At 49.5% G+C, this 288,358-nt stretch overlaps 4 protein-coding genes across 8 annotated transcripts in view; 1 reads left to right on the top strand and 3 right to left on the bottom strand.

Moving 5' to 3' along the window:
* Positions 1-26,772: 26,772 nt before the first annotated feature.
* On the bottom strand, positions 26,773-35,499 carry TUSC2 (tumor suppressor 2, mitochondrial calcium regulator). Its single transcript, XM_063941397.1, has 3 exons — positions 35,216-35,499; positions 32,761-32,881; positions 26,773-27,808 (listed from the first exon to the last, which is right to left on the bottom strand). Exons 1-3 carry the CDS (start codon positions 35,344-35,346, stop codon positions 27,743-27,745), a joined length of 318 nt encoding a protein of 105 aa, XP_063797467.1. The 5' UTR covers positions 35,347-35,499; the 3' UTR covers positions 26,773-27,742.
* A 51,937-nt stretch (positions 35,500-87,436) lies between these two features.
* Positions 87,437-219,485, bottom strand: RASSF1 (Ras association domain family member 1). Of its 2 annotated transcripts, XM_063941395.1 has the most exons (6): positions 218,997-219,485; positions 167,050-167,174; positions 104,950-105,054; positions 88,931-89,219; positions 88,214-88,329; positions 87,437-88,097 (listed from the first exon to the last, which is right to left on the bottom strand). In XM_063941395.1, the coding sequence occupies exons 1-6, from the start codon at positions 219,316-219,318 to the stop codon at positions 87,951-87,953; spliced, it is 1,104 nt and encodes a 367-aa protein (XP_063797465.1). In that variant the 5' UTR covers positions 219,319-219,485; the 3' UTR covers positions 87,437-87,950. The 2 variants fall into 2 exon arrangements, with proteins under 2 accessions (XP_063797465.1, XP_063797466.1); XM_063941396.1 differs by lacking the exons at positions 167,050-167,174; positions 218,997-219,485 and adding an exon at positions 127,449-127,791.
* On the top strand, positions 167,201-191,437 carry LOC134957227 (basic proline-rich protein-like; the record flags this gene model as incomplete). Its single annotated transcript, XM_063938930.1, has 3 exons — positions 167,201-167,284; positions 184,262-185,812; positions 191,387-191,437. Coding segments are annotated over exons 1-3 (1,686 nt in total), but the record flags the coding sequence as incomplete, so codon positions are not given.
* A 25,974-nt stretch (positions 219,486-245,459) lies between the features above and the next one.
* The window catches only part of ZMYND10 (zinc finger MYND-type containing 10), a 133,388-nt gene continuing 90,489 nt past the window's right edge, over positions 245,460-288,358 (bottom strand). For 2 of the 4 annotated variants that reach the window (XM_063941394.1, XM_063941391.1), the window contains 8 exons: positions 280,978-281,127; positions 279,540-279,628; positions 278,116-278,216; positions 277,426-277,598; positions 277,178-277,303; positions 276,119-276,240; positions 275,911-276,036; positions 245,460-245,700 (listed from right to left, as the gene is read on the bottom strand). In XM_063941394.1, coding sequence (XP_063797464.1) covers positions 245,553-245,700; positions 275,911-276,036; positions 276,119-276,240; positions 277,178-277,303; positions 277,426-277,598; positions 278,116-278,216; positions 279,540-279,628; positions 280,978-281,127 — 1,035 coding nt within the window. In that variant the 3' untranslated portion in view covers positions 245,460-245,552. The remainder of the gene's footprint in view (positions 245,701-275,910; positions 276,037-276,118; positions 276,241-277,177; positions 277,304-277,425; positions 277,599-278,115; positions 278,217-279,539; positions 279,629-280,977; positions 281,128-288,358) is intronic. The other 2 variants (XM_063941392.1, XM_063941393.1) reach the window with 2 other exon arrangements.

The raw sequence follows: 288,358 nt of genomic DNA, 5'->3' as shown, positions 1-288,358 counted from the left end.
GAGAGCCATCGAACTTGCTAGGTGGTGGTTGCTGCAATCGAGATGTTGAGACTGTCGCCGGAGAAACCACTGCAGAGGAAGAGGCTACCGGAGCCGGGGACTGTGGGGCCCTAATGGCTGCGTGAAGAGCCAATAACCGATCTGGCATAGTTTGCATGAATTGCACAATTTGCGACTGAGTGGACTCCTGAATCTCCAAGCGTGAGAGAATGTGGGCCGTGGCATCGCCCCCGGAGGCATGATCGCCTGTCGGATCCATGGGGCCAGTGCTTACTGTCAGGGCAGGTGGTGTTTGTGGATCCTTTGGACTCAGTTCAACCGAAGAAGCAGATGCCCCTGAGTGCTGGAAACAAGGAGGACGAAGGTAATTCCTTTTCATATCTTTATTGAGGACAACAGATATGAATGAGACTGCAGGGCGCTGGGGCTTATTAGTTCGGGTTCAGGACTGAGGAACAGCTGGGAAGCGAGTCACTGAGTGATAGGAAGCCGAGGTTGTATAACTGTGAAGGATGTTCGTAGGTTGATATAAGGACGAGACTGAAGAATTGTGAAGACAAGTTAGTAGAATGAAGCGATGGCAAGGTTGAAGAGCTGTGAAGGCTGGTTGCTGGAGGCTATGAAGGCGAGGATGAAGAACTGAGAAAACTGGATGCTGGATGATTTAAAGACGTGGATGAAGAACTGAGAAAACTGGATGCTGGATGATTTGAAGACGTGGATGAAGAACTGTGAAAACTGGATGCTGGATGATTTGAAGACGTGGATGAAGAACTGAGAACACTGGATGCTGGATGATTTGAAGACGTGGATGACGAACTGTGAAAACTGGATGCTGATGATTTGAAGACGTGGATGAAGAACTGTGAAAACTGGATGCTGGATGATTTGAAGACGTGGATGACAAACTGAGAACACTGGATGCTGGGTGATTTGATGCTGGATGATTTGAAGACGTGGATGACGAACTGTGAAAACTGGATGCTGATGATTTGAAGACGTGGATGAAGAACTGTGAAAACTGGATGCTGGATGATTTGAAGACGTGGATGACAAACTGAGAACACTGGATGCTGGGTGATTTGAAGACGTGGAGGAAGAGCTGTGAAAACTGGACACTGGCGAACCACCACGGGAATCCTGCGGAATCCGAAGGTACTGGTGGGAGAGCGGGCGACCGCGACCACGTGCGGAAGTGCTGGTGGGCATTGTACGGCGAGAGTCGGCAGAGGACTCGGAGAGCCAGATGGGACAAATTAACCGGCAATACACAGAACAAGCTGCGGGAGCTGAGGCACAGAGTAACTACAACAAAGCACTGGCACAGAATGCAAAAATACCAGCCTACTTATAGGCAGCAGGGGATCAGGATTGGCTGTCACTCACCCATTACGCTCATTGGTGCTGCACTTTGATCTCCAACATGGCCGCCGCCATACTGCAGACACACTGGGAAGCTTGGCCACTATGTCCTCCCACCTGCCTCCCGGAAGCAGTCACTCACGCCGCCGACCGCAGTGGTAAGTGCCGTGGCTTGACAGGGAGGAGCTAGTAACATTGCTAAAATTTAAAGTGCCAGCTCCCGGTTGCTACCTACTATATCCCACTGTAACTGCTCTCCAGTTTCCCCTGTGGAATCGGAGAAAGGGATTTTATCGGTAAGTACCAAAATCCTGATATTACATATGTTCTTAGGGCAGCACAGATGGTGTAATGGTTAGCATTACTGCCTCACAGTGCTAAAGTCATAGGTTCGATACCCACCATGGCCCTGTGTGGAGTTTGTATATTCTCCCCGTGCTTGTGTGGGTTTCCTCCAGGGTGCTCTGGTTTCCTCCCACACCCTTCTGATGAAGGACATAATAGTCTGAAACGCGTTAAGCGTTCTGCTCTCCCTATCTACATTCAACCCGTTGGAAGGCTACTGTTTTGGTAATCCTGCACTGCTATCTTGTTCCGGAGCTTGGTACAGTTGACCCAGATCCACCAGGGGACTCTCAGGATTTCTCCAAACCATTGCTGCTATTGCCTTAAGGGATTTTTGAACATGCGATTTTATCTTCTGTGTTTGTAAGTGTAACCTGTTATTAAATCCAATATGTTTTTAATGATAAATTGCACTATGATATTCTTTATTGTGTTCCCCCTATGAATTAGAGGGGCTCTCTTATGAAGGGGACACAAGTCTGTTACAGATTACCTGCAAAGAAATAAATTGGAACACTACCAGATAATTGTGGATTTAATATATCTTTCAAAGACGGTATTGTTCCTTTTCTATTATTGTGCTGAGGTAATTGGAGAACTGGTTTATCTGTGGAGCGCTTGTAAGCTATCTTTCAAACTTTTCTGACCTTGTAATCACTTATAGTGCAGTGGGGAAAGCACTATTGGATTTGGATTGTAGCTGCACCACAGATTAGATTGCGCAGATTGTCTCTGGATATTCTTTTTATTTGTTCCTCCCACACCCCAAAAATATACCGGTAGGTTAATTGGCTCCCAACAAGAATAACCCTAGCGTCAATGTGTGTACATGTGGATGGGAATATAGATTGTAAGGTCCACTGGGGCAGAGACTGATGTGAATGGACAAATATTCTCTGTAAAGCGCTGTGGAATACGTGTGCGCTATATAAATAACTGGTAATAAATAAATGTGTTTTTTATATGACGCAGTCCGCAGATAGCGAGAACTGACGAACTAGCCTGAGAATCAGGCGGTGCTTATTTTTATAAAATATATTGGAAATGTTGAGGTAACGAGGGAATTGATAAGGATTACTGTATAATACATGTAGAAGTAAGGCAGCCAAGGATGTAGGACTCCTTCTTTTTTTTGTTCAATGATTTGTAATGTTGTTTTTTTCTGGGATGCCGCTGTCTGGATTTTGACACCCGGCATATCATATGTATCCCTCTGTATATAACACAGAGTATATAACACAGAGAATATTCTAGTAACCACTATACAATACAGAGAGCATCGCAATAACCACTATACAATACAGAGAGCATCGCAGTAACCACTATACAATACAGAGAGCATCACAGTAACCACTATACAATACAGAGAGCATCACAGTAACCACTATACAATACAGAGAGCATCACAGAAACCACTATACAATACACAGAGAGCATCAGAGAAACCACTATACAATACACAGAGAGCATCGCAGTAACCACTATACAATATATCGAGCATTCTAGTGGCCACAGTACAATGTTGAGAACATTCTAGAGACCATTATATATATAAAAGAACATTCTAGTGACTATTATACAGTACAGAGATCATTACAGTGACATCTATATACAGAAAACATTCTAGTGACCAATGCTTAATGCAGAGAACATTCTAATAATCACTGTACAATATCTAGAACATTCTAGTAACCACTGTACAATGCAGAGAACAATGTGTTCCACGCGTGTCACTGCCAGGCTGCATAGCTGGTAACGAGAGAACCACCAGTTGTGATAATTATCCAGCATTGGAGGTAATTCCAAGTTGATCGCAGCAGGATATTTTTTAGCAGTTGGGCAAAACCATGTGCACTGCAGGGGAGGCAGATATAACATTTGCAGAGAGAGTTAGATTTGGGTGGGTTATTTTATTTCTGTGCAGGGTAAATACTGGCTGCTTTATTTTTACACTGCAATTTAGATTGCAGATTGAACACATCCCACCCAAATCTAACTCTCTCTGCACATGTTATATCTGCCTCCCCTGCAGTGCACATGGTTTTGCCCAATTGCTAACAAAAAATCCTGCTGCGATCAACTTGGAATTACCCCCATTATGTGATATATGGGCACCCACATAGTAGATCAATAGTTCTTAAAATAAAGAAGAAGAATGTTAAACTAATCCTCATAAGACACTGAATATCAAATAACCTTTTTTTTATTTTATTCTGGTGGGCGCTGTAAGGGTTAAAATGTAAAAAGTTGCATTTCGTAAAACAGAAATACTGACTCGTACAGCCCTTCAGGATATCCTCCGGGATCAACTTATATAATCGATGCTGGCCCAGGACACATTGTCACTCCTGTGACACAGCATAGAGGAAAGACATGAACCTGAGATAACCCTATGTGTACAGGATAGGATACCCCAGTGCCCCCAGAACAGCCTGGAATCTCCGTGACATGAAAACAAGGCGCTGGAGACATCGCTACAGTCCTTGGTGACAGTATGGCGGCGCAAACGTTGCTGCACAGCTCCCGTTCCACCACATCCCAGCGGTGCTGCTCTGTACTGAGACCTGGTGACTGTAGCAGCGTGAGATGACGTGCGCCGTGTGACGTGGCGGGTTATCCTGCCGGAAGTAGCAATACTCAGGGAAGCTGTGGCATTTATAGGAAGCTCAATTTGTATCAAGGGCCTAATGTGTGCCAAGAAGACATTCACCCCTTAAATACACCACCGCCGGCATACACCATTTTTATATATGGGGGTAGTCAGAGGAGCAGTATATCAAAATACAGTCCCAGCATCCTGCGGTACAAGGCAAGTATAGGGAAACTGTACCAGATATGAGCTAGGATACCCCAGTGCTCACCGTTTCTCCAACAGATGGGTGAGGTAGAGGGGAACATCGCTGGTGTATATTACTAGTGATAGTATTAGTATAAGATGTTAGACGTGTGGAGATGGAGCATTTGGCTATGGCTAATCTCATGTCTTCCCAAGCTTCCTTGTTAGGTGGGCGACCAAGGTTGGTTTTCCAGCAGGGCCGTCTTTTCGTATGGGCTCAATGGGCACTTGCCCAAGGGCCCCAGGAATATAAGGGCCATAGAATGATAGCTGAGGCCCCCCTCTTTCCAGGAGTACCAGATCTTTGAAAATCGACCCTTGGGAACTGGAGATATTCAACGTCAAAGAAGTGGTCCCCATCCAATCCTGTTAATTGCTCTTTCCAGCCAGATATCTCAGGTTCTGTCTGACTTAGATTTTACTGAGGGTATACTCCAAAATCTGGAACTCTCCCCTTTCAGTGGACACTGGCATCTTGTCTCTACTATGCTCAGAACCAGAGATATCAGCCTTCCAGCAGCTAGTCCCTTCTCCAGCTCCACACGCCTGGTATGCAGTTTTATATTTTCGTCTGTGGATTGCTCTGGCTCCTGAACTTTGATCCCCAAGTACCCAGTACTTTCTGGAAGGTGGGACTCTCTAGTTTTTTTTATTCCATTCAAAGCTAAGAAATCTATTTCCAGAAACTTGAGATATCTGCAGTCAAACAAGCTGCCCTCCAGCAGAAAATGATGAAAATTAAGCCCACTCCACTATCCACCCCTCCCAACATATGAAACACCCCCTACCACCCTGCAAGTCATGTACCAGGGCCCCTTCATTCAGCACAATGCCCCCTTCTATAGTTTAGTGTTCTCCCTCTTGCCCCATCTGTGCAGTAAAGGAGTTGTTTGCAAAAATTACTGCTCCAGGTCCTACATGCTGAGCAGAATATAGAACAAAACCTACCACCAGCGGGACATCAAAGCTGCCACTGATAGCACCCCCCAACCCCTGCCACTGGAGGATGGGTAGGGACCCTAGTGCATTGCTGTGCCCAGGGGCCTACACTGCTGTTAAGACGGTCATCTCTTCCAGGCCACTTCATGAGGCTTTTGCTCTGGGAAACCAGCGTCAAGGAGGATGCCATAGTCTTTAGATATCATGCTTTTGGACATAGGACGATATTTACAAAGGCGTTCAAAAGGAGTGAGATCGTGGAGAAGTGGGATCTGGGGCAGGGGGCTTAAAGAATGTTGTATTTGAAAGTATTCAATGGGGTAGAGGGTATGGGTAGGGAAATTCAGTTGGAAGACTGGGATGGGAAACCAATGACCACATGAGCAGATGTCAGCAGGGAATTTAAGAGAGGTTGTGGTCAAGGACTTCATGCGAGTAGTGTGCAATCCTGGTGGGAAATCAGTTTTATATATAAGTATATGGTCCATACTTTCATAATGAATGTAAGTATCAGGGGTAGACAGGAAGAAGGTTGGTGTGTTTTTTGTAGGCCCAGCAAGGAAAACAGGTCTGGACAACTTAATATCAAGTCCAGAGGATGTCCAAGGAGGGGAATATGAGGAGGCAATCTGGGAAGCATGTGTAGCTAGGTAATATAGCTTGATATCAGGAAGTCCCTTTTGCCCCTAGAAATAGTTTTTTTTAAAGAAAATTAGAGGATTACCAGGGCAGATGATCATTCCAAACAATGCTGGTGAGGACTTGCTGGACTTTATGGAGGAGGGAAAGGGGGACTGCTACCGGGGGAGACTGGAAAAGATAGATCCATTTTGGTATGTTTTCATTTTGACAGCTACGATCTTGCCCAGCCCAGGTCTGCCAGAAGCTTGAAATAACTTGTGGGAAACCTTCCTAGAATAACCGCGATGTCAAGAATATCCCAGGATAGTTACGTTTTTGGAGTTGAAGCTTTAGTTGGATTTATTAGATTCAGCGTCCCGAGGGGAGATGTGGAGAAGCATGGTCTCTGTATACTGATGATACGCTATATTCTGAGATCTGTGGCTGAGTGAGCATTAGCAATATGGGGGTAATTCAGACCTGATCGCTCGCTAGCGGTTTTGCAGGCCTGTGATCAGGACAGAACTGCGCATGCACCACAATGCGCAGGCGCATCGCATGGGTACAAAGCGGATCACCGCTCAGCGATGGGTTTGTGCGAAGAATCCATTCGTATGGCCGTTCCCAAGGAGATTGTCAGGAAGAGGGCGTTTGTGGGCGGCAACTGACCGTTTTCTGAGTGGATGGAAAAACGCAGGCGTGTTCAAGCGTTTGCAGGGCGGGTGTCTGACGTCAATTCCGGCCCCGAACAGGCTGATGTGATCGCAGCGGCTGAGTAAGTCCTGGGCTGTGCAAAGACTGCACAAGATCTTTTCGTACAGCTCTGCTACACATGCGATCGCACACTTGCACAGCTAAAATACACTCCCCTACGGGCGGTGACTATGTGATCGCAACAGTGCAAAATAAAAAACCTAGCGAGCGCTCAGGTCTGAATTAGGCTCTGTGTCATCAATAAAGAGAGCGTTTTTTAGAAGTAGCATCTCTGACCTGCACTCCTTGAATGTTGGGATCCATTCTGACAGGGGAGACAAGAGGTTCTATCACCACAGCAAAGATCACAGGGGACAAGGGACAACCCGATAGATATGATGCCATTTAAAATAAAAAAAAGGATAGGATGGGATTACCATTTATAGAGACCCTACTGGCTGGATTAAAGGGTTATGACACATTCTGAAGGACCATACAGTATGTAGCATAAAGCTCCAGGAGATCCTGTCAAACATCTTCTCATCGTCAAGTGGGAGAACAACAGTCGGAGATCTCATGGAGTTTATGATGGGCATTAAATCTTTGGTCCTGCGAGTGTTGACCTGCACCTAACTTCCCATTATAAAATCTACTTGATCGTAGTGAACCAAGGAGGGATGGACCCGATTAAGCCTATTGGCCACAATTTTAGTGTACATTTTTACATTCAGATTGAGAAGGAGATAGGCCTGTACCTAGCGCAATTGTGCAGGTCCCTACCCTCCTTGGGTATCAACACGTTCCTAGCTTCCAGCATTTAACTGCGGGAGGAGCCACCTTGTAACCTTCCTCTGAACAGAGAATGCAGAACCAGTATGTCCGTATGCCGGACGGCAACCCCAACGCGTTTCACTCGCCACATAGTACCGTGCTTCAGGGATGTTCTGAAGTCTGAGGGGTGGTGTGTTTATGTACATGTTCACTCTGCTTCCCACGGAGTGAAGATAGTGGGTCCCTTATTACATATATGAAATCACTCCCCTTTTCTGAGATGCGATGGTCATTCATTTACGGCTGTCTTTATAAGTTCCTATTCAAATACATTGTAGCATCCAATATTAAAAAATGCCATTATGCGCTTCAGCTCTGGTTCCATTATATTGTAGAACCAAATATTTGAGTAAAGACTGTAATGATGGAAAATTACAGCTTGCAAAACTGTAATATTTAGCTGAAGTGAAATAAACATGCAGTTTAATATAAAATAAAATCAGCCAGGTAAGCAATCTGTGTATTATACAGGTTCTCAACTGCTGATAATGTTACACAATCTAAGCAAGTGTATTTCACTTTGTTGTGTTGTTAAGGTAGACTATAAAACACTGTTAGGTACACGGTCCAGTGGCGTAAGTTCGTCCCAGTTGCCCGGAGGCAAGATAAATGTTGATTCCCCCCTATTTCCTTTATTAAGATAAGTGTGTGTGTGTGTGTGTGTGTGTGTGTGTGTGTGTGTGTGTGTGTGTGTGTGTGGAGTGTTCTGAAAAAAATGTATATACTGTATTTATACATTTAATTGTCTTTTATTTTAAATCACACATTTCTTAGCAGTCATACCCAGGATTAGAACCCGTTACCTGTTACACTGGAAGCAGACACTTTACTGATGGAGCTATTTGCTCCTGTAGAGGAAGCATGAGAATGCTAACTATATGAAGTTACGTGTAATTGTCAGAGAAGTATCTTCATATATTTAAAATTCTCATATTTCCTATACAGGAGCAAACCGCTTCATCAGTAAGGTGTCTGCTTCCAGTGTAATAGGTTGTGGATTCTAATCCTGGCTATGACACTTGTAAAATGTGTATCTACAGTATAATAAAGAAGGTGTGACTTGTAAGGTGCAGGGACCAGTGAGGAAGTCGGCCACTGAAAAGATAGCGACAGCTATCAATTAACTTAATTCAATGAAGTCACAGAATGGGAGGAGAGGTGCCCCCTTCAGAGCAGGAGCCCGGCGGCAGATGACTCCGTTGTCTCCCAGAGTTCTGCCTCTGGGTACACCATGCTGTTATTTATCATGTCCCCGAGGGAGGTCACAGGAGCCGCCCTGAAACACCTGTGCCCCAGTTTTCATTAATGTTCTGTAAGATTTGTGCTTCCGTAAATGTAAAATTATATTGTGATTTATTGCAATCGTGCTCAGTGCCATCTGTTGCATAATCAAAGTAAATTCACAGAACCAGCAAACACTGGGATTGTAAACTCTCATCTTGGAATTGAGGGTAATGACCTACAGATAGCGGCAGGTTTCCCTGTACTTGTATAAGGCTGCCTAGGGTGACATCATCCCCACTGTGGTTTCAGACTACACCAGATAATCAGATTTTGTTTTATAATGGGTTCTGCAGTGGATTAGGACCCCGCAGTTAACCAGCTTTTCCTCAATGCTTCAGGAGAAGTAGGTACTTAGTAAATCTGTCACACAGGTCTCATTTTCCCTTGGAGCTTAATTTTTACCATAATTATATATGTGTAAAAAATGAACTTCTGAGTGTTTGTGAAATAACACTTCAGATACAGAAGACATATGAGCTATAAATATATAAACTGCATCGAAGCACTAGAGTGTTAGCTCTCAGGAGCAGGACCTTGCCTATTTATATTTCATGAACGCACTAGCTTGTACCTTGTGCATCTGTGTTGTACAGTGCCTTGCTAAAGTATTCACCTCCTTGGCTTTTTACCTATTTTGTTTAATTTAAAAAAAAATTAATCTGAATTTTATGTGATGGATATGCACAAAATAGCCTAAGTTGGTGAAGTTAAATAAGAAAAATTTATATAAAAAATAATTTTTATAAATAAAAATTGTAAAATTGGCATGTGCATATGAAGCCCCTCAAAAGTTACCTTCAGAAGTCACATAATTAGTGAAATGAAGTCCATCTGTGTGCAATCTAATGCCGCTTTCAGATCGCAAATGCCGGATCCCACCCGGTAAGATAAACGTGTCCTTACCGGGTGGGATCCGGCATTTGCTCTTCTCTGCTGGCTTTCCGACCCGGCAATATACCGGGTCGGTTGCCATAGCAGCGGGGGGCGCAGCAGCAGCAGGGACGGGGGTGGATGCGGCGCTGGGAGATGAGCTCATCTCCTGCGCCGCCTCTCCCTATGCTGTGAATGGGAGCCGTGTCGCATCGAAACGGCTCCCATTCACACTGCACCTGACCCGGTATTCAACCCGGTAATAACCCTTCTTTTTAACCGGATTGAATTACCGGGTCAGGCGACCCGCTAATTCGGCAAAGGTGCTTTCACATCGCACACTGACCCGTTTCGACACAGCAATATGCCGTGTCGATACCGGGTTATTTGTGCGATGTGAAAGGGGTATAAGTGTCACATGATCTCTCAGTATAAACACACCTTTTCTGAAAGGCCCCAGAGGCTGCAACACCACTAAGCAAGAGGCATCACACCATGAAGACCAAGGAGCTCTCCAAACAAGACAGGGACAAAGTTGTTGAGAAGTGCAAGTCAGGGTTGGGTTATAAAAAAACAACAGGATTTGAATTACCTACCGGTAAAACCTTTTCTCGTAGTCCGTAGAGGATACAGGGGTTCCATTTAGTACCATGAGGTATAGACGGGTCCACTAGAAGCCATGGGCACTTTAAGAATTTGATAGCGTGGGCTGGCTTCTCCCTCCATGCCCCTCCTACCAGACTCAGTCTAGGAAAGTGTGTCCGAGGAGACGGACATACTTTGAGAGAAGGATATAAAAGGATAGTGGTGAGATTCCGAACCAGCACACACAAACAAGAGGAAAGCTACGCTAACCAAACTTGAACAGCTGAACCAACAATACTTAACCAAGTAACAGTGCAGGAAGAATGAAGCACCAGGCGGGCGCCCAGTATCCTCTACAGACTACGAGATAAGGATTTACAGGTAGGTAATTAAAATCCTATTTTCTCTTACGTCCTAGAGGATACCTGGGTTCCATTTAGTACCATGGGGATGTACCAAAGCTCCCAAACCGGGTGGGAGAGTGCTGAGGTTCCTGCAGAACTGATTGACCAAACTGAAGGTCCTCAGAGGCCAAAGTATCAATTTTGTAGAACTTAGCAAACGTGTTAGAACCAGACCAAGTAGCTGCTCGGCAGAGCTGTAAAGCCGAGACACCCCGGGCAGCCGTCCAAGAAGAACCCACCGACCTAGTAGAGTGGGCCTGTACAGATTTTGGAACCGGCAAGCCTGCCGTGGAATAAGCATGCTGGATAGTAAGCCTGATCCAGCGTGCAATTGACTGCTTTGAAGCAGGACACCCAATCTTATTGGGATCATAGAGAACGAACATCGAATCCGATTTCCTGTGACGAGCTGTTCTCTTTACATACACCTTCAAAGCCCTCACAACATCCAAAGACTTTGAAGTAGCAGAGGTGTCCGTAACCAATGGAACCACAATAGGTTGGTTGATGTGAAACGCACATGTGCGCTGGCTCAGGACGCCCATCAAGCGCTTAAACCATGTTGCTGAGCCAACTTGGAGCGCAGCCTGTCAGAATTGCGCTCCAACCCTTGTGCCGCCATTCCCGCCGGCGACCCGCTAACCGGGCCGCCGGCACTGTACTCACCACTCTTCTCTCTTCTGGCTCTGTTAGGGGGTGGCGGCCGTGCTGCAGGAGTGAGTGGTCGCCTCGTGGGCTTGCGATCAGCACCCTCAGGAGCTCAGTGTCCTGTCAGCAGAGATAGAGAACCATTAACTTCAAGAGTTGGTTCCTACTCCCCCCCTAAGTCCCACGAAGCAGGGAGGCTGTTGCCAGCAGCCTGCCTGTAACCTAACAAACGCAGAAAACAATAAAACTAGAAAAACTCCTAAGAGCTCCCCTAGCTGTGACCGGCTCCTCCGGGCACATTTTCTAAACTGAGTCTGGTAGGAGGGGCACAGAGGGAGGAGCCAGCCTACACTATTAAACTCTTAAAAGTGCCAGTGGCTACCAAGAGACCCGTCTATACCCCATGGTACTAAATTGGACCCCAGCATCCTCTAGAACGTAAGAGAAAATAAAACTAAGAAACCTCCTAGGAGCTCCCCTAGCTGTGACCGGCTCCACCGGGCACATTTTCTAAACTGGGTCTGGTAGGAGGGGCATAGAGGGAGGGGCCAGCCCACACTGTTAAAACCTTAAAGTGCCAGTGGCTCCTAGTGGACCCATCTATACCCCATGGTATTAAATTGGATCCAGCATCCTCTAGGACGTAAGAGAAAACCCATACCATATAAACGTTATGTTCTACCATGCCAGGAAAACCTATTCCCCTACAGTACAAGGCCGTGCACACATTGACCAGTGACTCCATTTGCTATGAACTGAACCTGAAATCAGCTGGTTAACGAACAGCAAACGCTAAGTGAGACTGTGCACCACAATGAAGACCAGAGGAAGGCGCTCATAACAAGGGTTACAAATGCATAGAGGAGAGCCAGTCGCTGAGTTTGCTTCTTACTTCTGCCGTCAGCCGGGGATGTGAGCAAGAGACACGGACACCTGAGAATGCTTTGGCCAAGTGTCCTCCCTTTTCCCCGTGTGTACCAGACTGTTCTCACCCAGTCCCAACGTTGGTAATATACACTGCTCAAAAAAATAAAGGGAACACTAAAATAACACATCCTAGATCTGAATGAATGAAATATTCTTATTAAATACTTTGTTCTTTACATAGTTGAATGTGCCGACAACAAAATCACACAAAAATGATCAATGGAAATCAAATGTATTAACCCATGGAGGTCTGGATTTGGAGTCACACTCAAAATTAAAGTGGAATAACACACTACAGGCTGATCCAACTTTGATGTAATGTCCTTAAAACAAGTCAAAATGAGGCTCAGTAGTGTGTGTGGCCTCCATGTGCCTGTATGACCTCCCTACAACGCCTGGGCATGCTCCTGATGAGGTGGCGGATGGTCTCCTGAGGGATATCCTCCCAGACCTGGACTAAAGCATACGGCAACTCCTGGACAGTCTGTGGTGCAACGTGGCATTGGTGGATGGAGCGAGACATGATGTCCCAGATGTGCTCAATTGGATTCAGGTCTGGGGATTGGGCGGGCCAGTCCATAGCATCAATGCCTTCATCTTGCAGGAACTGCTGACACACTCCAGCCACATGAGGTCTAGCATTGTCTTGCATTAGGAGGAACCCAGGGCCACTCACACCAGCATATGGTCTCACAAGGGGTCTTGAGGATCTCATCTCGGTACCTAATGGCAGTCAGGCTACCTCTGGCAAGCACATGGAGGGCTGTGCGGCCCCCCAGAGAAATGCCACCCCACACCATTACTGACCCACTGCCAAACCGGTCACGCTGGAGGATGTTGCAGGCAGCAGAACGTTCTCCTTGGCGTCTCCAGACTCTGTCATGTCTATCACGTGCTCAGTGAGAACCTGCTTTCATCTGTGAAGAGCACAGGGTGCCAGTGGCAAATTTGCCAATCTTGGTGTTCTCTAGCAAATGCCAAACGTCCTGCACGGTGTTGGGCTGTAAGCACAACCCCCACCTGTGGACGTCGGGCCCTCATATCACCCTCATGGAGTCTGTTTCTGATCGTTTGAGTAGGTAGACACATGCACATTTGTGGCTTGCTGGAGGTCATTTTGCAGGGCTCTGGCAGTGCTCCTCCTGTTCCTCCTTGCACAAACGCGGAGGTAGAGGTCCTGCTGCTGGGTTGTTGCCCTCCTACGGCCTCCTCCACGTCTCCTGATATACTGGCCTGTCTCCTGGTAGCGCCTCCATGCTCTGGACACTACGCTGACAGACACAGCAAACCTTCTTGCCACAGCTCGCATTGATGTGCCATCCTGGATGAGCTGCACTACCTGAGCCACTTGTGTGGGTTGTAGGGAGGTCATACAGGCACGTGGAGGCCACACACACTACGGAGCCTCATTTTGACTTGTTTTAAGGACATTACATCAAAGTTGGATCAGCCTGTAGTGTGTTTTTCCACTTTAATTTTGAGTGTCACTCCAAATCCAGACCTCCATGGGTTAATAAATTTGATTTCCATTGATCATTTTTGTGTGATTTTGTTGTCAACACATTCAACTATGTAAAGAACAAAGTATTTAATAAGAATATTTCATTCATTCAGATCTAGGATGTGTTATTTTAGTGAGCAGTGTATATAAAGCACTGTGTGCATTTCCTCTAAGAAACCAAAGGTCCATGTGAGGCTATGAAAGACTTGCAGTGAAGGTCCATGTGAGGCTATGACAGACTTGCAGTGACGGTACATGTGAGGCTATGACAGACTTGCAGTGAAGGTACATGTGAGGCTATGACAGACTTGCAGTGAAGGTCCATGTGAGGCTATGACAGACTTGCAGTGAAGGTCCATGTGAGGCTATGACAGACTTGCAGTGAAGGAACATGTGAGGCTATGACAGACTTGCAGTGAAGGTCCATGTGAGGCTATGACAGACTTGCAGTGAAGGTCCATGTGAGGCTATGACAGACTTGCAGTGAAGGTCCATGTGAGGCTATGACAGACTTGCAGTGAAGGTCCATGTGAGGCTATGACAGACTTGCAGTGAAGGTCCATGTGAGGCTATGACAGACTTGCAGTGAAGGTCCATGTGAGGCTATGACAGACTTGCAGTGAAGGTCCATGTGAGGCTATGACAGACTTGCAGTGAAGGTCCATGTGAGGCTATGACAGACTTGCAGTGAAGGTCCATGTGAGGCTATGACAGACTTGCAGTGAAGGTCCATGTGAGGCTATGACAGACTTGCAGTGAAGGTCCATGTGAGGCTATGACAGACTTGCAGTGAAGGTACATGTGGATCTTTTGTACAGATGTGTGTAATGCAGCACACGTGCAGAATGTCACGTTACATGGCAATTCACTGCAGCGTAAAAAGCTGTTCAACAAAAGGACACTTTGTGCGTGTAGTGGCTTCACGTGTCCTAAAGACAATGCAACGCTAACACGCCACACGCAACTTTCCATCTGAGTGCAAGTGTTTTATACATACTCTAAGTGGCGTTATACAAGGACAGTCGTCGTAGTCTATAATGGTCATATATGGGATTATTTATATTCAATTGCTATAGCTCTATTATGAAGTCATTTTTTAATTATGTGTGAATAAAAGTGAATTGATTGCTTTTATATTGGCTATGATTGATGCTTTTAAATATTAATGCGCCCCCTCTCGTGAGGCTACTAACGTTACATCTTGTCCAGCTCCTGTACAAGTCATAGGCAAAGATTCTTAAGGGGGTTGCGCCCTCATGTGGACAGTTGGGGTAAGACAACATTCATAACTATTGAATGCTTTTTTGTAGCATTTGCTGGGGTGGAAAAAGTGAGTTATTATGAGAGTTGTGAGATTTCCTGAGTCTGTGTACGCAGAAGGGTGCCTTAAGGACATATTTGCAGAGCTTGGCCCACGCGCATTCACTGGTTATATAAAGCCGCTGGCATCGGTCTACTCCAACACACACTTAAATATTAACTATTGCATCTCTCTGCTCAACCCATCTTAACTACAATTACCAGCATAATGTAACACACTCAAAGGAGATTTACTATCAAAGGCTACCATAATAGTTTATCATTTCTTTCCATTTGCGGACACAGTGGTTGAATTGCTACCTCTGCTAAGGCCTGTGGGGTGTTTGTGTGTTCTCCCTGTTTGAGTGGCTTTCCAACTCTTCCAGATTCCTCCCATAGTCCTAGTACATATGGAAATCAGACGTTAGTGTGCATGGCTATTGGGTAGAGAAGACTGCAAGCTCACGGGGTTAGTGACAGATGTGAATGATGAAACCTTCTCTGTAAAACAGCGTAATAGGTAAGCACCATATAAGGTTATTAATAACATTTAATGAAGGTTACTCACAGTGTTGTAAATGTGACATAAGTACGCCACAAATAAGCAAAAACAGGATTTTAATACCTACCAGTAAATCCCTTTCTCATAGTCCATAAGGGATACTGGGGTTCACTTAATACGATGGGGTATAGAGGGGGGGGGGCAACGGAAGCAGTGCACTTTACATTTCTTCACTGGGTGTGCTGGCTCCACCCCTCTTTGCCCCCTCCCACAGGCAGTTATAAGTAAAACAGTGCCCGAAGGAGAAAGGACATACTTGAGAGAAGGAACATAATGAAAACAACCAGCAACGGCTGGAACCAAACAGCAAAGGCTGAACAGGTAACTTTTGGAAAAGAAAAAACCTGCACAGAAGTAAACACACAGAGGCAGGCGCCCAGTATCCCTTATAGACTACGAGAAAGGGATTTACCGGTAGGTATTAAAAACCTGTTTTCTCTGGCATCCATACGAGATACTGGGGTTCACTTAATACGATGAGGACGTCCCAAAGCATCCAGAACGTGCAAAGTTGCTTGCAGTACCGCCTGCCCAAACTGGGTATCCTCTTTGGCCAGGGTATCAAACTTGTAGAACTTCACAAAGTTGTTCTTCCCCGACCAGGTAGCAGCTCGGCATAGTTGCAAGGCCAAGACTCCACGAGCAGCCGCCCAGGAAGACACCACCGATCTTGTAGAGTGGGCCTTCAGACACTGTGGAACGGGTAAGACTACCGACAGATAGGCCTATATTGGATAGTCAGCCTAATCCAACGAGCAATGGACTGCTTAGAAGCAGGACAACCCTTTTTCTGTGCATCATAGAGCACGAACAAGGAATCCATCTTTCTGATCCGAGCCATTTTCTTGACATAGTTCTTCAAGGCTCTCACAGCATCTAACGACTCCAGAGGAGCAGATGTACCAGAACTTGACGGGACTACAATCGGTTGATTCAAGTGGAATGCAGAGACAACCTTCGGCAGGAACTGCTGTCTAGTCCGGAGTTCAGCTCTGTTCTTGTAAAAGAACAAGTTGGGACTTTTACATGATAAGGCCCCCAATTCTGAGACACGCCTAGCAGAAACCAGGGCCAGCAACATCACCGTCTTCCACATGAGATACTTGTCTTCTACCGTCATCAAAGGTTCAAACCAGGAGGACTGTAGAAACTCCAACACCACAGTCAAGTCCCAGGGTGCCGTGGGCGGCACAAAAGAAGGTTGTATGTGGAGAACTCCCTGCAAGAAGGTCTGAACTTCTGGCAACACTGTCAACTTCTTCTGTAAGAAAATTGAGAGAGCTGAAATCTGGACCTTAAGGGAACCCAGACGTAAGCCCTTATCCACACCAGCCTGCAGGCAACGAGAGAGAGAGAGAGAGAGAGAGAGAGAGAGAGAGAGAGAGAGAGAGAGAGAGAGAGAGAGAGAGAGAGAGAGAGAGAGAGAGAGAGAGAGAGAGAGAGAGAGAGAGAGATGTGTGTGTGTGTGTGTGTGTGTGTGTGTGTGTGTGTGTGTGTGTGTGTGTGTGTGTGTGTTTTTTCTTAGCACCAGGAGACATATCTCCTCCAGATATGATGATAGCGTTTTGACGTTACAGGTTTTCTGGCCTGAACCATGGTTGCAATAATCTTCTTGGAAAGGCCTTTGCGAGCTAGGATGTTCCGCTCAACTTACTAGCCGTTAAACGAAGTCCAGGTAGATAAACGGCCCTTGTTGCAGAAGATCTTCTCTGTGGTAGAGGCCAAGGGTCTATCACGGACATGGCCAGAAGATCTACGTGCCACGCCCTCCGAGGCCAATCTGGGGCAATCAGAATTGCCTGGACTCTGATTCCTAATTCGTTTGAGCACCCTCGGGAGTAACGGAATCGGAGGAAACAGGTAGACCAACCGCTAAGGCCAAGAAGACGTCAGCGCGTCTATTGCCCTCGCTTGAGGGTCCCTGGTTCTTGAGCAATACCAGGGAAGCTTCTTGTTGAGTCGTTAAGAAGCCGTCAAGTCTACCTGTGGGCGGCTCCACAAGTCGATGATCTGTTGAAACACCTGGTGGCGGAGACCCCACTCTCCCGGGTGTAGATCGTGCCGACTGAGGAAGTCCGCTTTCCCAGTTGCCCACCCCATGAATAAAGATTGCAGACACTGCTCTTCCGTTTCTCTCTGCCCAGAGGAGTATTTTTGACACCTCTCACATGCAGGCTCTGCTTTTTGTCCCACCATGTCGATTTATGTAAGCCACAGCCGTGGTGTTGTCCGACTGAACTTGGATCGCCCAAAGTTCTAGAATGTTGATTGGAAGAAGGGCTTCGTGGGTTGACCACCTGCCCTGGAACTGAGCCCCTTGAGTGACAGCTCCCCATCCTCTCAGACTCGCATCTGTAGTAGGAGGATCCAATCCTAAATCCCAAAACTGCAACCTTCCAGTAGGTTGGAGGACTGCAACCACCACAGGAGGGAGATCCTGGCCTGAGGTGACAGACGAATTATCCGGTGCATCTGAAGATGTGATCCGGACCACTTGCTCAGGAGATCCAATTGAAAAGTTCTGGCATGGAACCTTCCGTATTGAATGGGTTCGTAAGAGGCTACTATCTTTCCCAACAACTTTATGCAAAGATGAATGGATATCCGAGTAGGCCGTAGGACTAGTCGTACAATCTCCTGAAGTGTTCTTGCTTTGTCCTCTGGGAGGAACACTTTCTGGGCCACAGTATCCAGCCACATTACCAGGAAAAGGAGCCGCTGGGTTGGCTCCAAGTGGGACTTCTGTAAATTGAGGATCCACCCATGGTGTTACAGAAGTTGGAAAGTGCGATCTATATGGAGCAATAAAAGCTCCCTGGATCTTGCCTTTATCAAGAGATCGTCCAGATAAGGGACAATATTGACCCCCTGGACCCGGAGTTGGAACATCATCTCCGCTATCAACTTGGTGAATACCCTCGGGGCTGTGGATAAGCAGGGCAAACCGCAGGTAAACCTGGTGAGGCGGGCAAATTGGGATATGGAGATAAGAGTCTTTAGGATAGCCTGTTGCAGCGTAACCCGTGTATCCTCCAAAGCTGGTAAGCCCGATTTGAAAAATCGTTGGGGAGGAGCACCATTGCACTCAAGCTTGTAGCCCTGGGAAAGGAGGTCCCTTACCCAGGTACGCTGGCAGGATCCGTCCCAGATGCCACTGAAGTGGTGCAGACGAGCTCCCACCTAAAGATCCCCTCGTGGTGGGGAGGTACCGTCATGCTAAGGCTTTTGTGGAAGCTGAACTGGTGCTTGGTTCCTGGGAAACAGCAGCAGCTGGTTTTCTCATCTTACCTCCAGTGCCTCGTGCCTCATTGGAGGCACCTCTGGCTCTTGATCTGAACCTGGTGGTCCAAAAGGACTGGTTGGACAGCCCCGGGTAGGAACGCCTAGCCAGCGGGGCCCCAGAGGGGAGAAACGTGGATTTCCCTGCAGTAACCTTAGAAATCCATGTATCTAACTCCACCCCGAAGAGCCAATCCCCTGAGAAAGGGAGAGACTACACACTGCGCTTGGAATCTGTGTCCGCAATCCACTGACGCAGACACAAAGTTCTGCGCGCCGACACTGCCATGGTAGTAGTCCTAGCATTAATAGTGCCTATCTCCTTGAGAGAGTAACACAGCATGCGTGCAGTGTCTTGAAAGTGTTTAATGAGGGTCACCATAGTGACCAGGGGCATATCCTCCGCAAGGCCCTCTTGAATTTGAGTGGCCCAGGTATGGATGGCATGAGACATCCAGCAACCCGCTATCACAGGTCTTTTTGATACGCTAGCCGCTGTGTAAATAGACTTCAGTGTAGTTTCTATTTTCCTATCCCCAGGGTCCTTGAGCTGAAAGGACCCAGGGACCGGCAATACCACCTTCTTAGAGATGCGGGAGACCGAGACATCTACAGCTGGGGGTTCTTCCCAATGTTTCCTACCTTCCGGTGTAAATGGGAAAGCGCGCAAGACCTTCCTTACAACCTGATTTCTTTTAGCAGGATTTTTCCAGGCTTGTTTAAAATCCTCATCTAGTTCCGGAGAATCAGGGAAGGTGACGCTAAGCTTGTTCTGCGCTAGGAAAAACGACTGCGGTGCAGCAGCATCTGCCAAAGGGATTTTTAATACATCCCTGATAGCAAGAATGAGGGGCTCAATACCCTGTGTAGAAGTGGAATCTTCTATATCAGGTTCCTTGCATAATGTGTGTTTGACCATAATTACAGTAACAACACTCACACACACAGAGCAGTACAATAACAAGCCTGCCCTTACTGCGTGTGAGATGGAGACCTAGAGTGAGAGGAGGACAGCACACCCCAGCCTTGCAGACTCAGGAAATCTGCAGGCTGAATATATTTATATCACAGTAAAAACCGGATTACAAGTCCTATTCAGGACACTAGATTGTGTACAATAGCAGCTCTCCCCGTTATACACTCCTGTACCAGTTTCCTGTGTATCCCGAAATGTCTGGGGGAGCTGTGTGTCCTTGCTGCTGTAGGCAGAGGAAGGCGCCAAAATGCCGCTGGTCCTGGTTTGAGTAAGCTCCACCCCCTGTAATGGCACCGGAGCTACAGGGAATATTTATACTGGCAAAGTCTCCCTATCATGTGCAAACATCACAGAGGCTCTTAGTTTGCACTACCGCTGCCAGTGTACACAGGTGGGCTATAGCGGGTCCCCCCGTGGAGCGTCCTGTATGCCGTCCCAGCGTTTAGCCGCACCAAGAACTGGGCAACCCTCCTAGTGGGGCCCCCGGTTTGTACTCCCCACTGATGTCACCTTCAGGCTATATTAGGGGGGTGCGGCGTGCTGTGATTGCAACCGCCAAGGCGCAGTGCTCCGCGGAACTAACAAGCTCTCAGGACGGTGGTCCTGCAGTGGGGAAGCGGCTCTGACACCTTAGAGGCCGGTAACCGCGCCCCCCCCTAACTCCCACGGTGCAGGTATACTATTGCCCAGACAGTATTCCGAAAATAATAAAATTTAAAAGAAACTGAAGTGCACTGGCTCCGTTGGACCCCTTCTATACCCCACCGTATTAAGTGAACCCCAGTATCCCTTATGGTTGCCAGAGAAATATTCTCGTTCCAGACACTTTTTCTGCACCAGTAATGAGGATTACCCTAGTAGTGAGGACGGGAGGTTTTAAAAAGTTCTCCAACTATACAGAACCAGATCTGGATCAGTGGGTGCAATGTATGGAGAGAGAATACCTTACAGGAAAGTGATAAACAGCGGAAAGGAACATTTCCATGGCGGTTACATGGCCGGCCAGTGCACATGATCAGAAGTAACAGCTGCTCCAATACGATCCCACTGCGCCAATGTCAGCTTTGTACTGCAGGTCTTTGGGGATTAATACACTGTTAAAACGGACATAAGGAAATGTAATTTCTAATGTGAAGAGTCTCTAACATACACACATATTGGATAAAATAAGAATTTACTTACCGATAATTCTATTTCTCGGAGTCCGTAGTGGATGCTGGGGTTCCTGAAAGGACCATGGGGAATAGCGGCTCCGCAGGAGACAGGGCACAAAAGTAAAGCTTTTCCGATCAGGTGGTGTGCACTGGCTCCTCCCCCTATGACCCTCCTCCAGACTCCAGTTAGGTACTGTGCCCGGACGAGCGTACACAATAAGGGAGGAATTTTGAATCCCGGGTAAGACTCATACCAGCCACACCAATCACACCGTACAACTTGTGATCTAAACCCAGTTAACAGTATGATAACAAAAGGAGCCTCTGAAAGACGGCTTCCTACAACAATAACCCGATTTTTGTAACAATAACTATGTACAAGTATTGCAGAATAATCCGCACTTGGGATGGGCGCCCAGCATCCACTACGGACTCCGAGAAATAGAATTATCGGTAAGTAAATTCTTATTTTCTCTATCGTCCTAGTGGATGCTGGGGTTCCTGAAAGGACCATGGGGATTATACCAAAGCTCCCAAACGGGCGGGAGAGTGCGGATGACTCTGCAGCACCGAATGAGAGAACTCCAGGTCCTCTTTTTGCCAGGGTATCAAATTTGTAGAATTTTACAAACGTGTTCTCCCCCGACCACGTAGCTGCTCGGCAGAGTTGTAATGCCGAGACCCCTCGGGCAGCCGCCCAAGATGAGCCCACCTTCCTTGTGGAATGGGCATTTACATATTTTTTGCTGTGGCAAGCCTGCCACAGAATGTGCAAGCTGAATTGTACTACAAATCCAACGAGCAATAGTCTGCTTAGAAGCAGGAGCACCCAGCTTGTTGGGTGCATACAGGATAAACAGCAAGTCAGATTTCCTGACTCCAGCCGACCTGGAAACTATATTTTCAGGGCCCTGACAACATCCAGCAACTTGGAGTCCTCCAAGTCCCTAGTAGCCGCAGGTACCACAATAAGCTGGTTCAGGTGAAACGCTGACACCACCTTAGGGAGAAACTGGGGACGAGTCCACAGCTTTGCTCTGTCCGAATGGACAATCAGATATGGCTTTGTGAGATAAAGCCGCCAATTCTGACACTCGCCTGGCCGAGGCCAGGACCAACAGCATGGTCGCTTTCCATGTGAGATATATCAAATCCACAGATTTGAGTTGTTTAAACCAATGTGATTTTAGGAATCCCAAACTACGTTGAGATCGCCCAGTGCCACTGGAGACATCAAAAGGGGGTTGTATATGCAGTACTCCCTTAACAACTTCTGGACTTCAGGAACTGAAGCCAATTTCTTTCTGGAAGAAAATCGACCGGTCGAAATTTGAACCTTAATGGACCCCAATTTGAGACCCATATACACTCCTGTTTGCAGGAAATGTAGGAATTAACCTAGTTGAAATTCTTCCGTGGAGCCTTCCTGGCCTCACACCATGGAACACATTTTCACCTAAGCAGTGATAATGTTGTGCGGTCACCTCCTTCCTGGCTCTGACCAGGGTAGGGATGACCTCTTCCGGAATGCCTTTTTCCCTTAGGATCCGGCGTTCACCCGTCAACGCGGCTGCGGTAAGTCATGGAACAGACATGATTCTTGCTGAATCAAGATCCTTTCTAGTATCTCTTGAAGTTCCGGGTACCAAGTTCTTCTTGGCCAAACCGGAGCCACGAGTATAGTTCTTACTCCTCTCCTTCCTATCATTCTCCATACACTGGGTATGAAAGGCAGAGGAGGGAACACATACACCGACTGGTACACCCACGGTGTTACCAGAGCGTCCCAGCTATTGCATGAGGGTCTCTAGACCTGGCGCTTCATGTGGGACGCCATCATAACCACCTTTGGTCTTTCCCAACGGTTTACAAACATGTGGAAACTTCCAGATGAAGTTCCCACTTTTCCGGGTGGAATTCATTCATGCTGAGGAAATCTTCCTAGTTGTCCACTCCCGGAATGAACACTGCTGACAGTGTTATCACATGATTTTTCGCCCAGCGAAGAATCCTTGCTGTCATTGCCCTCCTGCTTCTTGTGCCGACCCGTCTGTTTACGTGGGCGACTGCCATGATGATGTCCTACTGGATCAGCACCGGTTGACTTTGAAGCAGAGGTCTTCCTAGGCTCAGAGCATCGTAAATTGCCCTTAGCTCCAGTATATTCATGTGGAGAGAAATCTCCAGACTTGACCACACTTCCTTGGAAATTTCTTCCCTGTGTGACTGTTCCCCAGCCTCTCAGACTGGCATCCGTGGTCACCAGAACACAGTCCTGAATGCTGAATGTGCTGCCCTCTAGAAGATGAGCACTCTGCAGCCCCCACAGAAGAGACACCCTTGTCCTTGGAGACAGGGTTATCCGCTGATGCATCTGAAGATGCGATCCGGACCATTCGTCCCGCAAATCCCCCTGAAAAGTTTTTGCGTGAGATCTGCCGAATGGAATCGCTTCGTAAGAAGCCACCATTTTTCCCAGGACTCCTGTGCATTGATGCACTGATACTTGGCCTGGTTTTAGGAGGTTTCTGACTAGGTCGGATAACTCCCTGGCTTTCCCCTCCAGGAGAAATACCTCTTTCTGGACTATGCCCAGAATCATTCCTAGGAACAGCAGACGTATCATCGGAAAACAGCTGCGATTTTTGGAATATTTAGAATCCACTCGTGCTGTCGTAGAACTACTTTAGATAGTTCTTTTCCGACCTCCAACTGTTCTCTGGAAACTTGCCCCTTTCAGGATATCGTCCAAGTAAGGGATAATTAAGATGCCTTTTTTTCTTTTAAGAATCATCTTTTCGGCCATTACCTTGGTAAAGGCCCGGGGTGCCGTGGATAATTCAACGGCAGCGTCTGAAACTGATATTGACAGTTCTGTATCACGAACCAGAGGTACCCTTGTTGAGAAGGGCAAATTTGGACATGGAGGTAATCCTTGATGTCCAGGGACACCATATAGTCCCCTTTTTTCCGGTTCTCTATCACTGCTCTGAGTGACTCCATCTTGATTTGAACCTTTTTATGTAAGTGTTCAAAGATTTCAGATTTAGACTATGTCTCACCAAGCCGTCTGGCTTCAGTACCACAATATAGTGTGGAAGACTAATACCCTTTTCCTTGTTGTAGGAGGGGTACTTTGATTATCACCTGCTGGAAATACAGCTTGTGAATTTTTTCCCAATACTGCCTCCCTGTCGGAGGGAGCCGTTGGTAAAGCAGGCTTCAGGAACCTGCGAGGAAAAAATGTCTCGACTCTCCAATCTGTACCCCTGGGATAATACTTGTACGATCTAGGGGTCAACTTGCGAGTGATCCCACTGCGCGCTGAGACTCTTGAGACTAACCCCCCACCTCACCTGAGTCCGCTTGCACGGCCCCAGCGTCACGCTGAGGACTTGGCAGACGCGGTGGAGGGCTTCTTTTCCTGGGAAGGGGCTGCCTGCTGCAGTCTACTTCCCTTTCCTCTATGTCTGGGCAGATATGACTGGCCTTTTGCCCGCTTGCCCACATGGGAAACGGAAGGATTGAGGCTGAAAAGACAGTGTCTTTTTCTGCTGAGATGTAACTTGGGGTAAAAAGGTTGGATTTCCCAGCTGTAGCCGTGGCCCCCAGGTCCGATGGACCGACCCCAAATAACTCCTTCCCTTTATACGGCAATACTTCCATGTGCCGTATGGGATCTGTATCACCTGACCACTGTCGTGTCCATGACATCTTCTGGGAGATATGGACAACGCACTTATCTTGATGCCAGAGTGCAAATATCCCTCTGTGCATCTCGCATACATATATATAGAATGCATCCTATTAAATGCTCTATATCAATAAAATATTTTTAGTCAGGGAATTCGACCAAGCCAACCCAGCACTGCATCTCCAGGCTGATGGCGATCGCTGGTCGCAGTATAACCACCGTATGTGTGTATATACTTTTTAGGATATTTTTCCAGCTGCCTATCAGCTGGCTCCTTGAGGGCGGCCGTATCTGGAGACGGTAACGCCACTTGATAAGCGTGTGAGCGCCTTATCCACCCTAAGGGGTGTTTCCCAACGCGCCCTAACTTCTGGCGGGAAAGGGTATAACGCCAATATTTGCTATCGGGGTAAACCCACGCATCATCACACACTTCATTTTATTTTATCTGATTCAGGAAAAACTACAGGTAGTTTTTTCACTCCCACATAATACCCTTTTTTGTGGTACTTGTAGTATCAGAAATATGTAACACCTCCTTCATTGCCCTTAACGTGTGGCCCTAATGAGGAATACGTTTGTTTATTCACCGTCGACACTGGATTCAGTGTCCGTGTCTGTGTCGACCGACTGAGGTAAATGGGCGTTTTTTTTTTAAAAACCCCTGACGGTGTTTCTGAGACGCCTGGACCGGTACTAATTGTTTGTCGGCCGTCTCATGTCGTCAACCGACCTTGCAGCGTGTTGACATTTTCACGTAATTCCCTAAATAAGCCATCCATTCCGGTGTCGACTCCCTAGAGAGTGACATCACCATTACAGGCAATTTCTCCGCCTCCTCCAACATCGTCCTCATACATGTCGACACACACGTACCGACACACAGCACACACACCTGGAATGCTCTGACAGAGGACAGGACCCCACTAGCCCTTTGGAGAGACAGAGGGAGAGTTTGCCAGCACACACCAAAAAACGCTATAATTACATAGGGACAACCTTATATAAGTGTTTCTCCCTAATAGCATCTTTATATATATATTTATATCGCCAATTAGTGCCCCCCTCTCTGTTTAAACCCTGTTTCTGTAGTGCAGTGCAGGGGAGAGCCTGGGAGCCTTCTCTCCAGCCTTTCTGTGAGAGAAAAAATGGCGCTGTGTGCTGAGGAGATAGGCCCCGCCCCTTTTCCGGCGGGCTCGTCTCCCGCTCTTTAGTGAAGTTTGGCAGGGGTTAAATATCTCCATATAGCCTCTGGGGGCTATATGTGAGGTATTTTTAGCCAGTATATAGGTTTACATTTGCCTCCCAGGGCGCCCCCCCCCAGCGCCCTGCACCCTCAGTGACAGCGTGTGAAGTGTGCTGAGAGGAAAATGGCGCACAGCTGCAGTGCTGTGCGCTACCTTTAGAAGACTGTCAGAGTCTTCAGCCGCCGATTCTGGACCTCTTCTAACTTCAGCATCTGCAAGGGGGCCGGCGGCGCGGCTCCGGTGACCATCCAGGCTGTACCTGTGATCGTCCCTCTGGAGCTGATGTCCAGTAGCCAAGAAGCCAATCCATCCTGCACGCAGGTGAGTTCACTTCTTCTCCCCTCAGTCCCTCGTTGCAGTGATCCTGTTGCCAGCAGGACTCACTGTAAAATAAAAAACCTAAGCTAAACTTTCTCTAAGCAGCTCTTTAGGAGAGCCACCTAGAATTGCACCCTTCTCGGCCGGGCACAAAAATCTAACTGGAGTCTGGAGGAGGGTCATAGGGGGAGGAGCCAGTGCACACCACCTGATCGGAAAAGCTTTACTTTTGTGCCCTGTCTCCTGCGGAGCCGCTATTCCCCATGGTCCTTTCAGGAACCCCAGCATCCACTAGGACGATAGAGAAATTATCAGTGTACACTTCTAGTTATCTATAGCGTTAATCTGTGCGGAGGATGAGGACACAAGCAGCGCTGCCGGGAATAACAACGCCAAGTTACAAACATAGGTTTTATTAGGAAGAAACTCTCCATGCCCCTGACGTCTCCCGGTCCTCTAGGAGTCTGGGTACAGCAGTAATCACAGTCTGATAGATTGGGGTACAGGGACAGCTCAGAGTGGAGGATGCTGGGAAAGGGGCGTTTCACAGCTCAGGAATACAGAACACAAAGTAAAACATACATGTAATAAATAAACACACATGGAAGGGCGTTACATACAAGTGTGATTGTACCAGGGAACTTCCACCGGGACTGCGTTGCCCCTTTCCACATAGGATGTGTCGCATATAGACACAAGTCTGTCCCTGCACAGCGCAGAAGAATATTCCACTATCTCCACGGGGCACGCTGTGTTGCGGAGACCGGCTTAGACGAGTATATATGTGCTGGGCTCTTAAGACTTGGACTTTTGGTACTGGGGACCAAAACATTAATATTTCACATACGGAAAACCCATTTACTTTCTATTCTGTGCCAGATTGCACTAACGCTACAAGTCTCTAGCCTGTTGTAGAGAGGGAAGGTTTGGGCAGCTGTGAGCAGACACACGGTCAGTATTGAGGTTGTATCCCCCCCGAAGAGGAAGGCGGGAGGGAGCCGCGCCCCCTGTCTCTCTCTATTCTTCTTCCACAGGAGGGTTGGTGCAGACAACGGATTACTGGCAAATATTAAAGCAATAGGGGATACAACTCTAGCAGCCTATGGTCACCTGACCGACGGTGGCTCCAGGACACGTTACTCTCCAGAAGTGGCCCTGTCCGCCGTGGTAGAGTGTGTGGTCATTTCATCCGTCATACCCCGAGTCATTGTCTTCATAAATACCCCACAAGTGTCTTTATTTGGGGGCTGTCCCTGTATCCCCCCCCCCCCATCGTTCTCCTCTAGCTCCCGTCTCGGGAGCACAGCGTAGGGTGCAGAGTTTGGTAGAGGAGGGCACAGCTCGGCAGGCAAGGGTGGCAGCCAGTGTCAGACCTCACACAGTACGACAGGGAAATCCACGTGGATGCACGGATGGTCTAACCGGATGGTGCCCTGGGGAAGGACGACAAGCGGAGTTACTTGCTAGCAGATGGGAGAGCAAGGCAGTATGGGAATCTTCTACAAGCACATTTATATATAACGGATACACGTGCAATCTCCTATAATTACCACCATTCATTCCTAAACATGACAATCAAACATATCTTGGTATCCACATGCGTAGCCACAAAATCCACTGAAATGGCCCAGACAGAGTGATGGGAACCACTGGGTAATAGATTATTATTAGATTTCATACTGGTTCCGTCACTTAGGAATGAATCTCACCTGTGTCTGCCATACACAATGCCTCATTCTAGAGCTTCTGGTTTACCTCACTGTGAGCCGTAATGCGCACGGAAGAAAGACATCAGGCAGAAGATCGTAGCCAAACGTGGACAATCTCCTGAGACCTTCATATTCCCCCTCAGTGGTGTGATGCTATGAGGCAGCGAAGGCTCATCGCACGGTAGCCGGCCACCACGGACGCGGACCACAGGAGAAAGCGACAATGAAGGTTTCACACGGGGCGGGTAGAGTGATGGCGAAAGCTCCTCTATCATCTGCCAGACAGACTCAAGGTTCCAGCTCACCCCGTCATCACCAGCTCGCTGACCGGGCGCATGTTAGGAAGTCCGGAGGCCTCGCTGACAGGGCGTATGTTAGGAGGTCCGGAGGCCTCGCTGACAGGGCGCATGTTAGGAGGTCCGGAGGCCTCGCTGACAGGGCGCATGTTAGGAGGCCTCGCTGACAGGGCGTATGCTAGGAGGTGGGGAGGCCTCGCTGACAGGGCGTATGTTAGGAGGTCCGGAGGCCTCGCTGACAGGGCGCATGTTAGGAGGCCTCGCTGACAGGGCGTATGCTAGGAGGTGGGGAGGCCTCGCTGACAGGGCGCATGTTAGGAGGTCGGGAGGCCTCGCTGACAGGGCGCATGTTAGGAGGTGGGGAGGCCTCGCTGACAGGGCGCATGTTAGGAGGTGCGGAGGCCTCGCTGACAGGGCGCATGTTAGGAGGTGCGGAGGCCTCGCTGACAGGGCGCATGTTAGGAGGTGCGGAGGCCTCGCTGACAGGGCGCATGTTAGGAGGTGCGGAGGCCTCGCTGACAGGGCGCATGTTAGGAGGTGCGGAGGCCTCGCTGACAGGGCGCATGTTAGGAGGTGCGGAGGCCTCGCTGACAGGGCGCATGTTAGGAGGTGCGGAGGCCTCGCTGACAGGGCGCATGTTAGGAGGTGCGGAGGCCTCGCTGACAGGGCGCATGTTAGGAGGTGCGGAGGCCTCGCTGACAGGGCGCATGTTAGGAGGTGCGGAGGCCTCGCTGACAGGGCGCATGTTAGGAGGTGCGGAGGCCTCGCTGACAGGGCGCATGTTAGGAGGTGCGGAGGCCTCGCTGACAGGGCGCATGTTAGGAGGTGCGGAGGCCTCGCTGACAGGGCGCATGTTAGGAGGTGCGGAGGCCTCGCTGACAGGGCGCATGTTAGGAGGTGCGGAGGCCTCGCTGACAGGGCGCATGTTAGGAGGTGCGGAGGCCTCGCTGACAGGGCGCATGTTAGGAGGTGCGGAGGCCTCGCTGACAGGGCGCATGTTAGGAGGTGCGGAGGCCTCGCTGACAGGGCGCATGTTAGGAGGTGCGGAGGCCTCGCTGACAGGGCGCATGTTAGGAGGTGCGGAGGCCTCGCTGACAGGGCGCATGTTAGGAGGTGCGGAGGCCTCGCTGACAGGGCGCATGTTAGGAGGTGCGGAGGCCTCGCTGACAGGGCGCATGTTAGGAGGTGCGGAGGCCTCGCTGACAGGGCGCATGTTAGGAGGTGCGGAGGCCTCGCTGACAGGGCGCATGTTAGGAGGTGCGGAGGCCTCGCTGACAGGGCGCATGTTAGGAGGTGCGGAGGCCTCGCTGACAGGGCGCATGTTAGGAGGTGCGGAGGCCTCGCTGACAGGGCGCATGTTAGGAGGTGCGGAGGCCTCGCTGACAGGGCGCATGTTAGGAGGTGCGGAGGCCTCGCTGACAGGGCGCATGTTAGGAGGTGCGGAGGCCTCGCTGACAGGGCGCATGTTAGGAGGTGCGGAGGCCTCGCTGACAGGGCGCATGTTAGGAGGTGCGGAGGCCTCGCTGACAGGGCGCATGTTAGGAGGTGCGGAGGCCTCGCTGACAGGGCGCATGTTAGGAGGTGCGGAGGCCTCGCTGACAGGGCCTATGTTAGGAGGTGCGGAGGCCTCGCTGACAGGGCCTATGTTAGGAGGTGCGGAGGCCTCGCTGACAGGGCCTATGTTAGGAGGTGCGGGGGCCTCGCTGACAGGGCCTATGTTAGGAGGTGCGGAGGCCTCGCTGACAGGGCCTATGTTAGGAGGTGCGGAGGCCTCGCTGACAGGGCCTATGTTAGGAGGTGCGGAGGCCTCGCTGACAGGGCCTATGTTAGGAGGTGCGGAGGCCTCGCTGACAGGGCCTATGTTAGGAGGTGCGGAGGCCTCGCTGACAGGGCCTATGTTAGGAGGTGCGGAGGCCTCGCTGACAGGGCCTATGTTAGGAGGTGCGGAGGCCTCGCTGACAGGGCCTATGTTAGGAGGTGCGGAGGCCTCGCTGACAGGGCCTATGTTAGGAGGTGCGGAGGCCTCGCTGACAGGGCCTATGTTAGGAGGTGCGGAGGCCTCGCTGACAGGGCCTATGTTAGGAGGTGCGGAGGCCTCGCTGACAGGGCCTATGTTAGGAGGTGCGGAGGCCTCGCTGACAGGGCCTATGTTAGGAGGTGCGGAGGCCTCGCTGGCAGGGCCTATGTTAGGAGGTGCGGAGGCCTCGCTGGCAGGGCCTATGTTAGGAGGTGCGGAGGCCTCGCTGGCAGGGCCTATGTTAGGAGGTGCGGAGGCCTCGCTGACAGGGCCTATGTTAGGAGGTCCGGAGGCCTCGCTGACAGGGCCTATGTTAGGAGGTCCGGAGGCCTCGCTGACAGGGCCTATGTTAGGAGGTCCGGAGGCCTCGCTGACAGGGCCTATGTTAGGAGGTCCGGAGGCCTCGCTGACAGGGCCTATGTTAGGAGGTCCGGAGGCCTCGCTGACAGGGCGTATGTTAGGAGGTCCGGAGGCCTCGCTGACAGGGCCTATGTTAGGAGGTCCGGAGGCCTCGCTGACAGGGCGTATGTTAGGAGGTCCGGAGGCCTCGCTGACAGGGCGTATGTTAGGAGGTCCGGAGGCCTCGCTGACAGGAGAGATTATCCCAGACGCACCGGAACAAGTTACTGTCTGAGCTCCCTAATAGTAAGTCTAGAACGCAACTGTGTCATTTCTATTAATTGTTCTGATTTATACACAAAGGTTGTGTAATAGTGTAACGGCACCACAACGTTGTACTGGAGACTTGTGTTATCCCGGTCACTATTCCAGCTCTGATTCTATACGCAGGAACTAACACTGCATTCTGTTCTCAGGACACTGATATGTACAGATGCCTCATCCATCCAGCCTCAATACCCCATGCAGTGCGAGGTGCCTCATACATCCAGCCCGAATACCCCATGCAGCGCGAGGTGCCTCATCCATCCAGCCCCAATACACCATGCAGCGCGAGGTGCCTCATCCATCCAGCCCCAATACCCCATGCAGCGTGAGGTGCCTCATCCATCCAGCCCCAATACCCCATGCAGTGCGAGGTGCCTCATCCGTCCAGCCCCAATACCCCATGCATTGCAAGATGCCTCATCCATCCAGCCTCAATACATTATACAGCGTTCGATGCCTCATACATCTAGCCTCAATACACCGTGCAGTGCGAGATGCCTCATCCATCCAGCCTCAATACACCATGGAAAGCGAGATGCCTCATCCATCCAGCCTCAATACACCACGCAGCGTTCAATGCCTCATACATCTAGCCTCAATACACCATGCAGCGTTCAATGCCTCATATATCCAGCCTCAATATACCCTGCAGCGTGAGATGCCTCATACATCCAGCCTCAATACACCATGCAGCATGAGATGCCTCATACATCCAGCCTCAATACACCATGCAGCATGAGATGCCTCATACATCCAGCCTCAATACACCATGCAGCGCGAGATGCCTCATACATCCAGCCTCAATACACTATGCAGCGTGAGATGCCTCATACATCCAGCCTCAATACATTATACAGCGTTCGATGCCTCATCTAGCCTCAATACACCGTGCAGTGCGAGATGCCTCATACATCCAGCCTCAATACACCATGCAGCGTGAGATGCCTCATACATCCAGCCTCAATATATTATACAGCGTTCGATGCCTCATACATCTAGCCTCAGTACACCGTGCAGTGAGATGCCTCATACATCCAGCTTCAATACACCATGCAACATGAGATGCCTCATACATCCAGCCTCAGTACACCATGCAGCTTGAGAGATGCCTCATACATCCAGCCTCAGTACACCATGCAGTGAGAGATGCCTCATACATCCAGCCTCAGTACACCATGCAGTGAGAGATGCCTCATACATCCATGATGTATGAGGACATACCACTATACACATATAGATTATATATCTATCTATCCACACTTCGTGATCTCGGTTTCTACCTACACACATAGGCAGCATGAATGATGTAGTGGTTAGCATTACTGCCTCACAGCACTGAGGTCATGATTCCCACCACAGTGTGAAGTTTATATATTCTCCTCGGGCCTGTGTGGAGTTTATATATTCTCCCCGGGCCTGTGTGGAGTTTATATATTCTCCCCGGGCCTGTGTGGAGTTTATATATTCTCCCCGGGCCTGTGTGGAGTTTATATATTCTCCCCGGGCCTGTGTGGAGTTTATATATTCTCCCCGGGCCTGTGTGCGCTCCAATTTTCTCCCACAGTCCAAAAATATACTGGCAGGCTAATTGGCTCCGTGTGTGTGTGTGTGTGTGTGTGTGTGTGTGTGTGTGTGTGTACACATGTATATGGGCCACGTAGTGCTTATCGGTGTTTCTATATATCTGCTATGGTTACCTGAGGCCGCAGGTTCTTGTGGATGCGTTTCAGTTTTGCGCGTTTCCGACCGTTCTTGGTCACGATCGTTTCCTCGTAGAACTCATGTGCCAGGTCTCCATCTTCATCAAAGTACATGGAGCTATTAGGAAGAGGAGACTATGAAATACACAGGAACACACATGGCTCCACCAACCCCTCACACCCGCTACAGCTGTGATATACTGCAGGGGAGCTGTGCACCCACTAATGTCATTACATTCTCCCACAGGACAAAGGTCACCATTACCCAGGCGCTGTGCCACACTGATCCGGAACTCAGGGTAACTGCATCTACCTGTGTACCTGTTAATGATGAACTAGTAAACTGCTGCCACCAAGGTGACCTGTGAGATATAACCACAGCGGGTCACATTTCCTCATCGCCCTAACACCCTGAGCAGCGAAAAGCAGTACTCAGAGCACTGGATGGGGGGGGAAAGAAGCAAGCAGGCTGGATACATAAATTGTAGAACTATATATCTATGCAACTATAATGTCTCTCATACCGCGCACTAACTCACACACTTACTGTACAGTAAGATTACAATGTATAACCGCTTCACTGGCTAATCATTTATTGCACTTTGTTAACTACCCGCGGGAGAGCGCATCGTTAATGATATAGTGTGTACACACCTGACGATATGAATGATATAACGTCCACCCACCGGATAGGACGATATATATCGGGTGCATATTGTCAAGTGTGTAACCTAAGTTTCAGCTGCTGAAACATTTGTTAAGCTGACGGACTGCACCAAAGTCTTCCCCATCTGGCCTGCTCTACTCTATCGCCTACAACTGTAGCATGGCGACGGCTATCACAGTAACGTTAGATACACAGCATGCTTCCTGGTTTGAGGCTCACCTGCAAACAGACTTCCCACTAACCATAGCATCTCTTGAACTCCTAGAAATGCATCTGACACAATAAGGGGCCTATTTATCAATTATTAGCATAGCCCCCCCCCCACCACTCCCCAGTTACCGACTGCAAAAGCAACCCCGATATGTTACCATGGGGGCTGCTTTACCACTGTATTTACCATGCTGTGGAATGGACCCAGGTAGTGTTAGTCATTGAAGCCTATCGGCTACTTTCTGTGCCATTTACAGGAATTAGCCAATAGCAGACAGCAGATGTGCATTAGCGGCTCCTGAAGTGATAGTATTAGCGAGCACATCACTTCTAAACCATTGCAGGGACCGGCACCTGTCAGAGCCCCTGATGATAGGATACATCTGGGAAATCCATCATTTCTTATTTCTGAAGTACATAATCCAGCAAATGAGCAGCTACTGGGGGCGCACACAGTGATATAACCATGGGAAGGTTACAGCTGGTCTGTAGGTGACCCAGGATCTCTCCTGTGGTGTGATGGAGAGAACTGGTATAAGGCTTCCCCGGAGAGGACAGGGAGAGTGCGGCACCAGGCGATCAGGTGTGATCAGCTCCTGCGTCAGGCTGCGGCGTCTCTGCCTAGCTGGGGAACGGGCAGAAGCCCCTGCAGAGATGGGGACCAGCAGGCACAGCTACACCGGCGGTGTGAGGGGGTGGGTGCTAGGACCCTACAGGCAGAGAAGCAGAACGTGTCTGTAAGAAATGGACAGGACAAGCGACTTATTATTGTATAATACCACTTTCACACCGCAGAAATAACCCCGTATCAACCAGGTATATTGCCGGGTTACGCGGGTCGCTGTGCGCTCTGAAAGGGTCACTCCCGAATTCCCGCTCGCCTGACCTGGTATTTCAACCCTGGAATAAAGAAGGGCTATTCCCGGGTCAGGTGCAGTGTGAACGGGTTGCCGGTCGCTGCTATAGGCAGAGGGGGCGTGGAGATGATCTAATCTCCAAGCTCCGCCCCCGATGCCGCCTCCATCCCAGCATATTGCCAGGTCGGGAAGCCAGTGTGAAAGGGTCCAATACCAGGTCGTACCAGGGAAGGACCCGTTTCCAATTCCTGGGCGTGACCCGGCATTGCGATCTAAGAGCGGCATTATTCTACTTTCTTCTATACGAAGGTTACATACAGGTAGCGGCGCTGCATTATGGGACCGGGGCGTCACTGCCTGCCGCTGTATGTATGTGGTTCTATGGGGGGCGTCCAACTGCGGCCAAAAGTTACCACGGCAACAGCTCGAGCCCTGCATCCGCAACCGGATACCCTCTTATATGTGTAAGGTTGGTGTGTGTGTGTGTGTGTGTGTGTGTGTGTGTGTATGTATGTATATATATATATATATATACATACACACATATTCACCCAGTGTTTAAGTAGACAGAGTATGTATGTATATATATATATATATATATATATATATATATATATATATATATATATCGCGCCTGGATGAGTATGAAGGCAGAGCAGTGTATATATATATATATATATATGTGCACATGACCCGCAGCGGGCCGGAGGACACTCACCCGCGCCGGGTGAAGATGAAGGGGGTGGCCTTGCGGATCCGGGCCACGCTCTGCTCGCTGGTGCCGGGACTGTCCGCTCCCGGGGAGGAGAACGGCCACAGGCCCCGGGCTCGGGATCCGCTGCTGCCCATGCCGGGTGACGCAGGAGCAGCGCGGTGACACCCGGGATGTAGCGGCGCCCCCGGCTCCTGTCAAACACGTTCCGCTATTCTGCTGCGTCACTTCCGCCGCTGGCTGAGGATAGGCGGGGCGGGGCTGGGGTCAGAGCGAGGCATGAGGCGCAGACATGTGACATTGGGGACCCGCCCACCGCCTGTCACGTGACTCATGGCGTCACAACAGCACTGGCAGACTTTGTACTGTAGATGTAACTGGGGGTAATCATATACTTGCCTACCTGCCCCTCTCCATGAGGAGAAAATGCTCTTTCTTATCAATTACCCAGCTCACCACAGGTGATAGCAATCATACATTACCAGGAGAGTGCAGGAACAGAGCATTTTCTCCCTCATGGAGAGGGTCAGGTAGGCAAGTATGAACTGGGGGTAATAATAATATCCCAATCACCACACCCTATACTGGTGATCACCAACACCCTATACTGGTGATCACCAACACCCTATACTGGTGTTCACCAACACCCTATACTGGTAATCACCCCTACCCTATACTGGTGATCACCAACACCCTATACTGGTAATCACCCCAACCCTATACTGGTAATCACCCCAACCCTATACTGGTGATCACCAACACCCTATACTGGTAATCACCCCTACCCTATACTGGTGATCACCAACACCCTATACTGGTAATCACCCCTACCCTATACTGGTGATCACCAACACCCTATACTGGTAATCACCCCAACCCTATACTGGAGATCACCAACACCCTATACTGGTAATCACCCCAACCCTATACTGGTGATCACCAACACCCTATACTGGTAATCACCCCAACCCTATACTGGTGATCACCAACACCCTATACTGGTAATCACCAACACCCTATACTGGTAATCACCCATACCCTATACTGGAGATCACTAACACCCTATACTGGTAATCACCCCAACCCTATACTGGTGATCACCAACACCCTATACTGGTAATCACCAACACCCTATACTGGTAATCACCCCTACCCTATACTGGTGATCACCCCAACCCTATACTGGTAATCACCTATACTGGAGATCACCAACACCCTATACTGGTAATCACCCCAACCCTATACTGGTAATCACCCCTACCCTATACTGGTAATCACCCATACCCTATACTGGTGATCACCAACACCCTATACTGGTAATCACCCCAACCCTATACTGTAATCACCCCTACCCTATACTGGTAATCACCCCTACCCTATACTGGTAATCACCCATACCTACCCTGTACTGGTAATCACCCATACCCTATACTGGTGATCACCCCTGTCCTATACTGGTAATCATCCATACCCTATACTGGTAATCACCTATACCCTATACTGGTGATCACCCCTACCCTATACTGGTAATCACCCACACACTACACTGGTAATCACCCACACCCTACACTGGTAATCACCCATACCCTATACTGGTAATCCTATATTGGTGATCACCAACACCCTATACTGGTGATCACCAACACCCTTTACTGGTGATCACCAACACCCTATACTGGTAATCACCCCAACCCTACACTGGTGATCACCAACACCCTACACTGGTGATCACCAACACCCTATACTGGTAATCACCCCTACCCTATACTGGTGATCACCAACACCCTATACTGGTAATCACCCCTACCCTATACTGGTGATCACCAACACCCTATACTGGTAATCACCCCAACCCTATACTGGAGATCACCAACACCCTATACTGGTAATCACCCCAACCCTATACTGGTGATCACCAACACCCTATACTGGTAATCACCCCAACCCTATACTGGTGATCACCAACACCCTATACTGGTAATCACCAACACCCTATACTGGTAATCACCCATACCCTATACTGGAGATCACTAACACCCTATACTGGTAATCACCCCAACCCTATACTGGTGATCACCAACACCCTATACTGGTAATCACCAACACCCTATACTGGTAATCACCCCTACCCTATACTGGTGATCACCCCAACCCTATACTGGTAATCACCTATACTGGAGATCACCAACACCCTATACTGGTAATCACCCCAACCCTATACTGGTAATCACCCCTACCCTATACTGGTAATCACCCATACCCTATACTGGTGATCACCAACACCCTATACTGGTAATCACCCCAACCCTATACTGTAATCACCCCTACCCTATACTGGTAATCACCCCTACCCTATACTGGTAATCACCCATACCTACCCTGTACTGGTAATCACCCATACCCTATACTGGTGATCACCCCTGTCCTATACTGGTAATCATCCATACCCTATACTGGTAATCACCTATACCCTATACTGGTGATCACCCCTACCCTATACTGGTAATCACCCACACACTACACTGGTAATCACCCACACCCTACACTGGTAATCACCCATACCCTATACTGGTAATCCTATATTGGTGATCACCAACACCCTATACTGGTGATCACCAACACCCTTTACTGGTGATCACCAACACCCTATACTGGTAATCACCCCAACCCTACACTGGTAATCATCCATACCCTATACTGGTAATCACCTATACCCTATACTGGAGATCACCAACACCCTATACTGGTAATCACCCCTACCCTATACTGGTGATCACCAACACCCTATACTGGTAATCACCCCAACCCTATACTGGTGATCACCCCTACCCTATACTGGTGATCACCAACACCCTATACTGGTAATCACCCCAACCCTATACTGTAATCACCCCTACCCTATACTGGTAATCACCCCTATCCTATACTGGTAATCACCCCTACCCTATACTGGTAATCACCCATACCTACCCTGTACTGGTAATCACCCATACCCTATACTGGTAATCACCTATACCCTATACTGGTGATCACCCCTACCCTATACTGGTAATCACCCACACACTACACTGGTAATCACCCACACCCTACACTGGTAATCACCCATACCCTATACTGGTAATCCTATATTGGTGATCACCAACACCCTATACTGGTGATCACCAACACCCTTTACTGGTGATCACCAACACCCTATACTGGTAATCACCCCAACCCTACACTGGTAATCATCCATACCCTATACTGGTAATCACCTATACCCTATACTGGAGATCACCAACACCCTATACTGGTAATCTCCCCTACCCTATACTGGTGATCACCAACACCCTATACTGGTAATCACCCCAACCCTATACTGGTGATCACCAACACCCTATACTGGTAATCACCCCAACCCTATACTGTAATCACCCCTACCCTATACTGGTAATCACCCCTATCCTATACTGGTAATCACCCCTATCCTATACTGGTAATCACCCATACCCTATACTGGTAATCATCCATACACTATACTGGTAATCACCCATACCCTATACTGGTAATCACCCATACCCTATACTGGTGATCACCCCTGTCCTATACTGGTAATCATCCATACCCTATACTGGTAATCACCTATACCCTATACTGGTGATCACCCCTACCCTATACTGGTAATCACCCACACACTACACTGGTAATCACCCACACCCTACACTGGTTATCACCCATACCCTATACTGGTGATCACCCATACCCTATACTGGTAATCATCCATAGTCTATACTGGTAATCACCCACACCCCATACTGGTAATCATCCATACCCTATACTGGTAACCACCCATACCCTATATTGGTGATCACCAACACCCTATACTGGTAATCACCCCTACCCTATACTGGTGATCACCAACACCCTATACTGGTAATCACCCCTACCCTATACTGGTGATCACCAACACCCTATACTGGTTATCACCCCAACCCTATACTGGTGATCACCCACACCCTAAACTGGTAATCACCCCTACCCTATACTGGTAATCACCTATACCCTATACTGGTGATCACCCCAACCCTATACTGGTAATCTACCAAGAACAAATAACCAGAGACCCAAGGCGCAAACACACTTGTGCAGCCGCTTGAGGAAAAAAGGGCCACCTTACCCTTATGACCAATAATACAAAAAACAAATACTCAAAAATAGGCGCTAAGTGTGGTTTCATACAATCAAAAAGGAAATCAATACTTAAAGTCCATAAGTAACGAAAAGTCCAACTTCAATAAGAGCCTCTTGTGGAGATGTAAGCGAATCTTCCAATTCACAGGTACCTCACGGTAATATGCAATGGAAAAACAAATAAAAAATCATAGTGTAGTATGTCCAAAATCACCGCCTATTTGCCTTTACTGGTAATCACCTATACTCTATACTGGAGATCACCAACACCCTATACTGGTAATCACCCCAACCCTATACTGGTGATCACCAACACCCTATACTGGTAATCACCCCAACCCTATACTGGTGATCACCCCAACCCTATACTGGTGATCACCAACACCCTATACTGGTAATCACCCCAACCCTATACTGTAATCACCCCAACCCTATACTGTAATCACCCCTACCCTATACTGGTAATCACCCCTACCCTATACTGGTAATCACCCATACCTTATACTGGTAATCATCCATACACTATACTGGTAACCACCCATACCCTATATTGGTGATCACCAACACCTTATACTGGTGATCACCAACACCCTATACTGGTAATCACCCCAACCCTATACTGGTGATCACCAACACCCTATACTGACTAAACAGGACGTCCAAACGATCAACAAACTAATCAGAACCTTTATATGGAAGGGAGGCCGGGCACGTATTGCTATACGTAAACTTGCCCAACCTAAGTCCAATGGAGGTATCAACTTTCCAGATGTAGTAGTTTATAACCACGCTGCACTTCTGAGACACTTGAGAGATTGGCTACAAAATAGCTCTGTATATACGAACACATCCCTCGAACAGAATTTTTTAGCACATGTGGGTCTGACATGTTTTCTTCACCAACATGATTGGGAGATACCGGATCATATCAGGTCTAACCCACTTCTGTGGTCTACTAGAAAAATGTGGCACATACTGCGCCACAATGCGAAATTGAATCAATACTACCCCCTGCACTTGCCCTTAATTAAAAACTCAGAGTTTTTGGATGGCATGGCTGCCCATCCCTTCACGACATGGAGGGAGGCTGGTATAACATCAATTAGGTCATTAGTATCTGTGGAGGACCACCGTTTGCTTACCCTCTCAGAGGTTTCAACGAGACATGCTGTAGTTGTTTCGTCCCCCCTTCCATTCTTGAAAACGCAATTTTACGTTAGGCATATTCTTACACATTTTGCGGAGGGGGATTGGACTAATCCACTAGATAGCCTCTTACTGCACCCAGTACCGAGACACAAGGCCATATCCATACACTACACTTTCTTGAGGACAATATTAGACCATGCCACTGTGACAGGTGGCATGTCCAAATGGTTGGCTCACTTCCCTGGACTGACCATACCAACAATGGAAAAAGCACTACTATACTCTCGAAAGGTCCTCCCAGCAAGCATGTTCACTGAATTATTTCTTAATGTGTATCATAACTAGTGATGAGCGGGTTCGGATCCTCGGGATCCGAACCCGCCCGAACTTCACCTTTTTTTGCACGGGTCCGAGCAACTCGGATCCTCCCGCCTTTCTCGGTTAACCCGAGTGCGCCCGAACGTCATCATCCCGCGGTCGGATTCTCGCGAGATTCGTATTCTATATAAGGAGCCGCGCGTTGCCGCCATTTTTCACTCGTGCATTGGAGATTATCGTGAGAGGACGTGGCTGGCGTCCTCTCAGTTTCTATGTTCAGTGTGCTGCAAATATCTGTGCTCAGTGTGCTGCAAATATCTGTGCTCAGTGTGCTGCAAATATCTGTGCTCAGTGTGCTGCAAGTGCAAATATCTACGTTCTCTGCCTGAAAAACGCTCCATATCTGTGCTCAGTGTGCTGCAAATATCTGTGCTCAGTGTGCTAATTGCTTTATTGTGGGGACTGGGGACCAGCAGTATTATATAGTAGGAGGACAGTGCAGAGTTTTGCTGACCAGTGACCACCAGTATTATACGTTCTCTGCCTGAAAAACGCTCCATATCTGTGCTGCATTATAGTATATAGTAGGAGGACAGTGCAGAATTTTGCTGACCACCAGTATAACTATATATATAGCAGTACGGTACAGTAGTCCACTGCTCTACCTACCTCTGTGTCGTCAAGTATACTATCCATCCATACCTGTGGTGCATTTCAGTTTTGCACAGTTTGCTGACCACCAGTATATAATATATAGGAGTACGGTACAGTAGGCCACTGCTCTACCTACCTCTGTGTCGTCAAGTATACTATCCATCCATACCTGTGGTGCATTTCAGTTTTGCAGTTTGCTGACCACCAGTATATAATATATAGCAGTACGGTACAGTAGGCCACTGCTCTACCTACCTCTGTGTCGTCAAGTATACTATCCATCCATACCTGTGGTGCATTTCAGTTGTGCGCAGTATATATAGTAGTAGGCCATTGGTATTGATACTGGCATATAATTCCACACATTAAAAAATGGAGAACAAAAATGTGGAGGGTAAATAGGGAAAGATCAAGATCCACTTCCACCTCATGCTGAAGCTGCTGCCACTAGTCATGGCCGAGACGATGAAATGCCATCAACGTCATCTGCCAAGGCCGATGCCCAATGTCATAGTAGAGAGCATGTAAAATCCAAAAAACAAAAGTTCAGTAAAATGACCCAAAAATCAAAATTAAAAGCGTCTGAGGAGAAGCGTAAACTTGCCAATATGCCATTTACGACACGGAGTGGCAAGGAACGGCTGAGGCCCTGGCCTATGTTCATGGCTAGTGGTTCAGCTTCACATAAGGATGGAAGCACTCATCCTCTCGCTAGAAAACTGCAGTGCCACTCCTAGATGGGCCAGGTGTTTGTGTCGGCCACTTGTGTCGCTTAGCTTAGTCACACAGCGACCTTGGTGCGCCTCTTTCTTTCTTTGCTTCATGTGCTGTTTGGGGACTATTTTTTTGAAGTGCCATCCTGTCTGACACTGCAGTGCCACTCCTAGATGGGCCAGGTGTTTGTATCGGCCACTTGGGTCGCTTAGCTTAGTCACACAGCTACCTCATTGCGCCTCTTTTTTTCTTTGCTTCATGTGCTGTTTGGGGACTATTTTTTTGAAGTGCCATCCTGTCTGACACTGCAGTGCCACTCCTAGATGGGCCAGGTGTTTGTGTCGGCCACTTGGATCGCTTAGCTTAGTCACACAGCTACCTCATTGCGCCTCTTTTTTTCTTTGCTTCATGTGCTGTTTGGGGACTGTTTTTTTGAAGTGCCATCCTGTCTGACACTGCAGTGCCACTCCTAGATGGGCCAGGTGTTTGTGTCGGCCACTTGTGTCGCTTAGCTTAGCCATCCAGCGACCTTGGTGCACCTCTTTTTTTCTTTGCATCATGTGCTGTTTGGGGACTAATTTTTTGAAGTGCCATCCTTCCTGACACTGCAGTGCCACTCCTAGATAGGCCAGGTGTTTGTGTCGGCCACTTGGGTCGCTTAGCTTAGTCATCCAGCGACCTCGGTGCAAATTTTAGGACTAAAAATAATATTGTGAGGTGTTCAGAATAGACTGAAAATGAGTGGAAATTATGGTTATTGAGGCTAATAATACTATGGGATCAAAATGACCCCCAAATTCTATGATTTAAGCTGTTTTTGAGGGTTTTTTTGTAAAAAAACACCTGAAACCAAAACACACCCGAATCCGACAAAAAATTTTCAGGGAGGTTTTGCCAAAACGCATCCGAATCCAAAACACGGCCGCGGAACCGAATCCAAAACCAAAACACAAAACCCGAAAAATTTTCCGGTGCACATCACTAGTTCAGACATATAGCGTGGCACCATAACCCCCAAATAGATAATATAAGTGGACACCCAATGAAGGGGAAAGTGTGAGGTCCAGCTCGGACATGTCACATTACCATACAACAGTAGCGCTTTAGATTTATCCATATTGATACTAAGACCTGAAATGCTGCCAAATAATTGGATCTTGTCTAGGTTCAAATTAAGGGTATGCTCAGATATATACAGAAGGATATCGTCAGCGAAAGCGGACAGCTTGATTTCCTGTCCACCCACTTTTATGCCCCGAAAAACCGACCAATCCTGCAGTGTCCTAAGCAACTAGTCGAGGGCCAGGTTAAATAGCAGCGGTGACAGAGGGCATCCCTGACGGGTACCCCTTTCCAAAATGAATCGTTGGCCCCTGATCCCATTTATTAATAAAGAGGCAGATGGATTGTCGTAGATGTATCGGACATAATTAATAAAGCCCGTATCAAAGCCTCTTCTCTCCAACACAGTAAACAGTTGTGGCCACAAGACCATGTCAAAGGCCTTATTAGCATTGAGGCTGAGAAGCATATTCGAATCTATACACGGAGACTGAGATGCCGCTACCGCCGGTAGCGCCATGCGGATTGCTTTAACCGCATGTCGACCAGTTACAAAACCCATTTGTGTTGTAGTAAGTATATCAGGGAGAATAGATTGAAGCCGCATCGACATTATCTTGGCCAATAGTTTGTAGTCAACATTTAGTTGTAACATGCTGTAGTAATCTCCCGACAGGCCATCTGGACCCGGAGACTTGCCATGAGGTAATTTGGAAATAACAGTATTAATTTCCTCCGTCGTTATTTTCCCTACAAGGGCTTCTCTCTGGTCTCGAGTCAGAGCAGGCGGCAATACCTCGTCTGTGAGCAGTTGTGATTGTATGTCAGTATCTATGTGTGCCGAGCTAAACAAGTGATAATGTCGATTATCTTTACAGGAATAAAAGCTATACCTTAAACACACCATCAATACACTTTAAACCTTTAGCCGCTGCGGCCGCTATACTTAGTTCACATTCTACGCATCTTTTACGCTATTTGCGGACAGAGTCCCGTACAGTGTACGGACTTTGCGTACACACGCCGCGCTGACGGTACAAAGTACTCTCAGCGCGTACACACCCAGAGATACACTTAAAACCTTCTACAGCAATGCAATGCAATAATAACAATAATAATACACTTTAAACCTTAGCAGGGCAATGAGCACACAACACCAATTGTGATTAACCGCTGGGTTCCGACACCACAGTGGATTATTTCTGAATGGGGATTTACAATACAAATTATACACTACAATACAGACAATATATATAACAGAATAATGGCTACAGTCAATGTACATACGTGAGAATATTCGCGTGCGCTTCCTATTCCAGTCCTCCGTAATCAAATAGATAACATTGTGAGTCTTGTGTCTGGCCGCTCTGCAGCAGGCTTTATTTATACAAGTCTTCCAAAAGCAATACAATGGATACTGTAATCCCTTTGTCCATTGGACACAGGGATGCACCTTTACAGTACAGGAGAGGTCATAGGTTGATTTGAAAAGGTGGGCGATGTCTTTCTCAACTGCTCTTGTAGGTGGTCTCCTCTGGATTCCCGCCGCATACATAATATACAGTAAATACAGTTTATATCTATATTCTGCTTCTGCACATAACTATCCGCAGGAACATGCGATCTTCCGCAGACCAACACCGGAATGTTTCCCTTAAAATACCCTACAGCTGGATACCAAATACCACCTTATAACCTTAGTCTGTCCCCTCTTATCCTGTAAAGGTGAATCCCTTTGTTCTGCAACCATTTAAACAGCTATAACTTTCTGATGTCGTGCAAGGAGACTATGTGTACATTGTGCACTGTTTGGATTAAATATGTAATGTGTTCTGATGGCCCTCCATGCGTACACAAACTCTGCCGTAAATACCCATACCACGCGCCGATGCGCAGGACCGTGGGAGCGACCATACGCAAAGTGCGTACATGTGCACGCACTGCAGAACAAGTGCACGCGCAGTGGGCATGTGTGTGCAGTTTATACGTGCTGTGTGTTCTTCAATATTTTTCGACTTTGACAGTCCACCCTGTGGCAGTCAACAATAACTGCCACTATCTAATCACTAAACAGAAAAATATCAATACAATATCTACAGATGATTGGATAGTCGGAGGAGAGTTGTAGGTGGGAAATGTATGACCTAGTGGGATAGTAAAAAAGCATGTATGTATGAATCCATGTCTGAGGGGCATGTATCATCGTGCCGTATATGTTTTAGATAAGCTTCGAGGTATTGCGAAGTATACATTATATCCTTCTTATCCCGTATTAAGGGTCTGTAAGTGGGCCGACAAACACTACCGAGCTCTTTTTGGCTTCTTGTTCCAACAAATGGGGTGCACATTTAGTTGATGATACATGGAGGGGGAAAATATGTGAGTGCTAGTATATGTGGATATCACCTGTCGACTATGTGTGTCATTAACTGAAGGTTGTAGAGAGGAAGATAAGACACATATCTAAAATACATTCACATAACATTTACAGAAACATTCTTGGGTAGGGCTGATGTCTTTTCCGGATGGGTGTATCTGGGCAGAGGGGGAGACAAAGGAAAAACGGGTGAAAGAAACAGGCCATGGAATTCATTTGCAATCCTCATCATAACACTGTCTCTATGGATGGGTCGTAAATTAAATCTGCTGCTATAACAATGCCCTCGCTCCTTAAACTCATCAAATTTGTGCCGTGCTTGCGCCGCGTCAGAATTCGAACACACCTAAATATCAAACCAATAATTATGACGACTCCCAGGATACAAAGGAGAAACTTTCCTACACTCATAATAACATTTTGAGCCCACTCTCCTAATCCTGAGAACCAATTTCGTGGGTTCAACCATGAGACCCAGCCGGTCAGTTCATTACTCACAGCAGTCAGGGTAAGGTTGTGTCTCCTCCGGAACTCCCACTTCAACTGCAAGATATCGTCCATCTTTTGATCGATAATCTCTGTGGGGTCGTCAGTGCGGTTTGTAATATACGTACAGCACTTCACACCATACTGAGTTGCCAAAGTGACACAGTACCCACCCGTCACGGCTGTGATATAATTAAGGACCATCCTGTGCTGGATCAGTTCCGTCTTGTAAGCTTGTAACTCCCTTCCCGTATACCTGAAGGTGTCGTCATACATCTCAGTGATGTTATCTATCAAGTTCGCTAGCGCATGGATATACCTATAATTTATAATTCCTCTGGCAGTACGGGTGATGTCTAATGCGAGAAGGAATTGAATCCCGGTGGATTCGTGGATCAAATCACAGGCTACGTGCTCTGTCCTATCTATGAGGTGTCTCTTGACGATGTGTTCATAGTGAGTATGAGTATAAGGAGCCTGAGCACTGCGGTGAACGTCTTTCATCTTATCATGGGTTATGGTCATGACCTCTGGCAACACTCTTCCAACATAACACAATCCCTCTGAGCTCGGGGCAAGCCACTTATACGCCTTCCTCCCACATATGAAATAGGCATCATCGGGGAGAACATATGGGACAGAATATGACATTACCATATTACAAACTTTCCAAGTGAAAAACCCAATCCCTAGTTCTCCCATCTGCTCAGTACAAGTATCAGGCTGGATGATATGAGCACAGTACCCTGGTGATACTTCTCCAACCCACATGGTCCTGCTTCCTCGAGTATACCTATACCGGAAATACCTCCCACTGTTGGCTATTTGGCGTACAAGTTCAGAGTCTATGGGTATCCTATCAGCTCTGTGCGAAAATGCCATGGTCTGGTTATTCCATGTCACCTCCCAATTTCCCGGTTTTCGGTAATTGGAAATATTGAAACATACTAAGGATCTATCTACATGATATTGGTGGAGCTTCAAGCTAGGGGTCTAGAAATATTGAATTTCTTGTCCACCGGTCTCCCACCCCGTAATTCGAGTACCTCATCTATTGCTAAAGGGTACGGTACTAATCCTGACTTGCTCTGACCTTGAGGTACTTGTGAGCACACCCAGCATTCTGTCTGGTTTAAGACCTTACCCACTAGTGAGTGGTAGTCACTCAATGGATGACGGTCCATGTTGATATTAAGGCTGGACTGACATCTCTGGATGCACCCATCCTCGACTATGTTCCCACAATTCTTACAAATGCAATTTTCCTCAGCCAATAACCCTTCACAGTGCCTCCGAGCTCCCTGACTACCAGATCGCTTTCTGATACTCACCTTTGCTCGAGTGATGTGTTGCTCTTGAGATTCTACAAATCCATCCCCGCCATCAGAACCCATTCCAGATCCTTTCTCGACCTCTCTGGGACCCTCACCGAAACAGACTGTCCTGGTCAACAACAGGATTAACAGGAAAACCCGGAACGCAGTCTCTTGGGGTAAGTCCATCTTGTTAAGGGGAGAGAAAGGAAACAAGAAGGGGGGGGGGGGAAGAAGCGAAGGCAGGTAGTGGGAAATGGAGAAAATAAAAAAACTGGTGCGACAACCGCCTCTGGTCTTGTTGTTCTCCGCGCTCAGGTGCCGTCTCAACAGTACTGCCTCTCAACCTTCCCGGAACAGACACTCCAGTGATACGATGTTCTCTACACTCTGCTCTTTGTCACGGGTTCTCTCTGGGTCAGCGACCTTCTTACAGTGGGACGAGTGGACCCAAGTCTCTCTTTCGGCAACCTTTAATGCTGTCGTGCTGGTTAGTAAGACTTGGTACGGTCCTTCCCACCTGTCAATAAGGCAACCTGAGCGTAGAAAATTTTGAATCATTAGATAATCCCCAGGTTCAATGTCATGACAATTACTGTTCGGTAGGTCAGGAATCACCAGCTTTAGATTTCTATTTTGATTCCTCAGCTGCTGGCTCATCCTAACCAAATATTTTACAGTCACTTCGTTATTGCATTTCAAATCATCCTGGGGGTCTATCATTACATGAGGTTGCCGGCCAAAAAGAACCTCAAAGGGTGATAGGTTAAGGGGGGACCTGGGAGTGGTTCTGATGCTGTACAATACTAGTGGCAAAGCTTCTGGCCACAACAATCCAGTCTCAGCCATCACTTGTTCTTAATAGTGCTGTTTACTCTTTCCACCTTCGCACTCGCCTGTGGGCGGTACGGAGTATGCAGCTTACTATTAATTCCCATCAGTCTGCACATAACCTGAAAGACTTCACCTGTAAAATGGGTACCCCTATCGCTTTCAATTATTCTAGGGATACCATATCTACACACAAATTCCTGCACAATTTTCTTTGCAGTGAGCGTAGCAGTATTTGTGGCAGCAGGGAACGCTTCTACCCAATTGGAAAATACATCAATACAGACTAACACATATTTTAAATTCCTACAGGGTGGCAACTGTATGAAGTAAATTTGTATTACCTGAAAAGGGCCGTCTGTCGGAGGGATATGGGATGGTTCTGTTGGTATTGACTTTCCAATATTCTTCCTCAAGCAAGTAAGACATGTCATTGCTCTCTTACCCGCATGAGAAGAGAATCCTGGTGCACACCAGTAGGCTCTCACCAGCTTACACATACCCTCTTTCCCAGATGAGTCAGACCGTGTGCAGCCTCAGCTAAGCTTGGAAGATATGCTCTGGGGGCCACTGGCTTACCGTGTCCACCTGTCCAGAGTCCTGAGGACTCCTGGCCATACCCCTTTGACCTCCAGACCGCCTTTTCCTTTGGAGAATACAAATTTTGCATTTCAATTACTTTTTGTGTGTTGAATGTCATCAGTGATGTGATGTTCGTTTGTATGGGGGTGCTGGCTGCTGATTTAGCAGCTTCATCTGCCCGGCTGTTACCAAGTGAGATTGGGTTTTGGTTGTAAGTGTGTGCTTTGCACTTTATAACAGCCACTCTGTCTGCTTCTTGTATCGCTGTTAGAAGCCTTTTTATGTGGGATGCATGCGCTACAGGTGTGCCAGCTGCCGTCATGAAATATCTGAGGCGCCATAGGGCTCCGAAATCATGCACTACTCCAAAGGCATACCTAGAATCTGTGTATATATTGGCTGACTTACCCTTGGCCAATTCACACGCTCTGGTTAGGGCGACCAGCTCAGCAACTTGTGTTGAGTGCGGTGGGCCCAGGGGTTCAGCTTCTATGATACCTCTGTCATCTACGACTGCGTATCCAGTACACAGGTCTCCCGAGTCCGTCTGTCTGTGGCAACTACCGTCAGTGTAAAAAGTAAAATCTACGCCTTCCAGTGGGTTGTCACTGATGTCAGGTCTTGCAGTGAAAGTCTGATTCAGGTATTCCATACAATCATGCGTATCAGTATCTGTACTAAATCCTCCTTCACCATCATTCTCATCCTCCACCCTTTGTGCCTGTCCAGGCATACTTGGCAGATAAGTTGCAGGATTTAGTGCGCTGCATCTCTTTATGGTGATGTTTACAGGGGCCATTAGTGCCAATTCCCACTTTGTAAACCGTGCCGATGAGACATGTCTGGTTTGGGCGGAGTTCAGTAAGGCTGATATAGCATGAGGTGTATGGATTGTCAGGTTGTGTCCTAACACTACGTCTTCGCTTTTACTTACTAGCAAAGCTATCGCTGCAACACTTCGCAAGCATGTGGGGAGAGACCGTGCTACGGTGTCCAACTGTGCACTGTAATAAGCTACCGGCCTGCTGGCATCACCATGTCTCTGGGTTAAAACTCCTGCTGCGCACCCTGCACTTTCTGTACCGTATAATTCAAAAGGCTTCCCATAATCTGGCATACCTAATGCAGGTGCCTGTGATAGGCACTGTTTGAGTCTCTCAAAGGCCAATTTGGACTCATCTGTGTGCGAGATTCGATCTGGTTTGTTCGAGGAGACCATTTCTTGCAAAGGTAAAGCCAGTATGGAGAATCCTGGGATCCAGTTTCGGCAGTACCCACACATTCCAAGGAAAGTGCGGATCTGTTGCTGGGTTTGTGTCAGGGTCATATCGCGAATCGCCTGTATTCTATCAGCGGTGAGATGTCTAAGTCCTTGAGTCAAGCAATGTCCCAAATATTTTACCCTGGTCTGGCACAGCTGCAACTTATCCTTTGAAACCTTGTGTCTCGTATTAGAAAGGTGAAACAGAAGCTGTTTCGTGTCTTTCAAGGACGATTCGAGTGAATCAGAACACAGCAATAAGTAATCGACATACTGTATTAATATTGACCCGCTCTCAGGTTGAAAGGATTGTAAACAGTCATGCAAAGCCTGGGAGAAAATACTTGGGCTATCAATGAAACCTTGTGGTAAGCGAGTCCAGGTGTACTGAACTCCCCTGTATGTGAATGCAAACAAGTATTGGCTGTCAGGGTGCAGAGGGACCGAAAAGAAAGCAGAACAGAGGTCAATGACAGTGAAAAATGTTGCAGTAGGGGGAATTTGCATGAGGATGACAGCTGGATTGGGCACTACGGGGAATTGGCTCTCAACTATCTTCTTTATCCCCCTTAGATCCTGCACTAGCCTATAACCCCTCCCTCCCACTCTTTTTCACAGGGAAGATGGGACTATTGGCAGTGCTGGACGTCCTGACTAGTATGCCCTGTTGTAGCAATCGCTCTATGACTGGGTACACTCCTAATTCCACTTCTGGCTTCAGAGGGTACTGAGGGATTTTTGGAGCTATCCTACCATATTTTACTTGCACTACTACTGGAGCTACATTCGCCATCAATCCAGTGTCTTGTCCATCTTTGGTCCAAAGGGAACCCGGTATTTGTGAGATAATTTCCTCTACCATTGATGGACACTTGTCTATAACAGCAGAATGCGACATTAGCCTTTGAGGGGTGTCTAACATATCCTGCACTTCCTGAACGTGATTCTCGGGTATATCCAAGAAGACACCCTCAGGAGTACAATATATGACACACCGCATTTTACACAATAAATCTCTTCCAAGCAGGTTAGTCGGAGTCGCTGCAGCCAGCAAAAAGGAATGCTTGGTTTGCAAGGGCCCTATCGTAATCTCTGCAGGTCTACTTAAAGGGTAGTGTTGCACTATTCCTGTTACTCCCATTGCCGAAATTGTTTTACCCGTGGTTTTCATACCTACAGTTGAATTTAACACTGACCTGGCCGCCCCTGTATCTACAAGAAAAGGTAATGGTACACCAGCTTCATCAAACGTGACCTCAGGTTCACTACCAAGGCTAGCAATCAACTTCACTGGCTGCAGACTACAGGTGTGGCCCAACCCCTATGGTGTGATGATACCCTCCCGCAGCGCGTTGGCAGCTACGATATGTGGGGGAGGTAGCTGAGAATTTCCGGAGGTCTGCCCATCTCTCCTTGGGGGGTACCTCCTTGTTTCCCCTGCATGTGGCTAGTAACTTCTCCTATGTGGTCCCTGATCCCAATTATGTGAGTAGTAGTGTGGTTCGTATTCTCTGTCTAGGGTTTTATCTTGGCTATGCGCTCTACTACTCCTACAGTCTTTGGCAAAATGCCCTTCCTTCCTACAAATGTAGCATATTCTAGGTCTGTCCCAAACAGCAGGGGTCCGGGTTTTTGGCTGATGGTGTTTTGCCGTAAGGGCCTGTATACTTACCGTCATCAGTTTTTCCCCCTGTGACTCCCTGTGTTTAATGATGTTCCTATCATGCTCGACAGCGGACTCTCTCAATGCAGCCACTGAGATACCTCTCCAGTTTGGTAGAGAGGTCTGTACCCTTGTTCTGAGTGCCTCCTTCAACCCGTCCATTAATACTGAAACAGCAACCTCCCTATGATGTGCATTGTCCTTAATATCCTCAACCCCAGTGTATCTAGTCATTTCCTGCAGTGCTCGATGGAAATATTCGGATGCCGTTTCACCTTCCTCTTGTCTTATGGAAAAGATTTTATTCCATTTGACAACAGTAGGGAAATATATCCCTAATTGCAGATTGATTTGTCGTACCTTCTCCTGAGTGTACTCATCAGTGATAGGTACTTCTTCGTCTAAATTGCAATCAGTTATGAACTTCACGGGGTCAATATTGGGGGGTAAACATACCCGTAGCACTGTTCGCCAATCTTTGTTTGTGGGTTTGGTGGCGTTACCTAACTCTTTAATGAACCTCTGGCATGCGACTAGATCCTTTCTGGGATCGGGAAACTCTGACATAATTTACCTCAATTCTGTCCGGGACCAGGGACAATGCATGGCAATGTTCCTGATGGGAGTGACTCCCTGAGCGTCAGTCCTCCCATTGGGGACTGCAATCACCCTGACAGGATTTAATTCAATTACATCCTTCTGGTTTGATTCTACAATGTGGGGTGCTATGGTTTCTGCATAATGTACGGTACCGTACTTACCTGTGGACACGACCTCACTTATCCCTCCGCTAGGGGGCCTGACTACTGCTCTTGTTGGTTGGGCCGTGCCCACCTGAGTGTCTTGTATGATGGCTGCTAGAGAGAGTGCCGATATCGTGCTGGGCTCATCTTCTTGTTCGCAATCCTGGGGAAAATTTAAAACAGGTGATAAAGCTAAATATTTATCTTACTTAAAACCCTTTAAGAGGTCAAAGAACACAGTACGCTATTGGCGTACGGAATACCGTAAGGGTACGCACGTTGCGTAACAATCGCTTAGCCGTAGTCGAGACGCTCAAGCGTCACGTTCGCTCACGGCCAAGAGATCACAGGCAGGCACGCTATTGGCTGCCGACTAACGTAATGATACGCTATTAGCGTAGCGGACGCTCGGGACCACGAGGAGATCACAAGCGGCGCTGACGCTCACAGTGTAAAACCTTTATTACTATACCATAAAACAGTGTATTATGCAGTAAACCTTGGTGTAGTGATAGGGTGTAAATGTAACACAGTGTAACCTTATTAACTTAAAAGCTGTTCGAGCGTCTCCGACGCTCTGAGAATACTTAGAAATATAAGAAATACACAGATACCGATCTTAGGTTCTAACACCTTCTATGAACGTTCTATTTGCAAAAGAATAATACAATACAAGTCATACACTACCAATATAACATAGACTAACTAACCAGATAACTACACTTAAAATACAATAACAGTACAATAACACTTTATGAGGAAAAGAGAGGGAAAAGGGGAGAAGAGAGAGAGAGAGAGAGAGATATGGCTCACAATAACAATAAAGACAATATGATTGCGGAGAAAACTTACGCACAAAGGAAACAATCGCATGCGCCTCTGGATATCCAGCTCCCGATTATCAGTGGTGAGAACCGTTGAAGAGAATAGAGAGCTGGATCAGATCGGCTTGTCCTTTTATACACTACACACAATACAGTACAATGGTCCCTACAATCTCATTGTTCATTGGACACAGGAATTCGTCTTCGCATTATAACAAAAGGTCATAGGTTGATTCATACAGGTGGGCTGTGACTATTTCCAACTGCTCAGGTGGGTGGGAAACTAGGTTTCCCGCCGCATGGATAATAAAGTGCAAATATAGTAAAAGTCCATAAACTTCTTATGTCCATAACTATTCGCACGAGCGATTAATCCGCTTCAAACCAATACCGGAATATTGCTAATTAAATACTCTTCCGATGGATACTAAACTCCACTGTATAACCCTTGTCTGACCCTTCGTATCAAACAAAGAGGGATCTCTTTGTTCATGAACATGCTACATTAACTAAACTTTCAGATTCTATCAAAGGGACCATAATCTACAAAATACATTATATGGTTAAAATATGTAACGATCGAGTCGCACGCTAGGCGCACATAAACTCTACCGTAAATGCGCATACCGTGCGCCTGCGGGTGCACGTAACAGCGGGTATGCGTACGCACGGGAGAGCGCACGCATGCGCAGCGCGGACATGTATGAGGTGCAAATATGGCAGTGTGCATCATGATATTTTTCTGACTTTGACACAGGGTACAACTGGCAAGGGTTAGGGTTAGTACATTTTGCAATTACACTCTTATTCTGTACCAATGTATCATTGCCTGTAGCCATTTTCTCCCCAACCATATATGGTGGTGGTGCCGTGCCATTGTTTTCCCGCTAGGTTTGGAACCTGCTGCGCGAGCTAATTCCTTTTGAATATCCCCCTCCTGTTGCCATAAATTTAAACAGTCTATATGTTTAATCCTTTGTTTCTTGGATTTTATCAGACATATCCTTAACCTTAAGTTCTGTAATACCTCTGGTTCAAAGCTGCCCACTCTAGGGAATGGTACCCTATCATTGTTGGTCAAACATATCCACTCATTGCATAAACCTTCTGTGTGTGAACCATATTTTTCACACATGATAAACCTTGCGGAGCCTTTTGGCCACAATTCTGCCTGAACCCTGTCTAAACGTCTTACTTGAGCAACTGGCTCCCATATTTGTGGGTCTCTTCTAATACCTTTTAAAAAATTCCCACAAACACCAAAATACTCAATATAAGTAGACGGTGGAAGTATACCTGAGCGCCTTCCACTCCCTCGCGCCCACGCTGGCCAGTACTACCATACACTGTTGATAGCGAAGGCAATGTACCCAGCTTAGGGCTCCTATCAGACCTTACACCGTAATTTCTTTCGGTGGAAGTTGTGTTTGGAATATTTTCCTGAGAGAGGCAGTGAAAATGTCCTTTTCGGTTTCTTTCACTGGAATTGTTTGTAGGGTGACAAACAGGGAAATTAGATAACTATTTTTCACTCTTTCCAGTGAAGCCCACCAGGGAGATTTCCCGAAGTTATCAAAGAAAAACCCCTTGGTCTATACAATCACGTCTGCGTATGCTCTTCCACAGATGATACAATAATATCACGTTGCTCTGTGCAGAACAAACGGACGTGTGATGTAATAGCACAGCCTATAGATACTAGTTATCTATATGCCCTACGATAGTTGTAGACCACCTAGTACCACCTTAGTAGACCATCTCAGAGTTGTATGGGATACCACTCAGTCCACTAAGACCGCTTTAGTCCACTCTTAATAACGCAGGGTTGCGAACCCTACGCCACCGGATCTCTACTAACCCAGTGTGCACACTTAGACCACTTATTAGTCCACTTTGTTCACTTAGTTCTTGGGTTCAGTATCCACTCACTCCTGCACTCGCTCACTCAAATGCACTTTATTTTTCTGTACAGAAAATTATCATTCAGACAAGCAGCTTTACTCCCAGAGGCAACACAGTAAATAAGGGTTTTATACTAAACTTTGGAAGCTGGGCAATCTTGTGTTATTGTAGCGTGGCTACTATCCCACCTTTAAACTAAACGAACTATCGTGTGGTTTTATTATGCGCACACAACGCTACGCAAGCCGTAATTACGCAAACGTGCGTACCTTTATGCCACGTGTGCGGCCTTGCGCTACATGCACGTTTTGTGTACGCTGTCCTCACGTTCCGTACCACGTGTACCAATGTGCGGACGCAATAAAACAACTCACAAAATTTCTATAAATGTGAGCAATATTAACTATAATCACTCACTTAACACGCCACACAGTTTTTTTTCTGTATAAACCCTTAAAACTAGGCCAGACTGCGTTTGTGTTTTACACTAACTTCCTTAATATTTATATTATGAATCTAGTAATGCAAATGTTATGGCAACAATGTGGGAGAGTATGCACAGGGTACGGGTGTACGCTTTTGTTGTGTACGCATTTGGCGCCAAAAATAAATTCACAGATTTTAAATAACTTTTTACCTGCTTACCTTACGAGTTCTTACCAGCATCTCTACAAACCATACAGAGCAGACACCATCTAATCAGCAATTAAGTAGGGTTTTCAGTATATCCACCGACCAAGAAAAGGATACGTAGGATCCCCGTCCACCCTTATGCTGATAGATTATGTCTGCTTGTGACCTGTTAAGCAGTAAAAATGTGGAAAATCGGACGATGCCCCCAATTGATAATGTCGATTATCTTTACAGGAATAAAAGCTATACCTTAAACACACCATCAATACACTTAAAACCTTTAGCCGCTGCGGCCGCTATACTTAGTTCACACTCTACGCATCTTTTACGCTATTTGTGGACAGAGTCCCGTACAGTGTACGGACTTTGCGTACACACGCCGCGCTGACGGTACAAAGTACTCTCAGCGCGTACACACCCAAAGATACACTTAAAACCTTCTACAGCAATGCAATGCAATAATAACAATAATAATACACTTTAAACCTTAGCAGGGCCATGAGCACACGACACCAATTGTGATTAACCGCTGGGTTCCGACACCACAGTGGATTATTTCTGAAAGGGGGTTTACAATACAAATGTCACAATCCTGACTGTAGGTTTCATATTTGGTGACTTACCCCTGCCATCTGTCCCGGATCCTGTGTCTTTTACTCACTGAGTTAAACAGCTTGTCAGCACTATGAGTTTTCCTGAGTTCCCTGAAAGGTAATAGTTAATTAGCTCCACCTGTGGTGATCTCCTGTGTGAGGCTGAATTCAGTAATCTGAAGTTCAGGCTTCAGTGTTCTCTCGGCCTACTAGGCCTCATTCTACATCACAGCCTAGTCTAGAGTAGTCACATGACAGTGACTGTTCACCTGAACCAGAGTTGTCCAATCCTCTGCCAGTCTGAGACTCTCTGCATCACCTAATCCTGCTCTCCAATCACCAAGGACCAGGAAGTATAAGTTGGGAGACTGAGTTAGAAACTGGGCCAGTTCCTTGTGTCACACTCACAGCTATGTGTGAGTCTTCAAGCTGAGCTCCCTAAAGGTAACCTTTATACTCTAGTTCCTGTGAAAACTCTGTTCCTTGTTACCCTGTTTGGTTTACTTTTGTGTTGCCACTGATGATCACTATTTCCACGAGTCTCAAAGTAAAGGCACAGCTGCAGTGGTTCATCTTAAAGGCACAGTATTATATTCCATAGTCTCAACTGAAACCCACAGCTGCCGTGGTTCATCTTTACTGCTGTTGTAGTTGTGATCTCCAGAGCTCCTGTATCCCTGTGGCTTCCGTGCCTCAGCATCTCTGTGCCTCAGTACCTCCGTGCCTCAGCACCTCCGTGCCTCAGCACCTCCGTGCCTCAGCACCTCAGTACCTCAGCATCTCCGTGCCTCAGCATCTCCGTGCCTCGGTGCCTCAGCATCTCCGTGCCTCAGTACCTCAGTGCCTCAGCACCTCCGTGCCTCAGTACCTCTGTGCCTCCCAGCACCTCCGTGCCTCAGTATCTCCATGCCTCATTACCTCCGTGCCTCCCAGCACCTCCGTGCCTCAGCACCTCGTGCCTCCAGCATCTCCGTGCTTCCAGCATCTCCGTGTCTCAGCACCTCGTGCCTCCAGTACCTCCGTGCCTCAGCGCCTCCGTGCTTCCAGCACCCCCGTGCCTCAGCACCTTGTGCCTCCAGCATCTCCGTGCTTCCGGCATCTCAGTGCCTCCAAGCACCCCAGTGTCTCTACGCACCCCAGTGTCTCTACGCACCCCAGTGTCTCTACGCACCCCAGTGTCTCTACGCACCCCAGTGTCTCCAAGCACTTCCGTGCCTCCTAGCACCTCAGTGTCTCCAAGCATCCAGTGCACTTTAGCGCAGTAGTACCTGGTATTCTTCACCGATTCATCAGCGCCTTTCCAGTTCTGTCTTTCAGGAGACCTTCAGCGTTCACATGTGCCCCCTGTCTGCCGACCTAATCCTGCATGGGGAGAACCTAGATTCGGCCATCTCTGCTGCGGTTCCTCTTCCCAGTCACCGAAAGAAGCCCCGAGTCCACAACACTCCCAAACCAGGTCAGTGGTAGTATTCATATAATTCTCCAGTCGCCAGCACAGACTTCACTAACACCGGGTTCACAAAACCTCAGTCATGACAGTAGGAACTAGCCACATGGACCCGGCCGAAAGTGTTTGTCTGACGCAGGACCTCCTAAGCAATATTGCAGGACGCTTGGAGGGTTTGGAGTCGACTAAGCATCAATTAGCACAGTGTCTGCAGCGGAATTCTTTCACCAGAGATTCTCTGACCTTCTGCACTAAGACTCCTGACCAACTGCAGATTTTCTTCCAGATGTTATTACAGTTACAAGAACTTTTGTCTAGTATTCTTTCTGTGATGCCTGATCTCTTCAGGAATACTACCAACGTTGTTGATCCTATTTTGTCCCATCCAGTTAATAGAGTCTCTTCCTCTGTGCAAGGAAAAGTTGTTCATCAGAGCTATCCACGGCTCAAACTCTCTGAAGCTGAACGCCAGCGGCGTAGGGAGCTACACCTCTGTCTTTACTGTGGAAATTCCAGTCATTTTGTTAAAGATTGCATTCTTCGTAAGCCAGGGAATGGTGACAAATCTCAGTTTCACAGTGCTCATGTCTATAAGTCATCCACAGTAGCCGATCCTGCTACTGCTGACAGGGGTATCAAGATGGCTACTCTGAAAGAGACTCAAACTTATGACTGGGGTCCGGTGATTAAAAGACCTTATCCCAAGTTGGGTGTCCAGAGAAGAATATTCAAGCCATTTAGAGTCACAGAGGAGTCCGTGTCTTCAGCCCAAGGAGGGGCGTCCATGTCTTCAGCCCAAGGAGGGGCGTCCGTGTCTTCAGCCCAAGGAGGGGCGTCCGTGTCTTCAGCCCAAGGAGGGGCGTCCGTGTCTTCAGCCCAAGGAGGGGCGTCCGTGTCTTCAGCCCAAGGAGGGGCGTCCGTGTCTACAGCCCAAGGAGGGGCGTCCGTGTCTACAGCCCAAGGAGGGGCGTCCGTGTCTTCAGCCCAAGGAGTGGCGTCCGTGTCTTCAGCCCAACGAGGGGCGTCCGTGTCTTTAGCCCCAGAGAGGGGTTCAGAGGGTCCAGCCCCAGAGAGACTACAGAGTGCTGCCCAGCCAGAGAGACTACAGAGTGCTGCCCAGCCAGAGAGTCTACAGAGTGCTGCCCAGCCAGAGAGTCTACAGAGTGCTGCCCAGCCAGAGAGTCTACAGAGTGCTGCCCAGCCAGAGAGTCTACAGAGTGCTGCCCAGCCAGAGAGTCTACAGAGTGCTGCCCAGCCCTGTGAAGAGGGGGCTCTTGCCTCAGCCCAGCCCCGTGAAGAGGGGGCTCTTGCTTCAGCCCAGCCCCGTGATGAGGGGGCTCCTGCCTCAGCCCAGCCCCGTGATGAGGGGGCTCCTGCCTCAGCCCAGCCCCGTGATGAGGGGGCTCCTGCCTCAGCCCAGCCCCGTGAAGAGGGGGCTCCTGCCTCAGCTCAGCCTCGTGAAGAGGGGGCTCCTGCCGGTCCAGCTATATTCCAGGCTCCACCTGGTCAGTCCGTCCCGGTTCTATCCGGTCCAGCGATACTCCAGGCCCTGCCTGGTCAGTCCGTCCCGGTTCCAGCCGGTCCAGCAATACTCCAGGCCCAGCCTGGTCAGTCCGTCCCGGTTCCAACCGGTCCAGTAATACTCCAGGCTCTGCCTGGTCAGTCCGTCCCGGTTCCAGCCGGTCCAGCAATACTCCAGGTCCAGCCTGGTCAGTCCGTCCCGGTTCCAGCCGGTCCAGCAATACTCCAGGCCCAGCCTGGTCAGCCCGTCCCAGTTCCAGCTGGTCCAGCAATACTCCAGGACCAGCCTGGTCAGTCTCCTTTGGCCCCAGCCAATTCAAGTATCCTCGGATCCAATCCAGTCCTACTCGTCCAGCCAAAGATTTCTCCAGTTTCAGTCTGTTCAAACTCATCTGGACACAAACCGATTCCAAGCATTGGTCCGAGTAAAGAACTTTTGTCTGTTGGTCCCAGTAAAGGACTTCCACCATCTAGTTCTAAAATTAGACTTCAGTCTGTCTCTGATTCTGTTTCCTTGTCTTCCAGCACTGAGTCCACAGCTTCTGCGGGGAATTCTAATACCTCTTCTCCTCGATGTCGGGATAATTCTGCTGTAGCATCTAAAGTCAAGAAAAATACCAAGGCTATTGACCTAATGTCTGAATGGGTACCTCAGTCTAATGTTGTTTCAGTGGCATCTGTTTCCTTGAGTCCAATTTCATCCTCCACTCAGTCTTCAGAACATTCAGCCAATGCTCTGTTTTCTGACCCATCGCTTTCTGAGCAAGATAATGCCTTGATGAACCAATACATTAGGAATTTCAGGAATGCCAAGAATTGGAAAACAGTACAAAGACAACAGCCTGTTGATTTAAGTGTTGGTTATGTTTCCATTGATTCCACTCCAAGTTCCTTGTGTTGTTCTGAACTTGTTATTGCAGCTTACAAAGCGGATGTAGTTACTCCCAAAGAAGATTGGTGTCTTCCAATAGACTTGGACTCAGACTCTGAATTTGATCCAGTTCATGATGCTACTCCTTTCATGGGAGGCCCCATGTCTTCTAAGGAAGGTTTTTCTTTACAGGAGATTCCGCTGTCCTTGGTCAAAACCAAATGTTCCCGTAAGAAGAAGAGGCATCAACGAAGGTCCTAAATTCTTCTGTATGATTTTCTCAAGTTCCTCTAAGATTCAAGATGGGTGTCCGGAGTCCACCCTTGAAGAGGGGGATACTGTCACAATCCTGACTGTAGGTTTCATATTTAGTGACTTACCCCTGCCATCTGTCCCGGATCCTGTGTCTTTTACTCACTGAGTTAAACAGCTTGTCAGCACTATGAGTTTTCCTGAGTTCCCTGAAAGGTAATAGTTAATTAGCTCCACCTGTGGTGATCTCCTGTGTGAGGCTGAATTCAGCAATCTGAAGTTCAGGCTTCAGTGTTCTCTCGGCCTACTAGGCCTCATTCTACATCACAGCCTAGTCTAGAGTAGTCACATGACAGTGACTGTTCACCTGAACCAGAGTTGTCCAATCCTCTGCCAGTCTGAGACTCTCTGCATCACCTAATCCTGCTCTCCAATCACCAAGGACCAGGAAGTATAAGTTGGGAGACTGAGTTAGAAACTGGGCCAGTTCCTTGTGTCACACTCACAGCTATGTGTGAGTCTTCAAGCTGAGCTCCCTAAAGGTAACCTTTATACTCTAGTTCCTGTGAAAACTCTGTTCCTTGTTACCCTGTTTGGTTTACTTTTGTGTTGCCACTGATGATCACTATTTCCACGAGTCTCAAAGTAAAGGCACACCTGCAGTGGTTCATCTTAAAGGCACAGTATTATATTCCATAGTCTCAACTGAAAACCACAGCTGCTGTGGTTCATCTTTACTGCTGTTGTAGTTGTGATCTCCAGAGCTCCCGTAACCCTGTGGCTTCCGTACCTCCGCGCCTCAGTACCTCCGTGCCTCAGTACCTCCGTGCCTCAGCACCTCCGTGCCTCAGCACCTCAGTGACTCAGTACCTCAGCATCTCCATGCCTCAGCATCTCCGTACCTCAGTATCTCCGTGCCTCAGTACCTCAGTACCCAAGTACCTCAGCATCTCCGTGCCTCAGCATCTCCGTGCCTCAGCATCTCCGTGCCTCAGTACCTCCGTGCCTCCCAGCACCTCTGTGCCTCAGTATCTCCGTGCCTCAGTACCTCCGTGCCTTAGTACCTCCGTGCCTCCCAGCACCTCGTGCCTCCAGCATCTCCGTGCTTCCAGCATCTCCGTGTCTCAGCACCTCGTGCCCCCAGTACCTCCGTGCCTCAGCGCCTCCGTGCTTCCAGCACCTCGTGCCTCAGCACCCCCGTGCCTCAGCACCTCGTGCCTCCAGCGTCTCCGTGCTTCAGCATCTCCGTGCTTCTGGCATCTCAGTGCCTCCAAGCACCTCAGTGCCTCCAAGCACCTCAGTGTCTCTACGCACCTCAGTGTCTCTACGCACCCCAGTGTCTCTACGCACCCCAGTGTCTCTACGCACCCCAGTGTCTCTACGCACCCCAGTGTCTCCAAGCACTTCCTTGCCTCCAAGCATCCAGTGCACTTTAGCGCAGTAGTACCTGGTATTCTTCACTGATTCATCAGCGCCTTTCCAGTTCTGTCTTTCAGGAGACCTTCAGCGTTCACACGTGCCCCTGTCTGCTGACCTAATCCTGCATGGGGAGAACCTAGATTCGGCCATCTCTGCTGCGGTTCCTCTTCCCAGTCACCGAAAGAAGCCCCGAGTCCACAACACTCCCAAACCAGGTCAGTGGTAGTATTCATATAATTCTCCAGTCGCCCGCACAGACTTCACTAACACCGGGTTCACAAAACCTCAGTCATGACAACAAATTATACACTACAATACAGACAATATATATAACAGAATAATGGCTACAGTCAATGTACATACGTGAGAATATTTGCGTGCGCTTACTGGTCCAGTCCTCCGTAATTAAATAGATAACGTTGTGAGTCTTGTGTCTGGCCACTCTGCAGCAGGCTTTATTTATACAAGTATTCCAAAAGCAATACAATGGATACTGTAATCCCTTTGTCCATTGGACACAGGGATGCACTTTTACAGTACAGGAGAGGTCATAGGTTGATTTGAAAAGGTAGGCGATGTCTTTCTCAACTGCTCTTGTGGGTGGTCTCCTCTGGATTCCCGCCGCATACATAATTTACAGTAAATACAGTTTATATCTATATTCTGCTTCTGCACATAACTATCCGCAGGAACATGCGATCTTCCGCAGACCAACACCGGAATGTTTCCCTTAAAATACCCTACAGCTGGATACCAAATACCACCTTATAACCTTAGTCTGTCCCCTCTTATCCTGTAAAGGTGAATCCCTTTGTTCTGCAACCATTTAAACAGCTATAAGAGAAGTAACCCAGACGCGCTGTCACAGCTGCCAGTAGGGATTGTCAGTCCCTAGAAAATGTTTTAAGAAAGAGAGTAGGAACTGGCGCTAGATGTTTCTCCAATGATAATAAATGACTGTGGATCAATTACAATAAAATAACATATAATTTATTACCTAAACATCACATGCTAAAAAATCAGAAGCATAAAATTCAAATGTAAACATAAAGTTATGGGCACAAATAGAGCTGAGAATAAATTGGTGATGGCTGCTTTTAAGTGTCCACAAAGGATCCCGGACTGAAAACAGTGTGCAAAGTTCCCTGGGGAAAAAAAGATTGATCCGTTTTGAGAATGGGACACTTGTAGTAGTAGCAGCTTTAACACTTTGTTGTTGTTAAAGCTGCTACTACTACAAGTGTCCCATTCTCAAAACGTAACCAGATATGGACTTTCAAAATCTGCCATTGGAACTCTGAGGGATTTCATCTATACAGCACCGATTGGAGAGACCCAGTTTCTGCTTAAACGGCACAGTTTGCTTGCTGACAATTCTCAAACCTCTGGAAGTCTCCATCGTCACGGGTAACACCAGCTGTATTCAATCTTTTTTTCCCCAGGGAACTTTGCACACTGTTTTCAGTCCGGGATCCTTTGTGGACACTTAAAAGCAGCCATCACCAATTTATTCTCAGCTCTATTTATGCCCATAACTTTATGTTTACATTTGAATTTTATGCTTCTGATTTTTTAGCATGTGATGTTTAGGTAATAAATTATATGTTATTTTATTGTAATTGATCCACAGTCATTTATTATCATTGGAGAAACATCTAGCGCCAGTTCCTACTCTCTTATTTAAACATCTATAACTTTATGATGTGGTGCAGGGAGACTATGTGTACATTGTGCACTATTTGGATTAAATACGTAATGTGTTCTGATGGCCCTCCATGCGTACACAACCTCTGCCGTAAATACCCATACCACGCGCCGATGCGCAGGACCGCGGGAGTGACCATACGCAAAGTGCGTACATGTGCACGCATTGCAGAACAAGTGCACGCGCTGTGGGAATGTGTGTGCAGTTTGTACGTGATGTGTGTTCTTCAATATTTTTCAACTTTGACACAAGGATTGAAAATAGGATTGAAATTGTTCCACTATTTCTTGAGAGTTGGTGATAATACGACCAGACCTGGGGTGGTGTATAGTAGTTATAATGTGTCGTTTTTTGGGAGGCCGGGAAATGGCCACCAGTAACCGACCAGCCTTATTGCCCCATCTATAAAATTTATTTTTGGTAAAGTCTAAGGAGTGTTTCGCCTGGGTGGCTAAATAAGTTTCAAGCAGGCGCCTAGCCTGCTTGTACTCAGTAAAGGTGAGCTCTGTTGGAGTAGAAGTGTATGTTTGGAAGGCTGTGGACATTGCAGCTTTTAACGCAGTGTATTCCAGTTTGGATTCCCTTTTTTTCCGGGTGACATAACTAATAATGTGACCCCTCATCACTGCCTTGGAGGCGTTCCAAAAAATGTCAGGTCTATCCCAGTAATCTATATTTTCATCCACATAATTGGTCCAATGATACGTAAGATACAATTTAAAATCCTCTGAGTCTGCTTAGTATTGTGGGAATCTCCAGATACGATCTGTCGAGTGCATACGGGGATAGGTTAATGCCAACGTGACAGGGGCATGATCAGAAATCAATATGTCAAGTATGTCCACCCCGGCAACCTGAGACATTAAGTTATCGGCAATTAAGAACCTGTCAATACGGGACAACGTTCCATATGCCAGTGACAAATGGGTGTGCGTTTTGTCGGTTGGGTGTAGCAATCTCCATGGATCAGAGATGTCCAGGGAATCTCTAAATGTCAATAAATGTCTGCTCTGGGAGTCAGTGGTTCTTGGCATAGTCGGTGACCTGTCAACTGTAGGGTCATCTACCATGTTATAGTCTCCACCCACTATTAAAGAATAATTAGTTCTGCCTGGAAGAATGTGAGTGATGTCTTGAAGGAATATGTGTGTATTAACATTCGGGGCGTATAGATTGACAAGGGTAAATTTGGAATAAAAGAGCTCTATGTCCATTATGATATATCTGCCTTCGGGGTCAATGATTTCTGTCAAAACAGTGACGGGGAGATTTTTTCGAAAAAGTATGGCAACCCCTCTGGTTTTCGTACTGAAAGGCGCAGCAATACAAGAACCAAGCCATGGGGCTTTCAATACATTCTCCTCACCCATCAGCCAGTGTGTTTCTTGTAAGAAAATCACATCCGGGTGAGAGCGTTTAAGGTGCGTGATCACACGTTGTCGCTTGACTGTGGAATTAAGTCCTCCCACATTCCAAGAGATGAATTGTAGTGGCTTCGGGGGTATTACCTCAGATGAGGAAGAATCTGTCGGCGGCATGGCTACCAATCCCCTCAGGGCAGTGAATTATCTGACGGATAAACAACATAAGTAAGCATATATTGACGGCTCCCCTCTTAACCCAAGATCTCCAGGGTAGTAAATATTTAGACAGCAGTAACATCAGTATAACATGACATGCAATGCACAGTCCCAGCATTTGAGAATTCAATTGTGTATCATGTGTAATGTCTCGTACCTCTATTTTCTAACATTTTCCTAACAACCAAAACTATGGTGGGCACCAACTAGGCCTAGTGGTGCGCACACTGAACACTATCAAAAATAATCACTGAAATAGTAAGAATATATACTTTTAGGTTAATACAGAATCAACTAAAATAAGAAAGAGAAAAGAAAAGAAAAATGTTAAGGCAGGTTAACACATATCCGCCCGAGGCGGTGGTATCCGAACTGTTCAACAATTTGCGCCCCGCTGACTGCTTTCCTAGCTAATAGATGACCTTGTCAGGGATCCGTGAGTCAGGAAGCGAGCTCGTGCTACCTCTGGGTCAGTATAAAACATCTGATTTCCGTTCTCTAAGACCCGCAATTTAGCTGGGTAGAGCAGGGCGAACCGGATATTTTTACTGTGCAAGCGGGAGCAGACTTCAGAAAATTTCTTTCTTTTCTGAGCCACAGCTGCTGAGAAATCTTGGAATATCAGGATCTTGTGGCCCTTGACCAACAATTCCCTGTTTTTATGGTAAGCTGCGAGGATTTGTTCCTTGGCCCTGTAGTCTAAGTAACGGGCGATGACTGGTCGAGAACGCTTTCGCGCCCCGTCCTGCATCGCTCCCAGCCTATGTGCTCTTTTGATACATGGGACTTCAATATGATCTACGATTCCCAATGAGGTCAGGAGGTCTACACTAAGATAGGAGGAGAGAGCTGGGCCCGTCAAGGACTCTGGAATACCAATAAATCTGAGGTTATTTCTACGAGATCTATTTTCCAGGTCCTCAACCTTATCCTGCAATTGTTGAATATATTTGTCCTGGGCTGATACCCCTCCCGACAAGACTAAGCCAAGTCTTCAGTGTCACTCAACCTCGTCTCCAATGCGGTTATGCGTGTTGCATGGGAATCTATGCGAGCTAAGCCCCCGTCCAAACGGGCTTGTAAGTCGTCAAATCGTTTATCAAGCAAGGGCATGAGAAAATCGGAAATTTCTTTAGCTGTCAGGGGAGAGGATTTATCACTAGGTGAACTAGAGGATTCCGACCTATGTTCAGCTGGGGAGGGCGGTCCCGACTTAGGGGGAGCGTCCTTCCCCTTCCCCGCTTTACAAGAATTGGCAGATTGTTTCGGGGGCATGGCTTTGTCAAGGTATTTATCCATACCCCAGGGAATTAGATATGGAATAATCAGCGTCTCCTGTGGGCAGTGGTCCCGCAGGTACAGGCAGTGATATTTAAGCTAAATTAATTGTGTTTGGAGCTCGAGCGGAAGTGCGAAACCAACCAAATTATTCAGAACATACTAGAGTACATTAATCTTCAAAATAACAAACGTCACAAAGAATACTCAGCAGGGGAGGAATAGAAATATATCACATGAAACCCTGAGAGTGTGAAAAATAACAAACGTCACAAAATATTCCCAGAAGAGGAAAAGACAGAAAATATCACATTTGATAGTAAAATAACAAACAGTACATATAGGCTGCGTCAGGAGCCAGCAAAGCTGAAAATATAACTAAAATGATCAAGGAGACGCGGAGTGAATATGCAATCACTTTGTGAGTTTCTTAACCAAGAGCCTCTAGGTGGCACTATTTCCTCAACTGTTGCGCCATGCAATCTGTACAACCCCAAACTTAACTCCCAGGTATAATAATATTGCTTGTACAGCAAGCAAAGTTCAAACTCGGTAGTCCTGCAAGTGTTATACAGAGTCCTCCTCTGAGGTTGGACGTCCCGATGTAGCACCGGCCGGTGCTATGCAGCGCTGGGTGGTGTGGTAGGCACCTTAACAGGGGTCACGGCAACACAGTTTACAAGAAGCTTCAGTATATCCCCATCGCAGAACAATGGTGGATAGGGATCCGTGAAAGTCCATAGAAGGGACTAGTCCCCTCCAATAGAAGAAAAATAACAAACGTCACATGAACAATCAGTTAGGGAGCCACTGGAGGGCGCTGCTCCATCAGCTATAACTCTAAATTATAGCAGGGAAGGGAGATGGGAATTAGGGTGAACCTTGAATGTCACAAATAATTTATCCTGTACCACAGAAAATCAGTATAATGAAGAATTAACTGCGTTCAGTAAAGGGAGGAAGCTGCAGTTGGTATAACATACAAAATTCCCTCAGAGCTGAGCGAAGACAAGTTCACCATAAGGGAAGACACCTCTTCTCCTTCGTGAGGGAAAAAAAATGCAGTAATTTCAAGAGTGACATGCAGCCTCTAAGTTAGGTCTCTGACTGTCCAGGTATGATCACTTTAGGATGAAGGAGCAGGGAAGGCAGCAGTGGTAAAAATGAGATATGCGGTAGGGAAGGAGGGGTAAGGAGGGTATGGGTGACACACAAGAAGGGAAGGTAAATAGAGTCGGATAGGTTGATGTAAGGGGTGGAGATATTAGTTAAAAGAATAGAGGGGGAAAACAGACAATATTAGTACCTAGAGGGGAGAGATGATTCAATGCTAATGGACCCGTGGGGTCCCAGTGTCACCATCAGTGGTCACCTCTCGTACATTTCTAGCCACAGGACCAAACTGGCACACGGGAATCCACGGTAGTGTCCAGGTACATGTCTGCGATGAAGGGGGTGGCAAACTAGGGAGCAGATAGTCAGGCTGTGTACCAGTCACACAACCGAGATGGAGACGTATAAGTTAAGTGAGGGTTGAGGGTGGGAGCACTGCTGCAGGTAGAATCAGAGATATTAGTCCCTCCGCTATCAGCTAGGACTGTTTCCAAGGCAGTAGTGTCTCTTCTCCTGTCCACCGATAACCTGGAGAGCAGTCCATGAGTAGGGGATTCAGGGCATGCCACAGACCACCCCGGGAAGACCAGCCAGTGAGTAATTAGTGAGCCACAGCGTGCAGTGGCTCCAGCCGGCGTTGCTCCCGTCCCACCGCCAGTGCAGATCTCCACGTCTCTCCCCCACTGCGCCGTCCTGTCAAGTGCCGCCAGCTGTGATCGCAGGGTCAGTAGGTCCGCGGTTCCGCCAGCACGGGCTCCCCGCCTGGAAATCAGGAGCCGTAGAGAGGGAGCCGAGGAAAGGTCTGCCCGTGAGTGCTCGCCACCTTCACACACCCGCCGCTACCACAGCAGGTGAGTCCGGCCGAGGCTGAAACCACACACCCCCGCCACTGGTGCCGGTAGCCGGGAGGATAGTTAGCTTAAGGCTGAGGGCTGATTGATCCACCGGCAAGAACGCTACCCACAGCATCTCAGGCATCCACGAGGGCCATCAGTATCGGTGGCCTGGCTACAGTGACAAAAGCTCACTCGCAGCCGATAGTAGGCTTGAAGTGTTCCCTGAGAGCTATTCCCACATGGGAGAGATAGCTTATTTTGTGGGTGAATTAATCAGGATGGTCCTGGATTTTAGAAGTTGTTACTGGGAGCCCTGTTAAAATGCGGCCATGCTAGATGCCCCGCCCACCGGAAGTCTCAAATGTATTTATATTTAAGATGTGGTCACCTGTATTTTAAAGGGAAAAATGCACTTACTATATCTGTCTGAATAAGGGTCTCCTATCTTCTGGGAATAGGAAGTGGCATGCTAGTCGCCCTCTCCCAGCAGATGTGTGAATGACAAAACCCTTTTGATGTGCACGGCAGGTAATGGCTGTGAGTGTCAGATTGGGTTGGGAACCTGTATTTATTTATGTAGCTGGTTTCATTGATATACGAATCCTGAATGGTAGATGCAGGAAGGAATAACATTTGAGTGGGAAATAAAATACAAACCGTATTTGTAGCTATGTGATAAATTTATCAATAGTGTATGTTAAACTGATAACAAACGTCTGTGTGACAGGAAAGAGGAAATAGTTTTATTCATTTATTTGTATTTTGTAAGATATCCTGATTGCATAGAAAGGACTCAGGGCGGACATGACCCCCTGTTGTACTGTGTGGAAAATTGACATAAAAAGGAGGCCTGCGAGCATCCAGAGTGTTATACTAGCTACATTCTGCTGTGAACATCTTGCTGTATTGCTGAGCTTTTTTGAAGGCTGTATTTGGGCAAATAAAGATCTTCTGCCTAAAGATGACCGCGTCATCATCATGTCTGAGGAAGCCGCCGAGGGAATAGACGGAGAAACGCGTAACAGGAGATCACCGGAGTGCCGCTGTGCACATCACCGCACACAGTACTGACGTCAGTGAAGAGAACAGGACCACGGAGATTACACGGACTTACATCCTCCTCCCTTGTTGTAAAACGCTGGCAGGTCCAGTAGGAGTTAATAAGAGGAACAGCACCAGTGCCGTGGGACCCAGGTAACCTTTTATAGAAAGACTGTGTGATTAAGGGATCCTCATTTTTAAACACCTTAACAAAGGACATTGTATCCAGCTGGTTCCATACTGCTACATTGTGGCATGTGTGGATGAATTTAATTCAAAAGTGTTTCTATTGAAAAGTGCTACATCTTCACATATTTTATGCGCAAAAATGAAACAATGTTTTCTTCTGGCCAGCAAGAATTAATCGTCTGGATTACTTTATGAGATTATGATACTGAGCAGGGGCATTGTGCAATATCATTACAGCCTGTAAAGGACTTTTTTGTTTCAGGTGAATCGGATAAAATATTCTCTGTCTGATATTTCCATCTCAGCAATATATTTTATCATTTGTTTTATTATCACTGTTTTTTTCATTTTTTTCTTTTTTCTTTGGTTTGTTTTATGGTATAAATTAAAGGTCATTATTTTATTCACACCGCTAATGAGTATTAATTATATCAGCGATTAAGGTTTGTTTTTCAGTAATACCAGCAGCGCTCCCATTCTGTTTGTTTTCTTGGCTCCAAGTTCCGCCTTCCGCCAGCTACCGGTAGAGGCCTAGTCAGGTGACTAGTGGGGATTCGTCAACACCACACAGGTGTGGTAAGGCAGCGTGTCGGCACATACAGAGCAGAACCGTGGTTCCAAACGCCACGGCAGGTTAGGAGTTTGGTGGTGGCAGCATAAACCCGCCCACAGCGCAGTGGGTGGAGTCAGTAACAGGCGGTTACTGGCGGTAAGCGGGAATCCCCTATGTGGCCAGGTCCCGTGTGACCTAAATATCCATTCTGTGTACTGGGGACGGGACGCGAAAGCGGTGAGGGCTTTTCGTACACAACCGTCCGGTCACAGAGCCGTAGAGGCTGCACCTCACACCTTACAGGCCTTGCAGCACCTGCTGCTGATGTGTTGGTGCCAGAAACCACAGAACACCCGCGTGGAGTCCATAGAGGCTGCGTGGAGTCCATATGCCCCAGCGGGTCACAGTGGCAGGAGGGGGACCTACATAGTGCTGTACAGGTGGTATTGTTCTGCCTGATGGGTGTATACTACCAATCATATGATTTATATTGGCATCAGGCAGTCTGTAAATCTGGGCTATGCTGTATACCTGCAATGTGGTATGCTGGACTGTGTGGAATACTGGGCAACGGGGCACATTTAATACTTGGCGATGAGGCACAATGTACTGGGTGTATACTCCATACTGGCACTGCGGTGTATATATATTTCTGCAGCAGGTTACATTGGTTTCCACAGGAAAACATCAGGGGTAGAGTGGATCTTGATCCAGAGGCACCAACAGGCTAAAGCTTTAGGCTGTCCCAGGATGCATTGGGGCCTCCTCTATAACCCCGCCTCCAGTCACTGAGAGCTCAGTTTCAGTTGGTGTCTGCAGCAGCAGGTCACATACCAGGGGGGCTGCACTGCGCACAGGGCTGTCTTAACAGCAGTGTAGGCCCCTGGGCACAACAATGCACTGGGCCCCCTACCCATCCTCCAGCGGAAGGGGTGGGGGGTGCTATCAGCGTAGTTTTGATGTCCCGCGGGCGGTAAAGGGTGTACTATCTTCCGCTCAGCGTGTAGAACCTGGAACAATAATTTCTGCTAATTACTCTTTTACTGCACAGATGGAGATAAACTGTAGAAGGGGGCATTGGGCTGAATGAAGAAGCCCTGGTACATGATTCCAGGGTGGTAGGGGGTGTTTAATACGTTGGGGAGGGGTGGATAGTGGAGTGGGCTTAATATTTATCATTTTCCGGTGGGAGGGCAGCTTGCTTGACTGCAGATATCTCAGGTTCCTGAAAATATATTTCTTAGCTTTGAATGGGATAAAAACTAGAGAGTCCCACCTTTCAGATGGTTCTGGGGACTTGGGGATCAGAGTTCAGGAGCCAGAGCAATTCACCAATGAAAATCTTAAACTGCATATTAGGCGTGTGGAGCTGGAGCAGGGACCAGCTGCTGGAAGGCTGATATCTCTGGTTCTGGGCATAGTAGAGACAAGCTGCCAGTGTCCACTAAAAGGGCAGAGTCCCAGCTTTTGGCTTATACCCTCAGAAATACTTTAAGTCAGACAAAATCCTAGATATCAGGCTGGGAAGAACAATTAACAGGCTTGGTTGGGGACCACTGCTTTCAAGTCAGATATCTCCGGTTCCACAGGGCCGATTTTCAAAAATCAGATACCCCTGGAAAGAGGGGACCCTCAGCTATCAGCCTAGGGCCCTTACACTCCTGGGGCCCTTGGGCAAGAGCCCATTGAGCCCATACAAAAAGACGGCCCTGACTGGGCAGCCCTGAAAAAGCTCTTTCTGACAGAAAAATTCTTCAAAACTGGGCTGTCAGCACTGTATGTCTGTGTGACATTCAGCGCTGTGGCTCCATCACCTCCCAAGCGGTGTCGCATACTCCCGCGGCCTGTTCCTGGGTACTTACGGCGGAGACACTCCGGCTTTAGGCACATGGTCGCAGTCGCTCTCCTGGTTTGGGGAGGAGGTAAGAGGGTCCCCCAGGCGGGACCCACCATTAAATCGCGTTCCGTCTGTGACCTAGGGGAGCGGGTCGCGGCAATGGCGTGGACACTGTCACCGAGCAAGAACCCCACTAGACCACCAAGGCAATAGAGTACAGGTCGGGTATACTAGCGCCTTGAGTCCTGTTGGAGAAAGAGCGCTATAGAAATAAAATTATTATTATTATTATTATTACTAACGCCTCATTTAATAAGGCTCGCTAGTACCTGGGGTGGAAGTCCAGCATAGGGGAGCTGGCGCTTGACCTGTAGCCTCTCCCCGGCCCAGGGCGACATCTACTGAAGATTTTACGTGTATAAGCGGCACTGGTACAGGGGGCATTATGTGTGTAAGCGGCACTGGTACAGGCGGTGTTACGTGTGTAAGCGGCACTGGTACAGGGGGCGTTACGTGTGTAAGCGGCACTAGTACAGGGGGCGTTATGTGTGTAAGCGGTACTGGTAGAGGGGGCGTTACGTGTGCAAGCGTCACTGGTACAGCGGGCATTACGTGTCTAAGCGGCACTGGTACAGGGGGCATTACGTGTCTAAGCGGCACTGGTACAGGGGGCATTACGTGTCTAAGCGGCACTGGTACAGGGGGCGTTACGTGTCTAAGCGGCACTGGTACAGGGGGCATTACGTGTCTAAGCGGCACTGGTACAGGGGGCGTTACGTGTGTAAGCGTCACTGGTACAGGGGGCATTACGTGTCTAAGCGGCACTGGCACAGAGGGCATTACGTGTCTAAGCGGCACTGGTACAGGGGGCATTACGTGCGTAAGCGTCACTGGTACAGGGGGCATTACGTGTCTAAGCGGCACTGGTACAGGGGGCATTACGTGTCTAAGCGGCACTGGTACAGGGGGCATTATGTGTGTAAGCGGCACTGGTACAGGGGGCGTTACGTGTGTAAGCGGCACTGGTACAGGGGGCGTTACGTGTGTAAGTGTCACTGGTACAGGGGGCGTTACGTGTGTAAGCGGTACTGGTAGAGGGGGCATTACGTGTGTAAGCGTCACTTGTACAGGGGGGGGCGTGACATGTGTAAGCGTCACTGGTTCAGGGGGCATTACATGTGTAAGTGTCTCTACTACAGGGGTCATTATGTGCGCTGTGCGTTTGTAAAGTATGCGAGGGTGAAAATTTATAGTTTGCAGGGGGGCGCCGAACACTCTAGCAACGGCTCTGACTGCACACCCACTGCACTGCACAGCACTGTCACCTTTTACATTGATTCAGCGTCCAGACATTACCCTCCGCGATATCACCCCCTCTATCCGCTACATTAACCATCTCGAGGCTTCCAGGCCGGCAGGCCAGGTGCTGTGTTGCGGAGTCAGGGCTTCTGGGGATCTGGGTGCGGCTGTGGTGGGGAGGCACTTCTGTGACATCACACACAGAGGAGGCTCCGGGGCTCAGAGAGTATGCGGTGCAGGGAGGACTATGAAAGTCTTCCGCTGCGCCGCTTTCATACACATCTATGCCGGTGGCCGCAGCAGCTTTTTTTCCGCCTGCGGCACGGCTAGGGAGTGGGGATTGTTGCTGCCGGAGGGGGCAGGTGGACTGGCAGCAAGACATTGGTGGTCATTTCGAGTTGATCGTTCGCTAGCAGTTTTTAGCAGCCATGCAAACGCTATGCCGCCGCCCACTGGGAGTGTATTTTAGCTTAGCAGAAGTGCGAACGAAGGGATCGGAGAGCGGGTCCAAAAATATTTTGTGCAGTTTCAGAGTAGCTTCAGACCTACTCGGCGCTTGCGATCACTTCAGACCATTCAGTTCCTGATTTGACGTCATGAACACGCCCTGCGTTCGCCCAGCCACGCCTGCGTTTTTCCGAACACTCCCTGAAAACGGTCAGTTGACACCCAGAAACGCCCTCTTCCTGTCAATCACTCTGCGGCTGCCTGTGCGACTGAAAAGCATCGCTAGACCCTGTGTAAAACTACATCGTTCGTTGTAATAGTATGCCGCACGTGCGCATTGCGCTGCATACGCATGCGCAGAAGTGCCGAGTTTTTGCCTGATCGCTGCACAGCGAATGAATGCAGCTAGCGATCAACTTGGAATGACCCCCATAGGATGCTGCAGTAAAAGGATGTTTTCCCCCTCTCTACAGCGCAGAGACTTGCTGCAGATGCAGTGACACACCCTCCAGCTGCACCTTTCTGGCAGATACAGTCTCTTTTTTTTATGGTCTGTACCGTTTTTTTGACTCTCCAAGCTTCCAATGAAAGTATAGTAAAAGGGGCGTGGCCACTGAAAGGATATGTCCCTATATTCTTTAACCCTCGATGTGATGGCCTCTCAGACGTCTGTGAGTGTAAACCTTTAGCCACAAGTTACATGCACAACACAAGCAGCAAAGATTCACACTGTTTATTGTTCGTTTAACAAAAGTATATAAAAGAAAGGATTTAGGGCGTGTATATCCCAAGTCAATAACTAATTGGACAGAACACAAAAAGGGGCTAACATAACATGATTGGCTAGGAACTGCCGCAGTGGAAGGATATGCATATATGGGCAAGTTTGTATTTCAAATAGGGAGGTTGTTCACACGGTATAAGAAAAAGATAAGAGACAAGGACAGTAGCAAGGAATGTGCTGGAACATTAAGTTCTATAACACAAGCAATTCTATGACATTGAAGCAGAGACGAGCTTTAACCCTTTCAATCCCCTCTTAGAATCATTATTGTTATACTATATGATTCTTGCAAAGCTTACGTCTTTCTGCACACCAATGGCGCAATTTTTAGCCTGAGCGGGAGTTGCAGTAATTGTTGGGCATTTTAAGAAGGGTTAATCGTTGAGTTAATGATGTTCCGTGTTTATCCTTTTCATCTAAGGCTTCAGCGGGCTTATAGCCCCATGGGGTACCTGTGTTCCAGGCAGCCGCGGACCATGAGCTGCAATCATTTCCCCAGTTATGGCCTGTAACGCAAATATAGGGTACCTCGGGGCTTAGGTTGTCTGTGGTGTCAGCGCGGATCTGGTAGTCAACAGACTTTTGGACAGCAGCTAGTTGGGGGAATTGGAAATAATCTAGTATGTAGGTTGCGGTGTATGTGGTGGAAGAGTTATACCATAGTGTCAGTTTCCCTTATTCTGAGTTATATCAACCTCAGTCATTGAGAGGGGAAAATGGGCCAGTAGGGCTATCAAGATAGTCCCCAGGGTAAAGATAGGGGGCATTTTCTTCATCCTCCTCTGGTCTTCTGTCTTCGCTAGGTGGGAGGTCAGGGCTGTCCGCCCCGGTTCGTACCTCACTGGAATCACTTGCTTCCCTCTCTAGGTCTGGTCTAGGAACCTTTTTTACTCGGGATGCATGGATCCAGGTAGGACTTTCCTCTGTCAGGACTGCTGTTCGGGTAACTGCTACGACCTCTGTCTCTGGACCATAGGTGAAGTCTCCTGGGCTCTTGTTCCTGGGGAGCACCTTCACCACGACTCTGTCTCTGACTTTAAAGGGGTGTGTAGGTTCCTGTGGATTCAAAGGGTTTTTACAAACAACCTCATGTTCAATTTCATTCAGTTTTGTTATCAGGGACCTGACATACTCTTCTCTGATGAGTTCTAGATCTCCTTCCTGTATTACTAGTGGTTTCTTAGCCCAGGGTGTGGGGAAGGGTCTACCCATTAGTATTTCAAAGGGTGAGTATCCTAGAGTTTTCTGTGGGGTATTCAAGATGCTGGTGTTTAGCTTTATTAGGGTTGTTCCTGAGGCAAGTGATGCATCTGCTAACATACTGGTCCACAAGTGATTTGGCATTAGTAACATAAAAATCATTGGTTAGTAGGAGGAGTGTTGTGGCTTCACCACGGTGACCAACACCACGGCAATGGGCAACGAGCAAAGGGGCACTGGACTGGGGTATACAGGGTTTCCCCTCTTTGCAGATTAATCCTGATTTAGGATTTTTTCTGCAGAATTGGGTAAGTTCAGTCGGAGAGATCAGTATTAGTCGCAGCAGCTTGAAGTTGAGTGAGCAGATGGACGTTGTCAAGGGAGGGACATGCTCTAGTGAGTGCAATGAGTTCTGCAGCTTGCGCGGACTGATAAGGTATTGGTAGGGTTTCCAACACAGTGTCAGGGAGGGTGACAATGGCATAGCCAGCCTGGTATGTATTGTCATTGGGCCTACTACAGGAGCCGTCAACAAAAACTATGTCTGCGCCTGGTATGGGAACGGGAGACATGTCAAGTCTGGGAGAAGTTTCAGCTTCAATGGAAGCAGCACAGTCATGTAGGTCGGGTGGTTCATCCTCGGGACCTTTCAAGCCTAAAAGGGCATTGAGAATGGGTGCAGGGCCAGAAGAACTAGCAGTGTACTTGATGGTAAGGGTAGGGTTACTCAAAAGGAGTACTTCATATCCACTAAGGCGTTGTGCTGACATGTGCTGTGTGTGTAAGCCTTTAAGTATTGCCAGGACATCATGTGTGGTGTGGAGTACTGTGATGTGGCCTAAAGTGAGGGTAGTGGCCATTTCTGCAACCATTGCACAGGCTGCCAAAGCCCTGAGGCAGGCAGGCATACCTTGCACAGACACTGGCATGACTTTGAAAAAAAATGCCACAGGGCGCAACTTCCCTCCATGAAACTGTGTGAGCACCCCCGCCATGGTTTTACAATTGTCCCTTGCATATAGATGGAAAGGTAGTACATAATTGGGGAGGCCAAGTGCCGGACTTTTCATCAACATACATTTTAAACTTTCATATGCAGTTAACATTTCTTGTGACCATTGTACAGTTTTAGGTTTGTCCTTCAGTGTGGCTTGTCTCAAAATGTTATCATAATAAGAGCAATCAGATATCCACTGTCTGCAGTAATTTACCATACCCAGGAAGGACAGTAGTTCCTTCTGGGTAGTTGGGGTGACCAGGCCCAATACAGACTGTATGCGTTGTGGACTGATTTTCCTCTCTCCCTGAGTGAGCACAAAACCTAAGTAATCAACATGCTTTTTACACCATTGCATTTTTATTTTGGACACCTTGTGTCCACATTCACAAAGCCAGTTTAGTAATGAAACACCATCCTCTCGGCAGGCCTCCTCAGTTTGACTACAGAGCAGCAGATCATCTGCATACTGTAGCAGGACTGAACCATGGTGAGGTTGCCAGGGCCCCAATGTGGCCTGGAGACAACAGGTGCGTCAATAATCTGCACCAGGTAAGTTGTTTACCCTCAAAAGAAAAGGCAAAAAGTAATTGTGTCTGTGAATCTACAGGTATGCTGAAAAAAAGGCATTCTTCAAATCAATTACAGAGAAGAACGCAGCATCTGCAGGGATTGCAGAAATGAGTGAGTTTACATCTGGAACAATTGGTGCAATTGGGACAATTAACTGATTGATCGCTCTGAGATTCTGTACAAATCTTATACTGCCATCAACTTTGGCAACAGGGTTCGCAGGAGTACAGTATGGTGATACAATATGTCTGAGAATACCCTGTTGTAAGAATTGCTGTATGAGACCTTCTATAAACAGGTTGTGAGTCGGGTTTGAGATTGGCCTTATGTGGTGTGCATGAGATTAGGCCAGTGTCATATGGACCTTCTGACCAAAGAGCGGGGTTTACTTGAGCTAAGTCAGGCATTGGTGGGTAGGTTGTTAATGAAGGTGGAAATGAGTAAGCTTTCTGAGTTAAGCAAAGGTAAGCCAGCGTCATCTGTCCAGCAGTCCTTAAACCTTTTCCAAAACTCAGTAACAGACTCCGAGGGTTTCAGTTTACAAGCTACAGCGACAGGCAAAAAAACACAGGCAAAGGAGCACGGGTTTTAAAGACTTCCTTCATATGTGTATCGCTGCGTCCTTTGCAAGCTTTGCGCAAATAAGATATACAGCCATCGAGGGTAATAGTGGGCTTGGGACAGTGTTTTACTATTATCTAAACTCTGGGTTACTGGTGCGTTAGGGATAGAGCTAGTGGACGCACCCTCCAGCAGTGGAGTTGGAGGCGATCCCATCTGGTGTGAAAGGGTTACTGCTGCCAAGAGATCTGTGTCTCCGAGCGCAGGATACATTGGAATGCAAGGGGGAGGGAGAGGGTTTTCAAAGATTTTACAGTTTCTCACTTCTTCGCTTCTGTGCTGTTGGGAACTGACATTTTTGTAATCCTCCATATAGAAAGGGTAATTACTGCCTTCCCGTAGGAATGGGTCCTGTCCTGCTTTCTCTGTCCATCCCGCTAAATTATCCACCCATGGGTTAACTAAGTAATACTCTGAGGTAGAGTTGCGGGCGACATACATCTTGCATGTCTCACCAGGGAGGGGCGGGGGATATGTAGTTTTTTTTACTCTGACTAGAGCCCATTGTCAGACAGTAATATAAATCAACAGTACAACTTTAAAAGAAAATATCTAAAATTTACAACACTCTACTTACTATATGCATCAGCTAACCAGTTAATTAGTCATTGACAATATCACAATATTATCTGTATAGTGAGAACATGAAATCTTTTGACGTGTACGATACTTACCATTCGTACAAGATGTCAGAAAAATACAGCGTTTTAAACAGGAAGCAGGAAAAGTGTTTGAGTAAAGATATCTGGCAGACGAAAACTTACCAGCCGTCTGGACCAAATATAAGAACTTATCTCACTACAAACATACAAGAATATATAGACGATCAAATCGAGGTATTCTCTACGTTACGTATAGACCCCAGGTCTATTTTTAAGTATCCCAGATACTAACGTCACGTTATGTATAGACTCCCAGGTCTATTTTAAGTATCCCAGATACTAACGTCTTTGGAGAATTGCGCTTGGACCCCTGGTCCCTTCTCAGACGTATCTTTAAGTCCCAGACATTAAAGATGTTTGGTCACGTGTTCCCAGAACACTGACACGGATTCAGCTTCAGTGTATGACCGCAATCCCGTATGGCAAAGACAGACAATAAATTCTCTATCTTTACCATCCAGGGACGATCACTGAATCGCGGACGTAGCCCCCACTTGAAAGGATATGTCCCTATATTCTTTAACCCTCGATGTGATGGCCTCTCAGACGTCTGTGAGTGTAAACCTTTAGCCACAAGTTACATGCACAACACAAGCAGCAAAGATTCACACTGTTTATTGTTCGTTTAACAAAAGTATATAAAAGAAAGGATTTAGGGCGTGTATATCCCAAGTCAATAACTAATTGGACAGAACACAAAAAGGGGCTAACATAACATGATTGGCTAGGAACTGCCGCAGTGGAAGGATATGCATATATGGGCAAGTTTGTATTTCAAATAGGGAGGTTGTTCACACGGTATAAGAAAAAGATAAGAGACAAGGACAGTAGCAAGGAATGTGCTGGAACATTAAGTTCTATAACACAAGCAATTCTATGACATTGAAGCAGAGACGAGCTTTAACCCTTTCAGCCACGGTGCTGTACCTGTGGTCACGCCCCCTTTTCGAATGTGTATCAGTGTTTATGTATAAAGTGTTGGAGGGTGTGATGCTGCAGATGCAGGGGGCCTATTTTGGGGTGTGGGCCTGGAGCTGCAGCTCCATCAGTCCCATTGCTAATCCTGCTCTGTGAAAACACAGCAGGCAAAGGGCAGAGCTTCCCATTGGATGTAACCTGTGTGGGAGGGCATTTCTCGCCCAATCAGGTGTGGACTGGGTGTGATAGACCTGCCACTAACCCAATGAGAGCTCCTAGCCACGCCCAGCGTTAGAGAGCCAGGCACAGAATCACAGGGCTATTATATAGGAGATATATATCTCCTATATATTTGCTCAAGTCTGTGACTCTGTGCCCGTAACGCTGGGCGGAGTCACATCGGTGGGCGGAGTCACAGAGCTCGCCCACCACATGTGCAGCAAGTCTCTGCTCCTGCTGCCTGTCCATGTCACACCCCTTCCCCTCCCCCCCCCCAGCAAATCTGACTAACTAGCCACGGCGCGCAGAACAACAACAACTGCTGCCCCCGGCATACACATTAGGAGGGACGGGTGGCGCAGGAGAAGGCTCTCATAGCCCTCCCTGCCCCGCGTACACAGACCTGCCGCCTCCTCCGCACACATCCCGCTGTCAGGAGCCGAGTGCTGCAGTGACGTCATCTCCTGCAGCACTCTCCTCCGGTCACATAGCCGGCACACACACTCTGCAGTCTCCGGGGGCTGCCAGCATCTACAGGCAAGCTGGAAACACCCCCGGAGCGAGAGAGAAAAGACCCGCGAGGCCACGCCCCTTTTACTCTAGGCCACGCCCCCATTTCGCCGTGCGAGGGAGGGGGGGCCCTGGGGGAGGAAATGTCATAGTACAGACTGCTCTCCCACACCTGGTGACGTCTCTGGATACTGAACTATTTCACAGCCTGCAGCAGACACCCACAGCCCCAACGGTGAGTCCCTCCGCCCATCCTAGCCACTGTATGTCTGGTCACCACTTTACACAACTCCACCCCCTCCACTACTTCCCCCCCTTTCTTCATCAGCTTCCTCACTGGGGACCCTCCCTACCGCCCCGCGTCTCTGTATCCCCTCCCTACCGCCCCGCGTCTCTCTATCCCCTCCCAACCGCCCCGCGTCTCTTTCCCCTACCTACCGCCCGGCGTCTCTCTATCCCCTCCCAACCGCCCCGCGTCTCTTTCCCCTACCTACCGCCCCGCGTCTCTCTATCCCCTCCCTACCGCCCCGCGTCTCTTTCCCCTCCCTACCGCCCCGCATCTCTCTATCCCCTCCCAACCGCCCCGCGTCTCTCTGTCCCCTCCCTACCGCCCGCGTCTCTCTGTCCCCTCCCTACCGCCCCGCGTCTCTGTACCCTCCCTACCGCCCCGCGTCTCCCTGTCCCCTCCCTACCGGCCGCGTCTCTCTGTCCCCTCCCTACCGCCCCGCGTCTCTCTATCCCCTCCCAACCGCCCGTGTCTCTCTGTCCCCTCCCTACCGCCCCGCGTCTCTGTATCCCCTCCCTACCGCCCCGCGTCTCTCTATCCCCTCCCAACCGCCCCGCGTCTCTCTATCCCCTCCCAACCGCCCCGCATCTCTTTCCCCTCCCTACCGCCCCGCCTCTCCCACCCCGCGTCTCTCTGTCCCCTCCCTACCGCCCCACATCTCTGTATCCACTCCCTACCGCCCCGCGTCTCTCTGTCCCCTCCCTACCGCCCTGCGTCTCTCTGTCCCATCCCTACCGCCCCGTGTTTCTCTGTCCCCTCCCTATCGCCCCACGTCTTTGTATCCACTCCCTACCACCCTGCGTCTCTCTATCCCCTCCCTAACGCCCCGCCTCTCTCTTTCCCCTCCCTACCGCCCCGCGTCTCTCTTTCCCCTCCCTACCGCCCCGCGTCTCTTTCCCCTCCCTACCGCCCCGCGTCGCTGTATCCCCTCCCTAAGGCCCCATGTCTCTGTATCCCCTCCCCCCTACGCCTCTGTATCCCCACCTTACCGCCCCGCTTCTCTCTATCCCCTCCCTACCGCCCTGCGTTTCTCTATCCCCTCCCTACCACCCGCGTCTCTCTATCCCCTCCCTACCGCCCGCGTCTCTGTATCCCCTCCCTACCGCCCCGCGTCTCTGTATCCCCTCCCTACCGCCCCGCGTCTCTGTATCCCCTCCCTACCGCCCCGCGTCTCTGTATCCCCTCCCTACCACCCCGCGTCTCTGTATCCCCTCCCTATCGCCCCGCGTCTCTCTATACCCTCCCTACCGCCCCGCATCTCTGTATCCCCTCCCTACCGCCCCACGTCTCTGTATCCCCTCCCTACCGCCCTGCGTCTCTGTCCCCTCCGTACCGCCCCGCGTCTCTGTATCCTCTCCCTACCGCCCTGCGTCTCTGTATCCTCTCCCTACCCCTCTGCGTCCATACCACCGGCTCCTTGATACCTCCCTGACAAACCCTCACCAGGAGGACAGGAGCCATAACCCCCTGCGGTGCCCCACATAGTTACCGGTATATTGGTGATGCTCCGCTGTGCCGCCTCCTCCCTATCCCTCACTCGGCAAGCGCAGGGCGCAAGCCCAGCACCGAGCACATGACCGTGCTGTCCATGCCCATTGTCCCTGGGAGCAGCACCAGCCTGCGCACCCTCCTCCTACTGCACCTGAGGGGGGCACGCACATAGCGCATGCAGAGGGGACTGGTGCACCTGCGGCCGCGTGGAGACATTGCGTGCGCAACATGTCCGCGTTGCTACACCTGAAGGATGGTACGGTGTAGAGAGAGGACACAGCTTCCTCTGTTCCGCATTGTACCAGCACTCCTCTCTGTGTCTAATGACACCGTATACCTCTTCATGCGGGTATGTCTATATCACATACATCCTTATCCGTGTCCTATATATTGTTACACATACAATCATATAGTTATAGGTCCTGCACCCACCCCCCACCTGCATCCACCTCCCCCTCCACCCGCAGCATCTACATACTCCCTGCCTCATCCGCCCCCCCCCCCCCGCACCCGCTACATTCTGTACATCGTGCCCTGCAGGTACCGTTAACGCCGTCGCAAGGGCCTACACCCCCTTCACCATCTCAAGCGCTTTCGTCGTGCAATATTTGACCACTGACAAACCTAGGAATGCAGGTAATACTCATACAAATATTGAACCCCAGCAAGGCGTGCAGGGGTTAAGGGGGCGTAGCCCCTTTTGACGGTGTGAAGAGCGCCCGTAGGGCGCGATGAATCGCCTAGTATATATATGTATATATATATAGACAATCCTCTTCCGAAAAACCGCACACTGTTACATGTGTAAAACACAGGGGTGCTATAATTCCATAATCTCTGTACACTCTGTATGCTCAGCCCAAGAATCACTTCCCAGCTTATGCAGAAATCAGCACACCACCAGTATTAGTTCATCAAATGCTTGTATTCCAAAGTTAAATAGCAAAACCCATCAGAAAAATATGAGGCAAACTGGCAAGGGTTAACATGCTGGCAACTTCATACATTACATGTCCCTTCTGTGATTAAAGTATGGAGACTGCGCTCCTGATACCCAACGGCCGTTTCGGTGATGGCACCTTCCTCTGGGGCATAACCTAACTACAAACTGAACTGCAATTTATGTGTTGCAGCGCCCGCCAAACTCACCGCAACAACCCACACCTGTGTATGATTCAACTCACCTGCTCACGGACTACCAAGACAGATGGGTAGGAGGCGGTTTGAAAGATCCTACACAGACATTGAGGCACATACCTCTGATTCAAATAACTCTGGTACCCAGGGTAACGCATCAGCTTTTTTGAGGGACGTTGGGCCTTCACGTACCCGAAACAGAAAAGATCTCGGCGCTGCAGGAGGGGAAAACGTAAAAGTAGGAGCCTCCAAAGAGATTGCCACCAAGGGCAGGAGGAAATAAAGATTTACAATCTCTCTGATTACACGCTCACTGATGTAGAGAACAAGGTGTTAGCCAAAGGGTTGTCATTTGTACACACACGCAGACAAAGTGCTTTTGATTGTGAGGTGGAATTATTCAAATTTCACAGACAACTGAAACTTAAGGATTTTTTTGGTAAACAGGAAGGCAACAATATAAGGGGCATATATTTATTTATATAGTGCGTCACAGTATTTACCCATTACATGTATTCTGCTGTGTACCTAGTCACATAATACTGGATTTAATTGCTGGCGTTGTGTACTGTGGGGGTCATTCCGAGATGATTGCTAGCTGCATTCGGTCGCTGTGCAGCGATGAGGCAAAAAAATGGCACTTCTGCGCATGCGCGTCGTACTTTTACAACGGCTGATGCAGTTTCACACAGGGTCTAGCGAAGTTTTTCAGTTGCACTGCTGGCCGCAGAGTGATTGACATGAAGTGGGCGTTTCTGGGTGTCAACTGACCGTTTTCAGGGAGTGTTCAAAAAAAACGCAGGCGTGCCAGGAAAAATGCAGGCGTGGCTGGGTGAACGCAGGGCGTGTTTGTGACGTCAAAACAGGAACTGAATAGTCTGAAGTGATCGCAAGCGCTGAGTAGGTCTGGAGCTACTCTGAAACTGCACAAAAAACTTTGGCGCCGTTCTGCGATCCATTCGTTTGCACTTCTGCTAAGCTAAAATACACTCCCAGTGGGAGGCGGCATAGCGTTTGCACGGCTGCTAAAAACAGCTAGCGAGCGATCAACTCGAAATGACCATCTGTGTCTACAGTCACATACTAACGGTTTTAATCGCAGGTATTGCCCTCTGTCTGGCTTTAGCGTACTAATTCGCTCTGTTGTTGCATTTGTGTACAATGTCTAACAAGAAGGGCAGTAAGTCTGTGGACGCTCCTGCATCATGCAGAGCAGGTGCCAAAGATTTACCAGAGGGGGAAGCTGTGTATGATGGTCTGTGTACTATGGGGGTCATTCCGAGTTGATCGTAGCTGTGCTAAATTTAGCACAGCTACGATCAGACACTCAGACATGCGGGGGGACGCCCAGCACAGGACTAGTCCGCCCTGCATGTCAGTGCCAGCTCCCCCCCCCCTGCAGAAATGCAAAAACATTGCACAGCGGCAGTGTTCATTCTGGGCGTCCTGAACTGGGAAGTGGACTTCCTCAGTCGCCAGGACGTGCACACCAGCGAGTAGAGTCTTCATCCAGGAGTCTTTCAACTCCTAGTGGTCAAGTGGGGCCTACCAAACGTAGACCTGATGGCGCCTCAACACAAGCACAAGGTTCCGGTCTTCGGATCAAGGACAAGGGATCCTTAAGCAGCATTCATGGACGCACTGACAATTCCATGGAACTTTCGGCTGCCTTACATGTTCCCTCCAGTGTCACTCCTGCCCAGGGTTCTGCGGAAGTTCAAACAAGGAGGAGTATTTCTACTTCTAGTCACTCCGGCGTGGCCCAGACGGTATTGGTTCTCAGAACTGCAGGGTCTATTGACAGAGTGTCCTCTTCTATTTCCTCAGCACCCAGACCTCCTCGTACAGGGCCCATGTCTTTATCCGGACCTGGCAAGGCTGGCTTTGACGACGTGGCTCTTGAAGCATCACTCCTGAGAGACAAAGGTTTCTCTGAGGCAGTTATCCAAACTATGTTAAAACCGGCTTCAGCTCGGATTTATTGCAGAGTCTGGAATTCTTACTTCATCTGGTGTGCTGATAAGAATTATGATGCATACAGATTTAGAACTTCCCGAATTCTGGCTTTTCTGCAACAAGGCCTGGACTTAGGCCTTTGTCTGGCCTCCCTCAAGGTTCACACATCTGCCTTGTCGGTGTGGTTTCAGAGAAAAATTGCGCCTACACATGACGTTCATACATTCACTCAGGGCGTATTGCGGATTCAGCCTCCCTATGTCCCTCCTGTGGCTCCATGGGATCTGTCTGTTGTCCTGAATGCCCTGCAAAAGTCTCCATTTGAATCTCTTGAGACGGTGGACCTTAAATGGCTCACGGTCAAGGTCTTGTTTTTACTGGCTATTGCCTCTACTAGAAGGGTGTCGGACTTAAGCTCATTGTCCTGTCATCCACCCTTTCTAATATTTCATTGTGACCGGGCAGTTCTTAGGACTCGGTCAGGCTATTTACCTAAGGTGGTGTCATCTTTTCACCTTAACCAAGAGATTGTGGTTCTGGCTTTTTGGGGTCATTCTGACCCATTCGCTGGCTGCTTTTTATCGCAGCCGAGAGAATGGGTACCCATTGCGCATGTGCCGGCACCGTACTGCGCCAGCGCATGCCAGACGTCCGAAGGCCTTATCGGGGCTGCGATCGCCTCTGCCTGATTGACAGACAGAGGCAGTTGCTGGGCGGGAGGGAGCGGAACGGCGGCCGTTTCGTGGGCACGGTCCGGCCGACACAGGCGTGGACGGACCGTGCGGGGAGTGGCCCGCAGCGGCTGCGTGACGTCATACGGAGCTGCTGCGGGCCGGGGAGCGACAAGTAGCTCCCGGCAAGCACACTAAAGCTGCGCTGGTCGGGAGCTACTCTGGAAGTGCAAAGGCATCGCCGCCGTGCGATGCCTTTGCACTTCTGCGGGGGGGGGGGGGGGGGGGGGGGGTGGCACTGACATGCGGGGCGGACTAGCCCTGTGCTGGGCGTCCCATCCCGCTTGTCAGTGTGAATGATCGTAGCTGTGCTAAATTTAGCACAGCTATGATCATCTCGGAATGAGGGCCTTTATCTCTTCTGATTTGTCTTTCAAAAAGCGGTCTTTGGCTGTGGTTTTCACAAACGTGGCTGGCCTGCAAATAAACAAACCTTGGCCAGATGGATTAGAATGATGATTGCACAAGTTCATGCGCAGGCTGGTCTCCCAGCTCCTGCTGCTATTACTGCCCATTCTACTCGGTCTGTTGGACCTTCTTGGGCGGCTCACCCGCAGAACAATTGTGCAAGGCGGCTACGTGGTCCTCTGTGAACATGTTTGTTATGTTCTATGCTTTTGATACATCCTCCTCACAGGATGCTTCCTTTGGACACTGGGTTCTCATACTCACTAAGGCGCATCCCCTCCCTTGAGGAACTGCTTTAGGACATCCCAGATGTTTCCCTGTGGAAACCAATGTAACCTGCTGCAGAAAAGGAGAGTTATGGTAGACTTAGCATTGTTAAACTCTTTCTGCGAGGTACACTGGGTTCCACAGGGCGCCCTCCCTGACGCATCTAGCTTCTATGGGTTTGTATGGCATTAGCCGCTGACACTTCTCCTGTCGTGAGAATGTGGTTCTATGTGACTAACATCTGCCGTCTCTCTTACCTTCTCCTGCATTGGACTGGTTAACGAAAGCTGACAGTGCCTGGAGGCGGGGTTTATAGGGGAGGACCCAATGCATCCTGGGACAGCCTAAAGCTTTGCCTGTTGGTGGCTCTGGATCAAGATCCACTCTACCCCTGATGTTTTCCTGTGGAAACCAATGTAACCTGCTGCAGAAATATATATACACCGCAGTGCCAGTATGGAGTATACACCCAGTACATTGTGCCTCATCGCCAAGTATTAAATGTGCCCCGTTGCCCAGTATTCCACACAGTCCAGCATACCACATTGCAGGTATACAGCATAGCCCGTACCTTGCAGAAAGAGCGTTAACAATGGTAAGTCTACCACAACTCTCCTTTTTTATATGGTTTATATTTATTTTGCCCTTGCTATTACATATACTGTGACATACTATCCCTGGGCAATGTGGTACTTTCTGCTATTGTGTTACGCGCACACACACCGCTACACCCGTATTGTGCGTATAGATAGAGGTACGTACTAGAGATCCCCTCTGCGGTTCCGGTGGGTGGTGATACAGATGTTCAAGTTTGTAGTAAAAACTTTATTAAGTGCAAAGTAACAAATAAATCAGACAATAACCAGTCGGCAGCAGCCACTCTGCCAGGCACGTCGGCACACAGCAGGAGGTAACATGTTGGCTATACAGTAGCCGGGGGTTTCCTTTGCCAAACCTGGTGCTGGCTGCTCCTACCCAATGTCACACGTCCATACAATTGCCTATAATGAAACAGAGGCTGTGTTGTCCTGAGGAAACCTGCACAGCAGGGAGACAGCGTTATATAGAGGTCTGCCTGAGCTGTGAGGCTAATAAGCCCCCATAGAGTCATGTCCCAGCCTCTCTCTCTCTCAGCACCAGTCGCATCGACAGCTGCAGCTCCCCGTGTCCCACGCAGACACACTCGGTCACTCACATATGTCCTGAGGGGGGAGCTATCTCCCCTGCACTCAGTCTCCAGTCACACCACGTATGCGTCTTCTGGATCAGCCTTGCAGTCTTCATGCGCTCCGTCTCTCGGGGGTGCACGCCCTGCGGCTCAGCCAGGGGTACGTGACGCCAGAGCCTCTTGCATCTGCTGCTGGCAGCGAGCGTAGCGCTGGACGATTTGCCGCATGTGCTCCTCCTCCTCCCGCTGGAGAATACGCAGGAAATTCTGAAGCTCTGGCATGCTGAATGCGTCCCACTGCAAGGCGGAAACACTGGTTAGAGAGGAGGATACAGACGTGATGCTGGAAGAGTGAGACAGGGAAGGAGGGGTAGGGATCGCCGGCACGTGGCCGTCACAGGACGGGAACTTACATTAACTTCTCCCGTCTCATTCTCCTTCAGTACGAAGCTCAGGGTTTTGTCGCACGGTCCGGAAAGCAGACGCAGCTTCAGCGGCTCCTCCTCATCGGACAGCTTTCTCAGGATCACTGCAGGAAAAGCAGAGGGAAAAGCCGGTTGCTATAGGCAACATCACCAATTCTCTGTTTTAGAAGCTTTAGTAAATTTTACCCCTGAGAACGGCTGTAGGCCGCTAATGCGCGTGAGCAGACATGTTTACTTGAACCATCGCAATGGGTTTTCCTCATCAAGTTCTTTTGAAGCGATGGTTAGTTACGATCGCTTTAAAAGTTTCGATGGTGGAACTGCAGCCATCATTTGATAGCGGGCTTTCGATATCCATTCCTAGCATAAAGCTGCCGGCAACGGCTTGATGACAATGGCGCTATTGTACATAGCGCTAAAACCCTGCAAAAATCCAGCGAAGCCTGTGGAGCTTAGCTGAGGCCGGAAAGGCGTCGCTGTGTCCCCATTGGTGACATTGGGGATTGTACCGATTACGCCACCTACTATGACAGGCCTAAGGGTTTCTTCATTAACATCGGTCAGTTTATTGTACTGAGGTCATGACCCCTTTGAGCGTCAGAAACGAGTAATACAACGAATATGATTCATTATTAATGGCACCGCTGATAACAGCAGGTGGAGAGGTGGAAGCAGACACTGGGGCAAGTACCGGAGTGCTCTTACCCTGGCTGCCCTGCTCCGTCCTCTGGAAAAGGGCAAACTTCCTGGGGTTATCCAGAACAGTAAATTTGCGCAGGAGCGCCTGGATGACCTCACTGGCTGGGGTGCGGGAACTGAGGTGAAGGTGCTTGGAGGCATCCTTAGGAAGGTAGAAGGAGGTTCTGCGTTTCACCGCCTGGGAACGGCCGGCTCCTCTCCGCTCACACGTGGGCTTCTTAGCGGCCGGCACAGAGACTGGGCGGATGAGCTTCAGCTGGACCTTAATGAATCCAGTGTAGGAGCCATCTTTGTTCTGGGAATTAGACATAAGATGGTGACCAGGCAGGAAGAGCGGAATACTACATTATTAGCATATGTCAGCTCATATAATATTATTGAATTATTTGTCTATGTTTGAGCAGCTGTTTAGTGTTGTGCTGGATTCATCCAGTGAGTGTTGTCTTGTCTTTCAGTGTCGCCTGTACAGCGGTGTCTTGTCTATCAGTGTAGCCTGTACAGCGGTGTCTTGTCTGTCAGTGTAGCCTGTACCGCGGTGTCTTGTCTGTCAGTGTCGCCTGTACCGCGGTGTCTTGTCTGTCAGTGTCGCCTGTACCGCGGTGTCTTGTCTATCAGTGTCGCCTGTACCGCGGTGTCTTGTCTATCAGTGTAGCCTGTACCGCAGTGTCTTGTCTGTCAGTGTCGCCTGTACCGCGGTGTCTTGTCTATCAGTGTCGCCTGTACCGCGGTGTCTTGTCTATCAGTGTCGCCTGTACCGCAGTGTCTTGTCTTTCAGTGTCGCCTGTACCGCGGTGTCTTGTCTGTCAGTGTCGCCTGTACAGCGGTGTCTTGTCTATCAGTGTAGCCTGTACCGCAGTGTCTTGTCTTTCAGTGTCGCCTGTACAGCGGTGTCTTGTCTATCAGTGTAGCCTGTACAGCGGTGTCTTGTCTGTCAGTGTAGCCTGTACCGCGGTGTCTTGTCTGTCAGTGTCGCCTGTACCGCGGTGTCTTGTCTATCAGTGTCGCCTGTACCGCGGTGTCTTGTCTATCAGTGTAGCCTGTACAGCGGTGTCTTGTCTATCAGTGTAGCCTGTACCGCGGTGTCTTGTCTGTCAGTGTAGCATGTACAGCGGTGTCTTGTCTTTCAGTGTCGCCTGTACCGCGGTGTCTTGTCTTTCAGTGTCGCCTGTACAGCGGTGTCTTGTCTATCAGTGTAGCCTGTACAGCGGTGTCTTGTCTGTCAGTGTAGCCTGTACAGCGGTGTCTTGTCTTTCAGTGTAGCCTGTACAGCGGTGTCTTGTCTATCAGTGTAGCCTGTACCGCGGTGTCTTGTCTATCAGTGTAGCCTGTACCGCAGTGTCGTGTCTGTCAGTGTAGCCTGTACAGCGGTGTCTTGTCTTTCAGTGTAGCCTGTACCGCGGTGTCTTGTCTATCAGTGTAGCCTGTACCGCGGTGTCTTGTCTTTCAGTGTAGCCTGTACAGCGGTGTCTTGTCTATCAGTGTAGCCTGTACAGCGGTGTCTTGTCTTTCAGTGTAGCCTGTACAGCGGTGTCTTGTCTTTCAGTGTAGCCTGTACAGCGGTGTCTTGTCTATCAGTGTAGCCTGTACAGCGGTGTCTTGTCTTTCAGTGTAGCCTGTACAGCGGTGTCTTGTCTTTCAGTGTAGCCTGTACAGCGGTGTCTTGTCTATCAGTGTAGCCTGTACAGCGGTGTCTTGTCTTTCAGTGTAGCCTGTACAGCGGTGTCTTGTCTATCAGTGTAGCCTGTACAGCGGTGTCTTGTCTTTCAGTGTAGCCTGTACAGCGGTGTCTTGTCTATCAGTGTAGCCTGTACCGCAGTGTCTTGTCTGTCAGTGTCGTCTGTACCGCGGTGTCTTGTCTGTCAGTGTAGCCTGTACCGCAGTGTCTTGTCTGTCAGTGTCGTCTGTACCGCAGTGTCGTGTCTGTCAGTGTCGTCTGTACCGCAGTGTCGTGTCTGTCAGCGTCGCCTGTACCGCAGTGTCTTGTCTGTCAGTGTAGCCTGTACCGCGGTGTCTTGTCTTTCAGTGTCGCCTGTACAGCGGTGTCTTGTCTATCAGTGTAGCATGTACCGCAGTGTCTTGTCTGTCAGTGTCGCCTGTACCGCAGTGTCTTGTCTGTCAGTGTAGCCTGTACCGTAGTGTCTTGTCTATCAGTGTCGCCTGTACCGCAGTGTCTTGTCTGTCAGTGTAGCCTGTACTGCAGTGTCTTGTCTGTCAGTGTAGCCTGTACTGCAGTGTCTTGTCTGTCAGTGTAGCCTGTACTGCGGTGTCTTGTCTGTCAGTGTCGCCTGTACCGCAGTGTCTTGTCTGTCAGTGTAGCCTGTACCGCGGTGTCTTGTCTGTCAGTGTAGCCTGTACCGCAGTGTCTTGCCTGTCAGTGTAGCCTGTACCACAGTGTCTTGCCTGTCAGTGTAGCCTGTACCACAGTGTCTTGCCTGTCAGTGTAGCCTGTACTGCAGTGTCTTGTCTGTCAGTGTAGCCTGTACCGCAGTGTCTTGTCTGTCAGTGTAGCCTGTACTGCGGTGTCTAGTCTGTCAGTGTCGCCTGTACCGCAGTGTATTGTCTGTCAGTGTAGCCTGTACCGCAGTGTCTTGTCTGTCAGCGTCGTCTGTACCGCAGTGTCGTGTCTGTCAGCGTCGCCTGTACCGCAGTGTCTTGTCTGTCAGTGTAGCCTGTACCGTAGTGTCTTGTCTGTCAGTGTCGCCTGTACCACAGTGTCTTGTCTATCAGTGTAGCCTGTACCACAGTGTCTTGTCTGTCAGTGTAGCCTGTACAGCGGTGTCTTGTCTTTCAGTGTCGCCTGTACAGCGGTGTCTTGTCTATCAGTGTAGCATGTACCGCAGTGTCTTGTCTGTCAGTGTAGCCTGTACCGCGGTGTCTTGTCTGTCAGTGTAGCCTGTACAGCGGTGTCTTGTCTTTCAGTGTCGCCTGTACAGCGGTGTCTTGTCTATCAGTGTAGCATGTACCGCAGTGTCTTGTCTGTCAGTGTAGCCTGTACCGCGGTGTCTTGTCTATCAGTGTAGCATGTACCGCAGTGTCTTGTCTTTCAGTGTCGCCTGTACAGCGGTGTCTTGTCTATCAGTGTAGCATGTACCGCAGTGTCTTGTCTGTCAGTGTAGCCTGTACAGCGGTGTCTTGTCTGTCAGTGTAGCCTGTACAGCGGTGTCTTGTCTATCAGTGTAGCCTGTACCGCAGTGTCTTGTCTGTCAGTGTCGCCTGTACAGCGGTGTCTTGTCTATCAGTGTAGCCTGTACAGCGGTGTCTTGTCTATCAGTGTAGCCTGTACAGCGGTGTCTTGTCTGTCAGTGTAGCCTGTACAGCGGTGTCTTGTCTGTCAGTGTAGCCTGTACAGCGGTGTCTTGTCTATCAGTGTAGCCTGTACCGCAGTGTCTTGTCTGTCAGTGTCGCCTGTACAGCGGTGTCTTGTCTATCAGTGTAGCCTGTACAGCGGTGTCTTGTCTATCAGTGTAGCCTGTACCGCAGTGTCTTGTCTGTCAGTGTCGCCTGTACAGCGGTGTCTTGTCTGTCAGTGTAGCCTGTACCGCAGTGTCTTGCCTGTCAGTGTAGCCTGTACAGCGGTGTCTTGTCTATCAGTGTAGCCTGTACCGCGGTGTCTTGTCTATCAGTGTAGCCTGTACCGCAGTGTCGTGTCTGTCAGTGTCGTCTGTACCGCAGTGTCGTGTCTGTCAGCGTCGCCTGTACCGCAGTGTCTTGTCTGTCAGTGTAGCATGTACCGCAGTGTCTTGTCTGTCAGTGTAGCATGTACCGCAGTGTCTTGTCTGTCAGTGTCGCCTGTACCGCAGTGTCTTGTCTGTCAGTGTAGCCTGTACTGCGGTGTCTTGTCTGTCAGTGTCGCCTGTACCGCAGTGTATTGTCTGTCAGTGTAGCCTGTACCGCAGTGTCTTGTCTGTCAATGTGGCCTGTACCGTGGTGTCCTGTCTGTCAGTGTAGCCTGTACCGCGGTATCTTGTCTCTCAGTGTAGCCTGTACTGTAGTGTCTTGTCTGTCAGTGTCGCCTGTACCGCGGTATCTTGTCTCTCAGTGTCGCCTGTACCGCGGTATCTTGTCTCTCAATGTCGCCTGTACCGTGATGTCGTTTGTCAGTGTCGCCTGTACCGGGGGGTCTTGTCTGTGTCACCTGTACCACAGTAGTCAGTGTAGCTTGTACCGCAGTGTCTTGTCTGTCAGCGTCACATGTACAGCAGAGCCTCGTATGTCAGCGCCACCTGTACCGCGGTGTCTTGTCTGTCAGTGCCGCTTGTACCACAGTGTCTTGTCTGTCAATGTGGCCTGTACTGTGGTGTCTTGCCTGTCAGTGTAGCCTGTACAGTGGTGTCTTGTCTGTCAGTGTAGCCTGTACCGCAGTGTCTTGCCTGTCAGTGTAGCCTGTACAGTGGTGTCTTGTCTGTCAGTGTAGCCTGTACCGCAGTGTCTTGCCTGTCGGTGTAGCCTGTACCGCAGTGTCTTGTCTGTCAGTGTAGCCTGTACCGCAGTGTCTTGCCTGTCGGTGTAGCCTGTACCGCAGTGTCTTGCCTGTCGGTGTAGCCTGTACCGCAGTGTCTTACCGGTCAGTGTAGCCTGTACCGGGGGGTCTTGTCTGTCAATGTGGCCTGTACCGCAGTGTCATGCCTGTCAGTGTAGCCTGTACCGCAGTGTCTTGCCTGTCAGTGTAGCCTGTACTGGGGTGTCTTGTCTGTCAATGTGGCCTGTACCGCAGTGTCTTGTCTGTCAGCTTCACGTGTACCGCGGAGCCTTGTCTGGCAGCGTTGCCTGTACCGTGGTGTCTTGTCTGTCATTGTCGCCTGTACCGCGGTATCTTGTCTCTGTGTCGCCTGTACCGTGGTGTCTTGTTTGTCAGTGTCGCCTGTACCGCAGTGTCTTGTCTGTCAGCGTCACATGTACCGCAGTGTCTTGTCTGTCAGCGTCACATGTACCGCGGAGCCTCGTATGTCAGCGCCGCCTGTACCGCGGTGTCTTGTCTGTCAGCGTCGTCTGTACTGTGGTGTCTTGTTTGTCAGTGTCGCCTGTACCGCAGTGTCTTGCCTGTCAGTGTAGCCTGTACCGTGGTTTCTTGTCTGTCAGTGTAGCCTGTACCGTGGTTTCTTGTCTGTCAGTGTAGCCTGTACCGCAGTGTCATGCCTGTCAGTGTAGCCTGTACAGCAGTGTCTTGTCTGTCAGTGTCGCCTGTACTGTGGTGTCTTGTCTGTCAGTGTCGCCTGTATCACGGTGTCTCATCTGTCAGTGTGTCATCTGTACCGTGGTGTCTTGTCTGTCAGTGTGTCATCTGTACCGTGGTGTCTTGTCTGTCAGTGTCGCCTGTACCGCGGTGTCTCACCTGTCAGTGTCTCGTCTGTACCGTGGCTCCTTGTCTGTCAGTGTAACGCCTGTACCGGGGTGTCTCGTCTGTCAGCGTCGCATGTACTGTGGTGTTTTGTCTGTCAGTGTCGCCTGTACCGCAGTGTCTTGTCTGTCGGTGTCGCCTGTACCGCAGTGTCTTGTCTGTCGGTGTCGCCTGTACCGCAGTGTCTTGTCTGTCAGCGTCACATGTACAGCGGAGCCTCGTCTGTCAGCGCCGCCTGTACCGCGGTGTCTTGTCTGTCAGCGTCGTCTGTACTGTGGTGTCTTGTTTGTCAGTGTCGCCTGTACCGCAGTGTCTTGCCTGTCAGTGTAGCCTGTACCGTGGTTTCTTGTCTGTCAGTGTAGCCTGTACCGTGGTTTCTTGTCTGTCAGTGTAGCCTGTACCGCAGTGTCATGCCTGTCAGTGTAGCCTGTACAGCAGTGTCTTGTCTGTCAGTGTCGCCTGTACTGTGGTGTCTTGTCTGTCAGTGTCGCCTGTATCACGGTGTCTCATCTGTCAGTGTGTCATCTGTACCGTGGTGTCTTGTCTGTCAGTGTGTCATCTGTACCGTGGTGTCTTGTCTGTCAGTGTCGCCTGTACCGCGGTGTCTCACCTGTCAGTGTCTCGTCTGTACCGTGGCTCCTTGTCTGTCAGTGTAACGCCTGTACCGGGGTGTCTCGTCTGTCAGCGTCGCATGTACTGTGGTGTTTTGTCTGTCAGTGTAGCCTGTACCGCAGTGTCGTGTCTGTCAGTGTAGCCTGTACAGCGGTGTCTTGTCTTTCAGTGTAGCCTGTACAGCGGTGTCTTGTCTATCAGTGTAGCCTGTACCGCGGTGTCTTGTCTATCAGTGTAGCCTGTACCGCGGTGTCTTGTCTATCAGTGTAGCCTGTACCGCGGTGTCTTGTCTTTCAGTGTAGCCTGTACAGCGGTGTCTTGTCTTTCAGTGTAGCCTGTACAGCGGTGTCTTGTCTTTCAGTGTAGCCTGTACAGCGGTGTCTTGTCTATCAGTGTAGCCTGTACAGCGGTGTCTTGTCTATCAGTGTAGCCTGTACAGCGGTGTCTTGTCTTTCAGTGTAGCCTGTACAGCGGTGTCTTGTCTATCAGTGTAGCCTGTACAGCGGTGTCTTGTCTGTCAGTGTCGTCTGTACCGCGGTGTCTTGTCTGTCAGTGTAGCCTGTACAGCGGTGTCTTGTCTATCAGTGTAGCCTGTACTGTAGTGTCTTGTCTGTCAGTGTCGTCTGTACCGCGGTGTCTTGTCTGTCAGTGTAGCCTGTACCGCAGTGTCTTGTCTGTCAGTGTCGTCTGTACCGCAGTGTCGTGTCTGTCAGTGTCGTCTGTACCGCAGTGTCGTGTCTGTCAGTGTAGCCTGTACCGTAGTGTCTTGTCTGTCAGTGTAGCCTGTACCGCGGTGTCTTGTCTTTCAGTGTCGCCTGTACAGCGGTGTCTTGTCTATCAGTGTAGCATGTACCGCAGTGTCTTGTCTGTCAGTGTAGCCTGTACCGCGGTGTCTTGTCTATCAGTGTAGCATGTACCGCAGTGTCTTGTCTGTCAGTGTAGCCTGTACCGCGGTGTCTTGTCTATCAGTGTAGCATGTACCGCAGTGTCTTGTCTTTCAGTGTCGCCTGTACAGCGGTGTCTTGTCTATCAGTGTAGCATGTACCGCAGTGTCTTGTCTGTCACTGTAGCCTGTACAGCGGTGTCTTGTCTTTCAGTGTAGCCTGTACAGCGGTGTCTTGTCTTTCAGTGTAGCCTGTACAGCGGTGTCTTGTCTATCAGTGTAGCCTGTACAGCGGTGTCTTGTCTATCAGTGTAGCCTGTACCGCAGTGTCTTGTCTGTCAGTGTCGCCTGTACCGCGGTGTCTTGTCTGTCAGTGTAGCCTGTACAGCGGTGTCTTGTCTGTCAGTGTAGCCTGTACAGCGGTGTCTTGTCTGTCAGTGTAGCCTGTACAGCGGTGTCTTGTCTATCAGTGTAGCCTGTACCGCAGTGTCTTGTCTGTCAGTGTCGCCTGTACAGCGGTGTCTTGTCTGTCAGTGTAGCATGTACCGCAGTGTCTTGTCTTTCAGTGTCGCCTGTACAGCGGTGTCTTGTCTATCAGTGTAGCCTGTACCGCAGTGTCTTGTCTGTCAGTGTCGCCTGTACAGCGGTGTCTTGTCTATCAGTGTAGCATGTACCGCAGTGTCTTGTCTTTCAGTGTCGCCTGTACAGCGGTGTCTTGTCTATCAGTGTAGCCTGTACAGCGGTGTCTTGTCTATCAGTGTAGCCTGTACAGCGGTGTTTTGTCTATCAGTGTAGCCTGTACCGCAGTGTCTTGTCTGTCAGTGTAGCCTGTACCGCAGTGTCTTGTCTGTCAGTGTAGCCTGTACCGCAGTGTCTTGCCTGTCAGTGTAGCCTGTACAGCGGTGTCTTGTCTATCAGTGTAGCCTGTACCGCAGTGTCGTGTCTGTCAGTGTCGTCTGTACCGCAGTGTCGTGTCTGTCAGCGTCGCCTGTACCGTGGTGTCTTGTCTATCAGTGTAGCCTGTACCGCGGTGTCTTGTCTGTCAGTGTAGCCTGTACCGCGGTGTCTTGTCTGTCAGTGTAGCCTGTACCGCGGTGTCTTGTCTGTCAGTGTAGCCTGTACCGCAGTGTCTTGTCTGTCAGTGTCGCCTGTACCGCAGTGTCTTGTCTGTCAGTGTCGCCTGTACCGCAGTGTATGGTCTGTCAGTGTAGCCTGTACCGCAGTGTCTTGTCTGTCAGTGTCGCCTGTACCGCAGTGTCTTGTCTGTCAGTGTAGCCTGTACCGCGGTGTCTTGTCTGTCAGTGTAGCCTGTACCACGGTGTCTTGCCTGTCAGTGTAGCCTGTACCACAGTGTCTTGCCTGTCAGTGTAGCCTGTACTGTAGTGTCTTGTCTGTCAGTGTAGCCTGTACCGCAGTGTCTTGTCTGTCAGTGTCGCCTGTACCGCAGTGTCTTGTCTGTCAGTGTAGCCTGTACCGCAGTGTCTTGTCTGTCAATGTGGCCTGTACCGTGGTGTCCTGTCTGTCAGTGTAGCCTGTACTGCGGTGTCTTGTCTGTCAGAGTCGCCTGTACCGCAGTGTCTTGTCTGTCAGTGTCGCCTGTACCGCAGTGTCTTGTCTGTCAGTGTAGCCTGTACCGTAGTGTCTTGTCTATCAGTGTCGCCTGTACCGCAGTGTCTTGTCTGTCAGTGTAGCCTGTACTGCAGTGTCTTGTCTGTCAGTGTAGCCTGTACTGCAGTGTCTTGTCTGTCAGTGTAGCCTGTACTGCGGTGTCTTGTCTGTCAGTGTCGCCTGTACCGCAGTGTCTTGTCTGTCAGTGTAGCCTGTACCGCGGTGTCTTGTCTGTCAGTGTAGCCTGTACCGCAGTGTCTTGCCTGTCAGTGTAGCCTGTACCACAGTGTCTTGCCTGTCAGTGTAGCCTGTACCACAGTGTCTTGCCTGTCAGTGTAGCCTGTACTGCAGTGTCTTGTCTGTCAGTGTAGCCTGTACCGCAGTGTCTTGTCTGTCAGTGTAGCCTGTACTGCGGTGTCTAGTCTGTCAGTGTCGCCTGTACCGCAGTGTATTGTCTGTCAGTGTAGCCTGTACCGCAGTGTCTTGTCTGTCAGTGTCGTCTGTACCGCAGTGTCGTGTCTGTCAGCGTCGCCTGTACCGCAGTGTCTTGTCTGTCAGTGTAGCCTGTACCGTAGTGTCTTGTCTGTCAGTGTCGCCTGTACCACAGTGTCTTGTCTATCAGTGTAGCCTGTACCACAGTGTCTTGTCTGTCAGTGTAGCCTGTACAGCGGTGTCTTGTCTTTCAGTGTCGCCTGTACAGCGGTGTCTTGTCTATCAGTGTAGCATGTACCGCAGTGTCTTGTCTGTCAGTGTAGCCTGTACCGCGGTGTCTTGTCTGTCAGTGTAGCCTGTACAGCGGTGTCTTGTCTTTCAGTGTCGCCTGTACAGCGGTGTCTTGTCTATCAGTGTAGCATGTACCGCAGTGTCTTGTCTGTCAGTGTAGCCTGTACCGCGGTGTCTTGTCTATCAGTGTAGCATGTACCGCAGTGTCTTGTCTTTCAGTGTCGCCTGTACAGCGGTGTCTTGTCTATCAGTGTAGCATGTACCGCAGTGTCTTGTCTGTCAGTGTAGCCTGTACAGCGGTGTCTTGTCTGTCAGTGTAGCCTGTACAGCGGTGTCTTGTCTATCAGTGTAGCCTGTACCGCAGTGTCTTGTCTGTCAGTGTCGCCTGTACAGCGGTGTCTTGTCTATCAGTGTAGCCTGTACAGCGGTGTCTTGTCTATCAGTGTAGCCTGTACAGCGGTGTCTTGTCTGTCAGTGTAGCCTGTACAGCGGTGTCTTGTCTGTCAGTGTAGCCTGTACAGCGGTGTCTTGTCTATCAGTGTAGCCTGTACCGCAGTGTCTTGTCTGTCAGTGTCGCCTGTACAGCGGTGTCTTGTCTATCAGTGTAGCCTGTACAGCGGTGTCTTGTCTATCAGTGTAGCCTGTACCGCAGTGTCTTGTCTGTCAGTGTCGCCTGTACAGCGGTGTCTTGTCTGTCAGTGTAGCCTGTACCGCAGTGTCTTGCCTGTCAGTGTAGCCTGTACAGCGGTGTCTTGTCTATCAGTGTAGCCTGTACCGCGGTGTCTTGTCTATCAGTGTAGCCTGTACCGCAGTGTCGTGTCTGTCAGTGTCGTCTGTACCGCAGTGTCGTGTCTGTCAGCGTCGCCTGTACCGCAGTGTCTTGTCTGTCAGTGTAGCATGTACCGCAGTGTCTTGTCTGTCAGTGTAGCATGTACCGCAGTGTCTTGTCTGTCAGTGTCGCCTGTACCGCAGTGTCTTGTCTGTCAGTGTAGCCTGTACTGCGGTGTCTTGTCTGTCAGTGTCGCCTGTACCGCAGTGTATTGTCTGTCAGTGTAGCCTGTACCGCAGTGTCTTGTCTGTCAATGTGGCCTGTACCGTGGTGTCCTGTCTGTCAGTGTAGCCTGTACCGCGGTATCTTGTCTCTCAGTGTAGCCTGTACTGTAGTGTCTTGTCTGTCAGTGTCGCCTGTACCGCGGTATCTTGTCTCTCAGTGTCGCCTGTACCGCGGTATCTTGTATCTCAATGTCGCCTGTACCGTGATGTCGTTTGTCAGTGTCGCCTGTACCGGGGGGTCTTGTCTGTGTCACCTGTACCACAGTAGTCAGTGTAGCTTGTACCGCAGTGTCTTGTCTGTCAGCGTCACATGTACAGCAGAGCCTCGTATGTCAGCGCCACCTGTACCGCGGTGTCTTGTCTGTCAGTGCCGCTTGTACCACAGTGTCTTGTCTGTCAATGTGGCCTGTACTGTGGTGTCTTGCCTGTCAGTGTAGCCTGTACAGTGGTGTCTTGTCTGTCAGTGTAGCCTGTACCGCAGTGTCTTGCCTGTCAGTGTAGCCTGTACAGTGGTGTCTTGTCTGTCAGTGTAGCCTGTACCGCAGTGTCTTGCCTGTCGGTGTAGCCTGTACCGCAGTGTCTTGTCTGTCAGTGTAGCCTGTACCGCAGTGTCTTGCCTGTCGGTGTAGCCTGTACCGCAGTGTCTTGCCTGTCGGTGTAGCCTGTACCGCAGTGTCTTACCGGTCAGTGTAGCCTGTACCGGGGGGTCTTGTCTGTCAATGTGGCCTGTACCGCAGTGTCATGCCTGTCAGTGTAGCCTGTACCGCAGTGTCTTGCCTGTCAGTGTAGCCTGTACTGGGGTGTCTTGTCTGTCAATGTGGCCTGTACCGCAGTGTCTTGTCTGTCAGCTTCACGTGTACCGCGGAGCCTTGTCTGGCAGCGTTGCCTGTACCGTGGTGTCTTGTCTGTCATTGTCGCCTGTACCGCGGTATCTTGTCTCTGTGTCGCCTGTACCGTGGTGTCTTGTTTGTCAGTGTCGCCTGTACCGCAGTGTCTTGTCTGTCAGCGTCACATGTACCGCAGTGTCTTGTCTGTCAGCGTCACATGTACCGCGGAGCCTCGTATGTCAGCGCCGCCTGTACCACGGTGTCTTGTCTGTCAGCGTCGTCTGTACTGTGGTGTCTTGTTTGTCAGTGTCGCCTGTACCGCAGTGTCTTGCCTGTCAGTGTAGCCTGTACCGTGGTTTCTTGTCTGTCAGTGTAGCCTGTACCGTGGTTTCTTGTCTGTCAGTGTAGCCTGTACCGCAGTGTCATGCCTGTCAGTGTAGCCTGTACAGCAGTGTCTTGTCTGTCAGTGTCGCCTGTACTGTGGTGTCTTGTCTGTCAGTGTCGCCTGTATCACGGTGTCTCATCTGTCAGTGTGTCATCTGTACCGTGGTGTCTTGTCTGTCAGTGTGTCATCTGTACCGTGGTGTCTTGTCTGTCAGTGTCGCCTGTACCGCGGTGTCTCACCTGTCAGTGTCTCGTCTGTACCGTGGCTCCTTGTCTGTCAGTGTAACGCCTGTACCGGGGTGTCTCGTCTGTCAGCGTCGCATGTACTGTGGTGTTTTGTCTGTCAGTGTCGCCTGTACCGCAGTGTCTTGTCTGTCGGTGTCGCCTGTACCGCAGTGTCTTGTCTGTCGGTGTCGCCTGTACCGCAGTGTCTTGTCTGTCAGCGTCACATGTACAGCGGAGCCTCGTCTGTCAGCACCGCCTGTACCGCGGTGTCTTGTCTGTCAGTGTAGCTTGTACCGCAGTGTCTTGTCTGTCAGCATCACATGTACCGCGGAGCCTCGTCTGTCAGCACCGCCTGTACCGCGGTGTCTTGTCTGTCAGTGTAGCTTGTACCGCAGTGTCTTGTCTGTCAGCGTCACATGTACCGCGGAGCCTCGTCTGTCAGCACCGCCTGTACCGTGGTGTCTTGTTTGTCAGTGTTGCTTGTACCACAGTGTCTTGTCTGTCAGCGTCGCCTATGGTGTCTTGTCTGTCAGCGTCGCATGTACTGTGGTGTTTTGTCTGTCAGTGTAGCCTGTACCGCTGTGTCCTGTCTGTCAGTGTAGCCTGTACCGCGGTGTCTTGTCTGTCAGTGTAGCCTGTACCGCGGTGTCTTGTCTGTCAGTGTCGCCTGTACCGCAGTGTCTTGTCTGTCAGCGTCACATGTACTACGGTACCTCGTCTGTCAGCGCCGCCTGTACCGCGGCGCCTTGTCTGTCAGCGTCGCCTGTACCGCAGTGTCTTGTCTGTCGGTGTCGCCTGTACCGCAGTGTCTTGTCTGTCAGTGTCGCCTGTACCGCAGTGTCGTGTCTGTCAGTGTCGCCTGTATCACGGTGTCTCATCTGTCAGTGTGTCGTCTGTACCGTGGCTCCTTGTCTGTCAGTATATCACCTGTACCGCAGTGTCCTGTCTGTTAGTGTCACCTGTACTGTGGTGTCTTGTCTGTCAGTGTATTACCTGCACCACAATCTCTTGTCTGTCAGTGTCGCCTGTACCGCTGTGTCTCATCTGTCAGTGTATTACCTGCACCACAATCTCTTGTCTGTCAGTGTCGCCTGTACCGCTGTGTCTCATCTGTCAGTGTATTACCTGCACCACAATCTCTTGTCTGTCAGTGTCGCCTGTACGGCGGTGTCTCATCTGTCAGTGTATTACCTGCACCACAATCTCTTGTCTGTCAGTGTCGCCTGTACCGCAGTGTCTCATCTGTCAGTGTATTACCTGCACCACAATCTCTTGTCTGTCAGTGTCGCCTGTACCGCTGTGTCTCATCTGTCAGTGTATTACCTGCACCACAATCTCTTGTCTGTCAGTGTCGCCTGTACGGCGGTGTCTTGTCTGTCAGTGTATTACCTGCACCACAATCTCTTGTCTGTCAGTGTCGCCTGTACGGCGGTGTCTTGTCTGTCAGTGTATTACCTGCACCACAATCTCTTGTCTGTCAGTGTCGCCTGTACCGCTGTGTCTCATCTGTCAGTGTATTACCTGCACCACAATCTCTTGTCTGTCAGTGTCGCCTGTACGGCGGTGTCTCATCTGTCAGTGTATTACCTGCACCACAATCTCTTGTCTGTCAGTGTCGCCTGTACCGCAGTGTCTCATCTGTCAGTGTATTACCTGCACCACAATCTCTTGTCTGTCAGTGTCGCCTGTACCGCTGTGTCTCATCTGTCAGTGTATTACCTGCACCACAATCTCTTGTCTGTCAGTGTCGCCTGTACGGCGGTGTCTCGTCTGTCAGTGTATTACCTGCACCACAATCTCTTGTCTGTCAGTGTCGCCTGTACCGCAGTGTCTCATCTGTCAGTGTATTACCTGCACCACAATCTCTTGTCTGTCAGTGTCGCCTGTATGGCTGTGTCTCATCTGTCAGTGTATTACCTGCACCACAATATCTTGTCTGTCAGTGTCGCCTGAACCGCAGTGTCTCATCTGTCAGTGTATTACCTGCACCACAATCTCTTGTCTGTCAGTGTCGCCTGTATGGCTGTGTCTCATCTGTCAGTGTATTACCTGCACCACAATATCTTGTCTGTCAGTGTCGCCTGTACCGCAGTGTCTCATCTGTCAGTGTATTACCTGCACCACAATCTCTTGTCTGTCAGTGTCGCCTGTACGGCGGTGTCTTGTCTGTCAGTGTATTACCTGCACCACAATCTCTTGTCTGTCAGTGTCGCCTGTACGGCGGTGTCTTGTCTGTCAGTGTATTACCTGCACCACAATCTCTTGTCTGTCAGTGTCGCCTGTACGGCGGTGTCTCATCTGTCAGTGTATTACCTGCACCACAATATCTTGTCTGTCAGTGTCGCCTGTACGGCGGTGTCTCATCTGTCAGTGTATTACCTGCACCACAATCTCTTGTCTGTCAGTGTCGCAGGTACTGCGGCGCAGCACCAGTCATTATATGAAAGTAACACAATGGGGAACCCTGGGTGTGTCGTCAGGCTGCAGCATCACAGACGAGGGTCTTGCTGACATGAGGGGTCACACACACATGCCCGTGGCCCAGTGACATCACACAGACATGAGGGGTCACACACACGCACTGTGGCCCAGTAACATCACACAGACATGAGGGGGTCACAAACACACCCGTGGCCCTGTGGCTCCATGACATCACACAGAGAAGCGACTTGCTGACATGAGGATCACACACACACACACACATGCCCGTGGCCCAGTAACATCACACAGACATGAGGGGTCACACACACGCCCTGTGGCCCAGTGACATCACACAGACATGAGGGGTCACACACACGCCCTGTGGCCCAGTGACATCACACAGACATGAGGGGGTCACACACACGCCCTGTGGCCCAGTGACATCACACAGACATGAGCGGTCACACATACACCCGTGGCCCTGTGGCTCCATGACATCACACAGAGAAGCGACTTGCTGACATGAGGGTCACACACACACGCCCTTGGCCCAGTAACATCACACAAACGTGAGGGGTCACACACACGCCCTGTGGCCCAGTGACATCACACAGACATGAGAGGGTCACACACACGCCCTGTGGCCCAGTGACATCACACAGGCATGAGAGGGTCACACACACGCCCTGTGGCCCAGTGACATCACACAGACAAGCGTCTTGCTGACATGAGGCTCAAACACATGCCCTGTGGCCCAGTAACATCCCAGAGACATGAGCGGTCACACATACACCCGTGGCCCTGTGGCTCCATGACATCACACAGAGAAGCGACTTGCTGACATGAGGGTCACACACACACGCCCTTGGCCCAGTAACATCACACAAACGTGAGGGGTCACACACATGCCCGTGGCCCAGTGACATCACACAGTCAAGCGTCTTGCTGACATGAGGCTGAAACACGCCCTGTGGCCCAGTAACATCACACAGACATGAGGGGTCACACACACGCCCGTGGCTTAGTAACATCACACAGACATGAGGGGTCACACACACGCCCGTGGCTTAGTGACATCACACAGACATGAGGGGTCACACACACGCCCGTGGCTTAGTGACATCACACAGACATGAGGGGTCACACACACGCCCGTGGCTTAGTGACATCACACAGACATGAGGAGTCACACACACGCCCGTGGCTTAGTGACATCACACAGACATGAGGAGTCACACACACGCCCGTGGCTTAGTGACATCACACAGACATGAGGGGTCACACACACGCCCGTGGCTTAGTGACATCACACAGACATGAGGGGTCACACACACGCCCGTGGCTTAGTGACATCACACAGACATGAGGAGTCACACACACGCCCGTGGCTTAGTGACATCACACAGACATGAGGGGTCACACACACGCCCGTGGCTTAGTGACATCACACAGACATGAGGAGTCACACACACGCCCGTGGCTTAGTGACATCACACAGACATGAGGGGTCACACACACGCCCGTGGCTTAGTGACATCACACAGACATGAGGGGTCACACACACGCCCGTGGCTTAGTGACATCACACAGACATGAGGAGTCACACACACGCCCGTGGCTTAGTGACATCACACAGACATGAGGAGTCACACACACGCCCGTGGCTTAGTGACATCACACAGACATGAGGGGTCACACACACGCCCGTGGCTTAGTGACATCACACAGACATGAGGAGTCACACACACGCCCGTGGCTTAGTGACATCACACAGACATGAGGGGTCACACACACGCCCGTGGCTTAGTGACATCACACAGACATGAGGGGTCACACACACGCCCGTGGCTTAGTGACATCACACAGACATGAGGGGTCACACACATGCCCGTGGCTTAGTGACATCACACAGACATGAGGGGTCACACACACGCCCGTGGCCCAGGCGTACCATGCTCATGAAGAGGTTACTCTTGATCTTAGAGTTATAATCCTTTATCTTCTGCTCGGTCTCTTTCTGGCTCAGGGCCGGCGCCTGTTTTTCTGGCTTCTCATCCTAAAAGGAAACAAAGATATATCACATCAGGTTATTCTGGTATCCGTTGCACCACCCCAGGTTCAGGCGGCTGCTGCCATTATCCATCCTGATCCTAAACATGTGGAACTGGTTTTACTGGTTGCAGCTTCAGAAGCATCTACGCAAAATCCTTTTCAAACCCAAATCCCCCTTATAAGGGCACAAGCGTCCCTGCCACATACATCTATCTGTCACAGCAGAGAGACCGCAGCCTCACAGATCCCACGTATAAGGGCACAAGCGTCCCTGCCACATACATCTATCTGTCACAGCAGAGAGACCGCAGCCTCACAGATCCCACGTATAAGGGCACAAGCGTCCCTGCCACATACATCTATCTGTCACAGCAGTGAGACCGCAGCCTCACAGATCCCACGTATAAGGACACAAGCGTTCCTGTCATGTACATCTATCTGTCACAGCAGTGAGACCGCAGCCTCACAGATCCCACGTATAAGGGCACAAGCGTCCCTGTCATGTACATCTATCTGTCACAGCAGTGAGACCGCAGCCTCACAGATCCCACGTATAAGGGCACAAGCGTCCCTGTCACGTACATCTATCTGTCACAGCAGTGAGACCGCAGCCTCACATATCCCACGTATAAGGGCACAAGCGTCCCTGCCACATACATCTATCTGTCACAGCAGAGAGACCGCAGCCTCACAGATCCCACGTATAAGGGCACAAGCGTCCCTGCCACATACATCTATCTGTCACAGCAGTGAGACCGCAGCCTCACAGATCCCACGTATAAGGACACAAGCGTCCCTGCCACATACATCTATCTGTCACAGCAGAGAGACCGCAGCCTCGCAGATCCCACGTATAAGGGCACAAGCGTTCCTGCCACGTACATCTATCTGCCACAGCAGTGAGACCGCAGCCTCACAGATCCCACGTATAAGGGCACAAGCGTCCCTGTCATGTACATCTATCTGTCACGGCAGTGAGACCGCAGCCTCACAGATCCCACGTATAAGGGCACAAGCGTTCCTGTCATGTACATCTATCTGTCACAGCAGTGAGACCGCAGCCTCACAGATCCCACGTATAAGGGCACAAGCGTCCCTGTCATGTACATCTATCTGTCACGGCAGTGAGACCGCAGCCTCACAGATCCCACGTATAAGGGCACAAGCGTTCCTGTCATGTACATCTATCTGTCACAGCAGTGAGACCGCAGCCTCACAGATCCCACGTATAAGGGCACAAGCGTCCCTGTCATGTACATCTATCTGTCACGGCAGTGAGACCGCAGCCTTACAGATCCCACGTATAAGGGCACAAGCGTTCCTGTCATGTACATCTATCTGTCACAGCAGAGAGACCGCAGCCTCACAGATCCCACGTATAAGGGCACAAGCGTTCCTGTCATGTACATCTATCTGTCACAGCAGTGAGACCGCAGCCTCGCAGATCCCACGTATAAGGACACAAGCGTTCCTGTCATGTACATCTATCTGTCACAGCAGAGAGACCGCAGCCTCACAGATCCCACGTATAAGGGCAGAAGCGTTCCTGTCATGTACATCTATCTGTCACAGCAGTGAGACCGCAGCCTCACAGATCCCACGTATAAGGACACAAGCGTCCCTGCCACATACATCTATCTGTCACAGCAGTGAGACCGCAGCCTCACAGATCCCACGTATAAGGACACAAGCGTTCCTGTCATGTACATCTATCTGTCACAGCAGAGAGACCGCAGCCTCACAGATCCCACGTATAAGGACACAAGCGTTCCTGTCACGTACATCTATCTGTCACAGCAGAGAGACCGCAGCCTCACAGATCCCACGTATAAGGGCACAAGCGTTCCTGTCACATACATCTATCTGTCACAGCAGTGAGACCGCAGCCTCACAGATCCCACGTATAAGGGCAGAAGCGTTCCTGTCATGTACATCTATCTGTCACAGCAGAGAGACCGGAGCCTCACAGATCCCACGTATAAGGGCACAAGCGTGCCTGCCACATACATCTATCTGTCACAGCAGAGAGACCGCAGCCTCACAGATCCCACGTATAAGGACACAAGCGTTCCTGCCACATACATCTATCTGTCACAGCAGTGAGACCGCAGCCTCACAGATCCCACGTATAAGGGCACAAGCGTTCCTGTCATGTACATCTATCTGTCACAGCAGAGAGACCGCAGCCTCACAGATCCCACGTATAAGGGCACAAGCGTCCCTGCCACATACATATATCTGTCACAGCAGTGAGACCGCAGCCTCACAGATCCCACGTATAAGGGCAGAAGCGTCCCTGCCACATACATCTATCTGTCACAGTAGTGAGACCGCAGCCTCACAGATCCCACGTATAAGGGCACAAGCGTCCCTGCCACATACATCTATCTGTCACAGCAGTGAGACCGCAGCCTCACAGATCTAAGGGCACAAGCGTCCCTGCCACATACATCTATCTGTCACAGCAGAGAGACCGCAGCCTCACAGATCCCACGTATAAGGACACAAGCGTTCCTGCCATGTACATCTATCTGTCACAGCAGTGAGACCGCAGCCTCACAGATCCCACGTATAAGGGCACAAGCGTTCCTGCCACGTACATCTATCTGTCACAGCAGTGAGACCGCAGCCTCACAGATCCCACGTATAAGGGCACAAGCGTTCCTGTTATGTACATCTATCTGTCACAGCAGAGAGACCGCAGCCTCACAGATCCCACGTATAAGGGCTGAAGCGTTCCTGCCACGTACATATATCTGTCACAGCAGAGAGACCGCAGCCTTACAGATCCCACGTATAAGGGCAGAAGCGTTCCTGTCATGTACATCTATCTGTCACAGCAGTGAGACCGCAGCCTCACAGATCCCACGTATAAGGGCACAAGCGTCCCTGCCACGTACATCTATCTGTCACAGCAGTGAGACCGCAGCCTCACAGATCCCACGTATAAGGGCACAAGCGTTCCTGCCACATACATCTATCTGTCACAGCAGTGAGACCGCAGCCTCACAGATCCCACGTATAAGGGCACAAGCGTTCCTGCCACGTACATCTATCTGTCACAGCAGAGAGACCGCAGCCTCACAGATCCCACGTATAAGGACACAAGCGTTCCTGTCATGTACATCTATCTGTCACAGCAGTGAGACCGGAGCCTCACAGATCCCACGTATAAGGGCACAAGCGTTCCTGTCACGTACATCTATCTGTCACAGCAGAGAGACCGCAGCCTCACAGATCCCACGTATAAGGACACAAGCGTTCCTGTCATGTACATCTATCTGTCACAGCAGAGAGACCGCAGCCTCACAGATCCCACGTATAAGGGCACAAGCGTTCCTGCCACGTACATCTATCTGTCACAGCAGAGAGACCGCAGCCTCACAGATCCCACGTATAAGGGCACAAGCGTCCCTGCCACATACATCTATCTGTCACAGCAGTGAGACCGCAGCCTCACAGATCCCACGTATAAGGGCAGAAGCGTTCCTGTCACATACATCTATCTGTCACAGCAGTGAGACCGCAGCCTCACAGATCCCACGTATAAGGACACAAGCGTTCCTGTCATGTACATCTATCTGTCACAGCAGTGAGACCGCAGCCTCACAGATCCCACGTATAAGGACACAAGCGTTCCTGTCATGTACATCTATCTGTCACAGCAGTGAGACCGCAGCCTCACAGATCCCACGTATAAGGGCACAAGCGTTCCTGTCATGTACATCTATCTGTCACAGCAGTGAGACCGCAGCCTCGCAGATCCCACGTATAAGGACACAAGCGTCCCTGTCATGTACATCTATCTGTCACAGCAGTGAGACCGCAGCCTCGCAGATCCCACGTATAAGGGCACAAGCGTCCCTGTCATGTACATCTATCTGTCACAGCAGTGAGACCGCAGCCTCGCAGATCCCACGTATAAGGACACAAGCGTCCCTGTCATGTACATCTATCTGTCACAGCAGTGAGACCGCAGCCTCGCAGATCCCACGTATAAGGGCACAAGCGTTCCTGTCATGTACATCTATCTGTCACAGCAGAGAGACCGCAGCCTCACAGATCCCACGTATAAGGGCAGAAGCGTTCCTGTCATGTACATCTATCTGTCACAGCAGTGAGACCGCAGCCTCACAGATCCCACGTATAAGGGCACAAGCGTTCCTGCCACATACATCTATCTGTCACAGCAGTGAGACCGCAGCCTCACAGATCCCACGTATAAGGGCACAAGCGTTCCTGCCACGTACATCTATCTGTCACAGCAGAGAGACCGCAGCCTCACAGATCCCACGTATAAGGACACAAGCGTTCCTGTCACGTACATCTATCTGTCACAGCAGTGAGACCGGAGCCTCACAGATCCCACGTATAAGGGCACAAGCGTTCCTGCCACGTACATCTATCTGTCACAGCAGAGAGACCGCAGCCTCACAGATCCCACGTATAAGGACACAAGCGTTCCTGTCATGTACATCTATCTGTCACAGCAGTGAGACCGCAGCCTCACAGATGCCACGTATAAGGGCAGAAGCGTCCCTGTCATGTACATCTATCTGTCACAGCAGTGAGACCGCAGCCTCACAGATCCCACGTATAAGGGCAGAAGCGTCCCTGCCACATACATCTATCTGTCACAGCAGTGAGACCGCAGCCTCACAGATCCCACGTATAAGGACACAAGCGTTCCTGTCATGTACATCTATCTGTCACAGCAGAGAGACCGCAGCCTCACAGATCCCACGTATAAGGACACAAGCGTTCCTGTCACGTACATCTATCTGTCACAGCAGAGAGACCGCAGCCTCACAGATCCCACGTATAAGGGCACAAGCGTTCCTGTCATGTACATCTATCTGTCACAGCAGAGAGACCGCAGCCTCACAGATCCCACGTATAAGGACACAAGCGTTCCTGTCATGTACATCTATCTGTCACAGCAGAGAGACCGCAGCCTCACAGATCCCACGTATAAGGGCACAAGCGTTCCTGTCATGTACATCTATCTGTCACAGCAGTGAGACCACAGCCGCACAGATCCCACGTATAAGGGCACAAGCGTTCCTGTCATGTACATCTATCTGTCACAGCAGTGAGACCGCAGCCTCACAGATCCCACGTATAAGGACACAAGCGTTCCTGTCATGTACATCTATCTGTCACAGCAGAGAGACCGCAGCCTCACAGATCCCACGTATAAGGACACAAGCGTTCCTGTCATGTACATCTATCTGTCACAGCAGTGAGACCGGAGCCTCACAGATCCCACGTATAAGGGCACAAGCGTTCCTGTCATGTACATCTATCTGTCACAGCAGAGAGACCGCAGCCTCACAGATCCCACGTATAAGGGCAGAAGCGTTCCTGTCATGTACATCTATCTGTCACAGCAGTGAGACCGCAGCCTCACAGATCCCACGTATAAGGACACAAGCGTTCCTGTCATGTACATCTATCTGTCACAGCAGTGAGACCGCAGCCTCACAGATCCCACGTATAAGGGCAGAAGCGTTCCTGTCATGTACATCTATCTGTCACAGCAGTGAGACCGGAGCCTCACAGATCCCACGTATAAGGACACAAGCGTCCCTGCCACATACATCTATCTGTCACAGCAGAGAGACCGCAGCCTCACAGATCCCACGTATAAGGACACAAGCGTTCCTGCCACATACATCTATCTGTCACAGCAGAGAGACCGCAGCCTCACAGATCCCACGTATAAGGGCACAAGCGTTCCTGCCACATACATCTATCTGTCACAGCAGTGAGACCGCAGCCTCACAGATCCCACGTATAAGGGCAGAAGCGTTTCTGTCACGTACATCTATCTGTCACAGCAGTGAGACCGCAGCCTCACAGATCCCACGTATAAGGGCAGAAGCGTCCCTGCCACATACATCTATCTGTCACAGCAGTGAGACCGCAGCCTCACATATCCCATGTATAAGGACACAAGCGTTCCTGCCATGTACATCTATCTGTCACAGCAGTGAGATCGCAGCCTCGCAGATCGGCGATCTTTCTCTGTTATAGTAAATGGACAGAGGTTGCACAGAGAGCGCTAAAGACCGGGATCATACAAACACTAAGGCCCTCATTCCGAGTTGTTCTCTCGTTGCCGAGTTTCGCTATATTGCGATTAGTCGCTTACTGCGCATGCGCAAGGGTCGCAGAGTGCATGCGCTTAGTTATTTTACTCAAAAGTTAGGTATTTTACTCACGGCATAACGAGGATTTTTCTACGTTCTGGTGATTGTAGTGTGATTGACAGGAAGTGGGTGTTTCTGGGCGGAAACTGGCCGTTTTATGGGTGTGTGCGAAAAAACGCTGCCGTTTCTGGGAAAAACGCGGGAGTGTCTGAAGAAACGGGGGAGTGTCTGGGCGAACGCTGGGTGTGTTTGTGACGTCAAACCAGGAACGAAAAGGACTGAGCTGATCGCACTGGCAGAGTAAGTCTGGAGCTACTCAGAAACTGCTAAGAAATTTCTAATCGCAATTATGCGAATCTTTCGTTCGCAATTCTGCTAAGCTAAGATACTCTCCCAGAGGGCGGCGGCTTAGCGTGTGCAATGCTGCTAAAAGCAGCTAGCGAGCGAACAACTCGGAATGAGGGCCTAAACACGGGGAACACCACATGCACTAAAGACAAGGATCACAAAAACATAAAAGACGGGGATCACACATGCTTAGGCTCCTAACGGTCAGGCTTGAATTTAGAAACGGAAAAGGTCGGAGACATGAAATGTGGTTATACATTCTCTAAGATGTATTATAATCTTGTATTTATAGTGCCAACATATAATGCAGCGATGTACGCAGAATAAACTCATTTACTGTCAGCCTGCTTGTCACCCTGCCATACTAATAGAAATGGAATCTGAGGCGGCTGCAACATGGTGTAATATGGGCATTTATCTACCGCTGGCTGCAACATGGTGTAATATGGGCATTTATCTACCGCTGGCTGCAACCAGAGCCGGCCCTAACCAATATGATGCCCTAGGCAAGATTGTGACTGGTGCCCCCTAGCACCACCGTTGGTTCCGCCTCTGACCTTGCACCTCTTTCCCAGCACCATCACCCCTCACCTATAGCAGTCCTTATTTTGGTGTTTGGACCCCCTATATTTTAAATAGGAACAGTTCGCACATTTGGTGCACATCCCAAAAAGGGGTGTATTTTTGCTGGCAAGGGGCATGGCCACACAATAGTACCCCCAATTCCAATTACGACACACAGTACTGCAACTTTATTCACATTTGATCATGCGATAGTGTCCATAATTCATATTACATCCCACAGTAGTATCACTTTACCTTATAAACGTTACTCCTCACAGTAAAGCCCCTTATTCACATTACATCACACTGAATTGCTCCTTATTCACATTACACCACATCCTATTGCTCTTTATTCACATTAGACGACACAGTAGTGCCCTTTCTATACGCAACGCCACATAGAGCACCTTATACACATAATGCCACACATTAGTAATGCATTTATACACATAATTCCACACAGTAATGCCCCTTACACATATGAGACACCTTATTAATGTCCTTATAAACATAATGCGCCTTGCACATTATGATAACGTTTATTAATGCCCTTTTAACATAATGTACCTTACACATATGCCGCACATTATTAATGCCCTTATACAAATAATGACACATAGTGCCCCCTGCACATTATTAGTGCCTCTATACACATAATGACACACATACAGTAGTACCCTGTTACACATATGCCGCACATTATTAATGCCCTTATACACATAATGACACACATAGTGCCCCTTACACATATGTTGCACATTATTAATGCATTTTTACATGACACACATAATGCTCCTAACACATATTCTGAACACTGCTGCACAACCAACCCACTCACATGCACACAGCACTCACACTTCCACTAACACTGTGACCTCTGCCTCTGCTTGGATACAGATGTGTCCTCATAAATCTTGCCTCAATGCTAACATCTGGCACCTTTTTTTTATGAAAATGCATCTTATTTGCATTGCTATGTGGCTAGGATGCATAAGCAGCTTCTGCTGATTAAACTGATATGCAGCATGCCAATATACTGTGTGAGACTGTGGCTGTATCTGCATATGAAATGCTACATACAGAATATAGGCATGCTGCATATCATTTTAATCAGCAGAAGCTGCTGATGCCCCTAGGCATATCAAATGCCCTAGGCAATTGCCTAGTTTGCCTATGCCTATGGCCGGCTCTGGCTGCAACATGGTGTAATATGGGCATTTATCTACCGCTGGCTGCAACATGGTGCAATATGGGCATTTATCTACCGCTGGCTGCAACATGGTGCAATATGGGCATTTATCTACCGCTGGCTGCAACATGGTGCAATATGGGCATTTATCTACCGCTGGCTGCAACATGGTGCAATATGGGCATTTATCTACCGCTGGCTGCAACATGGTGCAATATGGGCATTTATCTACCGCTGGCTGCAACATGGGCATTTATTTACCGCTGGCTGCAACATGGTGCAATATGGGTATTCATCTACCGCTGGTTGCAACATGGTGTAATATGGGCATTTATCTACCGCTGGCTGCAACATGGTGCCATATGGGCATTTATCTACCGCTGGCTGCAACATGGTGCATTATGGGCATTTATCTACCGCTGGCTGCAACATGGTGCAATATGGGCATTTATCTACCGCTGGCTGCAACATGGTGTAATATGGGCATTTATCTACCGCTGGCTGCAACATGGTGTAATATGGGCATTTATCTACCGCTGGCTGCAACATGGTGCAATATGGGCATTTATCTACCGCTGGCTGCAACATGGTGCCATATGGGCATTTATCTACCGCTGGCTGCAACATGGTGCAATATGGGCATTTATCTACCGCTGGCTGCAACATGGTACAATATGGGCATTTATCTACCGCTGGCTGCAACATGGTGTAACATGGGCATTTATCTACCGCTGGCTGCAACATGGTGTAATATGGGCATTTATCTACCGCTGGCTGCAACATGGTGTAATATGGGCATTTATCTACCGCTGGCTGCAACATGGTGCCATATGGGCATTTATCTACCGCTGGCTGCAACATGGTGCCATATGGGCATTTATCTACCGCTGGCTGCAACATGGTGCAATATGGGCATTTATCTACCGCTGGCTGCAACATGGTGCCATATGGGCATTTATCTACCACTGGCTGCAACATGGTGCCATATGGGCATTTATCTACCGCTGGCTGCAACATGGTGCCATATGGGCATTTATCTACCGCTGGCTGCAACATGGTGCAGTATGGGCATTTATCTACCGCTGGCTGCAACATGGTGCAATATGGGCATTTATCTACCGCTGGCTGCAACATGGTGCCATATGGGCATTTATCTACCGCTGGCTGCAACATGGTGCAATATGGGCATTTATCTACCGCTGGCTGCAACATGGTGTAATATGGGCATTTATCTACCGCTGGCTGCAACATGGTGCCATATGGGCATTTATCTACCGCTGGCTGCAACATGGTGCAATATGGGCATTTATCTACCGCTGGCTGCAACATGGTGGAATATGGGCATTTATCTACCGCTGGCTGCAACATGGTGCCATATGGGCATTTATCTACCGCTAGCTGCAACATGGTGCCATATGGGCATTTATCTACCGCTGGCTGCAACATGGTGTAATATGGGCATTTATCTACCGCTGGCTGCAACATGGTGCAATATGGGCATTTATCTACCGCTGGCTGCAACATGGTGCAATATGGGCATTTATCTACCGCTGGCCGCAACATGGTGCAATATGGGCATTTATCTACCGCTGGCCGCAACATGGTGTAATATGGGCATTTATCTACCGCTGGCTGCAACATGGTGCCATATGGGCATTTATCTACCGCTGGCTGCAACATGGTGCATTATGGGCATTTATCTACCGCTGGCTGCAACATGGTGCAATATGGGCATTTATCTACCGCTGGCTGCAACATGGTGTAATATGGGCATTTATCTACCGCTGGCTGCAACATGGTGCAATATGGGCATTTATCTACCGCTGGCTGCAACATGGTGCAATATGGGCATTTATCTACCGCTGGCTGCAACATGGTGCAATATGGGCATTTATCTACCGCTGGCTGCAACATGGTACAATATGGGCATTTATCTACCGCTGGCTGCAACATGGTGTAACATGGGCATTTATCTACCGCTGGCTGCAACATGGTGTAATATGGGCATTTATCTACCGCTGGCTGCAACATGGTGCAATATGGGCATTTATCTACCGCTGGCTGCAACATGGTGCCATATGGGCATTTATCTACCGCTGGCTGCAACATGGTGCAATATGGGCATTTATCTACCGCTGGCTGCAACATGGTGCCACATTTATCTACCACTGGCTGCAACATGGTGCAATATGGGCATTTATCTACCGCTGGCTGCAACATGGTGCCATATGGGCATTTATCTAACGCTGGCTGCAACATGGTGCCATATGGGCATTTATCTACCGCTGGCTGCAACATGGTGCCATATGGGCATTTATCTACCACTGGCTGCAACATGGTGGAATATGGGCATTTATCTACCGCTGGCTGCAACATGGTGCCATATGGGCATTTATCTACCGCTAGCTGCAACATGGTGCCATATGGGCATTTATCTACCGCTGGCTGCAACATGGTGTAATATGGGCATTTATCTACCGCTGGCTGCAACATGGTGCAATATGGGCATTTATCTACCGCTGGCTGCAACATGGTGCAATATGGGCATTTATCTACCGCTGGCTGCAACATGGTGCAATATGGGCATTCATCTACCGCTGGTTGCAACATGGTGTAATATGGGCATTTATCTACCGCTGGCTGCAACATGGTGCCATATGGGCATTTATCTACCGCTGGCTGCAACATGGTGCATTATGGGCATTTATCTACCGCTGGCTGCAACATGGTGCAATATGGGCATTTATCTACCGCTGGCTGCAACATGGTGCAATATGGGCATTTATCTACCGCTGGCTGCAACATGGTGCAATATGGGCATTTATCTACCGCTGGCTGCAACATGGTGCAATATGGGCATTTATCTACCGCTGGCTGCAACATGGTGCAATATGGGCATTTATCTACCGCTGGCTGCAACATGGTACAATATGGGCATTTATCTACCGCTGGCTGCAACATGGTGTAACATGGGCATTTATCTACCGCTGGCTGCAACATGGTGTAATATGGGCATTTATCTACCGCTGGCTGCAACATGGTGCAATATGGGCATTTATCTACCGCTGGCTGCAACATGGTGCCATATGGGCATTTATCTACCGCTGGCTGCAACATGGTGCAATATGGGCATTTATCTACCGCTGGCTGCAACATGGTGCAATATGGGCATTTATCTACCGCTGGCTGCATGGCATTTATCTACCGCTAGCTGCAACATGGTGCCATATGGGCATTTATCTACCGCTGGCTGCAACATGGTGTAATATGGGCATTTATCTACCGCTGGCTGCAACATGGTGCAATATGGGCATTTATCTACCGCTGGCTGCAACATGGTGCAATATGGGCATTTATCTACCGCTGGCCGCAACATGGTGCAATATGGGCATTTATCTACCGCTGGCCGCAACATGGTGTAATATGGGCATTTATCTACCGCTGGCTGCAACATGGTGCCATATGGGCATTTATCTACCGCTGGCTGCAACATGGTGCATTATGGGCATTTATCTACCGCTGGCTGCAACATGGTGCAATATGGGCATTTATCTACCGCTGGCTGCAACATGGTGTAATATGGGCATTTATCTACCGCTGGCTGCAACATGGTGCAATATGGGCATTTATCTACCGCTGGCTGCAACATGGTGCAATATGGGCATTTATCTACCGCTGGCTGCAACATGGTGCAATATGGGCATTTATCTACCGCTGGCTGCAACATGGTACAATATGGGCATTTATCTACCGCTGGCTGCAACATGGTGTAACATGGGCATTTATCTACCGCTGGCTGCAACATGGTGTAATATGGGCATTTATCTACCGCTGGCTGCAACATGGTGCAATATGGGCATTTATCTACCGCTGGCTGCAACATGGTGCCATATGGGCATTTATCTACCGCTGGCTGCAACATGGTGCAATATGGGCATTTATCTACCGCTGGCTGCAACATGGTGCCACATTTATCTACCACTGGCTGCAACATGGTGCAATATGGGCATTTATCTACCGCTGGCTGCAACATGGTGCCATATGGGCATTTATCTAACGCTGGCTGCAACATGGTGCCATATGGGCATTTATCTACCGCTGGCTGCAACATGGTGCCATATGGGCATTTATCTACCACTGGCTGCAACATGGTGGAATATGGGCATTTATCTACCGCTGGCTGCAACATGGTGCCATATGGGCATTTATCTACCGCTAGCTGCAACATGGTGCCATATGGGCATTTATCTACCGCTGGCTGCAACATGGTGTAATATGGGCATTTATCTACCGCTGGCTGCAACATGGTGCAATATGGGCATTTATCTACCGCTGGCTGCAACATGGTGCAATATGGGCATTTATCTACCGCTGGCTGCAACATGGTGCAATATGGGCATTCATCTACCGCTGGTTGCAACATGGTGTAATATGGGCATTTATCTACCGCTGGCTGCAACATGGTGCCATATGGGCATTTATCTACCGCTGGCTGCAACATGGTGCATTATGGGCATTTATCTACCGCTGGCTGCAACATGGTGCAATATGGGCATTTATCTACCGCTGGCTGCAACATGGTGCAATATGGGCATTTATCTACCGCTGGCTGCAACATGGTGCAATATGGGCATTTATCTACCGCTGGCTGCAACATGGTGCAATATGGGCATTTATCTACCGCTGGCTGCAACATGGTGCAATATGGGCATTTATCTACCGCTGGCTGCAACATGGTACAATATGGGCATTTATCTACCGCTGGCTGCAACATGGTGTAACATGGGCATTTATCTACCGCTGGCTGCAACATGGTGTAATATGGGCATTTATCTACCGCTGGCTGCAACATGGTGCAATATGGGCATTTATCTACCGCTGGCTGCAACATGGTGCCATATGGGCATTTATCTACCGCTGGCTGCAACATGGTGCAATATGGGCATTTATCTACCGCTGGCTGCAACATGGTGCAATATGGGCATTTATCTACCGCTGGCTGCAACATGGTGCCATATGGGCATTTATCTACCGCTGGCTGCAACATGGTGCAATATGGGCATTTATCTACCGCTGGCTGCAACATGGTGCCATATGGGCATTTATCTACCGCTGGCTGCAACATGGTGCAATATGGGCATTTATCTACCGCTGGCTGCAACATGGTGCCATATGGGCATTTATCTACCGCTGGCTGCAACATGGTGCCATATGGGCATTTATCTACCGCTGGCTGCAACATGGTGCAATATGGGCATTTATCTACCACTGGCTGCAACATGGTGCAATATGGGCATTTATCTACCGCTGGCTGCAACATGGTGCCATATGGGCATTTATCTACCGCTGGCTGCAACATGGTGCAATATGGGCATTTATCTACCGCTGGCTGCAACATGGTGCAATATGGGCATTTATCTACCGCTGGCTGCAACATGGTGCCATATGGGCATTTATCTACCGCTGGCTGCAACATGGTGCAATATGGGCATTTATCTACCGCTGGCTGCAACATGGTGCAATATGGGCATTTATCTACCGCTGGCTGCAACATGGTGCAATATGGGCATTTATCTACCGCTGGCTGCAACATGGTGTAATATGGGCATTTATCTACCGCTGGCTGCAACATGGTGCCATATGGGCATTTATCTACCGCTGGCTGCAACATGGTGCAATATGGGCATTTATCTACCGCTGGCTGCAACATGGTGCCATATGGGCATTTATCTACCGCTGGCTGCAACATGGTGCCATATGGGCATTTATCTACCGCTGGCTGCAACATGGTGCCATATGGGCATTTATCTACCGCTAGCTGCAACATGGTGCCATATGGGCATTTATCTACCGCTGGCTGCAACATGGTGTAATATGGGCATTTATCTACCGCTGGCTGCAACATGGTGCCATATGGGCATTTATCTACCGCTGGCTGCAACATGGTGCCATATGGGCATTTATCTACCGCTAGCTGCAACATGGTGCCATATGGGCATTTATCTACCGCTGGCTGCAACATGGTGCCATATGGGCATTTATCTACCGCTGGCTGCAACATGGTGCCATATGGGCATTTATCTACCGCTGGCTGCAACATGGTGCCATATGGGCATTTATCTACCGCTGGCTGCAACATGGTGCAATATGGGCATTTATCTACCGCTGGCTGCAACATGGTGCAATATGGGCATTTATCTACCGCTGGCTGCAACATGGTGCCATATGGGCATTTATCTACCGCTGGCTGCAACATGGTGCCATATGGGCATTTATCTACCGCTGGCTGCAACATGGTGCCATATGGGCATTTATCTACCGCTGGCTGCAACATGGTGCCATATGGGCATTTATCTACCTCTGGCTGCAACATGGTGCCATATGGGCATTTATCTACCGTTGGCTGCAACATGGTGTAATATGGGCATTTATCTACCGCTGGCTGCAACATGGTGTAATATGGGCATTTATCTACCGCTGGCTGCAACATGGTGTAATATGGGCATTTATCTACCGCTGGCTGCAACATGGTGCAATATGGGCATTTATCTACCGCTGGCTGCAACATGGTGCCATATGGGCATTTATCTACCGCTGGCTGCAACATGGTGTAATATGGGCATTTATCTACCGCTGGCTGCAACATGGTGCAATATGGGCATTTATCTACCGCTGACTGCAACATGGTGCCATATGGGCATTTATCTACCGCTGGCTGCAACATGGTGCAATATGGGCATTTATCTACCGCTGACCAGCAAACTACTTTCAGTAACTTCTATATTGTGTATGCAGAACCCGCTACAGGACAACATTACTGTAAGGAGAACACTGCGACACTGCTGCCCTCTCACCACTTCTGTCCTCCCTCCCCCCCCCCTTCCTCAGTTCCCTGCTTGCTCTCAGAGTTGCATCAGTCAAACTGGAACTGGAAACCCCCCTCCTCCTCCCCCTGCACTTCAGCAGAAGTTTGGCTGAGCTGGAGGGAAGTTTGGGCTGTGTCAGAGCTCAGGCCTGGGAACCGCAGAGCCGGAAAGCAGATAGGAAGGAAATGGGTGAAGCAGCCTCTGTGCAGAGCCCTGTGTCCCTCAGTGTTTCCTGTACCTGCTCCCAGTGACCCCTCCACTACCCCCCAATGTACAGCCTGCACACACCAGTATACACATGTACAGCCTGCACACACCAGTATACACATGTACAGCACACTCACCAGTATACACATGTACAGCACACACACACACACACGTACAGCCTGCACACACCAGTATACACATGTACAGCACACACCAGTATACACATGTACAGCCTGCACACACCAGTATACACATGTACAGCCTGCACACACATGTACAGCACACACCAGTATACACATGTACAGCACACACCAGTATACACATGTACAGCCTGCACACACCAGTATACACATGTACAGCCTGCACACACCAGTATACACATGTACAGCCTGCACACACCAGTATACACATGTACAGCACACACCAGTATACACATGTACAGCCTGCACACACCAGTATACACCATACTTGCCTACCTGACCCTCTCCATGAGGGAGAAAATGCTCTGTTCCTGGACTTTCCTGGTAATGTATGATTGCCATCACCTGTGGTGAGCTAGTTAATTGATAAGAAAGGTGTTTCACCACAGGTGATGGCAATCATACATTACCAGGAAAGTCCAGGAACAGAGCATTTTCTCCCTCATGGAGAGGGTCAGGTAGGCAAGTATGGTATACACATGTACAGCACACACCAGTATACACATGTACAGCACACACACACGTATACACATGTACAGCCTGCACACACCAGTAAGTATGCACATGTACAGCACACACCAGTATACACATGTACAGCACACACACACACACACACGTACAGCCTGCACACACCAGTATACACATGTACAGCACACACACACACACACACACACACACACACACACACACACACACACACACACACACACACACACACACACACACCAGTATACACATGTACAGCCTACACACACCAGTATACACATGTACAGCACACACACACACACACACACACCAGTATACACATGTACAGCACACACCAGTATACACATGTACAACACACACACACACACACACACACACACACACACACACACACACACACACACACACACACGTATACACATGTACAGCCTGCACACACCAGTAAGTATACACATGTACAGCACACACCAGTATACACATGTACAGCACACACACACACACAGTCACACACACACACACACACACACACACACACACACACACACACACAGCACACACCAGTATACACATGTACAGCACACACACCGGTATACACATGTACAGCACACACACCAGTATACACATGTACAGCACACACCAGTATACACATGTACAGCACACACCAGTATACACATGTACAGCACACACACACACACACACACACACACACACACACACACACACACACACACACACACACACACACCAGTATACACATGTACAGCCTGCACACACCAGTATACACATGTACAGCACACACCAGTATACACATGTACAGCCTGCACACACCAGTATACACATGTACAGCCCGCACACACCAGTATACACATGTACAGCACACACACACACACACACACACACACACACACACACACACACACACACACACACACACGTACAGCCTGCACACACCAGTATACACATGTACAGCACACACAGACACACACCAGTATACACATGTACAGCACACACAGACACACACCAGTATACACATGTACAGCCTGCACACACCAGTATACACATGTACAGCACACACCAGTATACACATGTACAGCACACACACACACACACACACACACACACACACACACACCAGTATACACATGTACAACACACACACACACACACACACACACACACACACACACACACACACACACACACACACACACGTATACACATGTACAGCACACACACACCAGTATACACATGTGCAGCACACAACAGTATACACATGTACAGCCTGCACACACCAGTATACACATGTACAGCACACACCAGTATACACATGTACAACCTGCACACACCAGTATACACATGTACAACCTGCACACACCAGTATACACATGTACAGCACACACACACACCGGTATACACATGTACAGCACACACACCAGTATACACATGTACAGCACACACCAGTATACACATGTACAGCCTGCACACACCAGTATACACATGTACAGCCTGCACACACCAGTATACACATGTACAACACACACACACACACACACACACACACACACACACACACACACACACACACACACCAGCGTACACATGTACAGTACACACATCAGTATACACATGTACAGCACACACCAGTATACACATGTACAGCACACACACACACCAGTATACACATGTACAGCACACACACACACACACACACACACACACGTACAGTACACACACCAGTATACACATGTACAGCCTGCACACACACACACACAGCACACACACACACCAGTTACACATGTACAGCATGCAGACAGTACTATAACCATTACACTGTCACGTCTCCTGTCGGTGGTAACACTATTTTCCTTTTCATGTATTACAGTTTTGCACAGATTGTTGCACTTCAGTCTGTGGCATTATCTCCTCTGAAGAGCCGCGGCCAGAACGTTGGGCCCAATCCACAGCGCACACTGAGCAGAGGGCCCAATCCACAGCGCACACTGAGCAGAGGGCCCAATCCACAGCGCACACTGAGCAGAGGCCCAATCCACAGCGCACACTGAGCAGAGGGCCCAATCCACAGCGCACACTGAGCAGAGGGCCCAATCCACAGCGCACACTGAGCAGAGGCCCAATCCACAGCGCACACTGAGCAGAGGGCCCAATCCACAGTGCACACTGAGCAGAGGCCCAATCCACAGCGCACACTGAGCAGAGGGCCCAATCCACAGTGCACACTGAGCAGAGGGCCCAATCCACAGCGCACACTGAGCAGAGGGCCCAATCCACAGCGCACACTGAGCAGAGGCCCAATCCACAGCGCACACTGAGCAGAGGGCACAATCCACAGCGCACACTGAGCAGAGGCCCAATCCACAGCGCACACTGAGCAGAGGCCCAATCCACAGCGCACACTGAGCAGAGGCCCAATCCACAGCGCACACTGAGCAGAGGGCCCAATCCACAGCGCACACTGAGCAGAGGCCCAATCCACAGCGCACACTGAGCAGAGGGTCCAATCCACAGCGCACACTGAGCAGAGGCCCAATCCACAGCGCACACTGAGCAGAGGGCCCAATCCACAGCGCACACTGAGCAGAGGCCCAATCCACCGCGCACACTGAGCAGAGGCCCAATCCACCGCGCACACTGAGCAGAGGGCCCAATCCACAGCGCACACTGAGCAGAGGGCCCAATCCACAGCGCACACTGAGCAGAGGTCCAATCCACAGCGCACACTGAGCAGAGGGCCCAATCCACAGCGCACACTGAGCAGAGGCACAATCCACAGCGCACACTGAGCAGAGGGTCCAATCCACAGCGCACACTGAGCAGAGGCCCAATCCACAGCGCACACTGAGCAGAGGCCCAATCCACAGCGCACACTGAGCAGAGGGTCCAATCCACAGCGCACACTGAGCAGAGGCCCAATCCACAGCGCACACTGAGCAGAGGGCCCAATCCACAGCGCACACTGAGCAGAGGCCCAATCCACAGCACACACTGAGCAGAGGCCCAATCCACAGCGCACACTGAGCAGAGGCCCAATCCACAGCGCACACTGAGCAGAGGCCCAATCCACAGCGCACACTGAGCAGAGGCCCAATCCACAGCGCACACTGAGCAGAGGCCCAATCCACAGCGCACACTGAGCAGAGGGTCCAATCCACAGCGCACACTGAGCAGAGGCCCAATCCACAGCGCACACTGAGCAGAGGCCCAATCCACAGCGCACACTGAGCAGAGGCCCAATCCACAGCGCACACTGAGCAGCACACTGAGCATAGGGTCAATCCACAGCGCACACTGAGCAGAGGGCCCAATCCACAGCGCACACTGAGCAGAGGCCCAATACACAGCGCACACTGAGCAGAGGGCCCAATCCACAGCGCACACTGAGCAGAGGGCCCAATCCACAGCGCACACTGAGCAGAGGGCCCAATCCACAGCGCACACTGAGCAGAGGCCCAATCCACAGCGCACACTGAGCAGAGGGCACAATCCACAGCGCACACTGAGCAGAGGGCCAATACACAGCGCACACTGAGCAGAGGGCCCAATCCACAGCGCACACTGAGCAGAGGGCCCAATCCACAGCGCACACTGAGCAGAGGCCCAATCCACAGCGCACACTGAGCAGAGGGCCCAATCCACAGCGCACACTGAGCAGAGGGCCCAATCCACAGCGCACACTGAGCAGAGGCCCAATACACAGCGCACACTGAGCAGAGGGCCCAATCCACAGCGCACACTGAGCAGAGGCACAATCCACAGCGCACACTGAGCAGAGGGCACAATCCACAGCGCACACTGAGCAGAGGCCCAATACACAGCGCACACCGAGCATAGGGTCAATCCACAGCGCACACTGAGCAGAGGCCCAATCCACAGCGCACACTGAGCAGAGGGCCCAATCCACAGCGCACACTGAGCAGAGGCCCAATCCACAGCGCACACTGAGCAGAGGCCCAATCCACAGCGCACACTGAGCAGAGGCCCAATCCACAGCGCACACTGAGCAGAGGGTCCAATCCACAGCGCACACTGAGCAGAAGGCACAATCCACAGTGCACACTGAGCAGAGGGTCCAATCCACAGCGCACACTGAGCAGAGGGTCCAATCCACAGCGCACACTGAGCAGAGGCCCAATCCACAGCGCACACTGAGCAGAGGGTCCAATCCACAGCGCACACTGAGCAGAAGGCACAATCCACAGTGCACACTGAGCAGAGGGTCCAATCCACAGCGCACACTGAGCAGAGGGCCCAATCCACAGTGCACACTGAGCAGAGGGTCCAATCCACAGCGCACACTGAGCAGAGGGCCCAATCCACAGCGCACACTGAGCAGAGGCCCAATCCACAGCGCACACTGAGCAGAGGGCCCAATCCACAGCGCACACTGAGCAGAGGCCCAATCCACAGCGCACACTGAGCAGAGGCCCAATCCACAGCGCACACTGAGCAGAGGCCCAATCCACAGCGCACACTGAGCAGAGGCCCAATCCACAGCGCACACTGAGCAGAGGCCCAATCCACAGCGCACACTGAGCAGAGGGTCCAATCCACAGCGCACACTGGGGGTAATTCAGAGTTGATCATAGCAGCAAATATGTTAGCAGTTGGGCAAAACCCTGTACACTGCAGGGGGGGGGGGGGGGGGGGGCAGACGTAACATGTGCAGAGAGAGTAATGGGCCCTACACACTTACCGATCCACCACTGAACTGCCCAACGGCGGATAAGGCTGACCTGGCGGCGGGGGGGAAGGTGACGGGGGGAGTGAGGTTTCTTCACTCCCCTTGTCACCCGGCTCCATTGCAATGCATGCTAATGTGGACAATCTTGTCCATATTGGCCTGCATGCATAAGCGACGGGGCCGCACATCGTTGGTGCCTCCACACTGCACAATATGAACAAGTTCTTGTTCATTAATGAACTAGAACGTTCATATTGTGCATTTTATCTGCCTGTGTGTAGGGCCCTTTAGATTTCCCCCACTGAGCGGAGGGTGTAGGAGCTGATTACAGCGGCTTTATGTGTAACACTCGCTAACGTATCAGTCTTTTATGTAGGCCTATATACAGCCAGAGTATTGTGTATCGCCTTGTAATTGGGAATAATACAGGAAGACTGACACTGAATGCAGGCAATGAGGCTTACAATCTATGGGCCGGATTTATCATGCCTTGGAGAGAGATAAATTGCACGGTGATAAAGTTCCAACCAATCAGCTCCTTTCATGTTACAGACCATGCACTTTATCACTCTCCAAGGCTTGATAAATGTATTATTTATTATCAGTGTCTTATATAGCAGCATATTCCGTTGAGCTTTACAATTAAAACAATAGTAATGGAACAAAACTGGGTAAAAGCAGACAGACATAGAGGTAGGAGGGCCCTGCTCGCAATCTTACAATCTATAGAATCTGGATTTAAATAACAAGTAATGTACACACCCATATATATCTATATATACAGTATATATATATATATACATATATATATATATATATATATATATATATATATAGATAGGGTATTTATCAAAGCTCGGAGAGAGATAAAATTGTGAGAGATAAAGTAGCAGCCACTCAGCTTCTGCCTTACACATTACAGGTGTGTATTACAAATGAGAACTACGAGCTGGGTGGTTGGTATTTTATCTCTCACAGTTTTATCTCTCTCCAAGCATTGATAAATACCCCCATAGAGAGAGGTAGTTACGGTTAATCTGCATGTGAAATGATAAGGTAAGTGACTGCAGCGCGTGTGATTGGCTCCCTGCAAATGACGCATCTCTGTGTAATCAGACACTCGGTATCAGGGTTCCTGATCACAGAACCCGCCTGCCCAGCCCTGCTGCACTGTGTCACACTGTAACTGTACAGCTGGCATCAGACCCCTCCCAGGCTGTACCAGCGCTGGCCGCCGGGCTCCCCTGTTACTCCGCAGCTAACGATCCATAGCTGCTGACTGTCCCTAATGTCCAGGTGCAATCTGGACTCTCTGCAGCTAACGATCCATAGCTGCTGACTGTCCCTAATGTCCAGGTGCAATCTGGACTCTCTGCAGCTAACGATCCATAGCTGCTGACTGTCCCTAATGTCCAGGTGCAATCTGGACTCTCTGCAGCTAACGATCCATAGCTGCTGACTGTCCCTAATGTCCAGGTGCAATCTGGACTCTCTGCAGCTAACGATCCATAGCTGCTGACTGTCCCTAATGTCCAGGTGCAATCTGGACTTCTACTGGAGAATTTAACATGCAAATAGAATTCCTAAGAACCAGATCAGTAAAGGTGACATGCTGGGGGTTGTAGTGCAGCAAGGTCGGGCGGCACTATGCATAGTCTGGCCTGGCATGTGCTGCGTGGCATCTGACCTGTGTCTTGGCCGGGGACCTCCGGGGTAGGATCGAGGTCTTTGCCGTGTAGAATAATTCCAGTTCGGGGTCAGATTCCTCCTGGCTGCAGTACCCACTACTGGTGGTGCTGTTCCAGGTTCTCTCGAAAGATGCGGTGTCCTTGTCGCCCTTCCCCATGGTGAGCACCGAGATGGACTATGCTGGCGCTATATAAGTAAATGCTAAGGAATAAGCTGCAGCTTGTGTCGGCGAATGCTCAGACTGCGCCCCAGTCGCTGCCGGCTGTCTCTCTGCTCTGGCTGGGAGTAAGTTGAATGTATACAGACTCTGTGATTGGGACAGAGGGACGGGGAAGGTAGGGAGGGGCAGACTATGACTTCATCCCCCCCCTTTCCACTACACACCCGCTTCCTGTCACAGGATTGCATCACACAGAGAGGGGGAGGGGGGCGTCCGGCTTTCTCTATAGAACCGGTTCTCTCATCACCATCCATGTGCTCCCAGTGCTGCCAATTAACCCCTTCCTCCACCGACCCCAGCGCAGAATCACCCGCATACAATATAATACCCGCTCTCTGCTCTCAGAACTATACAGTCCATTATTTATTGGAGAATAAGAAATAAGATTGTAGTAAGAGGAGGAAACAGGCAGCAGAGGGATCATAATGCACCAAGGTCCCCCGGCCTAGCCAGTGCTCAGGGCAGGTGAGGGCACACTGGGTTCCTGGGCACTGCAACATGTGCATGGGCGGGCGCAGCTATAGTGGGTGATTGTGCAAATAAATCCGCAACGTGCGGTTTTCTCAGATCGCAGATTCCGACCAACAAGTGATTGGGATTGGTAAATCGGGTTTTGCCACATGCTGCATGTCGCAGATCAGTGGGACTGTAGAGTGCCGGTGTATGGTAACAATCAGCAGCTTTGCAGAACGTTACCGGTAAAACCATGAGATTGGCAGATCTGTATTTGCTGAGAATGATCTGCAAATCGCTGACACACATCTGTAATGTATGGGGGCAGAGTGGGGGATTGGGGACTCTTTAAATTGGGGGAAATATCACAGAACCTGATTCTTTTTTTGTGATTGCCAATTTGTAGGCCTTTATAGGGGCACCAGACACAGGTCATATACGTCTACCAGCTAACTAGAATTGCCCGCTAAGCGATTGGGTCTGACCCATTGCCAGGCTTAAATGGGGTGACATTCCGTGTGTAGTGGATGTTATATTGGTAAGGGGCCTGTAAGGAGGCATAGCCTGAACTGGGCGCTGTAATGTGGTGATGTGGCAAAATATAACAGTGGGCACTACAGTGGGGCATACTATGAAATGGGGACGCTGCAGTTAGGCATAATATGAACGGGAGGCACTACAGCTGCCCCTCCACCCCAGCCGGCGCAGATGCAGAGTGAGCCCATCAATATATCCCGTAGGATAATATACTTACACCTGCTCTGCTAATGCCCAGACAACCGGGCGCCTGCATATGCACCTATATAGATTTGCGTGAATCTGCCACTTGCGGCCACTTGTGACGACAGAGGCGGGACCAGGAGGGAAGGTTCAGACTAACACAATCCGAGTACAGTAAGAGCACACTCCCATGACTGGAACGAGGTGCAGTCTGGCACAGAGACGCATTATCTGCAGGCGGTCACCAGCGACATTGATCTGCCTGGGACTGGCTGATGATGAATGCACAGCGGAGGCTGATTGGTGCCTCTTCTCCTTACTACTGTATATAGCATACTTGCGTGCGTCTTTTAGCAGTTGTGGCGCTGTATGTGATGTATCAGGGGGTTTTCTACCTTTTATTAAATCTCAATTAGGAGTGTGTATTTCGCAAGCATGGTTATACATATGGCTGCAAGTGTATGCTTGGCGTAATCCTGGCACACGTTACCCGTGCTGCCACGCACAAATCTTGCTATAGACTTTCCGTGTGCCCGCGATCACTGCTGTTATAGTGAAGGCATTTTACACCATCAGCTTGAGCCCCAATATCAGGCGGTGCTGCAGGCGATGGCCTAGATTCCTCTAGTAATAGCGCAGCACGGCGTGCGCAGGGATACGTAGCGCTCTGGATGTGGACTTTCAGCAGCAAAACACACTTAGTAAGCCTTTTTGAATGTACATTTAATGCTCCCTGATTGCATGTACAGGGGCTCATTGTCCTGTGGTAACTGGGGACGACTGCTCTCTCCAGCAGAAGCATCACGTGCATTAATAGTACTAACGGATTTTATCCGAATAACCGCTCATTTTCCTACACGACGTGTTTCCTGCCCTGCAACAACTGACTCATTGTGATAGAGCTCTGCAAACTGCACGGCACATGTACAGTACTGTAGCCAGAATACAGGAACACATCTTCTGCGGCACTGCTCACCCGCTGCCTCTGATGCCTGAGAGGGGGGTACATGATATGTGGCACAGACAATGTGCGGTGGTGAGCCCCCATCTACAGCCTCTCAGTCAGCGGTCGGTTATGTGGCGCTGCTGAGAGGAGGTGGGTGAGTAACAGTAGGAGCATGTAACGGGCACAGGAAGGGTTAGTCAGTGCTGACAGTCCGATACATGTGTGCTCCATACTCCGGGTAATGTTTCCTCTCAGATCCTTTCCTACAGCTTCAGTGCAACAATGAGCTCACTCCTAAACCGCATGTATGATAAGAGCTGCAGGAATAAATAAGCCATTACTGATTTGGAACACAGAGATAATACTATAAATTGGGGTGTCTTGACTTGTAGAAGTGTAGTGACTGGCTCAGTGGTGGGCGATGCCCGCGGTGTGCCATTGCAATGGCGTGGAAACTCACCCTCTAATACAGATTTTTGTTTGTAGCCCCATAGGTATCATCGCTGGCCGTGCCCATAATTCAGCGAAGCTAACTTCAGCCTCGTCCCGATACAGTCATCATCAAAGTATCTGTTTCTTCTTCTTCCTTGTTTTACAACAAATAATGAATCCTGTTTTTACTTGGAATCATTTTGGTCAATTCAATTGTGGCCAATGCAGGCAGAATCCGCAATATAGTGTGCACATGTGCCGCTCTAATGGTAGCTCTGAGGACACATAACTTTGTATGCTATGGGCCTGTGATCTAGTGTGCACATATGCCGCTCTAATGGTAGCTCTGAGGACACATAACTTTGCATGCTAGGGGCCTGTGATCTAGTGTGCGCATGTGCCGCTCTAATGGTAGCTCCGAGGACACATAACTTTGTATGCTATGGGCCTGTGATCTAGTGTGCACATATGCCGCTCTAATGGTAGCTCTGAGGACACATAACTTTGCATGCTAGGGGCCTGTGATCTAGTGTGCGCATGTGCCGCTCTAATGGTAGCTCCGAGGACACATAACTTTGTATGCTATGGGCCTGTGATCTAGTGTGCGCATGTGCCGCTCTAATGGTAGCTCCGAGGACACATAACTTTGTATGCTATGGGCCTGTGATCTAGTGTGCACATATGCCGCTCTAATGGTAACTCTGAGGACACATAACTTTGGATGCTATGGGCCTGTGATCTAGTGTGCACATGTGCCGCTCTAATGGTAGCTCTGAGGACACATAACTTTGTATGCTACGGGCCTGTGATCTAGTGTGCACATATGCCGCTCTAATGGTAGCTCTGAGGACACATAACTTTGTATGCTACGGGCCTGTGATCTAGTGTGCACATATGCCGCACTAATGGTAACTCTGAGGACACATAACTTTGCATGCTACGGGCCTGTGATCTAGTGTGCACATGTGCCGCACTAATGGTAGCTCTGAGGACACATAATTTTGTATGCTACGGGCCTGTGATCTAGTGTGCACATATGCCGCTCTAATGGTAGCTCTGAGGACACATAACTTTGTATGCTATGGGCCTGTGATCTAGTGTGCACATATGCCGCTCTAATGGTAGCTCTGAGGACACATAACTTTGTATGCAACGGGCCTGTGATCTAGGGTGCACATATGCCGCTCTAATGGTAGCTCTGAGGACACATAACTTTGTATGCTACGGGCCTGTGATCTAGTGTGCACATGTGGCGCACTAATGGTAGCTCTGAGGACACATAGGGGGTAATTCTGAGTTGATCGCAGCAGCAAGTTTGTTAGCAATTGGGCAAAACCATGTGCACTGCAGGGGGGGCAGATATAACATTTGCAGAGAGAGTTAGATTTGGGTAGGTTATTTCGTTTCTGTGCAGGGTAAATACTGGCTGCTTTATTTTTACACTGCAATTTAGATTTCAGTTTCAACACACCCCACCCAAATCTAACTCTCTCTGCACATGTTATATCTGTCCTCCCTGCAGTGCACATGGTTTTGCCCAACTGCTAACAAATTTGATGCTGCGATCAAGTTAGAATTAGGCCCATAACTTTGTATGCTATGGGCCTGTGATCTAGTGTGCACATGTGCCGCTCTAATGGTAACTCTGAGGACACATAACTTTGTATGCTATGGGCCTGTGATCTAGTGTGCACATATGCCGCTCTAATGGTAGCTCTGAGGACACATAACTTTGGATGCTACGGGCCTGTGATCTAGTGTGCACATATGCCGCTCTAATGGTAGCTCTGAGGACACATAACTTTGTATGCTATGGGCCTGTGATCTAGTGTGCACATATGCCGCTCTAATGGTAGCTCTGAGGACACATAACTTTGTATGCTACGGGCCTGTGATCTAGTGTGCACATGTGCCGCACTAATGGTAGCTCTGAGGACACATAACTTTGTATGCTATGGGCCTGTGATCTAGTGTGCACATGTGCCGCTCTAATGGTAACTCTGAGGACACATAACTTTGTATGCTATGGGCCTGTGATCTAGTGTGCACATGTGCCGCTCTAATGGTAGCTCTGAGGCCACATAACTTTGCATGCTATGGGCCTGTGATCTAGTGTGCACATATGCCGCTCTAATGGTAACTCTGAGGACACATAACTTTGTATGCTATGGGCCTGTGATCTAGTGTGCACATATGCCGCTCTAATGGTAGCTCTGAGGACACATAACTTTGCATGCTAGGGGCCTGTGATCTAGTGTGCACATGTGCCGCTCTAATGGTAGCTCTGAGGACACATAACTTTGTATGCTATGGGCCTGTGATCTAGTGTGCACATATGTCGCTCTAATGGTAACTCTGAGGACACATAACTTTGTATGCTATGGGCCTGTGATCTAGTGTGCACATATGCAGCTCTAATGGTAACTCTGAGGACACATAACTTTGTATGCTATGGGCCTGTGATCTAGTGTGCACATGTGCCGCTCTAATGGTAGCTCTGAGGACACATAACTTTGCATGCTAGGGACCTGTGATCTAGTGTGCACATATGCCGCTCTAATGGTAACTCTGAGGACACATAACTTTGTATGCTATGGGCCTGTGATCTAGTGTGCACATATGCCGCTCTAATGGTAGCTCTGAGGACACATAACTTTGCATGCTAGGGGCCTGTGATCTAGTGTGCACATGTGCCGCTCTAATGGTAGCTCTGAGGACACATAACTTTGTATGCTATGGGCCTGTGATCTAGTGTGCACATATGCCGCTCTAATGGTAACTCTGAGGACACATAACTTTGTATGCTATGGGCCTGTGATCTAGTGTGCACATGTGCCGCACTAATGGTAGCTCTGAGGACACATAACTTTGTATGCTATGGGCCTGTGATCTAGTGTGCACATATGCCGCTCTAATGGTAACTCTGAGGACACATAACTTTGTATGCTATGGGCCTGTGATCTAGTGTGCACATGTGCCGCTCTAATGGTAGCTCTGAGAACACATAACTTTGCATGCTACGGGCCTGTGATCTAGTGTGCACATATGCCGCTCTAATGGTAACTCTGAGGACACATAACTTTGTATGCTATGGGCCTGTGATCTAGTGTGCACATATGCCGCTCTAATGGTAACTCTGAGGACACATAACTTTGTATGCTATGGGCCTGTGATCTAGTGTGCACATGTGCCGCTCTAATGGTAGCTCTGAGGACACATAACTTTGCATGCTAGGGGCCTGTGATCTAGTGTGCACATATGCCGCTCTAATGGTAACTCTGAGGACACATAACTTTGTATGCTATGGGCCTGTGATCTAGTGTGCACATGTGCCGCTCTAATGGTAGCTCTGAGGACACATAACTTTACATGCTATGGGCCTGTGATCTAGTGTGCACATGTGCCGCACTAATGGTAGCTCTGAGGACACGTATCTTTGTATGCTAGGGGCCTGTGATCTAGTGTGCACATATGCCGCTCTAATGGTAGCTCTGAGGACACATAACTTTGTATGCTATGGGCCTGTGATCTAGTGTGCACATATGCCGCTCTAATGGTAGCTCTGAGGACACATAACTTTGTATGCTATGGGCCTGTGATCTAGTGTGCACATATGCCGCTCTAATGGTAGCTCTGAGGACACATAACTTTGTATGCTATGGGCCTGTGATCTAGTGTGCATATGTTCCGCACTAATGGTAGCTCAGAGGACACGTATCTTTGTATGCTACGGGCCTGGGATCTAGTGTGCACATATGCCGCACTAATGGTAGCTCCGAGGACACGTATCTTTGTATGCTACCGGCCTGTGATCTAGTGTGCACATATGCCGCACTAATGGTAGCTCTGAGGACACATACCTTTGTATGCATGGGCCTGTGATCTAGTGTGCACATATGCCACACTAATGGTATCTCCGAGGACATGTATCTTTGTTTTCTACGGGCCTGTGATCTAGTGCACATATGCCGCACTAATGGTATCTCTGAGGACATGTAACTTTGTATGCTAAGGGCCTGTGATCTAGTGTGCGCATATGCCGCACTAATGGTATCTCCGAGGACACGTATCTTTGTTTGCTACGGGCCTGTGATCTAGTGTGCACATATGCCACACTAATGGTAGCTCTGAGGACATGTAACTTTGTATGCTAAGGGCCTGTGATCTAGTGTGTGCATATGCCGCAATAATGGTATCTCCGAGGACACGTATCTTTGTTTGCTATGGGCCTGTGATCTAGTGCACAAATGCCGCACTAATGGTATTTCTGAGGACATGTATCTTTGTATGCTACGGGCCTGTGATCTAGTGTGCACATATGCCGCACTAATGGTATCTCCGAGGACATGTATCTTTGTTTGCTACGGGCCTGTGATCTAGTGCACATATGCCGCACTAATGGTAGCTCTGAGGACACGTATCTTTGTATGCTACGGGCCTGTGATCTAGTGCACATATGCCGCACTAATGGTAGCTCTGAGGACACGTATCTTTGTATGCTACGGGCCTGTTATCTAGTGCACATATGCCGCACTAATGGTAGCTCCGAGGACACGTATCTTTGTTTGCTACGGGCCTGTGATCTAGTGCACATATGCCGCACTAATGGTAGCTCTGAGGACACGTATCTTTGTATGCTACGGGAATGTGATCTAGTGCACATATGCCAAACTAATGGTAGCTCCGAGGACACGTATCTTTGTATGCTACGGGCCTGTGATCTAGTGTGCACATATGCCGCACTAATGGTATCTCCGAGGACATGTCTCTTTGTTTGCTACGGGCCTGTGATCTAGTGCACATATGCCGCACTAATGGTAGCTCTGAGGACACGTATCTTTGTATGCTACGGGCCTGTGATCTAGTGCACATATGCCGCACTAATGGTAGCTCTGAGGACACGTATCTTTGTATGCTACGGGCCTGTTATCTAGTGCACATATGCCGCACTAATGGTAGCTCCGAGGACACGTATCTTTGTTTGCTACGGGCCTGTGATCTAGTGCACATATGCCGCACTAATGGTAGCTCTGAGGACACGTATCTTTGTATGCTACGGGAATGTGATCTAGTGCACATATGCCAAACTAATGGTAGCTCCGAGGACACGTATCTTTGTATGCTACGGGCCTGTGATCTAGTGTGCACATATGCCACGCTAATGGTAGCTCCGAGGACACGTATCTTTGTATGCTACGGGCCTGTGATCTGGTGTGCACATATGCCACACTAATGGTAGCTAGGAGGACATGTAACTTTGTATGCTACGGGCCTGTGATCTAGTGTGCACATATGCCACACTAATGGTAGCTCCGAGGACACGTATCTTTGTATGCTACGTGTTATGAGCCACGGCTGTGGCTCATTTCCATTTTTGCATTTTGGTTATGTATTTTATGTTATACTTCTGTTCATGTTCCCCGTGGGTGTCATGGGGTGCTCGGAGCTCACCCTTAAGCAGGGGATACTGTTATGAACCACAGGTAGTGGTTCATTCCTATTTTATGTTTATAAAGTTGTCCTCCATGCCAAAATTTCCTGTTGCTCTGTTTTAGAATACTCTTGTCTGCTGCCGCTGGTGAGTCTGTGTAATTGCAGCTTGTTCCCATGTGTTCAGCCTCACCTGGCTGCTAATTGCATCTTGTCAGTTTGGAGTCATGCAACAGGGCAGCTGCATGAGATTATTAATTAGGCCTCTCTGTTATATGCTGGCTGACTGCAATTCACAGACGCTGGTGATATTTCTGGGTATCCGGTCTGCTTGAGTTCTGAGCTTCCTGTGTCGATTCCTGAGTCAGTCCCTGTGTCGATTCCTATGTCTGATCCCGTGTCCTGCCGTGAGGCGTTCCTGTCCTGAGGTCCAGTGCCTTTGCCTGTGCCTGGTCAAGTTTCTGGCTTCTTGATGTCCACCGGTCTTTCGTTTGGGATTCTGCCTGTCCTCCAGTTCTAAGAGTCTGTGTCAGCAGCATTGGGAGTTCCTGTCCATTTGCCAGTATTCGTACCGGTTCCGTGAGTAGCGGCTCTGCCGCGTCCGTCGGCCTAGGCCGCTGTATTCCATTATTATTTCTGTCACTGGTGTTTTGCAGAGGGTTCTGCTTATGCTGTCACCGCCGGTACACAAAAGTATTGTGTGGGCGTGTGGTCAGCATTTCCTTTGTTGTTCTTTTCCTTTGGCGGCAAGCTGCACATACATTTAGTTTTAGGCTAGTTAGTAGCCCCTGGCTTTGGTTGTTTCAGTAAGAGGGCCCCTTGTTATCACCCTGTCTCGGTACACTCTTTGTCTCTCATTAAGACCTGAGGGGGCATCGAAGTTGGGCAGACGTAATCCGCCCTTCAAACGCGGCTGCCATGGGCTCAAGCAACCATAGTGCAAGCAAGCAAGAGTGTACTGACAGCACGGGCGAGACAACGGAGATAGGGCGCCAGGGGCTATTCCCTTTCCATTCCCCTTTCCCAGCATTACGTTCCAGTGCTCCGGTCCTTGCAATAAGATCTCCTCAGACCAGAGTGCTGGAATCATAACATTATCACCAGCCATACCACAAAAAAAGAAATAAAACTTTTTTCTTTTTTGGCCCAGTCCAGTATCTAGTCTAGATTCCAGTCTTGTCTAGAATTCAGTGTGCAGAATCCAATCCGGTGTTTAGAATCCAGTCCTGTCTAGAATTCAGTGTGCAGAATCCAGTCCGGTGTTAGAATCCAGTCCGGTGTTAGAATCCAGTCCGGTGTTTAGAATCCAGTCCGGTGTTTAAAAAAAAAAAAATTAGTCTTGTTTTGTCTAGTTTAAAAATTCAGTCTTGCCTTGTTTAGTCTTGCCTTGTCTAGTCTTGCCTTGTCTAGTCTTGCCTTGTTTAGTCTTGCCTTGTCTAGTCTTGCCTTGTCTTGTCTAGTTTTAAATCCTCCTATGTCTACTATGCAAGCCCTGCAGGCATCTCTCTCTGCCCTGAACTCTGCTTTCAGTGCTTTGAGACCAGAGCGACTAGAAGTTTTGCAGCAATCCTTAAAGCAACTGCAAAACCTTCTGACTAAAATCTTGCTCATCTTGCCAGAAGTCGTTGAGAGTACATCTATCTCTAAAGAGACTCTTGTTCACAGTATGGTGACAAGAGAATCCTCTGGTTTAATTGAAGAGAAAAGGTTTAAAAGTTTTCTGCGGCCCAGGCTCTCAGAAGAGGAGCGTCTGCGTCGCAGACACTTAAACTTATGCCTATATTGTGGGGGTTTAGGCCACTATCTGCAGACCTGTGAGTTGCGCAAGCCAAAGTGTGGTGACGAGTCTTGCCCTCTGGCCAAGTTGAGTCAGGATACAAGACCTACTCCTGTCTCTACTGTGGCAGAGGTACTTGTCACACAACCCACACTAAAAAGCTCTCTGTCCTATAATTGGGGTCCTTGGGCAAGGGAGCCCCATTATAGATTTAGGAATCAAAAGAATGTTTCTCTCCTCTCTTGAGGTTCCTGTTGAAGCAGAGTTGCAAGCCCCTGGAGTGGTGCCCGATGCCCAGGGTCCTGGAGTGGTGCCCGTTGCCCAGGGTCCTGGAGTGGTGCCCATTGCCCAGGGTCCTGGAGTGGTGCCCGTTGCCCAGGGTCCTGGAGTGGTGCCCGTTGCCCAGGGTGCTGGAGTGGTGCCCGTTGCCCAGGGTCCTGGAGTGGTGCCCGTTGCCCAGGTTCCTGGAGTGGTGCCCGTTGCCCAGGTTCCTGGAGTGGTGCCCGTTGCCCAGGTTCCTGGAGTGGTGCCCATTGCCCAGGGTCCTGGAGAGGTGCCCGATGCTCAGGATCTTGGTGCGGTACCCGATGCCCAGAGTGCTGGAGCGGTACCCGATGCCCAGAGTGCTGGAGCGGTACCCGATGCTCTAGCTTATAGAGGGACATCAAATATTTTAGCTCAGGTTTCCATACCAGAAGGGGTCTCAGAAGCTGTTACTCCAGGTAGGGACTTGAAGAGCGCAACCCCAGAAAGGGTATCTGAAACCATAGTTCTAGAAGGGAACCCGAGAAGCAAAACCCCAGAAGGGATCTTTGAAGTAATATCCCCAAGTGGGGTCTCGAGAGACGCAACCTCTAAGAAGGGTCTAGAGGTCGCTTCCCCAGGAAAGAACTTAAGAGGCGTAGCATTAGTGGAGGTGCTGAAGGTTATAGCTTCAGCAAAAGTCCCGGAAGTCATAGTCCCGGGAGAAGTTTCGATAATTATCGACTCAGAGAGGGAGGCCGATGGCTCGGTCCCAGTGGGGGAGGCCGACGGCTCGGTCCCAGTAAAAGAATCCGAGGTGCTGACCCCAGCGGGGTTCCCGGAGGCCACTGCCCCAGCGGGGTTCCCGGAAGTCACTGCCCCGGGTGGGGTTCAGAAAGTCACTGCCCCGGGTGGGGTTCAGAAAGTCACTGCCCCGGTGGGGTTCAGAAAGTCACTGCCACGGGTGGGGTTCAGAAAGTCACTGCCCCGGGTGGGGTTCAGAGAGTCTCAGCCTCGAGTAAGGTCAATAGTGACCAGGTCCTAGCAAAGCACTCCAGTCAGTCAGGTGGGAAGGAAACAGATCCTGACTCTGATATCTCAACATCCATAATCTTTGATGGGGACTTAGCCCAATTTCTTGCACTTTACAAACACTATTACATTATTATGTTGTCTAGACCATTTCTGGGCATCACTTCAGAGAACCTTGTGCTTTATCTGATTTATTCTTTTAGAGGAGAGCCTTTTGAGTGGGCGACCAGCCTGATGAAAGCTGAAGATCCCATTCTTCAGGATCCCCCAGCATTCAGTGATGCAATTATTAAAAGATATGGTTCCAAAGAAATTGGTTCAGGTTCCTCTAAGTCACCCGTCTTGTCTGCTGAGAGTCCACCAAATACTGTAAACTCGGCACAAGAGTCCCAGCCCGTTGTTTTGACAGCAGGATGTGCTTTTCTGACTTCTTCTTCTTCTAATAATAGTACTTTGCCAGAAAGTTCAGCTCCCAAGGGTAAGAAACCTGTCTCTGATTTGAACGCAGCCTTGCTGGGTGGTACCATCAGTTCAGACAATGTTTGGGGAATTACCTTGGTCAGACCTAAAGAGCTTTGTAAAAAGAAGAAGAAGAAGAAAAATAAATAATTTTTGACTCTTGCCTTGATATTAAAAAAAAAAAAAGATTTTTTTTTTCCTTATCTTGTGTCCAGTGGCCACCGTCAGGGGGAGGGCACTGTTACAAGCTGTGGTTGCAGCTTGTTTCTGTTTTCATGTCTGTTAGACCAGTGTGTCAGTTTTTTTTTTTTGTGTATCCCTTGTTTTGGATAGTCTGTATTTTGGGGTCCTTTGACCCCTCCTCAAGGGGGGGGGGTAATGTTATGAGCCACGGCTGTGGCTCATTTCCATTTTTGCATTTTGGTTATGTATTTTATGTTATACTTCTGTTCATGTTCCCCGTGGGTGTCATGGGGTGCTCGGAGCTCACCCTTAAGGAGGGGATACTGTTATGAACCACAGGTAGTGGTTCATTCCTATTTTATGTTTATAAAGTTGTCTTGCATGCCAAGATTTCCTGTTGCTCTGTTTTAGAATACTCTTGTCTGCTGCCGCTGGTGAGTCTGTGTAATTGCAGCTTGTTCCCATGTGTTCAGCCTCACCTGGCTGCTAATTGCATTTTGTCAGTTTGGAGTCATGCAACAGGGCAGCTGCATGAGATTATTAATTAGGCCTCTCTGTTATATGCTGGCTGACTGCAATTCACAGACGCTGGTGATATTTCTGGGTATCCGGTCTGCTTGAGTTCTGAGCTTGGTTCCTGCTAGTTCCTGAGCTTCCTGTGTCGATTCCTGAGTCAGTCCCTGTGTCGATTCCTATGTCTGATCCCGTGTCCTGCCGTGAGGCGTTCCTGTCCTGAGGTCCAGTGCCTTTGCCTGTGCCTGGTCAAGTTTCTGGCTTCTTGGTGTCCACCGGTCTTTCGTTTGGGATTCTGCCTGTCCTCCAGTTCTAAGAGTCTGTGTCAGCAGCATTGGGAGTTCCTGTCCATTTGCCAGTATTCGTACCGGTTCCGTGAGTAGCGGCTCTGCCGCGTCCGTCGGCCTAGGCCGCTGTATTCCATTATTATTTCTGTCACTGGTGTTTTGCAGAGGGTTCTGCTTATGCTGTCACCGCCGGTACACAAAAGTATTGTGTGGGCGTGTGGTCAGCATTTCCTTTGTTGTTCTTTTCCTTTGGCGGCAAGCTGCAAATACATTTAATTTTAGGCTAGTTAGTAGCCCCTGGCTTTGGTTGTTTCAGTAAGAGGGCCCCTTGTTATTACCCTGTCTCGGTACACTCTTTGTCTCTCATTAAGACCTGAGGGGGCATCGAAGTTGGGCAGACGTAATCCGCCCTTCAAACGCGGCTGCCATGGGCTCAAGCAACCATAGTCTCGCAAGAGTGTACTGACAGCACGGGCGAGACAATGGAGATAGGGCGCCAGGGGCTATTCCCTTTCCATTCCCCTTTCCCAGCATTACGTTCCAGTGCTCCGGTCCTTGCAATAAGATCTCCTCAGACCAGAGTGCTGGAATCATAACACTACGGGCCTTTGATCTAGTGTGTACATATGCCGCACTAATGGTAGCTCTGACAACACGTATGTTTGCATGCTACAGGCCTGTGATCTAGTGTGCACATATGCCACACTAATGGTAGCTCCAAGGACACATATCTTTGTATGCTATGGGCCTGTGATCTAGTGTGCACATATGTCGCTCTAATGGTAGCTCAGAGGACACGTATCTTTGTATGCTGCAGGCCTGTGATCTAGTGCACATATGCTGCACTAGTGGTAGCTCCGAGGACACGTATCTTTGTATGTCACGGGCCTTTGATCTAGTGTGCACATATTCCACACTAATGGTAGCTCCGAGGACCCGTATCCTTGTATGCTACGGGCCTTTGATCTAGTGTGTACATATGCCGCACTAATGGTAGCTCTGACAACACGTATGTTTGCATGCTACAGGCCTGTGATCTAGTGTGCACATATGCCACACTAATGGTAGCTCCAAGGACACATATCTTTGTATGCTATGGGCCTGTGATCTAGTGTGCACATATGCCGCACTAATGGTAGCTCAGAGGACACGTATCTTTGTATGCTGTGGGCCTGTGATGTAGTGTGCACATATGTTGCACTAATGGTAGCTCCAAGGACACATATCTTTGTATGCTACGAGCCTGTGATATAGTGTGCACATAAGCCAAACTAATGGTAGCTCCGAGGACATGTATCTTTGTATGCTATGGGCCTGTGATCTAGTGTGCACATATGCCGCACTAATGGTAGCTCTGAGGACACGTATCTTTGTATGCTATGGGCCTGTGATCTAGTGTGCACATGTGCCGCACTAATGGTAGCTCAGAGGAAACGTATCTTTGTATGCTATGGGCCTGTGATCTTTTGTGCACATATGCCGCACTAATGGTAGCTCTGAGGACACGTAACTTTGTATGCTATGGACCTGTGATCTAATGTGCACATATGCCGCACTAATGGTAGCTCCGAGGACACATATCTTTGTATGCTAAGGGCCTGTGATCTAGTGCACATATGCTGCACCAATGGTAGGTCAGAGGACACGTATCTTTGTATGCTATGGGCCTGTGATCTAATGTGCACATATGCTGCACTAATGGTAGCTCCGAGGACATGTAACTTTGTATGCTACGGGCCTGTGATCTAGTGTGCACATATGCCTCACTAATGGTAGCTCCGAGGACATGTAACTTTGTATGCTACGGGCCTGCAATCTAGGGGCCGATTCAGACCTGATTGCTAGGCTGCGTTTTCTCACAGCCTGCAATCAGATCTGAACTGTGCATGCGTATGCACCGCAATGCGCAGGCGCGACTGACTGCAGCAACAGGGATCACCAGTCAGCGATGGGATGGTGCGAAATTTCCGAGCAAACGGGCGATCGCAAGGAGATTGACAGGAAGATTGTGTTTGTGGGTGGCAAATGACCATTTTCTGGGAGTGTTTGCAAAAACGCAGGGGTGTCCAAGCATTTGCAGGGAGGGTTCCTGACGTCAATTTCCGGTCCCGGACAGGATGATGTGATTGCAGCAGGTGAGTAAGTCCTGCGTTGCGCAGAGACTGCACAAAATCAGTTTGTGCGGCTCTGCTACACATGCGTTCGCACACTTGCACATCTAAAATACACTCCCCCTGTAGGCGGCGACTATCTGATCGCAGCAGTGCAAAAATCGCTTGCTAGCGATCAGATCTGAATGACCCCCCTAATGTGCACATATACTGCAGTAATTGTAGCTCAGGGGACATGTAGCTTTGTATGCTACGGGCCTGTGATCTAGTGCGCGCATATGCTGCAGTAATGGTTGCTCCAAGGACATGTATCTTTTATGCTGCGGCCGCAGAAATGGTAGCTCCGCAAATATGCCGCAGAAATGGTAGCTCCGAGGAACGTATCTTTGTACATTGCTCTATGGAGCTGCATATAAAATGTGCGCTTTCCCCTTGTAATCGGGATGATTTGGTGCCAATGCAGGCGTTTGTACTCAGTAAGTACTCTGGCAGGTTATCGAAGGGTTACTCATATCTATACATTCTCAGTAAGACGGGGCATTATGTATTGGGCACACATGGCATTATATCTCTGTAATTGCATTTGCTAATGAGACCTGACAGCGGCCATATAATTGCAGTAATGGTAAAGCTTGTGTTTCCCGGCTATGAAGCACCTGGGAGCTGCAGAATATATACAGTATACATTGCATTTCTCAGTATCATTAGCTACTGCCACATAAATCTTTTTATTTTAACCCCACAGAGTATTTGTTTCCGGCGTGTGAGAGACATAAGTTATATCCGTGCTCCCGGTATACAGCATTTTACCACCCCCTCCCTATATACATACTGTACGTTACATGTTACATGTAACCCCTCCCCAGCCCTGCCCCCCCCCCCCCCCCCCCTATTCCATGTCATTGCATTATGGAGACTAACGCTAATTGTATCACTGTATGCTGCACTTATTGAGTTATACAGTGACTCAGGGTCACATGTCCATATGTCCTGGGGAATGGGGGGTGGGGGTCTCTACCAGATGTGGGAACATCCTGCTTTTAATAGTTCCTCTTGGAGGGTTGTGTCTCCCGGAGGCTATGACCCTGCTGTGCTGTGAAATGATAGATGTAACCCAATCCGTGTCTCCCCATTGTACAGCAGTATACTGGGCACTGTGTACACAGGACGGCTGCATTGTATGGACATATGGTCCAGCAGCTCACCGCATATGGCGCAGAGGGACATGTAATGTATGTTATACAGAGACCATTCCCTGCATTCAGGCAAGTATCACGCACCTCCGCAGACTCAGGATCGCACAATAATCACTGTGACTGTGAGAGAGCAATTCAATTGTTTTACCGGGCGCTCAAAGTAATGGTCTCCCGTCGGAGCAATTCAGTTGTTGCTCTGATCGAGCGCTCCTCACTTTTCATGTGCCCAAAAAGACGGGCTGGTCTTTCGAAGGTCGATCAAATGTTTTCCCCCATGGCTACGGTTACACTAGTGAGTGCAAAATGGAGCAATTGAATTGCTGGTCCGTTCGAGCACCATTCTTCTGGCAGCCAGATAATCCGTGATGTAACTAATATGTATGAACGACAGGTTGTCCATTTTCCAGTGCTCTTAGCCATTATCAGATTTTCATTCCCACCAATCAGATCTGCCAGATAATCTTCCAGATAATTGTATAGTGCATGCTCATATTAAGTTACAAAATATACATCTTTCTCTGCACAACTGCAATATTTCATCGCCATGCGCTTTTCACAGCGCGCCCTGTTCTGTGGCCTCAGAACTTCTACTATTGCTGTAAACCCCTCTGATTACTTTTACCATTTACATGTTTCTTCCAAATTATGTCCTCAGAGCAAGGGGACATCCGGACTGTTTCATACCCTCACTCCGCACCGTGTCACCTCCCTACTGTCACCTCCTCCGCACCGTGCCACCTCCTCTATGTAACTTATGCCTCCATACCATGTCACCTCCAGTGCAGCATGTCGCCTCCTCCATGTAACCTCCTCTGCACCATGTCACCTCCTCTGCACCATGTCACCCCATCCATGTAACCTCCTCTGCACCATGTCGCCTCCTCTGCACCATGTCGCCTCCTCTGCACCATGTCGCCTCCTCTGCACCATGTCGTCTCCTCCATGTAACCTCTGCCTCTGTACCATGTCAATTCCTCCTCACCATGTCACCTCATCCATGTAACCTCCTCAGCACCATGTCGCCTCCTCAGCACCATGTCGCCTCCTCAGCACCATGTCGCCTCCTCTGCACCATGTCGTCTCCTCCAGGTAACCTCCTCCACATCATGTCACCTCATCCATGTAACCTCCTCTGCACCATGTCGCCTCCTCAGCACCATGTCGTCTCCTCCATGTAACCTCTGCCTCCGTACCATGTCAACTCCTCCTCACCATGTCACCTCATCCATGTAACCTCCTCTGCACCATGTCGCCTCCTCTGCACCATGTCGCCTCCTCTGCACCATGTCGCCTCCTCTGCACCATGTCGCCTCCTCAGCACCATGTCGCCTCCTCAGCACCATGTCGCCTCCTCAGCACCATGTCGCCTCCTCTGCACCATGTCGCCTCCTCAGCACCATGTCGTCTCCTCCAGGTAACCTCCTCCGCACCATGTCACCTCATCCATGTAACCTCCTCTGCACCATGTCGTCTCCTCCATGTAACCTTTGCCTCCGTACCATGTCAACTCCTCCTCACTATGTCACCTCATACATGTCACCTCCTCTGCACCATGTCACCTCCTCCATGTAACCTCCTCCGCACCATGTCACCTCCTCTGCACCATGTCGTCTCCTCCATGTAACCTCTGCCTCCCGTACCATGTCAACTCCTCCTCATTATGTCACCTCATCCATGTAACCTCCTCTGCACCATGTCACCTCCTCAGCACCATGTCGCCTCCTCCATGTAACCTCCTCCGCACCATGTCACCTCATCTATGTAACCTCCTCTGCACCATGGGGGTAATTCCAAGTTGATCGCAGCAGGAATTTTTTTAGCAGTTGGGCAAAACCATGTGCACTGCAGGGGAGGCAGATGTAACATGTGCAGAGAGAGTTAGATTTGGGTGGAGTGTGTTCAAACTGAAATCTAAATTGCAGTGCAAAAATAAAGCAGCCAGTATTTACCCTGCACAGAAACAAAATAACCCACCCAAATCTAACTCTCTCTGCACATGTTATATCTGTCCCACCTGCAGTGTACATGGTTTTGCCCAATTGCTAACAAACTTGCTGCTGCGATCAACTCAGAATTACCCCCCATGTCGCCTCCTCTGCACCATGTCGCCTCCTCTGCACCATGTCGCCTCCTCTGCACCATGTCGCCTCCTCCATGTAACCTCTGCCTCCGTACCATGTCAACTCCTCCTCACCATATCACCTCATCCATGTCGCCTCCTTTGCACCATGTCGCCTCCGCCTCCTTTGCACCATGTCGCCTCCTTTGCACCATGTCGCCTCCTTTGCACCATGTCGTCTCCTTTGCACCATGTCGTCTCCTCCATGTAACCTCCTCCGCATCATGTCGTCTCCTCCATGTAACCTCATCCATGTAACCTCCTCTGCATCATGTCGCCTCCTCTGCATCATGTCGCCTCCTCTGCATCATGTCGCCTCCTCTGCACCATGTCGTCTCCTCCATGTAACCTCCTCCGCACCATGTCACCTCATCCATGTAACCTCCTCAGCACCATGTTGCCTCCTCAGCACCATGTCGCCTCCTCAGCACCATGTCGCCTCCTCTGCACCATGTCGTCTCCTCCATGTAACCTCCTCCGCACCATGTCACCTCATCCATGTAACCTCCTCTGCACCATGTTGCCTCCTCAGTACCATGTCGCCTCCTCTGCACCATGTCGTCTCCTCCATGTAACCTCCTCCGCACCATGTCACCTCATCCATGTAACCTCCTCTGCACCATGTTGCCTCCTCAGTACCATGTTGTCTCCTCCATGTAACCGCTGCCTCCGTACCATGTCAACTCCTCACCATGTCACCTCATCCATGTAACCTCCTCTGCACCATATCGCCTCCTCAGCACCATATCGCCTCCTTTGCACCATGTCGTCTCCTCCATGTAACCTCCTCCGCACTGTCAAAGTCAGAAAAATGTCTTAGTGCACACTGCCATATTTGCACCGCACACTGGTCCGTGCTGCGCATGCGTACGCTCTCCCGTGGAAGCGCATACCCGCAATAGCGTGCACTCGCACGCGCAGTATGCGCATTTACGGTAGAGTTTATGTGATCGTAGCGTGCGACTCATTCGTTACAAAAGTTCACAATTAATGTAGTTTATAGATCATGTTCCCCTCAATAGTTTCTGTAAGTTTGGTTTAGATAGAATGTCCCTGAGCGGAGGAATCCCTCTTTGTATTGCACGAGGGGTCTAACAGGAGTCATACAGCAGTGTTTGATACCCATCGGAAGAGTATTTAATTAGCAATATTCCGGTGTTGGTTTGGAGCGTATTAATCGCTCGTGCGAATAGTTATGGACATAAGAAGTTTATGTCCATTTCTATGATTTGCACATACTCAGGTATGCGGCGGGAAACCCAGTTCCCCGCCCACCTGAGCTGTTGGAAATCAGCACAGCCCACCTGTATGAATCAACCTATGACCTTTGGTTACAGTACAGGGCCGAATTCCTGTGTCCAATAAACTGTAGGATTGTAGGGACTAGGAGATTGCATTGTGTGTGGGGCATAAATAGGCAGACCGACCACATCCAGCTCTCACTCTCTCATCAACGGTTATCTGCTGATAATCGGGAGCTGGATATCGAGGCGCAGGCGATCATACCCTTTGTGCGTAAGTTCTCTCCATAATCATTGTCTTTCTGCGAGCCAATCTCTCTCTCTCTCTCTCTATCTCTCTCTCTCCTCTTTTTCTCTTAAATACCTTATAGTATTATAGTATTGTATCGTATTGCATTTAGGTCAGTGTAGTATTGTCTTTTTGTATTTATTGTTTAGTTCTGTGGTTAGGAAGTCTCTGTTATATTGTAGTGTATCATATGTACTGTTATCCCCTTTTACAAGTATACTAGATATAATACAGATTATAGGCTTTGGAACCCTAAACCAGTATCAGTGTATTTACTATAGTGTTAAGTGTTCACTTGAGCGTCGGTGACGCTCAAACAGCTTTGTAGATAGTCAGGTTACACAAGGTTGCATTTACACCCTGTACTCACATTAAGGTATTCTGTGTGTTTCATCGGTATAAGGTTTAATATCAAGGTATAGTGTTGTGAGCGTCTGCACCGCTAGTGACCTCCTCGTGGTCTCTAGCGTATGCTACGTTACAGCGAATCTTTCCCCTAGACATAACCAATAACGTGTCCTGTGATCACTGGGCCGTGAGCGAACGTGACGCTTGAGCGTCTCGCCTACGGCTGAGCGATCGTTACGCAAATAGCGTATCATTACGGTATTTCTTAAGTAAACAGCGTACAGTGTTCTTAGCTTCATAAAGGGTTGATTATACGACAAAGGAATTTAGCATTGTCAATTGCGGGCTCGTCCGGTCCTTTTCACATCTGCACTAGGTAGACCAGCAGACATTATCCCCCAGCAAAAGGGTGGGAGGTTGTCTCGCAGTTGCTGACGGGATAAGCGTCTGCTTCGCTTAGACAAAGAGTGCTGAAGGAACCCGGTAACCGGAAGTAAGAACAAAACGCTTGTGTCTTTTAAAACTGTTTATTTTTCTTTTGTCTTGCGTACGCATACATTTATCTGCATTTCTTTTTCAAATTTCGTATATCACTATTCCTGTTTGCCAATTTTTTTTATAGTTGATAGAAAGTGCTAAAAAGAGATTTGCTGTTATTTAAAAGTAGAGGTAATAGTTAAAGTATAGAACAAACACACGGTTTGTCTGAGATACAAGGCAGTCAGTGTGGATTGCGGTAGATGATCAGGGATCATCTACATTGATAAATAAATATATTGTGTTACGGTGGATCCTTTGCATTGCGTACACGTGTCGCTAACAAAGACTAGCGTACGCAATCCAAAAGGCAGACGCACGCAGCGTACACTACGCAACGTAGCGTCTGGTTACGCCCACGTAGCTCAAGTTGTGATAAAGTTGAAGTAGCGCAAAAGCGATAAGTAGCGCAAAAGCGATAAGTAACGCAAAGGCGATAAGTAACGCACAGCGGTAGATAACGCGACGCGGTAAATAACGCAAATCTGTTTTTAGAAAATCTGAAATTTAGTTTAACAGATCCTGCTCCTAATTGGTAACACTTTTGGCCTGAAGACAATTTCTGCGCAGAAATAGATATAGAAACAAAGTGTACATGTGTTGAGTGAGTGTGTTTTGTATACAAAAGTTTATATAACTTTAAGGTGGAACCAAAAGGAAAGTCGGGTACTCGTTAAGGAACATACGTGTAAGTGACATATACGGTGGCCAGGGAGGCATCTCTGGTTAAATAATATTTGAGCATTAGAGTATAGCGGACCATAAGGTAACAAGACCAGGAGGTCATAAGGAACAAGACCAGGAGGTCGTAAGGTAAAAGGTCCGCTATAAAAGTCCAGTGGCACAACGCCTGGGGTGTTGGTGCAGAACCCATATAGGCCATACAAGCTCTGGTTGAAGGAATCGCAGCCGGAAACATCGATTCCATTGATCTTTCAGTACATGACAAGTAGTGCTCGTATACTGAACGATTGGACCACACGTAATTGTGTGCAGTAGTTAGTAATCTGACCTAAATACCATTAGAGTAAAGTGGTCACAAACGCTATTTGTACACTCTGACGTGATTTGTGTAATTTTTTATTTTTGGAAGGGAAGTTCGCTGGTCACTCAGGAACTATCTAACAACCCCAACTTTACTGGAAAGAGTAAGTGTCCTGCGGGTAACCCTCATATGTTCCAGTAAACTAAAGGTTCACAGGGGCCCTGGGTTGGGTACCACAGCTCTGGTTTACAGTGATTGCGGCACAGGCCAACGTGGGCGAGAAGTAAGTGGGGTACTTGATAAACCACCACCGCCGGCCTGCCCAAGGACATCTTGGTTTGTTTGTAAGGGTTCGCTGAAAACCTTGAGATAAAAGATCCAAGGAGGAATAAGCAACGCCTACAGATTATGGGGGCCATTTGTTCCGGTAGGGGGCGATCAACCCAGGTTCAGGTTGATTCGGAGGACCGACCAATTGGGTCGGCAAGATACATTATGTGTGAAAAATACGGTAGTCACACAGAGGTTTTATGTGATGAATGGGAGAGAATGACTGTACAAGACAGGGACAAGTTCCCAAGAATAGGTAGCTTCAGTCCAGAGGTGTTACAAAATTTAAGGAGGAGGATATGTCTCGTAAAATCAGCAAAGAGACGAATTCAGCATCATGATTATTTACAGTTATGGCACCAGGAAGGTGAGATACAGAGAGGTTTGGCTCTGGCGGCGGGATCTGGGGCAGTCAGGAAGTTGATTGCCACAGCTCCTCCTCCACCATACATTGCAGGAGAGAAGTTGATTGCGGAGAGAAACGCACAGGGTTGTAAAACACAAACTCTTAGTAACACTGTAAATGTTAATGATGTTAACCAAATAACTCATGCAAGTATTAACCCGTGCAAGATGTACCCTGTTTTGAACCTTCCTCAGGAGTGTGATCAAGAAGACGATTCAGCAACAATTTCAGCTCTCTCTCTTGCAGCCACCATAGCAGAGACCACAGTAGGCACAGCGACACCCACGAGATTAGTGAAAGCCCCTAGCGGAGGGATAGGTGAGGTCGTGTCAACGGGTAAGTACGGCACCATGCACTACACTGAAACAATTGTACCACAACAAGCTGTAGAATCTACACAGGAAGAGGCTGTTAGAATTGCTCCTGTAAGGGTAATAGCAGTTCCCAATGGAAAAACAGATGTGTCTGGAGCCACTCCCATAAGGAACATTGCCATGTATACTCCATTTTCCAGAATGGAATTAAGAACAATAGTGTCCGAATTTCCTGACCCCAGGAAGGACTTAGTTGCTAGCCAAAAATACATCAGGGATTTAGGAAACACTTTAGAGCCCAACAACAAGGATTGGCAGATACTGCTAAGAGCTTGTTTACCTTCAAATGTTGATGCAACTCAGTTTTTAGCCGATTGTGCATTGGATAAAGATGTACCGCTTACAGACGTGTACAATAAGGATAATGTAAAAAGGATAAATTTGCAGCTAAAGGAGTATTTCCCTGCCGTTGTTAAATGGAATAAAATATTTTCCATTAAGCAAAAGGAGTCCGAAACGGCAACAGAATATTTTCACCGGGCACTATTAGAAATGGCAAAGTACACTGGTATAGAAGACATAAAGACCAACCCAAACCATCGAGAAGTAGCAGTATCTGTACTGATGGATGGTTTGAAAGAAACACTAAAAGCTAGGGTACAGACCACGCAGCCATGTTGGCGAGGTCTGTCAGTGTCCACCTTGAGAGAGGCTGCTATTGATCACGACAGAAATATCACTAGGCACAGGGAGTCGCAAAGTGATAAGTTGATGTCCGTAAGTATACAGGCGCTGACCACAAGGCAGCCTGCGTATGTACCACCGAATCCTGTGGGTAAGGCAAGTGTAATAACATGTTTTTCTTGTAACAAACCAGGACATTTTGCACGAGACTGTAGAGTAAGAAATGTACAAAGATCTTTTCAACCCCCTAGACAACAACACCACACACGACATTGGGAGCAGGGTCCACAGAGGCGGAGTTTTGAGCCACATACAGGGGAAACAAAAAGATATCCCCCAAACAGAGATTGGCATGCCTCTGGTAGTTCCCAGCTAACTCCCTCACAAGTAGTTGCTGCCAGCGGGATTCAGGGAGGTCAGCATACCCAATAGGGGTGTGGCCATACCTGTAATCTGCAACCAGTTAAATTGATTGCCAGTCTTGGAAGCGAACCAGAGATTGCAATCAATGTAGCCGGTAAAACTTTAAACTTTCTTGTAGACACAGGGGCGGCCAAGTCAGTGATCAATTCGACAGTGGGCATGAGAACCACTGGTAGGACAGTTCCAGCCATAGGAGTAACAGGAGTAGTCCAGCACTACCCTGTTAGCAAACCAGCCGAGATTACAATAGGGCCTTTGCATACCAAGCATTCCTTTTTGCTGGCTGCATCGGCACCGACCAATCTCCTGGGAAGAGACTTACTATGTAAAATGGGTTGCGTCATTTATTGTACTCCTGAAGGTGTATTCTTGGACACCCCTGAGAATCACGCTCAGGAAGTACGAGACATGTTAGACTCCCCATCAAAATTAATGTCACATTCCATTATGACAAATAGGAATCCATCCCAAATAGAAGAGATGACATCTCAGATACCAGAGTCGCTTTGGACAAAAGATGGACAGGACACTGGATTAATGGCAAATGTAGCTCCAGTAGTAGTACAAGTAAAAGATGGTAGGATAGCTCCAAAAATCCCACAGTATCCTCTGAAGCCAGAGGTGGAGTTAGGAGTTTTCCCGGTAATAGAGCGCTTGCTACAACAGGGCATTCTAGTAAGAACGTCCAGCACAGCAAATAGTCCCATCTTCCCTGTTAAAAAGAGTGGGGGGAGGGGTTACAGGCTAGTGCAGGATCTAAGGGGGATTAACAAAATAGTCGAGAGTCAGTTCCCCGTAGTGCCTAATCCAGCTGTCATCCTAATGCAAATTCCTCCCACTGCCAAATTTTTCACTGTTATTGACCTCTGCTCCGCTTTCTTTTCGGTACCTCTGCACCCTGACAGCCAATATTTGTTTGCATTCACATACAGAGGAGTCCAATACACGTGGACTCGGTTACCCCAAGGTTTCATAGATAGTCCAAGTATATTTTCTCAGGCTTTGCATGATTGTTTACAGTCTTTCCAACCGGAAAGTGGATCAGTGTTGATACAGTACGTGGATGATCTACTACTGTGTTCTGATTCATTGGAGGCGTCCCTGAAGGATACGAAACAGCTCCTGTTTCATCTTTCAGACACAGGTCACAAGGTCTCCAAAGACAAGTTGCAATTATGCCAGACTAAGGTAAAATATTTGGGACACTGTCTAACACAAGGACTGAGACACCTGACCGCTGATAGAATCCAAGCCATTAGAGACATGACACTGCCACAAACCCAGCAACAGATCAGGACGTTTTTAGGAATGTGTGGGTATTGCCGTAATTGGATCCCAGGGTTTTCCATATTGGCGCTACCTTTGCAGGAAATGGTCTCTTCAAACAAACCTGATCGGATTTCGCATACAGACGAATCTGAAACAGCATTTGAGAGACTCAAACAGTGCCTAACGCAGGCACCAGCACTAGGTATGCCAGACTATGGGAAACCCTTTGAACTATACGGAACAGAAAGTGCTGGGTGCGCAGCAGGTGTACTAACACAAAAACACGGTGATGCCAGCAGGCCAATTGCATACTACAGCGCTCAGCTAGACACGGTAGCGCGGTCCCTCCCCACATGCTTGCGTAGCGTTGCGGCGATAGCATTGCTAGTGACGAAAAGCGAAGATGTCGTGCTAGGCCACAACCTCACAATCCATACACCGCATGCGGTATCTGCCTTATTGAATTCTGCCCAAACCAGACACGTCTCATCAGCCAGGTTTACGAGATGGGAATTAGCACTAATGGCCCCCGTAAACATCACCATAAGGAGATGCAGTGCATTAAACCCTGCAACATTTCTCCCAGGTGTGCCTGGACAGGCACAAAGGGTGGGAGGTGAGAGTGATGGGGAAGGAGGATTTAATGCAAAGGAAGATACACATGATTGTATGGAATATTTGACCCAAAATTTTACCGCAAGGCCTGACATCAGTGACAATCCACTAGAAGATGCAGAACTCACGTTCTACACGGACGGTAGTTGTCACAGACAGTCAGACTCGGGAGACTTGTGTACTGGATACGCAGTCGTAGATGACCAAGACACCATAGAAGCGGAACCGCTAGGCCCACCTCACTCAGCCCAGGTTGCTGAACTGGTCGCCCTAACCAGAGCATGTGAATTGGCTAAGGGTAAGTCTGCCAATATCTACACCGATTCTAGATACGCGTTCGGGGTAGTCCATGATTTCGGAGCCCTATGGCGGCTCAGAAATTTCATGACGGCAGCTGGCACACCGATAGCGCATGCAGCGTATATAAAAAGGCTTCTAACAGCGATACAGGAACCCGACAGAGTGGCTGTTATCAAATGTAAAGCACATACATATAGTCAAGACCCAGTATCCCTTGGTAACAGCCGAGCAGACGAAGCTGCAAAGCTTGCAGCTGCTACCCCCATACGGACAGACACCACACAACTGATGGTATTTAATACCATCAACACACAAAAGTTGTGTGAAATGCAGAATTTGTGTTCCACTCAGGAGAAGGCAGTCTGGAAGGCAAAGGGATATGGCCAGGAGTCCTCAGGGCTCTGGACGGATGGACATGGTAAACCAGTGGCCCCCAGGGCATACCTTCCGTGTCTGGCTGAAGCAGCTCACGGGCTGACTCATCTAGGCAAGGAGGGGATGTGCAAATTGGTAAGAGCATACTGGTGCGCCCCAGGATTCTCCTCTCATGCTAGTAAAAGAGCAATGTCATGCCTTACCTGTCTGAGAAAGAATATTGGAAAAGCAATACCAACAGAACCATCCCATATCCCACCTGCCGGCGGCCCTTTCCAAGTAATACAAATTGACTTCATTCAATTACCCCCATGTAGAAATTTGAAATATGTACTTGTTTGTATAGATGTTTTCTCGAATTGGGTCGAAGCTTTTCCAACAGCTACAAATACCGCTATGTTTACAGCTAAGAAAATTGTGCAGGAATTTGTATGTAGATATGGTATCCCTAGAATCATTGAAAGTGATAGGGGTACCCATTTTACAGGTGATGTCTTTCAAGGAATGTGTAAGTTGATGGGAATTGATAGTAAGCTGCACACTCCGTACCGTCCACAGGCGAGCGCGAAGGTCGAAAGAGTGAACAGCACTATTAAAAATAAATTGAGTAAAGTAATGGCAGAGACAGGATTGACGTGGCCAGAAGCTTTACCCATTGTTTTGTATAGCATCAGAACCACTCCCAGGTCCCCTCTTAATCTGTCCCCTTTTGAAATCTTGTTTGGTCGACAACCGCATGTCATGATTAACCCTCAGGATGATTTGAAATGTAACAATGAAGTAACTGTAAAGTACTTAATTAATATGAGTAAGCAGTTGAGGAATCAAAATGATAATCTGAAGTTGGTGATTCCTGATTTACCAGATAGTAATTGTCATGACATTGAACCTGGGGATTATGTAATGATACGAAATTTTCTACGCTCAGGTTGTCTTATTGATAGATGGGAAGGACCATACCAGGTCTTATTGACTAGCACCACAGCATTGAAGGTTGCTGAGAGAGAGACTTGGGTCCATTCATCCCACTGCAAGAAGGTTGCTGATCCAGAGAAGTCCCGTGATAAGGAACAGACGGTAGAGGTTGTATCACTAGAGTGTCTGTTCCAGGAGGACTGAGGCGGCACCTGAGCCTTGAAGACCGAAAGCAGCTGTCGACTCCCCTCTCCCTTTTATTGTTTTCTCCACTTCCCATCCCCTCTCCTTTAAAATTTCTTTCTCCCCCTTCTCATTCTTCTCTATTTCCTCCTCAAAGATGGACTTGCCCCAAGAGACTGTGATCCGGATTTTGATGTTAACCATGATGTTGACCAGAGCAGTCTGTTCCGGCGAGAGTACCATAGAGGTCGAAAGAGGTTCTGGAATGGGTTCCGATTATGATGATGGAGGCGTAGTTTTCCAAGATCAACCAAGCCAACAAGCAAAGGCGAGTATCAGAAAACGATCCGATAGAAGAAATTGTGATGGATTGTTAGCTGAGGAAAATTGTATCTGTAGGCTCTGTGATAATCTGGTTGAAGATGGATGCATAAAGAAATGTCAATCTAGTTTTAATATCCATATAGACCGGCATCCATTGAGTGACTATCACTCCTTAGTGGGTAACGTGTTAAACCAAACAGATTGTTGGGTATGCTCTCAAGTACCTCAGGGTCACAGTAAATCAGGGCTAGTACCATTTCCTTTAACGTTAGGGGAGGTACTTGAGCTAAGTGGTGGGAGACCGGTGGACCGGAGGTTTAACATCTCCAGCCCTCCTAGTTTGAAGCTCCACCAATACCATGTGGATAGGTCCCTCATATGTTTTAACATCTCCAATCCCAGAAAACCGGGAAATTGGGAAGTGTCATGGAGCAACCTTACCATGACCTTTTCACACAGAGCAGATAGAATGCCTACAGATACAGAGCTCGTACGCCACATAGCCAGTAGAGGAAAATCATTCCGGTATCGATATACCTTAGGAAATAGGATTACTAAAGTTGGAGAAGTATCACCAGGATACTGTGCACATATCGTACAAACTGATACGTGCATTAGACAGATGGAAGAATTAGGGTCAGGAGATTTCACCTGGAAGGTTTGTAACATGGTCATGTCCTTCTCCGTCCCTTATGTTCTCCCCGATGATGCATATTTCATATGCGGGAGAAAGGCGTACAAGTGGCTTGCCCCAAACTCTGAAGGATTGTGTTATATTGGAAAAGTATTGCCTGAAGTAATGACTGTTACACATGACAAAATGAAGGACATACACCGTGGTGCCCAAACTCCTTATACTCACACTCACTACGAGCACCTTGTTAAAAGACAACTGTCAGAAAGGTTAGAGCATCCGGCCTCTGATCTTATCCATGAATCCACCGGGATTCAGGTTCTGGTAGCGTTAGATTTCACTCGCACCGCTCGAGGTGTGATGAATTATAGATACATTTCCGCACTCGCCAATTTGTTAGATAATATCACTGAAATGTATGATGACACGTTTAGATACACTGGAAGAGAACTCCAAGCTTACAAAACAGAACTAGTTCAGCATAGGATGGTTCTTAATTATCTTACAGCAGTAACAGGCGGATATTGTGTTACATTGGCAACACAGTACGGCATAAAGTGTTGCACGTATATCACAAATAGCACCGAGGATCCGGTAGAGGTCATAGACCAAAAGATGGATGATATTCTCCAATTGAAGTGGGAATTTCGTCGAAAACACAATCTCACCCTTGCTGCTGTAGGTAATGAGCTGACTGGTTGGGTGTCATGGTTGAACCCGCGAAATTGGTTCTCCGGTTTGGGAGAGTGGGCTCAAGGAGTCATAATGGATGTTGGAAAGTTTCTCCTGTGTATCTTAGGTGTTGTTATATCTATTGGATTGATATTTAGATGCGGGCAGGCTTTGATGAGGTGCAAGCAAAGTACGAAAGTGATGAGCTTAAGGAGTGAGGAAACTGTAATTAACCTGGATTTGATTTATGACCCAATGCTAGAAACCATGACGTAATGATGTAATGAGTATACGGTCCGTCTTTCACCCATTTCTATGTTTTCCTCCGAGGTACAAAGACCCACGTAGACGAAGGATTTGATGAGCCAAGGGGCCGACAACGGAAAGATGGAAAGAAGAAGAGCAGACGACCTGATAAACAAGATTTTGATGGACAATGCCATGGGTACCCCAGTTTCCCTAGGAACTTTAAAATCACGCTAGCCCAACATTTTTTGTAAATCCATGGACGTTGTATGCTTTACTCACGATTTATGAGCAAAAGCACAAAGAAGAAGACTCCAATCAACCGACACCAATCAAGACCTCAATCGACGAACGTACATTACCCTGACATAGAATATCATTGCATTTTTCGTAAGTGTTCTTTATCTTCATCTCTGCAACCCTCAGGCAATAACACACATAGTCGATAGGGAATACAGGCACAGATAGCAGCAACCACATACCCCCCCCCAATTCATGTATCATCAACTAAAATGTGCATCCCCATTGTGTTACAACCACAGCCGAAATGAGCTCGGTAGAGTTTGACAGCCCATCCACAGACCTGTACCACAGGATAAGAAGGAATTCAAATGTATACTTCGCAATACCTCGAAGCTTGATTTACCACACGTACGGCACGATGATACATGACCCTCCAAACATGGACTCATACACACATGCTTCTGCTTTCTCACTAGGTCATACCCTCTTCACACCTTCTCCTCTCTCCTCCCCTACCCAACCATGGAAATCAATTAACCCCTGACTTACATTTTTCTCCTTAAATATTTTGTGGCAGTTATTATTGACTGCCAAAGGGTGGACTGTCAAAGTCAGAAAATGTCTTAGTGCACACTGCCATATTTGCACCGCACACTGGTCCGTGCTGCGCATGCGTACGCTCTCCCGTGGAAGCGCATACCCGCAATAGCGTGCACTCGCACGCGCAGTATGCGCATTTACGGTAGAGTTTATGTGATCGTAGCGTGCGACTCATTCGTTACAAAAGTTCACAATTAATGTAGTTTATAGATCATGTTCCCCTCAATAGTTTCTGTAAGTTTGGTTTAGATAGAATGTCCCTGAGCGGAGGAATCCCTCTTTGTATTGCACGAGGGGTCTAACAGGAGTCATACAGCAGTGTTTGATACCCATCGGAAGAGTATTTAATTAGCAATATTCCGGTGTTGGTTTGGAGCGTATTAATCGCTCGTGCGAATAGTTATGGACATAAGAAGTTTATGTCCATTTCTATGATTTGCACATACTCAGGTATGCGGCGGGAAACCCAGTTCCCCGCCCACCTGAGCTGTTGGAAATCAGCACAGCCCACCTGTATGAATCAACCTATGACCTTTGGTTACAGTACAGGGCCGAATTCCTGTGTCCAATAAACTGTAGGATTGTAGGGACTAGGAGATTGCATTGTGTGTGGGGCATAAATAGGCAGACCGACCACATCCAGCTCTCACTCTCTCATCAACGGTTATCTGCTGATAATCGGGAGCTGGATATCGAGGCGCAGGCGATCATACCCTTTGTGCGTAAGTTCTCTCCATAATCATTGTCTTTCTGCGAGCCAATCTCTCTCTCTCTCTCTCTATCTCTCTCTCTCCTCTTTTTCTCTTAAATACCTTATAGTATTATAGTATTGTATCGTATTGCATTTAGGTCAGTGTAGTATTGTCTTTTTGTATTTATTGTTTAGTTCTGTGGTTAGGAAGTCTCTGTTATATTGTAGTGTATCATATGTACTGTTATCCCCTTTTACAAGTATACTAGATATAATACAGATTATAGGCTTTGGAACCCTAAACCAGTATCAGTGTATTTACTATAGTGTTAAGTGTTCACTTGAGCGTCGGTGACGCTCAAACAGCTTTGTAGATAGTCAGGTTACACAAGGTTGCATTTACACCCTGTACTCACATTAAGGTATTCTGTGTGTTTCATCGGTATAAGGTTTAATATCAAGGTATAGTGTTGTGAGCGTCTGCACCGCTAGTGACCTCCTCGTGGTCTCTAGCGTATGCTACGTTACAGCGAATCTTTCCCCTAGACATAACCAATAACGTGTCCTGTGATCACTGGGCCGTGAGCGAACGTGACGCTTGAGCGTCTCGCCTACGGCTGAGCGATCGTTACGCAAATAGCGTATCATTACGGTATTTCTTAAGTAAACAGCGTACAGTGTTCTTAGCTTCATAAAGGGTTGATTATACGACAAAGGAATTTAGCATTGTCAGCACCATGTCACCTCATCCATGTAACCTCCTCAGCACCATGTCGCCTCCTCAGCACCATGTCGCCTTCTCTGCACCATGTCGTCTCCTCCATGTAACCTCCTCCGCACCATGTCACCTCATCCATGTAACCTCCTCTGCACCATGTTGCCTCCTCAGTACCATGTTGTCTCCTCCATGTAACCGCTGCCTCCGTACCATGTCAACTCCTCACCGTGTCACCTCATCCATGTAACCTCCTCGGCACCATGTCGCCTCCTCTGCACCATGTCGTCTCCTCCACGTAACCTCCTCTGCACCATGTCACCTCATCCATGTAACCTCCTCCGCACCATGTCACCTCATCCATGTCGCCTCCTCTGCACCATGTCGCCTCCTCTGCACCATGTCGTCTCCTCCATGTAACCTCTGCCTCCGTACCATGTCACCTCATCCATGTAACCTCCTCTGCACCATGTCACCTCCTCAGCACCATGTCGCCTCCTCCATGTAACCTCCTCCGCACCATGTCACCTCATCCATGTAACCTCCTCAGCACCATGTCGCCTCCTCAGCACCATGTCGCCTTCTCTGCACCATGTCGTCTCCTCCATGTAACCTCCTCCGCACCATGTCACCTCATCCATGTAACCTCCTCTGCACCATGTTGCCTCCTCAGTACCATGTTGTCTCCTCCATGTAACCGCTGCCTCCGTACCATGTCAACTCCTCACCGTGTCACCTCATCCATGTAACCTCCTCGGCACCATGTCGCCTCCTCTGCACCATGTCGTCTCCTCCACGTAACCTCCTCTGCACCATGTCACCTCATCCATGTAACCTCCTCCGCACCATGTCACCTCATCCATGTCGCCTCCTCTGCACCATGTCGCCTCCTCTGCACCATGTCGTCTCCTCCATGTAACCTCTGCCTCCGTACCATGTCACCTCATCCATGTAACCTCCTCTGCACCATGTCACCTCCTCAGCACCATGTCGCCTCCTCCATGTAACCTCCTCCGCACCATGTCACCTCATCTATGTAACCTCTGCCTCCGTACCATGTCACCTCCTCTGCACCATGGGGGTAATTCTGAGTTGATCGCAGCAGGAACTTTGTTAGCAGTTGGGCAAAACCATGTGCACTGCAGGGGGGCAGATGTAACATGTGCAGAGAGAGTTAGATTTGGGTGTGGTGTGTTCAATATGCAATCTAAATTGCAGTGTAAAAATAAAGTAGCCAGTATTTACCCTGCACAGAAATAAAATAACCCACCCAAATCTAACTCTCTCTGCAAATGTTATATCTGCCCCCCCCCCCTGCAGTGCACATGGTTTTGCCCAATTGCTAACAAACTTGCTGCTGCGATCAACTCAGAATTACCCCCTATGTCACCTCATCCATGTAACCTCCTCAGCACCATGTCGCCTCCTCCATGTAACCTCTGCCTCCATACCAGGTCACCTCATCTATGTAACCTCCTCAGCACCATGTCACCTCCTCCATGTAACCTCTGCCTCCATACCAGGTCACCTCATCTATGTAACCTCCTCAGCACCATGTCACCTCCTCCATGTAACCTCTGCCTCCATACCATGTCACCTCATCCATGTAACCTCCTCAGCACCATGTCACCTCCTCCATGTAACCTCTGCCTCCGTTCCATGTCACCTCCTCTGCACCATGTCACCTCATCCATGCAACCTCCTCGGCATCATGTTGCCTCCTCAGCACCATGTCGCCTCCTCCATGTAATCTCTGCCTCCATATTGTCAGGCTCCGGAGCCTTACCTCCGGCGGGTGCTCCCGCGGGTTTACCGTCCCGCTGGTTGGCGCGGCTGCGGCGGCAGGGAGCTGCTGGCGGCGGGTCCTCCTGGACGGATGTGCAGCTGCCAAGGGCCGAGGGTCTGGAGAGCCGGGCGCTGCGGCGGGGATCGCTGCGGTAAGGTCCTCTAGTGGTGACACAGTATAGTGTGTCAGAGACAGAAGCTGGCTAAAGCTGTGTGCTAACAGCTAAGTATGTCTCCTGTGCTGGGGGCAGCTATGTTGGAGACCAGAGTATTACCAATGAAGTTCCCAATCTGTATCCACCCAATCCTGCGTGTTCTCCCCTTACAAAAGGGGGCTGGCTCAGAGGGAGAGTGCCAGAGCTTCATGTTACCTCCTTGTGAAAGGTTCTCCAGCTCTGTGCTCCCGGGTTACTTCTGGTTCCCTGGTCCTGGTTGCTCTCATCCATCGGTTACCTAAACACTGCTGCAGTCCTGCTGTCTAAGTCCGTTGCCACTCGTGGAAGCGCTCATGGGGTCCCAGGTTGTAGAGGAGCTCCAGGTGCTAATGGCGGTTCCCGCAGACGTCTTAATTTCTTCAAAGTCCAAGTTCTTCAGTCTCGTCTTTCAATCACAAACCACAGTCTTCATTTCTTCAAAGTCCAAGTTCTTCAGCCTCATCTTTCAATCATAAAACACAGTCTTCAGTTCTTCTTTACCGGAGTTCTTCAGCTTCACTCTTTAAGTCATTTAACCATAGACTCTAATTCTTCCAGTTTCTTCTATTTCTCCATTATTCGTGTACAGCCTGATTATTCATTAAAATTACAGTTATCTTCCTACAAAGTCCTCCTTTTCTTTACGGACTCAGGCCAACGTTAACACTTAGTTTGGCTTCCACCCCATGAGGAGGAATTACATTCAGCCACCTCGTTTACTGTCCTCACAGGTAGCTGTCCCTTCAGCCAAAACTCGGTTGTCGGAACTCCAACATATCATGTCACCTCCTCTGCACCATGTCACCTCATCCATGTAACCTCCTCTGCACCATATCACCCCCTCTGCACCATGTCGCCTCATCCATGTAACCTCAGCACCATGTCACCTCAGCACCATGTCACCTCCTCTGCACCATATCGCCTCCTCAGCACCATGTCACCTCCTCCATGTAACCTCGTCTGCACCATATCGCCTCCTCAGCACCATGTCGCCTCCTCCATGTAACCTCCTCAGCACCATGTCGCCTCCTCCATGTAACCTCCTCAGCACCATGTCGTCTCCTTCATGTAACCTCTGCCTCCGTACCATGTGAACTCCTCCTCACTATGTCACCTCATCCATGTAACCTCCTCAGCACCATGTCGTTGCCTCCTCAGCACTATGTTGCCTCCTCTGCACCATGTCGCCTCCTTTGCACCATGTCGCCTCCTCAGCATCATGTCGTCTCCTCCATGTAACTTCTGCCTCCCTACCATGTCAACTCCTCCTCACCATGTCACCTTATCCATGTAACCTCCTCTGCACCATGTCGCCTCCTCAGCACCATGTCGTTTCCTCCATGTAACCTCTGCCTCCATACCATGTCACCCCCTCCTGACCATGTAACCTCCTCTGCACCATGTTGCCTCTAAAGCACCATGTCGTCTCCTCCATTTAACCTCTGCCTCCGTACCATGTCACCTACTTCTCACCATGTCACCTCATCCATGTCACCTCCTCCACCACGTCACCTCCTCCATGTAACCTCTGCCTCTGTACCATGTCACCTCATTCATGTAACCTCCTCTGCACCATGTCGCCTCCTCTGCACCATGCCGTCTCCTCCATGTAACCTCTGCCTCCGTACCATGTCACCTACTTCTCACCATGTCACCTCATCCATGTCACCTCCTCCATGTAACCTCTGCCTCTGTATCATGTCACCTCATTCATGTAACCTCCTCTGCATCATGTCGCCTCCTCAGCACCATGTCGCCTCCTCTGCACCATGCCGTCTCCTCCATGTAACCTCTGCCTCCGTACCATGTCAACTCCTCCTCAACATGTGTCAGTCGAAAAATATTGCAGAACACACAGCACGTACAAACTGCACACACATGCCCACTGCGCGTGCACTTGTTCTGCCGTGCGTGCACATGTCCGCAATTTGCGTATGGTCGCTCCCGCGATCCTGCGCATCGGCGCGTGGTATGGGTATTTACGGCAGGGTTTGTGTACGCATGGAGGGCCATCAAAACACATTACATATTTAATCCAAATAATGCACAATGTACACATAGTCTCCTTGAACCACATAAGAAAGTTATAGCTGTTTAAATGGTTGCAGAACAAAGGGATTCACCTTTACAGGATAAGAGGGGACAGACTAAGGTTATAAGGTGGTATTTGGTATCCAGCTGTAGGGTATTTTAAGGGTAACATTCTGGTATTGATCTGCGGAAGATCGCATGTTCCTGCAGATAGTTATGTGCAGAAGCAGAATATAGATATAAACTGTATTTACTGTATATTATGTATGCGGCGGGAATCCAGAGGAGACCACCCACAAGAGCAGTTGAGAAAGACATCGCCCACCTATTCAAATCGACCTATGATCTCTCCTGTACTGTAAAAGTGCATCCCTGTGTCCAATGGACAAAGGGATTACAGTATCCATTGTATTGCTTTTGGAAGAATTGTATAAATAAAGCCTGCTGCAGCCCGGCCCGGTACAAGACTCACAACGTTATCTATTTGATGATGGAGGACCGGACCGGGAAGCGCACGCGAATATACTCACGTATGTACATTGACCTGTAGCCATTATTCTGTTATATATTGTCTTGTATTGTAGTGTATAGTTTGTATTGTAAACCCCCTTTCAGAAATAATCCACTGTGGTGTCGGAACCCAGCGGTAAAATCACAATTGGTGTCGTGTCCTCATTGCCCTGCTAAGGTTTAAAGTGTATTATTATTATTGCATTGCATTGCTGTAGAAGGTTTAAAGTGTATCTCTGGGGGTGTACGCGCTGTGTGTACTTTGTACCCCCAGCGCGGTGTTTGTATGCAAAGTCCGTTCAGTGATACGGGACTCTGTACGCTAATAGCGTAAAAGGTGCGTAGAGTGTGAATTAAGTATAGCGGCCGCAACGGCTAAAGGTTTAAAGTATATTTACGGTGTGTTTAAGGTATAGCTTTATTCCTGTAAAGATGATCAGCATTATCACATGTCACCTCATCCATGTCGCCTCCTCTGCACCATGTCGCCTGCTCCATGTCGCCTCATGCCTTCATCTCATTTAAATAATCCTGTTCCACAATACACAACCTGGCGTGTGCAGATACTCTATACACCTATGAAACACCCTCAATCCACCCATCAGACAGATCTCTGGGATGCCACAGATGTCTCCATTGCAGCCCACAAATACATGTGTTATCATACCTCCCAACCATCTCATTGTTGGCTGAACAGTCCTCTTTTTCGGGCACTGTCCTGCAGTGTCCTGCGAGCGGGAGAGATTGGCAGAGCAGTGGTGAAAGGACGCAGTCAGCAGCTTGGGAAATGCTGTATCGTGATCTGTGATGTGCGACCATGACCCCAACATTATGGCGCCAAAGGCACGCACACTCCAAAGGCGTATTGGTTTCTAGACCTATGTGTGTGTGTGGTAGAGAATACAGGGGGTGGTGGTGGTGGTGGTGGTGGTGCACACAGCGGTGGAAGTCTCTTTGCACCAGAAGTTGTTGGAGAATGCCTAACCTTGTCTCGCTACGTGGTAGCTGCACCCTCCATACATTACATTCCGCTGCATGGCGGCACCCCCCCATACATTACATTCCGCTGCATGGCGGCACCCCCTCCATACATTACATTCCGCTGCATGGCGGCACCCTCCATACATTACATTCCGCTGCATGGCGGCACCCCCTCCATACATTACATTCCGCTGCATGGCGGCACCCTCCATACATTACATTCCGCTGCATGGCGGCACCCCCTCCATACATTACATTCCGCTGCATGGCAGCACCCTCCATACATTACATTCCGCTGCATGGCGGCACTCCCTCCATACATTACATTCCGCTGCATGGCGGCACTCCCTCCATACATTACATTCCGCTGCATGGCGGCACCCTCCATACATTACATTCCGCTGCATGACGGCACCCTCCAGACATTACATTCTGCTGCATGGCGGCACCCTCCATACATTACATTCCGCTGCTCTCCCTCCATACATTACATTCCGCTGCATGGCGGCACCCTCCATACATTACATTCCGCTGCATGGCGGTACTCCCTCCATACATTACATTCCGCTGCATGGCGGTACTCCCTCCATACATTACATTCTGCTGCATGGCGGCACCCTCCAGACATTACATTCTGCTGCATGGCGGCACCCTCCATACATTACATTCCGCTACATGGCGGCACCCTCCATACATTACATTCCGCTACATGGCACCCCCTCCATACATTACATTCTGCTGCATGGCGGCACTCCCTCCATACATTACATTCTGCTGCATGGCGGCACTCCCTCCAGACATTACATTCCGCTGCATGGCGGCCCCCTCCATACATTACATTCCGCTGCATGGCAGCACCCTCCATACATTACATTCCGCTGCATGGCGTCACCCTCCATACATTATATTCCGCTGCATGGCGGCACTCCCTCCATACATTACATTCTGCTGCATGGCGGCCCCCTCCATACATTACATTCCGCTGCATGGCGGCACCCTCCATACATTACATTCCGCTGCACTCCCTCCATACATTACATTCCGCTGCATGGCGGCACCCTCCATACATTACATTCCGCTGCATGGCGGCACCCTCCATACATTACATTCCGCTGCATGGCGGCACTCTCCAGACATTACATTCCGCTGCATGGCGGCACCCCCTCCATACATTACATTCTGCTGCATGGCGGCACTCCCTCCATACATTACATTCTGCTGCATGGCGGCACCCTCCATACATTACATTCCGCTGCACTCCCTCCATACATTACATTCCGCTGCATGGCGGCACCCTCCATACATTACATTCCGCTGCATGGCGGCACCCTCCATACATTACATTCCGCTGCATGGCGGCACTCTCCAGACATTACATTCCGCTGCATGGCGGCACCCCCTCCATACATTACATTCCGCTGCATGGCGGCACCCTCCATACATTACATTCCGCTGCATGGCGGCACTCTCCAGACATTACATTCCGCTGCATGGCGGCACCCCCTCCATACATTACATTCTGCTGCATGGCGGCACCCTCCATACATTACATTCCGCTGCAATGCGGCACTCCCTCCATACATTACATTCCGCTGCAATGCGGCACCCTCCATACATTACATTCCGCTGCAATGCGGCACCCTCCATACATTACATTCCGCTGCATGGCGGCACCCCCTCCATACATTACATTCTGCTGCATGGCGGCACCCTCCATACATTACATTCCGCTGCACTCCCTCCATACATTACATTCCGCTGCATGGCGGCACCCTCCATACATTACATTCCGCTGCATGGCGGCACCCTCCATACATTACATTCCGCTGCACTCCCTCCATACATTACATTCCGCTGCATGGCGGCACCCCCTCCATACATTACATTCCGCTGCATGGCGGCACCCTCCATACATTACATTCCGCTGCATGGCGGCACTCCCTCCATACATTACATTCTGCTGCATGGCGGCACCCTCCATACATTACATTCCGCTGCATGGCGGCACCCTCCATACATTACATTCCGCTGCACTCCCTCCATACATTACATTCCGCTGCATGGCGGCACCCTCCATACATTACATTCCGCTGCATGGCGGCACCCTCCATACATTACATTCCGCTGCATGGCGGCACCCCCTCCATACATTACATTCCGCTGCATGGCGGCACCCTCCATACATTACATTCCGCTGCATGGCGGCACTCTCCAGACATTACATTCCGCTGCATGGCGGCACCCCCTCCATACATTACATTCTGCTGCATGGCGGCACCCTCCATACATTACATTCCGCTGCATGGCGGCACCCTCCATACATTACATTCTGCTGCATGGCGGCACCCTCCATACATTACATTCCGCTGCAATGCGGCACTCCCTCCATACATTACATTCCGCTGCAATGCGGCACCCTCCATACATTACATTCCGCTGCAATGCGGCACTCTCCTCTTGTGGATATGGCACAGAATAATGTACAGCTGTCCAGGCCTACCACATGGGGCCACTTCCAGAATGTCTTCCAGGGCCACTATAAAAGCCCAGTTTGCCCCTCTGCCTGGTAATGGCAGGACCCCAGCCCTCTCTGCCCCACATATAGTAGGATCACGTCCATCCCCAGGATGTCTCTTACCACATTAGTGTCTTTTTCCAATGCCGTCTCCTGTGTCACATCGCTGTCACTCTCGGAATCTTCTCCCCTGCTGCAGTGTAATCTGATTAAGGCTCTGCAGCGATAGTGACAGGTGAAACTGCAGTCTACGAGAGGAAAGAGAGTGTCAGACATGGTGAGACAGCTACAGATGTTCCAGAAAGGAAAGATGAGACGTAACATAGACAGGCGTGTGTTTATAATTGCTGGATATAAGGTAAATGTGTCACACTGATACTCTGCAATATAACAGGACACTGATACACGGTAACACTCACCGAGACACTGATACACGGTAACACTCACCGAGACACTGATACACGGTAACACTCAGCGAGACACTGATACACGGTAACACTCAACGGGACACTGATACACGGTAACACTCAGCGAGACACTGATACCTGGTAACACTCAGCGAGACACTGATACACGGTAACACTCAGCGAGACACTGATACGCGGTAACACTCAGCGAGACACTGATACACGGTAACACTCAGCGAGACACTGATACACGGTAACACTCAGCGAGACACTGATACGCGGTAACACTCAGCGAGACACTGATACCTGGTAACACTCACCGAGACACTGATACACGGTAACACTCAGCGAGACACTGATACACGGTAACACTCAGCGAGACACTGATACACGGTAACACTCAGCGAGACACTGATACACGGTAACACTCAGCGAGACACTGATACCCGGTAACACTCAGCGAGACACTGATACACGGTAACACTCAGCGAGACACTGATACACGGTAACACTCAACGGGACACTTATACACGGTAACACTCAGCGAGACACTGATACCTGGTAACACTCACCGAGACACTGATACACGGTAACACTCAGCGAGACACTGATACACGGTAACACTCAGCGAGACACTGATACACGGTAACACTCAGCGAGACACTTATACACGGTAACACTCAGCGAGACACTGATACACGGTAACACTCAGCGAGACACTGATACCCGGTAACACTCAGCGAGACACTTATACACGGTAACACTCAGCGAGACACTGATACACGGTAACACTCAGCGAGACACTGATACACGGTAACACTCAGCGAGATACTGATACACGGTAACACTCACCGAGATACTGATACACGGTAACACTCAGCAAGACACTGATACACGGTAACACTCAGCGGGACACTGATACACGGTAACACTCAGCGAGACACTGATACACGGTAACACTCAGCGAGATACTGATATACGGTAACACTCAGCGAGACACTGATACGCGGTAACACTCAGCGAGACACTGATACACGGTAACACTCAGCGAGACACTGATACACGGTAACACTCAGCGAGATACTGATATACGGTAACACTCAGCGAGACACTTATACACGGTGACACTCAGCAGGACACTGATACACGGTAACACTCAGCGAGACACTGATATACGGTAACACTCAGCGAGATACTGATATACGGTAACACTCAGCGAGACACTGATACACGGTAACACTCAGCGAGATACTGATACACGGTAACACTCAGCGAGACACTGATACGCGGTAACACTCTGCGAGATACTGATACACGGTAACACTCAGCGAGATACTGATATACGGTAACACTCAGCGGGACACTGATACACGGTAACACTCAGCGGGACACTGATACACGGTAACACTCAGCAAGATACTGATATACGGTAACACTCAGCGAGACACTGATACACGGTAACACTCAGCGAGATACTGATATACGGTAACACTCAGCGAGACACTGATACACGGTAACACTCAGCGAGATACTGATATACGGTAACACTCAGCGGGACACTGATACACGGTAACACTCAGCGAGACACTGATACACGGTAACACTCAGCGAGACACTGATACACGGTAACACTCAGCGAGATACTGATATACGGTAACACTCAGCGAGACACTGATACACGGTAACACTCAGCGAGACACTGATACACGGTAACACTCAGCGAGATACTGATACACGGTAACACTCAGCGAGATACTGATATACGGTAACACTCAGCGGGACACTGATACACGGTAACACTCAGCGAGACACTGATACACGGTAACACTCAGCGAGATACTGATATACGGTAACACTCAGCGAGACACTGATACACGGTAACACTCAGCGGGACACTGATACACGGTAACACTCAGCGAGACATTGATACACAGTAACACTCAGCGAGACACTGATACACGGTAACACTCAGCGAGACACTGATACGCGGTAACACTCAGCGAGACACTGATACACGGTAACACTCAGCGAGACACTGATACACGGTAACACTCAGCGGGACACTGATACACGGTAACACTCAGCGAGACACTGATACACGGTAACACTCAGCGGGACACTGATACACGGTAATACTCAGCAAGACACTGATACCCGGTAACACTCAGCGAGACACTGATACACGATAACACTCAGCGGGACACTGATACCCGGTAACACTCAGCGGGACACTGATACACGGTAACACTCAGCGAGACACTGATACACGGTAACACTCAGCGAGACACTGATACACGGTAACACTCAGCGAGACACTGATACACGGTAACACTCAGCGAGACACTGATACACGGTAACACTCAGCGGGACACTGATACGCGGTAACACTCAGCGAGACACTGATACACGGTAACACTCAGCGGGACACTGATACCCGGTAACACTCAGCGGGACACTGATACCCGGTAACACTCAGCGGGACACTGATACACGGTAACACTCAGCGAGACACTGATACACGGTAACACTCAGCGAGACACTGATACACGATAACACTCAGCGGGACACTGATATACGGTAACACTCAGCGGGACACTGATACACGGTAACACTCAGCGAGACACTGATACACGGTAACACTCAGCGAGACACTGATACACGGTAACACTCAGCGAGACACTGATACACGGTAACACTCAGCGAGACACTGATACACTGTAACACTCAGCGAGACACTGATACACGGTAACACTCAGCAAGACACTGATACACTGTAACACTCAGCGAGACACTGATACACGGTAACACTCAGCGAGACACTGATACGCGGTAACACTCAGCGAGACACTGATACGCGGTAACACTCAGCGAGACACTGATACACGATAACACTCAGCGGGACACTGATACACAGTAACACTCAGCGAGACACTGATACACGGTAACACTCAGCGAGACACTGATACACGGTAACACTCAGCGAGACACTTATACACGGTAACACTCAGCGGGACACTGATACACGGTAACACTCATCGAGACACTGATACACGGTAACACTCAGCGAGACACTGATACGCGGTAACACTCAGCGAGACACTGATACACGATAACACTCAGCGGGACACTGATACGCGGTAACACTCAGCGAGACACTGATACGCGGTAACACTCAGCGAGACACTGATACACGGTAACACTCAGCGAGACACTGATACACGGTAACACTCAGCGGGACACTGATACGCGGTAACACTCAGCGAGACACTGATACGCGGTAACACTCAGCGAGACACTGATACGCGGTAACACTCAGCGAGACACTGATACGCGGTAACACTCAGCGAGACACTGATACACGGTAACACTCAGCGGGACACTGATACACGATAACACTCAGCGGGACACTGATACGCGGTAACACTCAGCGAGACACTGATACACGATAACACTCAGCGGGACACTGATACGCGGTAACACTCAGCGAGACACTGATACACGGTAACACTCAGCGAGACACTGATACACGGTAACACTCAGCGGGACACTGATACGCGGTAACACTCAGCGAGACACTGATACGCGGTAACACTCAGCGAGACACTGATACGCGGTAACACTCAGCGAGACACTGATACACGATAACACTCAGCGGGACACTGATACGCGGTAACACTCAGCGAGACACTGATACGCGGTAACACTCAGCGAGACACTGATACGCGGTAACACTCAGCGAGACACTGATACGCGATAACACTCAGCGGGACACTGATACACGGTAACACTCAGCGGGACACTGATACGCGGTAACACTCAGCGAGACACTGATACACGGTAACACTCAGCGAGACACTGATACACGGTAACACTCAGCGGGACACTGATACACGGTAACACTCAGCGGGACACTGATACGCGGTAACACTCAGCGAGACACTGATACGCGATAACACTCAGCGGGACACTGATACACGGTAACACTCAGCGGGACACTGATACGCGGTAACACTCAGCGAGACACTGATACACGGTAACACTCAGCGAGACACTGATACACGGTAACACTCAGCGAGACACTGATACACGGTAACACTCAGCGAGACACTGATACGCGGTAACACTCAGCGAGACACTGATACACGGTAACACTCAGCGAGACACTGATACACGGTAACACTCAGCGAGACACTGATACACGGTAACACTCAGCGAGACACTGATATACGGTAACACTCAGCGAGACACTGATACCCGGTAACACTCAGCGAGACACTGATACCCGGTAACACTCAGCGAGACACTGATACACGGTAACACTCAGCGAGACACTGATACACGGTAACACTCAGCGGGACCCTGATACCCGGTAACACTCAGCGAGACACTTATTTATTTATTTATTTTATTTATTAACAGTTTCTTATATAGCGCAGCATATTCCGTTGCGCTTTACAATTAGAATAACAGTAATAGAACAAAACTGGGTAAAAACAGACAGACATAGAGGTAGGAAGGCCCTGCTCACAAGCTTACAATCTATAGGGAAATAGGCATAGATACACAAGGATAGATGCTACCTATTGCATAATGGTCCACCAGATTGCTAGGTTCTTAATGGGTTGTATGATGATACCCCACAAAGTTATCCAAGTGTCAGGAGGGTGTGAGACTAAAGAAAGACAAGATATGTGATGTTATGAATACTCTACAGAGGATGTAATTAGATAGGGAAGCACTGAAGGTTATGTGGGTGGGTCTGGAATTTGATAGGCTTGTCTGAAGAGATGAGTTTTCAGGGAACATTTAAAGGTTTGGAGACTAGAGGCGAGTCTTATTGTGCATGGGAGGGCATTCCACAGAGTGGGTGAAGCCCGGATAAAGTCCTGTAATTTTGAGTGTGAACAAGTAATGCGTTTGGATGAGAGACGTAGATCTTGTGCAGAGCGGAGAGGTCGGGTAGGGAGATATTTTGAGATGAATGAAGAGATGTATGATGGTGCAGTTTGGGTAATAGCCTTGTATGTGAGTAAAAGTATTTTATATTTAATACGGTAGAATACCGGTAACCAATGGAGGGACTGACAGAGCGGATCTGCAGACGATGAACGTCTGGCAAGGAAGATTTGCCTCGCAGCTGCATTCAAAATGGATTGTAGTGGTGAGAGCCTATGTTTGGGAAGACCGGTCAGGAGACTATTACAATAATCAATGCGGGAGATAATGAGAGCATGGATTAGAGTTTTTGCTGTGTCTTGTGTAAGATAAGGGCGTATTTTGGATATGTTTCTTAGATGTATGTAACATGATCTTGAGACAGATTGAATGTGGGGAACAAAGGACAGGTCAGAGTCAAGAATGACACCTAGACAGCGAGGTTGTGGGGTAGGGGTGATTGCAGAGTTCTCAACAGTGATAGAGATATCAGGTTGGAAACTACTATTGGCCGGTGGAAATATAATTAATTCTGTTTTGGAAATAAAACACTTAGGGGTACATTTACTAAGCAGTGATAAGAGCGGAGAAGTGAGCCAGTGGAGAAGTTGCCCATGGCAACCAATCAGCACTGAAGTAACATCTATAATTTGCATACTATAAAATGATACAGAGCTGCTGATTGGTTGATGGGGAAATTTCTCCACTGGCTCACTTCTCCACTCATATCACTGCTTAGTAAATGTATCCCTTATACACGGTAACACTCAGCGGGACACTGATACCCGGTAACACTCAGCGGGACACTGATACACGGTAACACTCAGCGAGACACTGATACACGGTAACACTCAGCGGGACACTGATACACGGTAACACTCAGCGAGACACTGATACCCGGTAACACTCAGTGGGACACTGATACACGGTAACACTCAGCGAGACACTGATACACGGTAACACTCAGCGGGACACTGATACACGGTAACACTCAGCGAGACACTGATACACGGTAACACTCAGCGGGACACTGATACCCGGTAACACTCAGCGAGACACTGATACCCGGTAACACTCAGCGGGACACTGATACACGGTAACACTCAGCGAGACACTGATACACGGTAACACTCAGCGGGACACTGATACACGGTAACACTCAGCGAGACACTGATACACGGTAACACTCACGAGATACTGATACACAGTAACACTCAGCGGGACACTGATACACAGTAACACTCAGCGAGACACTGATACGCGGTAACACTCAGCGGGACACTGATACACGGTAACACTCACGAGATACTGATACACAGTAACACTCAGCGGGACACTGATACACGGTAACACTCACCGAGACACTGATACACGGTAACACTCAGCGAGACACTGATACACGGTAACACTCAGCGAGAAACTGATACCCGGTAACACTCAGCGAGACACTGATACACGGTAACACTCAGCGAGACACTGATACACGGTAACACTCAGCGAGACACTGATACACGGTAACACTCAGCGAGACACTGATACACGGTAACACTCAGCAGGACACTGATACACGGTAACACTCAGCGAGACACTGATACACGGTGACACTCACCGAGATACTGATACACGGTAACACTCAGCGGGACACTTATACACGGTAACACTCAGCAGGACACTGATACACGGTGACACTCAGCGAGACACTTATACACGGTAACACTCAGCGAGACACTGATACACGGTAACACTCAGCGAGACACTGATACACGGTAACACTCAGCGAGACACTGATACCCGGTAACACTCAGCGAGACACTGATACCCGGTAACACTCAGCGAGACACTGATACACGGTAACACTCAGCGGGACACTGATACACGGTAACACTCAGCGGGACACTGATACACGGTGACACTCAGCGAGACACTGATACACAGTAACACTCAGCGAGACACTGATACACGGTGACACTCAGCGATACACTGATACACGGTAACACTCAGCGAGACACTGATACACGGTAACACTCAGCGAGACACTGATATACGGTAACACTCAGCGATACACTGATACACGGTAACACTCAGCGAGACACTGATACACGGTGACACTCAGCGAGACACTGATACACGGTGACACTCAGCGAGACACTGATACACGGTAACACTCAGCGGGACACTGATACACGGTGACACTCAGCGAGACACTGATACACAGTAACACTCAGCGAGACACTGATACACGGTAACACTCAGCGGGACACTGATACACGGTAACACTCAGCGAGACACTGATACACGGTAACACTCAGCGAGACACTGATACACGGTGACACTCAGCAATACACTGATACACGGTAACACTCAGCGGGACACTGATACACGGTGACACTCAGCGAGACACTGATACACGGTAACACTCAGCGAGACACTGATACACGGTGACACTCAGCGATACACTGATACACGGTAACACTCAGCGAGACACTGATACACGGTAACACTCAGCGAGACACTGATACACGGTAACACTCAGCGGGACACTGATACACGGTAACACTCAGCGAGACACTGATACACGGTGACACTCAGCGAGACACTGATACACGGTAACACTCAGCGAGACACTGATACACGGTGACACTCAGCGATACACTGATACACGGTAACACTCAGCGAGACACTGATACACGGTAACACTCAGCGAGACACTGATACACGGTAACACTCAGCGTGTTTTTACTACTGAAGTAAAATGTATTTAGTTTCATTCAAATATTGATTCATTTTTTTCAGCTTTACAAGAAAACTAACAGATGTCTCCGGAAATGGAAGCGTGGAAGAAATAAACTTTGATTCACTGTAAGTAAGTGGAACAGCAATAGTGTAACGGAAATCAGCAACACTCCCACGTGTGGTCATTCCTGTGGTGGCCACAAGGTGGCGGTAGGTTACAGTGCACCATTTACTCACCATGGGGTTTATTTACTAATATTCGTGTTTTGTCCGTTTTAAAGGGTGTTTGAACTCGAATGGTATTGGGTGCATTTTACTGCAACTTTTTGAATCCTGATACGGTCATTCACTAAGCTGCCGAGTTTTGCACAATCGTTTTTTCCGATGTCGATGTGATTCGTAATATCAGGCAGTGTTTTACGGGAGTGATGAGTAAAACACTGCCTGAAAAAACACAAGGAAACCCGGCCGGATCTGTGAGATCCGTCCAGGGCTTTATTGTGTACCTTAAAAAGTTAATTAAAGTCTTTAAAATCCTGGAAAAAATTGCGTGGGGTCCCCCCTCCTAATCATAACCAGCCTCGGGCTCTTTGAGCCGATCTGTTATGCACACCAGTGCCTGCAGGAATGTACTGGTGTCTGAACAGAGAGGGATGCAAAACAAATGAACTCACAGACAGACTGGGAAATATGACATAACGTACACAGAAGGTGATAGGGTAACAAAACCAACACAGAGTGAACAGAGAAGCCCAGAGGCTAAGAAACTGGGTGTCTCCCTAGTATTAGAAATGCTCAGATGGAAAAAGCAAGATGTTGTGTTTTAATACGTAGAGAACCCGAAATGCTGTTGCTAAGGGCAACAGCAAAACCCTAAAGGGTTACCAACGGGTGTGGCAGTAAACTCCTTGGTCAGAGATGGAATAATAGACACAAGGAGAGTCTCCACAATCCTAATTCTCACTTGCAGGGCCCAGGTTCAGCTTACTGCCACTAAACTGACACATGGACGCCCTGCACAGTGAGAGAGGATTATGCAGGCAGGTCTGAAAGTACAGCCACATACCTGCTGGGTTCACAGAATAGCAAAAGAACCTCAGCAGGCTAAACGACTGACTCCAGTCTTACTGCTAGGTCTGGATTGGCAGAGTGTAGTACCAAATGCCCAGGCCTATTTGCAGTAAGCAATAACAAAATACAAAGCTACACAGTACTGGCTAACTTTCAGGAACTGACTAACCAACAAAGATTCAGCAGCATCTGCTTAATCTGAGAAGAGGCCTTATAAAGCAGGTGCTGTCCACGCCCCCCTCAGACCTCACAGACTGTGAGCACAAAAACCAGCACCGGATCCCATGCCTGTAACCACTGCACAGCAAAAGACCCGAACCGGAGTATCAGCTGCGCTCAGGTTACTCCGCTAGCACTTGTCTCCCGGTTGCCATGACGACGTGGCAGCACAGGACAGGAGACCCTAACAGTACCCCCCCTCTGACGAGGGGTCAAGGAACCCCTACCACCGGGTTTATCGGGGAACTGCGAGAAGAAAGAGCGTATCAGTCTGGGGGCATGAAGATCACAACTGCGCACCCACGACCGCTCCTCCGGGCCATACCCCTTCCAGTGCACCAAAAATGACAGCCGACCCCGAACCATCTTGGAGTCAAGAATCCTTTCAACAACAAACTCCCTCTGGCCACGTATCAGAAGAGGGGAAGGTCTTCCTCTGGAAGAAGGATTACTAATCGCCCGTTTTAAAAGGGAACAATGAAATGTTTTATTGATACCCAAAGAACGGGGCAGATCTAACTGAAATGCCACCGGATTGATAACCCTGGTGATCTTATAAGGGCCGATGAACCGGGGGCCTAACTTATGAGATGGCTGTTTCAACTTCAAATTCTTGGTAGACAACCAGACGAAGTCTCCTAATTTGAAGCTGCAGGGTCTTTTCCGCTTATCAAAAACCCTTTTGGTCACTAATGACACAGACACAAGGGCTTTCTTCACTTTCCTCCAAATACCTCTAAGGACCGAAACGACAGAGGAACCACCAGGCGTGGAGTCCAGGGGGTCAAAAGAATTGGCCTTAGGATGATGCCCATACACACAAAGGAAGGGAGAGATCCCTGTAGCAGAGTGAGCCGCGTTGTTATAGGCAAACTCCGCCACTGACAGATGAGCAACCCAGTCAGTCTGACACTTGGAGACATAACACCTGAGGAACTGCTCCAAGGTCTGGTTCACCCTTTCAGTCTGCCCATTAGACTGCGGATGGTAGCCTGACGACAAGCTGACAGAAATCTGGAGATCGGAACAAAATGCCCTCCAGAATTTGGCCACAAACTGGGATCCGCGGTCAGAGACCACATCAAGTGGCAACCCGTGGAGGCGCACAACATGCAGCATAAATAACTCAGACAGGCGTCTGGCCGATGGCAGCCCAACCAGTGGAACGAAGTGCGCCATCTTCGAAAACCTGTCAACGACAACCCAGATGGCTGTCATCCCAGAGGATTTGGGCAAGTCCACAACAAAATCCATTGAAATGTGGGTCCATGGCTTAGATGGAATAGAGAGTGGATGTAATGGGCCAACAGGAACCCTTCTAGGAGTCTTATTTCGGGCACAGATGTCACATGCCCGAACCCACTGATCCACATCCTTAGCCACCGAGGGCCACCACACCGCCCTAGATAGCAACTCCCGAGTTCTGGCAATACCCGGGTGACCTGCCGACTTCTTGGCATGGAATTCCAGGAACACTCGCTGTCTTAACCTAGGAGGCACAAACAAAAGACCTACCGGAAGGTCTGGAGGAGCCTGCTCCTGTGCTCTAAGGACTAATGACAAGAGGTCCTGGGTAATGCCCACTTTAATACATGATGGGGACACAATGGGCAACGGCTCCTCGGTGGTCTCCTGGATTGGAGCAAAACTCAGCGAGAGCGCATCAGCCTTGATGTTTTTTGACCCAGGGCGATATGTTATCAAAAAATTAAAGCGAGCAAAAAACAAAGCCCATCGTGCCTGCCTGGCATTGAGACGCTTCGCTGACTCTAAATATGCCAAATTCTTATGGTCGGTGAGAATTGAGACCACAAACTTAGCCCCCTCAAGCCAGTGTCTCCACTCCTCGAGTGCATCCTTAATAGCCAACAATTCCCGGTTACCCACGTCATAATTCATCTCGGCAGGCGAAAATTTACGGGAAAAGTAAGCACAGGGATGAAGGCGATTATCAGACACTCCCATCTGAGAGAGCACTGCCCCAATACCCATCTCAGAGGCATCCACCTCCACCACAAAAGGACGCTCTGGATCTGGGTGTCGCAGCACCTTGGCCGAGACAAATGCCCTTTTGAGACGGGCAAAAGCCGCTTTGGCCTCACGAGACCAGTGAGCAACATCCGCCCCTTTCTTAGTGAGTGCCACCAAGGGCGCCACTATAGACGAAAATCCAGGGATAAATCGTCTATAAAAATTTGCAAAGCCCAGGAAACGCTGAAGCGCCTTCAAACTAGTGGGCTGCACCCAATCCAGGACTGCCTGTACCTTGGAACCCTCCATTTGGAAACCTTCTGGGGAGATAATATATCCTAGAAATGCGATTTGCTGAACTTCAAATTCGCACTTCTCCAGCTTCGCCCCAAGCCGGTGGTCTCTGAGTTTCTGGAGGACTAAGCGTACATGCTTCCGATGTTCCTCCAGGGAATGGGAGAAGATTAGGATGTCATCTAAGTATACAACTAAGAATCTATCCAAATATTCCCTGAGCACATCGTTCATGAAATCCTGGAAGACTGCCGGGGCATTACAGAGCCCAAAAGGCATCACCAAATATTCATAATGCCCTGAGTGGGTATTAAAGGCAGTCTTCCATTCATCCCCCTCTCTTATTCGGATTAGATTGTACGCACCGCGTAGGTCAATCTTAGAAAAAATGGTGGCAGTACGAAGCTGGTCAAACAAGACCGAAATGAGAGGCAGTGGGTATGAGTTTTTAATCGTGATACGGTTCAATTCCCTGAAGTCGATGCAGGGTCGCAATGAACCGTCCTTTTTACCCACGAAGAAGAACCCCGACCCAACTGGAGACTGTGAAGGTCTGATAAATCCTTTAGCCAAGTTCTCCTGAATGTACTCTGCCATAGCCTGAGTCTCAGGACGTGACAGGGAGTACAACCTGCTCTTGGGAAGCTTAGCATTCGGCAACAAATCAATGGCACAGTCATAGGGGCGATGGGGAGGTAGTACCTCTGCAACTTTTTTGGAGAACACGTCCGCAAAATCTGCATAACACCCTGGCAATCCTGGCAAACTTAGCTGCGAGAGCCTGACTGGAAGGCTCAAGCAACTCCTGAAACAATCAGTACCCCAACTAAGAATCTCCCCAGAGACCCAGTCAAATTGAGGATTGTGGGCCCTTAACCAGGGTAACCCCAACACCAATGGGGCAAAAGTACAGACAGTCACATAAAAGGACAATTTTTCAGAGTGTGTGGCTCCAATAAACAAAGAAATCTGGCTAGTGCAAGAGGTAATTTTACCCTGGGATAATGGTTCCCCGTTTAACCCACAAATCTCAATTTCCGACGCCAAGGGTACTAAGGAAACAGAGTGTTTCAGGGCGAATTGGCGGTCCATAAAAACCCCGTCGGCCCCACTGTCCACAAAGGCCTCAGTCTTGACAGTTTGACCGAGGGTCTTCAAGGTCACCGGAATGATAAAAGTCTTCTTGGGAAATTCTGACTTCTGGCCTGACAGGATATTTCCCATCACCCTCAGGCCCTGAAGTTTTCCGGCTTTTCTGGGCATGATACTACCACATGACCCTTATTCCCACAGTACAAACACAACCCCTGCTGTCTCCTCCGCGTCTTCTCACGCGAGGAGAGGCGGGTAGCCCCAATCTGCATAGGCTCCTCGGAAAATTCCTCAGAGTCTGAGGTTCCCTTGGGAAAGAAGGAAACCTCGGTCTCCCTTTCAAGCCTACGCTCTCTCACCCGTCTATCCACCCGGATGGATAACTGCATGAGCTGATCCAAGCTATCAGGCAAGGGATATTGTACCAGTTGGTCTTTTATCTGGTTAGAAAGACCTCTTCGGTACTGGTGTCTCAGGGCTGGGTCATTCCACTGGGTATCATGGAACAACCTCCGAAACTCCGTACAGTAAACCTCAACTGGCCTTCGCCCTTGCTTAAGGATCGAAATCTGAGCCTCGGCTGAGGCCGTCTTGTCAGGGTCATCATACAACATGCCCAGTGCCGTAAAAAAAGCATCAACACTTTTAAGCGACGGACAGTCAGGCTGCAACCCATATGCCCAGACCTGTGGGTCTCCTTGTAGCAAGGAAATCACTATGCCCACCCGCTGAATCTCTGACCCAGAAGACTGAGGCCTAAGCTGGAAATATAACTTGCAGCTCTCCTTGAAACAAAAGAACTGCGAGCGATCTCCAGAAAAACGATCCGGAAGATTTACTTTCGGCTCCTTAACCCCTGAAGGTGCTGCTGCTGCGGGAGCTCCGCCAGCGGCCTGGGAGGTGTGCATTTTAATGGACAAATCATTAAATTGACGAGTCAGGACCTGCACCTGATCGACCACCTGTTGCAACGTATTTTGAGCGGTATGCTCCATATTCCCACAAAATTTCAACAGGAGTATTGGGCTGCTGAATATGTTATGCACACCAGTGCCTGCAGGAATGTACTGGTGTTTGAACTGTTATACACACCAGTGCCTGCAGGAATGTACTGGTGTCTGAACAGAGAGGGATGCAAAACAAATGAACTCACAGACAGACTGGGAAATATGACATAACGTACACAGAAGGTGATAGGGTAACAAAACCAACACAGAGTGAACAGAGAAGCCCAGAGGCTAAGAAACTGGGTGTCTCCCTAGTATTAGAAATGCTCAGATGGAAAAAGCAAGATGTTGTGTTTTAATACGTAGAGAACCCGAAATGCTGTTGCTAAGGGCAACAGCAAAACCCTAAAGGGTTACCAACGGGTGTGGCAGTAAACTCCTTGGTCAGAGATGGAATAATAGACACAAGGAGAGTCTCCACAATCCTAATTCTCACTTGCAGGGCCCAGGTTCAGCTTACTGCCACTAAACTGACACATGGACGCCCTGCACAGTGAGAGAGGATTATGCAGGCAGGTCTGAAAGTACAGCCACAAACCTGCTGGGTTCACAGAATAGCAAAAGAACCTCAGCAGGCGAAACGACTGACTCCAGTCTTACTGCTAGGTCTGGATTGGCAGAGTGTAGTACCAAATGCCCAGGCCTATTTGCAGTAAGCAATAACAAAATACAAAGCTACACAGTACTGGCTAACTTTCAGGAACTGACTAACCAACAAAGATTCAGCAGCATCTGCTTAATCTGAGAAGAGGCCTTATAAAGCAGGTGCTGTCCACGCCCCCCTCAGACCTCACAGACTGTGAGCACAAAAACCAGCACCGGATCCCATGCCTGTAACCACTGCACAGCAAAAGACCCGAACCGGAGTATCAGCTGCGCTCAGGTTACTCCGCTAGCACTTGTCTCCCGGTTGCCATGACGACGTGGCAGCACAGGACAGGAGACCCTAACACGATCCTGGTTGAAAAAATATGGGGCAAAAAATGACAGGGGTTCCCCCATATTTAATCAACCAGCACCGGGCTCTGCGCCTGGTCCTGGTTCCAAAAATACGGGGGACAAAAAGCGTAGGGGTCCCCCGTATTTCTGAAACCAGCACCGGGCTCCACTAGCTGGGGAGATAATGCCACAGCCGGGGGACACTTTGATATCGGTCCCTGCGGCCGTGCCATTAAAACCCCAACTAGTCACCCCTGGCCGGGGTACCCTGGAGGAGTGGGGACCCCTTCAATCAAGGGGTCCCCCCCCCTTCAGCCACCCAAGGGCCAGGGGTGAAGCCCGAGGCTGTCCCCCCCATCCAAGGGTGGCGGATGGGGGGCTGATAGCCTTTTTGAAAAAATGTGAATATTGTTTTTAGTAGCAGTAAAACAAGTCCCAGCAAGCCTCGTCCGCAAGCTGGTACTTGGAGAAACACAAGTACCAGCATGCGGTGGAAAACCGGGCCCGCTGGCACCTGTAGTAGTACTACTACTAAAAAAATAGCCCAATAAAAACAGCGGTGAGGTTACTTTCGGTCAACCGCTGACCACAAAGTTCCCACCATTGGTTACAATGGAGCGCATAGGCGCTACATTGTATCACTGCCGTGTGCTGCCTGACAGACACTACAGGAGCACACAGCCAATCAGGAGGGTGCCACAACGTGGCGCTCCCTGATTGGCTGAATGAACCCTCTTAGACAGGAGTCAGGGGGGGGGTCCTGGCAGTCGGGGAAAGGGGTCCAATGTGAAAACATGGGGCCCCTTTCAGTGCGTGGTCGGGTTTGCGTTTTTTTTTTTGACAAGTACGTGGATTATACAGAGAACAGAAGAGGACCGATCTACACTGGATTATGTGAGTATAATTTTTTCCACAGGTACCCCATGGATTCTACATGGAGAAGAGGACCGACCCTCGTGTGAACATAGGTAAGTATGTATGTTTGGAGGTGTGCATGTATGTAATAAACTTATACTTTCAAGGTGTGTGTCTCCTGTTTTTATTGGGGTATTTTTTTGTAGCAGTACCCGGTTTTCCACCGCATGCTGGTACTTGTGGTTCTCCAAGTACCAGCTTGCGGGAGAGGCTTGCTGGGACTTGTAGTACTGCTACTAAAAACAATATTCACACTTTCACACTTGGCTATCAGCCCCCCATCCGCCGCCCTTGGATGGGGGGGACAGCCTCGGGCTTCACCCCTGGCCCTTGGGTGGCTGGAGGGGGGGGACCCCTTGATTGAAGGGGTCCCCACTCCTCCAGGGTACCCCGGCCAGGGGTGACTAGTTGAGGTTTTAATGGCACGGCTGCAGGGACCGATATCAAAGTGTCCCCCGGCTGTGGCATTATCTCCCCAGCTAGTGGAGCCCGGTGCTGGTTTCAGAAATACGGGGGACCCCTACGCTTTTTGTCCCCCGTATTTTTGGAACCAGGACCAGGCGCAGAGCCCGGTGCTGGTTGATTAAATATGGGGGAACCCCTGTCATTTTTTGCCCCATATTTTTTCAACCAGGACCGGCTCAAAGAGCCCGAGGCTGGTTATGCTTAGGAGGGGGGACCCCACGCAATTTTTTTTTCTGATTTTACACTAAACAGACCCTTTCCCATAGATAACCATGCACAGATCTCACTGATCCGTGCATGGTTATCCAAACTCGACTGGAAAAAGCAGGTTTTTTTTTTTGCTGCTTTTTTTAGCGATTCGAAAAAAAACAAACCCGCACTTGAGCACTCAGAGACTAACACCCAAATACGAATGAATAGTGAATACCCGTATTCTATGAAATAACAGCAGCGTTAGATCGATGGTCTATTCATTCGTATTTCGGGACATTGTCATTCAAACCATTACGAATAGACCAGACACTGCCGAGATTGGTGCTTAGTAAATTCCCGGATTGGGACTTAGAAAAAAAAACACAAATCGACCAAACTCGGATTTTTAGTAAATACTGGCCCATGACTAAAGTCTGGAGAGAGTAATAAGTGTGATAGATGGAGCTGGTATTAGGCTGGCATTGCTGCGGGTACAGACATACGTGACACCACACATGGGAATGTACAGCCGGGAAAGTGGGTCACGCTGACTAATGCTGGATGTGAGGCCGTTTTGGCATGGTGACTACTGTAGCTTCTCCTCTGTATTTTCCTTACAGGGGAAGCTCCCACACCGAGTGGTATTCATGTGACCGGCGGTCACATGACCTCCACCAACATCCCGCCCCCTCACTATCCCAACGGTCGGCATGCCGACCTACAGGGACTATTTCCACTCGTGGGTGTCCCATAGAGTGGGAATAGAACCGGTGGCGACCGCAGGTTGACACCGAGCACGCAGCGTGGTGAGCACAGCGAGTTCGCAAGAGGCTTTGCTGAACTTGCACCCCCCCCTCCCGCCGGGTTCCCGGCGTCGGTATGCTGACCACACCCCCCACACGACACGTCACAGAAAGTGGCTTAAATCACATTCTTGGATTTATTTGCCTATTTCCAAACTGCTGAATCCATTAGCGGGAAATCATCCTAGAAGTCACTAGAAACATCCCCAAGTGACGGAATCCCGGCGCCCTGCGGTAATAAGTATCAGACAGGAGTAATCTATCAGCAAATCTGCATTGGAAATCCCGTTAGAGAGTGTATGAGTCTCACACGCTGGACTCCCAGGACTACCAGCCCCCGCTCCCCATCACTACCAGCCCCCGCTCCCCAGGACTACCAGCCCCCGCTCCCCGGGACTACCAGCCCCCGCTCCCCGGGACTACCAGCCCCCGCTCCCCAGGACTACCAGCCCCCACTCCCCAGGACTACCAGCCCCCACTCCCCAGGACTACCAGCCCCCCGCTCCCCAGGACTAGCCCCCACTCCCCGGGACTACCAGCCCCCGCTCCCAGGACTACCAGCCCCCGCTCCCCGGGACTACCAGCCCCCGCTCCCCAGTACTACCAGCCCCCGCTCCCCATCACTACCAGCCCCCGCTCCCCAGGGCTACCAGCCCCCGCTCCCCAGGACTACCAGCCCCCGCTCCCCGGGACTACCAGCCCCCGCTCCCCAGGACTACCAGCCCCCGCTCCCCGGGACTACCAGCCCCCGCTCCCCAGGACTACCAGCCCCCCAGCCCCCGCTCCCCAGGACTACAAGCCCCCGCTCCCAGGACTACCAGCCCCCGCTCCCCGGGACTACCAGCCCCCGCTCCCAGGACTACCAGCCCCCGCTCCCAGGACTACCAGCCCCCGCTCCCCATCACCACCAGGACTACCAGCCCCCGCTCCCCAGGACTGGACTACCAGCCCCCGCTCCCCAGGTCTACCAGCCCCCGCTCCCAGGACTACCAGCCCCCGCTCCCAGGACTACCAGCCCCCGCTCCCCAGGACTACCAGCCCCCACTCCCCAGGACTACCAGCCCCCGCTCCCCAGGACTACCTACCAGCCCCCGCTCCCCAGGACTACCAGCCCCCGCTCCCCAGGACTGGACTACCAGCCCCCGCTCCCCAGGTCTACCAGCCCCCGCTCCCAGGACTGCCAGCCCCCGCTCCCCAGGACTATCAGCCCCCACTCCCCAGGACTACCAGCCCCCGCTCCCCAGGACTACCTACCAGCCCCCGCTCCCCAGGACTACCAGCCCCCGCTCCCCAGGACTGGACTACCAGCCCCCGCTCCCCAGGTCTACCAGCCCCCGCTCCCCGGGACTACCAGCCCCCGCTCCCCGGGACTACCAGCCCCCGCTCCCCGGGACTACCAGCCCCCGCTCCCCGGGACTACCAGCCCCCGCTCCCCGGGACTACCAGCCCCCGCTCCCCAGGACTACCAGCCCCCGCTCCCAGGACTACCAGCCCCCGCTCCCCAGGACTACCAGTCCCCGCTCCCAGGACTACCAGCCCCCGCTCCCCCCGCTCCCAGGACTACCAGCCCCCGCTCCCCGGGACTACCAGCCCCCGCGCTCCCCAGGACTACCAGCCCCCGCTCCCCAGGACTACCAGCCCCCCCCCGCTCCCAGGACTACCCGACCCACTCCCCGAGACTACCAGCCCTCGCTCCCCAGGACTACCAGCCCCTACTCACCGGGACTACCAGCCCCCGCTCCCAGGACTACCAGCCCCCGCTCCCAGGACTACCAGCCCCCGCTCCCCAGGACTACCCGACCCACTCCCCGAGACTACCAGCCCCCACTCACCGGGACTACCAGTAGAGATGAGCGGGTTCGGTTTCTCTGAATCCGAACCCGCCAGAACTTCATGTTTTTTTTCACGGGTCCGAGCGACTCGGATCTTCCCGCCTTGCTCGGTTAACCCGAGCGCGCCCGAACGTCATCATGACGCTGTCGGATTCTCGCGAGGCTCGGATTCTATCGCGAGACTCGGATTCTATATAAGGAGCCGCGCGTCGCCGCCATTTTCACACGTGCATTGAGATTGATAGGGAGAGGACGTGGCTGGCGTCCTCTCCGTTTAGAATAGATTAGAGAGACACTTGATTTACTAATTTTGGGGAGCATTAGGAGTAGTCAGTACAGTGCAGAGTTTTGCTGATAGTGACCAGTGACCACCAGTTTTATTTATAATCCGTTCTCTGCCTGAAAAAAGCGATACACAGCACACAGTGACTCAGTCACATACCATATCTGTGTGCACTGCTCAGGCTCAGGCCAGTGTGCTGCATCATCTATTATCTATATATAAATAATATTATATATATCTGTCTGACTGCTCAGCTCACACAGCTTATAATTGTGGGGGAGACTGGGGAGCACTACTGCAGTGCCAGTTATAGGTTATAGCAGGAGCCAGGAGTACATAATATATTATATAGTGAGTGACCACCAGACACACAGTGCAGTTTATTTAATATATCCGTTCTCTGCCTGAAAAAAGCGATACACACAGTGACTCAGTCAGTCACATACCATATCTGTGTGCACTGCTCAGGCTCAGGCCAGTGTGCTGCATCATCTATATATATTATATATCTGTCTGACTGCTCAGCTCACACAGCTTATAATTGTGGGGGAGACTGGGGAGCACTACTGCAGTGCCAGTTATAGGTTATAGCAGGAGCCAGGAGTACATAATATTATATTAAAATTAAACAGTGCACACTTTTGCTGCAGGAGTGCCACTGCCAGTGTGACTAGTGACCAGTGACCTGACCACCAGTATATATAATATTAGTAGTATACTATCTCTTTATCAACCAGTCTATATTAGCAGCAGACACAGTACAGTGCGGTAGTTCACGGCTGTGGCTACCTCTGTGTCGGCACTCGGCAGCCCGTCCATAATTGTATATACCACCTAACCGTGGTTTTTTTTTCTTTCTTTATACATACATACTAGTTACGAGTATACTATCTCTTTATCAACCAGTCTATATATTAGCAGCAGACACAGTACAGTGCGGTAGTTCACGGCTGTGGCTACCTCTGTGTCGGCACTCGGCAGCCCGTCCATAATTGTATATACCACCTAACCGTGGTTTTTTTTTCTTTCTTTATACATACATACTAGTTACGAGTATACTATCTCTTTATCAACCAGTCTATATATTAGCAGCAGACACAGTACAGTGCGGTAGTTCACGGCTGTGGCTACCTCTGTGTCGGCACTCGGCAGCCCGTCCATAATTGTATATACCACCTAACCGTGGTTTTTTTTTCTTTCTTTATACATACATACTAGTTACGAGTATACTATCTCTTTATCAACCAGTCTATATATTAGCAGCAGACACAGTACAGTGCGGTAGTTCACGGCTGTGGCTACCTCTGTGTCGGCACTCGGCAGCCCGTCCATAATTGTATATACCACCTAACCGTGGTTTTTTTTTCTTTCTTTATACATACATACTAGTTACGAGTATACTATCTCTTTATCAACCAGTCTATATATTAGCAGCAGACACAGTACAGTGCGGTAGTTCACGGCTGTGGCTACCTCTGTGTCGGCACTCGGCAGCCCGTCCATAATTTATATACCACCTAACCGTGGTTTTTTTTTCTTTCTTTATACATACATACTAGTTACGAGTATACTATCTCTTTATCAACCAGTCTATATTAGCAGCAGACACAGTACAGTGCGGTAGTTCACGGCTGTGGCTACCTCTGTGTCGGCACTCGGCAGCCCGTCCATAATTGTATATACCACCTAACCGTGGTTTTTTTTTCTTTCTTTATACATACATACTAGTTACGAGTATACTATCTCTTTATCAACCAGTCTATATATTAGCAGCAGACACAGTACAGTGCGGTAGTTCACGGCTGTGGCTACCTCTGTGTCGGCACTCGGCAGCCCGTCCATAATTGTATATACCACCTAACCGTGGTTTTTTTTTCTTTCTTTATACATACATACTAGTTACGAGTATACTATCTCTTTATCAACCAGTCTATATATTAGCAGCAGACACAGTACAGTGCGGTAGTTCACGGCTGTGGCTACTTCTGTGTCGGCACTCGGCAGCCCGTCCATAATTGTATATACCACCTAACCGTGGTTTTTTTTTCTTTCTTTATACATACATACTAGTTACGAGTATACTATCTCTTTATCAACCAGTCTATATATTAGCAGCAGACACAGTACAGTGCGGTAGTTCACGGCTGTGGCTACCTCTGTGTCGGCACTCGGCAGCCCGTCCATAATTGTATATACCACCTAACCGTGGTTTTTTTTTCTTTCTTTATACATACATACTAGTTACGAGTATACTATCTCTTTATCAACCAGTCTATATTAGCAGCAGACACAGTACAGTGCGGTAGTTCACGGCTGTGGCTACCTCTGTGTCGGCACTCGGCAGCCCGTCCATAATTGTATATACCACCTAACCGTGGTTTTTTTTTCTTTCTTTATACATACATACTAGTTACGAGTATACTATCTCTTTATCAACCAGTCTATATATTAGCAGCAGACACAGTACAGTGCGGTAGTTCACGGCTGTGGCTACCTCTGTGTCGGCACTCGGCAGCCCGTCCATAATTGTATATACCACCTAACCGTGGTTTTTTTTTCTTTCTTTATACATACATACTAGTTACGAGTATACTATCTCTTTATCAACCAGTCTATATATTAGCAGCAGACACAGTACAGTGCGGTAGTTCACGGCTGTGGCTACCTCTGTGTCGGCACTCGGCAGCCCGTCCATAATTGTATACTAGTATCCAATCCATCCATCTCCATTGTTTACCTGAGGTGCCTTTTAGTTGTGCCTATTAAAATATGGAGAACAAAAATGTTGAGGTTCCAAAATTAGGGAAAGATCAAGATCCACTTCCACCTCGTGCTGAAGCTGCTGCCACTAGTCATGGCCGAGACGATGAAATGCCAGCAACGTCGTCTGCCAAGGCCGATGCCCAATGTCATAGTACAGAGCATGTCAAATCCAAAACACCAAATATCAGTAAAAAAAGGACTCCAAAACCTAAAATAAAATTGTCGGAGGAGAAGCGTAAACTTGCCAATATGCCATTTACCACACGGAGTGGCAAGGAACGGCTGAGGCCCTGGCCTATGTTCATGGCTAGTGGTTCAGCTTCACATGAGGATGGAAGCACTCAGCCTCTCGCTAGAAAAATGAAAAGACTCAAGCTGGCAAAAGCAGCACAGCAAAGAACTGTGCATTCTTCGAAATCAAAAATCCACAAGGAGAGTCCAATTGTGTCGGTTGCGATGCCTGACCTTCCCAACACTGGACGTGAAGAGCATGCGCCTTCCACCATTTGCACGCCCCCTGCAAGTGCTGGAAGGAGCACCCGCAGTCCAGTTCCTGATAGTCAGATTGAAGATGTCAGTGTTGAAGTACACCAGGATGAGGAGGATATGGGTGTTGCTGGCGCTGGGGAGGAAATTGACCAGGAGGATTCTGATGGTGAGGTGGTTTGTTTAAGTCAGGCACCCGGGGAGACACCTGTTGTCCGTGGGAGGAATATGGCCGTTGACATGCCTGGTGAAAATACCAAAAAAATCAGCTCTTCAGTGTGGAGGTATTTCACCAGAAATGCGGACAACAGGTGTCAAGCCGTGTGTTCCCTTTGTCAAGCTGTAATAAGTAGGGGTAAGGACGTTAACCACCTCGGAACATCCTCCCTTATACGTCACCTGCAGCGCATTCATAATAAGTCAGTGACAAGTTCAAAAACTTTGGGTGACAGCGGAAGCAGTCCACTGACCAGTAAATCCCTTCCTCTTGTAACCAAGCTCACGCAAACCACCCCACCAACTCCCTCAGTGTCAATTTCCTCCTTCCCCAGGAATGCCAATAGTCCTGCAGGCCATGTCACTGGCAATTCTGACGAGTCCTCTCCTGCCTGGGATTCCTCCGATGCATCCTTGCGTGTAACGCCTACTGCTGCTGGCGCTGCTGTTGTTGCCGCTGGGAGTCGATGGTCATCCCAGAGGGGAAGTCGTAAGCCCACTTGTACTACTTCCAGTAAGCAATTGACTGTTCAACAGTCCTTTGCGAGGAAGATGAAATATCACAGCAGTCATCCTACTGCAAAGCGGATAACTGAGTCCTTGACAACTATGTTGGTGTTAGACGTGCGTCCGGTATCCGCCGTTAGTTCACAGGGAACTAGACAATTTATTGAGGCAGTGTGCCCCCGTTACCAAATACCATCTAGGTTCCACTTCTCTAGGCAGGCGATACCGAGAATGTACACGGACGTCAGAAAAAGACTCACCAGTGTCCTAAAAAATGCAGTTGTACCCAATGTCCACTTAACCACGGACATGTGGACAAGTGGAGCAGGGCAGGGTCAGGACTATATGACTGTGACAGCCCACTGGGTAGATGTATGGACTCCCGCCGCAAGAACAGCAGCGGCGGCACCAGTAGCAGCATCTCGCAAACGCCAACTCTTTCCTAGGCAGGCTACGCTTTGTATCACCGCTTTCCAGAATACGCACACAGCTGAAAACCTCTTACGGCAACTGAGGAAGATCATCGCGGAATGGCTTACCCCAATTGGACTCTCCTGTGGATTTGTGGCATCGGACAACGCCAGCAATATTGTGTGTGCATTAAATATGGGCAAATTCCAGCACGTCCCATGTTTTGCACATACCTTGAATTTGGTGGTGCAGAATTTTTTAAAAAAACGACAGGGGCGTGCAAGAGATGCTGTCGGTGGCCAGAAAAATTGCGGGACACTTTCGGCGTACAGGCACCACGAACAGAAGACTGGAGCACCACCAAAAACTACTGAACCTGCCCTGCCATCATCTGAAGCAAGAAGTGGTAACGAGGTGGAATTCAACCCTCTATATGCTTCAGAGGTTGGAGGAGCAGCAAAAGGCCATTCAAGCCTATACAATTGAGCACGATATAGTAGGTGGAATGCACCTGTCTCAAGTGCAGTGGAGAATGATTTCAACGTTGTGCAAGGTTCTGATGCCCTTTGAACTTGCCACACGTGAAGTCAGTTCAGACACTGCCAGCCTGAGTCAGGTCATTCCCCTCATCAGGCTTTTGCAGAAGAAGCTGGAGGCATTGAAGAAGGAGCTAAAAGGGAGCGATTCCGCTAGGCATGTGGGACTTGTGGATGCAGCCCTTAATTCGCTTAACAAGGATTCACGGGTGGTCAATCTGTTGAAATCAGAGCACTACATTTTGGCCACCGTGCTCGATCCTAGATTTAAAGCCTACCTTGGATCTCTCTTTCCGGCAGACACAGGTCTGCTGGGGTTGAAAGACCTGCTGGTGACAAAATTGTCAAGTCAAGCGGAACGCGACCTGTCAACATCTCCTCCTTCACATTCTCCCGCAACTGGGGGTGCGAGGAAAAGGCTCAGAATTCCGAGCCCACCCGCTGGCGGTGATGCAGGGCAGTCTGGAGCGACTGCTGATGCTGACATCTGGTCCGGACTGAAGGACCTGACAACGATTACGGACATGTCGTCTACTGTCACTGCATATGATTCTCTCAACATTGATAGAATGGTGGAGGATTATATGAGTGACCGCATCCAAGTAGGCACGTCACACAGTCCGTACTTATACTGGCAGGAAAAAGAGGCAATTTGGAGGCCCTTGCACAAACTGGCTTTATTCTACCTAAGTTGCCCTCCCACAAGTGTGTACTCCGAAAGAGTGTTTAGTGCCGCCGCTCACCTTGTCAGCAATCGGCGTACGAGGTTACATCCAGAAAATGTGGAGAAGATGATGTTCATTAAAATGAATTATAATCAATTCCTCCGCGGAGACATTGACCAGCAGCAATTGCCTCCACAAAGTACACAGGGAGCTGAGATGGTGGATTCCAGTGGGGACGAATTGATAATCTGTGAGGAGGGGGATGTACACGGTGATATATCGGAGGGTGAAGATGAGGTGGACATCTTGCCTCTGTAGAGCCAGTTTGTGCAAGGAGAGATTAATTGCTTCTTTTTTGGGGGGGGTCCAAACCAACCCGTCATATCAGTCACAGTCGTGTGGCAGACCCTGTCACTGAAATGATGGGTTGGTTAAAGTGTGCATGTCCTGTTTTGTTTATACAACATAAGGGTGGGTGGGAGGGCCCAAGGACAATTCCATCTTGCACCTCTTTTTTCTTTTCTTTTTCTTTGCATCATGTGCTGATTGGGGAGGGTTTTTTGGAAGGGACATCCTGCGTGACACTGCAGTGCCACTCCTAGATGGGCCCGGTGTTTGTGTCGGCCACTAGGGTCGCTAATCTTACTCACACAGTCAGCTACCTCATTGCGCCTCTTTTTTTCTTTGCGTCATGTGCTGTTTGGGGAGGGTTTTTTGGAAGGGACATCCTGCGTGACACTGCAGTGCCACTCCTAGATGGGCCCGGTGTTTGTGTCGGCCACTAGGGTTGCTAATCTTACTCACACAGCTACCTCATTGCGCCTCTTTTTTTCTTTGCGTCATGTGCTGTTTGGGGAGGGTTTTTTGGAAGGGACATCCTGCGTGACACTGCAGTGCCACTCCTAGATGGGCCCGGTGTTTGTGTCGGCCACTAGGGTCGCTAATCTTACTCACACAGCTACCTCATTGCGCCTCTTTTTTTCTTTGCGTCATGTGCTGTTTGGGGAGGGTTTTTTGGAAGGGCCATCCTGCGTGACACTGCAGTGCCACTCCTAGATGGGCCCGGTGTTTGTGTCGGCCACTAGGGTCGCTAATCTTACTCACACAGCTACCTCATTGCGCCTCTTTTTTTCTTTGCGTCATGTGCTGTTTGGGGAGGGTTTTTTGGAAGGGACATCCTGCGTGACACTGCAGTGCCACTCCTAGATGGGCCCGGTGTTTGTGTCGGCCACTAGGGTCGCTTATCTTACTCACACAGCGACCTCGGTGCAAATTTTAGGACTAAAAATAATATTGTGAGGTGTGAGGTATTCAGAATAGACTGAAAATGAGTGTAAATTATGGTTTTTGAGGTTAATAATACTTTGGGATCAAAATGACCCCCAAATTCTATGATTTAAGCTGTTTTTTAGTGTTTTTTGAAAAAAACACCCGAATCCAAAACACACCCGAATCCGACAAAAAAAATTCGGTGAGGTTTTGCCAAAACGCGTTCGAACCCAAAACACGGCCGCGGAACCGAACCCAAAACCAAAACACAAAACCCGAAAAATTTCAGGCGCTCATCTCTAACTACCAGCCCCTACTCACCGGGACTACCCGACCCACTCCCCGAGACTACCAGCCCCCACTCACCGGGACTACCAGCCTGCGTTTCCCGGCACGCTCCCCCTAAGCGGCGGACAAACGCCGCTGGCCCGCCCCCTCCCACCCAGCAACCGCCTCTGCCTGTCAATTAAGCAGAGGGAATTGCTAGCCTAAGGCAGTCGTCGGCTGCCTGCCATGCGCCGGTACACTGTGGCGCCGGCGCATGCGCAGTTCAGACCCAATTGCTGCTGTGTGAAAACATACAGCAGCGATCGGGTCTGAATGACCCCCCACGTTCTCTCAGTGAAGCTTTGGTGTATCCCTCAGTAGAGGGAGCACTGGAGACCTTTCCTATTGGCCCCAGCGGCTGGGATGAAAGTTACCTCTAGGCCATAGGAGACGTCTTGAAGGCCGGTGCACTTTCCCACACAGGGGTTAGCGCAAACCTCAGGCTCTCTATAATGGTAAATTCACACCGGCTGTGAGAACATCACCTGCTCCCTCTATTGTTCTTATAGCACGATATATAGAACACCACCTGCTCCCTCTATTGTTCTTATAGCACGATATATAGAACATCACCTGCTCCCTCTATTGTTCTTATAGCACGATATATAGAACATCACCTGCTCCCTCTATTGTTCTTATAGCACGATATATAGAACATCACCTGCTCCCTCTATTGTTCTTATAGCACGATATATAGAACATCACCTGCTCCCTCTATTGTTCTTATAGCACGATATATAGAACATCACCTGCTCCCTCTATTGTTCTTATAGCACGATATATAGAACATCACCTGCTCCCTCTATTGTTCTTATAGCACGATATATAGAACATCACCTGCTCCCTCTATTGTTCTTATAGCGCGATATATAGAACATCACCTGCTCCCTCTATTGTTCTTATAGCGCGATATATAGAACATCACCTGCTCCCTCGATTGTTCTTATAGCACGATATATAGAACATCACCTGCTCCCTCTATTGTTCTTATAGCGCGATATATAGAACATCACCTGCTCCCTCTATTGTTCTTATAGCGCGATATATAGAACATCACCTGCTCCCTCTATTGTTCTTATAGCGCGATATATAGAACATCACCTGCTCCCTCTATTGTTCTTATAGCGCGATATATAGAACATCACCTGCTCCCTCTATTGTTCTTATAGCACGATATATAGAACATCACCTGCTCCCTCTATTGTTCTTATAGCGCGATATATAGAACATCACCTGCTCCCTCTATTGTTCTTATAGCACGATATATAGAACATCACCTGCTCCCTCTATTGTTCTTATAGCACGATATATAGAACATCACCTGCTCCCTCTATTGTTCTTATAGCACGATATATAGAACATCACCTGCTCCCTCTATTGTTCTTATAGCACGATATATAGAACATCACCTGCTCCCTCTATTGTTCTTATAGCACGATATATAGAACATCACCTGCTCCCTCTATTGTTCTTATAGCGCGATATATAGAACATCACCTGCTCCCTCTATTGTTCTTATAGCACGATATATAGAACATCACCTGCTCCCTCTATTGTTCTTATAGCGCGATATATAGAACATCACCTGCTCCCTCGATTGTTCTTATAGCACGATATATAGAACATCACCTGCTCCCTCTATTGTTCTTATAGCACGATATATAGAACATCACCTGCTCCCTCTATTGTTCTTATAGCACGATATATAGAACATCACCTGCTCCCTCTATTGTTCTTATAGCACGATATATAGAACATCACCTGCTCCCTCTATTGTTCTTATAGCGCGATATATAGAACATCACCTGCTCCCTCTATTGTTCTTATAGCACGATATATAGAACATCACCTGCTCCCTATATTGTTCTTATAGCACGATATATAGAACATCACCTGCTCCCTATATTGTTCTTATAGCACGATATATAGAACATCACCTGCTCCCTCTATTGTTCTTATAGCACGATATATAGAACATCACCTGCTCCCTCTATTGTTCTTATAGCACGATATATAGAGCGGACTGCACTAAATTCTATCATTTTATAAATGTTTCCACAATGGTCCACTCAGTGCTCAGGACAGCACATTATAATTCCCACTGCAGCCTCTAGATGGCGCTGCCTCCCTGCAGGAAGTGAGTGTGTGAATAGTCAGCTTGTAGCGTTAGAGATGAAGGGTTAAGGCCCCATCCACTAGTCCGATTGTCCCCATCCACTAGTCCGATTGTCCCCATCCACTAGTCCGATTGTCCCCATCCACTAGTCCGATTTGTCCCCATACACTAGTCCCATTTGTGCACTTTTCTTCAGATTTCGACGCATCTGACCGAAAAATCTGAAGAAAAGTGTCACATTGGATGGCTCCTCCGATCCGATGCGCAGTCCCGTGTCAGATATGTCTGAACTACAGATCTCTGTGGCTGCCCCAACTATTTATCAGAATCTGAAGAAATCAGGTGCACATCGGAGTGTTTATTTTACTTCAGATGTATCTGATCAGAGTCATCTGAAGCGTCACTTGACTCTCCCTGCCCACTCCCACCCACCACAGGACGCGGCGGCAGCAGCAGCATCAGATCAATCGCATGTAGCATGTGTGCATCAGATATATCTGAAGTGAATGTAGTGAAAATTAAAGCCAGGGTCCGATCCGATTCCCGGGAGAGATAAAGAGAGATCTGCTGCGATCTGCAGGTCAGACGAGTCTGAGTAGTGGATGGGGGTCCGTTAGATCATGACTATAAGATGTGTAGCGCGGTCATGTGCACAGCTCGCGCAGTATTTGCTGCTGCATGTACATAGCACTTGGCGAGGCAGATCAGGGAGATGTGCAGGTACAGGGCGCGGCAATGCCGGCTAACCATGTCCCAGTGCATGCTGGTAAGCGGAGTGCGTGTGCGCAGAGACCCGGACGCTGCACTCAGAACATTGCAGGGACGGCCTCCTTGACCCCTGACCCTGACTGTGGCGGGTGAGAAATCCACCTGATAGGATTGCATTTTGCAATGTGATCCTGGGCATCAAGACCCAGCCCAGCGATCCTTGATAAATCCCCCCCATAAGCCAGAAACTGCTCAGCCGGGGCCAGGAAATCTGCATTGGAAGACCCAGACTCTGGCCTCAGCGCTCCCAGAAACCGGAGCCCCCCCATTTACAGTAACGCTCTACGTGCATGTGCTGCCCACCCACCACCAGGTTTCTGTACGTCTCAGCATAGGTTCCCCTGTCTGTTATTACCCAGTCTTGTGTTATCACGGATTTGTAAAGCGGAATATGTTGGCGCTATATGAATAAAACGTAATAGACGGATATATGTCATTTGCGCAGGTTCACGTTCGCAAACACCTAAGTCAAAACAAACGTTTGCAATACAAATAATTCCCTTCTGGAGCGTCACCAAAGATGAGGGAAGTCTGCACTCTATACGGAGGTCATGTCTTCCATAGAACGCGGCGGCGGCAGCAGGGACCGGCGAATGGGCCAGAACCTGGAGACTCCTCCCATCTCCTCTCTGTAGTATAACACTACACCTCATTGTCTCATCTGTGTGCCTGGAATCCGGGGAATTCCTCCTGTATCCTCTGTATCCAATTACACCTCTCCCCCGCCCGCACCCGTACCTAGGTGATCTGTCAGCATATTAGTGTCCTGCACGCGTCTCGCCCCATTATCATTCCATCACCCGCACTGTTACCCTGCCCCCAGCCACCCCCACCCTCTGACCAGTGACATATACCAGGAATATTATACTGTAATATCTTACTTTCCCCCCTGGCATAGGATGTGATTTCCCAAGCACGCTCCAGTATGGATGCGTCATTTACTCATCTTCTCTCCTCCAATTCGCCAGCCACGATCCTTAGTACATGACGTGGGACACTACAGGCTCCTCCTACACCTGCCGCGGCAGAGCCCCCCCCCTTGCCCCAGGCTTGCTGAAGGATGAGAGTACAGGACAGCCCACAGTATCACCCCACCCAGCGCTGAGCACGTGAGGGCTTCCGTGTACTGAGCAGATATGATATTAATGGTGGGATGTACCAACCTGTTGCGGCACATCCTGCCACGCGCAGACACTAATCCCATGTATACTAACATATGCGATTAGTGTTGTGAGGGACAGATCTTGCGATTAGAGCCGTCCTTCGCAATGCGCGCCAATCCCTTCTGGGTATCGTCCCCGGGAGTCTGTCTGCGCATGCGCAGAGGGCCGCGGCGGCTACAGGGCATGGTGGGAGGGCTTTGATCGGATTCCTCACACAGCGCGACGTGGAAATAACAGCGCGACTTTGATAATAATAATTAACATATAACGAGATTCCTGAGAATAAATTCCAGATGTGCTGATCTAAGTTCCTTATTAACCAAAGTTGTGCTAATACAAATTAAGACCCAAATGTATTAAGCCTTAGAAAGTGATAAAGTGGAAACGGATAAAGAGTGATAAACTGCCAGCCAATCAGCTCATGACTGTCATGTTACAGGATGTGTTTGAATAATGACAGTTAGGAGCTGATTGGCTGCTACTTTATCACTCCATGGGGGGTAATTCCAAGTTGATCGCAGCAGGACATTTTTTAGCAGTTGGGCAAAACCATGTGCACTGCAGGGGCGGCAGATGTAACATGTGCAGAGAGAGTTAGATTTGGGTGTGGTGAGTTCAATCTGCAATCTAAATTGCAGTGTAAAAATAAAGCAGCCAGTATTTACCCTGCACAGAAACAAAATAACCCACCCAAATCTAACTCTCTCTGCACATGTTACATCTGCCCCACCTGCAGTGCACATGGTTTTGCCCAATTGCTATCAAAAATCCTGCTGCGATCAACTTGGAATTACCCCCCTTATGCGTCTCTCTCACCTCTATCGCTTTTTAAGGCTTAATACATTTGGAACAAGACAATACAAATAGAACAAATGGAGGTGCGGGTGTATTTTCTCCCCCGTGGTTCAGGTTCTCCTGCCGCAAGGAAAAAGTCTGCTGTGAATAGTGGAAATCACTCTCGTATAGCCCCCTCGTATGACGCGTTTCTCCGCCTCGTCACTCGGCACCTCCATTCACCACCAATGCTGTAAAACACTGGCAGAGCCAGCAGAGTGGACGAGGAGGCTAAATACGTGGAGATACAGGTACACTGTGTATGAGATTCAGACTACACAGTTGTTTAAATAAAGAATTGGCCAAAGGAAACAATTCCTTATACTGTATGATATAAAGGATCTAAAAGTGGAAATCCCCAAGGTGTATATTGCTACTTACCTGCTATAAATTCCCAAATCCGGGACATCAAATCAATAATTGGGAAATCATAAAGGGTGCCGGCACCTCATTTAGAGACTATTGTGATTTTTTATCATTCATTTGTTGAGAGGAATATTCCTTTTATAATACTATCCAAGTTTATTTCGGATGGCCTATTAAGATTATGGGATCAGTTATAAGTATGATTTAGGTATATATGGTGTACATCATGTTTTTCTATATTTTATATTTGATTTTATCAGTGGAATAAAAATCTTTTATGAATTTACAATTTATGCTGCTTATTGTAAGTATTGATATCTAATCCACAGTTCTAAAAATCCCAGCCGCGTCACCATTTGTTCTATTTGTATTGTCTTGTTCCATTGCAGGAGGTTTGTGCAAATACCTTCTTTTGGAGGCAGCGGCAGGGCATTTAGAAAAGTGGAATTACCACATATGGAAATAGAATAAAGTTTATTAGTAATATCATCAGCAGGTCAGCGCAATACCTTATTTTTGTGTATTTTGTTGTTAATACATTTGGGCCAAAGTACCTAATAAATGTAGAACTATCAGATTACACAAGGGGGTCATTCCGAGTTGATCGCTCGCTGGCTACTTTTAGCAACCGTGCAAACGCATAGTCGCCGCCCACTGGGGAGTGTATTTTCGCTTTGCAGAAGTGCGAACACTTGTGCAGCAGAGCGCCTGCAAAATCATTTTGTGCAAAACAAGACCAGCCCTGTAATTACTCTTCCTGTGCGTTGATTATAACGATGGAGGGACGGCTGTCACACACACACCCAGCGTTCGCCCAGCCACGCCTGTGTTTTTTCTGCCACGCCTGCGTTTTTCCTGACGGTCAGTTACCACCCAGAAACGCCCAACTTCATGTCAATCTTCCTGCGTTCGGCCGTGCGACTGAAAGCTTCGCTAGAACCTGTGCAAAACCACGATGCTCTTTGTACCCGTACGTCGCACGTGCACATTGCGGTGCATGTGCAGAAATGCTGATTTTTAGCTTGATCGCTGCGAACAACGGCAGCTAGCGATCAACTCAGAATGACCCCCCTAGGTGTTATAATAACAGCAGCCTGGGTCATAGCTGACACAACATGCCGACATCACACAGCAGAGATAAAGGAGTAACAGCAGACAGGAGAGAACAATTACAGCGTATGTAACAACCATCACCTATTATCAGGGTGAGAAGGAGGGAGACAGGAAAGGAACAGCTCAATACTGTGTTATCTCATAGGAGTCACAGTGGGGGTCATTCCGAGTTGATCGCTAGCTGAAAATGTTCGCTGTGCGGCGATGATGCAAAAAAACGGCACTGCTGCGCATGCGTATGCGGCGCAATGCGCACGCGCGTCGTACTATTACAACGAACGATGTAGTTTCACACAGGGTCTAGCGAAGCTTTTCAGTCGCACTGCTGGCCGCAGAGTGATTGACAGGAAGTGGGCGTTTCTGGGTGTCAACTGACCGTTTTCAGGGAGTGTTCGAGAAAACGCAGGCGTGCCAGGAAAAACGCAGGCGTGGCTGGGCGAACGCAGGGCGGGTTTGTGATGTCAAAACAGGAACTGAACAGTCTGAAGTCATCGCAAGCGCTGAGTAGGTATTGAGCTACTCAGAAACTGCACAAAAAAAGTTTGCCGCCGCTCTGCGATCCTTTCATTCGCACTTCTGCTAAGCTAAACTACAATCCCAGTGGGCGGTGGCATAGCGTTTGCACGGCTGCTACAAACTGCTAGCGAGCGAACAACTCGGAATGACCACCTAGATCCCGTATATATGACAATATAATAATAATGTGGCTGTCCAGGACTAGCATGCCGACATTTCATCACTGTCTACATGATGAATGTGGATATGGTCAGCGCCGACATGAAGACCATGTAGACATTCTATGTGGCCCTTTGTTGCCCATCCGAGGGGCAGCTTGTGCAAGGCGTTGGTCAGTGACTGTAGTGGCTGTCACCACACCTGGGCTTGATGCAGATGTCTCCGTCAGTCTCACCGGTAGGTTCTCCCATTATCAGGGAGGCAGAGCACTATGCGCCCGTCCTCCTGTCTCTGTAATCAGCTCTAAGCTCATATGTTGCACCTTTCCTGCCGGTAACCGGTCATTCCTGAGCACTCTGTTACATTCAGGGTTCTCTCATTTCCACCCACTTCCTCTATAACCAGTAATATCGAGTCAGAGCTGCACCCATACAGTACCCGCATCGCCCGATATCCAGATCTGGATTACTTCTGCCAGGGCCGAGTACAGGTATACGCCCTAAACCCCTGGGCACCTGCGTAGTGTTCCATGCTGAGATATACATGGCTCATGGTGTAGGAGATATTATATAACGCCCTAGACCCCTGGGCACCTGCGTAGTGTTCCATTCTGAGATATACATGGCTCATGGTGTAGGAGATATTATATAACGCCCTAAACCCCTGGGCACCTGCGTAGTGTTCCATGCTGGGATATACATGGCTCATGGTGTAGGAGATATTATATAACGCCCTAGACCCCTGGGCACCTGCGTAGTGTTCCATGCTGGGATATACATGGCTCATGGTGTAGGAGATATTATATAACGCCCTAGACCCCTGGGCACCTGCGTAGTGTTCCATGCTGGGATATACATGGCTCATGGTGTAGGAGATATTATATAACGCCCTAGACCCCTGGGCACCTGCGTAGTGTTCCATGCTGGGATATACATGGCTCATGGTGTAGGAGATATTATATAACGCCCTAGACCCCTGGGCACCTGCGTAGTGTTCCATGCTGAGATATACATGGCTCATGGTGTAGGAGATATTATATAACGCCCTAAACCCCTGGGCACCTGCGTTGTGTTCCATGCTGGGATATACATGGCTCATGGTGTAGGAGATATTATATAACGCCCTAGACCCCTGGGCACCTGCGTAGTGTTCCATGCTGGGATATACATGGCTCATGGTGTAGGAGATATTATATAACGCCCTAGACCCCTGGGCACCTGCGTAGTGTTCCATGCTGGGATATACATGGCTCATGGTGTAGGAGATATTATATAACGCCCTAGACCCCTGGGCACCTGCGTAGTGTTCCATGCTGGGATATACATGGCTCATGGTGTAGGAGATATTATATAACGCCCTAAACCCCTGGGCACCTGCGTAGTGTTCCATGCTGGGATATACATGGCTCATGGTGTAGGAGATATTATATAACGCCCTAGACCCCTGGGCACCTGCGTAGTGTTCCATGCTGGGATATACATGGCTCATGGTGTAGGAGATATTATATAACGCCCTAGACCCCTGGGCACCTGCGTAGTGTTCCATGCTGGGATATACATGGCTCATGGTGTAGGAGATATTATATAACGCCCTAGACCCCTGGGCACCTGCGTAGTGTTCCATGCTGGGATATACATGGCTCATGGTGTAGGAGATATTATATAACGCCCTAGACCCCTGGGCACCTGCGTAGTGTTCCATGCTGAGATATACATGGCTCATGGTGTAGGAGATATTATATAACGCCCTAAACCCCTGGGCACCTGCGTTGTGTTCCATGCTGGGATATACATGGCTCATGGTGTAGGAGATATTATATAACGCCCTAGACCCCTGGGCACCTGCGTAGTGTTCCATGCTGGGATATACATGGCTCATGGTGTAGGAGATATTATATAACGCCCTAGACCCCTGGGCACCTGCGTAGTGTTCCATGCTGGGATATACATGGCTCATGGTGTAGGAGATATTATATAACGCCCTAGACCCCTGGGCACCTGCGTAGTGTTCCATGCTGGGATATACATGGCTCATGGTGTAGGAGATATTATATAACGCCCTAAACCCCTGGGCACCTGCGTAGTGTTCCATGCTGGGATATACATGGCTCATGGTGTAGGAGATATTATATAACGCCCTAGACCCCTGGGCACCTGCGTAGTGTTCCATGCTGGGATATACATGGCTCATGGTGTAGGAGATATTATATAACGCCCTAGACCCCTGGGCACCTGCGTAGTGTTCCATGCTGGGATATACATGGCTCATGGTGTAGGAGATATTATATAACGCCCTAGACCCCTGGGCACCTGCGTAGTGTTCCATGCTGGGATATACATGGCTCATGGTGTAGGAGATATTATATAACGCCCTAGACCCCTGGGCACCTGCGTAGTGTTCCATGCTGGGATATACATGGCTCATGGTGTAGGAGATATTATATAACGCCCTAGACCCCTGGGCACCTGCGTAGTGTTCCATGCTGGAATATACATGGCTCATGGTGTAGGAGATATTATATAACGCCCTAGACCCCTGGGCACCTGCGTAGTGTTCTATGCTGGGATATACATGGCTCATGGTGTAGGAGATATTATATAACGCCCTAAACCCCTGGGCATCAGCGTAGTGTTCCATGCTGGGATATACATGGCTCATGGTGTAGGAGATATTATATAACGCCCTAAACCCCTGGGCATCAGCGTAGTGTTCCATGCTGGGATATACATGGCTCATGGTGTAGGAGATGTTATATAACGCCCTGGGCACCTGCGTAGTGTTCCATGCTGGGCTATACATGGCTCATGGTGTAGGAGATATTATATAACACCACAGCAGTGGCTTCAGGAGCAAATCAGAAGTTTGTAAATACACGGAGTGATGGTCGTTACCTCATTCTTACCCCCCCCCACACTGGGCCACGAACACGTGTCATTACCCCGCGCAGGGTACCGGGGCTTCCCGGGCTGGGATGTGGCAGAGGGAATGACACTGGATTTGCTGCACAGTTCCAGTGTGGTTAGTAGATGGCTGAGGCTGGTGATATGTACGATCATAGTGCGCCATTGTAATCTCATCACCGTGCGATGCCAGTATTCAGGGGCGTAACTACCAAATCATTTGTTCCTCTTATTCCTCATAGTTGTGCCCTAGTTTACATAATGTTCCACCCTACACACCGCTGCACTCTACATAATGCTATACTCTACACAACGCTCCACTCTACATAATGCTACACACTACACAACGCTACACCCTACACAACGCTCCACTCTACACAACGCTCCACTCTACATAATGCTACACACTACACAACGCTCCACTCTACACAACGCTGCACTATACATAATGCTATACTCTAGAAGCCTTCACAGATAGACTCATTTACTCACGAGTTTCACTATGCTATGCTTGCTTTGTATTTTGTGCTGTATGCAAATGTGATGCACTTTGAGTTATATTAGGAGATAAGTAACATCATCATTATTACACAGTGCCCCCCCCCCAATTATATATTATACCATATCGTAGTGCCCCCCCAGTTCACGTTATACCACACTATGTTACCCACAGTTCACAATATGCCACATAGTGTCCCCAGTTCTCATTATGCCGCACAGTGCCCGCAGTTTCCATTATGCCACACAGTGCCCCAGGTCACATTATGCCACACAGTGCCCCCAGCTCACATTACTGCACACAGTGCCCCCAGCTCACATTATGCCGCACAGTGCCCGCAGTTCCCATTACTGCACACAGTGCCCCCACATCACATTATGCTACAGAGAGCGAGTCCTTCCCTTGTGCTCTGCAGGCCGAGTCCTTCCCTTGTGCTCTGCGTGCCGGGTCCTTCCCTTGTGCTCTGCGTGCCGGGTCCTTCCCTTGTGCTCTGCGTGCCGGGTCCCTCCCTTGTGCTCTGCGTGCCGGGTCCCTCCCTTGTGCTCTGCGTGCCCGGTCCTTCCCTTGTGCTCTGCGTGCCAGGTCTCTCCCTTGTGCTCTGCGTGCCGGGTCTTTCCCTTGTGCTCTGCGTGCCGGGTCTTTCCCTTGTGCTCTGCGTGCTGGGTCCCTCCCTTGTGCTCTGCGTGCCGGGTCTTTCCCTTGTGCTCTGCGTGCCCGGTCCTTCCCTTGTCCTCTGTGTGCCCGGTCCTTCCCTTGTCCTCTGCGTGCCCGGTCCTTCCCTTGTGCTCTGCGTGCCCGGTCCTTCCCTTGTGCTCTGCGTGCCGGCTCCTTCCCTTGTGCCCTGCGTGCCGGGTCCTTCCCTTGTGCTCTGCGTGCCGGGTCCTTCCCTTGTGCTCTGCGTGCCGGGTCTTTCCCTTGTGCTCTGCGTGCCGGTTCTTTCCCTTGTCCTCTGCGTGCCCGGTCCTTCCCTTGTCCTCTGCGTGCCGGGTCCTTCCTTTGTGCTCTGCGTGCCGGGTCCTTCCCTTGTGCTCTGCGTGCCGGGTCCTTCCCTTGTGCTCTGCGTGCCAGCTCCTTCCCTTGTGCTCTGCGTGCCGGGTCCCTCCCTTGTGCTCTGCGTGCCGGGTCCCTCCCTCGTGCTCTGTGTGCCGGGTCCCTCCCTTGTGCTCTGCGTGCCCAGTCCTTCCCTTGTGCTCTGCGTGCTGGCTCCTTCCCTTGTGCTCTGCGTGCCGGCTCCTTCCCTTGTGCTATGCGTGCCGACTCCTTCCCTTGTGCTCTGCGTGCCGGCTCCTTCCCTTGTGCTCTGCGTGCCCGGTCCTTCCCTTGTCCTCTGCGTGCCGGGTCCCTCCCTTGTGCTCTGCGTGCCCGGTCCTTCCCTTGTGCTCTGCGTGCCCGGTCCTTCCCTTTTGCTCTGCGTGCCCGGTCCTTCCCTTTTGCTCTGCGTGCCCGGTCCTTCCCTTGTGCTCTGCGTGCCGGGTCTTTCCCTTGTGCTCTGCGTGCTGGCTCCTTCCCTTGTGCTCTGCATGCCTGGTCCTTCCCTTGTGCTCTGCGTGCCGGCTCCCTCCCTTGTGCTCTGCGTGCCGGCTCCTTCCCTTGTGCTCTGCATGCTTGGTCCTTCCCTTGTGCTCTGCGTGCCGGCTCCTTCCCTTGTGCTCTGCGTGCCGGCTCCTTCGCTTGTGCTCTGCGTGCCGGGTCCCTCCCTTGTGCTCTGCGTGCCGGGTCCTTCCCTCGTGCTCTGCGTGCCGTCCCTCCCTTGTGCTCTGCGTGCCGGGTCCTTCCCTCGTGCTCTGCGTGCCGGGTCCCTCCCTCGTGCTCTGCGTGCCCAGTCCTTCCCTCGTGCTCTGCGTGCCGGCTCCTTCCCTTGTGCTCTGCGTGCCGGCTCCTTCCCTTGTGCCCTGCGTGCCGACTCCTTCCCTTGTGCTCTGCGTGCCGGCTCCCTCCCTTGTGCTCTGCGTGCCGGCTCCTTCCCTTGTGCTCTGCTTGCCCGGTCCTTCCCTTGTGCTCTGCATGCCCGGTCCTTCCCTTGTGCTCTGCGTGCCCGGTCCTTCCCTTGTGCTCTGCGTGCCGGCTCCTTCCCTTGTGCTCTGCGTGCCGGCTCCTTCCCATGTGCTCTGCGTGCCGGCTCCTTCCCTTGTGCTCTGCGTGCCGGCTCCTTCCCTTGTGCTCTGCGTGCCGGGTCTTTCACTTGTGCTCTGCGTGCCGGCTCCTTCCCTTGTGCTCTGCGTGCCGGGTCTTTCACTTGTGCTCCGCGTGCCGGGTCCTTCCCTTGTGCTCTGCGTGCCGGCTCCTTCCCTTGTGCTCTGCGTGTCGGCTCCTTCCCTTGTGCTCTGCGTGCCGGTTCCTTCCCTTGTGCTCTGCGTGCCGGGTCCCTCCCTTGTGCTCTGCGTGCCGGTTCCTTCCCTTGTGCTCTGCGTGCCGGTTCCTTCCCTTGTGCTCTGCGTGCCGGGTCCCTCCCTTGTGCTCTGCGTGCCGGTTCCTTCCCTTGTGCTCTGCGTGCCGGGTCCTTCCCTTGTGCTCTGCGTGCCGGCTCCTTCCCTTGTGCTCTGCGTGCCGGCTCCTTCCCTTGTGCTCTGCGTGCCGGCTCCTTCCCTTGTGCTCTGCGTGCCCGGTCCTTCCCTTGTGCTCTGCGTGCCGGCTCCTTCCCTTGTGCTCTGCGTGCCAGCTCCTTCCCATGTGCTCTGCGTGCCGGCTCCTTCCCTTGTGCTCTGCGTGCCGGCTCCTTCCCTTGTGCTCTGCGTGTCGGCTCCTTCCCTTGTGCTCTGCGTGCCGGTTCCTTCCCTTGTGCTCTGCGTGCCGGGTCCCTCCCTTGTGCTCTGCGTGCCGGTTCCTTCCCTTGTGCTCTGCGTGCCGGTTCCTTCCCTTGTGCTCTGCGTGCCGGGTCCCTCCCTTGTGCTCTGCGTGCCGGTTCCTTCCCTTGTGCTCTGCGTGCCGGGTCCTTCCCTCGTGCTCTGCGTGCCGGCTCCTTCCCTTGTGCTCTGCGTGCCGGCTCCTTCCCTTGTGCTCTGTGTGCAGATTCTGCTTCACATGATTCACTCCGCGGTGACGGCTAATAGAAGGGACAGCCTGTGAATTACTTGATGTAGTATATTCAGGACACTAGTAGTTTGTTGACTGCCCCTTCCAGTATTCATTGGTGTCACCTGTTCTTAAGCACTGATGCTGATATGAGCTGGATATATTATTATATTATATATATATGCCCTGACCCCCTCCCGAGGCCCCATGGCGCCGGCATTCCCCGCACCCACTGTATTTACACCCCTGCAAGCGTTGTGCTCAGCAGATAATCTGTCTCTAATATCACTGATACCATGTCTGTGTATGTAAGAAATAACAGGTGACTATGGGGGTCATTCCGAGTCGATCGCTAGCCGCCGTTGTTCGCAGCGCAACGATCAAGCTAAAAATCGGCATTTCTGCGCATGCACCGCAATGTACAGGCGCGACGTACGGGTACAAAGAGCATCGTGGTTTTGCACAGGTTCTAGCAAAGCTTTCAGTCGCACGGCCGAACGCAGGAAGATTGACATGAAGTGGGCGTTTCTGAGTGTCAACCGTCCGTTTTCTGGGAGTGCTTAGAAAAACGCAGGCATGTCGGGGAAAACGCAGGCGTGGCTGGGCGTTCGCTGGGCGGGTGTGTTACGTCAAAAGCCGTCCCTCCGTCGTTAGAATCAACGCACAGGAAGAGTAACTACAGGGCTGGTCTTATTTTGCACAAAATGATTTTGCAGGCGCTCTGCTGCACAGGCGTTCGCACTTCTACAAAGCGAAAAGACACTCCCCGGTGGGCGGCGACAATGCGTTTGCACGGCTGCTATAAGTAGCTATTGAGCAATCAACTCGGAATGACCCCCTATAACAGATAGTATCCTACTGCGGGTCCAGCATACAGAGATGTACCGTACAGAGGGGGTCATTCCGAGTTGATCGCTAGCTGCCGTTGTTCGCAGCGCAGCGATCAGGCTAAAAATCTGCATTTCTGCGCATGCACCGCAATGCGCACGCGTGACGTACAGGTACAAAGGCATTAGGTGTTTTGCACAGGTTCTAGCAAAGTTTTCAGTCGCACTGGCGGTCGCAAGAAGATTGACAGGAAGGGGGCGTTTCTGGGTGTCAACTGACCGTTTCAGGGAGTGTTTGCAAAAACGCAGGCGTGTCTGAAAAAACGCAGGTGTGTCTGAAAAAACGCAGGCGTGTCTGAAAAAACGCAGGCGTGGCTGGGTGTTCGCTGGGCGGGTGGATGACGTCAAATCCGGACACGAATAGGCTGAAGTGATTGCAAGCGCTGAGTAGGTTCAGGCACATGCGTTCGCACTTCTGCTAAGCTAAAATACACTCCCAGTGGGCGGCGGCATAGCGTTTACACGGCTGCTAAAACTAGCTAGCGATCAACTGGGAATGACCCCCAGAGTCAGTAACTCTGTGACAATATCCTGAGGTAATTATCAGAAATCTTAATATCCATGGTGAGTTATGTATGAAACAGTGAAATTACACAAAATCATTTGTTACATTTACATCCTTTTTTAAGATTAAGAAAATTACCAAATTATAATTAGCATAATTTTTTCTGCAAAATGAAAGAAGGAACAAATTTCAAAACTTCTAACCTATCTACTTGTGAGATGAAGATTCCAGCTGACAGGTATTAACTGTATGAAAACTCAGACCTGATCGCTCCTCTGGGAATTTGCAGAGGTTTGCGATCGGATAGTCTCTGCCCAGACAGAGTGAAACTCCGCCCCGTGCAAGTCTGCGTACGCCGTGCGAAAACCTTTGCGAAAGCCGCCCAGCTGCAAATCCGTTCACAACTCACTCACCATCCAATGATTTTCCAGTCAGTGCGCAGCCCAGGACTTACTCCTACCGCGCGATACAGTCAGGCTGATCGGGGCCGGAGCTGACGTCACACACCCGCCCTGACAACGCTTGGGAACGCCTGCATTTTCCCTGACACTCCCAGAAAACGTCCAGTTACCACCCCCAAACGTCCTCTTCCTGACACTCAGCCTGCGTTTGCCAAGCAATTAAAAAAAAACAGGATTTTTTTGCTGTTTGGCCTCGCACGTGCGCATTACAATCCGTACGCATGCGCAGTCCTTCAATAATCGTCCGCTGTGGAATTTCTTTACATGACAGCATTTACTAAAACTGTATCAGATGAGATTACTGACTGAGGGGGTTATGTTACAGGGAGAGTTCCGCAGCCTCTTATAGGGTGACATGGGTGTCAGGAGCCTCTTACAGGGTGACATGGGTGTCAGCAGCCTCTTACAGGGTGACGTGAGTGTCAGCGGCCTCTAACTGGGAGACGTGAGTGTCAGCCGCCTCTAACTTGGAGACGCGAGTGTCAGCCGCCTCTAACTGGGAGACGTGAGTGTCAGCCGCCTCTAACTGGGAGACATGAGTGTCAGTAGTCTCTTACTGAGAGACGTGAGTGTCAGCAACCTCGAACTGAGAGACGTGAGTGTCAGTAGTCTCTTACTGAGAGACGTGAGTGTCAGCCGCCTCGAACTGAGAGACGTGAGTGTCAGCCGCCTCTAACTGGGAGACATGAGTGTCAGTAGTCTCTTACTGAGAGACGTGAGTGTCAGCAACCTCGAACTGAGAGACGTGAGTGTCAGTAGTCTCTTACTGAGAGACGTGAGTGTCAGCCGCCTCGAACTGAGAGACGTGAGTGTCAGCCGCCTCTAACTGGGAGACGTGTCAGCCGCCTCTAACTGGGAGACGTGAGTGTCAGTAGTCTCTTACTGAGACGTGAGTGCCAGCCGCCTCTAACTGAGAGACGTGAGTGTCAGCCGCCTCTAGCTTGGAGACGTGAGTGTCAGCCGCCTTTAACTTGGAGACGCGAGTGTCAGCCGCCTCTAACTGGGAGACGTGAGTATCAGCCGCCTCTAACTGGGAGACGTGAGTGTCAGTAGTCTCTTACTGAGAGACGTGAGTGTCAGCAACCTCGAACTAAGAGACGTGAGTGTCAGTGGTCTCTTACTGAGAGACGTGAGTGTCAGCCGCCTCGAACTGAGAGACGTGAGTGTCAGCCGCCTCTAACTGGGAGACGTGAGTGTCAGCCGCCTCTAATTGGGAGACGTGAGCGTTAGCCACCTCTAACTTGGAGACGTGAGTGTCAGCCGCCTTTAACTGGGAGACGTGAGTGTCAGCCGCCTCTAACTGGGAGACATGAGTGTCAGCCACCTCGAACTGAGAGACGTGAGTGTCAGTAGTCTCTTACTGAGAGACGTGAGTGTCAGCCGCCTCGAACTGAGAGACGTGAGTGTCAGCCGCCTCTAACTGGGATACGTGTCAGCAGCCTCTAACTGGGAGACGTGAGTGTCAGTAGTCTCTTACTGAGACGAGAGTGCCAGCCGCCTCTAACTGAGAGACGTGAGTGTCAGCCGCCTCTAGCTTGGAGACGTGAGTGTTAGCCGCCTCTAACTTGGAGACGCGAGTGTCAGCCGCCTCTAACTGGGAGACGTGAGTGTCAGCCGCCTCTAACTGGGAGACGTGAGTGTCAGTAGTCTCTTACTGAGAGACGTGAGTGTCAGCCGCCTCTAACTGGGAGACGTGAGTGTCAGTAGTCTCTTACTGAGAGACGTGAGTGCCAGCCGCCTCTAACTGAGAGACATGAGTGTCAGCCGCCTCTAGCTTGGAGACGTGAGTGTCAGCCGCCTCTAACTTGAAGACGCGAGTGTCAGCCACCTCTAACTGGGAGACGTGAGTGTCAGCCGCCTCTAACTTGGAGACGCGAGTGTCAGCCGCCTCTAACTGGGAGACGTGAGTGCCAGCCGCGTCTAACTGGGAGACGTGAGTGTCAGCCGCCTCTAACTGGGAGACGTGGGTGTCAGTAGTTTCTTACTGAGAGACGCGAGTGTCAGCCGCCTCTAACTGGGAGACGTGGGTGTCAGTAGTTTCTTACTGAGAGACGCGAGTGTCAGCCACCTCTAACTGGGAGACGTGAGTGTCAGCCACCTCTAACTGTGAGACGTGTCAGTAGTCTCTTACTGAGAGACGTGAGTGCCAGCCGCCTCTAACTGAGAGACGCGATTGTCAGCCACCTCTAGCTTGGAGACGTGAGTGTCAGCCGCCTCTAACTTGAAGACGCGAGTGTCAGCCACCTCTAACTGGGAGACGTGAGTGTCAGCCGCCTCTAACTTGGAGACGCGAGTGTCAGCCGCCTCTAACTGGGAGACGTGAGTGCCAGCCGCGACTAACTGGGAGACGTGAGTGTCAGCCGCCTCTAACTGGGAGACGTGAGTGTCAGTAGTTTCTTACTGAGAGACGCGAGTGTCAGCCACCTCTAACTGGGAGACGTGAGTGTCAGCCACCTCTAACTGTGAGACGTGTGTCAGTAGTCTCTTACTGAGAGACGTGAGTGTCAGCCGCCTCAAACTGGGAGACGTGAGTGTCAGTCGCTTTTAACTTGGAGACGTGAGTGTCAGCGGCCTCTAACTGGGAGATGTGTCAGCCGCCTCTAACTGGGAGATGTGAGTGTCAGTAGTTTCTTACTGGGAGACGTGAGTGTCAGTGGCCTCTAACTGGGAGACGTGAGTGTCAGCGTCCTCTAACTGGGAGACGTGAGTGCCAGCCTCCTCTAACTGGGAGACCTGAGTGCCAGCCTCCTCTAACTGGGAGACGTGAGTGCCAGCCGCCTCTAACTGGGAGACGTGAGTGTCAGCCGTCTCTAACTGGGAGACGTGAGTGTCAGCGGCCTCTAACTGGGAGACGTGTCAGCCGCCTCTAACTGGGAGATGTGAGTGTCAGTAGTCTCTTACTGAGAGACGTGAGTGTCAGCAACCTCGAACTGAGAGACGTGAGTGTCAGTAGTCTCTTACTGAGAGACGTGAGTGTCAGCCGCCTCGAACTGAGAGACGTGAGTGTCAGCCGCCTCTAACTGGGAGACGTGTCAGCCGCCTCTAACTGGGAGACGTGAGTGTCAGTAGTCTCTTACTGAGACGTGAGTGCCAGCCGCCTCTAACTGAGAGACGTGAGTGTCAGCCGCCTTTAGCTTGGAGACGTGAGTGTCAGCCGCCTTTAACTTGGAGACGCGAGTGTCAGCCGCCTCTAACTGGGAGACGTGAGTATCAGCCGCCTCTAACTGGGAGACGTGAGTGTCAGTAGTCTCTTACTGAGAGACGTGAGTGTCAGCAACCTCGAACTAAGAGACGTGAGTGTCAGTGGTCTCTTACTGAGAGACGTGAGTGTCAGCCGCCTCGAACTGAGAGACGTGAGTGTCAGCCGCCTCTAACTGGGAGACGTGAGTGTCAGCCGCCTCTAATTGGGAGACGTGAGCGTTAGCCACCTCTAACTTGGAGACGTGAGTGTCAGCCGCCTTTAACTGGGAGACGTGAGTGTCAGCCGCCTCTAACTGGGAGACATGAGTGTCAGCCACCTCGAACTGAGAGACGTGAGTGTCAGTAGTCTCTTACTGAGAGACGTGAGTGTCAGCCGCCTCGAACTGAGAGACGTGAGTGTCAGCCGCCTCTAACTGGGATACGTGTCAGCAGCCTCTAACTGGGAGACGTGAGTGTCAGTAGTCTCTTACTGAGACGTGAGTGCCAGCCGCCTCTAACTGAGAGACTTGAGTGTCAGCCGCCTCTAGCTTGGAGACGTGAGTGTTAGCCGCCTCTAACTTGGAGACGCGAGTGTCAGCCGCCTCTAACTGGGAGACGTGAGTGTCAGTAGTCTCTTACTGAGACGTGAGTGCCAGCCGCCTCTAACTGAGAGACTTGAGTGTCAGCCGCCTCTAACTTGGAGACGCGAGTGTCAGCCGCCTCTAACTGAGAGACGTGAGTGTCAGCCGCCTCGAACTGAGAGACGTGAGTGTCAGCCGCCTCTAACTGGGATACGTGTCAGCAGCCTCTAACTGGGAGACGTGAGTGTCAGTAGTCTCTTACTGAGACGTGAGTGCCAGCCGCCTCTAACTGAGAGACTTGAGTGTCAGCCGCCTCTAGCTTGGAGACGTGAGTGTTAGCCGCCTCTAACTTGGAGACGCGAGTGTCAGCCGCCTCTAACTGGGAGACGTGAGTGTCAGCCGCCTCTAACTGGGAGACGTGAGTGTCAGTAGTCTCTTACTGAGAGACGTGAGTGTCAGCCGCCTCTAACTGGGAGACGTGAGTGTCAGTAGTCTCTTACTGAGAGACGTGAGTGCCAGCCGCCTCTAACTGAGAGACATGAGTGTCAGCCGCCTCTAGCTTGGAGACGTGAGTGTCAGCCGCCTCTAACTTGAAGACGCGAGTGTCAGCGGCCTGTAACTGGGAGACGTGAGTGTCAGCCGCCTCTAACTGGGAGACGTGAGTGTCAGTAGTCTCTTACTGAGAGACGTGAGTGTCAGCCACCTCGAACTGATAGACATGAGTGTCAGTAGTCTCTTACTGAGAACCGTGAGTGTCAGCCGCCTCGAACTGAGAGACGTGTCAGCCGCCTCTAACTGGGAGACGTGAGTGTCAGTAGTCTCTTACTGAGACGTGAGTGCCAGCCGCCTCTAACTGAGAGACGTGAGTGTCAGCCGCCTCTAGCTTGGAGACGTGAGTGTCAGCCGCCTCTAACTGGGAGACGCGAGTGTCAGCCGCCTCTAACTGGGAGACGTGAGTGTCAGCCGCCTCTAACTGGGAGACGTGAGTGTCAGCCGCCTCTAACTGGGAGACGTGAGTGTCAGTAGTCTCTTACTGAGAGACACGAGTGTCAGCCGCCTCTAACTGGGAGACGGGAGTGTCAGAAGTCTCTTACTGAGAGACGTGAGTGCCAGCCGCCTCTAACTGAGAGACGCGAGTGTCAGCCGCCTCTAGCTTGGAGACGTGAGTGTCAGCCGCCTCTAACTTGAAGACGCGAGTGTCAGCCACCTCTAACTGGGAGACGTGAGTGTCAGCCGCCTCTAACTTGGAGACGCGAGTGTCAGCCGCCTCTAACTGGGAGACGTGAGTGCCAGCCGCGTCTAACTGGGAGACGTGAGTGTCAGCCGCCTCTAACTGGGAGACGTGGGTGTCAGTAGTTTCTTACTGAGAGACGCGAGTGTCAGCCGCCTCTAACTGGGAGACGTGGGTGTCAGTAGTTTCTTACTGAGAGACGCGAGTGTCAGCCACCTCTAACTGGGAGACGTGAGTGTCAGCCACCTCTAACTGTGAGACGTGTCAGTAGTCTCTTACTGAGAGACGTGAGTGCCAGCCGCCTCTAACTGAGAGACGCGATTGTCAGCCACCTCTAGCTTGAAGACGCGAGTGTCAGCCACCTCTAACTGGGAGACGTGAGTGTCAGCCGCCTCTAACTTGGAGACGCGAGTGTCAGCCGCCTCTAACTGGGAGACGTGAGTGCCAGCCGCGACTAACTGGGAGACGTGAGTGTCAGCCGCCTCTAACTGGGAGACGTGAGTGTCAGTAGTTTCTTACTGAGAGACGCGAGTGTCAGCCACCTCTAACTGGGAGACGTGAGTGTCAGCCACCTCTAACTGTGAGACGTGTGTCAGTAGTCTCTTACTGAGAGACGTGAGTGTCAGCCGCCTCAAACTGGGAGACGTGAGTGTCAGTCGCTTTTAACTTGGAGACGTGAGTGTCAGCGGCCTCTAACTGGGAGATGTGTCAGCCGCCTCTAACTGGGAGATGTGAGTGTCAGTAGTTTCTTACTGGGAGACGTGAGTGTCAGTGGCCTCTAACTGGGAGACGTGAGTGTCAGCGTCCTCTAACTGGGAGACGTGAGTGCCAGCCTCCTCTAACTGGGAGACCTGAGTGCCAGCCTCCTCTAACTGGGAGACCTGAGTGCCAGCCGCCTCTAACTGGGAGACGTGAGTGTCAGCCGTCTCTAACTGGGAGACGTGAGTGTCAGCGGCCTCTAACTGGGAGACGTGTCAGCCGCCTCTAACTGGGAGATGTGAGTGTCAGTAGTTTCTTACTGGGAGACGTGAGTGTCAGCGGCCTCTAACTGGGAGACGTGAGTGTCAGCGGCCTCTAACTGGGAGACGTGAGTGCCAGCCGCCTCTAACTGGGAGACGTGAGTGCCAGCCGCCTCTAACTGGGAGACGTGAGTGTCAGCCGCCTCTAACTGGGAGACGTGAGTGTCAGCCGCCTCTAACTGGGAGACGTGAGTGTCAGCTGCCTCTAACTGGGAGACGTGAGTGTCAGCCGCCTCTAACTGGGAGACGTGAGTGTCAGTAGTCTCTTACTGAGAGCCGCGAGTGTCAGCCGCCTCTAACTGGGAGACGTGAGTGTCAGAAGTCTCTTACTGAGAGACGTGAGTGCCAGCCGCCTCTAACTGAGAGACGCGAGTGTCAGCCGCCTCTAGCTTGGAGACGTGAGTGTCAGCCGCCTCTAACTTGAAGACGCGAGTGTCAGCCACCTCTAACTGGGAGACGTGAGTGTCAGCCGCCTCTAACTTGGAGACGCGAGTGTCAGCCGCCTCTAACTGGGAGACGTGAGTGCCAGCCGCGTCTAACTGTGAGACGTGAGTGTCAGCCGCCTCTAACTGTGAGACGTGAGTGTCAGTAGTCTCTTACTGAGAGACGCAAGTGTCAGCCACCTCTAACTGGGAAACGTGAGTGTCAGCCGCCTCTAACTGGGAGACGTGAGTGTCAGTAGTCTCTTACTGAGAGACGTGAGTGTCGGCCGCCTCTAACTGGGAGACGTGAGTGCCAGCCGCGTCTAACTGGGAGACGTGAGTGTCAGCCGCCTCTAACTGGGAGACGTGAGTTTCAGTAGTCTCTTACTGAGAGACGCGAGTGTCAGCCACCTCTAACTGGGAAACGTGAGTGTCAGCCGCCTCTAACTGAGAGACGTGAGTGTCAGCCGCCTCTAACTTGAAGACGCGAGTGTCAGCGGCCTGTAACTGGGAGACGTAAGTATCAGCCGCCTCTAACAGGGAGACGTGAGTGTCAGTAGTCTCTTAATGAGAGACGTGAGTGTCAGCCGCCTCGAACTGAGAGACGTGAGTGTCAGCCGCCTCGAACTGAGAGACGTGTCAGCCACCTCTATCTGGGAGACGTGAGTGTCAGTAGTCTCTTACTGAGCCGTGAGTGCCAGCCGCCTCTAACTGAGAGACGTGAGTGTCAGCCGCCTCTAGCTTGGAGACGTGAGTGTCAGCCGCCTCTAACTGGGAGACGCGAGTGTCAGCCGCCTCTAACTGGGAGACGTGAGTGTCAGCCGCCTCTAACTGGGAGACGTGAGTGTCAGTAGTCTCTTACTGAGAGACACGAGTGTCAGCCGCCTCTAACTGGGAGACGGGAGTGTCAGAAGTCTCTTACTGAGAGACGTGAGTGCCAGCCGCCTCTAACTGAGAGACGCGAGTGTCAGCCGCCTCTAGCTTGGAGACGTGAGTGTCAGCCGCCTCTAACTTGAAGACGGGAGTGTCAGCCACCTCTAACTGGGAGACGTGAGTGTCAGCCGCCTCTAACTTGGAGACGCGAGTGTCAGCCGCCTCTAACTGGGAGACGTGAGTGCCAGCCGCGTCTAACTGGGAGACGTGAGTGTCAGCCGCCTCTAACTGGGAGACGTGAGTGTCAGTAGTTTCTTACTGAGAGACGCGAGTGTCAGCTACCTCTAACTGGGAGACGTGAGTGTCAGCCACCTCTAACTGTGAGACGTGAGTGTCAGTAGTCTCTTACTGAGAGACGTGAGTGACAGCCGCCTCTAACTGAGAGACGTGAGTGTCAGCCGCCTCTAACTGGGAGACGTGAGTGTCAGCCGCCTCTAACTGAGAGACATGTCAGCTGCCTCTTACTGAGAGACGTGAGTGTCAGCTGCCTCTAACTGAGAGACGTGAGTGTCAGCAGCCTCTAACTGGGAGACGTGACTGTCAGTGGCCTCTAACTGGGAGACGTGTCAGCCGCCTCTAACTGGGAGATGTGAGTGTCAGTAGTTTCTTACTGGGAGAAGTGAGTGTCAGTGGCCTCTAACTGGGAGACGTGAGTGTCAGCGTCCTCTAACTGGGAGACGTGAGTGCCAGCCTCCTCTAACTGGGAGACCTGAGTGCCAGCCGCCTCTAACTGGGAGACGTGAGTGTCAGCCGCCTCTAACTGGGAGACGTGAGTGTCAGCCGTCTCTAACTGGGAGACGTGAGTGTCAGCGGCCTCTAACTGGGAGACGTGTCAGCCGCCTCTAACTGGGAGATGTGAGTGTCAGTAGTTTCTTACTGGGAGACGTGAGTGTCAGCGGCCTCTAACTGGGAGACGTGAGTGTCAGCGGCCTCTAACTGGGAGACGTGAGTGCCAGCCGCCTCTAACTGGGAGACGTGAGTGCCAGCCGCCTCTAACTGGGAGACGTGAGTGTCAGCCGCCTCTAACTTGGAGACGTGAGTGTCAGCCGCCTCTAACTGGGAGACGTGAGTGTCAGCCGCCTCTAACTGGGAGACGTGAGTGTCAGCCGCCTCTACCTGGGAGACGTGAGTGTCAGTAGTCTCTTACTGAGAGACGCGAGTGTCAGCCGCCTCTAGCTTGGAGACGTGAGTGTCAGCCGCCTCTAACTTGAAGACGCGAGTGTCAGCCACCTCTAACTGGGAGACGTGAGTGTCAGCCGCCTCTAACTTGGAGACGCGAGTGTCAGCCGCCTCTAACTGGGAGACGTGAGTGCCAGCCGCGTCTAACTGGGAGACGTGAGTGTCAGCCGCCTCTAACTGGGAGACGTGAGTGTCAGTAGTCTCTTACTGAGAGACGCAAGTGTCAGCCACCTCTAACTGGGAAACGTGAGTGTCAGCCGCCTCTAACTGGGAGACGTGAGTGTCAGTAGTCTCTTACTGAGAGACGTGAGTGTCAGCCGCCTCTAACTGGGAGACGTGAGTGCCAGCCGCGTCTAACTGGGAGACGTGAGTGTCAGCCGCCTCTAACTGGGAGACGTGAGTGTCAGTAGTCTCTTACTGAGAGACGCGAGTGTCAGCCACCTCTAACTGGGAAACGTGAGTGTCAGCCGCCTCTAACTGAGAGACGTGAGTGTCAGCCGCCTCTAACTGAGAGACGTGAGTGCCAGCCGCGTCTAACTGGGAGACGTGAGTGTCAGCCGCCTCTAACTGGGAGACGTGAGTGTCAGTAGTCTCTTACTGAGAGACGCGAGTGTCAGCCACCTCTAACTGGGAAACGTGAGTGTCAGCCGCCTCTAACTGGGAGACGTGAGTGTCAGCGGCCTCTAATTGGGAGGCGTGAATGTCAGTGGGGTGTAACTGGGAGACGTGAGTGTCAGCCGCCTCTAACTGGGAGACGTGAGTGTCAGCTGCCTCTAACTGGGAGACGTGAGTGTCAGCCGCCTCTAACTGGGAGACGTGAGCTTAAGTGACGCTATCATTAGACGTTATAATTATCCTAATAGTGGATAAAACTCGTTATTCACCATCATCAATCTCTGAGCTCATTTGAGTCTTGTCTGGTAAAAGATACAGGTGATATCAATGTTTTTGCTGTAAGTGAGATAAATGATGACAAAGAGGACAGCTCGGATGGTGTAATGGTTAGCATTACAGCCTCACAACACTGAGTTTATGGGTTTGATTCCCACCATGGCCCTAACTGTGTGGAGTTTGTATATTCTCCCCATACTTGCGTGGGTTTCCTCCCACAATCCAAAAATATACTGATAGGTTAATTGGATCCCAGCAAGATTTACCCCTAGCGTGAATGTGTGTACATGTGGTAGGGCATACCTCCCAACATTTTAGAATTGAGAAGCGGGACTCCTGCGCGCACGACCGGAAAGGGGCGTGGCCTCACGGCAGTGGCACGATTACGAGTCATGCACCCTTTTATCGTCACTAAAGTCCCTCTGTCTTCACTGAATAGACGCTGTGTGCAGGAGCCTCCCAACTGCCCCCCCCCCCCACCCGCGCGAAAAATCGGGAAAGTTGGGAGGTATGAGTAGGGTATATAGATTGTAAGCTCCACTGGGGCAGGGTCTGATGTGAATGGCCAAATATTCTCTGTACAGCGCTGCGGTATATGTGTGCGCTATACAAATAACTGGTAGTGAATATTTCATTCATGCTGAGAGTGACTGGCCTCTACGTCTGTCTGTTATTACCCGCTTTGTTCTATCACTGTTGTTCAAATTGTAAAGCGCACGGAATATACTGCACTGTTAATAAATAAGGAGAGTGCATTATATACACGCATGCCATATGTGTCTGGTCAGACAATGGGTGTGATTGTATGTGACCTCCCCGCAGACAGAACTCGTGTCCCCCTCTGTGATCTCCTCCTCCTGGGATAATGCTGTATAGGTTGCATACACACACACACACACACACACACACACACACACGGACTGACACCACAGATATTCTCTGTACAGCGCTGCGTACTATGCCGGTGCCATATGTAAATTATGGCAGTTGTACTCACAGGCGCAGCGCAGGCTCTTCCGGTAGATGCCCCAGATGAAGTCTCCGCAGAGGTCGCACCAGGTGTACTGGGTGTGGGAGGTGGGCTGGAAGTAGTGACCCTCTCCTACCTTGCCCTGAGGTAAGTTATCATCTTGTCCCAAGAGCACCCTCCGCCGCAGACTCCGTTGCAGGATGGTGGGGGCTTTACCAGGGGGGATCCTGACGGCATTGGTGCGCTCCAGCCGGTGACCCCCTTTGGGGCTCTGTGTCAAATCCAGTCCATCGTAGCGATCCAGAGTTTTCAGTTCAATCATTTCATAAGCAGCTTCTGCAGAACACATCCCATATAGTCCTGGGGCAAAGAGGGGGTGCAGTCCTGGGTCACCGGGGGGGGGGGGGCCGCACCAACCCTGACATCTGAGTGTGGCACACAGAACTTTCTGCCTCTAACTTTCCACAGTCTGACTGACTCTCTTCTAGCTGAGCCCCCCCCCCCTCCTATCTCATGCCTCTAGTCTCTCTCTCTCTCTCTCTCAGCGTTGGCTTCCTCCCTCCCTCCCTCGCTCTGTCACTTCTTTGTGCTTCTCTGCTGTGCATTTGCTATCATCAGCAGAGGAAACTTTAGCCGACTCCTGAAGTCTGTGTGGGTCTTTGTGTGTGCGCTGCGGTATTGTGGAGAGTGTGGGAGTAACACACAGCTGCAATCCACAGCCTTCTCCACTCTGTCCCCAAGTTCACTCTCCTTCCATTCTGCTGCTGCTGGTGGTGTTACAGCAGGGTGTAGCGGCTATCGGGCGGGCGGTTTGCATCCTCGGTCATGAAGGAGTTAATGAAAATTCTCCTTTGAATCCCAACAGCTGCGCCGATATCCTATGGAACGGAGCAGGAGCATCCGAATATCCTGCAATGTCCCGGGGAAAGGAACGCCGGACCCTCCACATGGGGAAAGCGGCAGAGCGGCAGAGGGAGCGGCGAGAGGGAAAGGGTTATGGAAGATGGAGGGGTAGCGTCAGGATGGAGATAAGGGAGGGTGCGGAAGAGACTGGAAGAAGTTCTCTGTCTGGTTTTTATATCATCTCTGCTTCCTCAGAAAGTAACAATGGAGGATTGGGACGACGTGAAATCTGGCAGCAGGGCCGGGCGCGGCTTCTGAGGCCTCAGAACTATACACAGCGACCTGAGCAATGCCAAAAATCTCCCCTCAACCTGATCATCCAGTGCTGGGCCGGGGCGCAGGCGTGTCTCCGGTTCCTTGGGGCTGTTGTTGTCAAATACTTTACGCATCTCAGACGCCAGCGGCGGGCAAGGCACGAGGTCCCATCGCTGGCCCACCCAAAATATGTCACCAAGTAGCCACATTTTATTCAGTATAATAATATATAGTAGAGAGGAGGAGGAGGCGGCTTCCCCGGGTGTTCCGCTGTGCGGCGGTGAGAATGGGGCCCAGAATCTGCTGCCTATGGGGGGGATTCAGACCTGAGCGCTGCTGTGCATTTCGCACAGCGGGCAATTAGGTCACAACTGCGCGTGCATACGTACCGCAATGCGCATGCGTGTCGGACAATAACGGGCATCGCCGGTCAGCGACAGGATGGTGAAAAAATTCAGATCGCACGGGCGTTCGCAAGGTGATTGACAGGAGGAGGCCATTTGTGGGTGGTAACTGAGCGTTTTTTGGGAGTGTCAGGGAAAACGCAGGTGTGCCCAAGCGTTTTCAGGGCGGGTGTGTGACGTCAGCTCCGGCCCCGATCAGCCTGATATCATCGCACTGGAGGAGTAAGTCCTGGGCTGCGCAGAGATTGCGCACAGTGGATTGTAGCAGCTCGGCGTACACATGGGATCGCACACTTGCACGGTGAATATACACTCCCCCTGGAGACGGCGACTATCTGATCGCAGGACAACAAAATTAGCAGCCCAGCGACCAGACCTGAATCACCCCCTATGGCCACTGCTAAATCCCGTCCACAGCTGCTACATCTTCTGCAATCTGCAAAGTAATGGAGTATAGTGAGCAAAGTATAGTGTAAGTAGGTATTATCTCACAGGTGCACCACACAGGTACTTCCAAGTTCCCAGACAGGTGCACCATGTTTTCTGCATAAGGGATTGCAGTTGCAGCCTGAGACACGACCTGACAACGGCCGCAACATATATTTCTGACGACACGCTGCAGTACCTCCCCCATAGGGTCACTGACTGCCAATCACTCTGCAACTAAATCCTTACTGTGAGCGACAGCGATAATATACCTGGGCGCTTGTGCAGCCGTTACTACTGGCATTGTGTACATCTCATAGCCCCTGACACTGGAGCCCATTCCTCAAGGCAAAACTGCTCCAGCTCCTTCATGTTGGATGGTGAACAGCAATCTTCAAGTCTGACCACAGATTCTCAATTGGATTGAGATCTGGGCTGTGACTAGGCCATTCCAACACATTTAAATGTTTCCCCTTAAACCACTGGAGTGTAGCTTTAGCAGTATGCTTCGGGTCATTGTCCTGCTGGAAGGTGAACCTCCGTCCCAGTCTCAAATCACAGGCAGAAACAGAACAGGTTTTGCTTAAGAATATCCCTGTATTTAGCACCATCCATCTTTCCCTCAACTCGAAATAGTTTCCCAGTCTCTGCTGCTGAAAAACATCCCCACAGCATGATGCTGCCAACACCATCTTTCACTGTGGGGATGGCGTTCTTGGGGTGATGGGATGTGTTGGGTTTGCGCCAGGTATAGCGTTTTCCTTGGTGGCCGAAAAGTTCAATTTTAGTCTCATCTGACCAGAGCACCTTCCTCCATACATTTGGGGAGTCGTCCACATGCCTTTTGGCAAACTCAAAACGTGCCTTCTTATTTTTAACACGAAGTAATGGCTTTTTTCTGGCCACTCTTCCATAAAGCCCAGCTCTATAGAGTGTACGGCTTATTGTGGCCACATGCGCAGATACACCAGTCTCTGCTGTGGAACTCTGCAGCTCCTTCAGGGTTACCTCTGGTCTCAGTGCTGCCTCTCTGATTAATGCCCTCCTTGCCCGGTCTGTGAGTTTTGGTGGCCGGCCCTCTCTTGGCAGGTTTGTTGTGGTACCATGGTCTTTCCATTTGAAGATGATGGATTTGATGGTGCTCCGGGGGATCATCAAAGATTTGGATATTTTTTTATAACCCAACCCTGACTTGTTCTTCTCAACAACTTTGTCCCTGACTTGTTTGGAGAGCTCCTTGGTCTTCATGGTGTGATGCCTCTTGCTTAGTGGTGTTGCAGCCTCTGGGGCCTTTCAGAAAAGGTGTGTTTATACTGACAGATCATGTGACACTTAGATTACACACAGGTGGACCTCATTTCACTAATTATGTGACTACTGAAGGTAATTGGGTGCAACAGAACTTTTGAGGGGCTTCATAGCAAAGGGGGTGAATATATATGCACATGCCAATTTTCAGATTTTTCGTTATAAAAATACATTTTTATATAACTTTTTCTCATTTCACTTCACCAACTTAGACTATTTTGTGCAGATCCATCACATAGAATTCAGATAAAAGAAAATTAAATTACAGGTTGTAATGTAACAAAATAGGTAAAAAGCCAAGGGGGGTGAATAATACTTTAGCAAGGCACTGTACATATATATATTGGGACAGGGACTGTTGGATGGGACATCACACAGAACCTGAGGCAAATAAACGGATATATACATGGAGACAGGGACTGGTGGATGGGGCCTATATAAATATACATGGAGACAGGGACTGGTGGATGGGACATATACATATATACATGGAGACAGGGACTGGTGGATGGGACGTATACATATATACATGGAGTCAGGGACTGGTGGATGGGACGTATACATATATACATGGAGTCAGGGACTGGTGGATGGGACATATACATATATACATGGAGTCAGGGACTGGTGGATGGGACATATACATATATACATGGAGACAGGGACTGGTGGATGGGACGTATACATATATACATGGAGACAGGGACTGGTGGATGGGACATACACATATATACATGGAGACAGGGACTGGTGGATGGGGCATACACATATATACATGGAGACAGGGACTGGTGGATGGGGCATACACATATATACATGGAGACAGGGACTGGTGTATGGGACATATACATATATACATGTAGACAGGGACTGGTGGATGGGACATATACATATATACATGGAGACAGGGACTGGTGGATGGGACATATAAATATATACATGGAGACAGGGACTGGTGGATGGGACATACACATATATACATGGAGACAGGGACTGGGGGATGGGGCATATACATATATACATGGAGACAGGGACTGGTGGATGGGACATACACATATATACATGGAGACAGGGACTGGTGGATGGGACATACACATATATACATGGAGACAGGGACTGGTGGATGGGGCCTATATAAATATACATGGAGACAGGGACTGGTGGATGGGACATATACATATATACATGGAGACAGGGACTGGTGGATGGGACGTATACATATATACATGGAGACAGGGACTGGTGGATGGGACATACACATATATACATAAAGACAGGGACTGGTGGATGGGACATATACATATATACATGGAGACAGGGACTGGTGGATGGGACGTATACATATATACATGGAGTCAGGGACTGGTGGATGGGACGTATACATATATACATGGAGTCAGGGACTGGTGGATGGGACATATACATATATACATGGAGTCAGGGACTGGTGGATGGGACATATACATATATACATGGAGACAGGGACTGGTGGATGGGACGTATACATATATAAATGGAGACAGGGACTGGTGGATGGGACATACACATATATACATGGAGACAGGGACTGGTGGATGGGGCATACACATATATACATGGAGACAGGGACTGGTGGATGACGCATACACATATATACATGGAGACAGGGACTGGTGGATGGGACATATACATATATACATGTAGACAGGGACTGGTGGATGGGACATATACATGGAGACAGGGACTGGTGGATGGGACATATAAATATATACATGGAGAAAGGGACTGGTGGATGGGACATACACATATATACATGGAGACAGGGACTGGGGGATGGGGCATATACATATATACATGGAGACAGGGACTGGTGGATGGGACATACACATATATACATGGAGACAGGGACTGGTGGATGGGACATACACATATATACATGGAGACAGGGACTGGTGGATGGGACATACACATATATACTTGGAGACAGGGACTGGTGGATGGGGCATATACATATCTACATGGAGACAGGGACTGGTGGATGGGACATATACAAATCTACATGGAGATAGGGACTGGTGGATGGGACATATACATATATACATGGAGATAGGGACTGGTGGATGGGACATACACATATACATGGAGACAGGGACTGGTGGATGGGACATACACATATATACTTGAAGACAGGGACTAGTGGATGGGGCATATACATATCTACATGGAGACAGGGACTGGTGGATGGGACATACACATATATACATGGAGATAGGGATAGGGGGATGGGACATATACATATATACATGGAGATAGGGATAGGGGGATGGGACATATACATATATACATGGAGATAGGGACAGGGGGATAGGACCTATACATATATACATGGAGACAGGGACTGTTGGATGGGACGTATACATATATACATGGAGACAGGGACTGGTGGATGGGACATATACATATATACATGGAGACAGGGACTGGTGGATGGGACGTACACATATATACATGGAGACAGGGACTGGTGGATGGGGCATATACATATCTATATGGAGACAGGGACTGGTGGATGGGACATATACATATATTCATGGAGATAGGGACTGGGGGATAGGACATACACATATATACATGGAGACAGGGACTGGTGGATGGGACGTATACATATATACATGGAGACAGTGACTGGTGGATGGGACATATATACATGGACACAGGGACTGGTGGATGGGGCATATACATATCTACATGGAGACAGGGACTGGTGGATGGGGCCTATACATATACACATGGAGACAGGGACTGGTGGATAGGACATACACATATATACGTGGAGACAGGGACTAGTGGATGGGACATACACATATATACATGGAGACAGGGACTGGTGGATGGGACATACACATATATACATGGAGACAGGGACTGGTGGATGGGACATATACATATATACATGGAGATAGGGACTGGTGGATGGGACATACACATATATACATGGAGACAGGGACTGGTGGATGGGACATACACATATATACATGGAGACAGGGACTGGTGGATGGGACATATACATATATACATGGAGACAGGGACTGGTGGATGGGGCATATACATATCTACATGGAGATAGGGACTGGTGGATGGGACATATACATATATACATGGAGGTAGGGACTGGTGGATGGGACATATACATATATACATGGAGATAGGGACTGGTGGATGGGACATACACATATACATGGAGACAGGGACTGGTGGATGGGACATACACATATATACATGGAGACAGGGACTGGTGGATGGGACGTATACATATATACATGGAGACAGGGACGGGTGGATGGGACATATACTTATATACATGGAAATAGGGACTTGTGGATGGGACATATACATATATACATGGAGATAGGGACACGGGGATAGGACCTATACATATATACATAGAGACAGGGACTGTTGGATGGGACATATACATATATACATGGAGACAGGGACTGGTGGATGGAACATCCACATATATACATGGAGACAGGGACTGGTGGATGGGGCATATACATATCTACATGGAGACAGGGACTGGTGGATGGGACATATACATATATACATGGAGATAGGGACTGGGGGATAGGACCTATACATATATACATGGAGACAGGGACTGGTGGATGGGACATATACATATATACATGGAGTCAGGGTCTGGTGGATGGGGCCTATACATATATACATGGAGACAGGGACTGGTGGATGGGACATACACATATATACATGGAGACAGGGACTGGTGGATGGGACGTATACATATATACATGGAGACAGGGACTGGTGGATGGGACGTATACATATATACATGGAGACAGGGACTGGTGGATGGGACATACAAATATATACATGGAGACAGGGACTGGTGGATGGGACATACACATATATACATGGAGACAGGGACTGGTGGATGGGACATATACATATCTACATGGAGACAGGGACTGGTGGATGGGACATACACATATATACATGGAGACAGGGACTGGTGGATGGGACATACACATATATATATGGAGACAGGGACTGGTGGATGGGATATATACATATATACATGGAGATAGGGACTGGTGGATGGGACATACACATATATACTTGGAGACAGGGACTGGTGGATGGGGCATATACATATCTACATGGAGACAGGGACTGGTGGATGGGACATATACATATATACATGGAGATAGGGACTGGTGGATGGGACATACACATATACATGGAGACAGGGACTGGTGGATGGGACATACACATATATACATGGAGACAGGGACTGGTGGATGGGACGTATACATATATACATGGAGACAGGGACTGGTGGATGGGACATATACATATATACATGGAGATAGGGACTGGTGGATGAGACATATACATATATACATGGAGATAGGGACACGGGGATAGGACCTATACATATATACATGGAGACAGACTGTTGGATGGGACGTATACATATATACATGGAGACAGATGGGACGTATACATATATACATGGAGACAGGGACTGGTGGATGGGACATACACATATATACATGGAGACAGGGACTGGTGGATGGGGCATATACATATCTACATGGAGACAGGGACTGGTGGATGGGACATATACATATATACATGGAGATAGGGACTGGGGGATAGGACCTATACATACATATATACATAGAGACAGGGACTGGTGGATGGGACATACACATATATACATGGAGACAGGGACTGGTGGATGGGACGTATACATATATACATGGAGACAGGGACTGGTGGATGGGACGTATACATATATACATGGAGACAGGGACTGGTGGATGGGGCATATACATATCTACATGGAGACAGGGACTGGTGGATGGGACATACACATATATACATGGACACAGGGACTGGTGGATGGGACATATACATATCTACATAGAGACAGGGACTGGTGGATGGGGCCTATACATATATACATGGAGACAGGGACTGGTGGATAGGACATACACATATATACGTTGAAACAGGGACTAGTGGATGGGACATACACATATATACAAGGAGACAGGGACTGGTGGATGGGACATATACATATATACATGGAGACAGGGACTGGTGGATGGGACATACACATATATACATGGAGACAGGGACTGGGGGATAGAACCTATACATATATACATGGAGACAGGGACTGGTGGATAGGACATACACATATATACATGGAGACAGGGACTGGTGGATGGGACATACACATATATACATGGAAACAGGGACTGGTGGATGGGACATACACATATATACATGGAGACAGGGACTGGTGGATGGGATATACACATATATGCATGAAGACAGGGACTGGTGGATGGGACATACACATATATACATGGAGACAGGGACTGGTGGATGGGACATACACATATATACATGGAGACAGGGACTGGTGGATGGGACATACACATATATACATGGAGACAGGGACTGGTGGATGGGACATACACATATATACATGGAGACAGGGACTGGTGGATGGGACATATACATATATACATGGAGACAGGGACTGATGGATGGGACATACACATATATACATGGAGACAGGGACTGGTGGATGGGACATATACATATATACATGGAGACAGGGACTGGTGGATGGGACATACACATATATACATGGAGACAGGGACTGGTGGATGGGACGTACACATATATACATGGAGACAGGGACTGGTGGATGGGACGTATACATATAATCATGGAGACAAAGACTGGTGGATGGGACGTATACATATATACATGGAGACAGGGACTGGTGGATGGGACATACATATATATACATGGAGACAGGGACTGGGGGATAGGACCTATACATATATACATGGAGACAGCGACTGGTGGATAGGACATACACATATATACATGGAGACAGGGACTGGTGAATGGGACATACACATATATACTGTCACGAACCGGTCTCTCACCTCTGCGGGTTATGGGGTTCGTCCGTTGCCAGTGCGGTTGCTCGCGGTGCTGTGCGCCCGTGTGGGGACGCGGCGTGATCAGTGGCACAGGTAATGCAGAGTCTGGGAACTGGGAGTGCGGGGACCAAATGGCCTAAGGCACTGCGGTGTGTCTGCTGTATAGGAGGTGGCCATGTTGGAGACCAAATAGGTAATACAGAGCACTTGTGAAAACACCTGTGGGCAGGTGTAAGCCAATCCCGTGCTTGTGCTGCCTTTAAGTAGGCTGGGATTATGTTACTCTGGGCCAGTGCTTTGTTGTATCAACGCTGTGCTCTAGCTCTGAGCTCTCTCCGTGCATTCCTGTGTGATTCCCGTGGTCCAGATATCGCCTCCGTTCCCAGAGGTCCGTCTGCAGCCTTCACTGCTAAAGATCCACCGGCTCTCCGCTGTGCTGTCAGTTAATTGCACACCTACTGGAAACAGTTGGATTCCCAGAGTCTTGCATGAGGTTACCTTGTCTGCCTGCCTTCAACCATACAAAGTTGTCTGCCTGCCTTCAACCATACACCCTCAGCTGTTCGTTTGTTCTACTCTGCATTTAACCCGTTCATCACTTTGTCATCTGCTACAGTTTTCACAGTGATCTCCGGAACCCGCAAGTAACCCAATTCAGTACTTTTATTTTCTATGTTACCATAACAAGGATAATTCTTCACAGCCTCTCAGTTAACTCTCAAAACTTCATTGCAAATCCTTACAGTTATTTCTTCATGTCTGCATTACCCAGTTAAACACATTCTGCAGTTCAGCATCAAAGCTTGTTTATATTTGGACAATTCAACATTTATTCATCAGCTTGTTTTATATACAGTTCCATGAACATTTCTTTTATTTGTTTTTGAGATTTATCCTGCATATTATTTCTGCCATTCCTGCAATACTTCAGTATAATATGATGATTAACAACTTGTCATTTAACTCTTTACTGAATTGTTATTTTTAATAAATATATGAAACGGAACTTTCTTCGTCCTCCCTGCTTTCTTCATACCCCAGCACCTACACCTGTGGTTGGTCCCGGGTTAACGGATTCACAAAAACACCCGGACCTGACAGTAAGCACTGGCCACATGGATCCGTCAAGTGACCAATTCGCAGGAGGCGGTGCTACGTCAGATATCCTTTCCCGTCTGGAAAACCAGGAGTCTATACAGACACAAATAGTGCAGTTTATGCAAACTATGGCAGACCGTTTAGAGACTCTTCATACGGCTATAAAAACGTCTCAAGTCCAGATTCCAACTTCGGTTGTCCCCGTTACCACTACAGCTTCTCCTGTGACGCTGCCTACGTCCCGCTTGCAGTTACCCTCTCCGAGTAAGTTTGACGGAACTCCAAAACTTTGCAGAGGATTCCTGAATCAATGCGAGATCCAGTTCGAACTGTTGTCCGCCAGTTTCCCATCAGCTCGTTCTAAGGTTGCATATATTATTGCCCTCCTCTCCGGTCAGGCTCTGGAGTGGGCATCACCATTATGGGAAAGAGGTGATCCTATCCTCTCTAATTACAAGGAGTTCGTATCATCCTTCCGGAGAATCTTTGACGAACCAGGCAGGACCACCTCAGCATCTTTGGAGATTCTCCGTCTACGTCAAGGTTTACGTCCTGTCAGTCAATATATTATTCAGTTTCGCACGTTGTCTTCAGAGTTAAACTGGAATGAGGAGGCCCTGATCGCCGCGTTTTGGAATGGACTTTCAGAGAGAATCAAGGATGATTTAACTATCCGGGATGTGCCAACTAAACTGGATGAATTGATTTCTCTCTGTAACAAACTTGACCTACGCTACAGGGAGCGATGTTTAGAGAAATCCAGGGCAGAGCGATCCAGTCCACGTTATCATCCTAGGCCTCGACAAGATTCTTCATCACAGTCTCCGGTAACAACAGAAGAACCTATGCAGATTGGGCGCTCTCGCCTCACAGAGGAGGAACGACTTCGTCGTCGACAGGGTAACCTCTGCATGTACTGTGGGTCCTCCGAACAATTAGTTAAATTCTGCAAACTTCGACCGGGAAACTCTCGCTCCTAGCTTATTCAAGAGAGGTTAAGCTAGGAGTTACTTTAGAATCACGTTCTGGGAAAGAGCCGACCTTGTCTATTCAATTAGAAGTTCCAAGTTCTACAGTGAAAGTTTCAGCTCTCCTAGATTCCGGGGCAGCCGAGAACTTCATCTCCTCAGCCTTTGTCTTACGGTCTAAAGTTCAAACCATGCCTCTGGAAGCAGCAGTTGCTGTTACAGCAGTGGATGGAAGTCGAATTCCAGATGGTATAATTACTCATCGAACCATATGGCTCAAGATGAAAGTTGGTGTGCTCCATTCCGAATACATCTCCTTCTACGTGATTCCCAAAGCCTCTCAAGATGTGATACTTGGTTTACCTTGGCTGCAGAAACATAATCCTCAACTTAATTGGCAAACCTTGGAAGTCCTTTCATGGGGTAAATCTTGTACCAAGGACTGTTTAGCCTCAATTGTACCTCTCCGGTCAATTAGCCTTCCCGACCTACCTCCGGTGTATCAATCCTTTGCGGATGTTTTCAGTAAACAAGCAGCAGACTCTCTACCTCCTCATCGCGAATGGGACTGCCCAATCGTCCTGGTTCCGGGCAAAACCCCTCCTAAGGGACGAATTTATCCGCTATCCATCCCAGAGACGCAAGCTATGTCTGATTATATACAGGAAAATCTAACCAAAGGATTTATCAGACCATCTTCTTCACCTGCAGGAGCCGGATTCTTTTTCGTTAAGAAGAAGGACGGTGGGTTACGACCATGCATAGATTACCGTGGACTCAATGAGATCACTGTGAAAAACAAGTACCCATTACCCTTAATTCCAGAATTATTTGATCGGGTAAAGGGAGCTACTGTGTTTACAAAATTGGATCTCCGAGGGGCCTACAATTTAATCCGCATCCGGGCAGGGGACGAGTGGAAGACTGCTTTTAATACCCGGGATGGGCATTACGAATACCTTGTAATGCCTTTTGGTCTTTGTAATGCACCTGCAGTTTTTCAAAGCTATGTGAATGAACTTTTTCGTGATCTTCTCTACAAGTGTCTAGTAGTGTACCTGGATGATATCCTAATATTCTCTAAGGATCTAAAGTCTCATCGTCACCAAGTTAAAGAGGTACTGACACGTCTGAGGAAAAATCAACTTTATTGTAAGTTAGAGAAGTGCACCTTTGAAGTATCTTCCATACCGTTCCTTGGTTACATCATTTCTGGATCAGAGCTATGTATGGATCCTGGTAAGGTACAAGCTATCCGAGATTGGACCACTCCAACGACTCTCAAGGGGATTCAGCGATTTCTTGGCTTTGCTAATTTCTATAGGAGATTCATTAAGAATTATTCTTCGTTAGCTGCTCCCATCACAGCCCTAACTCGCAAGGGAGCAAATCCTACGAACTGGTCTTCTGAAGCAATCAAAGCCTTCTCTGATTTAAAGCAAGCCTTTGTGTCAGCCCCCTTTCTTCGACAGTCTGATTTGAATCGTCCCTTTCTACTAGAGGTGGATGCATCTACAGAAGCAGTAGGAGCTGTGTTGTCACAAGTCTTTGAAGATAAAAAGGTCCATCCCTGCGGATATTTCTCCCGTAAGTTCCTCCCGGCCGAACGTAATTATGCAATCGGTGAGCAAGAATTACTTGCCATCAAGTTGGTATTTGAGGAGTGGAGATACCTTCTAGAAGGAGCACAACAGTTTATACTGATCATAAGAATCTTCTATATCTGCAGTCAGCTCAGTGCTTGAATCCACGACAAGCTAGATGGGCGCTTTTCTTCACACGATTCAATTTCAAGCTCACCTATCGTCCAGGGTCTCAGAACAAAAAGGCAGATGCCCTTTCTCGGTCCTTTGCTTCTTCTGAATTAAATGATGCTACCACGAATCAAGCCATTGTGAATCCTATGTCCTTTTTAATGACTCGAACCTCTCCAGTTCCTCCGCCTGGCAAGACCTTTGTCGCCACAAATCTTCGAAAACGGCTGCTTACCTGGGCTCACTCCTCTTCCTTCATGGGTCATCCTGGGGTTCTAAAGACTCTCAAATTTATTCAACAGTCTTATTGGTGGCCACGTCTCAAAGCCGATGTCCAAGAGTTTATAGCAGCATGTCCTAAATGTGCCCAACATAAGAGTCCAAGAAGTTCTCCACCAGGTTTATTACATCCATTATCCATACCCAAACAACCATGGACTCATATCTCAATGGATTTCGTGACCGATCTACCTCCATCAAAAGGGCGAAATACCATTTGGGTGATAGTGGATCGATTTTCGAAAATGGCACATTTCATTCCATTAACTGGATTACCATCAGCCCCTTTACTAGCCAGATTGTTCATCTCTGAAATCTTCAAGTTGCATGGCCTTCCTCGAGAGATCATCTCTGATCGGGGAACACAGTTTGTGGCCAAGTTCTGGAGGTCGCTTTGTTTATCTTTAAATGTCAAGTTGAATTTTTCTTCTGCATATCATCCTCAGACAGATGGACAAACTGAGAGAGTAAACCAAGACCTTGAAACATTTCTCCGGCTATATATATCGTCCTCACAGGATGACTGGGTTGACTACCTTCCATTGGCAGAATTTGCTCATAATAATCTCTTCCATTCATCTTCAGAATCTACGCCCTTTTATATTAACTTCGGCTTTCCATTGCCAGCCCTAGAGGTTCCAGCAGCAGATCAAGAGCTTCAACGTCTATCTAGAATCTGGGGTTGTGTGCGTAAGTCGTTGGTCAAAACTTCCGCTCGTAATAAATCTTTTGCAGATAGAAAACGTAAAGCTGTACCGAATTACAAGGTGGGAGACCAAGTTTGGATTTCTACACGCAATCTCAGGTTCAAAGTTCCTTCTAAGAAATTTGCTCCCAAGTTTATTGGTCCATTTCCCATTGTAAAGGTACTCAATCCTGTGTCATACAAAGTCAAGTTGCCACCGTCTTTGAGAATTCCTAACGCCTTTCATACATCTTTATTGAAACCTTTAATTCTCAATAAATTCCGTACTACCCAGTCCAAATCTCCTAAAGTTCACTCTTTGCAAGATGAGGAATTTGAAGTTAAAGAGATTGTGGACTCACGTTACCGATATGGACGTTTACAGTTTTTGGTTGACTCGAAGGGTTACGGTCCGGAGGAGAGATCCTGGGTTTTTTCTGAAGATGTTCATGCTCCAAGACTGGTACAGAAATACTTCTCCAAAAATCCTGATAAGGTTCAAAGGTGTTCGGAGACCACCCTTAGAAGAGGGGGTACTGTCACGACCCGGTCTCTCACCTCTGCGGGTTCTGGGGTTCGTCCGTTGCCAGTGCGGTTGCTCGCAGTGCTGTGCGCCCGTGTGGGGACGCGGCGTGATCAGTGGCACAGGTAATGCAGAGTCTGGGAACTGGGAGTGCGGGGACCAAATGGCCTAAGGCACTGCGGTGTGTCTGCTGTATAGGAGGTGGCCATGTTGGAGACCAAATAGGTAATACAGAGCACTTGTGAAAACACCTGTGGGCAGGTGTAAGCCAATCCCGTGCTTGTGCTGCCTTTAAGTAGGCTGGAATTATGTTACTCTGGGCCAGTGCTTTGTTGTATCAACGCTGTGCTCTAGCTCTGAGCTCTCTCCGTGCATTCCTGTGTGATTCCTGTGGTCCAGATATCGCCTCCGTTCCCAGAGGTCCGTCTGCAGCCTTCACTGCTAAAGATCCACCGGCTCTCCGCTGTGCTGCCAGTTAATTGCACACCTACTGGAAACAGTTGGATTCCCAGAGTCTTGCATGAGGTTACCTTGTCTGCCTGCCTTCAACCATACAAAGTTTGGAGGATTCCACTACCCTCACCTGTTCGTTTGTTCTACTCTGCATTTAACCCGTTCATCACCTTGTCATCTGCTACAGTTTTCACAGTGATCTCCGGAACCCGCAAGTAACCCAATTCAGTACTATTATTTTCTATGTTACCATAACAAGGATAATTCTTTACAGCCTCTCAGTTAACTCTCAAAACTTCATTGCAAATCCTTACAGTTATTTCTTCATGTCTGCATTACCCAGTTAAACACATTCTGCAGTTCAGCATCAAAGCTTGTTTATATTTGGACAATTCAACATTTATTCATCAGCTTGTTTTATATACAGTTCCATGAACATTTCTTTTATTTGTTTTTGAGATTTATCCTGCATATTATTTCTGCCATTCCTGCAATACTTCAGTATAATATGATGATTAACAACTTGTCATTTAGCTCTTTACTGAATTGTTATTTTTAATAAATATATGAAACGGAACTTTCTTCGTCCTCCCTGCTTTCTTCATACCCCAGCACCTACACCTGTGGTTGGTCCCGGGTTAACGGATTCACAAAAACACCCGGACCTGACATATACATGGAGACAGGGACTGGTGGATGGGACATACACATATATACATGGAGACAGGGACTGGTGGATGGGACATACACATATATACATGGAGACAGGGACTGGTGGATGGGACATACACATATAAACATGGAGACAGGGACTGGTGGATGGGACATACACATATATACATGGAGACAAGGACTGGTGGATGGGACATACACATATATACATGGAGACAGGGACTGGTGGATGGGACATACACATATATACACGGAGACAGGGACTGGTGGATGGGACATATACATATATACATGGAGACAGGGACTGGTGGATGGGACATACACATATATACATGGAGACAGGGACTGGTGGATGGGACATACACATATATACATGGAGACAGGGACTGGTGGATGGGACATACACATATATACATGGAGACAGGGACTGGTGGATGGGGCCTATACATATATACATGGAGACAGGGACTGGTGGATGGGACATACACATATATACATGGAGACAGGGACTGGTGGATGGGGCCGGCCTATACATATATACATGGAGACAGGGACTGGTGGATGGGACATACACATATATACATGGAGACAGGGGCTGGTGGATGGGACATACACATATATACATGGAGACAGGGACTGGTGGATGGGACATCTCCTATATATTTGCCTTAATCTGTGACTCTGTGCTCGTAACGCTGGGCGGAGTCACATAGCTGGGCGGAGTCAACTGCATCTGCTGCAGGGAGCTACCCCATACCCAGTGCCAGCAGCAGTCAGGTGCAAGACCCTACCTTACAGTATAGGAGGTGAGGATGGCCACTAGCTGCCGGCTGCTGTGCCTGTCCTCCCCCCCCCAATCACCTGTGACAGCGGGCTGTGTGCTGTGCAGTGCGGGCCCCCGAAAAGGGGGCGGAGCTACGGCGTCACGAGGGGCGGAGCTACATGGAATAGAGGGGCGGAGCTACACGGGACCAGGCAGCTGAACAGTGATGGAATCAGCATTGCAGTGACGGCCAGCCAGACTTGGTAAGTGTAGGGTGAGAGAGAAATGTGTGTGCGTGTGTGTATATAGTGGGGGGGTGTGTGTGTGTGTGTGTGTATATATGGTGGGGTGTGTGTGTTTGTATATATGTGTGAATTGTGTGTGTGTGAGGTATGTCTGTGTGTGCGCACTTTATGGACGCCACTGCTGGGGGGGCCATTACATGCAAGGACGCTACTAATATAGGGGGGGCATTACATATAAGGACGCTACTACTATGGGGGGGCATTACGTATAAGGACGCTACTACAATAGGGGGGCATTACGTATAAGGACGCTACTACAATAGGGGGGCATTACGTATAAGGACGCTACTACTATAGGGGGGCATTACGTATAAGGACGCTACTACTATAGGGGGGCATTACGTATAAGGACGCTACTACTATGGGGGGGCATTACGTATAAGGACGCTACTACTATAGGGGGGGCATTACGTATAAGGACGCTACTACTATAGTGGGACATTACGTATAAGGACGCTACTACTATGGGGGGGCATTACGTATAAGGACGCTACTACTATAGGGGGACATTACGTATAAGGACGCTACTACTATGGGGGGGCATTACGTATAAGGACGCTACTACTATGGGGGGCATTACGTATAAGGACGCTACTACTATAGGGGGGCATTACGTATAAGGAGGCTACTAATACTGGGGGGCATTACATATAAGGACGCTACTACTGGGGGGGGCATTATGTATAAGGACTCTATTACTTCTGGGGGGCATTATGTATAAGGACGGTGCTACTACTACTGGGAGGGCATTACATGTAAGGATGCTACTACTACTGGGGGGGCATTATGTATAAGGACACTACTACTATTGGGGGGGCATTACGTATAAGGACGCTACTATTACTGTTGGGGGGCATTACATATAACTGCTACTACTACTGGGGGGCATTACGTATAAGGACGCTACTACTACGGGTGGGGCATTACGTATAAGGATGCTACTATTACTGTTGTGGGGCATTACATATAACTGCTACTACTACTGGGGGGGCATTATGTATAAGGACACTACTACTATTGGGGGGGCATTATGTATTAGGACGCTACTACTACTGGGGGGGCATTATGTATAAGGATGCTACTACTACTGGGGGGGCATTATGTATAAGGATGCTACTACTACTGGGGGGGCATTATGTATAAGGACGCTACTATTACTGTTGGGGAGCATTACATATAACTGCTACTACTACTGGGGGGGCATTATGTATAAGGACACTACTACTATTGGGGGGGCATTACGTATATGGACGCTACTACTACGGGTGGGGCATTACGTATAAGGATGCTACTACTACGGGTGGGGCATTACGTATAAGATGAATAAGATTGTGCTACATTGTGGCGTAATTTTAAATGGGGGTACTATTGTGTGGCCATGCCCCTTAGTTGTGAGACCACACCACTTTTCCCGATGCACAACAAAGGAATATGGGAGGGCGCAAAATTCATAATTTGCAGGGGGGCGCCGAACACCCTAGCACCGGCCCTGGCCACCAGTAGCAAAAGTACACCACGGCCACTGACACTATCTGCAGGGAGGGGAACAGCGCTGATATGGAGGGTACTTGCAGGCAGCGAGTCGCCGCCCGCAGCTCCTCTCCCACCTACACACCATACCTGCCGCCTGACACCCACACCCCAGGGAGAGGGCGCTAGCTCAGGCACCGCTAGATCAGCATCTGCAGCATACAGACAAGGGCTGCCATGCTCAGCGGCAAGCGGTGCGGAGCATGTGCAGCGGGACAGCGCCAGGACGGGACACGCACTAATCAACATTGCTGCTGGGCCGGAGCTCCCTCCGTCTGCAGTCTAAGGACGCGCGCCGCACCTCTCCAGGGAAACACCATGCCTGCCCGCCCACAGGGCTCCGGACGCTTACCTATGCTCCGCGATCACAGCAGCTGACGCTGCCATGCAGGATGGAGGAATGACGCCCGTCAGACAGGGCGGACAGTGTGCGGCGGAACGGGGCCAGGAAGGAATGCTGACCACGACCCATTGCTGCTGGGTCTGAGCTCCCTCCCTCTGCAGTCACCATCTCACAGCAGCAGCCTGGAGGTTAGTGGCCACCACGACCCGCACATCCTTACCTCACACATACCTCACACATACCTCACATATACCTCACATATACCTCACATATGAGAGCAAAGGTACACACACTGTGACATCACACCTGTAGCCCACCCCTATATCTGCTAAGTACTCCCCGTCACTATGCCCTGTCACCCTCATCCTGCTCTCTAACTGCCTGTCTGTGTACTGGCCTTCACCCCTCTTACACCATCACCAACCCTCTCTAACTACCACAGAGACTATGTGCACTGATATCTGCCCCTCCACCACCTGCAGCGCCCCTGGACCCCTCCCCATCCCCCGCAAACCCCCGCACCTGCCCCTCCACCACCCGTGGCACCCCCACCTACTGCGCCTTCGGACCCCCTACCCCACCCGCAGTGTCTTCCAAACCCCTCCCCCATCTGCAGCAGCCCCTCCCCCATCCGCCACACCCCCGCATCTGGCTCTCCCCCGCCCGCTGCACCTTTGGATCCCCTACCCCACCCACGCAGCAGGCCCTTCCCAATCCGCATCGCCTACACCATTCGCAACAGCACCGCACCCGCCACTCCCCCACCCACGTTACCCCCGCATCCACCCCTCCCCCACCCACCGCGCCCCCTGGACACCTCCCCCATCCACTGCACACCCGCACCCATCCCTTCCCCATCTGCAGCGCCTTCGGAACCCCTCCTCCATCCGCAACAGCCCTGCAGCTGCCATCCCCCACCTGCGACACCCCTGCTCCTACCCCACCCAGAGCGCCTTCATACCCCCTCCCCCATCCGCGGTCCCCACTCCCCAAACCCCTTCCTGTTGCAAGGGACTACGCCCCCTTCACCATCGGACGCCCTATCATTGTGCAATATTCAAACACTAACAAAACTAGGAATGCAGGTAATACTCCATATATTGAACCCCAGAAAGGTGTGCAGGGGTTAAGGGGGCGTAGCCCCTTCCGACGGTGTGAAGAGCCCCCGTAGGGCGCGATGAAGCACCTAGTATACATATATACATGGAGACAGGGACTGGTGGATGGGACATACACATATATACATGGAGACAGGGACTGGTGGATGGGACATACACATATATACATGGAGACAGGGACTGGTGGACGGGACATATACATATATACATGGAGACAGGGACTGGTGGATGGGACATACACATATATACATGGAGACAGGGACTGGTGGATGGGACATACACATATATACATGGAGACAGGGACTGGTGGATGGGACATATACATATAATCATGGAGACAGGGACTGGTGGATGGGACGTATACATATATACATGGAGACAGGGACTGGTGGATGGGACATATACATATATACATGGAGACAGGGACTGGTAGATGGCGGGATATGAACACATGAGTGGGCTGTGTCGGCAGCGTTACTTCAGATGTAAAAGAAACAGTTTACAGTTAATCAGAATGTAGTTTCCTGGTTTCAAAGCTAATTAGATGCTTCCAACATTCCCAGTTCTTCTGATGCCTCCGGCAGGGGGGGTCACCGGATCATCCCCCAATGAAGAGTCTCAGAGCGGTCATTACCCAGCCCCGGAATGCCAGGAAGCCGTCCTCATTACCTCTCTCTGGCTGATCTCTGAGGGATTTCCTCCACCCATCGGCTCCGCTTTGATTTGAGCTTCCTGTCACTTTATCTTATGCAATTACTGCTGAGCAGAGGCCTTTACTTAATAAGGGTCCTCTGGTGGGTGTCTCACCCCGGGCACACCCATCATTGTACTCAGCAGGGCCTTGCATCTCACATATAGCCTGGTGCCCTATTACGTATGGTGGGCAGAAGAGCAAATACATTGAAACCAGGGCCAGATTAACAATGGGGGGGGGGGGGGGGGGGGGGGGGGCTACCGAACACGGCCCCAGGCCTCCACATATAAATAGGCCCATCACCATGACTGCACGATCACCGCCCAGCTGGCCACACGGTTGGCCATAAATCATAAAAATTTAGGTTGTATTTCTATTTCCCTCACAAAATGATGCAATTTTTCTGCCTTTACGTAATAACATTGGGGCTGATAGCGTAGTGGGTGTATACACCCGCACGGCACTGGCCACACCCACACAGCACTGGCCACACCCACACAGCACTGGCCACACCTCCGCTTCTCACAATAGGCTTGTGATCATATTCAGCCCCTGGGCTCATGTGGCCCCTGACCTGGCCCTGGAAACGACGGCACACGTGAGCGTAGTAAGTGTCAGCGTTCGCCCCTTGTTACGTGCATTTATAATGTGCGCTGAAGTCACTCCTGGGACACTGGGGCTGGTCCCCTAAGGCTCAGAGTTCCGGATCGGATTAGTAGTGTGTTCTGCATTGAGACAAGTGGGAAACCTCTGCTATTACATTACAGCGGAAGACTATGGAGATTTATTGAAGCGATTCCTTCATTGGATCTATAGGATTGTTGCTACTAAATGGCCTGATTCTGTCCAGTTCTCGCTGCCTGGGAAATGGGCTTTTCATGTAGCCAGACGTCTGTGTTATTAGGAGCCATGCGTATGATGACCGGCCACTTGCTGCTCCCAGCGCGGGATAGGTATAAGTACCGATACTAGTGATGGTGCGGCAGTGGACGGAACAACAGTAAGCGCATGAAGCCGGATAGATATCAGTATAAGGCGGTTAAGTCTATCTGCGGCTGTCCGCACTTGCAGCTGCTCGGCGGCCCAATATCTTTATTCAATAAATATGATGCATTATTTCTGCAAATTGCTTTTTATTTATAATCATCTAAATCGTCACTGGTTTTTTTTCTCAGTCGCCTGCTGTCTCCTCCCAGCGCTGCTCCACATTCAGTGCTTCCATCTTGGAGGTGGCGTCGGCAGTTCCCCTGATATTTGGAGCAGCTGCTGTTAGGCGCGGTGTTGACTTAGCCCTTCGTTATTGCTCTTTTTGTGTCAAGCTCCTGGTACATTTTTTTGGATTTGTCTCGTTGCACCAGTCAGGCATTCATACAGACTTATGGGCCCTACACATTTGTCGATCCGCCGCAGAGCAGCACGACGGTGGATACGGCCGACCCGGCGGTGGGGAATGGGGAGGAGCAGTGACGGGGGCAGTGAAGTTTATTCACTTTCCTCTGTCACCCGGCTCCATAGCACTGCATGCTAATATGGACAAGATTGTCCATATTGGTCTGCACGCATAAGCGATGGGGCAGCAACGATGAATGAGCGCGGGGCCGCGCATTGTTCATATCGTTGTTTTATCTGCCAGTGTGTAGGGCCCTTTAGGCCCAGATTTATCAAACCCTGGAGAGTGATAAATTGCTTGGTGATAAAGTATCAGCCAATCAGCTCCTAACTGTCAAGTCACAGGCTGTGTTTAAAAAATGACAGTTGTGAGCTGATTGGTGACTTTATCACCGTGCAATTTATCATTCTCCAAGGCATGATAAATGGGAACCTTATACTGCTATTTCTTCGCCTCTGTCTTTAGACGCAACAGCAGTGCGCAAATCTGCCGGAGGCGTTGAAGGACAAAGACGTCCACTGCTGGCATCGCAGATGCAGGTGCTGTGTTTGGGGTTTCATGGAAATCCAGATCAAGGATGTTGCCTATAAGTGACATTGGGGGTAATTCAGAGTTGATCGCAGCAGCAAAAAGTTAATAGACAAAACCATGTGCAGTGCAGGTGGGGCAGATGTAACATGTGCAGAGAGAGTTAGATTTGGGTGGGGTGTGTTCTAACTGAAATCTAAACTGCAGTGTAAAAATAAAGCAGCCAGTATTTACCCTGCACAGAAACAATATAACCACCCCAAATCTAACTCTCTCTGCACATGTTACATCTGCCCCCCTGCAGTGCACATGGTTTTGCGCAACTGCTAACAAATTTGCTGCTGCGATCAGATCTGAATTACCCCCATTATTCAGTGTCATGCAAATGCTTTAAATGTGAGTGAGAGTTTCATCTGCACTTTCCCCGGCAGGTAGGGGCGAGGACATATCTCGCTCTGCGATGTTCTGCAGGGTTCCTGTAGCCGGCGGTTGCGCGGTTACACTGCGATGAAAGCTCTTTCTGGCTGATGGTGGGATAGGAGCATGATGTGCAGTCACATTGGCATATAGCTGAGCGCGTCATTCTGGTCACCACATCCGATCATATAAGATGTGCAGGAAGCCACACAGAGGGCTGGTTTGTGGGTCACTGACAACGGCTGATGTGAAACAACACAATGTGCAATACAAATGTTCTGCAAACCTGGTGAATAAACCACAGAGCTCCGCCCTCAGCGAACGCCTCTAAACACTCATGTCATATACTAGCCGGGGGACTGGCGGTAGTTTCTGCTGTATAATTCCCGCACAGTCACTGCGATTGGTTCCGGGTAGCGTGCAAGTCTGTTTTGCAGATGGATCCTGCCATGTTTAGCACTGCGGATGCGACAGAGCGGAGCATAGGTAACAATGAGCGACTGCGGGCGATCGTCCACTAAATGGGTGTGACTGGGTGGCAGCAAGGCGCACAGGCGGCACTGTGGATTATGCTGAATCCAGCGTACGCAGAGATCTGTCTGGTTTTGGACAGACCTCTTGCACCAAGGATAACGGAAGCGAATGGGTGGGGTTGGTGCAGGTGCACAGATGGGTGTAACCGCGCATATGGGGGAGGATCAATCAGCCCCTGCAGGCAGCTCTGGACTTCATTTATGCAGCGTGCCTGTTCACATCAAGTTTTGTGTTCTGGTGTCCTGTCGTCTTGCACATGTACGGCACAAACCGCCGCTCCGCCCTGTGTACAAAGTGCGCACTGAGCTGCGGCCTCCTGCGCCGCTCCTTCCATTTAAATAAAGTTTTCAGCGTTTCTCCTAAAATACTTTCCAGTTTAAATAAATCACGTATGTGACGGAAAACGGGGACTTAAGTCACTTTTCCCCATTCAGACAACAATGGATCTGAATTATTTGTATCTGGAACACTGCACAAGCTTCCTGTACGGTATGTACTAATGTTATTTCTGGGCTAATTGCAGCTCTCCCCTGTTATTACATTGTGCTGCGCAGTGTGGAAATGATCTCGTCACTGCTGAGCGCGTGGGTAAGAAACACAAGCATTGGAGATTCTGTGCACGGTCAGAGGACACGTAACCTCTGAAAGCCCATTAGAGTGATTTCTCTACAAAGTTATTTGCCTGTTTAATGCTCCAGAGCCGTGCAGAGTCATACAGGAGTCAGCCTGCGCTGTAACAGGGCGCTCGCGCACACACAAAGGTCTGTGGGGGATTGTTAACGCACTGCGTGCTATACCGTGATGCGTGTACGCTTACACCTGTTTTCTGACGGATCGTCTGCACCTTGCACGTAGCGCAAGTAGCCCTTTGTGGCTCCTTCTTTCCCCAACGGTCCCTAGAGCTCACGCTCCACTCCTGCATGTGTCGCAGAAAGGCCCAGATTTATCAAGCCTTGGAGAGTGATAATGTGCACGGTGATAAACTACCAACTAATCAGCTCCTATCATTTTTCAAACACAGCCTGTGACATGACAGTTGGGAGCTGATTGGTTGGTACTTTATCACCTTGCAATTTATAACTCTCCAAGGCTTGATAAATCTGGGCCAAAATGTCCGCAGTGGCAAGGAGCGCCGTACGGGTCGGATCTGGAGTGGGTTCAGCGGTCCATCAAATGCGTCTCTGGGTGGTTGCTGCGCGGACGCACGGAGAAGATGCCTCCCGAGAGTGTTGTGGGCGTGTAACCCCGCGTCCGTGTTTGAGGCGTGCAGACAGATGGGACGTCTGTTCTCAGGCGCGTATTCTGCGTCCAGCGTGAGGTGGGTGTAAGCGCCAATACTTATGGTGGCAGCTGCAGCCGGACCAGTGGGCAGTGCGATGTATGCGCGTGGCGACGGCCAGATACTCGCATAGATACTTGCATTAGATTAAGGTTATACGTAAGGGACCTATTTCCATGGGGGTCATTCCGAGTTGTTCGCTCGGTAAATTTCTTCGCATCGCAGCGATTTTCCGCTTAGTGCGCATGCGCAATGTTCGCACTGCGACTGCGCCAAGTAAATTTGCTATGCAGTTAGGAATTTTACTCACGGCTTTTTCTTCGTTCTGGTGATCGTACTGTGATTGACAGGAAGTGGGTGTTTCTGGGCGGAAACAGGCCGTTTTATGGGTGTGTGGGGAAAAACGCTACAGTTTCTGGGAAAAACGCGGGAGTGGCTGGAGAAACGGAGGAGTGTCTGGACGAATGCTGGGTGTGTTTGTGACGTCAAACCAGGAACGACAAGCACTGAACTGATCTCACTGGAAGAGTAAGTCTCGAGCTACTCAGAAACTGCACAGAGAAGTCTTTTCGCAATATTGCGAATCTTTCGTTCGCAATTTTAAGAAGCTAAGATTCACTCCCAGTAGGCGACGGCTTAGCGTGTGTAAAGCTGCTAAAAGCAGCTTGCGAGCGAACAACTCGGAATGACCCCCCATATACGCAGTTCTATGGAACTACTGTAGACGCAAAAGGACTTTTGTTATGTAATATATTTACAGGCTGCAAATTAATATCAACTCCGACAAGTTCAGAAGTAAAAAAGTCAGCGATCGTTAGAAAATAATGTCATTTATTTAACAGATTTTAGTCCTAAACAAAAAAAAAACACCCAAAAACACCCAGCGCTAGAACCAAGTCTGTTTCCCCACCCAGGACCAGGGCTCAGCGGCATGAGCAGAACTTATAGTGACAGCGATGTGTGTAATGATGAATAAATGATATAATAATACAGATCAGATGGCCCGGGCACTCCGTACATACAGTATTACAGCACCGGTATCTCCACTGATCAGAGGACCTGGGCACTCCGTACATATTACAGCACGGGTATCCCCACAGATCAGAGGACCTGGGCACTCTGTATATATTACAGCACGGGTATCCCCACTGATCAGAGGGCCCGGGTACTCCGTACATATTACAGCACGGGTATCCCCACAGATCAGAGGACCTGGGCACTCTGTATATATTACAGCACGGGTATCCCCACTGATCAGAGGGCCCGGGTACTCCGTACATAATACACCATGGGTATCCCCACTGATCAGAGGACCTGGGCACTCCGTACATACAGTATTACAGCACCGGTATCTCCACTGATCAGAGGACCTGGGCACTCTGTATATATTACACCTCGGTATCCCCACTGATCAGATGGCCCGGGGCACTCCATACATATTCCCCCCCACCCCCCGGTATCCCCACTGATCAGATGGCCCGGGGCACTCCATACATATTCCCCCCCCCCACCCCCCCCGGTATCCCCACAGATCAGATGGCCCGGGGCACTCCATACATATTCCTCCCCCCCCCCCCCCCCCCGGTATCCCCACCGATCAGATGGCCCGGGGCACTCCATACATATTCCCCCCCCCCCCCCCCGGTATCCCCACTGAACAGATGGCCTGGGGCACTCCATACATATTCCCCCCCCCCCCCCCCCGGTATCCCCACTGATCAGATGGCCCGGGGCACTCCATACATATTCCCCCCCCCCCCCCGGTATCCCCACTGAACAGATGGCCCGGGGCACTCCATACATATTCCCCCCCCCCCCCCCGGTATCCCCACTGAACAGATGGCCCGGGGCACTCCATACATATTCCCCCCCCCCCCCCGGTATCCCCACTGATCAGATGGCCCGGGGCACTCCATACATATTTCCCCCCCCGGTATCCCCACAGATCAGAGCACCACCGCTGGTTTCCGCACATTTTCCTCTTATCTCTCTTCTTTTAGTTTCTTCATAGCGTCACTGACCAGGTCACAGGATTTCTTATGCTTCTCCCAGTGCTGCACTTGGCATTGTCTGAGGGACAGGATGGAATCATGAACACATGACCGGTGGGTGGTCTCTGTATTATACAACCTATATCACAGAAACAGATGGAGATATGCGAGTATACGGCGCTGTTATATCTCATCTATTTCCCCAGCATCAGCTGTAACACAATGTTATTAGTAAGTGTGCAATGGGGCGCTGTGGGGGTTATTCAGACCGGATCGCTGTTGTGCGAATTCACTGCGCATGCGTATGGATCGTAGTACGCATGTGCGAGGCCAAACAGAGGAAAAATCCAGCTACTGTTTTGATCGCTGGCTGTACGCAAGTTGATTGACAGGATACCGGCGTTTGGGGGTGGTAACTTGTGGTTTTCTGGGAGTGTCAGGAAAAATGCAGGTGTGCCCATGCGTTTTCAGAGCGGGTGTGTGACGTCAGCTCCGGGCCCCGATCAGCCTGATTCCTACGCACTGTAGGACTAAGTCCTGGGCTACGCAAACACTGCAGAGTCTCGAAAAATAATTCAATGACGAGTGAGTTGCAAACAGATTTGCAGCTGGCTGGCGATCGGCGAGATTTTTGCAAGCTGTACGCAGACTTACAAGGGGCGGGTTTTCACTTTGTCTGGGCGGCAGCTATCTGATCACAGACCTCTGCAAATTTGCAGAGCAGCATTCAGGTCTGAATAACCCCCTATAGCCCTACAGCATCATGTCAGAAACACTCTGTGCTGCTGGGGACCCTGCTCCTCCCACTATATAACTCTCAGTCTGTGGCTTCCTGCTGCCTCCATTCCCCTCCTCACATCATGTCACTGCCCCTGTCACATGTAGCCCTGTCCTCACTGACACATCACTCATCTCCTGATATACTCTGTGCTGCTGGGGACCCTGCTCCTCCCACTATATAACTCTCAGTCTGTGGCTTCCTGCTGCCTCCATTCCCCTCCTCACAGCATGTCACTGCCCCTGTCACATGCAGCCCTGTCCTCACTGACACATCACTCATCTCCTGATACACTCTGTGCTGCTGGGGACCCTGCTCCTCCCACTATATAACTCTCAGTCTGTGGCTTCCTGCTGCCTCCATTCCCCTCCTCACATCATGTCACTGCCCCTGTCACATGCAGCCCTGTCCTCACTGACACATCACTCATCTCCTGATATACTCTGTGCTGCTGGGGACCCTGCTCCTCCCACTATATAACGCTCAGTCTATGGCTCCCTGCTGCCTTCATTCCCCTCCTCACATCATGTCACTGCCCCTGTCACATGCAGCCCTGTCCTCACTGACACATCACTCATCTCCTGATATACTCTGTGCTGCTGGGGACCCTGCTCCTTCCACTATATAACTCTCAGTCTGTGGCTTCCTGCTGCCTCCATTCCCCTCCTCACATCATGTCACTGCCCCTGTCACATGCAGCCCTGTCCTCACTGACACATCACTCATCTCCTGATGTACTCTGTGCTGCTGGGGACCCTGCTCCTCCCACTATATAACTCTCAGTCTGTGGCTTCCTGCTGCCTCCATTCCCCTCCTCACATCATGGTACTGCCCCTGTCACATGCAGCCCTGTCCTCACTGACACATCACTCATCTCCTGATATACTCTGTGCTGCTGGGGACCCTGCTCCTCCCACTATATAACTCTCAGTCTGTGGCTCCCTGCTGCCTCCATTCCCCTCCTCACATCATGTCACTGCCCCTGTCACATGCAGCCCTGTCCTCACTGACACATCACTCATCTCCTGATATACTCTGTGCTGCTGGGGACCCTGCTCCTCCCACTATATAACTCTCAGTCTGTGGCTTCCTGCTGCCTCCATTCACCTCCTCACATCATGTCACTGCCCCTGTCACATGCAGCCCTGTCCTCACTGACACATCACTCATCTCCTGATATGCTCTGTGCTGCTGGGGACCCTGCTCCTCCCACTATATAACTCTCAGTCTGTGGCTCCCTGCTGCCTCCATTCCCCTCCTCACATCATGTCACTGCCCCTGTCACATGCAGCCCTGTCCTCACTGACACATCACTCATCTCCTGATATACTCTGTGCTGCTGGGGACCCTGCTCCTCCCACTATATAACTCTCAGTCTGTGGCTCCCTGCTGCCTCCATTCCCTTCCTCACATCATGTCACTGCCCCTGTCACATGCAGCCCTGTCCTAACACATCACTCATCTCCTGATATACTCTGTGCTGCTTTGAACCCTGCTCCTCCCACTATATAACTCTCAGCCTGTGACTTCCTGCTGCCTCCATTCCCCTCCTCACATCATGTCACTGCCCCTGTCACATGCAGCCCTGTCCTCCTGATATACTCTGTGCTGCTGGGGACCCTGCTCCTCCCACTATATAACGCTCAGTGTGTGGCTCCCTGCTGCCTCCATTCCCCTCCTCACATCATGTCACTGCCCCTGTCACATGCAGCCCTGTCCTCACTGACACATCACTCATCTCCTGATATACTCTGTGCTGCTGGGGACCCTGCTCCTCCCACTATATAACTCTCAGTCTGTGGCTCCCTGCTGCCTCCATTCCCTTCCTCACATCATGTCACTGCCCCTGTCACATGCAGCCCTGTCCTAACACATCACTCATCTCCTGATATACTCTGTGCTGCTTTGAACCCTGCTCCTCCCACTATATAACTCTCAGCCTGTGACTTCCTGCTGCCTCCATTCCCCTCCTCACATCATGTCACTGCCCCTGTCACATGCAGCCCTGACCTCACTGACACATCCCTCATCTCCTGATGTACTCTGTGCTGCTGGGGTCCCTGCTCCTCCCACTATATAACTCTCAGTCTGTGGCTTCCTGCTGCCCCTGTCACATGCAGCCCTGTCCTCACTGACACATCACTCATCTCCTGATATACTCTGTGCTGCTGGGGTCCCTGCTCCTCCCACTATATAACTCTCAGTCTGTGGCTTCCTGCTGCCTCCATTCCCCTCCTCACATCATGTCACTGCCCCTGTCACATGCAGCCCTGTCCTCCTGATATACTCTGTGCTGCTGGGGACCCTGCTCCTCCCACTATATAACTCTCAGTCTGTGGCTTCCTGCTGTCTCCATTCCCCTCCTCACATCATGTCACTGCCCCTGTCACATGCAGCCCTGTCCTCACTGACACATCACTCATCTCCTGATATACTCTGTGCTGCTGGGGTCCCTGCTCCTCCCACTATATAACTCTCAGTCTGTGGCTTCCTGCTGCCTCCATTCCTCTCCTCACATCATGTCACTGCCCCTGTCACATGCAGCCCTGTCCTCACTGACACACCACTTATCTCCTGATATACTCTGTGCTGCTGGGGACCCTGCTCCTCCCACTATATAACTCTCAGTCTGTGGCTTCCTGCTGTCTCTGTTCCCCTCCTCACATCATGTCACTGCCCCTGTCACGTGCAGCCCGGTCCTCACGGACACATCACTCATCTCCTGATATACTCTGTGCTGCTGGTGACCCTGCTCCTCCCACTATATAACGCTCAGTCTGTGGCTTCCTGCTGCCTCCATTCCCCTCCTCACATCATGTCACTGCCCCTGTCACGTGCAGCCCTGTCCTCTCTAACACATCACTGATCTCCTTATATACTATGTGCTGCTGGGGAACCTGCTCCTCCCACTAGATAACTCTCAGCCTGTGACTTCCTGCTGCCTCCATTCCCCTCCTCACATCATGTCACTGCCCCTGTCACATGCAGCCCTGTCCTCCTGATATACTCTGTGCTGCTGGGGACCCTGCTCCTCCCACTATATAACGCTCAGTGTGTGGCTCCCTGCTGCCTCCATTCCCCTCCTCACATCATGTTACTGCCCCTGTCACATGCAGCCCTGTCCTCACTGACACATCACTCATCTCCTGATATACTCTGTGCTGCTGGGGACCCTGCTCCTCCCACTATATAACTCTCAGTCTGTGGCTTCCTGCTGCCTCTATTCCCCTCCCTGTCACATGCAGCCCTGTCCTCACTGACACATCTCTTATCTCCTGATATACTCTGTGCTGCAGGGACCCTGCTCCTTCCACTATATAACTCTCAGTCTGTGGCTTCCTGCTGCCTCCATTCCCCTCCTCACATCATGTCACTGCCCCTGTCACATGCAGCCCTGTCCTCACTGACCCATCACTCCTCTCCTGATATACTCTGTGCTGCTGGGGGATCCTGCTCCTCCCACTATATAACTCAGTCTGTGGCTTCCTGCTGCCTCCATTCCCCTCCTCACATCATGTCACTGCCCCTGTCACATGCAGCTCTGTCCTCACTGACACATCACTCATCTCCTGATATACTCTGTGCTGCTGGGTACCCTGCTCCTCCCACTATATAACTCTCAGTCTGTGGCTTCCTGCTGCCTCCATTCCCCTCCTCACATCATGTCACTGCCCCTGTCACATGCAGCCCTGTCCTCACTGACACATCACTCATCTCCTGATATACTCTGTGCTGCTGGGGACCCTGCTCCTCCCACTATATAAAACTCTAAATCAATCGTTTTAATCCATTTTCCAATGTTTGGGAGAAAATGGTTGATTGTCATTTGCTCTCATCCATTACCAGATTCTTGTTCTCACCAGACAGATTGGACAGATAAATCTGCCAGTGTGTATACACCTTGACATCTGACACACGCAGCAGTTGAGGACTGGGGAGGGGTCATTCAGATCTGATCGATGGGCTGCAAATTTTGCTGTCCTGCATCCAGATAGTCGCCGCCTCCAGGGGGAGTGTGTATTCGCCGTACAAGTGTGTGTTCCTACAGTGCATCCGGAAAGTATTCACAGCACTTCACTTTTTCCACATTTTGTTATGTTACAGCCTTATTCCAAAATGGGACAAATTATTTTTTCCCCTCAAAATTCTACACACAATACCCCATAATGACAACGTGAAAACAGTTTGTTTTTTTAGATTTTTGCAAATTTATTAAAAATAAAAAACTAAGAAATCACATGTACATAAGTATTCACAACCTTTGCCATGAAGCTCAAAATTGAGCTCAGGTGCATCCTGTTTCCACTGATCATCCTTGAGATGTTCCTACAGCTTAATTGGAGTCCACCTGTGGTAAATTCAGCTGATAAGGTCCCACACTTGACAGTGCATGTCTGAGCACAAACCAAGCATGAAGTCAAAGGAATTGTCTCTAGACCTCCGAGACAGGATTGTCCTGAGGCACAAATCTGGGGAAGGGTACAGAAAAATATCTGCTGCTTTGAAGGTCCCAATGAGCACAGTCGCCTCCATCATCCGTAAATGGAAGAAATTTGGAATCACCAGGACTCTTCCTAGAGTTGGCCGGCTGTCTAAACTGAGCAATCGGGGGAGAAGGGCCCTAGTCAGGGAGGTGAATGGTGATCAAGAACCCGATGGTCACTCTGTCAGAGCTACAGCATTCCTATGTGGGTAGAGGAGAACCTTCCAGGAGGACAACCATCTCTGCAGCAATCCACCAATCATGCCTGTATGGTAGTGCGGCCAGATGGAAGCCACTCCTTAGTAAAAACCACATGGCAGCCTGCCTGGAGTTTGCCAAAATGCACCTGAAGGACTCTCAGACCATGAGAAACAAAATTCTCTGGTCTGATGAGACCAAGATTGAATTGGCGTGAATGCCAATTTGGCGTGAATGCCAGGCATCATGTTTGGCGGAAACCAGGCACCTGTCAGCACCAGGCCAATTCCATCGCTACAATGAAGCATGGTGGTCTCAGCATCATGCTGTGGGGATGTTTTTCAGCGGCGGGAACTGGGAGACTAGTCAGGATAGAGGGAAAGATGAATGCAGCAATGTACAGAGACATCCTGGATGAAAACCTGCTCCAGAGCACTCTTGACCTCAGACTGGGGCGACTGTTCATCTTTCAGCAGGAAAACGACCCTAAGCACACAGCCAAGATATCAGAGTAGTGGCTTCAGGACAACTCTATGAATGTCCTTGTGTGGCCCAGCCAGAGCCCAGACTTGAATCTGATTGAACATCTCTGGAGAGATCTGAAAATGGCTGTGCACCGACGCTTCCCATCCAACCTGATGGAGCTTGAGAGGTGATGCAAAGAGGAATAGGCGGAACTGCCCAAAGATAGGTGTGCCAAGCTTGTGGCATCATATTCAAAAAGACCTGAGGCTGTAATTGCTGCCAAAGGTGCATCAACAAAAGTATTGAGCAAAGGCTGTGAATACTTATGTACATGTGATTTCTTAGTTTTTTATTTTTAATAAATTTTCAAAAATCTCAAAAAAACTTTTTTTCACATTGTTATTATGGGGTATTGTGTGTAGAATTTTGAGGGGAAAAAAAATGAATGTATTCCATTTTGGAATAAGGCTGTAATATAACGAAATGTGGAAAACATGAAGTGATGTGAATACTTTCCGGATGCACTGTATATGTACGCCGAGCTGTTAAAAATAGGATTTTGGTACCTGCCGGTAAATCCTTTTCTCGTAGTCCGTAGAGGATGCTGGGGTCCACATTAGTACCATGGGGTATAGACATGTCCACCAGGAGCCATTGGCACTTTAAGAGTTTGAGAGTGTGGGCTGGCTCCTCCCTCTATGCCCCTCCTACCAGACTCGGTCTAGAAACTGTGCCTGAGGAGATGGACATCTTCGAGAGAAGGATTATACACAGATAGTGGTGAGATTCATACCAGCTCACACGTACAAGGCACGTCAAGCTAACGAGCTTGAAAACTCAGCAACCGCTGAAACATTACTTACCAAGTAACAATGCAGTACTTAACTAAAACGAAGTTGTACTGAACCAGATAACAATTGCAGGAAAACGAAGCGCTGGGCGGGCGCCCAGCATCCTCTACAGACTACGAGAAAAGGATTTACGGTAGGTAACCAAAATCCTATTTTCTCTTACGTCCTAGAGGATGCTGGAGTCCACATTAGTACCATGAGGATGTACCAAAGCTCCCAGAACGGGAGGGAGAGCGCGGGGGCTCCTGCAGAACTGATTGACTGAACTTCAGATCATCAGAGGCCAAAGTATCGAACTTGTAGAACTTAGCAAACGTGTTCGACCCAAACCAAGTTGCAGCTCGGCAAAGTTGTAACGCCGAGACACCCCGGGCAGCCGCCCAGGAAGACCCCACCTTACGAGTAGAACATACGTAGGACATGGCAATCCCGCCGTAGAATACGCATGCTGGATAGTGAACCTGATCCAGGGTGTCAAAGTCAGAAAAATGTCTCAATGCACGTTGCCATATTTGCACCGCACACTGGTCCGTGCTGCGCATGCGTACGCTCTCCCGTGGAAGCGCATACCCGCAATAGCGTGCACTCGCACGCGCAGTATGCGCATTTACGGTAGAGTTTATGTGATCGTAGCGTGCGACTCATTAGTTACAAATGTTCACAATTAATGTAGTTTATAGATCATGATCCCTTTGATAGTTTCTGTAAGTTTGGTTAAAGTATAATGTCCCAGAGCTGAGGAATCCCTCTTTGCATCGTACGAAGGGTTTAACAGGAATCATACAGCAGTGTTTGGTACCCATCGGAAGAGTATTTGATTAGCAATATTCCGGTGTTGGTTTGGAGCGTATTAATCGCTCGTGCGAATAGTTATGGACATAAGAAGTTTATGTCCATTTCTATGATTTGCACATACTCAGGTATGCGGCGGGAAACCCAGTTTCCCACCCACCTGAGCTGTTGGAAATCGTCACAGCCCACCTGTATGAATCACCCTATGACCTTTTGTTATGATGCAGGGCCGAATTCCTTCGGCCAATGGACAATGGGATTGTAGGACCAGGAGATTGCATTGTGTGTGGAGCATAAATAGGCAGGCCGACCACATCCAGCTCTCACTCTCTCATCAACGGTTATCTGCTGATAATCGGGAGCTGGATATCGAGGCGCTGGCGATCATACCCTTTGTGCGTAAGTTCTCTCCATAATCATTGTCTTTCTGCGAGCCAATCTCTCTCTCTCTCTCTCTCTCTATCTCCCTCTCTCCTCTTTTTCTCTTAAATACCTTATAGTATTATAGTATTGTATCGTATTGCATTTAGGTCAGTGTAGTATTGTCTTTTTGTATTTATTGTTTAGTTCTGTGGTTAGGAAGTCTCTGTTATATTGTAGTGTATCATATGTACTGTTATCCCCTTTTACAAGTATATTAGACATAATACAGTTAATAGGCCTTGGAAACCTAAACCAGTATCTGTGTATTTCCTATAGTGATAAGTGTTCATTTGAGCGTCGGTGACGCTCATGCAGCTTTGTAGATAGTCAGGTTCCACAAGGTTGCACTTACACCCTGTACTCACATTAAGGTATTCAGTGTATTTCATCGGTATAAGGTTTAACATAAAGGTATAGTGTTGTGAGCGTCTGCATCGCTGGTGACCTCCTCGTGGTCTCTAGCGTACGCTACGTTACAGCGAATCTTTCCCCTAGACATAACCAATAACGTGTCCTGTGATCACTGGGCCGTGAGCGAACGTGACGCTTGAGCGTCTCGCCTACGGCTGAGCGATCGTTACGCAAATAGCGTATCATTACGGTATTTCTTAAATAAACAGCGTACAGTGTTCTTAGCTTCATAAGGGTTGTTTATACGACAAGGAATTTAGCATTGTCAATTGCGGGCTCGTCCGGTCCTTTTCACATCTGCACTAGGTAGATCAGCAGACATTATCCCCCAGCAAAAGGGTGGGAGGTTATCTCGCAGTTGCTGACGGGATAAGCGTCTGCTTCGCTTAGGTAAAGAGTGCTGAAGGAATCCGGTAACCGGAAGTAAGAACAAAACGCTTGTGTCTTTTAAAACTGTTTATTTTTCTTTTGTCTTGCGTACGCATACATTTATCTGCATTTCTGTTTCATTTTCGTATATCACTATTCCTGTTTGCCAATTTTTTATAGTTGATAGAAAGTGCTAAAAAAGAGATTTGCTGTTATTTTAGAGGTAATAGTTAAAGTATAGAACAAACACACGGTTTGTCTGAGATACAAGGCAGGCAGTGTGGATTGCGGTAGATGATCAGGGATCACCTACATTGATAAAATAAGAATTTACTTACCGATAATTCTATTTCTCGGAGTCCGTAGTGGATGCTGGGGTTCCTGAAAGGACCATGGGGAATAGCGGCTCCGCAGGAGACAGGGCACAAAAAAGTAAAGCTTTACTAGGTCAGGTGGTGTGCACTGGCTCCTCCCCCTATGACCCTCCTCCAGACTCCAGTTAGGTACTGTGCCCGGACGAGCATACACAATAAGGGAGGCATTTTGAATCCCGGGTAAGACTCATACCAGCCACACCAATCACACCGTACAACTTGTGATCTAAACCCAGTTAACAGTATGACAACAGAAAGGGCCTCTTAAAGATGGCTCCTTAACAATAACCCGAATTAGTTAACAATAACTATGTACAAGTATTGCAGATAATCCGCACTTGGGATGGGCGCCCAGCATCCACTACGGACTCCGAGAAATAGAATTATCGGTAAGTAAATTCTTATTTTCTCTATCGTCCTAAGTGGATGCTGGGGTTCCTGAAAGGACCATGGGGATTATACCAAAGCTCCCAAACGGGCGGGAGAGTGCGGATGACTCTGCAGCACCGAATGAGAGAACTCCAGGTCCTCCTTTGCCAGGGTATCAAATTTGTAAAATTTTACAAACGTGTTCTCCCCCGACCACGTAGCTGCTCGGCAGAGTTGTAATGCCGAGACCCCTCGGGCAGCCGCCCAAGATGAGCCCACCTTCCTTGTGGAGTGGGCTTTTACAGTTTTAGGCTGTGGCAGGCCTGCCACAGAATGTGCAAGTTGAATTGTGTTACAAATCCAACGAGCAATCGACTGCTTAGAAGCAGGTGCGCCCAACTTGTTGGGTGCATACAATATAAACAGCGAGTCAGATTTTCTGACTCCAGCCGTCCTTGCAATGTATATTTTTAAGGCTCTGACAACGTCCAACAACTTGGAGTCCTCCAAGTCGCTAGTGGCCGCAGGCACCACAATAGGTTGGTTCAGATGAAATGCTGATACCACTTTAGGGAGAAAATGCGGACGAGTCCGCAGTTCTGCCCTATCCGAATGGAAGATTAGATAAGGACTTTTATAAGATAAAGCCGCCAATTCAGATACTCTCCTGGCAGAGGCCAGGGCTAGTAACATAGTCACTTTCAATGTGAGATATTTCAAATCCACCTTTTTCAATGGTTCAAACCAATGGGATTTGAGGAAATCTAAAACTACATTTAGATCCCACGGTGCCACCGGAGGCACCACAGGAGGCTGTATATGCAGTACTCCCTTGACAAAAGTCTGGACCTCAGGGACAGAGGCCAATTCTTTTTGGAAGAATATTGACAGGGCCGAAATTTGAACCTTAATGGATCCCAATTTGAGACCCATAGATAATCCTGATTGCAGGAAATGTAGGAAACGACCCAGTTGGAATTCCTCCGTCGGAACCCTCCGATCCTCGCACCACGCTACATATTTTCGCCAAATGCGGTGATAATGTTTCACGGTGACTTCCTTCCGTGCCTTAATCAAGGTAGGAATGACTTCTTCTGGAATGCCTTTCCCTTTTAGGATCTGGCGTTCAACCGCCATGCCGTCAAACGCAGCCGCGGTAAGTCTTGAAAAAGACAGGGACCCTGCTGTAGCAGGTCCCTTCTCAGAGGTAGAGGCCACGGTTCGTCCGTGAGCATCTCTTGAAGTTCCGGATACCAAGTCCTTCTCGGCCAATCCGGAACCACTAGTATTGTTCTTACTCTTCTTTGCCGTATGATCTTCAATACCTTTGGTATGAGCGGCAGAGGAGGAAACACATACACTGACTGGTACACCCAAGGAGTTACCAGTGCGTCCACAGCTATTGCCTGTGGATCTCTTGACCTGGCGCAATATTTGTCCAGTTTCTTGTTGAGGCGAGACGCCATCATGTCTACAATTGGTCTTTCCCAACGGTCTATTAACATGTTGAAGACTTCTGGATGTAGACCCCACTCTCCCGGATGAAGATCGTGTCTGCTGAGGAAGTCTGCTTCCCAGTTGTCCACGCCCGGGATGAACACTGCTGACAGTGCTATCACGTGATTCTCCGCCCAGCGAAGAATCTTGGCAGCTTCTGCCATTGCACTCCTGCTTCTTGTGCCGCCCTGCCTGTTTACATGGGCGACCGCCGTGATGTTGTCCGACTGAATCAACACCAGCTTTCCTTGCAGGAGAAGTTCCGCCTGGCTTAGAGCATTGTAGATTGCTCTTAGTTCCAGAATGTTTATGTGAAGAGACTTTTCCAGACTCGTCCATACTCCCTGGAAGTTTCTTCCTTGTGTGACTGCTCCCCAGCCTCTCAGGCTGGCGTCCGTGGTCACCAGGATCCAATCCTGAATGCCGAATCTGCGGCCTTCTAATAGGTGAGCCTTCTGCAACCACCACAGAAGTGACACCCTTGTCTTTGGTGACAGGGTTATTCGCAGGTGCATCTGCAGATGCGACCCTGACCATTTGTCCAACAGATCCCTTTGGAATATTCTTGCATGGAATCTGCCGAATGGAATTGCTTCGTAAGAAGCCACCATTTTTCCCAGGACTCTTGTGCATTGATGTACTGACACTTTTCCTGGTTTTAGGAGGTTCCTGACCAGATCGGATAACTCCTTGGCTTTTTCCTCTGGAAGGAAAACCTTTTTCTGAACCGTGTCCAGAATCATTCCTAGGAACAGCAGACGAGTTGTCGGGATTAAATGGGATTTTGGAATATTCAGAATCCACCCGTGTTGTCTTAGCACCTCTTGAGATAGTGCTAAAGCTGTCTCCAGCTGTTCTCTGGACCTTGCCCTTATTAGGAGATCGTCCAAGTATGGGATAACTAATACGCCTTTTCTTCGAAGAAGAATCATCATCTCGGCCATTACCTTGGTAAAGACCCGAGGCGCCGTGGACAATCCGAACGGCAGCGTCTGAAACTGATAGTGACAGTTTTGAACAATGAACCTGAGGTACCCCTGGTGTGCGGGGTAAATCGGAACGTGTAGATACGCATCCTTGATGTCCAAGGATACCATAAAGTCCCCTTCTTCCAGGTTCGCTATCACTGCTCTGAGTGACTCCATCTTGAACTTGAACTTTTTTATGTAGAGGTTCAAGGACTTCAGATTTAGAATAGGCCTTACCGAGCCATCCGGCTTCGGTACCACAAATAGAGTGGAATAATACCCCTTTCCTTGTTGTAATAGGGGTACTTTGACTATCACCTGCTGAGCGTACAGCTTGTGAATGGCTTCCAACACCCTCTCCCTTTCGGAAGAGACGGTTGGTAAGGCAGACTTCAGGAAACGATGAGGAGGATCCGTCTCTAATTCCAACCTGTACCCCTGAGATATTATCTGCAGGATCCAGGGGTCTACCTGCGAGTGAGCCCACTGCGCGCTGTAATTTTTGAGACGGCCCCCCACTGTCCCCGAGTCCGCTTGAGAGGCCCCAGCGTCATGCTGAGGTTTTTGCAGGAGCCGGGGAGGGCTTCTGTTCCTGGGAAGGAGCTGCCTGTTGGTGTCTCTTCCCTCTTCCTCTGCCTCGTGGCAGGTACGACAAGCCCTTTGCTCTCTTATTTTTGTAGGAGCGAAAAGGCTGCGGTTGAAAGGTCGGTGCCTTTCTCTGTTGGGGAGTGACTTGAGGTAAAAAAGTGGATTTCCCGGCAGTAGCCGTGGCCACCAAGTCTGATAGACCAACTCCAAATAACTCCTCCCCTTTATACGGCAAAACCTCCATGTGACGTTTTGAATCCGCATCGCCTGTCCACTGTCGTGTCCATAAGGCTCTTCTGGCTGAAATGGACATAGCACTCACCCGAGATGCCAGTGTGCAAATATCCCTCTGTGCATCACGCATATAGATAAATGCATCCTTTATTTGTTCTAACGACAGTAAAACATTGTCCCTATCTAGGGTATCAATATTTTCAATCAGGGATTCTGACCAAACTACTCCAGCACTGCACATCCAGGCAGTTGCTATAGCTGGTCGTAGTATAACACCTGCATGTGTGTATATATTCTTTTGAATAACTTCCATCTTTCTATCTGATGGATCCTTAAGTGCGGCCGTCTCAGGAGAGGGTAACGCCACTTGTTTGGATAAGCGTGTGAGCGCCTTGTCCACCTTAGGGGGTGTTTCCCAGCGCGCCCTAACCTCTGGCGGGAAAGGGTATAATGCCAATAACTTTTTTGAAATTATCAACTTTTTATCAGGAGCAACCCACGCTTCATCACACACGTCATTTAATTCTTCTGATTCAGGAAAAACTGTTTGTAGTTTTTTCACACCATACATAATACCCTGTTTTACGGTATCTGTAGTATCAGCTAAATGTAACGTCTCCTTCATTGCCAAAATCATATAACGTGTGGCCCTACTGGAAAATACGTTTGAATTTCTACCGTCGTCACTGGAATCAGTGCCCGTGTCTGGGTCTGTGTCGACCGACTGAGGCAAAGGGCGTTTTACAGCCCCTGACGGTGTTTGAGGCGCCTGGACAGGCATTAATTGATTGTCCGGCCGCCTCATGTCCTCAACTGACTGTTTAAGGGAAGATAAACCATCACGTAATTCCACAAATAAAGGCATCCATTCTGGTGTCGACCCCCTGGGGGGTGACATCTGCATATTTGGCAATTGCTCCGCCTCCACACCAATATCGTCCTCATACATGTCGACACCACGTACCGACACACACCGCAAACTCACAGGGAATGCTCTAATGAAGACAGGACCCACTAGCCCTTTTGGGGAGACAGAGGGAGAGTCTGCCAGCACACACCACAAAGCGCTATATATACAAGGGATATCCTTATATTAAGTGCTCCCTTATAGCTGCTTTAATATATATATATATAGCCATTAATGTGCCCCCCCTCTCTGTTTTACCCTGTTTCTGTAGTGCAGTGCAGGGGAGAGACCTGGGAGCCGTTCTGACCAGCGGAGCTGTGACAGAAAATGGCGCCGTGTGCTGAGGAGATAGGCCCCGCCCCTTTTTCGGCGGGTTCTTCTCCCGCTATTTTTCCAGTCAGGCAGGGGTTAAATATCTCCATATAGCCCCTATGGGCTATATGTGAGGTATTTTTAGCCTTGTATAAGGTTTATATTTGCCTCTCAGAGCGCCCCCCCCCAGCGCTCTGCACCCTCAGTGACTGCCCAGTGAAGTGTGCTGAGAGGAAAATGGCGCACAGCTGCAGTGCTGTGCGCTACCTTATGAAGACTGAGGAGTCTTCAGCCGCCGGTTTCCGGACCTCTTCACGCTTCAGCATCTGCAAGGGGGTCGGCGGCGCGGCTCCGGGACCGGACTCCACGGCTGGGCCTGTGTTCGATCCCTCTGGAGCTAATGGTGTCCAGTAGCCAAGCAGCAAATCCACTCTGCATGCAGGTGAGTTTACTACTTTCCCCCTAAGTCCCACGTTGCAGTGATCCTGTTGCCAGCAGGACTCACTGTAAAGAAAAAAAACCTAAACTAAACTTTCTCTAAGCAGCTCTTTAGGAGAGCCACCTAGATTGCACCCTTCTCGTTCGGGCACAAAATCTAACTGGAGTCTGGAGGAGGGTCATAGGGGGAGGAGCCAGTGCACACCACCTGACCTAGTAAAGCTTTACTTTTTTGTGCCCTGTCTCCTGCGGAGCCGCTATTCCCCATGGTCCTTTCAGGAACCCCAGCATCCACTTAGGACGATAGAGAAATAAATATATTGTGTTACGGTGGATCCTTTGCATTGCGTACACGTGTCGCTAACAAAGACTAGCGTACGCAATCCAAAAGGCAGACGCACGCAGCGTTCACTACGCAACGTAGCGTCTGGTTACGCCCACGTAGCCCAAGTCACGAAAAGTTGAATTAGCGCAAAGCGATAATTAGCGCAAAAGCGATAAGTAACGCACAGCGGTAAATAACGCAAATCTATTTTTTTTGGAAAATCTGAAATTTAGTTTAACAGATCCTGCTCCTAATTGGTAACACTTTTGGCCTGAAGACAATTTCTGCGCAGAAATAGATATAGAAACAAAGTGTACATGTGTTGAGTGAGTGTGTTTTGTATACAAAAGTTTATATAACTTTAAGGTGGAACCAAAAGGAAAGTCGGGTACTCGTCAAGGAACATACGTGTAAGTGACATATACGGTGGCCAGGGAGGCATCCCTGGTTAAATAATATTTGAGCATTAGAGTATAGCGGACCATAAGGTAACAAGACCAGGAGGTCATAAGGAACAAGACCAGGAGGTCGTAAGGTAAAAGGTCCGCTATAAAAGTCCAGTGGCACAACGCCTGGGGTGTTGGTGCAGAACCCATATAGGCCATAAGCTCTTGCTGAAGGAATCGCGGCCGGAAACATCGATTCCATTGGTCTTTCAGTACATGACAAATAGTGCTCGTGTACTGAACGATTGGACCACACGTAATTGTGTGCAGTAGTTAGTAATCTGACCTAAATACCATTAGAGTAAAGTGGTCACAAACGCTATTTGTACATTCTGACGTGATTTGTGTAATTTTTTATTTTTGGAAGGGAAGTTCGCTGGTCACTCAGGAACTATCTAACAACCCCAACTTTACTGGAAAGAGTAAGTGTCCTGCGGGTAACCCTCATATGTTCCAGTAAACTGAAGGTTCCATAGGGGCCCTGTATCGAGTACGCTGGCATCATAACGGTGTTTACAGGTCGTATTGGTCGAGGTGGGCGAGTGAGTGGGGTACTCGGTAAACCGCCACCGCCGGCCTACTGTGGAGTAATTTGGTTGTCTGAAAAGGCTTGCTGAAAACCTTGATACAGAAAATCCAAGGAGGATTAAGCAACACCTACAGACTATGGGGGCCAGTTGCTCAGGTAGGGGGCGATCAACCCTGGTTCAGGTTGATTCTGTGAACCGACCAGTTGGGTCGGCACGATATGTAATGTGTGAAAAATATGGAATTCACACCGAATCTTTATGTGATGAATGGGAGAGAATGACTGTACAAGACAGGGACAAGTTCCCAAGAATAGGTAGCTTCAGTCCAGAGGTGTTACAAAATTTAAGGAGGAGGATATGTCTCGTAAAATCAGCAAAGAGACGAATTCAGCATCATGATTATTTACAGTTATGGCACCAGGAAGGTGAGATACAGAGAGGTTTGGCTCTGGCGGCGGGATCTGGGGCAGTCAGGAAGTTGATTGCCACAGCTCCTCCCCCACCATACATTGCAGGAGAGAAGTTGATTGCGGAGAGAAACGCACTGGGTTGTAAAACACAAACTCTTAGTAACACTGTAAATGTTAATGATGTTAACCAAATAACTCATGCAAGTATTAACCCGTGCAAGATGTACCCTGTTTTGAACCTTCCTCAGGAGTGTGATCAAGAAGACGATTCAGCAACAATTTCAGCTCTCTCTCTTGCAGCCACCATAGCAGAGACCACAGTAGGCACAGCGACACCCACGAGATTAGTGAAAGCCCCTAGCGGAGGGATAGGTGAGGTCGTGTCAACGGGTAAGTACGGCACCATGCACTACACTGAAACAATTGTACCACAACAAGCTGTAGAATCTACACAGGAAGAGGCTGTTAGAATTGCTCCTGTAAGGGTAATAGCAGTTCCCAATGGAAAAACAGATGTGTCTGGAGCCACTCCCATAAGGAACATTGCCATGTACACTCCATTTTCCAGAATGGAATTAAGAACAATAGTGTCCGAATTTCCTGACCCCAGGAAGGATTTAGTTGCTAGCCAAAAATACATCAGGGATTTAGGTAACACGGTAGAACCCAACAACAAGGATTGGCAGATACTGCTAAGAGCTTGTTTACCTTCCAATGTTGATGCAACTCAGTTTTTAGCTGATTGTGCATTGGATAAAGATGTACCGCTTACAGACGTGTACAACAAGGATAATGTAAAAAGGATAAATTTACAGCTAAAAGAGTATTTCCCAGCCGTTGTTAAATGGAATAAAATATTTTCCATTAAGCAAAAGGAGTCCGAAACGGCAATAGAATATTTTCACCGGGCACTATTAGAAATGGCAAAGTACACTGGTATAGAAGACATAAAGACCAACCCAAACCATCGAGAAGTAGCAGTATCTGTACTGATGGATGGTTTGAAAGAAACATTAAAAGCTAGGGTACAGACCACGCAGCCATGTTGGCGAGGTCTGTCAGTGTCCACCTTGAGAGAGGCTGCTATTGATCACGACAGAAATATCACTAGGCACAGGGAGTCGCAAAGTGATAAGTTGATGTCCGTAAGTATACAGGCGCTGACCACAAGGCAGCCTGCGTATGTACCACCGAATCCTGTGGGTAAGGCAAGTGTAATAACATGTTTTTCTTGTAACAAACCAGGACATTTTGCACGAGACTGTAGAGTAAGAAATGTACAAAGGTCTTTTCAACCCCCTAGACAACAACACCACACACGACATTGGGAACAGGGTCCACAGAGGCGGAGTTTTGAGCCACATACAGGGGAAACAAAAAGATATCCCCCACACAGAGATTGGCATGCCTCTGGTAGTTCCCAGCTAACTCCCTCACAAGTAGTTGCTGCCAGCGGGATTCAGGGAGGTCAGCATACCCAATAGGGGTGTGGCCATACCTGTAATCTGCAACCAGTTAAATTGATTGCCAGTCTTGGAAGCGAACCAGAGATTGCAATCAATGTAGCCGGTAAAACTTTAAACTTTCTTGTAGACACAGGGGCGGCCAAGTCAGTGATCAATTCGACAGTGGGCATGAGAACCACTGGTAGGACAGTTCCAGCCATAGGAGTAACAGGAGTAGTCCAGCACTACCCTGTTAGCAAACCAGCCGAGATTACAATAGGGCCTTTGCATACCAAGCATTCCTTTTTGCTGGCTGCATCGGCACCGACCAATCTCCTGGGAAGAGACTTACTATGTAAAATGGGTTGCGTCATTTATTGTACTCCTGAAGGTGTATTCTTGGACATCCCTGAGAATCACGCTCAGGAAGTACGAGACATGTTAGACTCCCCATCAAAATTAATGTCACATTCCATTATGACAAATAGGAATCCATCCCAAGTAGAAGAGATGACATCTCAGATACCAGAGTCGCTTTGGACAAAAGATGGACAGGACACTGGATTAATGGCAAATGTAGCTCCAGTAGTTGTACAAGTAAAAGATGGTAGGATAGCTCCAAAAATCCCACAGTATCCTCTGAAGCCAGAGGTGGAGTTAGGAGTTTTCCCGGTAATAGAGCGCTTGCTACAACAGGGCATTCTAGTAAGAACGTCCAGCACAGCAAATAGTCCCATCTTCCCTGTTAAAAAGAGTGGGGGGAGGGGTTACAGGCTAGTGCAGGATCTAAGGGGGATTAACAAAATAGTTGAGAGTCAGTTCCCCGTAGTGCCTAATCCAGCTGTCATCCTAATGCAAATTCCTCCCACTGCCAAATTTTTCACTGTTATTGACCTCTGCTCCGCTTTCTTTTCGGTACCTCTGCACCCTGACAGCCAATATTTGTTTGCATTCACATACAGAGGAGTCCAATATACGTGGACTCGGTTACCCCAAGGTTTCATAGATAGTCCAAGTATATTTTCTCAGGCTTTGCATGATTGTTTACAGTCTTTCCAACCGGAAAGTGGATCAGTGTTGATACAGTACGTGGATGATCTACTGCTGTGTTCTGATTCATTGGAGGCATCCCTGAAGGATACGAAACAGCTCCTGTTTCATCTTTCAGACACAGGTCACAAGGTCTCCAAAGACAAGTTGCAATTATGCCAAGCTAAGGTAAAATACTTGGGACACTGTCTAACACAAGGACTGAGACACCTGACCGCTGATAGAATCCAAGCCATTAGAGACATGACACTGCCACAAACCCAGCAACAGATCAGGACGTTTTTAGGAATGTGTGGGTATTGCCGTAATTGGATCCCAGGGTTTTCCATATTGGCGCTACCTTTGCAGGAAATGGTCTCTTCAAACAAACCTGATCGGATTTCGCATACAGACGAATCTGAAACAGCATTTGAGAGACTCAAACAGTGCCTAACGCAGGCACCAGCACTAGGTATGCCAGACTATGGGAAACCCTTTGAACTATACGGAACAGAAAGTGCTGGGTGCGCAGCAGGGGTACTAACACAAAAACACGGTGATGCCAGCAGGCCAATTGCATACTACAGCGCGCAGCTAGACACGGTAGCGCGATCCCTCCCCACATGCTTGCGTAGCGTTGCAGCGATAGCATTGCTAGTGACGAAAGGCGAAGATGTCGTGCTAGGCCACAACCTCACAATCCATACACCACATGCGGTATCGGCCTTATTGAATTCTGCCCAAACCAGACATGTCTCATCAGCAAGGTTTACGAGATGGGAATTGGCATTAATGGCCCCAGTAAACATCACCATAAGGAGATGCAGCGCATTAAACCCTGCAACATTTCTCCCAGGTGTGCCTGGACAGGCACAAAGGGTGGGAGGTGAGAGTGATGGGGAAGGAGGATTTAATGCAAAGGAAGATACACATGATTGTATGGAATATTTGACCCAAAATTTTTCCGCAAGGCCTGACATCAGTGACAATCCACTAGAAGATGCAGAACTCACGTTCTACACGGACGGTAGTTGTCACAGACAGTCAGACTCGGGAGACTTGTGTACTGGATACGCAGTCGTAGATGACCAAGACACCATAGAAGCGGAACCGCTAGGCCCACCTCACTCAGCCCAGGTTGCTGAACTGGTCGCCCTAACCAGAGCATGTGAATTGGCTAAGGGTAAGTCTGCCAATATCTACACCGATTCTAGATACGCGTTCGGGGTAGTCCATGATTTCGGAGCGCTATGGCGTCTCAGAAATTTCATGACGGCAGCTGGTACACCGATAGCGCATGCAGCTCACATAAAAAGGCTTCTAACAGCGATACAGGAACCCGACAGAGTGGCTGTTATCAAATGTAAAGCACATACATATAGTCAAGACCCAGTATCCCTTGGTAACAGCCGAGCAGACGAAGCTGCAAAGCTTGCAGCTGCTACCCCCATACGGACAGACACCACACAACTGATGGTATTTAATACCATCAACACACAAAAGTTGTGTGAAATGCAGAATTTGTGTTCCACTCAGGAGAAGGCAGTCTGGAAGGCAAAGGGATATGGCCAGGAGTCCTCAGGGCTCTGGACGGATGGAAATGGTAAACCAGTGGCCCCCAGGGCATACCTTCCGTGTCTGGCTGAAGCAGCTCACGGGCTGACTCATCTAGGCAAGGAGGGGATGTGCAAATTGGTAAGAGCATACTGGTGCGCCCCAGGATTCTCCTCTCATGCTAGTAAAAGAGCAATGTCATGCCTTACCTGTCTGAGAAAGAATATTGGAAAGGCAATACCTACAGAACCCTCCCATATCCCACCTGCCGGCGGCCCTTTCCAAGTAATACAAATTGACTTCATTCAATTACCCCCATGTAGAAATTTGAAATATGTACTTGTTTGCATAGATGTTTTCTCGAATTGGGTCGAGGCTTTTCCAGCAGCTACAAATACCGCTATGTTTACAGCTAAGAAAATTGTGCAGGAATTTGTATGTAGATATGGTATCCCTAGAATCATTGAAAGTGATAGGGGTACCCATTTTACAGGTGATGTCTTTCAAGGAATGTGTAAGTTGATGGGAATTGATAGTAAGCTGCACACTCCGTACCGTCCACAGGCGAGTGCGAAGGTCGAAAGAGTGAACAGCACTATTAAAAATAAATTGAGTAAAGTAATGGCAGAGACAGGATTGACGTGGCCAGAAGCTTTACCCATTGTTTTGTATAGTATCAGAACCACTCCCAGGTCCCCTCTTAATCTGTCTCCTTTTGAAATTCTGTTTGGTCGACAACCGCATGTCATAATTAACCCTCAGGATGATTTGAAATGTAACAATGAAGTAACTGTAAAGTACTTAATTAATATGAGTAAGCAGTTGAGGAATCAAAATGATAATCTGAAGTTGGTGATTCCTGATTTACCAGATAGTAATTGTCATGACATTGAACCTGGGGATTATGTAATGATACGAAATTTTCTACGCTCAGGTTGTCTTATTGATAGATGGGAAGGACCATACCAGGTCTTATTGACTAGCACCACAGCATTGAAGGTTGCTGAGAGAGAGACTTGGGTCCATTCATCCCACTGCAAGAAGGTTGCTGATCCAGAGAAGTCCCGTGATAAGGAACAGACGGTAGAGGTTGTATCACTAGAGTGTCTGTTCCAGGAGGACTGAGGCGGCACCTGAGCCTTGAAGACCGAAAGCAGCTGTCGACTCCCCTCTCCCTTTTATTGTTTTCTCCACTTCCCATCCCCTCTCCTTTAAAATTTCTTTTTCCCCCTTCTCATTCTTCTCTATTTCCTCCTCAAAGATGGACTTGCCCCAAGAGACTGTGATCCGGATTTTGATGTTAACCATGATGTTGACCAGAGCAGTCTGTTCCGGCGAGAGTACCATAGAGGTCGAAAGAGGTTCTGGAATGGGTTCCGATTATGATGATGGAGGCGTAGTTTTCCAAGATCAACCAAGCCAACAAGCAAAGGCGAGTATCAGAAAACGATCCGATAGAAGAAATTGTGATGGATTGTTAGCTGAGGAAAATTGTATCTGTAGGCTCTGTGATAATCTGGTTGAAGATGGATGCATAAAGAAATGCCAATCTAGTTTTAATATCCATATGGACCGGCATCCATTGAGTGACTATCACTCCTTAGTGGGTAACGTGTTAAACCAAACAGATTGTTGGGTATGCTCTCAAGTACCTCAGGGTCACAGTAAATCAGGGCTAGTACCATTTCCTTTAACGTTAGGGGAGGTACTTGAGCTAAGTGGTGGGAGACCGGTGGACCGGAGGTTTAACATCTCCAGCCCTCCTAGTTTGAAGCTCCACCAATACCATGTGGATAGGTCCCTCATATGTTTTAACATCTCCAATCCCAGAAAACCGGGAAATTGGGAAGTGTCATGGAGCAACCTTACCATGACCTTTTCACACAGAGCAGATAGAATGCCTACAGATACAGAGCTCGTACGCCACATAGCCAGTAGAGGAAAATCTTTCCGGTATCGATATACCTTAGGAAATAGGATTACTAAAGTTGGAGAGGTATCACCAGGATACTGTGCACATATCGTACAAACCGATACGTGCATTAGGCAGATGGAAGAATTAGGGTCAGGAGATTTCACCTGGAAGGTTTGTAACATGGTCATGTCCTTCTCCGTCCCCTATGTTCTCCCCGATGATGCATATTTCATATGTGGGAGAAAGGCGTACAAGTGGCTTGCCCCAAACTCTGAAGGATTGTGTTATATTGGAAAAGTATTGCCTGAAGTAATGACTGTTACACATGACAAAATGAAGGACATACACCGTGGTGCCCAAACTCCTTATACTCACACTCACTACGAGCACCTTGTTAAAAGACAACTGTCAGAAAGGTTAGAGCATCCGGCCTCTGATCTTATCCATGAATCCACCGGGATTCAGGTTCTGGTAGCGTTAGATTTCACTCGCACCGCTCGAGGTGTGATGAATTATAGATACATTTCCGCACTCGCCAATTTGTTAGATAATATCACTGAAATGTATGATGACACGTTTAGATACACTGGAAGGGAACTTCAAGCTTACAAAACAGAACTAGTTCAGCATAGGATGGTTCTTAATTATCTTACAGCAGTAACAGGCGGATATTGTGTTACATTGGCAACACAGTACGGCATAAAGTGTTGCACGTATATCACAAATAGCACCGAGGATCCGATAGAGGTCATAGACCAAAAGATGGACGATATTCTGCAATTAAAGTGGGAATTTCGTCGAAAACACAATCTCACCCTTGCTGCTGTAGGTAATGAGCTGACTGGTTGGGTGTCATGGTTGAACCCGCGAAATTGGTTCTCCGGTTTAGGAGACTGGGCTCAAGGAGTCATAATGGATGTTGGAAAGTTTCTCCTATGTATTTTGGGTGTCGTTATATCGTTTGGATTGATATTTAGATGCGGGCAGGCTTTAATAAGGTGCAAACAAAGTACAAAAGTGATGAGCTTGAGGAGTGAGGAAACTGTAATTAACCTGGATTTGATTTATGACCCAATGCTAGAAACCATGACGTAATGATGTAATGAGTATACGGTCCGTCTTTCACCCATTTCTATGTTTTCCTCCGAGGTACAAAGACCCACGTAGACGAAGGATTTGATGAGCCAAGGGGCCGACAACGGAAAGATGGAAAGAAGAAGAGCAGACGACCTGATAAACAAGATTTTGATGGACAATGCCATGGGTACCCCAGTTTCCCTAGGAACTTTAAAATCACGCTAGCCCAACATTTTTTGTAAATCCATGGACGTTGTATGCTTTACTCACGATTTATGAGCAAAAGCACAAAGAAGAAGACTCCAATCAACCGACACCAATCAAGACCCCAATCGACGAACGTACATTAACCTGACATAGAATATCATTGCATTTTTCGTAAGTGTTCTTTATCTTCATCTCTGCAACCCTCAGGTAATAACACACATAGTCGATAGGGAATACAGGCACAGATAGCAGCAACCACATACCCCCCCCCCAATTCATGTATCATCAACTAAAATGTGCATCCCCATTGTGTTACAACCACAGCCGAAATGAGCTCGGTAGAGTTTGACAGCCCATCCACAGACCTGTACCACAGGATAAGAAGGAATTCAAATGTATACTTCGCAATACCTCGAAGCTTGATTTACCACACGTACGGCACGATGATACATGACCCTCCAAACATGGACTCATACACACATGCTTCTACTTTCTCACTAGGTCATACCCTCTTCACACCTACTCCATTCTTCTTCCTTTCCCCACCATGGAAATCAATTAACCCCTGACTTACATTTTTCTCCTTAAATATTTTGTGGCAGTTATTATTGACTGCCAAAGGGTGGACTGTCAAAGTCAGAAAAATGTCTCAATGCACGTTGCCATATTTGCACCGCACACTGGTCCGTGCTGCGCATGCGTACGCTCTCCCGTGGAAGCGCATACCCGCAATAGCGTGCACTCGCACGCGCAGTATGCGCATTTACGGTAGAGTTTATGTGATCGTAGCGTGCGACTCATTAGTTACAAATGTTCACAATTAATGTAGTTTATAGATCATGATCCCTTTGATAGTTTCTGTAAGTTTGGTTAAAGTATAATGTCCCAGAGCTGAGGAATCCCTCTTTGCATCGTACGAAGGGTTTAACAGGAATCATACAGCAGTGTTTGGTACCCATCGGAAGAGTATTTGATTAGCAATATTCCGGTGTTGGTTTGGAGCGTATTAATCGCTCGTGCGAATAGTTATGGACATAAGAAGTTTATGTCCATTTCTATGATTTGCACATACTCAGGTATGCGGCGGGAAACCCAGTTTCCCACCCACCTGAGCTGTTGGAAATCGTCACAGCCCACCTGTATGAATCACCCTATGACCTTTTGTTATGATGCAGGGCCGAATTCCTTCGGCCAATGGACAATGGGATTGTAGGACCAGGAGATTGCATTGTGTGTGGAGCATAAATAGGCAGGCCGACCACATCCAGCTCTCACTCTCTCATCAACGGTTATCTGCTGATAATCGGGAGCTGGATATCGAGGCGCTGGCGATCATACCCTTTGTGCGTAAGTTCTCTCCATAATCATTGTCTTTCTGCGAGCCAATCTCTCTCTCTCTCTCTCTCTCTCTATCTCCCTCTCTCCTCTTTTTCTCTTAAATACCTTATAGTATTATAGTATTGTATCGTATTGCATTTAGGTCAGTGTAGTATTGTCTTTTTGTATTTATTGTTTAGTTCTGTGGTTAGGAAGTCTCTGTTATATTGTAGTGTATCATATGTACTGTTATCCCCTTTTACAAGTATATTAGACATAATACAGTTAATAGGCCTTGGAAACCTAAACCAGTATCTGTGTATTTCCTATAGTGATAAGTGTTCATTTGAGCGTCGGTGACGCTCATGCAGCTTTGTAGATAGTCAGGTTCCACAAGGTTGCACTTACACCCTGTACTCACATTAAGGTATTCAGTGTATTTCATCGGTATAAGGTTTAACATAAAGGTATAGTGTTGTGAGCGTCTGCATCGCTGGTGACCTCCTCGTGGTCTCTAGCGTACGCTACGTTACAGCGAATCTTTCCCCTAGACATAACCAATAACGTGTCCTGTGATCACTGGGCCGTGAGCGAACGTGACGCTTGAGCGTCTCGCCTACGGCTGAGCGATCGTTACGCAAATAGCGTATCATTACGGTATTTCTTAAATAAACAGCGTACAGTGTTCTTAGCTTCATAAGGGTTGTTTATACGACAAGGAATTTAGCATTGTCAAGGGAGAGATCGCCTGCTTAGAAGCAGGACACCCAAGTTTCTTGGGATCATACAGGACGAACAGAGAGTCTGATTTCCTGTGACGAGCAGTCCTCTTCACATATATTTTCAGAGTCCTTACAACGTCCAAGGACTTTGATGGAATTGAGGTGTCAGTAGCCACTGGTACCACAATAGGTTTGTTGATATGAAATGCCGACACAACCTTCGGAAGAAACTACTGACGTGTCCGGAGCTCCGCTCTATCTTCGTGGAAGATCAAGTAAGGGCTTTTACATGATAAAGCCCCCAACTCCGACACACGTCTAGCAGAAGCTAAAGCCAACAAAAAGCTTTCCACGTAAGAAATTTTACCTCAACCTCCTGTAGAGGCTCAAACCAGTCCGATTGGAGGAACTGCAACACCACGTTACGGTCCCAAGGCGCCGTAGGCGGTATAAAGGGAGGTTGGATGTGCAGAACTTCCTTCAAAAAGGTCTGAACCTCAGGGAGGGCAGCAATTGTTTTTGGAAGAAAATGGATAGGGCTGAAATCTGGACCTTCACAGATCCCAACTTTAGGCCCATATCCACACCAGTTTGTAAGAAGAGGAGAAAACGTCCCAGTTGAAACTCCACTGCAGGAAACTTCTTGGACTCACACCAAGATACATATTTTTTTTCAAATTCGATGGTAATGTTTAGACGTTACTCCTTTCCTAGCCTGTATCAGGGTAGGAATAACTTTGTTCGGAATGCCCTTCAGATCTAGTATTGGGAGATCAACTTCCATGCCGTCAAACGTAGCCGCAGTAAGTCTTGATAGGCGAACGGCCCCTGCTGCAGCAGGTCCTCCCGAAGAGGAAGAGGCCTCGGCTCTTCTTGCAGTAGATCCAGAAGATCCGCATACCAAGCCCTTCTTGGCCAGTCCGGAGCAATGAGGATCGCCTGAACTCTTGTTCTCCTTATGAGTTTTAGAACCCTTGGAATGAGTGGAAGTGCAGGAAACATGTACATCGTCTGGAACACCCACGGAGTCACGAGGGCGTCCACCACCACAGCTTGCGGGTCCCTCGACCTGGAACAATACCGCCGAAGCTTCTTGTTGAGACGAGAGGCCATCACGTCGATCTGTGGTACGCCCCAAAGATCTGTTACCTCCTTGAACACCTCTGGGTGGAGACCCCACTCCCCTGGATGGAGATCGTGTCTGCTGAGGAAGTCCGCTTCCCAGATGTCTACTCCCGGAATGAAGATTGCTGACAGCGCCAACGCATGCTTTTCTGCCCAGAGGATGATTCTTGTTACCTCTGCCATTGCAGCTCTGCTCTTCGTTCCGCCCTGTCGGTTTATGTAAGCCACTGTTGTCATATTGTCCGACTGCACTTGAATGGCCCGATTTCTCAGAAGATGGGCCGATTAGAGAAGACCGTTGTAGACTGCTCTTAGTTCCAGAATGTTTATCGGCAGGTCGGCTTCCAGACTTGACCACCTTCCTTGGAAGGTTTCCCCTTCAGTGACTGCGCCCCAGCCCCGGAGTCTTGCATCCGTGGTTAGAAGGATCCAGTTCTGAATCCCGAACCTGCGGCCCTCCAGAAGGTGAGATAATTGCAGCCACCAGAGGAGTGAAATCCTGGCCTTTGGCGACAGACGTATTCTCTGGTGCATGTGTCGATGGGATCCCGACCACTTGTCCAGGAGATCCAGTTGGAAGGACCGAGCGTGAAACCTCCCGTACTGCAGAGCCTCATAAGAGGCCACCATCTTTCCCAGAAGGCGAATGCACTGATGAATTGACACCCGGGCTGGCTTCAGGACATCCCGGACCATCGTTTGAATCACCAACGCCTTTTCTTCTGGGAGAAACACCCTCTGCACCTCCGTGTCGAGGATCATTCCCAGAAAGGACAACCTTTCTGGTTGGTTCCAAATGTGACTTTGGAAGATTCAGGATCCAACCATGTTTCCTGAGAAGCTGAGTCGTGAGTGTTATGGACCATAACAGTTTCTCCTTGGACGATGCTTTTATCAGCAGATCGTCCAGATACGGAATTATGTTCACCCCTTGTCTGCTGAGGAGAATCATCATTTCCGCCATCACCTTGGTGAAAACCTTCGGTGCTGTGGAGAGACTGAATGGTAGGGCCTGGAACTGAAAATGACAGTCCAACAGCGCAAATCGCAGATAAGCTTGATGTGGCAGCCAGATCGGAATGTGGAGGTACGCATCCTTGATATCCAGGGATACTAGGAATTCCCCCTCCTCCAGACCTGATATCACTGCCCTCAGGGACTCCATTTTAAACTTGAACTCCTTTAGAAAGGGGTTTAGTGATTTTAAGTTCAGAATGGGCCTGACTGAACGTTCTGGTTTCGGTATCACAAAAAGGTTCGAATAGTAACCTTTGTTCTGCATGTGAGGTGGTACTGGCACAATGACCTGTGCCTCCACCAACTTCTGGACTGCTTCTTGCAGGACAGTCTTGTCTGCCAGCAGAACTGGCAAGCCTGATCTGAAAAATCGGTGAGGAGGGAGATTTTGAAATTCCAGCCTGTACCATTGGGACACAATATCTTGCACGAAGGGGTCCAGGTCGGAGGACACCCAGACCAGACTGAAATCCTGCTGAATCGTGAATGTTACGCAAAAACAATTCAACATCAGATTTATCCATAGTATCCAAATCTTCAAGTAACGTGCCTGACCACTTTACTATAGCTTTGGCAATCCAAGCACTGGCAATAGTGGGACGTAGTATAGCCCCTGAAGCCGTGTACATGGATTTGAGCGTATTATCAATTTTACGATCAGCCGGCTCTTTCAAGGCGATGGATCCTGGAACAGGTAAAACCACCTTTTTTGAGAGTCTGGACACAGATGCGTCAACAATAGGCGGGCTTTCCCATTTTTTCCTATCCTCTGCCAGGAAAGCAAACGCTACCAGAACCCTTTTAGGTATCTGGAATTTTTTATCCGGATTTTCCCATGCCTTTTCAAATACAGCATTTAATTCCTTTGACGCAGGGAAGGTTAGCGAGGCTTTCTTATTTTCAGTGAAGTAAGCCTCAACCTGCACAGGTGTTGTATCAGTAATATTCAACACATCCCTAATAGCCTCTATCATCAGCTGAACCCCTTTTGCAAGTGATGCGGCCCCCCTGAGCACATCCCCATCACCATCTGTATTATCAGAGTCGGTATCATTATCATCCTGCATGATCTGAGCAAGAGCACGTTTATGTGAATATACAGCGGGGAGCCCTGATGTACCAGAACTGGGCCAGACTGCCATAGAGTTCTGTAAAGCCTGAGTTGCAGATTCATTTTGTGCAACCCTAGTAGAAATCTGAGAAATCATAGATTTGATAGAGGATAACCACTCAGGCTCCCTTGCTGGTATCTGTGCTAAACCAGTGCAATCCTGATTACACGGAATGGAATCATCCTGAGAGGACATATCCTCTGCAGCATATGACACAGTCCCTGGACATTGCTTAATGGAGACCACAGACACTCCACACACACACAGGGGAGGGCAGAGTTTCACCCCCAAGAATGGCAAGAGAGACACAGAGATTGGAGCCAACCCACACACAGCGCTTTTATACCAAAGGGAGACCCCTTGTCAGCTCTGACTGTGCACCTTAATAGGTTACACAGTCGTTTTGCAGCCTCCTCCCCCTTCAACAACCCCCTGGTACCGTGATAGATAGCTGGAATTGCTGTGGAGGGACTGCTCTTCACTGACAGCGCTGTGCAGGCAGGAAAATGGCGCTAAACGCTGCTGGGTCCGCTCCAAGGAGAAACTCCGCCCCCAAAATGGCGTTATCTTCCCGCTCTTCACAGGATTATACTGGCCTGAGGATTGATGCTGGCTGAGATCCGGGGACCCCGACAGGCTGTGTGACCAGTGTAGGGTGTAGGCGCTGGCTCAGGGCGCCCCTCACAGCACCGCACTATGTACCGCTGAGCCCCGGAGCGCAGTTAGTACTGCGCTCCTACCCTGATGCCGCCAACTTCACACTGGCCCCCCGCTTGTTAGGGGGGGCGGTGACTCACTCACCACTCTTCAGCTCTGTAAGGAGCTCAGTGTCTTGTCAGCGGAGATAGTGGCTCAGACCCCGCAGGGCGGACACTACTCCCCCCCTTAGTCCCTCGCTGCAGGGAGGCTGTTGCCAGCAGCCTCCATGTAAAATAATAAACTCTAAAAATAAACTTTAACTAAAGAAACTCTGTAGAGCTCCCCTAGCTGTGACCGGCTCCTCGGGCACATTTTCTAAACTGAGTCTGGTAGGAGGGGCATAGAGGCAGGAGCCAGCCCACATTCTCAAACTCTTAAAGTGTCAATGGCTCCTGGTGGACCCGTCTATACCCCATGGTACTAATGTGGACCCCAGCATCCTCTAGGACGTAAGAGAAATTCACTGTGTGCAGTCTCTGCGCAGCCCAGGACTTACTCCTCCAGTGCTATAGGATCCGGCTGATCGGGGCCGGAGCTGACGTCACACATCCTCCCTGACAACGCTTGGGCACGCCTGCGTTTTTCCGGACACTCCCTGTAAACGCTCCGTTGCCACCCACAAACGGCCTCTTCCTGCCAATCGCCTAGCGAACGCCCGCGCGATTGGATTTTTCGCACTATCGCGACGCTGACCGCGATGCCCGTTGTGGTTGTCCGACGCGCCTGCGCATTGCGGTGCATACGCAGTTAGGACCTGATCGCCCGCTGTGCGAAAACACACAGCAGCGCTCAGATCTGAATGACCCCCTGAATACAGTAAGGGGCTCAGGGCCCAGCGAAACGTATCCTAGGAGCGTGGGTGTAGCTGGATCTTATACCGCATTAAAGCTACAGTAAAAGACCCTAGAACCCCCCAAACATGCCCCCCAAGTACCTGAGCTCCGTCCGCCTCTCACACTCACCTGCTGCAGTACCACTCACTCTGACACCTGGAGCACCGCTTGCTGGCCTCTGACCCACACGAGCCACACTTGGGCTTATCCGGCACCAGCGTTTCCATGACATCCATGCTGTAGGTCTGCGCCCACCTGTAGGCAGATTCGGGTTTCAGGTTAGCCTAGATTTGGGCAGGTGGACTATATACCACACAGTAACCTGCATGTGACTGACCTCTGTGCTTGCTGATGTAAGTCTTCCTCACTGGGAGAGAAAGCGTTCTTCACCTGGTGCTTCGCAATGGCCTTCCATTTCCCAGAATTCTCCCTAACGATGGCGTCCCACACCTCCGGAACCTGCCAGGTGGGGCGAGGAGGGAGGAGGTCACCTGACTTGTAATGTGCCTGAGTAGGAGTGGTTTCATCACAGATGGCGATTACTAATTGTGCGGCTCAGTCATTCGCTTGCTGGGATTTCGCCCTGAATATTAGGACTTCTCTCTACATATTCCTCCCGCTCCCCAGGAGACGGATTCCCCCCAATCTGCTCCACCTGCTGTCACCTGATTATGATCCTCTCTCTATGGGGGTCATTCCCAGTTGATCGCTCGCTAGCAGTTTGTAGCAGCCGTGCAAACGCTATGCCGCCGCCCTCTGGGAGTGTATCTTAGCTTAGCAGAAGTGCGAACGAAAGGATCGCAGAGCGGCTACAAAATTATTTTGTGCAGTTTCAGAGTAGCTTCAGACCTACTCAGCGCTTGCGATGACTTCAGACTATTCAGTTCCTGTTTTGACGTCAGAACACGCCCTGCGTTTCCCCAACCACCCCTGCGTTTTTCCTGGCACGCCTGCGTTTTTTCGAACACTCCCTGAAAACGGTCAGTTGACACCCAGAAACGCCCTCATCCTGTCAATCACTCTGCGGTCAGCAGTGCGACAGAAAAGCTTCGCTAGACCTTGTGTGAAACTACATTGTTTGTTGTAATAGTATGACGCGCGTGCGCATTGCGCCGCATACACATGCACAGAAGTGCCGATTTTTTTGCCTGATCGTTGCGCAGCGACCGAAATCTGCTAGCAATCAACTCGGAATGACCCCCTATATCTCTGTATCAGCTAAGCTGTCCACCCAGAGGGTGACCCAGGTAAGTGGCCCGGAACACTCTAGTAGGGAAATCTGATCTGGCAACCGAACTATTGTATCTGAGGCAACAGGCAGAAATGGTGGTCCAGAAATCAGGTAATCAGAGACCTTATAAACACAACACTGACAACGAGTGTGTCTATACCGTACCTGCTCCAAAATCAGTCCCTTCTGCGGGGGAGCCGGCTCGCTCACAGACAGATGGCTGAGAAAACGCTGCAGTTCCACTAAATGTGGCAATTGGTCAACAAGGACGTCGGTGAGAAAAGAACGAAGCTAAAATGACACGTTTCATATACCGGGGGTAAGTAACAACACAAGACATGAAATACAGAATGGCGACAATATAACAGTATAACATTTTGTAGTGTCCGGTGCTTGTATAGGGGACACGTTACCTTCACAAGTTGCCCTTTAATGAAGTTATTAATGTTATACTTCTGCTGACATTCCGGCCTCAGCAGAAGATTGTAGAGAGAGATCCAGACCTGGCCGTCCAGCTTCGTCATCTTCTGCTGGTCTTCCGCCGGCACCGATACCCAGCGGCCGCTCTCGTACTTCTGCAGCTGACCTACAGGACGGAGGAAGAAGGGTTTCTGGCACTGGAAGCAACGTTACATTGTAACAGAGTCTTATTAATCAAACAATAAGACTCCCATGTGTGAGAGGCTTTCTTATTGGTATTACTCCAGTATGTGGGAAAAGAAAGAAAATGTGTATAACGGGGGCCGAGACAGAAAGTAGTCGACACAAAGATCTCTATTCTGGATATCGGTAAATATATACCCCCGCCCCTATGGATGAGTATAGAGATGTTCTCTAGAACAGCACTTATTGTATTACTACCACTGTACAGGAAGCGGAAGCTGACATGGTGCGAGCAGAGATTAGAAAGATGATGACATGAGAGCCGGTAAATCAGGGGGAATTATCACACACGTGGAATGAAATAAGCAATATTTGGAGTGGAATAGTGGAATGAGAGGGGATTACTGATTTGCACAGCACCAAGTACAGGACCCTGAATAGTGTATGTAAGATATAGGAGTGTCCTGTAGTGCACCTGTACCTGGTGGGGTAATTTATACCTTTGATTCGGCGACTCCAGGGGCAGTTCTGCAGCAGTTCCACCAGGACACAGGGCAGGTTATGCGTATTCAGCAGCCGTGTGGTCACACTGAGCGGGAGGCTGTATATGTAGAATAAGTGTCACACTCACAGAGATCTCTGGACCCCCCCCCCCCCTCCAGCCGCAGAGTCCCCCCCGTCAGTTACCTGTCCGTGTGGTCACACTGAGCGGGAGGCTGTATATGTATAAGTGTCACACTCACAGAGATCTCTGGACCCCCCCCCCCCCCTCCAGCCGCAGAGTCCCCCCCGTCAGTTACCTGTCCGTGTGGTCACACTGAGCGGGAGGCTGTATATGTAGAATAAGTGTCACACTCACAGAGATCTCTGGACCCCCACGCCTCCAGCCGCAGAGTCCCCCCCCGTCAGTTACCTGTCCGTGTGGTCACACTGAGCAGGAGGCTGTATATGTAGAATAAGTGTCACACTCACAGAGATCTCTGGACCCCCCCCCCTCCAGCCGCAGAGTCCCCCCCGTCAGTTACCTGTCCGTGTGGTCACACTGAGCAGGAGGCTGTATATGTAGAATAAGTGTCACACTCACAGAGATCTCTGGACCCCCCCCCCCCCCCCCCTCCAGCCGCAGAGTCCCCCCCGTCAGTTACCTGTCCGTGTGGTCACACTGAGCAGGAGGCTGTATATGTATAAGTGTCACACTCACAGAGATCTCTGGACCCCCCCCTCCAGCCGCAGAGTCCCCCCCGTCAGTTACCTGTCCGTGTGGTCACACTGAGCGGGAGGCTGTATATGTATAAGTGTCACACTCACAGAGATCTCTGGACCCCCCCCTCCCCCTCCAGCCGCAGAGTCCCCCCCCCCGTCAGTTACCTGTCCGTGTGGTCACACTGAGCGGGAGGCTGTATATGTATAAGTGTCACACTCACAGAGATCTCTGGACCCCCCCCCCTCCAGCCGCAGAGTCCCCCCCGTCAGTTACCTGTCCGTGTGGTCACACTGAGCAGGAGGCTGTATATGTATAAGTGTCACACTCACAGAGATCTCTGGACCCCCCCCCCCCTCCAGCCGCAGAGTCCCCCCCGTCAGTTACCTGTCCGTGTGGTCACACTGAGCAGGAGGCTGTATATGTATAAGTGTCACACTCACAGAGATCTCTGGACCCCCCCCCCCCTCCAGCCGCAGAGTCCCCCCCGTCAGTTACCTGTCCGTGTGGTCACACTGAGCAGGAGGCTGTATATGTATAAGTGTCACACTCACAGAGATCTCTGGACCCCCCCCCCCCCCCTCCAGCCGCAGAGTCCCCCCCGTCAGTTACCTGTCCGTGTGGTCACACTGAGCAGGAGGCTGTATATGTATAAGTGTCACACTCACAGAGCTCTCTGGACCCCCCCCCCCCTCCAGCCGCAGAGTCCCCCCCATCAGTTACCTGTCCGTGTGGTCAGTGATGTAACGTAAGACCGATATGCACTTCACTGCGATGTCAAACTCCAAGGCCTCTGCTTGTTGCTTTAAGTCCTGCAGGTAAGAAAATACAGCAATCACGGGGAGAGCTGCGGGCTGGGGTCTCTACAGAGGTATATAAAGGGAACCGGCGCACATTACATGCAGGGTAATATTATATGGCATATATATTTACAGCAGGCTTTTCCTGTCCATATGAGCTAACAATCTAGTTTGGGTGTCTGGAATTCAGGGACACAAAGGAACGTATCCAGGGTCACCTGCTACTGAGATTGGGACTAAAAACGCAGACCCCAGAAGATCTCCATGTATATTTATATTGGGCCTAATTCTGAGTTGATCGCAGCAGCAATTTTGTTAGCAATTGGGCAAAACCATGTGCACTGCAGGGGGGGCAGATGTAACATGTGCAGAGAGTTAGATTTGGGTGGGGTGTATTCAAACTGAAATCTAAATTGCAGTGTAAAAATAAAGCAGCCAGTATTTACCCTGCACAGAAACAAAATAACCCACCCAAATCTAACTCTCTCTGTACATGTTATATCTGCCCCCCCCCCCCCCCCCCCCCCACCCCCCCACCTGCAGTGTACATGGTTTTGCCCAATTGCTAACAAACTTGCTGCTGCGATCAACTCAGAATTACCCCCCATTGGCCCTCATTCCGAGTTGTTCGCTCGTTATTTTTCATCGCATCGCAGCGATTTTCCGCAAACTGCGCATGCGCAATGTTCGCACTGCGGCTGCGCCAAGTAAATTTGCTAAGAAGTTTGGTATTTTACTCACGGCATTACAAGGTTTTTTCTTCGTTCTGGTGATCGTAATGTGATTGACAGGAAGTGGGTGTTTCTGGGCGGAAACTGGCCGTTTTATGGGAGTGTGTGAAAAAACGCTGCCGTTTCTGGGAAAAACGCGGGAGTGGCTGAAGAAACGGGGGAGTGTCTGGGTGAACGCTGGGAGTGTTTGTGACGTCAAACCAGGAACGAAACTGACTGAACTGATCGCAGTGTAGGAGTAAGTCTGGAGCTACTCAGAAACTGCTAAGAAGTGTCTATTCGCAATTCTGCTAATCTTTCGTTCGCAATTCTGCTAAGCTAAGATTCACTCCCAGTAGGCGGCGGCTTAGCGTGTGCAATGCTGCTAAAAGCAGCTTGCGAGCGAACAACTCGGAATGAGGGCCATTGTCCTCTATAAGATGATCAGTTGTAGTAAGAGGTACATTCCATCCCTGCATGTGCTGTGAGTGACTGTGCAGCGCAGAGTAACATAGAAAAGCACAGTCATAGTACAGTCAGAGTAATGTGCGGCAAACAGCTGTATCTGCCCTAAGTGTAGAAAGCTGCACACGTTCTCCTGGTCGGAGCGTTGTTCTCCCGCCCTCCTGGAACCGCCGGATGCTCCTGTACCTCTAGGGATGAGGTCTCACTGGCCGCAGCGGGCAGCATTCTGTCCTGGCCCGGAATTCCGGCAGAGCTCCGCGACACCAACGCTATCAGCTTCCGGTGACAGTAATCTGTGAGGTCCAGAGCCAGGTCCTCTGTGGACTCGCAGACGTCCTGTTACACAAAGGAGAACGGGACACGTCACCAAAACAACATATCTGCCACCCCAATATAATACTATACACCCAGGGTGGGGCTCGCAGCTCTGCGCGGTCATATAGACAAAACTGCCATGTGATAAAAACATTAAGAAAGTCTGAAATGACTATGGGGGTCATTCTGAGTTGTTCGCTCGGTAAATTTCTTCGCATCGCAGCGATTTTCCGCTTATTGCGCATGCGCAATGTTCGCACTGCGACTGCGCCAATTAAATTTGCTATGCAGTTAGGTATTTTACTCACGGCATTACGAGGTTTTTTCTTCGTTCTGGTGATCGTAATGTGATTGACAGGAAGTGGGTGTTTCTGGGCGGAAACTGGCCGTTTTATGGGAGTGTGTGAAAAAACGCTACCGTTTCTGGGAAAAACGCGGGAGTGGCTGGAGAAACGGAGGAGTGTCTGGGCGAACGCTGGGTGTGTTTGTGACGTCAAACCAGGAACGACAAGCACTGAACTGATCGCAATGGCAGAGTAAGTCTGGAGCTACTCAGAAACTGCACAGAGAAATCTTTTCGCAATATTGCGAATCTTTCGTTCGCAATTTTGATAAGCTAAGATTCACTCCCAGTAGGCGGCGGCTTAGCGTGTGCAAAGCTGCTAAAAGCAGCTTGCGAGCGAACAACTCGGAATGACCCCCTATATAAATACATTCCCACCAAGAAGCCGATTTGGCGCAAATATTCTTTTTAAGATACTAGAAAGTCTGCAGACTTTGTCTCCTTCCCGTCATTTTCATGGTAGGGAAATATTCCTGGGCAAGTGACGAAGACTATATATAGGAAGTGTCACTGTCACATTTACAGGAATGACGGGACACAGCTGCTTGTGGTTGCTATGGATACAGCGCCTCTCTTGCACCAATTGTGTCGCTCATTCTATTTAGAAAGAAATAGTGAATGAGATTTTTATAATGTGAGATGATGGATATTTATGGGCCGTGTGAGGAGCCGGAATCCGGACACAGGAGATGGACAACACATAAATCAGGACTGTGTATATAATAAAGGCCTCTGCGAAACAGTTTCTATTTCTGGCAATTATACTATCCAGACAGGAAACGTCACAGAATACAACATGTAGACGGAACAGTTATTATTTAATATAAACGCAGAAACTGCTTCATTATTCCCCATTCCTGAGCCAGCAATGATTATCATCACCTTATCTGCTATGTGCTGAGCAATGCCCCCTGCACAGCACCAGACTGTGTATCCCCCGCTGTACGTCCCCTGCACAGTGCCAGACTGTGTATCTCCCGCTGTATATCCCCTGCACAGCACCAGACTGTGTATCCGCTGCTGTACATACCCTGCACAGTGCCAGACTGCTTATCCCCGCTGTACATCCCCTGCACAGTGCCAGACTGCTTATCCCCCGCTGTACGCCCCCTGCACAGTGCCAGACTGCTTATCCCCCGCTGTACATCCCCTGCACAGCACCAGACTGTGTATCCCCCGCTGTACATCCCCTGCACAGTACCAGACTGCTTATCCCCCGCTGTACATCCCCTGCACAGCACCAGACTGTGTATCCCCCGCTGTACATCCCCTGCACAGTGCCAGACTGCTTATCCCCGCTGTACATCCCCTGCACAGTGCCAGACTGCTTATCCCCCGCTGTATGTCCCCTGCACAGTGCCAGACTGCTTATCCCCCGCTGTGCGTCACCTGCACAGCACCAGACTGCTTATCCCCCGCTGTGCGTCACCTGCACAGCACCAGACTGCTTATCCCCCGCTGTACGTCCTCTGCACAGTGCCAGACTGTGTATCCCCCGCTGTACGCCCCCTGTACAGTACCAGACTGCTTATCCCCCGCTGTACGTCACCTGCACAGCACCAGACTGCTTATCCCCCGCTGTACGTCCTCTGCACAGTGCCAGACTGTGTATCCCCCGATGTACGCCCCCTATACAGTACCAGACTGCTTATCCCCGCTGTACATCCCATGCACAGTGCCAGACTGCTTATCCCCCGCTGTATGTCCCCTGCACAGTGCCAGACTGCTTATCCCCCACTGTACATCACCTGCACAGCACCAGACTGCTTATCCCCCGCTGTACGTCACCTGCACAGCACCAGACTGCTTATCCCCCGCTGTACATCCCCTGCACAGTGCCAGACTGCTTATCCCCCGCCGTACGTCCTCTACACAGTACCAGACTGCTTATCCCTCGCCGTACATCCCCTGCACAGTGCCAGACTGCTTATCCCCCGCTGTAGGTCCCCTGCACAGTGCCAGACTGCTTATCCCCCGCCGTACATCCCCTGCACAGTGCCAGACTGCGTATCCCCTGCTGTACGCCCCCTGCACAGTGCCAGACTGCTTATCCCCCGCTGCACGTCCTCTGCACAGTGCCAGACTGTGTATCCCCCGCTGCACGTCCTCTGCACAGTGCCAGACTGCTTATCCCCTGCTGTACGCCCCCTGCACAGCACCAGACTGCTTATCCCCCGCCGTACGTCCTCTGCACAGTGCCAGACTGCTTATCCCCCGCCGTACATCCCCTGCACAGTGCCAGACTGCTTATCCCCCGCCGTACATCCCCTGCACAGTGCCAGACTGCTTATCCCACGCTGTACATCACCTGCACAGCGCCAGACTGCTTATCCCCTGCTGTACATCCCCTGCACAGCACCAGACTGCTTATCCCCCGCTGTACGTCCTCTGCACAGTGCCAGGCTGTGTATCCCCCACTGCACGTCCTCTGCACAGCGCCAGACTGCTTATCCCCTGCTGTACGCCCCCCTGCACAGCACCAGACTGCTTATCCCCTGCCGTACGTCCTCTGCACAGTGCCAGACTGCTTATCCCCCGCCGTACATCCCCTGCACAGTGCCAGACTGCTTATCTCCCGCTGTAGGTCCCCTGCACAGTGCCAGACTGCTTATCCCCCGCTGTACATCCCCTGCACAGTGCCAGACTGCTTATCCCCCGCTGTACGCCCCCTGCACAGCACCAGACTGCTTATCCCCCGCCGTACGTCCTCTGCACAGTGCCAGACTGCTTATCCCCCGCCGTACATCCCCTGCGCAGTGCCAGACTGCTTATCCCACGCTGTACGTCACCTGCACAGCGCCAGACTGCTTATCCCCTGCTGTACGCCTCCTGCACAGCACCAGACTGCTTATCCCCCGCTGTACGTCCTCTGCACAGTGCCAGACTGTGTATCCCCCGCTGTACGTCCTCTGCACAGCGCCAGACTGCTTATCCCCTGCTGTACGCCCCCTGCACAGCACCAGACTGCTTATCCCCCGCCGTACGTCCTCTGCACAGTGCCAGACTGCTTATCCCCCGCTGTAGGTCCCCTGCACAGTGCCAGACTGCTTATCCCCCGCTGTAGGTCCCCTGCACAGTGCCAGACTGCTTATCCCCCGCTGTACATCCCCTGCACAGTGCCAGACTGCTTATCCCCCGCTGTACACCCCCTGTACAGCACCAGACTGCTTATCCCCCGCTGTACGCCCCCTGCACAGTGCCAGACTGCTTATCCCCCGCTGTACATCCCCTGCACAGCACCAGACTGCTTATCCCCCGCTGCACGTCCCCTGCACAGCGCCAGACTGCTTATCTCCCACCGTACGTCCCCTGCACAGCGCCACACTGCTTATCCCCCGCTGTACGCCCCCTGCACAGCACCAGACTGCTTATCCCCCGCTGTACATCCCCTGCACAGTGCCAGACTGCTTATCCCCCGCTGTACGCCCCCTGCACAGCACCAGACTGTGTATCTCCCGCTGTACGCCCCATGCACAGCACCAGACTGTGTATCTCCCGCTGTATGTCCCCTGCACAGCACCAGACTGCTTATCCCCCGCTGTACGCCCCCTGCACAGCGCCAGACTGCTTATCACCCGCCGTACGTCCCCTGCACAGTGCCAGACTGCTTATCCCCCGCTGTACGCCCTCTGCACAGCACCAGACTGCTTATCCCCCGCTGTACGCCCCCTGCACAGCACCAGACTGCTTATCCCCCGCTGTACATCCCCTGTACAGCACCAGACTGCTTATCCCCCGCTGTACATCCCCTGCACAGCACCAGACTGCTTATCCCCCGCTGTACATCCCCTGCACAGTGCCAGACTGCTTATCCCCCGCTGTACGCCCCCTGCACAGCACCAGACTGCTTATCCCCTGCTGTACGACCCCTGCACAGTGCCAGACTGCTTATCCCCCGCTGTACGTCCCCTGCACAGCACCAGACTGTGTACATCCCACTGTACGTCCCGTGCACAGCGCCAGACTGTGTATCCCCCGCTGTACATCCCCTGCAGTACCAGACTGCTTATCCCCCGCTGTACGCCCCCTGCACAGAACCAGACTGCTTATCCCCCGCTGTACGCCCCCTGCACAGCACTAGACTGCTTATCCCCCGCTGTACGCCCCCTGGACAGCACCAGACTGCTTATCCCCCGCTGTACGCCCCCTGCACAGCACCAGACTGCTTATCCCCCGCTGTACGCCCCCTGGACAGCACCAGACTGCTTATCCCCCGCTGTACGCCCCCTGCACAGCACCAGACTGCTTATCCCCCGCTGTACGCCCCCTGCACAGCACCAGACTGCTTATCCCCCGCTGTACGTCCTCTGCACAAAAGTTGCTAGCGAGCGATCAACTCGGGATGACCCCCTATAACTGTTCACTATACAGTCTACTATATATACCATACTATATCCGTGTACTATAGAGTGTACTATATATACCATACTATATCCCGTGTACTATATACTGCACTATATATACCATACTATATCCCATGTACTACATACTGCACTATATAGACCATACTATGGGGGTGATTCCGAGTTGTTCGCTCGCTAGCTGCTTTTAGCAGCATTGCACACGCTAGGCCGCCGCCCTCTGGGAGTGAATCTTAGCTTAGCAGAATTGCGAACGAAAGATTAGCAGAATTGCGAATAGAAATTTCTTAGCAGTTTCTGAGTAGCTCCAGACCTACTCACAAATAGTTCAGTCAGTTTCGTTCCTGGTTTGACGTCACACACACGCCCAGCGTCCGGCCATCCACTCCCCCGTTTCTCCAGACACTCCCGCGTTTTTCCCTGAAACGCCTGCGTTTTTCCGTACACTCCCAGAAAACGGTCAATTTCCGCCCAGAAACACCCACTTCCTGTCTACACTACACTACGATCAGCAGAACGATGAAAAAACTTCGTTACGCGCATTTTTGCCTTAATCGCTCCGTAGCGAAAATCGTCAACGAGCGAACAACTCGGAATGACCCCCTATATCCCTTGTACTATACACTGAACTATAAATACCATACTATATCCTGTGTACTATACACTGTACTATATATACCATACTATAGCCCATGTACTATACACTGTACTATATATACCATATTATATCCTGTATACTATACACTGCACTATATATACCATACTATATCCTGAGTACCATGCACTGTACTGTATATACAGTACCATACTATATCCTGTGTATTATACACTGTACTGTATATACCATACTATATCCCGTGTACTATACATACCATAGTATATCCCATGTACTATACACTGTACTATATATACACCATACTATATCCTGTGTACTATACACTGTATTGTATATACAGTACCATACTATAATAAGAATTTACTCACCGGTAATTCTATTTCTCGTAGTCCGTAGTGGATGCTGGGTACTCCGTAAGGACCATGGGGTATAGACGGGCTCCGCAGGAGACTGGGCACTCTTAAAAGAAAGATTAGGTACTATATCTGGTGTGCACTGGCTCCTCCCTCTATGCCCCTCCTCCAGACCTCAGTTAGGGAAACTGTGCCCGGAAGAGCTGACATTACTAGGAAAGGATTTGGAATCCAGGGTAAGACTCATACCAGCCACACCAATCACACCGTACAACTCGTGATAACTATACCCAGTTAACAGTATGAACAATAACTGAGCCTCTCTCAACAGATGGCTCATACAATAACCCTTTAGTTAAGCAATAACTATATACATGTATTGCAGAGAGTCCGCACTTGGGACGGGCTCCCAGCATCCACTACGGACTACGAGAAATAGAATTACCGGTGAATAAATTCTTATTTTCTCTGACGTCCTAGTGGATGCTGGGTACTCCGTAAGGACCATGGGGATTATACCAAAGCTCCCAAACGGGCGGGAGAGTGCGGATGACTCTGCAGCACCGAATGAGCAAACACAAGGTCCTCCTCAGCCAGGGTATCAAACTTGTAGAATTTTGCAAAAGTGTTTGAACCCGACCAAGTAGCAGCTCGGCAAAGTTGTAAAGCCGAGACCCCTCGGGCAGCCGCCCAAGAAGAGCCCACCTTCCTCGTGGAATGGGCCTTTACTGATTTAGGATGCGGCAGTCCAGCCACAGAATGTGCACGCTGAATTGTGCTACAGATCCAGCGAGCAATAGTCTGCTTTGAAGCAGGAGCACCCAGCTTGTTGGGTACATGCAGGATAAATAGCGAGTCAGTTTTTCTGACTCTAGCCGTCCTGGAAACAAAGTTTCAGGGCCCGGACTACGTCCAGCAACTTGGAATCCTCCAAGTCCCTAGTAGCCGCAGGCACCACAATAGGTTGGTTCAAATGAAACGATGATACCACCTTAGGGAGAAATTGGGGACGAGTCCTCCATTCTGCCCTTTCCATATGGAAGATCAGATATGGGCTTTTACATGACAAAGCCGCCAATTCTGACACACGCCTAGTCCAAGCTAAGGCCAAAAGCATGACCACTTTCCACGTGAGATATTTTAGCTCCACGGTCTTAAGTGGCTCAAACCAGTGGGATTTTAGGAATCCAACACACGTTAAGATCCCAAGGTGCCACTGGAGGCACAAAAGGGGCTGAATATGCAGCACCCCTGTAACAACGTCCGAACTTCAGGCAGTGAAGCCAGTTCTTTTTGAGAGAAAAAGGGATAGGGCCGAAATCTTGGCCTTTATGGATCCTAATTTTAGGCCCATAGTCACTCCTGACTGTAGGAAGTGCAGGAATCGACCCCCCTGGAATTCCTCTGTAGGGCCTTCCCGGCCACACACCAAGCAACCTATTTTCGCCATATACAGTGAAAAAGTCTTGCTGTCACGTCTTTCCTAGCCTTTATCAGCGTAGGAATAACTGCATCCGGAATGCCCTTTTCCGCTAGGATCCGGCGTTCAACCGCCATGCCGTCCAACGCAGCCGCGGTA

The sequence above is a fragment of the Pseudophryne corroboree genome, chromosome 9 (genome assembly GCF_028390025.1).
Source record: "Pseudophryne corroboree isolate aPseCor3 chromosome 9, aPseCor3.hap2, whole genome shotgun sequence".
Taxonomy (NCBI): Eukaryota; Metazoa; Chordata; class Amphibia; order Anura; family Myobatrachidae; genus Pseudophryne; species Pseudophryne corroboree.
The sequence above is the reverse complement of the archived record's forward strand: the minus strand, read 5'-3'. Positions and strand labels throughout refer to the sequence as shown.

Coding starts and splice junctions, on each gene's coding strand:
- TUSC2 (XM_063941397.1), bottom strand. CDS start 35,346: ATGGGCAGCAGCGGATCCCGAGCCCGGGGCCTGTGGCCGTTCTCCTCC. Junction 32,882..35,215: donor TTCATCTTCACCCGGCGCGG/GTGAGTGTCCTC, acceptor TCTTCCTAATAG/CTCCATGTACTTTGATGAAG. Junction 27,809..32,760: donor ACAAGAACCTGCGGCCTCAG/GTAACCATAGCA, acceptor GTCCTTCCCCAG/GGCACCATCCGGTTAGACCA.
- RASSF1 (XM_063941395.1), bottom strand. CDS start 219,318: ATGTGTTCTGCAGAAGCTGCTTATGAAATGATTGAACTGAAAACTCTG. Junction 167,175..218,996: donor GAAGAGCCTGCGCTGCGCCT/GTGAGTACAACT, acceptor TTCCTCTCGTAG/ACTGCAGTTTCACCTGTCAC. Junction 89,220..104,949: donor GTAACCTCTTCATGAGCATG/GTACGCCTGGGC, acceptor TCTAATTCCCAG/AACAAAGATGGCTCCTACAC.